The 273,989-nt window shown below is 37.2% G+C and overlaps 2 protein-coding genes, 1 non-coding gene and 1 pseudogene across 4 annotated transcripts; 2 read left to right on the top strand and 2 right to left on the bottom strand.

Moving 5' to 3' along the window:
* Nucleotides 1–19,841: 19,841 nt before the first annotated feature.
* Nucleotides 19,842–31,869, bottom strand: LOC105883761 (CTD small phosphatase-like protein 2; annotated as a pseudogene).
* On the top strand, nucleotides 29,605–29,768 carry LOC142865965 (U1 spliceosomal RNA). The gene has a single exon (XR_012916059.1). It is a non-coding gene; the product is annotated as a U1 spliceosomal RNA (small nuclear RNA).
* Nucleotides 31,870–48,325: 16,456 nt separating the features above from the next.
* On the top strand, nucleotides 48,326–53,597 carry SERPINA7 (serpin family A member 7). Its single transcript, XM_012787210.3, has 5 exons — nucleotides 48,326–48,400; nucleotides 50,032–50,679; nucleotides 51,697–51,970; nucleotides 52,675–52,822; nucleotides 53,324–53,597. The coding sequence occupies exons 1-5, from the start codon at nucleotides 48,349–48,351 to the stop codon at nucleotides 53,525–53,527; spliced, it is 1,326 nt and encodes a 441-aa protein (XP_012642664.1). The 5' UTR covers nucleotides 48,326–48,348; the 3' UTR covers nucleotides 53,528–53,597.
* Nucleotides 53,598–107,641: 54,044 nt separating this feature from the next.
* On the bottom strand, nucleotides 107,642–235,398 carry NRK (Nik related kinase). Of its 2 annotated transcripts, XM_075999093.1 has the most exons (29): nucleotides 235,031–235,398; nucleotides 228,304–228,369; nucleotides 179,584–179,640; nucleotides 178,121–178,192; nucleotides 172,146–172,271; nucleotides 169,808–169,918; nucleotides 168,190–168,280; nucleotides 165,422–165,552; nucleotides 163,755–163,809; nucleotides 158,843–158,921; nucleotides 157,585–157,760; nucleotides 155,611–155,674; nucleotides 153,990–155,181; nucleotides 151,793–151,900; nucleotides 148,619–148,683; nucleotides 146,795–146,889; nucleotides 143,818–143,915; nucleotides 142,430–142,794; nucleotides 140,916–141,213; nucleotides 132,336–132,498; nucleotides 131,732–131,887; nucleotides 129,444–129,587; nucleotides 127,035–127,193; nucleotides 123,164–123,268; nucleotides 121,402–121,544; nucleotides 120,963–121,112; nucleotides 116,136–116,295; nucleotides 112,656–112,795; nucleotides 107,642–110,750 (listed from the first exon to the last, which is right to left on the bottom strand). In XM_075999093.1, the coding sequence occupies exons 1-29, from the start codon at nucleotides 235,085–235,087 to the stop codon at nucleotides 110,655–110,657; spliced, it is 4,722 nt and encodes a 1,573-aa protein (XP_075855208.1). In that variant the 5' UTR covers nucleotides 235,088–235,398; the 3' UTR covers nucleotides 107,642–110,654. The 2 variants fall into 2 exon arrangements, with proteins under 2 accessions (XP_075855208.1, XP_012642661.2); XM_012787207.3 differs by lacking the exon at nucleotides 121,402–121,544 and having other exon boundaries at nucleotides 116,136–116,271; nucleotides 123,168–123,268; nucleotides 235,031–235,397.
* Nucleotides 235,399–273,989: the final 38,591 nt, after the last annotated feature.

Genomic DNA, 273,989 nt, shown 5'->3' with positions numbered 1-273,989 from the left:
GAAAAAAGCACAGCAAATGAATTAATATTACATTAAAAAAAATACCAATAAATCTATAGTATCATCCAACCATGTTTAGATGTTATTAATTTTGCCTACTGTCCCACTTCAAGAAGGGAGAATGGTATTATCGTAAAACATTGATTTAAATATTAAATATAGCAGTTCCGGCAGAGAGCACGGTGAGACACGCGGCGGCCAGTTCCCGCGGGGCCCGTTGGGCCCTCTGGGCCTTCCAGGCCCTCCGGCTCCGGGTGAGCTGCGCCCCCCCCCCCAGGGGCCGCGGCCTCTGCCCTGCAGACACCCGGAGCCCTCGCTGTGGCTGCCCTCCGGAGAGGCCCAGGCCTAGAAGCACAGCGAACGTCTCTGGCAACCCCACCTTGGTGACCTGATGATGGCGGCGGCCTCTCAGAGGCCGGACTCCGCTGGCCGCCTGGTCTTTTGGCCCAGCCCTGCCCGGCCGAGGCTCAGCCCCTTCCAAGCTTCCACAACGCGGCGCCTTCGGGTGACCACGTGTGTGGCGGGGTGGGAAGCATGGCGACCGCTCAAACGCTGGGGAGGGCCGGAGGGCCGTTAGGGTTTGGAGAGCCTGAGGAGGCCGGTCTGTGGACGCAAGCTCGGTCACCTTCTTGGGCCGTGGAGCGGCGCAGATCTGGGTCTTGCTGTGACCGCTCTGTCCCAACGGGGCGCGCCCTACTTAGTCCTGACAAGGACGGACAAAGGCCTTAACGGGCCTGGAAGGTGAGCGGAGCCGGGATGACGACGGGTGGAGCGGTTAGCCGGCCTTCCGGCGGTTGGTCTGGGCGGTTGGTCTTCGTTCTGCCACCAGACAGAAGAAAAAAAAAATAACCACATTTGGAAATGCCCACCACCCTTTGGGAAGATTTACTGGCCGATTATAGAAGAAGGCCTGTGTATATAATATGAAAAAGCTGCTCTCAACTTTTCCCCCAACCTTTTAAAAGAAAACGTTTACTACATCTAATCCTTCTAGATGTAAAGAGGTTGCCGATGTATGATAAAGTAGAGTTAGAAAATAACACATCTTGTAAATGCCCATTTGTTAAAAAAAAAAATCATAGGGAAAAAATGTCTTCTGGAAATGACTTTTTGAAATGGAATTGTTAGACCACCTCTGGAAGTGACACTTGTCCACGTTTGTTCAGTGGGTTAAAGGACATGGAGCGGAACACCTTGAGAAGGAAGAGAAGATTCTGTGCCAGACTGGTCATATTTAGAAGACATTTTCATATCATAAGCATTGTTTTGTGTTTCCATTTTATTCCTCATTACTGTATATATAGTTCACAAAACTAAGTACTTTTTTGAAATATCTAGTCTTTCTAGGTGTTCTGAAGTGCCTGATATATGTTAAAAGTAGAAGTAGTAATACCCTTTGTGAATACCTTTTTGTTAAAATTCATATGAAATTTGGAGGGGGAATGGCCAAACCACCTCTTGAGTAGTACACATTGTGTTTGTGCAGGGGTTCAGGGGAGGAGGGAGGACAAGGAAGAGCTCTAGGCGAGTGCGCTTATAGTGAGGCAAGATTAACCGTAGTTCCTATGTCTGTGCATTTTGTCTTACCTGTGAATATAGTGTATATAAAGGACAAACAAGTCCTAATTTACATCTAGTCTTTCTAGATGTTAAAAGAGGTTGCCAGTGTATGACAAAAGTAGAATTAGTAAACTAATATAGTTTGTACATTTTTGTTTTTAAATTCGTAGGAAAGATTGTCTTCTCAAAATCTGAGTTGGGTTGGTGGAGGAGGGAAGTGTTCTAGGCCGGAATGTTCATATTTTGAAGACACTTTCAAATTATAACTGTTACATGTGTGCAGTTTATTCACAACTGCTGTGTATATAGTGGACAAATAAAATCCTTACCCAAAACATCTAGTCTATCTAGATGTTTAGAAGTGCCCAATGTATGTTAAATGTAGAGGTAGTAAAATATCACTTTGTAAATATCTTTTTGCTAAAGTTCACAGGAAATACTGTCTTTTGGAAATAGAATTGTTAAACCATCTCTGTGAGCAGTATACTACCATCTATACTCGTTCAATGGTTTGGAGGAGGTGGGAGGGAAGGAATTGGCAAAAGGACATTATCAGATATCAGTTTTCTTATGTATTGTGCATTTTGTTTTGCTGTGTGTATATATGGATATATATAATGTATATAATGGATAAATGAGTCCTGATTTTGCAATATCTTGTCTCTAGATGTTAAAGAGGTTGCCAGTGTATGATAAAGTAGTTAGTAAAATTAGCACATTTTGTACACTTTGTGTTGAAATTCATATGAAAGCTTGTCCTCTGTAAATTACTTTTGGATATGAATTTGTTCGACCATTTCTAAGCATTACATATGCCTGTACTTGTCCACTGGATATAAGGCAGAGAGAAGGAAATGGAATGGTTCAAGACCAAAATGGTCATATTTAGACGATACTTCAGATTATAACCATTGCTATGTGCGTGCAGTTTTATTTAACAGTGCTGTGTACATAGTGGACAAGTTCTTATATGAAATATCTACTCTTTCTAGGTATTTAGAAGTGCTTGATGTATTTAAAAGTAGAAGTAGTAAAATAACACTTTGTAAATAGCTTTTAAAAACTGATGGGAAATATTGTGTTTGGAAGTGGAATTGTTAATCCACCTCTGTGAACAATACACTCTCTACTTGTTCACTAGGTTGAGGGAGGTGGGAGGGAAGAAATTGCAAAGAGTGTTTAGCTTGTGTACACTAGAGAATCTCAGCTTATCCATTGCCCTGTACATTATGTGCATTTCATTTAACTTTGCTGTATTGTATATATTGTATATATACCGGACAAATGAGTCCCAATTTTATAATATCTAGTTGCTAGATATTAAAGAGGTTTTCATACAATGTATGACAAAAGTAGAGTTAGTAAGATAACATTTTGTACATTTTGTGTTAAAATTCATAGAAGGGCTGTCTTCTGAAAAGGACTTCTGGAAGTGAAATGATAACATCACATCTGAGTGACACATGTGCCTATATCCACTGGGTTGTTGGTGAAGAAGAGTTGGAAGAAATGAAGGATTCTAGACCAGAATGTTCTTTTTTAGAAGACACTTTCAGCTATAACCATTGTTACATGTGTGTATTCAACACTACTGTGTATATAGAGGACAAACTTAAGTCCTTAATTGAAACATCTAGTCTTTCTAGATGTTTAGAAGTGCACAAAGTATGTTAAAAGTAGAGGTAGTAAATAACACATTTTGTAGATAACCTTTTGTTAAAATTCACTAAATACTGGCTTTTGGAAATTGATCAAACACTTGTCTGAGCAGTATAGGATATTTGTGCTGTTCAGGGAGGAAAGAAAAGAAAGTGCAAGGCCGGGCGCGGTGGCTCACGCCTGTAATCCTAGCTCTTGGGAGGCCGAGGCGGGCGGATTGCTCAAGGTCAGGAGTTCAAAACCAGCCTGAGCAAGAGCAAGACCCCGTCTCTACTATAAATAGAAAGAAATTAATTGGCCAACTGATATATATATAAAAAATTAGCCGGGCATGATGGCACATGCCTGTAGTCCCAGCTACTCGGGAGGCTGAGGCAGAAGGATCGCTCGAGCCCAGGAGTTTGAGGTTGCTGTGAGCTAGGCTGACGCCATGGCACTCATTCTAGCCTGGACAACAAAGCGAGACTCTGTCTCAAAAAAAAAAAAAAAAAAAAAGAAAAAAAAAAAGAAAGTGCAGAGGGCTTTATACCAATGTGGTTATGGTGAGGTGAGACTGACTATTGTCCCTTATGTCTGTGCATTTTATTTTACTTTGCTGTGTATATAGTGTATATAAAGGACTAATGAGTCCTAATTTACAACATCTAGTCTTTCTAGATAAAGAGGTTGCCAGTGTATGACAAAAGTAGAGTTTAGTGAACTAATGCATTGAGCAGACTTTGAGTTAAAATTCATAGAAAAGATTTTTCTTAAAAATACTTACTGAAGTGAAATTGTTAAAATCCCCTCTAAGCATTACAGATGCTTAGACCTGTCCACTGGATTGCTAGAAGGTAGAAAGGGGAAGAGTTCTAGGCTAGAATGTTCCTACTTAGAGGACATTTTGAGATTGTAGCTTTTGTTATGAGTGTGCATTCAATGCTATTGTGTATGGTGGGAAAAAACTTAAGTCCTATTTGAAACATCTAGTCTTTCTTGATGTTTAAAAGTATACAACATATGTTAAAAGTAGAGAGCTAAAGTAATACCCTTTGAGTGTTTTTTGTTATTTCATAGAAGTGGTTGCATTTGGGGAATGGAATTGTTAAACTTGATGTCTTAGAGAGTATGCTGTCACTGGGCGGTGGGGGAAGGAGAGGAGAAAATATGCAGAGAAGGATTCTGTGCCAGTGAGCTAGATTAGTTAACCATTGTTCTATATGTGCATTTAAGTTAATATGCTGTGTATTAAAGGATAAACAAATCCTAATACTCAAAATATGTTAAAAATAGAGCTAGTTAAATAATCCCTTTATATATGTCCTTTTGTTAGTTTTTAGGAAGGACTGTCTTCTGGGAGTGACCTTTGTTAATCCACCTCTTGGAGCTAGACTTAGTCCTGTACTTAGTCGCTGGAGTGGGGGAAGAGGGAGGGGTGAAGGGAAGGGCTCTTTGCTATTATCTCCATATCTAGAAGATGGCTTTAGATTATAACCATAGGTCTATATGTGCATTTTTAGTAAAGTATCTTTATTGTGGACAAAGTTCATTATTTTGCAACATCTAAGCTTTGGAAGATGTCTTGAGGTGACAATGTATGATAAAAAGAACTAGTGAATAGCCATTTTGTGATTATCTTGGTAATAATTGATAGAAGAGATGCATCTTGGACATGGAATTGTTAAACCACCTCTGAGCAGTGTATATCAGGACTTGTTCATTAGGTTGGCAGCAGAGGAGCAGAAGGAAGTATGAAATGAGAGAAGTATGCAGATGTGTTCACATTTACATTTTGATGATAGCCATTGATGTGTGTGCATCCCTTTTGGCTATACTATAAGAATATATTCAGTAATTCAATAGAAACATACCTCCTTGCTAATATTTTAATGATATAGATCTGATAAAGAATTTTCTTAGAAACATCATACTTAGTGTTCTCTATTGCTTTATGTTTGATTTTAAATTGAGCATTAAGGGAATGAAGTATTTTAATCGGAACTCTGCCAGTACTTTTATCTAGAGGCCTGTTGCCATTTTTGTCTTCTATGAAATTTTCGTCCCAAGAAAGGCAGGATTACATTTTTTCCCTAACAGATTGAGTTGGTGTAGTGTATTCTTGGTTATCCAAATACTCACATAGCTTTGGGATTTTCAATTGGTAAATATTCATGATGTGTGAAAAAGCATGATGCATACTGTACTATCTCAATCCCATAAAATTGGATGTTGTGTATGTGTCAGGATCTAGAAGGACATGTCCAACTGTGAAATGCTTGTGATTGTGGATGACTTTGTTCTTTGCTTCTCGTGTTTTTACATTTCCTATATTGCATATATTAACTTTAAAAAAATAAAGGTTATTTTAAGGTGAAAAAAATAAATATTAAATATAATGTAGAAAGGGTAATTAATCAGATACAGAGAAAGTCAATGGCCCTGAGTGGACCAGACCAGCCTGTCTCCACCCCATTTCCTGCACCTTTAATCAAAAAAACATTGCCAGGGACTGAGAAGCAGGTACCACAATTTTTTGGAAACAAGGATCTCAAAGTCAGGGGAAAAGGCTGAATTTGAAATGGATTCATAGCTTAAGCATCTTTATAAGTAATATATTTACTATAAAAACTGTGTCATTGAAAGAATCAGGAGGGGGTCATAGTGGGTGGGCTTCTCTCAGGAAAGGAGGGAGGACTTAAGATGGACTTCAAAATAGGCTGCAGATGCCTCAATGGGAAGCACAGTTTTCACTTTGCCTCCCTCAAAATGTGCTTGTTGTCTGAGAGTGTCCTTGACTCTCTGCTTATGGATTAAATGTTTCTGTGCTCTCCAAAAGTCATGTCGAAACTTAATCTGCAAAACAAGAGGAGGGGCCTTTAGGAAGTGAATAGATAGTTAGGATCATTAAATGGATTAGTGCCTTATAAAAGGGATTGAGGGGGGCAAATTTGCCATTTCTGTTCCTTCTGCCATATGAGGACACAGCATTCATCCCCTCTGGAGGATGCAACAACAAGGCACCATCTTGGAAGCAGAGAACAGCCCTCACCAGACACCAAACCTGCTGGTGTCTTGATCTTGAATTTCCTAGTCTCCATAACTGTGAGAAATACATTTCTATTGTTTACAAATTACTCGGTCTGTGAAGTCTTGTTATAGCAGCACCAATATACTAAAACACTCTCTGTCTCTCTCTATGAAGGGATTTATAACAGAGATTTGATCCTACCCTATTTCGAGAACTGGTAAGACAATCTTGGTTCAGCTGCTGCTTCAGAGTCTAGTGCTGATTCTCAACTCAGAAGACATGGGGTCAGGAAAGAAGAATGAATATAATCTGGGGAAATGTAGGGGGAAATGAAACATGCAAACAAGATGGAAACTGTATTTTTTTTCCACTGGAACCCATGTTAGACTTTCTCCAGCTTCAATCCAAAAATTTTCTGTTATGCATGATCTGCAAGCAAAATGGAACTCTTATCACAAAGCTCCTCTTGAACCAGCCCAGAAATTAGGGAAACTGGTAGAATAGGACCCTGGTAGATGAAGCTGTTGCCATTGCCAACTAGATGAACTAGCAGATGCACAAAAATGTGTGTGATCCACAGCAGGGCTGCTGACCTACATCATCCTTAGAAGAGTAAAACGTGGCTATTGTTTTATTTCTGTTTTCCAAATGTTAGGCAGTTTCTATTGTGGACCACTCCAACCAGAAACATACAAAGGAAAGAATTCTTAGAAATGTAGTTCATCTTAGCCAAATTGACACATTACAAAGCTCCTACAGTTCAGCCCTCATTAACTTGGCACCTATATACTCCTCCTTAATGCATATTTCACTTCTTTTAACTAAAGAAAAGCCATTACCAGACTTTAAAGTATGCTACAAGGCTATAAAAAACAAAACAGCATGGTATTGATACAAAAATAGACATAGACCAATCAAACAGAACAGAAAACCCAGATATAAAACCACCTACCTACAACCTACTGATCTTCAACATAGCCAACAACAATGTACACTGGGGAAAAGAGGCCCTATTCAATAAATGGTGCTGGGAAAATTGGAAAGTCACATGAAGAAGAGTGAAACAGAATCCATACCTCTCACCACTCACAAAAATTAATTCAAGATGGATAAAAGGTTTAAATGTAATGCATGAAACCATAAAAATTCTAAAGGAAAATGTAGGGAAATCTCTATTGAAACAGAGGTATTGAACTCTTTATTGTTGGATTGTCTATTTTTTCTCTTCATTTATGTCAGTTTTTATTTTATATAATTTTGTGCTCTGTTTATAATCATTATATCTTCCTGATAAGATCACCTTTTATTATTATAAAATGTCCCTCTTTATCTCCAGTAACATTTTTGTTTTAAACTCTATTTTTTCTATTATTAGTATAGCCAATACAGCTTTCTTATGCTTCATGCTTGCATGCTATATCTTCTTACATCCTTTTATTCTCAATCTATTTGTATAGTTAATTCTACATTTTATCTCCTGAAGACATCATATACTTGGATTTTATATTTTTATCCAGTGTTTTGATTGGAATGCTTAGTACATTCACATTTAATGTTCTTATTAATATATTTAGATTTACATCTACCATGTACCTTCATTTTCTATGTCTTATGTAATTTTTGTTCTTCTATTCATGCTTCACTGCCTTCTTTTGCATTAAGTGAATATTTTCTAATGTAATATTTTAATTTCCTTAATGATTTTTGTGTCAGGAGCTCAGCTGAGCTAGAGAGAGTGTTGAACTTTCACGTGTCAGAATAGTTAATTAAGGCAAGCCAAAATACAAGTAGCAGTCAAGCCTTTAATTGCTTACTGCAAGAGGCTAAACCAAAGTGCCAACTCCCTGTAGTTTCATTTTTCTCTATGGAATGGTACCAGTCAAAAATCAGGTGGATCAGTACACACATGGGGGCTGTCTCCCTGTTGAGGGAGTTCTGAACTAAAGGCTCTTGCAGTTTTTTGGACCTGAGGGCCATGGAAAGGAGGGAAAGGGAAAGGCTAAGAGTGAAAAAGTAGTAGTTACTGAGTCAGAGTAGGGGGGAAACAATTTTAATTTTTAAAAATTTTTAAATCATGCCCTCTCTACCCATCATAAGGAGGTTTTGGTTTGGTACAAGGGGAAGCCCCCAATAAAGAGATCTCCAAATGAAGGTGGTTAGGCTAGGAATGTGGGTATGCATAAAAGCATGGCTGGCCAAGTAAGCATGAGTCCTTGACTGCAGTTCCTTTCAGAGACTGAAGTGCATTCACTATATACCAAGTCTGTGTAGGGAGAACAGCTTTCTCCCATGAAGCTGGTCAGGTAAAGCCTTTGTATCACCTATGGTCAAGCCTGAAAAATTATACATAGGTTTTTCACTAGGAGCTGGACTCTTCAAATCCACCCATTGGTTTTTTAGGACATGAGTGAGAAACATGGGACATCCCATCATGAGCCTAAATAAAGTAGACTTTGAAGGCCTGTGATAATAATCTAATAATTACTTTGAAGACAACTGTGAACCAAAGCCAGGCTCAAAATCACTTTAAGCAGCATGATGAGGTTTGTGTGGAGAATTGAACATAACCATGAGCCCCAACTATTGTCAAGCTAGGAAAATATGTCCAATAGGCCATTTGAGTCCATGTTAGAGAGCCAAGAGGTTTCTTTTTAAAATTTCTCTATGATTTTTTTTTTACTTTGGCTGAGGCATCAATTCAGACACAGCACAATTGTGGCCATTAAACTGAAGCTGACCTGAATGGCTTTTAGGGCTGAGATGATGTCATGACAGTCAGGGTACATACATAAGAAATACAATCCCAGAGGGCACACAAAGAGTTTACAATATTAGGGCATACCAAGTAGGACACATACTAATCAAGCAGTTAGGCTAAGAGAGCTTTCAGTGTGGACTCACATTGTGGAAACTCTTGCTCAGTCCAGTCTGAATAATTTAGCGTAGTTCTTGCTTTTAGATGTATTGCCTGAAACAGTCAGTTTTGAACAGTTTAGTTTGTCCATGACCTCAGTTTATCAGCCTCATGAGTGTGGACAACAACCAGAGGTGTCTTTTCTTGGTGAAAAATGGAGGAGCTACAGTTGTCTCATAGTCAGCACTGTCAGGTATGATCATAGGCTCAGTGGTCAATCTGAAGCCGAAACACTCAGAGTACCTTGGAAAGGCAGTACTACCAGAGGTTTTTTTTTTTTGGTTTGTTTTTTTTGTTTTGTTTTGTTTTATTCAGGAAAAGGAGAAAATTTTCTGGCGCAGTTCTGAAAAACAAAGAGCATTAATGTCCTTCTCTCTCCCCTGTACCTCTCTAGGTGTCAGGGTTTTGGTTTTTTCTATTGTTGCAAGGGCATCTCATACAGTAAGCAAAACTTAACATTTTTAAAAATCATTTTTAAAATTTTTATCTTAACTTTTTGTCCAGAAAGATTGTATGCAACAGGAACAAAGCATTTGTTATAGAAAAACATTTTTTATACCATAACCAGAAAAACATATCATGATTAAGAATTGGGTAGCACAAAATTCTGAAATTTTAAAAGATTTTGAAATTCTTTCTCTCATTTTGTTGCTGTTTAATAGCCATTTTGATTTCCCATATATTTGGATTTTTAGAAAAAGGTAGAAGGGCCTGCCACAGAGACTAAAGTATCAATACTGTAAAAGAAGAGTGTACAATGGAAGGAAGGAGGAAGACAGCCTTATCAAATAGCGCAAATGAGAAATGCCCTGTAAAGTATTGCTGCATTGAGATTCCAGACTGCTCTCCTGAGATATGTAGTCCAAGCTGGGGTTATCTTGTCCCATCTCACCAGCTACTAAAACCTGTCCTTTAATTGTCCTTTAAATTACTCAATTATACTCTTGTGGCTTCAGGGTGATATGAAGCATGGACAGTCTATCATATACCCTATGATTATATCCACTGATGAACCAAAACTGTAGTTTTGGTCACAAATCTGAGACATTATTAGATGTAATATGTTTGGGAAACCTGAACAGGAAACAAATGTAGTTTTGCGGGTTCTGAGTAGTATAGTCCAAGTCAGTGGGACGCACAGGAATGACTAAGACAGACACTGAAAAAAGTGTCATCTGCAGTCAGGATCCAGTGAAACTGTCTAGATGTGTGATTAACCTGTTAAGAATGTCCTGGATAATTGGCTTGCAGTATCTGTCCCTGGGTAGCACTTTTAGCCTTGGCCAGGGTTTGGCAGGAAGGACAGATTTTCCATGCTGCTTCGTCATTTTCTGACTGCAATAGCAGTCCATCTGGGTAGGCCTAGTCTGGGATGGTGTCTGAATTTTTATGCATCATCCTCTTGTGGATTCAGTAGGTGATCTGTCACACATCTACTTTCTCTGGAGCAGAGGGCACTTTAGTCCCTGCATTTAGCCAACAGGTACAGTCTGCTTGTCGATTGTGTTTTCCCTTGTCAGCATAGAGGCCTTTCTGGTGAACACGGACATGGGTAACAAAAAGCTTATTAGGAGCAGAACTGATTTTTATCTAAATGTCTTGGCCCCACTGGGGAGCTTGTTTTATATGTCAATCTGAGGCTTTCCAATGGCCTGATCAAATGACCATGACATTAGCTATAACCCATGAGTCAGATAGGTTTATAGTTTTCCATATGCCCCTCTAAAGTGGCCCTAACTGTGAATGCCAGCAGAGGCGTACATATGCAATATATCAATAAGACACTCAGTAGTGGGGGTCCATAAAAATAGAGGTTTATAGGGACCCACAGGGACTTACCCATAGTCGGGCTTGGGAAAGAGTCTTTATGGTGGTGGCTTTAGACTCCAAACCAGAAGGTATTATCTACTTTGCCCTCGTCTTGGTACCAGGGGTTGTGAAGACCACAATCACCTATGAAATAATACCTATAAGGCCAAGAAGTTTAACTTTTTCACTTTTCTATTGAATCTTAACCTTGGCATAGGGAATCTCATCTACCCTGTGGTCAGAAAGAACATTGGCTTAATCCCTAGTCTTGTTTGATTTTGAAAGCTGGGCAAAATCTGTTGGGCCTTTTGGTCTTTTCCTGGACTTACAGGGAGGAACAGAGGGAACAGGACCTGCATCAGTCACAGGGGCTGCGAATGTGCAGACCCAAGTGGGGCCACCTGCCTAGATTTGGCCATAAGTTTTCTGGAGAGAGAGAGGGAGCAGAGAATGGGGGGAGCAATGGGCTGAGGTGGACAGCTGTTTCTTGTCTGTGACTCCTGGGAGCACACAGGGCAGGCCTGTTCAAGCAGAGTCTGGGCTTCCCTGGAGGGGGATGGCACCCAGATGGCTACAGCTGCTGTTTGCATTTTGTTATCCTGCCAACAGCTGCTGTTGGGGCACTCTAAAGGAGAAAGTTAATGGTAAAACACGCCACACCATGACACTCTCCCTTATTAACTTCAGCAAAATTACCTTTGGAGAGGATGTGATTAAGTTTCTAAGGTCTCATCAGGGAAGATGGCAAAAGCAATCTTCAATCTTTCTCTCGAAGTTTCAACAGCTTGCTGCACTGCAGGGTGTTTATTGGCACCAGGGACATACTTAGAGTTAATCAGTTTGTGAGCGAGTCCCCACCCCCACCTCTGGTCCCATTGTCAGAGAGCCCTAAGCAGTGGCTAGGATACTGTTCCCTAGCTTTCTTTGAATCCCTCTGTTGGCTCCCCTGTCTAACCAACCAGGTGAATTCAGCTGAGGTGTCAGGGACTAAAGAGAAAGAATAAAGGTCTCCCTTGGAACTGAAAAGTTTATATAAAAGTCTACTAACATCTCCTAAGAATGACCCATAGCTTTCTCCAGCACTCCCCAAGACACATATACATTGTTAGCAAAGTGCCTAGGACACTTAGACTCTTACAAACAATCTATTAGCACCCTCCTGATATGCCCTATAAACTCTGCTCCTATCTCCCAAGGGAACTGCTATGGCTTGAATATGTCCCTCAAAAGGCACATGTTGGAAACTTAATTCCCAATGCAATACTGTTGGGAGGTGTGCCCTAGTAGGGGGTGTTTAGGTCATGAGGACTCCTCCCTCATGAATGGATTAAGACTGATTATAAGAAGCTGCAAGTTTGATCTGCTGCAATCTCTTGCCACCTGATGCTTTCTGCTGTTATAACACCGGAAGAAGTCCCTCACCAGATGTGGTCCCTTGACCTTAGACTTCTCAGCCTCCAGAACTGTAAAAAATAAATCTCTGTTCTTTATAACTTACCTAGTCTGTGGTATTCTGTTATAGCAACATAAAATGAACTATTAATAAGACAGAAAATTGGTACTGAGAAGTGGGGCTGTTGCTACAACAAATACCTGAATATGTGGAAGTGGCTTTGGAGCTGATTAATGAGCAGAAGCTGGAGGATTTTGGAGGCACAGGCTAGAAAAGGCCTATATTGCCAGGAATAGGGTGTTAAAGGTGATTCTTATGAGGGCTCAGAAGATGACAAGAAATGTAGTGAAATCTGAAACTTCTTAGAGATTACTTAATCATAATCAGACTATTGGTACAAATATGGGCAGCAAAGGCCATGCTAATGAAGTGTCAGATGGAAATGAGGAACAACACATTGGAAGCTGAAGTAAAAGTCATCCTTGCTATACAGTGGCAAAGAACCTGCCAGAATTGTGTCTGTGTCCTAGGACTTTGTGGAAGGCAGAGTTATCTGGCAGAAGAAATATCTAAACAGCAAAGTTTTTAAGGTGCTGCATGGTTTCTTTTGGCTACTTACAGTAAAATGAGAAAAAAGAAAAATGGCTTAAAGATGGAATTTATAATTGAAAGGGAAGCAGAATGGAAAGATTTGGAAAACTCTCAGCCTGGCCATGTAAAGAATAAAAAGGCATGTTTGGGAGAGAATGCTAAGGGTGTCACCAAGTAACCATTGGCTAAAGAGGTTAATATGGATAGAAGGAAGCTAGGTTCTATTCATCAAGACAGGGGGAGAATGACCCCAAATGCATCTCAGAGATCTTCAAGGCAACCAAGGACCTTGAGGACAAGCTTTCCAGAGAGGTGGCCATAGGACCTAAGAATTCATTTCCTTCCCTCCCCAAACTACTATACAGCACCCCTTGGCTGCCATAACCATGGCTTAAGTAAGCCCAGGTGTGGCTTGTCTCATCACTTCAAAAGGTACAAGCCATAAACATTGATGGCATCCACGTGGTACTAATTCTGCAGGTGTGCAGAATACAAGAGCTGTGAGGACATAGTGGCCTCCACCTAGATTTCAAAGGATGTTGCCGACAGCCTGGGAGCCTAGAAAAAGACTTGTCACAGAGGTGGAGCTACTACAGAGAGCCCCAACTAGGGCAATGCCCAGTGGATCTGTAGGAGTGGGGCAGCCCCTGAGACTCCAGAACTGTATGGCCATCAGTGTGCAATTTCATTTGGGAAAGCTGCAAGCAGGAGACTCTAACCGATGAGAATTGCTGTGTTGCTGCAAACCAATAAGGGAAGGGCTGCTGAGGCCTTGGAGAACCAACTCCCACCCCATTGTGCCCAAGATGTAGGACATGGAGTCAAACGAGATTATTCTGGCATCTTAAGATTTCATATTATTTTCCTTTTTGGGTTTTAGACTTACTTGGGACTGGTTACCTCTTCCCTTTTTCCTATTGCACCCTTTTGGAGTGGGAATATGTATCCTACTATGCCTGTTTCACCATTGTACTTTACAAGTAGATAACTTGTTTAATTTCGTAGGCTTACAGCTGGAGAAGATTTTGCCTCAGGATGAATTGTGTCTTGAATTTCACTCATATCGTATTTAGAAGAGACTTCGGACTTTGGACTTTTGAGTTGGTGCTGGAATGAGTTAAGACTTTGGGGCTATTGGGATGGAATGAATGTATTTTGCACGTGAGAAGGACACAAATTTGGGCGGTCAGGGGTGAAATGTTGTGGTTTGAATGTGTCTCCCAAAAAGCATGTGTTCAGAACTTAATCCCCAATAAAACACTGCTGGGAGGCAGGGCCCAATGGGAGGTGTTTAGGTTATGAGGGGTCCACTCTCATGAATGAATTAATGCCACTTATAAAAGGGCTCGAGACTGTTTGATCTGTTGCTCTCTTTTGCCATGTGATGCCTTCAACCATGTTATGATGCAGCAAGAAGCTCCTTGTCAGATGTGGCCCCATAATCTTGGACTTCCCAAACTCCAGAACTATAAGAAACAAAACTCTGTTCTTTATAAATTATTAATATCTAGTGCGTGATATTCTGTTATAGCAGTACAACACAGACTAAGACAAGGACCGTGTAGGATCTGCAGACATTTTGCTTTTCCAGGATGCCATTGTGGCTAATTGACCACTTCCAATTTGTCAGGAGCTCAGCTGAGCTGGAAAGAGAGCTGAGCTGTAGGCGTCAGAGTAGATGCTTAAGACAAAAAGTCAAAATGAAGGGAACATTCAAGGCTGTAATCACTATTATACAATAAGATAAGCACAAAACTAATTTGGACAAAGTGCTGACTCCCTTCTGTTCCATTTTTTGCCCATGGAAAAGCACAGGTCAAGGCTCAGATGGATGAGCAGAGATGTGGAGGTTGTCTCACTAATGAGAGGCTTTGAATAAAATGCTCTTGAAGTTTTATGGACCCAGGGGCTGGGGAGTGGGAAAGAAAGAAGGGCTAGGAGTAGAAAGGTACTGAGTACATATTTGAAATAAAGTAAAAGTAACTCGAAGGATCCTCCCTTCTCCCTCCACAAAGGAGATTTCAGCAAAGTGTCCGAGGAAGGCCTCTGCCAATGGCACCTGAAAAGAGGGCTCTAAATAGAGGCAACTGAGCTAAAAATGCAGTCACGTGTAAGAGCATGGCTGGCTAGGGGACCTGGTTCCTTGACAGCAACTCTTTTCAGAGACTGCAACATACTGATTATACAAGTCTGGTGTGGGAAGAGCAGCTTTCTCCTGTGAGGTCTGCCAAGTAAAGCCTTTGTAATTGCATGCAGCTTTCTCCCATGAGGTCTGCCAAGTAAAGCTTTTATAATTGCCTATGGTCAGGCCTGAAAAGTCACACATGTTTCTAAGCAGGAGTCAGACTCTACATTTTCATTATATTTTTTGAGTTTATTTTTTTGTTTTTGTTGCTATTACTTTTTTAGTGCTTGCTCTGGGACTTACCATATACACCTTAACTTTTCAGAATCAGCTTCAGATTTATACTAACTTATTCCATTAGATATAGAAACATTTCTATATAACTGTATTTCCTTTACCCTATTTTGCAATATTACTGTTATGCATGTTACATATATATGTATGTGTGTGTGTATGTTACAAACTCAAAAATACATTTTTATAATTACTTTATATAATTTTATACCTCTTAAAGAATCTTATAGAAGATGAGAGACTAAGTATGTATTTATAGCTTTTGTTGTATTAACCTTATGATTCATCTTAGCTGTTTTTATTCATTTGTTCCTGCAAATTCAAGATACAATCTGGAGTCATTTCCTTAGCTCAGTACGGCTTTGCTCCCACCTTACACCTTTGTACTCTCATTAGCAAATATATTACATCTCTATTTGTAATAGGCCAAACAATATATTATATACATATTGTATCATACAATTGCTTTTTAAATAAGTTAAGAGAAGAAAAACTAAATATGCATTTATATAGTCTTTTATACTGTAATTACATAATTACTCTTACTGGTGCTCCTTTTGGTATGTATGGATTCAAATTATCATCTGAGGTTACACACACTATAAGCTTGAAAAAAAATTCCTTTATTATTTATTGTCTGGCAGATGTGCTAACAACAAATCCTGCAAATTTTTGGTCTTCTATGACATGTTTATTTTGCCTTTATTTTTGAAAGATAGCTTTGATGTATATAAAATTTTGGTTCATGGGTTTTTTTCTTTGATAACTTTAAATATTTATCTCACTATCTCTGGCCTCCATTGTTTCTGATGGGCAGTTAGCTGTTAATATTTTTGGGATTTCCTTGTAAGTCATAAGTTGCTTTCTCTTGCTGATTTTGAGATTTTCTTCTGGATTTTGGATTTCCCCCTTTTTACTATGATGTCTGTTTGGTATCTCTTTGCATTTATCTTATTTTGAGTAAGCTGAGCTTCTTGAACATGTATATTAAAGTTTTTCAACAATCAACCATTGTTTCTTCAAATATTTTTTCTTCTAATTTCTAATCCCCCTCCCAGCCTTCTAGCACTCTCATTAAATACATGTTGGTGCACCTGATATTGTTTTACATTTCTCTGAGTCTTTGTTTATTTGTACTTATTCTTTTTATCTCTATTATGAGGGTATATTTGCTAATTTTTTCTTCTAACAGTTCTAATCCATTGTTGAGCTCCTCTAATGAATTTTTCATTTTAGTATTTTAGTATTATAAACTTCAGAATTTTCATTTTTAAAAAATAATTTCTACCTCTTCATTGATATTTGCTATTTGATGAGGCATTGTTATCATACCTTCCTTTACTTCTTTTTTGTGTGTATGTGTCTCCCAGCTTATTTATTTATTTATCATGTTATTTTAATAGACTTAGGGGGTACAAATGGTTTTTTGTTACATAGATGAATTGTATAGTGGTGAAGTCTAGGCTTTTAGTGTACCTGTCACCTAAATAGGGTACATTGTACCCAGTAGGTAATTTTTCATCCCACAGCCCCCACCACCCCCTTCTGAGTCTCCAATGTCCATTATGGCCCTCTGTATGACCATGCATAACCATTGCTTAGCTCTTACTTACAAGTGGTTTTTTGTTCCTGGGTTACTTCACTTAGTACAATGGTCTCCAGTTCCATTCAAGTTGCTGCAAAATACATTATTTCATTCTTTATCATGGTTGAGTGGTATTTTATGGCGTGTGTGTGTATGTGTATCTCACATTTTTTATCCACTTATCAGTTGATGGGTACTTAGGCTGATTCTATATCTTTCCAATTGTGAATTGCAAACGTGATAAACATACAAGTGCAGATGTTTTTTTTTTAAATAACATGTCTTCTTCTCCTTTGAGTACATCCCCAGCAGTGGGGTTGCTGGATCAAATGGTAGATTTATTTTTAGTTGAGAAATCTTCATATTGTTTTGCATAGAAGTTATAGTAATTTGCATTCTTACTAACAGTGTATAAGCATTCCCTTTTCACTGCATCTGTGCTAGCATCTATGTTTTTTGACTTTTTAATAATGGTAGATTGATTAAAGACTTAAATGTAAGACCTGAAACCATACAGAAATTAGAAGAAAACTTAGGAAAAACTATCTTCAACATTGGCCTAGGTAAAGAATTTATGACCCAAAAGCAAATACAGCAATAAATAAATAAATAAATAAGACTTAATTAAACTAAAAATCTTCTACACAGCAAATGAAATAATCAACAAAATAAACAGACAACTTATGGAATGGGAGAAAATATTCACAAACTACACATCTGACAAAGGACTAATATCCAGAATCTATAAGCAACTCAAATAAATCAGTAAGGAAAAAGCAAATAACCAAATAACCCCATTAAAAAGTTGGCAAAAAGACATAAACAAACATTTTTCAAAAGAAAAAAAATGACCAACAAACATATGAAAAATGCTCAACATCACTAATCATCATGGAAATGCAAATTAAAACCTTTACTTCTTTAATTGTGCTTTCTTCAGTTCTTTGAGCATACTTAGAATGGCTCATTTGAAGTCCTTGTTTATTAAATCTGACATCTGGTTGCTCTCAGAGGCAGTTTCTTTTATGAAACATTATTTATGTTTTATTTCAAGAAAGAAGATAAAAGACCAGATGTCTTCAAGATAAATACATTTCAAATATTCTCATTAAAGTAAATTTATAGTATTATTTCCTACAAGCAAAATATCTTTTCCTGTGTAAAAGAAATCACTATTCTGAATTGCAAATACTTTCGATTTTTTTGCAGAAAATCTACCATGATTTTTTTTAGTGAATAAGAATTTTCCATAAAACAAGCATGGTCTATAGGCTAAATTTTTAAACAGTTCAGTGACAAAACACGCTAACTAGATATACAATAGATACTATAGTAAGAATACACTTAATTTGATGGAAAGTTAAAATCTTCATTAATACACTAAAATGGACATATCTCATGCTTTGAAAATAAGCAACACAAAAGCTAAATGTTGTCTTAGTAAGACTTCCTTATTCAAAAGATACATTTGAAAGTTAAGCTGCATATATAATATATATAAGTTGTACAAATAAACCAGTATATACATTAAAATTAATTGACATACTCCTCAATTATTAGTTGTCTAGCTTTAATTTCCAATACTGTACGTTCTTAACAAGCAAATAAAATATCAAACTTCTCTTTAGAAAAAATGTCATCATTTTGACATCCTTTATAAAAAAATATTCTGAGCCTGAGGAAAGTTAATGCATATAGGATGCAAAGCATACTTTTATAAATTATATCTTCCATTAAAAAGCCTCCCCCAATGTAGATTACATGCTCCTGTAAAAATATTAACCTCTTATGGTAGCTGCATTAGAGAACCAAGCCTTAAAGACTATTTTCATATAGCATAGAAAACCTCTATGAGAGCATATTAACTTCATTGGTGGCTTTAGAGAGTGTTGTGCCTCAGGATTATTACAGGTATTTTTAGTTGCCAAGACTGTTACACAGAGTTTTAAGTTAATTATAACTAAGAGTATATAATGTACTACCAGCTTATGCAAAATAACTAAAAATACTGAGTGACTGTGCTCAATACCTCATTCCTGGAAAAAAAAACTAAGGGCAGCAGTAACCAAATCAAGCCCAAGATGTGGCCACATTCATTCTTCTCAGAGATTGGTGAGTACAGTGAAGTTTGAAGTATACTTTTATCCATTAAATTTGTGTCCCATGGCAAGATAGTGCCATTTGGGATACATACCATCACAATGGTTTAAATATTTTAAGTAGCAGTCATCCATATATCTGTTCTAAATTAGTCTCTTGATTTTTTGAAAGATTTCACCTACAGTAGAATATTACAAAAACAAAATACAAATGCATATTTTTCTAAATGAAATTTACATGGACTAAAAGTAGAGAATGTATTTAAAACAAATATGCAATATGCAGGCAGACAAAGCACAAAATGACATTCAAATGCATAATAAAAATTGACTAATTCCAAAAAGCTATGAAGGGTCCTGACTAAAAGGAATACATAATAAAATTCTAATTTAACACAGGTAAAAAAATGTAAAAAGGTTATGAAACACAGGAAAAATAAAACAACTTTTACTGGCAATTTATGTTAAGATGAGAATCTTAAAGTAGCAGAAAAGTGGCCTCAAACCCACTCAGAGCACAAAACAGAGAGAATGCAAGTTCATTTTCATCTTTGTTTTATTATAAAAGCCTGTTTAACAATGGGTCAAACTGCTGTTGCAGAAACAGAAATTTTTAGAAACTGCAGATATTGTGTACATAAAAAAATTACCAGAGGTTGCACTAGTTCCAAAGACTTCTCCGTTTTATGTCTTTAATCTGAGATGGATTTCTGTAACTATATTGCTATTGGACTCCAAAGAAGAAACGCAAGATGGGGTATAAAATGAAAAACTTTCAAAAGTAATGACACTATTTTTGTGTTAGTCACAAAGGGCCCTGAATTCTTTCCCTTCCATTATGTGACAAGTCTTTGTGTTTAATATGGTGACAGCAAATCATATTAAAGCGAAATCTGTCTCTGATATGAGGTCACATATCTATATTCAATTCTATAAGGTTCTCCAAAACTGAAATCAGTTTAAGTCGTTCATTGACATTTACATCTATAAACCATCTTCCTACAGGTATTCCATTAGAAGTCTGATATGCAAAGTTTTGTGATGAGTTGTAAATTATTATATTTTTATATAGTTTCCTTGTACACAAAAAAGTTCACAGAAAGGCTTGTGACTAACCAGTTGCCTTTCAAGTCTAATATGTTCAGTAAATTGTCTGCATACACCTTCTTAGAAGGCATATACCTCTGAGAAATTCATTTCAAGAATTCTCTGAAGCGTGGTATTAATCTCACATAAACCTGATAAATAGTATCTTGGAAAGGACTGGAAAAGTAAGTGAAGTGGCTTCTTGCTCATTTGGATGGACTGTAGTGCAGTAGTGTTTTATCCAAGTCTAAAAACAGGCAGAATTCTGGTATGCTTCTTGTTTTCAATAAAAGAGCAGATTTCCTATTTAGTTGTTTTTCTGTCAGTGATGGAATATGCTCAATGAAATAATAGGGATCAAATACTTTCTACTTTTATTCATAGGTGACCTCTGCATGAGCTAATGAATAACCACTATCTGGAATTACTGGTGCTTAAAGGGTGGAATGTTGCAATGAACTGTTTCTTCTGCTTCTTCTAAGCCATTATTTATTGATAGCTTCACTTGAACTTCTCGACTTGAGGAAAGTGTTCCATTGGTTGCTGCTGTAATACCTGTAGTGATTTTATCCATCTGTTCCATAGCAAGTTGTTTTACTGTCTTTTCAGCTTCCACAGCCTGTCCTGGAGAATCTGTATCATTTTTATTAATATTCCCTAGTGGAAAAAGGTTAAAGACAGGAGAAAATACAGTTCCTAGCAATGTAGTCCTTGGGAGACTGCCAGAGAAAGGAATATCTTCTAATTTTACATTTTGTTTTATGTACTGATTTATCATTTCATAACCACCAGATTTCAAGACATTCGTTAGGCTTTCTCCTGCTCTTGGTGTTGATGTGATTAAATTATTATCTATATCATGTCCAATTCTACTCTGTTTTGAAGGATTTTCTCTCTCTTGGGTGTGATTCCTTTAATGAAGTTTTAAATGGAAGTCAACAAGCCAGTTTCATTCTTTGGTGGTTTTTCTCCTCCTGAAGGTAGGCTATCATCAACTTCGAAATATCTTCTCTTTGTTCTGGCAGTACATTGTGTTTGGATTTGACTTAATTGCTGAGAACCTTTCCATGTTCTTAGCCTGATCTTTTATGGGTGCCTCGTGTAAAACTGTGGCAAAAGAGAAGTGTCCTAGGGCCCCAACGATGGTCCTAACTGCTCAATGTGTGGTATCTTTTCTACTTAGCCTGCAGCAGTGACAGAAATAGCTCCTTCAGCCAGTCACAATTTCTCACCTACTACCCTGCTGCACTGTATGTACAGGGACTTCAACGGAGGGCCAGCTAATTTATTCTGACCACTTCTATCCCATTGTATCCAGTGTATGGGTTTATATTGCAAGGCCTAAAACTTCATGTGCTGTCTTGACATCATTTAGCCTCACATGGCCTCAAAAGCCTATAGCCAGGATTTCCTTTACTCTTTTCCCATATGTCTCCTATCCAGCAGGAAAGCTTCTCCACCGAGCTAGCTCCCTATCAGCCGGGGGATTGTAAACTAAAATTAAAATCCTAAGCCCCCATGCCAACTGAATGGACCCCCTTTTGGCCAAGAAGACCCCAGAAAAACCTTAAAACTGAGTTCCTGGCCATGAATAGAAGGAAGGTCAGACACACCTCCTCGTAACCCCTGCCTTTTGGAGTTTAGACACAATTGACCAGCATTTATGTGAAAAAAGAGATCATAAGACTGACAAAACTGTTTGTCACAATAGATACTAAATTATTAACAGGAGCTAAGGCCATGCCTTAAAAATCACACCTGCAGGCCATCAATTTGATTAACAGATCACTTGACTGTGTGGCTTGTCTCTGATTAAAAGACTTCCTTAAAACATTCCAAGCCTTTAGAAAGCTTTATTTCTTTACCCAATTACAAATCAAAGAGTCTTTGAACCCACCTGTAACCTGTAACACTGCCCCCGCTTCAAGATTTGAAGATGTCCCGCCTTTTCAGGCCAAATCAATGTATTAATATACCTTCCATGTATGATTATGATTTTACTTGCAATTCCTGTCTCCCTAAAATGTATAAATCCAAACTGTATCCCAACCACCTTGGGACCACTTACTCATGGCTTCTTGGATATAGATCCCTGGACCAATGGTTATACATATTTGGCTCAGAATAAAGCTTTTAAAATTATTTTATAGAGTTTAGGTGTTTTCCATTAGCACCAGCTATATTCCATTCAGTCCTTAGCCTAAAAGGCTTCATTTCCTTACAGGCTGAAAAGTTATTCAAACAAACAAATCATATCTTCCTGTCAAAACTTGGGGTTACCTCAGTCTCTTTTACTATGAAGCCTGCCTCCATAGTCCCTGCATGTTCACTCTGTTCCTGAATGCAACCCTCATGTGGCCCTGCATGGCACGCTATGCCCTTCTTCAGGTTTGTATATTTCATTAATAAGCTTCAGTTTGATTTCATCTGTCCAGTGTTGAATTTTTGACCATCTCTTCCTATTTAGGGGGCAAGATCCTTCTCTTACCAACAGAGTGAATAGTAGATCAAGACCAGGGTTAAGCTTTCATATTTCTGTTCATGTCTCATAATTTTTTGTGTGACAAACAGCACATTTTATACAATATATTGCAGCAACTCTGTGAAAGGGGTGGCCTCGCAAAATTAACAGGAAAATGCCTAATCCCTCAATTTCCTAGTAACAGTTAACGATCAGTCCTATGAGTTCTCTCACTAACAGGCACCCTGCAGGAGTTCTGTTTTGCACAACTTCTGAAAAGACCTGGACAGATGGAAAAGAGATGTAAATCTTTCTCCTTTAAAATGGCTTTTGAGGATCTGTTTTTACAGAGTTCCTGAGTGAACAGCAGGGTGCACGTGTCAGGCCTCTGCCATATCTCGTGTGCAGACTCACATCTCCTGCAATAATCCCTTCTCCAAGGAAAGGCAGGAGAGCCAACTCTTGGACTTTGACATCCTGTCGCTGCTTCTGTTATCATCTTGTCACCAAGAAAAAAGAAAGGAGTGGATGCAGCGGTGTCTCACAGCAAACACTATTTTTTTCTTTGTCCCCATAAAAACCGACCAGCCTCTTGGCCTCTGATGGGCACCTCCCTTCTCTTTTGAGTGCCTTGCCATGCAAATCCTCTCTCTGTTTTTTTCCCTTTTTCCAGCCCTATCTTCACCTAGGTAAAGGTAAATAAACTTCTTTCTATCCTAATCTTTGGAGAAATCTTTCTGAAAACCCAAGTGCAGTAGCTCTCCACATTAACACTCTGGTTATTGGTTCAGCCCCCTCCCTTGGGGCTTGTTACTGTTACGCTTTTTTATTTGTTTAGTGACTGGTTGGATTATTTTCATGAAGTCTATTCCTCCTCCTCCAAAGTGTGAAACCTCTGATGTTCCTCCTCAGAGAGTACAGGGTTGAGTATGCTCATAGTCACCCTGGGATGACAATGGTTTTGCCATGGTTTCCTTTGAATGCCTTTTTCCCTGACCAGCTGTTAATCGTCATTAATTGCTGGGCAGGGCATAAATTGCCCAACAGACTGATCCAGTTAAATTTATGCTCCTTTAAAAGGATATTTTTTAGGCTGTGTTTGAGTTTTATTCTGATCCTAAGAGGGTTCTTCGTAGTTGATTCTTTTCCTGGTCCTTTTTTGTAAACTAGCTTCTCTATAGTTTAGTTTTTACTCTAATCATTTTATTGATTTTCTCCTAATTGCTTTTAACCACAAACTCCATTATATTTGAGAGAACCGTAGGATTCAACTTTCTCCCACTCTGTTGTAAATGGATTAATTTCCTTTAGGAAGAGATGCAGAGCTCTCTGTTTTGTGGCCTGCTTTTTTACCTGGGCAAAATCTCTGAGCTATTGATCTGGATCTGGGAACAATGGTGTGCTTCTCAATAACACTCCTGCTTTCAAAGCCGGGCATTCAGTGGAGTGGGGAATTAACTTCAGGCTTTCTTGGTTTGCCTCTCCTAGTGTGGAACCTCTTGTTCAACTGGGGGCAAAATATTCTCAGCAGCATTGTGTCTGAGGTAGATCTTCCACCTTATATGAGTGGAGGCTGCATGGAAAATGAGAGCCTCCACCTCTAAACTGGACTTACCTAGAACTCAGCCTCAGCAAAATGTAGGTGGGAGAAGGATGAGAAATGCTAGTGTTCTGCCCTTTCTGGAAAGATTATGCTAGAGCTGAAGTGAGAGGGAGCCCTCTTTTCTTGGCTACACCAGTCTGGAGTGGAGATTCCATTTTTCCGACATAGAAGTGGGGGAAGAGGATACAGGTCTTGGCTCAACTACATAGACTCTCACTGTTCTTACCAAGTTTCAGTATATTTTCTTGAATTAATGTTTCTGTGCTTGCTGTATGGCCCTGGGGCCATGTTTAGAGAATTTGACTGGTTGGGTTTATATATATATATATATATATATATATATATATATATATGTATTTTACCAGTTTCACTAGGTAGAGGATCCACAGAGCTCCTCATGCTATTATGCCAGAAGTGTAACTTCTAACAATCTTTATTAGTCAATTCTTTAAAAGGCCATTATACCTCTTGAAAATGCCAGCAGCATATGTATGAAAAGGAGCAAGAAATGGTTATTCAATGCAATGGCTATTAGTGTACTCTTAGGTCTCCTTCACCATGTATGCCCTTGTTTGAGTGTAAGTGTCCCAGTTACCCCATAATGTTGCAGAAATTGGACTCAACAACTACCATTATGTGGCCAGACTCTGCTGATGACATAGGAATGGCAACATCATAGCTGTAACAAGTTTCAATGCCTGTTAGACACCAGTAGTAGCCCCAAAGTGGAGGCAGAGAGCCCATGTAGTCCATTTGTCAGAAATGGGCCTTTCTGATTCCTTGAGCTCTATGGTTTAAGTATTTATAATACTTTTCCATATTATAAGGGAAGTCTCAGATGGAGAATGCCACACTTAGGACAATGGTGGTGGGACAAGTGCACAGACAGAGCCCATCTGGTTTCTCTAGTCACGTGGTTAGCATGAAGCAGCAGCACAAACCATAGAGGACCAAGAGGCCATGGAGGAAGAAGTAGACCAAATATTTAACATGGCTCACCTGTTAACATTTGTAAAATTTGCAGGGTTCAGAGAAAGACTTCAATTAGAGGCCTACATGCCATATATTATTTGAGATATTTAAATCAACTAATAACTGTTAAATAAACTATACATCTCCTTCCATAACAAATATACTTTTATAATGACCTGGAATGTCAGGATTGAATTTAGAATTCCTGGACTGTTCTACCTTCTGCACCATCAATGTGGGAAGAGCTACCACCACCCCTCCAGGCCCTGGCCCTGTACCCTCCTCTTCCCACTCTAAGTTCCATTCCTTACAATAAAAGGGTTCACCTGTGTGCATGTGGACAATGCAACCCATTCTTCACCTGTTTCTCATGTAGAGCCACTCCACAGCCAGCTGGGAGTACATACACTAACAGTGCAGTTAGTCCTCAAAAGGAGAGATCCAATGTAGAGAAGCATGCAGGTGCTGGAAGCAGGCTTGGAACCATCTGGGTAAAGAATTCAGGGGTGTCAAGTATCTTGAGGATGAAGTGGAGTGGGTGAGAACTCTGAGTATGTATATATTCCTGTGGACCCACAAGGTGGGCTCCTGGCACCGTGGGAAGACATACCAGGAAGAGAGCCAACAGGGGACTCTAAAGCATAAGTTTAAAACAAGTACCTCTCTTGACAGGGTCTGAGACAAATATTTAGGTTGGTGCAAAAGTAATTGAGGTTTCAGACCATGGATTTTAAGTCATTATAACTAGGCTCAAACACATCTTTATTAATCAAAATAGGAACCATTACAATCAACACATTTTTTCCAACAAGAAATAAGTTTGTTTATTCCTGTAGTGTAAAAATCCGTGCTTCGGGATTCCATGAACTCTTGGAAAGCATTTTCCACATCCTGCTGGTTGTGGGAGTGTTTTCTCTGCAAAAAGTTGTCAAGATGCTTGAAGAAGTGGTAGTCAGTTGGCGAGAGGTCAGGTGAATATGGCGGATGAGGCAAAACATCGTAGCCTAATTTGTTCAACTTTTGAAGCGTTGGTTGTGTGACATGCAGTCAGGCGTTATCGTGGAGAAGAATTGGGCCCTTTTCTGTTGAGTAATGTCAGCTGCAGGCATTATAGTTTTCCATACATCTCATAGATTTGCTGAGCATACTTCTCCGATGGAATGGTTTTGCTGTGACCATGACCTTTTTTTGCAAGGTTGGCTTTGGGAAGTGCTTTGGAGCTTCTTCTCAGTCTAACCACTGAGCTGGTCATTGCCAGTTGTCCTATAAAATCCACTTTTTGTTGCATGTCATAATCTGATAAAGAAATGGTTCAAAGATGACACTTCAAAACAACGATTTTTTAAAATTTTTGATCAGCCATGACGCCCCCACTTATCAAGTTTTTTCACCTTTCCAATTTGCTTCAAATGCCCAGTGACCCATAGAATGGTCGACCTTGAGTTCTTCGGCAACTTCTTGTGTAGTTTTAAGAGGATCACCTTCAATGATTGCTCTCAATTGGTCACTGTCAACTTCTGATGGCCGGCTACTGTACTCCTCATCTTCAAGGCTCTTGTCTCCTTTGGAAAACTTCTTGAAGCACCACTGCACTGTACGTTTGTTAGCAGTTCCTGGGCCAAATGCATTGTTGATGTTGCGAGTTGTCTCAGCTGCTTTACAATCCATTTTGAACTCGAATAAGAAAATTGCTCAAATTTGCTTTTTGTTCAACATTTCCATAGTCTAAAATAAATATAAAATAAACAGTAAATAATAAGTCATTAGCAAAAACATAAAGCAAGAATTACACAGTAAAATGATGTGTAACATACCACATTTATTTAAGGATATATTCCACCATCAAACAACAAATTTCAACAATGCTAAAACCACAATTACTTTTGCACCAACCTAATTATATATTTTACAACTGGTACACCATAAACCCTAAGCAATCAGGAACAAATTGAGGGTCTTCCAATCATACTACACAGATAGTTGTTTACTTGGACTGCCCTTTCCACTTAAATAATGCTGACAATGGGCTCTGTGCCTTCTGTCTCACCATGTGGTTCTAGCCATATGGACCACTACATAATGCATTTTAAAATGTCAACACTGATAACAGAATAAAAGGGTGTTGTGGATGCATTATGTTTATTTCACTTTAATAGATCTAAAAAGGAGAAAACAGTGCTTTGTACTTTGGGAAAGAATAAGTAAATCCTTTTAAGGTACAATTATCCAGAATTTCACAAACCATAAGATGCCCAAAGGGGTGGGGGAGTAGTTACACCAATAAAAAAATGGTAACATTAGTTAGAATATGAGATGTGCTACCACAGAATATAAAAGAAAGTATTAACGCTAACTAGAGAAAACCTAGGCAACCTTACGTAAATGTAGAAACAGGATTTTCTACCTTCAAATCCCTGGCTTTTATCCTTCTCTGATACTCTGTTCTGGTCAACTAAGACTGCATTTTCCTTAAATGGCTTCTAGATATTAGATCCGTTTTCTCCCTTTCCTCTTTTAATATTTTGTCATTTTTTTAGGAAATATTTTAGCCCTACACAAAAGTATAGAGACTACATCATGAACCCACCATACTACTTAAGAAATATTTAATATAATATTGTAAGTACAATTGAAGTCCCCTATGTCCTTGTAGTGGGTGGAATTTTATTCTCCAAAAAAGAAGTCTCAGAGTCCTAATCTCCATTATTTGTAAATGTCACCTTATTTGGAAATAGGGTTTTTGCAGATGATATTTAAAGAACTCAAGATGAAATTATCCTGGATTTAGGTGAGCCCTAAATCTAATGACTGGTGTCCTTACAAGAGAAAGGTGAGGGAAAGACACAAAGAAGATGTCATATGAGAATGGAGGCAGAGATTAGAGTTATGCTGCCACAAGTCCAGGAATGCCAGGAGCCACCGGAATCTAGAAGAGGCAAGGAGAATTCTTTCCTACCCCTATGGAAGGAGTGTGGTCGTGGTGTCAACTTGATTTCAGACTTGTGGCCTCCATAATAGTGGGAGTATAATTTGTACTGTTTTAAGCCACCGATTTTGTGGTACTTTATTATGACAAATATAGAAAACTAAGAGTACCCTCTCCAACTGAATTCTCTTCTCTCCTGCTCCATAAGATGTAACCACTATCCTAAGTACAGTGTTTATCATTCTCATATATGCCTTTTTGCATGGTACATAAGCATGCATACCTCCTATGCATGCCTTTTACTATCATATATGTGAATCCATAATCAATACATGATTGTTTTGCATGCTTTTAAACTTTGTATATATGGCATCATAAAATTTGTATCTTTCTGGAACTAGCTTTCTCCCTTATCCATTTCTCTTCACTGCTACCATTCAATCTTTGCCCCTCCAGGAGGTCTTTCTTTGTGTTCCAACCCCTAAGGATTGTAGTCACTTCCCCAACCTAGTATTTACTTTCCTGTTCAATTTAACAGAAACAGTCTCAAGTTAGTGAATTAATGCTGGTCCTACCACTGGTGAGGCTCAAAGTTTTCCTATTACTCTAAACCAGTGGTTCTCAAACTTGATTGAAATTCAGAATCAACTAGAAGACCTGAAAAAGTCTGATTTCCAGCCCACCTTCAGAATTTCTGATTCAGTAGGTCTTGAGTGGGCCTGGGTATTTGAATTTCTACCAAGTTCCCAGGCGATGCTGATGCTGCTCATCCACAGCAGCCCAGTAGCACCATCTGGCCTCCAGGTGAGCTGGGTCATCCACCAGCATTCCATAAAATGCAGTAGAGGCTAGATCTCCATCTCTCTTTTTACATAAATCGCTTAAACTTGATATTTTAATTAATTGGGTGTGCAGTAAAAGAGCTTCAAACATAATTGAAAGTGATCACTTTCAATGACATTAAACGGGGCCAAAGCAATAAGAAAGGTACACCAATAGATTTGAGCCAGTGTTATCTAACTAAAAGAAAAAAAAACCCTGTAGCTGATTATTCATTTCAAAAAATATGAATTTGGCTGATGAGCTTTGGAACCAAACCAGTGTTGATAAAATAGCCACGTGCTACTGAAAATGAGAAAAGTCTCAAATCCATAAGAAATTCATGGTTTCTTCCTTCCTGTCTTTCTATGCCTTCAAACTGCAGGATGAAACAAGAAACAGTTAACAATTGTACACCATTAACATAACCAATGAGTTTCTAAATCTAAAAAAAAAAAAAAACAACCCAGTTAATCCTATGTATGTCTATTGTCTCAACAGGAGAAATCAACAAGTTTTTCTCTTGTAACCCAGACCCTTGAGTATCAGGGTGTTTGGGCATAATTTATCTTCAATCCTCTGATCACAGCAACCTCATTTCCCATTTTCCAAACATCATAAATGCTTGTTTTGTTTGGTTTTGAGAGAACATTTTGTTCTGAGATTTAAGTATATCTTTCCATTTAAAAAGCCTATGTTCTATACTTACCTGGCAGGGGAGATACCGTGATCACGAAGGTGGTTTTCCCAGGGCGAGGCTTATCCATTGCACTCCGGATGTGCTGACCCCTGCAATTTCCCCAAATGTGGGAAACTCGACTGCATAATTTGTGGTAGTGGAGGACTGCGTTCGCGCTCTCCCCTGACATTAAAAAAAAAAAAAAAAAAAAAAGCCTATGTTCTATCCATAAACCATACTCTCTTAACTTTCCTGACCCACAGGTTCCATATCTATAAAATGAGAAAGAAAAATAGAAAAGGATATATATGTTCATTATCAATTTAGTAAGAAACAATAATCTTCCTATAAGTTTCTTTTCACTGTCACATGGAACACAAAAATTTAAAATGGAGTGAATACTTAGGTATCAGTCATTAATTGTAGTTCTACTTGAAATTCCTAATTTATTACACCTCTGTGAGTAGTCACATTCTCAAAGGCATCATCTCCTAAGTTAATACAAGAGACCATGCTTCTGTACTTAAATGATCAAGCCCTAGGTAGTGTACGTTCCAGTTGCTTTACCCAGTTCTTCTGGCTAATTGTGTCCTAAACAAATATTGGTCTCAGCTACCAGCTGTGTTAAATTTTCCACCTATAGAATTCTTATAGCTATAGCTCAAAGAATGTACATCCATAAATGAACAACACTTGAGAGCACACTACATTCTATACTATCTGGTATAAAAGTATATTATTAACATTAAACTAGTTCTTTTCATTTTGTTTTAGTTTTTCTGGATTTTTTCCTGTTTTTAAATTTTTTTAAACTGGATTTATAACTAAAATTTTAAACTTTTTTGTTATTTAGTTTAGCAAGAAAATTAAAACACATAGCAGATGTACTGTTAGTAATGGTTGGGTGGATGATATACGAAGTTATACACAGATCCCTTGATTCTAGGGGTTTCTTTCTGCTGGTCCAGATCCTTTTCAGTTTCCTCTTCCAATCCTTCATTTTCATCCTCTTCTATCTCCTCCTTACCTCCAGCTTCTGAAGCTTCATCATTAGAGTTTTCATATTTATATTCAGTTGCTTCATTAGCGAAGAATAATACAGTTGGCCCTTGAACAACACAGGTTTAAACTGCATGGGTGCATGGGTCCACTTACATGTGAATTTTCTTCTGCCTCTGCCATCCCTGAGACAGCAAGACCAACCCTTCCTCTTCCTTCTCTTCGACCTGCTGAATGTGAAGACATTTGTGAGGATCAACTTCCACTTAATTAATAGGGAATATATTTTCTCTTCCTTATGACTTTTTCTTTCTTTTTTGTCTTTTTAGAGACAGGGTCTTGCCCTGTTGTCCAGGCTGGAGTACAGTGGCACAATCAGAACTCACTGAAACCTTGAACTCCTGGGCTCAAGTGGACCTTCTGCATCAGCCTCCCAAGTAGCTAGGACTGTAGGTAACCAGATTTCTTTTTTTATTATTATTTTTGTGGAGAAAGGGTTGCTATGTTGCTTGCTATGTTGCCCAGACTGGTCTCTAACTCCTGGCCTCAAGTGATCCTCCTACCTCAGCCTCCCAAAGTGCTGGAATTGCAGTCGTGAGGCACTGCACCCAGCCCTTATGACTTTCTTAATAACATTTCCCCCCCTCTAGCTTACTTTATTGTAAGAACACAGTATATAACAGATGTAACATACAAAGTATATGTTAATCAACTGTTTGTGCTATTGGTGAGGCTTCCAGTTAAGATTAGACTATTAATAGTTAAGTTTTGGGGGAGTCAGAAGTTATACTCAATTTTCAACTTTGCAAGGATCAGTGGCCCTAACCCCCAAGTTATTCAAGGATCAACTATATAGAGTTTGGGACAAGAATTTCTAGGAAACAATATCCCAGTTTATACTCAGTAGTGGCACCCAGTACTCCACCCTCAGAAGAATAAAAGTAGGTGAAAAAGAACAGCTGGGCACATTCCTACTGATTGGTACAACACTTTCAAATCCCTCACATTTCTGCTGTTTGACAGTATTCACAATGACATTTCCCCCCTCTTTCCAGTAGATCTCACACCCTGTGCTGTTGATGATTTCTGGCCCCAGGGAGAAGAAGGGATAAGCATCATCTGGTTTTGATTGCATTTGGTATGTTTTCGTCAGAACTTCATTGAAGAAGTATTCATTTGACTTAAAGACAAATTCTATGGTGAAGCTCATTGCTTCCTTAACCCCTGAAAATTTAATTTTTACATCTTTCAAGTGCTCTAGTACAAGTTCATCAGTTTTTCCAATCATCCTACCAAGAGTATTTACATTTTTAAAAGCTGTCAATCAAAAGTGGGGTGTGCCATCTGTTTGCCCTTTGCTTTCATGATCTTTTTCCATTTCCTCCCAAGCTGCTTCCTGAACACCTCCTTCCCACTGACATTCACCTTCTGTGGTCTCATACACTGCATTGATGATCTCACATCTCTTATCAGAGGCTGATAGAAGGCAACATATTTTTTCTCAAGACTGTAAAGGTCTTTATAGCACTGGGCTTCTCCTTGTGCATATTCTGCCTGAAGTTTCTTGAGAGCACTGACCCTCTGCTTAACCATGGCAAGCAGGCGCTCAGCATGGCCTACAAGAAGTGTGCCAGCACAGGCTGCGAGGGCCAGGGAACTTTGCTGCTACTCACTGGCCTTGGCTCTCTCTGGGTGCACAGGCCCCAGTCTGCCAGGACTCAGAGGCTCAGCCAGCCCCTGGCTCTCCTAGACCTCAATCTCTGCTGCTGGTTCCTCTGCCTTCTGAGATGTGGGACCTTTGTGGGTTCCTCTGGCTCCAGGGTGCCAGTCCTTCCAGGTCCTCAAGTTCCCAGGATCGGCACCTGACCACCACGTGGCCTGTATGGACATGGCTGTTATCATAAATACAGTGTAGATGGGAACAGTTAAGATCCCAGAACAAGGATTTAAACAGAACCGTGGGAACCTCATTGATAGCTGGACTTTTGGGACTTCCCTGGTCATCATTCTCTTTGCTGTCCTCTTCTTTCTCATTGTTGTCATGGCCCCACTCCTTGTGGTCCTCCTCCTCTTCTTTCTCCTACCTAATCCTCACTGTCTTCTCCCTTGTCTTCCCCCTCCTCATTGTCCCCCTCCTTTTCTACTGGCTGTACATCCCTGTCCTCCTTGACTTCGGGCAAGGCTGCCCCTGTCCACCCTCCTTCTCCCAAAGGGCTCACCTAACAATCTAGGAAGTCATAAGGGCCGAGGCCTGGGGGATGCATATTTCCACTTCTGCACACCCTACAGGGAGCCTAGAGGGTCCAAGGCCATGGGTATCCTTCTACCAGCTCTGTCCTGACCACCTAAGGTTGGGTCTCGCTCCTATGTGACAGACATGGCAGGAGGAACACCAGTCAGTGTCCCCACTGGAGTGGCAGTTGTGGCTGCAGCTATGAGGATGGCGTTGGCGAAGATGGTGGCAGCCCAGGTGACTAGTGCTGAGGAGAGGGAGGCCATTGGCAGCGGGGCCTGACAGGAAACAGGGGCAGCAAAGAAGGCAGCTGCACAGAGGCCAACAGTCTGCGATGTTGCTGTCGAGGCTCCCGAAGGGTGACACACCAAGGTTGCACCTGGAACGGTGATGCACAAGGTGGGAAAGATTTGGATGGGCAAGTGATGGGAGTTGGAGCTTTGAAGGGTCAACAAAGGGCCGCTCCCCTTCCTTGAGAGTGCTAAGCTCATTTGCTGAGAAGTGATGATTGACATGCTCTGGGAACAATGAATGTTCAAGGTCCTAGAACAAGGTCTTTCTGTGCCTGATTTCACTTAGCATTACGTCCTCCCAGTTAACTAATGCTGCCACAAATGACAGAATTTCATTCATTCTTTTTATATAACTGAATAGTATTCCATTGTGTGTGTGTATATATATATATATATATATCACATTTTTTAACATATTCATCTGTTGATGAACACTTAGGTTTATTCCATATCTTAGCTATTGTGAGTAGCGCTACAATAAACATGGGAGTGCAGACATATCTTCAACATACTGATTTCAACTCCTTTGGATATATTAATATATACTTAGCAGTGGAATTGCTGGATCATATAATAGTTCTATTTTTAAGTTTTTGAGAAGACCTTCATACTGTTTCCCACAATGGCTGTACTAATTTATATTCCCACCAACAGTGTATGAGAGTTCCCTTTTCTCCACATCTATGTCCGTATTTTTTTGTCTTAATAATTGTCATTCTAACTGGGGTGAAGTGATATCTCATTGTGGTTTTGATTTGCATCGTGGTTTGATCAGTGATGTTAAACATTTTTTCATATACCTTCTGGCCATTTGGATGTCTTCTTTTGAGAAATGTCTATTCAGTTCTTTTGCCTATTTTTTTTAATCAAAGGAAAAGTAATCAATTATTTTGTGATTTTTTTTTTTTTGCTATTGAGTTTCTTATATATTCTGGATATTAACTCATTGTCAGATGCATAGTTTGCAAATATTTTTCCCATTCTGTAGATTGTTTTTTTACTTTGTTGATTGTTTCCTTTGTTGTGCAGAAGCTTTTCTGTTTGATGTAATCCCATATGTTTATTCTTGCTTTTGTCACCTGTGCTTTTCAGGTCTTATCAAAAAATCTTTGTAAGACTTATATCCTAAAGCATTTCCTCAGTGTTTTCTTTCAGTTGTTTCATGTCTTATATTTAAATCTTAAATCCATTTTGATTTTATTTTTGTATATGGTGATAGATAGGGGTCTAGTTTCATTCTTCTGCATGTGGATATCTATTTTCTCAGCACCATTTATCTAAGATATTTTTTTCCCCAATGTGTGTTCTTGAAACCTTTGTTGATATCTGTTGGGTATAAATGCACAGATTTATTACTGGGTTCTCTGCTTTTGTTCCATTGGTAGATGTGCCTGTTTTTATGCCAGTAACATGCTGTTTTGTTACTAAGGCTTTTTAGTATATTTTTAATTTCAGTAGTGTGATACCTCTATGTTTGTTCTTTTTGCTCAATATTGCTTTGGATATTTAGGATATTTTGTGGTTCTATACAAATTTTAGAATTGCTTTTTTTCTATTTCTTTGAAGAATGTCATAGATATTTTGAGAGGAACTGCGTTGAATCTGTAGATCATTTCGGGTAGCATAGACATTTTAATGATATTAATTTTCCAAACCATGAACATGGGATACTTTTCCATTTACTTGAGCCTGCTTCAATTTCTTTCATTAATGTATTATAGTTTTTTATTGTAGGGATCTTTCACCTCCTTGGTTAAATTTACTCCTAGGTATTTCATTTTTTTTTCATGCTATTATAAATGGGATTGCTTTCTTGATTTCTTTTTTAGATAATTGGCTATTTGTGTATAGAAATGCTACTGATTTTTGTATGCTGATTTTGTATCCTGCAACTTTACTTAATTCATTTATGGGCTCTAACAGCTTTTTGGTGGAGTGTTTAGTATTTTCTATATATATCATCATGTCATTTGCATGCAAACAGGGACAATTTGACTTCCTCCTTACTAACCTTTTTTGTTTCTCCTCCCTAATCACTCTGGCTAGCACTTGCAGCACTACACTGAATAAAAGTGGTGAAAGTAGGCGTCTTTGTCTTCTTCCAGGTCTCAGAGGAAAAGCTTTCAACATTTTGCCCCCATTCAGTATAATGTTAGTTGTCGGTTTGTCATGTATAACCTTTATTGTGTTGAGGTATGTTCCTTCCTTACTTAATTTGTTGAGAGATATTTTTTTCTTAATCATGAAGTGATGTTGAATTTTATTGAGTGCTTTTTGTGCATCTATTGAAATGATTATATAGTTTTTCCCCTTGATTCTTCTAATATGATATATCAAATTTATTGATTTGAATATGTTCAACCATCCTTGCATCCTTAGGATGAATACCAGTCGATCGTTTTTAATAAACTTTTTAATGTGCCGTTGGATTTGATTTGCCAGTATTTTGTTGAGGATTTTTGCAACTATGTTCAGGCCTCAGTTTTATCAACTTTCAAGTTAGGGAGATGATTCCCTGGCTACCTCACAAGGTTTTTATGACAATCAAATAAGATAATGGGCATATAAGCATTTTTTATAGTTTGATATGCTATACATGTATAAGTTATAATAATATTTTTCCTATTAACTAAAAATAGATTGACATAGAGGTTAAAAAATAGCATTTATGTAGCAAACAAAGAATTGCAATTTGGGTACATTGAATCAGCGAAGCCCTGAATGGTGTCTGTTAAGGCAAGAGATTTTTTTTTATAGAAGATTACCACAAAGAGTTGTTTTCAGAGGCACTTCACTGGCTGGGCAGAAATCCCAAATTGCATACCTTTTCTAATTGGTTAATTAGGATATTCGCAGCTGAGAGATGCTGAAGGCCGGTGTATACTGACTTAAGTTGCTTATTTATACAAGTCTAATGGAACATTCTGTGGTTTGACCTTAGTAGGTGCGAACGCAATCCCATTGAAATCTCCCAACTCCACTTTAGAAAACCTTAGCCTTAGTTACTTCATTTTCTTTCACATTTCTCCCTTTTGACCAAGATTTTTCTCCAGAAAGAATCACAGATCAACTGGCAAATCTGATTTTGTCCCTCATTGTCGGCATGGACCTGTCCTAGGGAGTCATGTCCCTCTTCAGGGCATCTCAAGGTCTAAGGGAGTATAAGGCTAGACTGTGCCACATATGAGTAACAAGATTTTTTGAGAGGCAAGCTCTCAAGCCTGCTTAGGTCCTGAAAAGTTGTCAGATTGGATGCCTTTTTTTGATCATAGGCTTGATTGACCATGTTGAGCTTCTAAACGACTGTTACTTTGGTTAAACTGTTATTTCTAAGTAAATTTGGGTAAGAAGTAATATAGGTAACTTAAATATTACAATAGCAGTAACAATCACAATAGTGAGTAACAAAAGTTGAATACTGGATTTTAGCCACATTCTGACTTTAGAGGGTAGTCAGCTGAAGAGAGCAAAAAGCCAAACCTTTTAACAGTTGTACTTTATTTAGCTAATTGGCATGTGCCTGGATTTTTTGAACTCAGTCTCTACTTTGTTAGAAGTATTTATTTAAGTGTAACAGAAGTTATTGGCTACAGTGCAAACACCTTCTTGCTTAGCCAAGATATAATTCAAGGTAACTCTGTTGTGCAAAGGAGTAGAAGGCAAAAACCAAAAGTATACAGAAAGTAATATAAAAGAGGCTGAATATTTCAGGGAACTCAATCGTATACAGGCCTGGTCTGGGGGTCTTGTGTGAACAGTCAACTTTGGCTGTCATCTGCCTCACTTCTGGGTCAGCTTTAGCTTTAAGTCTCTGATTATTTCTTAATTCCAGCAGAGGAGTAGAATCTTTCTTTAAATGAGAAACATGAATCCAAAAGTCAACACCTTTTAGTTTAGCAGCACAGGGATTGGTAAGGAATACCTGATATGGACCTTTCCATTGAGGTTGAAGGAAATCTTTTTGCAAATGCCTCTTCCAACAAACAAAATTGCCAGGCTTAAGGTTGTGATGTTTGGTGTTTTCATCTCCTGGGAGCAAAATGTGGAAAGATTGTTCTAGTAGGGTTTAATTTCTGTCTATAGCCTTAACTATTCCTTTACAATATTGGAAAATGTCTCCTTTAATCACTTGAATATCAAAAGTAGAGAGGGCTAAATGCATTGGCTGTCCAGTAATAATTTCAAGAGGTGACAATTTATGTTTCCAAAGAATGTAGTCAATAGGATCAGGGGAAGTACCTTTGTCCAGGGCAATTCTAATGCTTCCACAAAATTTTTTTTAATTTTTTTTATTTCAGCATATTATGGGGGTACAAATGTTTAAGTTACATGTGTTGCCTTACCCCCTCTGCTTCCACAAATTTTGCTTGTTGAGTTTTGATAATACCATATGTTCTGTCCACAAATCAGGAAGATTGGTGGTGATAAGCACACTGAAAGTACTGCAATATCAGCTAAACTTTGCAAATTTGTTTTATGACATGGCCAATGAAGTGAGTTCCTTGGTCCCTATGTACCTCTGAAGATATTCCCCATGTAGGAATAAACTTTTCAAATAAGAATTTTGCCATAGCTGTGGTAGTGGCACATCAGCAAGGGAATACTTCTACCCAATGGGAAGATATACAAATTATAATAGGATCACATTTATAACCTTGAGAGGGGGATAGCTGGATGAAATTCATTTGCTCAAGCTCAAAGGTCCATTAGGCAGGTCAAAATGACCTGGAAATGTCTGAATTATCTTTCCTGGATTGAATTTTGAACAAATAGTACAAGATAATTGTGCTTCTTGGGTGGTCCTTGATATGTTTCTCCACCAATACTATTTCATAAAACTTACAAGTTTATCAGTTTCCCATAAGTGTGGCAACATCTTATGTGTCATATTCAGTAGGAGTTTTATCATAGGTTCTGGTAATACTAGTTTATTATTGAGATCGTACCATAAATTTGTTGTTGGGCATAAAAAATGCAACCATTAGCCCAATAAAATGTTTCTTTATGTGGTGCTTAAGACTGAGCATCTTTGACATAATTTAAAGCCTTTTTTGGAAAATAATAGTAGCTATATAATTTTCAATCTAGTGCAGCTCAAGGAATCTGCTTTTGTGCATGATGAGCCAAATTGTTTCCTTTAGCCTCATTAGATTCCAATTTTGAATGTTCAGAAATTTTAATTATGGCCAAGGCAGAAAGAAGTTGAATTGAATTTAATAAATTATTTACAAAAGTTCCATTTTTGATTTGATTCCCTCTTTGTTTCCAAAGCATAACAAAATCATGAAGAACCCCAAAGGCATAACAGCTATCAGCGTAAATACTTGCATTGTTACCTTTCGCCAGAATACAAGCCTTGGTTAGGCATAACATTTTACTTGTTGGGCTGAAGTACTCATTGGCGGTGGGGCTGCTTCAACTACTTCAAAAAGGGGGGTGATAGCATATCGCACTATATTTTCCTTCATTATTTGTCACATACGATCCATCAGTAAGCCATGAAAGTTCTGCATTTGGTATAGAGATTTTTTTTGTTAATCAATTCTAGGTTTTAGTAGCTGGTCAATTAGATTTAGACAGTCATGAGATGTCTCGTTATCAGGTAGGAGAAGGAGGGCTGCTGGATTAAAATTATTGCAGTGAGAAAGAATAATACGAGGAGAGATCAACAGCAAGATCTCATAAAAAGTGAGTATGCTTGCAGAAAAATGGTAAGTATGATGAGAGTTGAGTAAAACTTCTACAGCATGCGGAACATAGTAAGAGGAGAACCCATGACTACCTCTTCTGTAGATTTAGTTAAAGCCACAGTGGCTGATAAAGCTCTCATGCAGGAAAGGAGTCTCTTAGCTACTGAATCTAATTGCTGGCTATAATAGCCAAGGGGTCTGTGTTGATCTCCACGTTTTTGGGTAAGGATCCCCAATGTATTTCCTTCTCTTTTGTGCACTAAAAGAAAGAAGAACAGCTGATAATTGGGGTACCCTAAGGCAGGGGAACTTAGAAGTCCTCCTTTGAGTTGATAGAAGGCTATATGGGCCTTCTCTTCCAGTCCAGGTAATCTGGTTTATTACATTTCAGAAGGGAATATAAGAGTTATCAAAGAAAAATTAGGTATCCAGTTTTGACAGTACCCTGCCAGGCCCCAAAAGCCTCATGATTGCCAGTCTGAGGTTGAAGAAAGTTTAAAATGCCATTACATCTATCAGGATCCAAGAGAAGTTTTTGGTTTGATCTCCAGTGTCCTAAATATTTGACATAAGCCTGGATAAATTGGAGTTTTTCTGTAGAGACTTTATGGTTTTTGTCTGCCAGAAGTTTAAGGAGATAAACACTATCATATTCACAAGCCTGTGTAGAAGGATAACAGAGGAAGGTCATTAGCATACTGCAAGAGAGTCAATCCTTGAGGGAAAGAAATATCTGTTAAATCTGCCTTCAGTATCTATAAAACGTGAGAGAGGCTTTCACTATATCCTGAAGGCATTACTGTCCAACTGTATTGTTGTCCTTCCCACATGAAGGTAAATAAAAATAGACTCTCCTGGTCCACAGGAATGCTAATTTTTTAAAAAGCACTACAAAGATCTATCACTGTGAAAAATTTGCTTTCTATGAGGAGGGAAGTAGGGAGGGTATGGGAATTTGAAACACCAGCATGTCGAGGAATGACAATGTTATTAATGGCTCTTAGGTCTTGCGCAAATTTACATCCTCATCTATGAGGTTTCTTTACAGGAAGGATAGAAGTATTACAGGGGCTAGTGCAAGGCACTATAAAATTTTGGGGATTATATTCTTCTATAATTTGTGTAATTTCTGCAAGAGCTTCAGAGTTTATGAGGTGTAATCTGATATTAGGAAGGAGGGGCTTGTTTGGGTCAATTGGAAGCTCTATCAAGGGAGCTGAATGGATTTGTCCAATGTCTATTGTGGATTTAGCCCAGAGTTCCTCAGGAACCTCTTTTTTTTATGAAGAAGTCCCCAAAGGCAATCAAAGCAGCAACAAAAATAAATAAATGGGACATGATGAAACTAAAAAGCTTCTGCACAGCCAAAGAAACAGTCACGAAAGTAAACAGACAACCTACAGAATGGGAGAAAATTTTGCATCCTACGTATCCGATAAAGGGCTGATAACTAGAATATACTTAGAACTCACAAAAATCAGTAAGAAAAAATCAAATAACCCTATTAAAAATTGGGCAAAGGACTTGAACAGAAACTTTTCTAAAGAAGACAGAAGAATGGCCAACAAACATATGAAAAAATGCTCATCATCTCTAATCATGAGGGAAATGCAAATCAAAACTACAATGAGATATCACTTAACTCCAGTGAGAATGGCCTTTATCAAAAAGTCTCCAAATAACAAATGCTGGCGTGGATGTGGAGAGAGAGGAACACTCCTACACTGCTGGTGGGACTGCAAACTAGTCCAACCTCTGTGGAAAGTAATATGGAGATACCTTAAAGCGATACAAGTGAATGTACCATTTGATCCAGCAATCCCATTGCTGGGCATCTACCCAAAAGATCCAATGACACTCTACAAAAAAGACACCTGCACTCAAATGTTTATAGCAGCACAATTCATAATTGCAAGGCTGTGGAAACAGCCCAAGTGTCCATCAATCCAAGAATGGATTAATAAAATGTGGTATATGTATACCATGGAGTACTATTCAGCTCTAAGAAACAACGGTGATATAGCACATCTTATATTTTCCTGGTTAGAGCTGGAACCCATACTACTAAGTGAAGTATCCCAAGAATGGACAAACAAGCACCACATATACTCACCAGCAAACTGGTATTAGCTGAGTAGCACCTAAGTGGACACATAGGTACTACAGTAACAGGGTATTGGGGAGGGGGGAGGGGAGAAGGGGACGGGCATATACATACATAATGAGTGGGATGTGCACCGTCTGGGGGATGGTCATGCTGGAGAGTCGGACTTGTGGGGGGAGGGGGGAAGGGGCATTTGTTGAAACCTTAAAATCTGTACCCCCATAATATGCCGAAATAAAAAAAATAAAAATAAAATAAAAGAGCTTAACTCAGCATTTTTGTTATTTAGGTTAAAGGCAAAAATGGGCGAGGGTGTTGAATAATTTTCACTGTTGTCAGTTAATTTCAAGAATGATCTCCCCCTTTTGGGAAAAAAAATTGTAGCATTTTTCTAAGATGACGTCTCTTATAAGTAAGTGAACTGGGGCCAAGGGAACTGGCACTGTTCTGGAGAGAACCTAATTGAAAAAACAAAGGTGAATATTTGTAAACTGTTAAAAGTATATGAGACACTTCCACCGTTTACATTTTTACGGTACTCCAAGGAAGAGGTTGCTTGAGGACAGTGGGGTTAATCACAGAAAGGGTTGCTTCAATGTCCATAAAAAGAGCAAGAATCTCCTTTTCAGTCATTAAAGAAGTTTAATTCCCAATGTCCAGGCCTTTTGCAGTAGTGGGAGATCCCTTTATAATTTAGTTTTATAGTTTTAAACTGGCATGTTTTATTATGGGGGTGGAAAGTTATTGAAGCTGTAAGTTCATTATTTTCTTTGCCCTCACTTTTTTTGGTCTTAGAAATTGTTAGAGCCAATTGGTTGACCAGGTTAAGTAAATCAAAGGTGGATGCTGTTTCCCAATTAAGTTGAGCCTATATAACTAGAATTGCAAAATCTTTACCTAAGCCATTTATGAACATAGAATTAAATGACACGTTAGCAGATTTGGCATCTGAAGGGAATCCAGAGTTTTCCTTGAAAACAATTTCAAGTCTATTGTAATAATCATGTACTGCCTCACCTTCTTTTTAGATGCAGGCCTAAATCTTGTTCCAATCTACTGGTTTAGGGAATGCTGAAGGGATGGCTTAGTATAAGATTTTGGCTCTTTTCTTGATCTTTTTCCTATCAGTAAGCATATTGTATTGTAGGTCCATTAGAGGATTGTTCCAACCTGTTTTAGCCATGCAATTTTGCGTATGACCTTCTCCAATGAGCATATGTATTAATTAAGGCTAGAGAAACCAGGTTTATAAGTTTAGATAACAATTTGAAATTCTTCAGCAAATATATGACGTTCTTCAGTAACCTTAGGGAACTCTTTAGCTATAGCCCTAAGTTCAGCTTTTGTACAGGGTGTATAGTAAATGTTTAAGAGAGTGCCCTCATTATTTGGATAGAGCTTGAAAGAGTAAATTTGAACAGGTTTAGCAGAAACAGGGGAATCAAGGGAAACCTTGGGGTCAGAAGAGTAGAAGGGAAGTTCAGCAAATGTAGAATATAGAGGAAGGGAAACAGAAGGAGTGGGAGAATGAGAGGTGGGGAAAGAAACCTGAGCCTGAAGGAATTTTTCTTTCTCTTTTAATTTTTTATTAGTCTCCGTGAATTTAGAGGCTGTTTTGCAGAGAGGTAATTTTAAAGCCCTAAATGCATTAGATGACTCTAAATGCCAATTAAAATAGGCAGCCCATTCAAGTTGTTTTGTTTTAAAACCATGGTCTTCTAATTTAGTTTGGGGAAAACCTAGTTTGGTATAGCAAAAGAACATTAATTTGGCCATTGTAATTCTGAGGTATACTTTGTATAGAAAGTCCACTGTTCCAGATAAATATAGGTGGAGGACCCATAATTTTTGAACATATAACCAGCTGGAGTTCCAAAAGGGACACAAACATTACAAGGTTTAGAATTAAAGAATACCATACTTATAATAATACTTACCAATAAGAAAACTCCTAACTGATAGGAAAAACTCCTAACAGACTGGGAGAACTCTTGCAAAGGCTAATAGCCTGTACCAGCACAAATGGAACAACCATCCCCAAATTCCCAAATAAAGGCATTAATCTCAACCAAAGGGAGGGAAATCACAGCATGAGAGGACTTATGAGAGAAGGTCGTGGAAATCTGAGGCACAAGGGTCTCCTTGTTGTAGGTACCTCACCTGATTCCTGGTCCACTTCAAGGTAAGATCACTTCTAGTTCCGTTCTGACATCAGCTATGTTAACAACAACAAATAATCATAATAATAAAATTTAAGAAATAAAAAAATACCAGATTGATACAGAGGTAAAAAAAAATAGCAAAATTGCAATTTGGGCATATTGAATCAGGGCAGCCCTGAATAATGTCCCATAAGGCAAGCATAGGAGAGGTTCTTAATGGGATATTTCCACAAAATATTTGTTTTTGGAGGCAGTTCATTGGCTGTGCAGAAATCCTAAATCATAAACCTGTTTTGATTGGTTAGTTAATTAGGGTACTCTTAGCTGAGAGATGATGGAGGCCAGCAGATACTGACTTCTATTATTTATGTAAGCCTATTGGAACATTCCATAGTTGATCTTTAGCAGGTATGAGTGCAATCCTCTGGAAATCTCCTAACTATTTTAGAATGCCTTAGTCTTAGTTACTTCATGTTCTTTGACAGTCCCATTATTGAATTATTAGAGAGAAGCTATTGATTAGTCTCCTGGGCCTTTAGAATGAATCCTCTAATTTGGCTTTGGATGAGTCTATTTTTTTCCAGGCGCATGGAGCTTAAGCACTTATTCCATGGCTGACTGTGATAGAATTCATATTTTTTCTTTAATCCAGGTTTTAGATAGGATGAGACATGATGCAATTGTATTTAGGGAAGAACAAATACTCATAACTATTATAATATTGGGTTTTGTAACTAGCCACAAGGTCATAATTGGTGTTTTTAACTACCTTCCTCCACTAATCCATTCTATACTCCCTTTCCCCTCAATAAACATCTTAGCTGGTTGAACTTCCTTGCCTGGTAAAGTGACCCAATCTTCATTTCTGGAGTATCTGAATGATGATTGATACTGCTTGTATGGATTGCTATAATTTCCCATTGACTTTAGTCGAAAAACATGGGAGTACTAAGAGGCACATCCCTAGGGAACATCTGGATTACAGATTCTCACTTTGTGTAGCAGTGAAATTTCCTCTTGCTATTCAAGATTTACTATCCCTCCAAGTACTGTAGCTCTCTTCCTTTTCTATTTATTCAGTGTCATGAATTGCCAAAGTGGTCAGGTGGCAATCTCACTTACAAATTCAGTAAAACTATTTTTGCATCCCACAGTAGAAGCATTCAGCCATTTGAATTAAGACCTGTAAACCAGGAGGACCTAGGTCACAGGGAGGGAAAGCAAGAAATTTCCTGGTGGATCAGTAGGGGAATAATGATGAGTGGATCCACACCCATTTTTGCTCCTTGATCTCCTAATCTGTGATTCCAGGTTATGGGAGAAATAGCACCATATTTTGGACACTGATTTGGAGCATGTACTACATTGTAGAGGACATGGCTAAGCTCTTCATGATGTCACCTAGCTGGTTCTGTTACTGACTCATCAAAGCCATTCAACTTTCTATTGGCCAACTGCTTTAGGGTGATAGAAAACATGGTAAGGCCAGTGGATTTCATTAATATTGGCCCATTGCCACACTCTGGTGTGAAAATAGTTATTTGGCCAGAAGGGACTCTGTGTAGTATACCATGATGGTAGATAAGGCAGTTGGTAAATCCTTGGATGGTAGTTTTGGCACAAGCTTGGCAGGAAAGGAAAACAAAGCCACATTTCTAGTCATTGCATATTCTCCTGAGAACAAAACAATTCCCCTTCCATGATGGAAGTGGTCCAATGTAGTCAATTTCAAAACAGGTAACTTGCTAGTCATCTGGGGAATGGTACCATATTGGAATCTCAGTTTTGGTATCTGCTGAAGCTGTAGCCAGATTGACCTTGATGTGTGGAGGTCCATGATTCCGAGCCCATGCATAAACTTCATCTTGGTTGGCATGACCACTTTATTCATGAGCCCACTGAAAAAAGACAGGAGTGTCTGGGAAAGAGGCTGGCTGACATCCATAGAATACATCATTTTATCTGGCTGATTATTAAAATTGTACTTTGCTGAGGTTGCTTTTTGGTGAGTATTCACATAGAACATGAATATCTTCACATGCCATGCCCATTTGCACAGGTAACCACATATACCTCTTCCCCACACTTCTTTATCATCTATTTTATGATCATGTCCTTTCCAAGGGGCATCCAGCCAAACCATTAACCAATGTTCATAAACCAGGGTAGATTCACCTTCTGTCCGCATGTCTCCTTCCAAGCAAAATGAGCAAGGTTCTCTGGCCCTCCTTTTAATTTTGGGTAAAATCATATCCTCCATTAAATGTCTTTTATGTTAAGGTTATTCAGCAGCAGTTACTATTGTTTGAAGCCAAGTGCTGTAACTGATACTGGCATTGTTAACAGGAATTAAGTTTCATGCAACAATATTTAAGGAAATTGTGGAAATTTAAAGTTCCACAATTCTGGTCTAGTAGGGCTAAAGGCAGTTGAAAATTTCATTTGTGTTCTAGAAGGAGATATGGAAGCCCATGGAATGAAATGACATATCAATTAATTAAGTGGCCCCTGAAATTTAGGGCCTTCGAAGGCATGTGTTTGGAAGACATAATTGCTGTCATAGAGAAGTCTGAAGGATGTAAGTAGTTAAAAGATTATGGAGTGAAGTGGATGCTTTTGATAACACCAGAAAGCTTAGAAAAAGAATGACATTCTGAAAACTCTAAAGTTTTGATTCAACTGCTCAAGGAGTATACTGAAGCCAGACAACATGAAAATAGAATTTCTTGAAATGTAGCTGGAGGGCTAACTTGGCCAAATCCTATGCTCAGCATTTGATCCTGTGAATTACCAGAATGAGTTGATTTCCTAAAAGTGATAGCTCATTTTTGTCAAAGTTATTCACCAAAATAGAAAGAGTAAAAACTCAAGAACAGGAAAATTGGGAGAATTAAAAGAAACCTCAACCTCAAATGCCTACTGAATTTCCCTTACTAGCAGAAGGGAAGTCCTAGTACCCTTACTAGTCCTCTTTGTCTGATGAGGCTGTTTCTCTTTTCCTTAAAGATCCCTGTCTGTGAGACATAAATTGTAAGAAGAAGCCAATTTTCCTAATGCCCCTGTCCCACACCTATCATTGTCTTCTAACCTATAAGTAGAGTAAGATTGCATCATATTCCCTAAGACTGGGGTGGAGGATCAAATATCAAGTCAAAACAATGAGAAGAGTGTTTATACACTAAAAGAACCATGTAACTTTGAACATTTTAAAAATAAAATTCTGGGGAATTTGTGTAGGAGTGGATTATGACAGTGTTCATCCAAAGAAGGAAATACATAATTTTAGATTTGATTGAATCTGTTGATACAGTAACACTTCCTAGAGAGTCTTTGTTGAGTGTGCTAGCTCTAGCAGCTTTACACAAGAATGAAAGTGTTGTGCTAAATATAAGTTTGCAAGAAGAATTTAAACCTTATCAATAAATTGCATATTAATTATCATGCATTTTCAGAAAGCAGATGCACTGAACAGCAGTGGGGGTTGGAGATGGAGCCAGGGACCACAGAGACTTGAGGTGAGGGAAGAGAATCAAGATAGCACACGAAAGGGAAGAGAATTAACAGTTGCTGGATCCTCACTACTTGCCGGGCACTACTATAGCAGCTCTGGACACCCTCTCTGAATTTCATGTGATACTCCCACTAACTACACGATGTGGGGATTTCTCATTTTGAAGATGAGAAAACTGAGGTTCAGGGATATTAGGTAACTTGCCCCAAATTGCACAGTTTACATAGTAGAATGACAGAAGCACAGGTCTAATGCCTGTGATGCCAGAGGACAGGGGAGACTGCAGGGGGAAGGGTGCCTTTCTCATATGTCAGAGACAAGCCCTGCAGTTACTACCTGCTAGCAAAGCTCAGCTGAATTAAAAGCAGCAGAAAGCAACCTGTGCCATTGTCCGACCATGCCACCAGAGGGCACAGGTTTGGAAATTGTCTTTTTAGATAGTCTTTTCTTCTGTTTCATCTGTAGAAATTTGCCATAGATGAGAGTAGACAATGTGTCATCTTAGCAGGATTGAGCATGGACTGACCTCACAGTCTAGAGACCTGAGTTTGCCACTGTCTTTCTTTGGGACACATGGACAATTGGCCATCCCAAATGTGAGGTGTGCCCTCTTCTATTCAATTTGGGCAGTGCGTGCCAGTTAAAAAATCCTTTGGATTCAGAACTGATATTTAGCATTAACCTCTGAAACTCCAGTGTTTAGTGTGGTGCTTTCTACATAATAGGAGTTCAGTGTATGTTTGGTTGAGAAGAAACAGTGGTACACAGAATCACCATTTCTCTACTGCCTTGTCAAAGTCCCTCAGTGACTTCCCACTGCCCTCAAGATAAAGTCTGCACTATTTATCCTGATTTCCAAGTCCCATCATAGACTGCATCTAGGCTCAGCTCAAATTATCCCCTGTTCCCTGCCCACCTCCCACTACACATACATTCTTAATGTAGTACTGAGGCCAGCAGTGTCTGGAATCAGATGCTTCACAGAATGACCTTCACATGGTAAATTCTCAAAAGCACAAGTTGCTGTTACTACTACTACTACTACTACTACTACTACTACTACTACTACTACAGCCAGAAACTGGCAGAGTGAAGGTTGAACTCAGGACTTCTGAGTCCAGTTCTCTTTGTTCTCCTTGCTTCTTTGAACATAGTCAGTACATGGTTAATACTAGACAGTGCAATCTTTGATTCTGATCTCCTTGGCTCCTTCTGCATCCTCTTTCAGAGTCCTTTGGCAAGGAGAGGGTACAGGGGATTGTAGTGACCAAAAGATAAGACTGGTTTTTCCCCTGAGCAGACATATATGTGTGCAGCATCAGAAGTCTGGTGCTTGAAGCTACCCTTGACATCATTTCCTCTGCCAACACATAAATAATTTTGACAGCAACCATTAGGCTCACCCAGCCTCTGACTGTGTGCACATTTCCCTCAAAAGGCAGCCAGCCCTATCACTTTTTGGCTAATGCTAAGAACTTTCTACTGCTGCCTCTTGGCACTTTTGCCCACGACCCTCATTCTGCCTGCTGAAAGGACATTTTTTCCTAGCGTGGACCTGGACCCCTCCAGCTCTGACAGTCCTCTTTCTCTTTTGTTTTAGATGACAGATCTGGCAGTGAAAGCAATCACCCAAAGTTCAAATCTTATCATTTTTTGCTTTGTTCCTCTTGGCCTTGGTTTTTTACATCAGCTTTGAAAATATCCCAGGGTTAATGCTGGGGTTAATCTGTAACTAAGAGTGCTCTAGTTTTGCAATACAGGACATGTTATAAAAATGGAAAGGTATTTCTTTCTGAGAGATGCAAGTGGCTTCTTGGGCATATGCTGTAAGTACTTTTTTTTTTCTCTTTGGGGAACTTTGAACATCTCTATCAGCAAGTTAGAGTCCCAAATAACCAAGTCAGCAAGTCAGAGTCCCAAACCAAATTTGTAGCTCCAGGGGCCAAGGTCTAAGTGTGGTCATCCGATAATTGATCTTCTACCAGCCTCGGTGACATTTAAAGAAAGAGGACTCTGGTGGCAATATAGAGATTAGATTTAGTGATGAAAGAAGGGAGGTTGGGGTGAAGGATAGAAGAGACGGTGTGACCTGCTAGGAGCTAATGCAGTAGTTGAGGCCATAACTGAGGCAGTGGCAGTAAGCATGGACAGAAGGGAGAAGTTTTTAGAGGTATTTAGGAGATAGTATTCAAGACTCATTAGATGTGGGGAATGAGAATGAAGGAAGCCCTAAGGATGACTTCCAGGTTACTGGCATGAACATCTCCATAGATAGAGATGCAATAGACTAAAAAGTAAAATGGAAATGAAGGAGCAGGCTTGAGGGGTAGAGAAAAAAAATGTGCTTACATTTGGAAACTTTGAGATTTCCTTATTGAGACTGAGGTATGTGTGGACCATCCTGATGGATATATCCAATAAACAGGATAAATGGCTAGGAAATCAGAAGAGCAATCTGGACTAGGGATATATAGTTTGCGAGGCAGCAATTGAGTGCCTAGGATGAGATTGCTACAGAAAAAAGATGGAGGGCTGAGGAAGGAGCCTTGTCTTGACTCTATAGATCACTTCTCTCTAACCACTCATGCCCATGGTCATTGGAGTTCCACAGCTAAACTCCTTGCTCTCTTTCCTTATACTTTCAGGCTCAGAGAACCTTACATCATATCTTTCTGGCTTCCTCTCTAATAATTAAAAGTAACATGTATGGGTGTAAGAATATAGTGTTAAGATGTTATACAACTTAGAAATGACTCTTTAAATGTTACTACGATGGATGGTGAGAGAGATCTAAAATGTAGAAAGTTATGCTTTCATTTTCCTGATATTTGAAAATACTCCTGTGGCTTCCGTGCATTGCAAAAATGCATAAATTGCAGGTTATGACCTTGCACACAACTCCACAAACCACCACCCATCCATTCCAATTAATCATATCTTGTACACAGAATTCTCATTTTGTCTTTTAGCCAAAGAAAGTGCAGATGTTCTCTCAACTCATTTCATAGATTTTTATCTTAAGAAAATCCCCAATTTAAAAAAATACAGTCCAAAATTCTAATCAACAAAGAATAATGTAAGCAGAGGGAGTACTGGTTTTACCTAGGGATTCCTCCCTCTCCAAAAGCTGCATCTAGTTCAAATAAAAGGTGATTCAATTTCCATAAATTTAATTTACTCACAGCATTTTCATAATGTCACTATTACATCTGAATGAGAGTCCATGGCATATTTCTGTGGCCCCAGAAAGCCACTTCTACTTCCTGCCCACATTAGAGGCATCATCAGATTTTCAGAAAAGAGAAATCTCCACCTAGCTCCTGGTGAGCACATAATCAAATATTTACTATTGTTTTATTAATTAAAGTGAGGTGGGAAATTATTTTGTGTCTCTGGCTCAGATAGTGTTTCATCCAACTAAGCTCCACCAATGGTTCTCTCACTTCATCTCTTATAGATTATCTTCCTTCCAAAATGTCACTGTTCCTCTATCTGATTCTCTTGGTACTTGGGCTTCATGTTACAATCCATTGTGCACCACCTAACAGCTCAGAAGGCAAAGTAACCACCTGCCATTCACCTCAACAAAATGCTACTCTCTATAAGATGTCATCCATCAATGCTGACTTTGCATTCAACCTGTACCGGAGGTTTACTCTGGAGACCCCAGATCGGAACATCTTCTTTTCCCCTGTGAGCATTTCTACAGCTTTGGCCATGCTTTCCTTTGGGTCCTGTTCCAGCACCCAAACTCAGATCCTGGAGGTCTTAGGGTTCAACCTCACAGACACTCCACTGGCAGAAATCCAGCATGGCTTCCAGCATCTGATCTGTTCAGTGAATTTTCCAAAGAAGGAACTGGAATTGCAGATGGGAAATGCTCTCTTCATTGGGAAGCAGCTGAAACCACTGGCAAAGTTCTTGGATGATGTCAAGACCCTCTATGAGACTGATGTCTTTTCTACCGACTTCTCCGATGTTTCTACAGCCAAGCAGGAGATCAACAGTTATGTGGAGAAGCAAACCAAAGGGGACGTTGTGGGCCTAATCCAAGACCTCAACCCAAATACCATCATGGTCCTGGTGAACTATATTCACTTGAAAGGTAAGGCTTTGAGATCAGTTTCAAGTCTAGGGTTCAGATACTTTGGTGGAGCGCTGGGGGGAGCTCATGGTCTCTTATTACTGGCATCAGTAGGTGTCCCTCATGCCACAGTGATCTGCTCCATTGGACATAGCTGTGCATAGTATTGGATCTTCCAGGAAGAACACACAGCTCTATGAATGAGCCCAGGAAATTTCTAGGGAGAGCGCACTTTCAGAGAGGTGGGTGACAATGGTTTGAACATCTTGCTCATATTTGGTTAAAGAATAATGGTTTCCAAAAAACTTGGTGAGATGGGATAAGCTTGTACTTGGCAAATGGACATACATGTATTTAAACCCTATCGTGACCCTCACTTGCTGTGCACACTTAGGCATGTTACATAAATACTTTTATCATGTATTATGACTCACTATGTACTGTACTACATGTGTGCTTTACACATTGTCTTATTCAATCTTTACAAGTGCCCATGTTCACAGTTAATAAGTTTAGGAATTAGTATTCCCAGCCAAGTCTGTCTGACTCTAAGGCTGGTACTTGTAACAGCAAGAATCGTGTGACTCTTTTCTGAAGGTGCTGTGCTTAAATTATTTCTCCTGGTTCTACAGCACATTCCGTGGAGGAGTGAACATTTGGTGGCCACAAGCCACGCACATATAGATGGCTAAGATGGCAAAACATATCTGTTGTCTCATTTTACCTATGTGTTGGATGCCTTACTTTTTATGGATGAGAAAACTGTGGCTCTGCTGGGTTTAGTGTAAATATGGTGGTTTTGAAAACAGACCATGGCGCCCAACAGTCATAGGTGTGACTCCTGGCTCTGCCACCTGATAGCTGGGAGCGCATGTCAAATGACTTTCTCTTCCTGATCCTCAGTTACTTGTAACATTGGTCGACTCTAGGTACTTAACTCTGGTGGTCTTAATTACTAGATGAGATGACTAATGAAAACGTTCTTGTTGGTACCAATACTATTTAAAACAAACACCTCTCTTCTCTCTGTATTTTAAGCCCAGTGGGCAAAACCTTTTGATCCATCCAAGACAGAAGACAGATCCAGCTTCTTAGTGGACAAGACCACCATGGTGCAAGTGCCCATGATGCACCAGGTGGAACAGTACTATCACCTGGTGGATATGGAACTGAACTGTACAGTGCTGCAAATGGATTACAGCAAGAATGCTCTGGCACTCTTTGTCCTTCCCAAGCAGGGACAGATGGAGTGGATAGAAGCAGCTATGTCATCTAAAATACTGAAGAAGTGGAATCGCTTGCTGCAGAAGGGGTAAATGTCTCAGACCATGTGAGAGGTGGAGCGTGTGAGCCTAACAGTGCAGGTGAGACCTAGTTCAGCAAAGATCTGGAGGCAGAAGGATCACCCTGAACCACCTAACAGCTATGTGATGATCCCTAGAATATGTCAAGAACATACCATGTGCCAGGCTCTTTGTCAGACACTTTGCACACTTTGTTTCATCTAAGCACATCAACAAACCCACAAAGAAGGTGGTACATTGGTATTTTTCAAATTAGGAAGTAATGCCTCGAAAGATAAAATAAGCTCTCCAAAGTCATCCTGCTAGTAAATTGATGCCTTCCCAGAGATCAACTAGAGCTTAGGGGATGTTTGGTATTTTTATGTCAAAAGGTGGGTGGGCAACAGTTCTGGACTGGTAGCACAAGATGGAAAACCATGAAGTTCCTGAGTGCTACCCATTGACATTCTTGCCACTGGCTCCCCAACCTTGGCCATCACCCTAGAGATGTATTCTTTTGATTATAAGAAAGTTACATCTCCCTACTACCAGTGTAACAGCATAACATTGGCTGAACCAGAGTGTGTTCCTTTTAGAATAGTTTCTGTGATTTTGGGGTTGCCAATACTCAGGGGAGAAGTAGAGTCCAATATAATACCATGTTGAGAGAGAAGGAGGGAATCATGAGCTTGGTATGATGATTGCCATGTGTCCCCTTCTTCTTTCCTCACAGGTGGGTTGACTTGTTTGTTCCAAAGTTTTCCATTTCTGCCACTTATGACCTTGGAGCCATGCTTCTGAAAATGGGCATGCAGGATGCCTATGAAGAAGATGCTAATTTTTCTGGACTCACAGAGGACAATGGTCTCAAACTTTCCAGTGTAAGTTAGTAGATTAGAGTCCTTGAATGTATGAGTTGGAAGTGCCATTGGAAGTCAATTAATTCAACTCTCTTATTTTACTAATGAGGACTCTGATGCCTAGAGAAGCTGTGTGACTCCTCCTAAGCTAGAATCACTCCAGGGTCATTACCCATTACCCCAAATAAGTTATTGTAGCAGTTTCTTTCATCCTTGACCTTCATGTCCTAAAATGATGCTGATGGAAGAGTTTAATGATCAAAAGTGACTCTGGTGAGATGAGGTTTTGGAGGAGGTGGGGAGTGTGCTTAGGAGGTGATTACCAGAAGCAGAAGGCTCTGAAGAATGAGGTGGTTCCCTAAAAGCTAGCACTAAAACCACCAGAGATTTATTAACTGCACTCAGCCAAGCAACCACACAGTATAGCAAAGGGGTAGCCCCCATTCTTCCTTTCTTCCAGCTCCTCCCAAAGACTGTTCCTATTTGTTCCGGGGACTGTCAGTGTTTGTTTCCTCCCCACAGGCTGCCCACAAGGCTGTGCTCCACATTGGTGAAAAGGGAACAGAAGCTGTAGCTGTCCCTGAAGTCAGACTCCTGGATCAGCCTGAAAAACCACTCCTTCACCCTATTATCCGATTTGATAGATCCTTCATGCTGATGATTTTGGAGAAAAGCACCAGGAGCATTCTCTTTCTAGGGAAAGTTGTGGACCCAACAGAAATGTAGTTAGGAAAGAGGCCGTTGGCTAATTGCATGTACATATTGCAATGGGAAATAAATGAATAATATAGCCTGATATGATTGGTGTGAGCTTGGACTTGCTTTCTCTTGTGCAAGGGTGGAGACTGAACCCTGGACGAACTGCATTGGCTGTGGAAGAGGCCAATCCTGTGGCTGGATATTTAGAGAGTCAATGAGTGGCTCATTATGATAAATAAGCCAGTTACAGAAGTACAAATACTGTATTATTCCACTTATATGAGGTATCTAAATTAGTCAAACTCATAAAAGCAGAGAGCAGAGTGGTAGTTGCTAGGGCCTATGGGAGGGGAAAATTGGGAGTTGTTATTCGATGTGTATTGAGGTTCTGGCAAATTCTGTTTCTGGTGAGGACTCTTGGCTTGTAGACCACTTTCTCACTGTGTTCTTTCATGGCCTTTCCTCAGTGGGTGGAGGGAAAGAGGGAGAAAGAGGGAGAGGGAGAGGGAGAGGGAGAGGGAGAGGGAGAGGGAGAGGGAGGGAGAGAGAGAGAGAGAGAGAGAGAGAGAGAGAGAGAGAGAGAGAGAGAGAGAGAGAGAGAGAGAGAAGTAGATAGCTTTCTGGTATCTCTTCTTATAAGGACACTAATCATATCATATAAGAACTCTACTCTTACAACCTCATTAATTACTACCTTACTCCAAATACAGTCACTCTAGGGGTTAGGGCTTCAGCTTCAACATATGAATATTGGGAGTACACATATGTTCAGTCTATAACACTAGCCTTACTCCAAGTTATACAGAAATTGGTAGCAGTAGTGGGTATGTTGCAAGTTTGACTCTCTAGGAAGCAGACCCTGAAACAGAGTTTATTGTATAGGATGTTTATTAGGGAATGTCCTTGAGATTGATGCCTCTAGAAGGGAAGGTAACAAAATTGGGCATAGGCAGAAGTCAAGTTGAAATGCAGGCCCAAACAGCAACAGCCTTGACTGACTGCAAAAGGAAACCTCGAGCTAAAATGGCCAGTTATAGTTGTTCTTCATTAGATCAAAATGGCTGGGCCATAACACATTTACTTTGATCTGTCATTGAATATGAACTGACCAGAAAAGGGCATGATCTAGAGCAAGACATCTGCAACTGAGGCAGTCCCTGAAGGACTAAAGGAGTCCTGTCCTATGGACAGGACTCCTAACATTTAGAACAAGCTCTTTCTTGAAGAGAAATTTGTATGGCATACCTCCATGTCCAACATGGTCAACTTCTTGTGCTGCTAAAATCTACTTCATGTAAGTATATAAGGCAGCTTCTCCAGAGAGAGCTCTGGTGAATCTTCCTGGGAAAAAGCTTAGAAGAAAAATACTGATAGAATGATCTATAGCTTCTGCTCCTGCAGCTGGTCTCAGTGTCACAGCTGATACTTTTCATCTCCCTTCTCCACTACCTATTCTAGATTCCGCTTCCCCTCAACTGGTCTCCATGGCTCACCTCATGACATGACTGACAACCACATCCATGACAAGTATTGAGCCACTGGTTACCGTACTCTTCTCTGACCAAGGTTACTTCATATGTCCATTTCTCATCAAAGTTAGGCAAGGGAGTACCCAGAGACACCCATGTGGATCACTAGTGTGTCAAATATATTCTGCTTTCCCCATTGTGTAACAACATCTCTTCCTCCTCCTGATGATTGGGGTAAGTTACCCTGTCTAAATGATGTAATAAAGAGTCTAACTCCATTTTTTGATGTTTGACATCTTTTAACTCTTATCTCTGTCTCTTTCCCTTGTGTCCCACAGTTGGAAAGCTGAAAAGAATGCCAGGGTATTCCCTTCTTCTGTGCTGATGGGAAGGTCAAACCTAGCAAGCTTCTGCCTACATGAAAGAACCTTCACAGTGGCCTCAACACTAACAATCATAACACTCCAAGCCTGTTTCCTTTTCTTACTCTCTCAAGCCATTTTTGCACCAGCTTAGGAGACCTGTCCTGCTCTCCTGAAAATCTCTCATTATGTACATAATAAAACATCAACACTCTATTAGTTTATGTGTGGTGTCATCAGTCTTGACATCTGAACCAAATTTTGGAAGGGAGTCCATCCTGTGTTTGTAGGATGGCCACACAGATGATGATTCCTTTTCTCGGCTGCTATTCCCTGAAGATCCTGAATTGTCCACACAGCATATACAGCTTATAGTTCAATAGGAATCTTACTTGCTTTTGTGGTAGAAATGTTTGCCCTTTGGTGATCTAGACCTATATGGCTACAAAGCCTAGAATTGTAAGGACAGGAATCAAAATCTCCCAGCGGGTCATTGAGAGTAATGTGAGTGTGGATACTCCTGTTTCTATCCATTGCTTCCCCAACCCATGAGTTAATTCTACTGGGGACACACTATCATATATAGATCTCTGATTAAAGTTAGTATACTGTACTTTGGAAGAAGGAATCCATTTTTATAAAGTATCACTCCAGGTAAGCCTTCATCAAGTCTTCCCAATCCTCTTTCATGACACCAGCTTCTAAGTGCTACTACTTCAAATGGACCCTAACTTATGGTAGTTCAACTTATGATTTTTTTGACTTCATGATGGTGTGAAACCATTCTATTTTGCACTTTCAGTACAGTATTCAATAAAGTACATGAGATATGCAACACTTAGTTATAAAATAGTTTTGTGTTAGATGATTTTCCCCAAATGTAGGCTAATATTAATGTAAGTGTTCTGAGCATGTTTGGCATAGGCCAGGCTAAGCTGTGATGTTCAGTAGGTTAGGTGTATTAAATGCATTTTTGACTTACAATATTTTCAACTTAAAATGGGTTTATTGGGACATAACCACATCCTAAGTCAAGGAGCATCTGTATATGTCTTATGATCAGTGAATCTCATGGTCATAGGCCTACTTTTATACTTCTTTTGCTGTAAAATGGGTCCTATTGACTTATACAATGTTATATAAGGTCTCGTGCTTCATATGTCTTTGGATGGTAGTACAGTTGTCCCTTGGTATCCAGGAGTGATTAGTTCCAGAACCTCCTGAGAATGCCAAATCCATGGATGCTCAACTTCCTGATATAAAATGGCACAGTATTTGCATATAACCTATAGACACCCTCCAGTATACTTTCAATGATCTCTATATTATTTATAATACTTAATACAATGTAAATGCTATGTAAATAGTTGTTATATTGTATTGTTTAGGGAATAATGGCAAGAAAAAGTCTATAAATGTTCTGTACAGATGCAATCTTTTTTCCAAATATTTTTGATCCATGTTTAGTTGAATTCATGGATGTGGAACCCATGGATATGGAGAGCTGACTGTATTGGATGAGGCCCTGTAGGTAGGAAAAGCAAAATATTTATCTATCCTTGGCCGAAAAGTCACTGGCCCTTCCAGAGTATAAAGGCCCACTGTAGTCAACTTGCCTTCAAATGACCAGTTTTTATCTTTAAGGAATTGTGCCCATATTGAAGGCCCAACTTTGGTGCCTGTTTCTTACAGTGTAGATATTTGGCAGTGGCAGTAACTAGGTCGGTCATGGTAAGTGGAAGCCTATGCTATCGGATCCATGAAGAGCTCCCATGTCTGCTACATGGCTATCTTATTCATGTGCCTATATGTCTCAGTCCATTTGTGTTGCTGTAAAGGAATATGTGAGACTGAGTAATTTATAAAGAGCAAAGGTTTATTTGGCTCACAGTTCTGCAGGCTGTACAGGAAGGATAGCAAGGATAGCGCCAGCATCTGCTTCTGGTCAGGGCCTCAGGCTGTTTCCATTCATGGCAGAAAATAAAGGGAAGCTGGTGTGTATAAAAATCACTTGGTGAGAAGAGAAGTGAGAGAGAGATGGGAGAGAGGTGCCAGGCTCTTTTTAACAACCAGCTCTCACAGGAAGTAATAGAGTGAAAGCTCACTCATTACCACTAGGATGGCATGAAACCATTCATGAGGGATCTGTTCCTATGACCCAAACACCTCCCATTAGACTCCACTTCCAACATTGGGGATCAAATTTCAGCATGAGGTGTGGGGGGACAAACATCCAAACTATAGTACCATATTGCCAGTACTAGAATGCACAATGACAGAAGCTGATTGATAGCAGCTGGCCTAGTCATTTTGTCGACTTGATTGTTCAGTGTCTTTCCATGCTGCATGCTTTCTGGTAGGTACTAACATGTTGTCTTAGTCCATGTGTGCTGCTATAACAAAATACCAGAGACTGAGTATTTATAAACAATAGAAATGTATTTATTTTTCACAGTTCTGGAGGCTGGGAAGGCCAATATAAAAGCACCACCATGTTCAGTGTCAGGCCTGTTCCTAGATGATGCTGTCTAGGTGTCCTCATATGGTGGAAGGGACCAAAGGGTAAGAGAGTGCTCCCTTCAACCTTGATTGCTTTTGTAATGGTTCTAATCCCATCCATGAGGGCAAAGCTGTAATGACTTAATCAGCTCCCAAGGGCCATACCTCTTAAGTTGCATTAAGAATTAGGTTTCAACATGAATTTTGGAGATTATGCCATCATTCAAACCATAACACATATAATACAAATATGTTTATATTTTGTGCCCACTCATATATGCATTAACTTGCTTCTACAGCAGACTTTCATGTCCCTATTTTTCGAATCTTTCTTCTAACATGTTCCTGATCAGACTTCTAGGCCATTACCTAGTGCACATAAATCTGCATATATTATAACTTCAGGCCACTTGTCTTGCCATACAACATTATACACTTCAACATCATATAGGCGGTCATAGTCAGTGCAATAAGATAAGAAGAGAAGAGTGAGAAGTATAAATATTGGAAAGGAAAAGACAAATTTAGAGACAAATCTACAGAATCTATAGATACATTAATAGAATTGAAATTAGAATTTGGTAAAATTACTACATACAAAATAAAGATATAAATATTAATACTGTTTTCATACCACACATAACAAATTAGCAAATGTAACTAAAATATCACTTATAATAGTAATAAATCTACAAAGTACCTAATAACAGATGAGAAAGTATTTATGGAGGGAATTTATAAATGACATAATTAAAATAATATCAAAATAAATAGATGTACTACATTTTTGTGATTAGATTGATATCATAAAAATGTAATTTTTCTTTAAATCAATCTATAAACCTAGTACAATTTCAATCAAACTCCCAATAGGATTCTTGTAGACCTAGTGAAATTGACTCCAAAATCTGTAGGGAAGAAATAAAAATTCATGAATAGCTAAGAAAATTTGGGAAAATAACAAGGTGGATGGAAATTATGATAATGTTATAGAAATTAGAAGAGCGATATATTAATGTACATATAAGTCATTGAAAGAATAGAAATCTCAAAACAAACACAAGCATAAATGAGAATTTGGTATATGATAGAGCTGGAGTAACAAATGTGTGGGGAAATGATGATCAGATCTATACTGGCAGTGGAATAATGGACTTACCATGTGAAAATAATTATTAGGACTCTACGTTTTGCCATATAGTAGAATAAATTCATGGTAGATTAAAGACTCAAATGCAAAAAGAAAATTGTAAAAATATTAAAAGCATAAATATCTTATAAAATGGCTAATATGGAAGGATTTTTGAAATAACATAAAGTAAAATACATACAAAAAATTGGAAAATCTGACCTCAACAATAAAACCTACTGATTGACAAAATACATCTTTAAAAAGTAGAACTTTAAGTATAGACGAGAATAAGATAAGTATACCAATCACATGATTAGTGATATAATAAATGCCTACAGATGGAATAAGGAAAAGAGAAAAAATGGGCAAAAATTAGAAAAACCAGTGATGAGGGAGAAAAAAGATAGTTCAACAAACCTATGAAAGATGCTGGTAACTGGGCTCACCACAGAATAATTGAAACCAAATCTCTGGAGGTGGGGCCTATGCACATGTGTTTATTTGTTGATTGTTTTGCTTTGCTTCATCTTAATTTTTTTATGTTTCTATTGCAGTATACCACACATACAAAAGTATGCAAGTCATCAGTATTTAGTCAATACATTTTAACAAAATGAACATATCCAGATCAAGAGAGAATATTATCTGCACCCTAGAAACATCTATGCTTAGTAACCTTCCAAGTGTTAAAACTATCCTGACTCCTAGCACCACAAATTACTTTTACTTGATTTTTAAATCTTTATATATATGAAATTATATCGCTTATATTCTTTGGTGTCTGTTTCTTTGTTTTGTTCTATTTTCCACTCAGCACTACATGATTGATTGTCGTTCCAGATTTTTCAGTTATCATTATTGTATGGTATTTTGTTGTATGAAAATACCACATTTTATCTATCATTCTAATGTTGATGGACAATTAGATAATTTTCAGTTTAGAGGCTATTATAACTAATGCCTCTCTGAACCTTCTTACACAGGTCTCATTGTGAATAAATGTATGCCTTTCTGAGGATATAAACCAAGAAGTAAAATTGGTGGGTCATAGGATTTGAATATAATCAATTTTCATAGACATCTTTATGTTTCGGCCTGGACCTGGACTGTCAGCATCTAAGCGCATCATGATTAGCAAGTTTCCCCTGGTAAAACCATTGCAAATTCCCTACTCACTCCAGGGTTTCCAAATCCTGCCACTTGGGTTCTTTAACACTTCTCTTTCACCAGTTCACCACTTCTCCCACTGTCCCCTAAGTAGAGTCTTAGAAGACAAAGACTTAGGAGTCCCATTGAGAACATGTGTGGAATTCCCTTCTGCTTTTCAGAGAGATTTCTGTTTAACTCTTTAACCTCCCTCCCTTTTCAGCTTTGGAAATCAGCAAATGTCTTGAGCGACAGGTTCTGATTATGTTTTTTAGTTCCCCCAGATCTTCAAACTCACCACTTCATTTTCCTGCTACCACCAAAAACTCACTTGGTTTGCCAATTCTGCAGATGCCACCCTCAGCCAGAATTGGCAAAATCTCCCTGGAAAAAAAAAGAAATATCATATCTTCAATATAGCTTGGAAAAATTTTATTCTCTCCAGAATTTTTTCCCGTTAGTGCCTCTACAGTTTTCAGATGCCTTTAAAACTATATTTTTATTAAACAGTAATTTATCTGGCTATTCCAGTTGTTCTCTGTAGGAGCATTGACCTACCATGAACTACTCCATCTACATGAAAGGAGAAATGCTTATGTGTTCTTTAAAAGTTTCCCAGGTTATTGAAATGTGATAACCACCAATTGTTGTACTCTGTTGCTTTACTAATGTTTCTCTGGAGCACCATTACTAATACAATGAATTTGGGGATATTTTCCTGAAGTAGTTTATGGAAGTAAAAGGAAAATATTACTCTATTTTTTTATAACTGCACCAAACTTAGCTTTTGACCACTCAACCCTTTTAATAGCACATCAATTTATCTAGTCACTTCAAGGCAAGATCAGTAACTTATGAACATTTTCTCTCTCTTTTGGGTAAATATATGGCCTACCTCTAAATACAGTCGCTTTCTTGTTTATGAATTCAACATGTAAATTTTGTGGGGACACAATTCAGTCCATACCAGTGTACCTTCGAGGTTTAAAGTGCCAACTACCACTATAGTCGAAATAGAATTCACGCTGAAAATGTCTTTGAGCCCAAAGGATCATTAAATCTCCTCAGTTAGTGTGAAAATGGCAGAATAGAGAACTCCAAAATCCCATTTCTCCACAAAAGCAACTAATAAACTGACAAAATATGTCACAATCAATTTTATCTGAGTTCTAGAAACTAACCAAAACTTGCAGCAACCAGGGGGATATTTAATCAAGAAAAAAAAAATAGTTGAATCTGAGTAGGAAGAGAGAGATTTGTAAAATTTTAAATTACTTTGTTCCCATATCCCATTTCCTAGCTTGATGGTGGCCTTGAAGGCAACAGCCTAAATTCCAGGTGGACATAATGATGGATGGTACCAGGGAAAGCAGAATGGACCTTTTTCTCAAAAAGATTTTGGTTGTTTGCTTTGATGTGCCTGGTGGCTCCCTGGAAGACAGGCTGAAAGTCTTACCATTATTTCACCTAACTCTCTCACTGCTGAGGTGACTACCCAAGGAATATTTGTGGAAAGCATTTCAAGGCAAATGGCTTAGTCACTGCTGCCCAAGAAAGTAGAAAACAGTTGGTGCAAACAACAAACTAACCAAAAATCGTAGAAATAAAGGCTGGGTATGAGAAGCCTTCAGGAATAAAGACTTTCAAAAGCTCTGACATATTCCTAGGAATCAATAAGTCCACATAATTCCCAAGGTTGAGTGCATTCTCAGGAAATACCTGAGGACGTAAGCCTTAGCTCTGGCTGATCATTTAGCTCTGTGCAAACAGGAAGTGAAATCTAAAGCAGAGTTGTAAATGTCCATGCAGAGTGTAGAAGACATGCCATAATACACACACTGAACTCATTTGCAAAGACTTGTTTTTGGTTCCGGGCATATAAAGAAATCTCTTTCCATTTACTAGCAGATTTCTTTATACTGTGGACAAAAAAGAATTAATAGTAACTGTTCCGATGGAACCCAGCCATTAAAATTCCTAGATAAAGTCTTTAAAATAATTATTTTAAATATGTTTAAGGAGCTAAAGGGAATCAAATAATAAGAATGAAAAGAAACCATAAAAATGATGTTTGACCAATTAGAGACTATCAATAAAGAGGTAGAAATTATAAAAAGAAACCAAAGAAAAATTCTGGAGTAAAAAAGTACAGTAATTTAAATAAAAAATTCTCTAGAAGAATTGAACAGGCACAAAAGGAGATTAGCAAACTTGAAGATAGGCCAATTCAGAGTCAGAAAGAAAAATGAATGAAGAAAGCTTAAGAGTCCTATGGTGCATAATTAAGTACCAACATATGCATAATGGAAGCCCTGGAAGGGAGGGGGAAGTAAAAGGGGCAGAAAGAATATTTGAAGAAATGACTGAAAACTTCCCCAATCTGATGAAAGATATGATTACACATCCAAAAAGCTTAATGAATCCCAAGTAGGATAAACTGAAAGAGATCCACGGTGAGACACATTGTAGCCAAACTATCAGCAGACAAAGACAAAGAGAACCCTGAAAGCAGCCACAGAAAAGCAACTCATCAATTCCAAGGACTCCTCAATAAAATTAACAACACACTTTCATCAGAAACCATGGAGGCCAAGAAGCAATGAGATGGCATATTAAAAATAATGAAAGACAAAAAATTGTCAACAAAGAATTCTATACCTATCAGACCAATCTTCAAAATGACAGAAAAATTAAGGTATTCCTAGAGTGAAAGAAACCATAAGAAGTTTGTTATTAGCTGACCTTTCCTACAAGAACTGCTAAAGGGTTCAGGCTGAAGTCAAAGAACATCAGACAGCAACCCAAATCCACATGAAGAAATTAGGAACAATATTAAAGGAAACTAGACAGGTAAATAAAAATTTAATGTTAGTATATTTTCCTATTTGTGACTTCTCTGTTTTCCTAAATGATTTAAAAGATAGTTGTTTAAAACAATAATTATAAATTTATGGTGATGGGCATACAGTGTATAAAATAAAAATATAATTCATGACAATAATACTATAAAGAAAGGGCCAGAGCTATATATTAGTAGAAACATTTTTATACTATTGTAAACAAGTTGGTATTAAACCAGATAGTTATAAATTAAGATGTTAATTATAATCCTAGCAACAACTAAGAAAACAACTAAAAATATATATAATAAAAAAATGACCAGGGAATTAAAATGATACCTAGAAAACATCTTTTTAACACAAAAAAGGCAGTACTCAAGGAATTGAGGGACTAAAACGGTATAAGACATAGAAAAGCAAATAGCAAAATGGCATATGTAACTTATTTCTTATCAGTAACTACATTATATATAAATGGATTAAAATCTCCAATTAAAGGTAGAGATGAACAAAACAGATAAAGATTACGAGGTCTACAAGAGACTCAATTTAAATTCAAATACACTTATGATTTGAAAGTAAAAGCATGGAAAAAGATATTCCATGCAAATAGTAAACAAAAGACAGCTGGTATGGCTATATTATAAGACAAAATAGACATTAAGATAAAAATTGTTACAAGAGAAAAAGAAGGACATTATAAAATAATAAATTATCAATTCATCAAGAAGATATGGCAATTATAAACATACAGATACACCTAAAAATGGAGCTCAAGATATAGGAGGCAAAAAAAGAATTGAAGAAAGAAATAAATAGTTCAACAGTAATGTTGGAAAGTTCATTACTCCATCTTCAGCACTGGATGGAACAGCTAGGCAGAAGATTGGCAAGGAAACAGAAGACTTAAATAATGCTACAAAGCAACTAGACCTAAGAGATATATATGTATAAAATACACTACACAAAAATAGCAGAATACACATTCTTCTCAAACACTCATAGAACATATTCTAGGGTAGGCCATGTGTTAAACCACAGGGCAAGTCTCAATAAATTTTAAAACATTGAAATCATGTAAAGTATTATCTCTGGCCTCATAGAATAAAATTAGGAGTCAATAACAGAAGGAAATGTAGGAATTAAACATCACAGTATTAAACAACCACTGGGTCAAAGGAGAAATTACAAGAGAAATTAGAAAATTCTTTTAGATGGATGCAAATGAAAATTACAATATATTAAAATTTATAGGATGCTGCAAATTAAAATTTATAGGATGCTGCAAAATCAGTGCTCAGAGGGAAATCTATAGCTATATTTATAGCCGTAAACACCATATTGATAAAATGAAGAATAAAAGCAATTGCTTGAGCCCAGGACTTTGAGGCTACAGTGAGCTGTGGTCATGCCACAGTGGCATTCTAGCCTGGGTGACAGAGTGAGACCCTGTCTCTAAAAAGAAAATCACATTATCATGTAATAGGTGAAGATAAAGCAGTTGACAAAATCCAACATCAACAAGCAAGGAAATTTCCTCAATTTGATAAAAGGCATTTATTGAAAACCCAAATCTAACACTGTGCTCAAAGACAACAAACTGACAGTATTCCCTATAACAGCAAGACAAAGATGCTCAATTTCACCACTTCTGTTCAACATTTTACTGGAAGTTCTAGCCAAAGCAATACAGCAAGGAAAAGAAATAAATGGCATACAGACTGGAAAGAAAGAAGTAAATTACCTTTATTTGCAGATGATATGATCTCATGTCAAAAAAAAAGCCCTAAAGAATTCACAAACATACTATTAGAGCTAATAAATGAGTTCAGCAATTTTGCAGGATAAAAAAATCAACACATGAAAATCTACTAGCAATGAATAATCTGAAAGGAAATTAAGGAAACAATTCAATTTACAATAATGTCTTAAATATTAAAATAGGAATAAATTTATCAAAGTGCAAGACTTGTACACTGAAACTAAAAAACATTGTTGAAAGAAATTAAAAAGGTTTTAATAAATGGAAAGCTACCCTGAGTTTATTAATTAGAAGACTTAATACTGTTAAGATGATATTATTCCCCATATTGATCTACACATTAAATGCAATTCCTATAAAAATTATAACTGCTTTTTTTTGTAGAAATAGAAAAGCTGATCCTAAAATTTACATGGAAGTATAAGGAACCCTGAATAGCCAAAATAACTAAAAACGAACAAAGTTGTAGGACACACACATCCCAATTTTTTAACTTATGAAAAGTTACAGTAATCAAAAAAGTGTGGCATTGGCATTAATAAACATGTAGATCAATGGAATAGAATCAAGGGTCAAGAAATAAACCCACATATCTATAAAGAATTGATTTTCGACAAGGGTAAATAATAGTCTGTTTAACACATGATTCTGGGACAACTGGATATCCTCATGCATATACAAAATAATTCACTCAAAATTGCCGGGCATGGTGGCTCACGCCTGTAATCCTAGCACTTTGGGAGGCCGAGGCGGGCGGATTGCTCAAGGTCAGGAGTTCGAAACCAGCCTGAGCGAGACCCCGTCTCTACCAAAAATAGAAATAAATTAATTGACCAACTAAAAATATATATACAAAAAATTAGCTGGGCATGGTGGCGCATGCCTGTAGTAGTCCCAGCTACTCGGGAGGCTGAGGCAGTAGGATCGCTGAGCCCCGGAGATTGAGGTTGCTGTGAGCCAGGCTGACGCCACGGCACTCACTCTAGCCTGGGCAACAAAGTGAGACTCTATCTCAAAAAAAAAAAAAAAAAATTCACTCAAAATAGGATAAGTTCATAATGAAAAGGTCTTTGAATAAAAAAGGCTTATCGGTTAAAAAGAGACTCAGTCCTTCAGCAAATGTCAGATTAAAGTTATTTCCTTCTCCCCCAATCCAACTGGTTGAGATGGCCTCTATTAAGGAAAGAGAGAACAAAAGGGTGAGAAAGCAAAGAAATAAGGCATACAATAATGGCGTTAAAGAAAATAGTTGAGTGTGGTTGCTGGCACACAGGACTGGTTGAATGTAAATAGACTGAAAGCTTACTGGCTTTTGAGATAATTGTACTGCCAAAGAAACCACAAAGTAGATCTAAAAGAGCCCATGACAGTATAGCAATGCCCTGGTCCCCAAGCCTGTACCAGCAGGAGAAGGCCGTGGAAAATTATGTATCCACCAAGGAGGGAAAACTCCCCCAAACTCACTTGTGGTATGGCCATGGAGACCAATGGACAAGGAAGTTTTCCACAGAGAGAAGAATCAGGATCTAATCAGGGAACCTCACCCACTGCCAGGGCAAAATGTCTTCAGAGTGTCTGACCAGTAAGATTTCATTATTGCTATGGGCCACCAATCAACGTATTATTCATTTTTCTGTTTCTCCATTAATGGGACTTTTTACTGAGGTTTTTCTGTCCCTGTTCCACCATGGTACATTGTGGATTTGGAGGAGGCAGATAACTTAACTTTTAGTTCAATAGGAAGCTGATGAATATTGAGCTGAATATAGTAACTGGATAGAGCATTGGCTAATCTCCCTTGGGGAGAGAGGGAGTGTATTCCAGGTGTGAGAAGGAATGTGCATACAGATATTTGGTGGCCAGAGGAGCAAACAGGGATAACTGTGCTCTACATTTCTGTGCCCTACCCTTCATGGGATAAATGTATTGTTGAGAAACAGCTGCCTATGCAGGGACTGTATTTCCCAGACCGCCTTGCATCTAAAATATATTTGTGACTTTTTCTTACTAATGTAATATGAGTGGAAGTGATCTGTGTTACTACTGAGCCAGGGAAATGTACCCTTTCCATCATCTCTTCCCTCCTCTTGCCAGTTAGAAGTAGGATACTCCAAAGACCAAGGATATGAAGGAATCATAAGACATGGAAGAGCCTGGCCCTCTGAATCACCATGTGGAGGAAACCACACACCTATCACTAACAACTGCTTTTGACTCTTAGGTGAGAGTGGAACAGACTTGTAATTTATTAAGGTATGGTAGCACAGGGTTTTATTTGATAAAACAGTTAGCATTACCCTTATCTAGAAATGTACCAATATTATCCCCAATGTACCATTGTACAGATAAGGCAATAAAGGCTCAAGGGGATAAGGAACTTTCCCAAAGGTGCATGGCTATTTAGGGGTGAAATCAGGATTCTCACCCAGGCTGTCTCACTCTGGGGCCTCTGGTTTTGGAAAGGACCTTACTTGCCTTCTGGGAAATGGTAGGAACAAAGGCAGTAAAAGCAGCACTGGCCTCTCTTTGAAGTTACTTCCTGCTGCAGCAGGAAGCCACCCACAGGTAAATACAATAAATAAACAAAAGCAATAAACAAAAGCAGCAGAAAGCTTTACCAGTTTTCAAGAAAGAGCCACAAGTTTCCAGGAGAAGCCAGTTGGAAAGTTGAAACTGCATATTAGAACCCTAAAGTCTCCATCAGAAGGGTGATATCACAAATTCACTTGATGACACATTTATTTACTCATTCATTCAACAAACATCAATGGAGGGCCTACTATGTGCTAGGGTCTGCTCCTACAAAAAAAAAAGCAAAAATACATGGAGCTGACATTCAAAGTGTGGGGAGACAGACAGTAAACTAAAAAAGTAGAATATATAAGATTTGCATGGTTATAAATACTGTGGAGGACAATAAAACAGGGAAGAAAAAAAGTACAGTGGCTCAGATATAATGGTTTCTTTCTGCAGACTGGAGAAACAAGGGTTACTGTTTCTGTTTGATGCACCACGCTTCCCAGAACCTGAGATGAAACACCCCCACAAGGTCTAAGTTGATTTTTGCTGCCCCTATCACGTGTTTGTTTCATGTCCCTACAAATTATTAACTTTGCAAGGTGAGATTTTGTAAGGGCTTCTCTCAACCTTCATTCCCCTCCCCGCACCCTGTTGTGACCACTGTCTTATCTACTTTCCATCTACTGCCCAAACAGCAGGCCTGCTCTTCCCTGATTGTGGGCTTGCTACACCAACAACTCCCTCTGATGTTGCTCCACTTATTTCCTGCCTCCTATCTCAGTCCATTACTATTTATGCAAGAAGCCAGACTAGTGTCACAAATGTAAGTTTTAGAGTCAGAGATACTTACGTTCAAGCCTTGTTTCTACCATTTACTGGCTATGGGAACTCTGGCAAATTACTTTACGTCTGAGTATCATGAAACGGGTATCATTCTGGGGAAACATTCTGGAGTCGTTACTGAGGTTAAGGGGTTGGCACCAGAATGTAAATCAATGCAACTCTTCTTAGGCAGGACACTCAAGGGCTCAGATCTGCCAAAAATTAAAGTTGAGCAATGAACCTCAACAGCTCAGGTGCTAGTCAAAAGAAAAGTGGATATTATATGGGGAGTACAGGAAGGAAGTCATAAATACTGAATACGACCTCAAGACCAGATACCGTACTGAGGACTTTGGTGTTTACAAATATGTCCTTTTTTCCTGGTCATGGATATATACCTATATATTTTAATTAATATGTATTCTATTTCTTCCTAATCTGTATAAAAACTGTGATTATAGTGCTAAGTTTAGTCCATAGAATGAAGAATATCAAAACATAATCACTGTGGATCTGGAAGAGAGATGAATATTTTCCACAGATCCTGGGACTAAAGTTTGATGAAGTGACTGATGAGATGTTGGGAAGTGACAAATTTGTGTTGTACATGAAATAATTGTATCTTTTTAGGCAGAGGAATTTTTGGAAGAAAGTCTATGGGAAGAAGGTGTGTAGATACTGGGCAGCCATAAGCGTGGATTCTAGTTGACACGTATTGCATTTTGGCAACTCAAGCATCAGTTTTTCCTTTCTAATGGTGCCCCAATTTCCTTTTAAATAATTACTACTGGACCCTTTATATTAAGTCAAATTGAATCAATGACACTGATCTTCTCTAACCAAGAGGCAGGCACATAACCTAAATTAGGATAATCTAATGCTCTGTGGCCAGATTTTGAATCTTAGTCATAGGGATAAAAAGACTGAAAGTGTCTGAGGTCTAGGCAATTAATGTGTCAATGTCCTAATCAGACCAGTTATTCTACAACATCACCTTTGCTCATTCCTAGCCTAGTTCTCCAGTTTCCTGTTGGTTCTTGAGCCCTAAATATCATTATAATATATATACTCTTGCTTGAGTTTGCCTGAGTTGTTTTCTATTTTTTCCTAACTTTCAAAGAGTTTCAGTAGAAAGGCCATATATAATATACCAATGATGAACATGAGTACTAGCATCAAAACATGGGTTTGAATTTTGGCTCCACCACTTATTTATCCTCTCTTGGTCTCAGTTTTCTTATTTTGGAAAAGGAGATAATAAAAATGGTATCTACATTCTACAGTTATTGTGTGGTAAGTACCCAATAAATGATAACTTTTAGTATTATATAATATTGACTAAATTTTTCAAAATTAAATATTCCTACCCTTTCTTCCTTCACTACCATGTTAAAAGGAGGAATCCCCTGTTGCATGGGCCTAACCCAGATGTGAGATTTTATTGTCATGATTGGAATAATGAGTAGAGCAGCAGAACTGAAAGACACTAAAAACATCGGCTCAGTTTACATAGGAAAGGGCTAGGAGCTACTCCCAGGGAAAAGGTGAATCTTTAAATTGCTTTTCAAAGACTTTTGGCTATTGACCTGGAATCTTTTGATTATAACATTGTAGTGTAACTGAAGAGACATGACAAGCTTTACTTTGTATTAATATTAATTAATATAAATCAGGTGTGTTTGCAGTGGAGGGGGTATTCTCTGATTGGTTCTGAGAGCTTCAGCTGAAGCATTCAGTCTTGCCCCCTCCGTTACAATTTCTTTTCCACGCGATGCTGATCAATACGTCTTCTTTCTGTGCTTATTTCCCTATTGTTTTCTGTAATCAAGTCTTTATTACCAACACATATATAGTTAAATTTTTGACCGAAATAGTCCCTGTGGTTCGTAAAATTCCCATTGGCCTGCCTGGGAGTTCTAAAACATTTAATCAGTATTATTTAACTAGTGTTTACTTTGAAAACTCTGAGGACCTTTAAACTTTCCCTATTAACCACATTCCCTTTTGCATCTGGCAGCTTCAAGTTTTGCTCCAGACAGAATTCAAATACCTCTTTCCCTGGTGCTAGAGCAGGACTAACAGAGAAAAATCTCTGCTTTTAATAAGAGTAACTTTAACTATTGGGAGGACATCTTTTCCAGTTGTTTATTCTAATTTATAGTCCCAGAGTCGAATAAATCTGTAGCAGCCTGGATTTATTCAGCCATGGATCTTTTTCTTTGTAGAAAGGTAGCCCTTTGACTCCTCAAAAAATCCTGTATTTGTAAAAAGAGGGTTTAAAAATCAACTCCATTTTTGGTGTGCAGACATACGTGCAAAACTATAATATTAACAGTAGTTGGCCCTGAGTAGAGGTTAGCAGAGGTGGAGGTAGTGATGTAGACATTGGGCATTTTATACAATTCATTTTTTTAAATAAGTAGCATGTGAGGATTTTACAATTATACATTTTTTAAAGCTACAGATCCTTCCCTTCTGAAGGCATTTTCTTAGACAGTCCATTAAAATAGTCTGTATATCTAGATATTTTATCCAGCTCAAATTCCATAGTCAATCTTTATACCCATTTTCTTGTGTATGCCCTCACTCTCTTACCCTTCTCTCATTTTGTCACAATTACTTGGGAAAGCTGCAGCCTTGATTAAATCCAGATTTCTTCTATGCCTACACCTGAGAACTGATCATGACTGGAGAAAAAAATGCACAATAATAAAGTAATGACTACATATTGAAGGAGGCTTATAACACTTTCAGGAATATATTATTTGTTCCTAATCCATTAAGCCTCCCATTGCACACCTTCTTCTCTGTCCTCAAACCTCCAATACTATTTCCCCCATACTCTCCCTCAGCTGATGACTTTGCTTCCTACTTTGCAGAGAAAATTTAAAAAAATAAAGGAAATTTTCCACAGACTCTTATCACTGCTGCTACTCACTTAGTAGCATCTATACCCATATACTGTAACTTCTTGCTTGTTACAAATTTGAACTTTCCTTACTCTTCTCTAAAACCAACTTTTTTTTGCACCAGATCCCATATCCTTTTGCCTACTTTTGCCTTGAGCTCCAGCAATTCTCCCTTCTCTCTCCGGTGAAATTATTTTGCTTTATGCATGTCAGTGGGTCATTCCAATAAACACATGAATTCCCTATTTTTTTCCATCATAAAAGAAACATTTCTTGGTCTCACTTCCCTGTTAACTCATACCACATTCCTTTGCTCAACTCGCATGGCAATACTTAAAAACATATCAACACTTGAGCTCTCCAATTCCCCTCATTCCATTCTCTATCTCCTGCGCCTCCATCTCTCTCTAGCTCTGTCTCTCTCTCTCCTGTGCACACATGCATGTGTTTTATTATAATTTACATAGAGTGAGATAATTATACTGAAAGTGTACAGTCCAGTGAATTTTCAAAAATGTATACAGCCTCAAAATGCATCCTCAAATCAAGCTATAAAATATTTGCATTGATCCAGAAAATTTCCTCATGTCCCTTTCCATCCTTACCTCAGGCAAATATTGTTTCCATTTCTACAACCATAGATTACTTTAATCTGTTCTTAAATTAAATGTAAATGGATTTAATAGTCCAAAGACAGATTCTTTTATGTCTAGCTTCTTTCGTTCTGTGTTGTAAAGCTTAAATTCCATGTGCTGCCTTGACGTTTTTGAGCCTCACATGGCTCCAAAGGCTTAGCCGTGAGTTCCCTTGCTCTAACCAGGTGTGCTCCTCACTCAAGCAGGAAAGGTTCCCCACCTGGCGAGTCCTCCCATCAGCTGGAACAGCTGCACCCCACCCGGTCCTCAATCTAAAGAGTTTCACTTACTTGCCGGCCTGTACAACTATTCAAATAAGCCAATCAGATCCTTCCATGAGTAACAGGGGTTACCCCATCCTCCTTGTACTAAAAAGCCTCCCTTCAACAACCCATTCTGGTCCAATCTGCTCCCACGTGCAACACCTATGTTGCACGTGCCTCCCAGGGCAACACCTATGTTGCCCTGCATAGTATATGGTGTCCTCCTCCCCTAGATTGTGAGTATGTATGTATGACTAATAAACTGCTATCAAACACATCTGTTGAATGTCAGGTGTCCTGTATTTGGCCATTCCCAGAACCTTTAGGGCATGACTCCGTCCGTCACTGACAGGGTCAATAGAAGGTGATCAAGCGCTCAAATTAATGTTTTTGAAATCCATTATATTGTTGTTCGTATCACTGCCTTATTCCTTCTATTGCTGAGTAGTATTCCATTGTATGAATATACCATTATTTATTCATGGACATTTTTTTTTTAGTATGAGGCTACTATGCTTCAAAGCTGATATTAAAATTCTTGTCCAAATCTTTTTGTAGATATAGGTTTTTATTTCTCCAGGGTAAATACTTAGAAGTAGAATTGTTGGGTCATATGCTAAGTATATGTTTAACATTATGAGAAACTGTCAACCTGTTTCCCGAAGCAGCTGTACTGTTTTACATCCCAGTCAATATATGAGAGTTACATTAGCTCCACATCCTTGCCAACATTGAGTGATGTCAGTCTTTTTAATTTTAGTTATTTTAGTGAGTGTGAAAAATTGTCTCACTTTGGCTTTATTTTAAATTTCCCTGATGATTAATGAAGCACTCAATATGTATTTGTGTGTGTGTGTATAATGTTTTTAATTTTGATGAAACCCAATTTATTTTTTCTTTTGTGGTTGGAGCAAAACTGACCTATCTAAGAACTCTTTGCCCTAACCTTCTTCTGACAATTTATTCTTTTAGCTATGACATTTAGTTCTGTGATCCCTATTTAATTAGTTTTTGTACATGGTTTGAGGAAAGGGCCAAGGTTCATTTTATTTTCCATTGAGTTATCCAGTTATTTCAGCACTATTTGTTGAGAATCATGTGACTGTGTAAACATGAGTTTTTATCTGGACATTCTATTCTGTTCCATTGATCCATTCATCTATCCTTAAGCCAATACCATGCCCTCTTGATTCCATTATCTTAGGCCTTCAAACCAGGTAATATAAGTCCTCTACTGTTTTGTTCCATAAATAATTTTGCTATTCTGTTTTCTGAATTTCCATGTAAGCTTTAGGGTCAGTGTATTGATTTCTATTAAAAAGCCTGCTGGTATTTTCATTGATATTGGATTGAATCTATAGATCAATTTAGAAACAATAGACATCTCAACAGTCTTCCAATCCATGTACATGGCATATCTTTCTATTTAATGAGGTCATTTAAAAATTATTAGCAATGTTTTGTAGGTTCAAATGTAGAAGTCTTGATCATGCTGTTAAATTTATTCCTATATATTTGATGTTTAGAGATCTTATTAGGAATGGCATATGGTATTTTTTTTTCATTTTGAATGATTTGTTGCTATTATATGGATACAATTTATTTTGATATATTGACCACAAAATCCTGTGACCTGGGATACTCATTTTTTAGTGCAGCAGATTTTTTTCCCACTTGGGAAGTTCCTTTTATTAAATCATGCGATCTTTGAATAAAAGGAGTTTTTTATTTCCTTTTCAATTTTTGTCTTTTATTTATTTTTCTTGCCTTGTTGCACTTGTTATAACCTCCATTATAATAATGAATAAATGTGTCAATATTGGATATTCATGCCCTGGTCTTAATCTTAAGGGGAAAGCATTTACTATTTCATCATTAGGTCTAACATTGGGTATAGGATTTTTACACATGCCCTTTATTGAATTGAGAAAGGTCCTTTCTAGTGTTTTCATGAATAAATATTGATTTTTATCAAGTACTATTTTTGAATCTATTGAAAGGGATCATGTTATTTTCCCACTTTTTGTTTATGTGATCAATTATATTAAATTATTTTTAAATGTCAACCAACCTTGCATGCTAGTGATAAAATCAATGATGTATGATTTGTTTAAATATATTTCTGGATTCCATTTGCTAATATTTTGATAAGGGGTTTGTATCTATCTTCATGAGGGATATTTGTCTTAAGATTTTTCCCCTTTTAGTGTCCTTGTCAGCTTTTGGTATCAAGGTTATGCTGGCCTCAAAAAATGCATTGATATTCTATTTCTTGTGAAAGTTTTGGTAAGTTGTAACTTTAAAGGAATTTGTCTATTTTATTTAAATTTTGAACATACTAGCATAATGTTTCTTATGAATTCCCATATTATTCTTTTCATGCCTATAGGATCTGAAGCGCTGTCTCCTCTTTGATCTTTGATATTGATGGTTTCTGTTTTCTCTCCTTTTTTCCTTGATAAGCCTTGCTAGGGAGTTATCAATTTTATAAATTTTTCCAAATAGACAACTTTTAACTTTGTTGATTTTCTCTATTTTTGTGTATTTTCTATTTCCCCGAAATAGAAAATGCATTCTTATGCATTTCCTTCCATTTTCTTTACTTTGGTTTAACTTGGTCTTTTTTCTAGATTTTTAAAATGTAATCTCAGTTCACTGAGATTCATTTCTTTTCTAAGATAAGCATTTAAAGGTATAAATTTCCCCTGAGTACTGATTTTGTGGCATCACAAACATTTTTGCTGTGTTTAGTTTTATTTTTATTCAGTTTGAAATATTTTCTAATTTCTCTTTTGATTTCCTTTTTGACTCATTAGTGTTTAAAGTGTTTTGAGTAATTTCCAAATATTTGGGTATTTTCTAGATAGATTTTTGTCATTCATTTCTAATTCAATTGTGAAGTAATCAGAAAATGCATACTGTATGATTTCAATCCCTTTGAATTTATTGAAGATTGTTTTGTGGAACAGCATATTGTCTTCCTTGGTAAAGATTTCATGTGTGCTTACAAAGAATATGTATTCTGCTATTGTTTTGTGTAGTGTTCAAACAATGACAATTAGGTTATGATTATTAATAGTATTGTTTAACTCTTATATTTCTTACTATTTCTTGTCTATGTTTTCTATCAATTACTGAAAGAATATGGTTAAAATTTTCAGATATGATCATGGATTTGCTTATTTCTCACTTTAGTTCAAACAATTTTTCCTTCTTATATTTTTAAGCTAGGTTAATATGTACATACACATTTAGGAGTACTATGTATTTCTGATAAATATATTTTTTATCATTATAAAATATCTTTCTCTAGGTCTGTTAATATCTCTGGTCTTGAAGTCTATTTTGTCTGATACTAACATAGGCACTTCAGCCTTCTTATAATTATTTGTGTAGCATATACTTTTTTACTCCTATATTTTTAATTTTTATTTAAACCGTGTCTCTTAAAGGCAACATTGAGTTGTGTCTTGCTTTATTATTCACTCTGATGAAACCTACCTTTTAATTAGAGTTTTTAATCCATTAACATTAATGTAATTATCAGTGGGGTTCTGTTTAAGTCTACCATTTTGTTAATTGTTTTCTGGTTTTCCCATTTTGTTTTGCTCCTCTATTGCTTTTTTCCCTGCCTTAGTTTGGACTAATCAAGATTTTTTTTTTTAAATTTTGCCTTATCTGGTTTTTCTTTTGTTTTGCATTTTTGAGCTCTATGTGTTTGCTTTATTTTTTAATGTTTGCTCTAGAGATCTAAATATACATCTTTATCTTTTGACAGTATATCTTGAAATAATATTATACCACTTTAACACATTGAGTATGAGTTGTATTTAACTCAAGCTAGTTTTGAGCCTGGGGCCTTGTGAAGTGAAACCTTGCAATTGATTTGTGAAAATCTTACTTATTGATGTTCTTATTGTTATAGTTAATATTGACGATTTAATTCTAAAAATTTGAATTGTGTAGCATATGACTCATGCACAGAAAACAGTAAAAAATAACAGATTAGAAAGAATCATTTTGTTTTAATAAAATGATTCCCACCATAGCCCCAGGGAAAATATTTTTTTCTAGTGTGGCAGTCCGTGTGTTAAATACAAATGTTTGAACCTTACAAAAATATACTTTCATTTATTTCACTTCATCCTTTTCACAATGGATACTATACTTTTTATTTCTACGTATGTTATAAACCTTGAAATACTTTGTCATTATGTTTGGTTTATATAGTTCTTGTAAGTCCAAGTTTCCATCTTGATTTATTTCATTTCAGGTGGAAGAACATATTTTTAGCATTTCCTTTAGCCCCTCTTTTAATATAAGACTTCAGGTGACATATACTTTTCAGCTGCATTTTATCTAAAATATTTTTATTTCACTTTCATTTTTGAAAGATAGTTTCATGGGATATAGAATTCTAGGTTGGATTTCTTTTTTTCAGCACTTTAAATACATTATAGATAGATCTATATAACCATAGATATCTACATCTATTAATATATTTATAGAGAAATTTTAAGTAATTGGGTCATAAGAATGTGGGGCTAGAAACTCAGTCAAGAGTTAATATTACAGTCTTGAGGCCAAATTCTTTCTTTTGTTGCATACCTCAGGTTTTCTCTTAAACCCTTCAACTGATTGAATGAGGCTCACATACATTATTGTGGGTAATCTTTACTTAAAGTCAACTGGTTGTAAATGTTGGTCACATTTTAAAAATACCTTCATAGAAACATTTAGACTAATATTTGAACAAACAACTGGGCACCATAACCCACCCAACTTGACACATAAAATTTAACCATCATGGGGGCACTCTATTGTATTCTGAGGGAGCTTTTTAATAATTGTAGACTTTCCATTGATGTCACCTCTCTCATTACTGTTATTGGTAATTTCTGTCTTCTCTCTTTCATTCCTGATCAATCTAACTAAAAGTACATCAAAGAACCGGTTTTCATTTTTCATTGATTTTTCCATTGTTTCTTGTTTTTATATTTTATTATTTTCTACTGTGATCTTTATTTTTTTTCTCTGCTTAATTTGAGTTTAATGTTTTCTTCTTGTGTCTAGTTTTTAAGGTAGAATTTGAGGTCATTCATGTGAGATCATATAGTTCGCAAAGGCCCAGATAGTATATATCTTAGGGTTTTGGGGCCATATAGTCTCTGTTGCAACTTCTCGACTCTGCCACTGCAGTGGAAACACAGCCACAGATAATACATAAAGGAATATATAAATGAATGAAAACAGGTGGAAAGCTAGATTTGGCCCATTGGCTGTATTTTACTGACCACTAGTCAATAAGGTTAGATTGAGGGGATGATCATTAAGATTCTTCTTAGAGTTGAAGGTGGGAATAGCTATACTTTTAACTAAATTGATTTAATCTATGATGAGGCCAATTCCCAAACTTTTGCACCCCTTCCACTATTTTGATTTTGTCAGTATTTGATTTGTGAGGGTTTTAGGCTACAGTTTCTAATATTTCTGGTTTCCTTTTGGATTCAAATCTCCACAGCCCAGAATCCAAGCACTGTAGGAATTTAATTAGTGTACATTTTCTGTCTTCTAGCAGGTCTTCCACTAACCTCACCTGAGCAAATTTTCAGGATGTGTTAGCAAAATGAAATTATTGAACCAACAATTTTTTTCACATCTGGGACTTGTCCAGTTTGCAATATATCCTTACTTTCCATGCTGTTAAGATCGTGCCCATTTCTCCTTGTCTTGGCAAAACCTCTTCATCTGTAGAAGGCCTGATCCTTCATTCTCCACCTGTCTTCATATATGGAAACTGCTGTGGTTCTCTGCTCACCCATGAAAGGGTCATTGCTCTCTGAAATTCAATACATTTAGTCTTCCTGTGATGTCCTTTGCTAGTTCCAGGACATTAAAGATCTTGCCCATTCTTTTATTACCCTAACAAGAAACAGAGAAGCCATTCTCCCAGAAAAAGCCATTCTCCCAGCCATTCTCCCAAGCTTTCTCTTTCATCACTTCACCAAAACTGCTCTCATAAAGGTCACCAATGGTCTCCATGAGGCTAAATTCTATTAAATTCTCAATCTTCATATGAATTGACCTGGCAACAGCATTTAACACAGTTGATTACTATGTTCTCTTTGATAAACATTTTTCACTTGATTTCTAGGACATGGCAGTCTCATGACTTTTTCCCAACCTCATTGGTCACTCCTTCTCACTGTCCTTACTAGTTTCTTCTGCTCTCCCTAAACCATTAACATGGGTTCATTCCTTGTTTCTCTTCTCTATTTATACCCACTCCCTTAGTTATATCTAGTTGCATGGCTTTAAATACCATCCATCTGCTAAAAAAAATCAACTTCTCAATGAGATATCATAGCTAAACTATTTAACATTGTAAACTGATTCCTCCTATTGGCATTTTTGACTTAAAAAATCAACTTTGATATGCTACAACATGGAGGCACATTGAAAATATTATGTTTTGTGAAATAAGCCAGTCACAAAAAGACAATTACAGCATGAGTCCACTTATACAAAGTATCTAAAGCAAATAAACTCAGAAACAGAGAATAGAATGAAAAGTGCAAGGGGCTGGAGGGAGGAAAAAAATGGGAGCTGTTACAGAGTTTCAGTTGATAGAGAGTTTCGGTTTTGCAAGGTGCAAAAATTCTAGAGATTATTTGCAAGCAACGTACATATAGTTAACACTACAGTACTGTACATTTAAAATTTGTTACAATAGTAAATTTTATGTTGTGATTTTTAAAAAGGAGGGGAAGTCAACTAAAAACCTAATAAAGGGGAAAAATCAACTCTGACTCCTGTTTTCAGCTCTTACATGTAAAAGCTTGGAAGTCATCATTTTCATACTTATAAAAAGAAGAAAGCTAAACACACTGAAAACAATGACTTTTCTTGAACCTACTGGAGACCTGGAGACACAGGAGAATCCAGAGTCACCGCCAAGTTCTTCTAACCTGGAGCAGAAGCCACTAGAACCATAAACTTACAGGAACACATAAATCCTAATTTGGACAGTGCAAAAGTGTGAGAGTCTTAGGAGTGCCCTATCTATACTTTCATGGGTTTTACCTCTGGCTATCCCATTAGCTTATCACAGTGAAGATAAAAAAAAACCCTCAATCTTGACTCTGGCAGGTGGGGAAAAGTAATCATTGTCAAGATCTACTCTCCAGGGAAACAGACTCTACCATAACTTTATTCCACCTGATAGAAGAGAATTTGCCCTCCTTCATCCCCTCCAGCCTTCCTGTCTTACCTAAGAGGGAGAAAGCTACAACACTTATAAAGGTCATAGCCCAGAAGTATAGGCCCATTAAAAAATTTATATTTAATCATAAGATTATAGAATTTTTAGTTTTTTTGAGGAGCATCCATAGTTTTCCATAATGGTTATGCTGATTTATATTCCCACCAAATGTGTTCAAGCGTTCCATTTATCCACATTCTCACCAACACTTACCTTTGATTTTTTTGATACTAGTCATTCTGATAGTTGTGAGGTGATAGTTCATTGTGGTTTTAATTTGTGTTTCCCTAATGATTAGTGATGTTGAACATTTTTTCATGTATCTGTTGGGCATTGGTATGTCTTCTTTTGAAAAAATGTCTGTTCAGGCCTATTGTCCATTTTTTAATCAGGTTGTTTGGGTTTTTTTCTGCTATTGAGATGTTTGAGTTCCTTATATATTTTGGATATCAACTCCTTACCAAATGATCCAGCAATCCCACTTCTGGATATATACCCTAAGGACTTGAGGTCAGCATGTCAAAAAGATATCTGTATTCCCATGTTCATTGCAGCATTGCCAAGATATGGAATCAACCCAAGTGTCCATCAGTGGATGAATGGATAAAGAAAATGTGGTTTTATATACCATAAAATACTATTCAGCATTAAAAAAAATAAGGATATTCTGTCATCTGTGATAACATGGAGGAACCTAGAGAACATTATGCTGAGTGAAATAAGACAGGCACAGAAAGACAAAAACTATGTGTTCTTACTCATAATTGAACTCATGGAAGTAGAGAGTAGAATGGTGGCTAACAAGGCTGGTGGCTGGAGGAAGATATTGGTCAAAGCTTAGAAAATTGCAGTTCAACAAGAGGAATATGATTAGTTAAGGTGATGGATATGTTACTTAGCTTGATTCAATCATTCTACATTGTATATATATATATATCATAACATCACTATGTGCCCCATAATTATATATGATTATAATTGTCTAAAAAAAATTAAAATAAAAAATAAAATATTTACTAAAACTTAAGAAAAAAGACTTTAGAATACTTCTGTTCTCCCATACCTTATCATCACACCCACAGTGCTACCATATAATAAACATGGATTATAGCTGAAAGGGCTATAAGATGTAGACTCTTCCTAAGGAGGAGTTCTTAGGAAAGGCCAAAGGAAACAGGAGAGAGTATAACAAGGACATCAGAGGAATGTGAAGCTTTTGACATCTACAGATATTGCAAATATTAAATAAAGTCAAACTCTTAACCAGATTAACATAAAAAACTCACACTAAAGACTTGTTGATTTAATTTCCTATTATTTGAGACATCATGTTGAGCTTTCAATAACAAGAAAAAAAAAATTTGCAAAGCATGCTAAAGAGCAAAAATGCACAGTATGAAGAGACAGAGCAAGCACCAAAACAAAAATTGGATATGATACAGATTTTGGAATTATCAAGGAATTGGAAGGAACTATGATTAATATATTAAGGGCACTAATGGAAAAAAAGACAACTTGCAAGTACAGATTGGGAATGAGCAGAGAGATGGATTCTTTAATAAAGAATCAAAAAGAAATACAGAGAAAGGTAAACTCTAACAAAGAAATCACAAAAGCACTGTAACAGAAATGAGGGACACTTTTGATGGGCTCATCAGCAAGCTGGGCATGGCCAAGGGAAGAATCAATGAGCTTGAAGACATGTCAATATCAACTTCCCAAACTGAAATGGAAAGAGAAAAAAGAATGAAAAATAAAGAATATCCAAAACCTGTGCAACAATTTCAAAAGGTGTAGCATACACATAATTGAAATATCAGAAGGAGAAGAAAGAGAACAAAATATAAAAAATATTTGAAGTCATAATGACCAAGAATTTTCTAAATTAAAGACAGACAACAAACCACAGGTCCAGGAATCTCAGAGAACAACAAGTAAAGACAAATAGCAAAAAACTACACTTTAGGCATATCCTATTCAAACTTTAGAAAACCAAAGACAGAGACAAGTTCTTGAAAGATATGAGAGGACAAAAAAGACCTTACCTATAGAGGAACAAAGATAGAATTACAGTGGACTTTTAATCATAAGCCATGCATGCAAGAAGAGAGTGGAATGAAATATTTAGGGTATTAAAAGGAAAAACAAAAACAAAACACCAATCTAAAATTCTATATTAAGCAAAATTACCCTTCAAAAGTGAAAGAGAAATAAAGTTTTGTTCAGACAAACAAAAACTTAGGGAATCCATTTCCATAGATTTACCCTGCAAGGAATGTTAAAATATTTTCTTTAGGGAAAAGGAAATTCTATAGGTCAGAAACTTTGATGTACATAAAGACAGGAAGAGTGTCAGAGAAAGAATAAATGAAGATAAACTTTTACTTTTTTTATTCTTAATTGATATAAAAGGCAACAATTTGTTTAAGGTAATGATAATAAAATGTATTGAGAAATTAGCATATGAAGATGTGAAATGAATGGCTACAATAACATAATAGATGGGACTGAAGAATAGGAAATACTTATAAGATACTTATACTACAGTGAAGTGGTATAGTGTTATTTGAAAGCAAATTTAGATTAGTATTGTAAACTGTAGGGAAACCATTGAAAATACTTAAAAATAAATAAAATTGATATACTACAAGAGGAGATGAAATGGCATCACATAAGAAACACAATTAGTGGGGAGGGGAGCATGGGCAATATATGTAACCTTAACACTTATACCCCCATAATACGCTAAAATAAAATAAAAAAAGAAACAATTAAAACCAGAAAAGGCTGAAAAACACAGGGAAAATAAAGAACAAGTGCAATGAATAGAAAATAATAACAAACATGGTAGATAATTAAGTATACCAATAATCACTGTAAATATGCCTAGCTTAAAGACAGCAATTAAAATACATAGATGATCAAAATGAATAAAAAACAGAACCTGGGCCAGGCACCATGGCTCACGCCTGTAATCCTAGCACTCTGGGAGGCCAAGGTGTGTGGATCATTTGAGCTCAGGAGTTCAAGACCAGCCTGAGCAAGAGCGAGACCCCGTCTCTACTAAAAATAGAAAGAAATTAGCTGGACAACTAAAAATATATAGAAAAAATTAGCCAGGCATGGTGGTGCATGCCTGCAGTCTCAGCTACTTGGGAGGCTGAGGCAGGACGATCTCTTGAACTCAGGAGTTCAAGGTTGCTGTAAGCTAGGCTGATGCCACGGCATTCTAGCCCGGGCAGCAGAGTAAGCCTCTGTCTCAAAAACAAACAAACAAACAAACAAACAAACAAACAAACAAACAGAACCTGACTAAATATTGTCTATAAGAAACCCACTTTAAATATGGAAATTTTGAAAGATAAGGAAAATTATTAGGAATAAAGATAGGCATTGCATATGATAAAGGAGTCAATTATCCAAGAAGACATAACAATCCTTAGTGCATATTAACCCAACAATAAAGCATCAAAATATGTGAGGCAAAAATAATGATAGAGCTAAAAACAGAAATAGACAACCCACTATTATATTTGGAGACTACATAAAATTCTCTCAACTGCTAGATCAAGCATGCAGATAATCAGTATGAATAGAGCACATCTGAACAGCATAATCAATCAACTTGCTCGAATTGACATTAATGAAATGCATCCAACAACTGCAAAATACACATTCTTCTCAAGCTCACATGGAATATTCACCACTATAGACCACATTCTGGACCATAAAACACACCTTAACAAATTTAAAAGAATAAAAATCATACAAGGGCAGACACACGGTGGCTCCCACCTGTAATCCCAGCACTTGGGGAGGCTGGGGTCGGAGGGTCGCTTGAAGTCAGGAGTTTGAGACCAGCCTGGGCAACATAGTGAGACCCTATCTTTTAAAAAAAACATTAGCTGAATATGGCTACTCAGGAGGCTGAGACAGGAGGATCACTAGAGCACAGGAGTTTGAGGTTATAGTGAGCTATGATCATGCCACTGCACTCCAGCTTAGGTGACAGAGTGAGACCTGGTCTCTTAAAAATAAAAACATACAAAATGTGTTTTCAGACACAATGAAATTAAACTGGTAGTAAATAATAGAAAGATAGTTGGAAAAACCCCAGATATTTGGAGATTAAACAACACTTTTCTAAGTAAAACATGGATTAAGGAAGTCTCAAGAGAAATTTTCAAATATTTTGAACTTAATTAAAATGAAAATAAAATTTATCAAAATTTTGGTATGCTGTGAAAGCAGTGTTTTGGGGAATTTCTATCACTGAAAACATATATTATAAAAGAAAAAAGATCTAATATCAGTAATCCAAGCCTCCACTTAGGGATCTGAAAAAGAAGAACAACTTAAGCCTAAAGCAAGTAAAATAAAATAAATAATAAAAATTTGAGCAGAAATTTAGAAAAAATAGAAAGAGGAAAGCAGTAGAAAAAATAAAAAAGTAGTTCTTTGAAAAGATGAATAAAAGGATAGACCTCTAGCTAGGCTAAGAATGAGAAAAAGAGAAAACACACAAATTAACAATATTTGAAATGTAAGAGAGGTCATCACTACTGGTCCCATGGATATTTAAGGATAACAAAGGAATACTGTGAACAGCTCTATGCCCACAAATTTGGTAACTTAGACAAAATGAACCAATTCTATAAAAAACACAAACTAAAAATTTCACACAAAGAGAAATAGATTATCTGAATAGGCCTATGTCTATTGAAGGAATTGAGTCGATAATTACTACCCTTCTCCCAAAAGTCATGAAGCACAGATTTTCCCTGGTAGAGTCTACCAAACATGTAAATGAAAAATAAACCAACTCCCCACAATCTCTTTCAGAAAATAAAAGCAGAGGGAATGCTTCCTAAGCCATTCCATGTGGCTGGCATTGCCCTAATACCAAATGAGATAAGGATATTATAAGAAAATAAACTACAGACCAATATCTATTACAAACATAGATGCAAAAATCCCCCCCCAAAATATTAGCAAATTAAATCCAATAATATATAAAAAGAATTATACACCACTGCCAATCGAGATTTATTACAGGCATACAAGCCTGGTTCAACAATCAAACATCAATCATGTACTCCACATATCAACAAGTTTTTTGTGTGTGTTTGTTTGTTTTTTGAGACAGAGTTTCTCTTTGTTGCCCAGGCTAGCGTGAGTGCCATGGCATCAGCCTGGATCACAGCAACCTCAAACTCCTGGGCTCAAGCGATCCTACTGCCTCAGCCTCCCGAGTAGCTGGGACTACAGGCATGCGCCACCATGACCGGCTAATTTTTTGTATGTATATTTTTAGTTGGTCAATTAATTTCTTTCTATCTTTAGTAGAGATGGGGTCTCACTCAGGCTGGTTTTGAACTCCTGCCCTTGAGCAATCCTCCCATCTCGGCCTCCCAGAGAGCTAGGATTACAGGCGTGAGCCACCACGCCTGGCCCATCAACAAGTTAAAGAAGTAAAGTTATATCATCATATCAACTGATACAGAAAAAGCATTTGACAACCTCCAATACCTATTCAAGAAAAAACTCTCAGCAAAGTAGAAATAGAAACTTCCTCAACTCCATAAAGAACGTCTACTAAAAACCTACAGCTAACATATTTTATGGTAAGAAACTGGGCCCCTTTCCCTTAATATCAGAAACAAGACAAGGATATCCTGTCTCACCATCCATATTCAACATCATACTGGAGGTCCTAGTTGGTACAATTAAGACAGGAAAAGGAAATAAGAGGCATATAGATTAGTAGGAAAGAAATAAAGCACTCTTTGTTCACTAATGATATAATTATCTATTTGAAAAACTCCACAGAATGACAAAATCCTGGAAATGATAAGTTGGCATACCAAGGTCACAAAATTCAAGGTTAACATACAAAAAATTAATTGCTTTCCTATATACCTGCAATGAACAATTGCAAATTGAATTTTTAAGTATCAAAGGGCAACAGAAGGTATCTTTGTGTTGTTGAAACTATCCTATATCTTGACTATATCAAGGTCAGTATCCAGGTTGTGATATTGTAAGATTTCACAAGGTTTTACCATTGGAGGAAATAGGGTAACACAGGCTCTTTCTCTCTATTATTTTCTCTTAGCATTTTGAATCTACCTTGATCCTATTGTATGTCTTCTTTCTTCTCATAAAACCTGTTACATTCTAACATCCTATATAATTTATTTATTATATTATTGTTTATTTTCTACCTCTACTAGACTATAATCTTCACGAGAGCACTAATCTTTTCTATTTTATTCCTGATATATTCCAAGTGCCTATAACCATGTCAGATCATATTAGGAGGTCAAAAATATTTATTGAATAAAGTGAAGTAAAGATTATAAATAGTATCGCTGCATTTCTCGATGGTCTCAAGTCTGAAATGTGTGGTGTCTCTCACATTCCTTTTGTTGGCAATCGGGTAGCACTTCTAATATTAAGACAACTCAGAGTGGGTCTACCTATAGATGCTGTTCCTGGATTCCCTCCTCTCTTGAGTATCTCCCTGAGACTGCCTAAGAGTAGTAGTCTTGCATATGGTTGGCACCACAGTCTAAACTTTTGCCCTTACTCAGCATTGGCTGCCAAACACTCTGCCTCGCACAAAAGTTGCTTGCTACCCATTTGAAAATAAAGCATGGGCATATTTTCTTGACTCCTGAGTTTTTCAATTGGCCCTCAAATTGATACATACTCCTTCTCCCCCCAAATGCATAAATTTTCCTCCTTCAGATTTCCTAGGAAGCTGTACGCCTGTTCAACCCATCTTCTAGCATTGACATCCTTAAATTATAGGGCTATATAGATGGCAGTTAAGGAACAAGAGCATTTTCCCATTCTGCTTCTTCCAATCTCTCAATATTACAAACCCTGCCAAAGCTGTATTCCTATTCAGTATCCTAATTGTACAAAAAAGTGTTCTATACTCACTGTTTCTGATTCCTCTCCTCCCATTCTCTCGTGAACCAACTCCAATCAGATGTTTTTTCCCCAAGATTCCACTGAAAACATCCTTGCCAATGTTACTAATGACCTCCGTGATACTATCCAATGATCAATTTCAGTCTTCATCATACATAATCTATTATCATTTGACATAATTGTTCACTGCATCCTCCTGGAAATACTTTTTTTCTTGACTTCAAGGACACCACACATTCTTGGTTCTACCTAAGTCCCTCTTGTGTTTTTCCTACACAAAGCCCTCTAATAAAATCTAATGGCATTGAGGTTCTTCACCTACCTCATGATCTTTTTTAGTCTTCTGTTTTGTTCCTCCTACTCATTTGAACCTCTACAGATTAGAGAGCCCCAGGACTCAATTCTTAGACCACTTCTGTTCTCTATCTACTTCAACCCCTATATAATTTTTCCTTGTCTCATGGCTATACCATGTATACAACTCTTCAGCTACTTGATGGAATCTCTCAGATATGTAGCAGACATTTAAATTTAACATGTTAGAAACAATTTACTAGTCTACCCCTAACAAACAAACAAAAAACCAGGGAAACAGATAACCTGCTGCACCTTTGGCTTTTTCCATTGCAATTTTCATGACAATTTAATCCTTCTAGTTGCACAGAACAAAAACCTTGGAATCATCCTTGACTTTTCTCTCCTTTTTAATACTTTGACTATAATTAATCTGGAAATCCTGTTGGGCCTACCTATATTAAATATTTCAAACTTCTCACTCCATCTAATGCTACTACCCTGGTCCAAGCCATCATCATCTCTTAACTTGTTCACTGTAATTGCCTTTACCTGCTTTTACTCTTGCTCTCCTACAGTCTAGTCTCAAAAATCCAGAGTAATTCTTTTAATATATCAGTCTCTCATGTGTTTCTTCTGCATAAAGCCCTCTTATGACATATATCTTACTTAGAATAAAAGCCAAGTCCTTCAAATGGTCTAGAAGGCTTTACCTTTCTGACTTCCTCTTCTACTATTGATCACCTTAATCAATTACAGCTCTTCTGAGCTCCTTGATCCTTGGAAGAGCTAGGCATGGTCCTATCTCAGGGTCTTTGTACTTGCTATTTCCTCTCTGTGTGATGCTTGTTGCTCAAATAGGCTTTTATCAAGGATGGTACTGCTGAAGTCTAGTCAACAGAGGTCCAGCCTCTTACCTATCAAATATGTCTAGGAAGGTGTGTAACAAGTTAGTTTCAGGGAGTCAGGATGACTCAGGAAGATTGTGTCCTGGCAGTATCAGAACAACCCCTGGGCTCTTTCTTCATCTATATATAGGGAAATGTTGTTAGGGAGAAGTCACTATAGACTTGCAGAATGCATTAGACTGTCTGTGAAATCGGTGTTCTGGTATAATCGATAGGGTCTGAGGCCTGACTGCAGTCTTAGCCTTTAGTTCTCCATATGAAAAATACCTTATCCTTATAATAGCTAGGATTATGATCTGCAAGTGGCTAGAAAATTCAAAATTTCAGTTGCTTAACTACTTTAGATATGTATTTGTCTCTCATGTAAAACTCTGGAGCTCCACAGTTCAGGAGTAATATGGCAGTTAAGCTCCTCCAGCTCATTCCCCATCATGCTGAGTGTGGTCCTCATCCTCAGGTCTAAAACATCAAGTGCATTCCAGGCAGCAGGATAGAGAGAAAGGTGAATAAAAAGGCACAAAGTATAAACTCCAGCACTTTTATAAGGAAGGTTCTTGGAAGTTGTCATATAGCATTTCTACTTTTATCTCATTGTCTAGAACCTATAAGCATAGGCTACATGTAAGGATGTTCAGAAATCTATTCTTTATTCTGGGCAGCCACATTCCCAGCTAAAAATACTATTACTTGGGTGATTGAATCTAAGGGCCAGTGCTGTGGCTTGAATGTTTGTTCCCCCTGCAAAATTCATGTTGAAACTTAATACCCAGTGTAACAGTATTGACAGGTGGAAACTTGAGGAGATCATTAGGCCATGAGGGAGCCATCATAGATGACATGAGTGCCATCAAAAAGGTCTGGACAGAATTATCTAGACCCTCTGACCTTCCATTTCTTCTACCCTGAGGGGACATAGTGTTCTTCCACTCCAAAGGATGCAGCCACAGGGCACCATCTTGGAAGCAGAGAGCATCATCAGACACCAAATTGACACATGGGTCAAATTCTCATCAGACACCAAATCTGCTGGTGCCTTTATCTTGGACTTTGCAGCCTCCAGAACTGTGAGAAATAAATTGGTATTATTTATAAATTGCCTAGTCTGTGCTATTTTGTTATAGCTGCATGAACAAATTAAGACAGCCAGTAACAGGCTTAAGAAGAATGGAGTAGTCTCTGCCACAGCCCTTCTCAATTAAGCTACTTTTCAGTCACATGTATGTGTAAGACAGCATGTGTGTGTGTGTGTGTGTGTGTGTGTGTGTGTGGTACCCTTTAGGGAGAGGCAGTATGGGATGAGATAATAGCTAAAAGCATGGACTTGATTCCACTCAATGTTGCTGTGGACTTAAAACTGTTCTAAAAATGAAGTCTAGCCAGATATGGTGTTTCGTGTCTGGAATCCCAGCGACTCAGGAGGCTGAGGAGGGAGGATCACTTGAGACCAAGCGTTTGAGACTAGCTTCCGACCCCACCTCTAAACAGAATGAAAAAAAAATTAGCCATGTATGGTGGTACATGCCTATAGTCACAGCTACTCAGGAAGCTGAGGCAGGAGGATCCCTTGAGCCCAGGGTTCAAGGCTGCATTGAGCTATGATCATGCCACAGCACTCCAGCATGGGTGACAAAGTGAGACCTCAGCTCAAGCAAGCAATCAATAAAGTCTATTTTTAAAATATTTGTAAGTGTAGCCCTCAGAGTTAAACCCAAATTCTTCCATTTACAAGCTCTGTGGTCTTGGGCAAGTTATTTCATCTCCTCAAATCTCAGTCGCCCGTCTGTGAAGCAGAAATAATAGCATCAACTCCTGGGGTTACTGTACTTCTGATCTCAGTTGTGTATATAAATTGCTTACGCACAGTATTTGACACATAGTAAGTTCAATAAATAGAAGTTTCAACTATTATTTTATTATTTATTTATATATGCATGATTTTCACATAAAAACCTTCCCCATGTGTCCATATAGAAGCTATTCAAACAAGAAATTCAAAATTGTCATACCACCATGTTTCATTCTTCAAAGAGAGTGTGGCTTTCTGGAAGGGCTCTAAAGTTAGGAAAGCCAAGTTTTAACTCAGATGGTCTTGGGAAATTCACTTACTGTTTTTTTCTTTTTCTTATTTTCTCATTATTTCTCTCCCCCTTTCTTTTTTCCTCCCTCCCTCCCTCCCTCCCTCCCTCCCTCCCTCCCTCCCTCCCTCCCTCCCTCCCTCCCTTCCTTCCTTCCTTCCTTCCTTCCTTCCTTCCTTCCTTCCTTCCTTCCTTCCTTCCTTCCTTCCTTTTCTTTCTTTTCTTTCCTCATTCTTTCTTCTTTTTCCATTTATTCCTACTTTGTATTGTGGTGTCAAGGATCAAGTGCTCCCTTCTTTAGCATCCTTGACTCCTACTCACTGGATGACAGTAGCACCACTGACTACCCAGTTATGACAACTGAAATTGTCTCCAGACATTGCCAAATGTCCCCTTGGGGGCAAAATTGCCTTTTGTTGTAGCCACTACTTTAGACTATAAGATATTGAAAACTTAAATAATAGATCTATCAATTATAAATGTAAACCATTTAACAAAAATTGTATTAAATATGACATAAGCTTCAGGCGTTTTTTCTTTTCCAGTTGTGTAGTATATAAAGTATTATATAAGTTTGCAGTAATCACAGAAGTGTAAGGAAATAGCAAATGAAATTCAGGAAGCTCAAATTTTAAATAAAAAGACAACATTCTGTAGTGCTGCAATTGCTGTGCAAGTATAATCCTACAGTTGTGGTAAATACCATGGTATGAAAAAGAATAATGTAACTGAGTGTCACCTATGTATCTCACCCCCTAGACCTTCTAAATGATCACAACAGCCCTTCGACATCCCAGCTTCTGAAAATTCGCTTTGAACAAAGGAGTAAAATTTGGGAAGAAAAATGAAGACGAATTTTTGTCATTATTCTTGGAGAACGCTAAGAATCACATTATATCAATTTCATAAAATAAACTCATGCCACACGTTTCTCATACTTGAGCCTAGAGCTCCACTTAGTGGCTATTATGGTTACTAGGCGAAACAGGTGTAAATGGTTTTCAGTGGTTTAAGTGGTCCTCAGTCTAGTAGGACAATAAATGCTGTTTCTATCTTTTGATTTAGATACAACACTTAATTAAAATAATCAAGTGCAGTAGAACTATAATACAAATATCAAATAGTTGTAATTTCGTTGAATCTCAGGGATATGGCATTGAATGCCTAAAGCCAATTATCCAGGTGAGGAAACCCCTTTTCTTGCTCATCCAGCCCTATTTTACTCCAACAACAGTAATTAGACCAAAGAGGAGGAGGCAAAGGAAGAGGGACAGCCGATAATAGGATAAAGAAGCTTTGGGGTAAGAAGAGTGATGACATCCAGACATGCCATGCATTAAAAAATGCTTTCAGTTTTAATGCTTTCAGAGCATTAAAAAATGCTTTCAGTTTTTTTTTTTTTTGGTTTGGGTTTTTTTTTTTTTGTTTTTTTTTTTAAGATAGAGGCCTTTATTATCATTTTATTGTTAAAGTAATACATGGACATTACAAATAATACGGAATTTTATTTTACTTTTATAGATTTAGAGGGTAAAAGTGTAGTTTTGTTACATGAATATACTGTGCAGTGATGAAGCCTAGGCTTTTTTTTTTTTTTTTTTTTTTTTTTTTTTTTTTTTTTTGAGACAGAGTCTCACTTTGTTGCCCAGGCTAGAGTGAGTGCCGTGGCATCAGCCTAGCTCACAGCAACCTCAAACTCCTGGGCTCAAGCGATCCTCCTGCTTCAGCCTCCCAAGTAGCTGGGACTACAGGCATGCGCCACCATGCCCGGCTGATTTTTTTTCTATATATATTAGTTGGCTAATTAATTTCTTTCTATTTATAGTAGAGACAGGGTCTTCCTCTTGCTCAGGCTGGTTTCGAACTCCTGACCTCAAGCAATCCGCCAGCCTCGGCCTCCCAGAGTGCTAGGATTACAGGCGTGAGCCACCACGCCTGGCCAAGCCGGGGCTTTTAATGTAACCATCATCTGAATAGTGTACCTTGTGCCCAGTAGTTTTTTTGTTTTTTTTTTTCCGGCATATTATGGGGGTACAGATTTTAAGGTTTCAATAAATGCCCTTCCCCCCCTCCCCCCACAAGTCTGAGTCTCCAGCATGACCATCCCTCAGATGGTGCGCATATCACTCGTTATGTATGTATACACCGCCCCCCTCCCCCCCCAATACCCTATTACTGTAGTACCTATGTGTCCACTTAGGTGCTACTCAGCTAATACCAGTTTGCTGGTGAGTATATGTGGTGCTTGTTTTTCCATTCTTGGGATACTTCACTTAGTAGTATGGGTTCCAGCTCTAACCAGGAAAATATAAGATGTGCTATATCACCATTGTTTCTTAGAGCTGAATAGTACTCCATGGTATACATATACCACATTTTATTAATCCATTCTTGGATTGATGGTGCCCAGTAGTTTTTAATCCTTCATCCCCTTCCACCCTCCCACCTTTCGGAGTCTGCAATGTCTATTATTCCAGGTGCAGGATGGTGAGCATGCTCTCAGTGGGGACACAGCCACCCTAAATGCCTTAGAATGGCCAAACCCTGGCACACCTGTGCCAGCCTTCCAAGGGAACAGCGTGACTATGTCCACAGCAGTTGGTGAGGAGGGAAAGAGAAATTCTCATCTCCACATCTGTTAAATGGACACTGGCGCCACCTAGTCACTGGGCTAGAACTGCTCTCCTCTACAGAGCCCAGTGTCGCACCCATGTCTCTGCTGAGAGGAGAGAAGCACTCTCAGCTTACAAGTGAAGAACTCTTGAATGGAAGAGAGCATCTGCCCTGGTCATTTTTGTCTCAAGGGGCACCTGGTGGGCTGCACTCTCCTCTCTTCTGGGGCAGAGGGTTAGAACTCTTCTGGGGCGTAGGGTTAGGGTTAGAACTCCTGAACTCCCACAGTTCCTCTGGGACCTGCCACCCCCTGTGACTACTGCTGTCCAAGTGGGTGCTAGAGAATGTTTGCAAGGGATTCAGTGATGCAGAGACACAAGGGGTGAGATGTCCTAAGCAGGACAGCTGGAGAGACTCCACTACTCCATGGAGGGAGGTGGATGAGCTGTGGAAAAGGGGTTTTCTGAAACCTTCAGCTACATTATGGCCACACACCCCCATGCAAACTTGGGTGCAGTATGCTCACTGTCATTGGGGGTACAGTCCCCTTAAAAGCCCAGGACTGGCCATTCCTTGGTGCCACCATGCAACCTCCTGTGTAACCAGTCATGGATGCATCCACAGCAGCGGGTGGTGGGAGTGAAGTCCCTGTCTCCACATCCCTTCCCAGCATGAGTGCTGCTTGGCCACTGGGGCTGAACCATTCTCCTGCTCTATGGGACCCAGCTCCACACTTTTGTCTCCACTGGGAGGGGTGCAGACACTTTTGGTTCACCTGAGAGCGGGAAGCTCTCAGGTGGAGAAGTGTAGGTGCTCTGGTTTATTTTGTCCCAAGGGGTTCTTTGGCATGCTGCACTTTCCCTTCCCCTAGGGGCAGCCTGTCCTGAGTGTTAGAACTACAGGAATCCTATAGCTGACCTGGGTCTTGTTGGAACATGGTGGTTGTCACAGTCCTAGTAGGTGCTGGAGAATGTTCATGGACGGGGGATCCAGTGATAAGGAGACAGAAGGGCTGGGCCACCTGGGCAGAACAGAGGCCCATAATAGGTGCACAAGCAGTATGGTGCCTGCTGCCTCAGCTTGGGTCTGGAGCGAGGGCAAATGACTCTGTGTGGGCTCGCCATCCTGTGCTCTGCCCTCAAGAGGTTCCCAAATTGTTGTCTACAGCGGTGCTTGGACTTGTGAGGATAAACGTGCTCCCCCAACAGTTCAGGAGCCAGCAGTCTGCTGCAAGGGTGAGGGGCAAAAACAAATACCTCCATCAACCCTTTTCACAGGACTCCAAGTTCCATGGGGGTCAATCACTGCCGAACTCTTGCTTCCTTCTTATTCTGCAACTCAGCTTCTTTCCTGTGGGTTCTCCAGTAGGTTCTGGCACTCTTCCCCCAATATTCCACCTGGGCCCTGATTACTCACATGTAACTTTGGTTCTTCTTTCTGAGGAGAACTGGCAGTCAATGTCTCTACTCAGCCATCTTGAAAAAGTATAATTCAGAAAATTATAAAGAATGTAAAGTCATGGACGAGGAGAAAAAATGGCGGAGTAGAGGTAACTCTCCGGACTCCTGCTCCCAGAGGAGACACAGATCTTGGTCTCCTACGCGCGAGTGGATCTCCCCACTACAAGGACAGCGTTGAGAATTCGCAGAGGAGCAACGTGGAACTGTCATAAAAGGATAAACAAGGTGATCGGGAAATCAGATCGCGTTCTCTGGAGAGTGCAAAGCAAACAATAGTGCGCGTGGGAGGGCGCTGGCCCGAGGGGCCACGTGGTGAAGTGGGATCAGACCCACAGGAGAACTCCTTGCTTCCCCATTGACCTCCACACCCGCCCAGCCAGAGACCTATCTGAAACTGGTGCGAAATTGCAGCAGAAGGAGAGGGTGCTGGAGGGTGCGGTTGATGGTGAAAGGTGGCAGCGTGGTCCCCCCTGAGCCCCATGCTAGGACGGCTCCAAGACGGGAGGAAACTGATCTGCGCAGACCCAGAGGCGGTTAGAGGTCTCGCCTCTGGTAACCAGGGAGACTAAGCGGGGGCTCTAAGTTGCAACTGCCCCAGGCGAATAAAACTGCACAGGGCAGGTCAGTAAAAGCATGGGCTCCGACTGAACAGGCGGTTGGGCAGGCGGCCTGGAGGAAAATACGGGGTGAGTCCTATTGACCCAGGTCCCCAACCCGGCACCGGCTGCACCCTAATCAGTCGCCCCCAGTACTGGTGCCCTACAAGTGGGCTAGCAATCGCCATTGAGGGGTCCACAGCCCAGCCATCAGTGGCTAAGTCCCCCACCCCTGCCCAGCCTAGAGTCTCTCCTGGCAAATCCCGCCACTACACAATCTGCGATCGGCTCATCAGGCCTGGCTTCATCAAGGAACTACTGAGAAGTTTAGCAGCCAAGGGGAGTTACAGCCACTGGGGTGCAGGGCGTGCAGGGCAGACTGGGGAGATAAGGCCTCCCCTCAGCCCACATCTCTCTTGCCTAAAGTGGTAGGCTCCACCCCTAGAGGTGGAGTGAGACAAGAAAACCCACTTTCCCCAAAAGCTACCCCTGTCAGGGGAACCTTCCAAGTGTGGTGGAAGAGCTCCCCCCAGTGGTTGATCAAGAAACCACAAAAAGTAGACTGAGCTCTAACAATTGACCCAGATGGGGAGGGCCCAACGCAATTCAAAAAATCAAGCCGAAAATACTCCCCCTAGGAGATACACCAGCTCTCAAGAAATGGAGTCTGAACAAACCCAAAACACTAAAATGACAGAAGAAGAATTCCAAAATTGGATTGTAAAAAAGCTCAATGAAATGCAAGAAAAAATGGATAACCAACACAAATAAACTACAAAGAAGATACAAGAATTGTAACAAAGATTCACTAAGGAGATCAACATCTTGAAGAAGAATCAATCAGACATCCTCGATATGAAGAATTTATTCAGGGAAATTCAAAACACAGTGGAAAGCCTCAAAAATAGGGTGGACCAAACAGAAGAAAGAATCTCAGAGCTGGAAGACAACTCATTCAAATCAAATAAGTTAATCACAGAGTTAGAGCAGAAAAATAAGAGACATGAGCAAAGCTTACAAGAATTGTGGAATTATACGAAGAAAAATAACCTGCGGGTCCACTGGATTCTGGAGAAGGAGGAAGAAAAAACCCAAGGGTTAGATAAGCTTTTTGAAGAAATAATTGAGGAAAACATCTGAGGTCTAACCAGTAACCTAGAATTAGAAATACAAGAGGCCAAAAGGACTCCTGGGACATACAATGCAAACAGGAAAACACCACGCCATGTAGTCATCAAACTGACCAAAATATCAACAAAAGAGACCCTCCTACAAGCTGTTAGGCACAGGAAGGAAGTTACATACAAAGGAAAACCGATCCGAATAACTCCAGATTTCCCAACTGAAACAATACAAGCAAGGAGGGAATGGGGACCCACTCTCACTCTTTTAAAACAAAATAACACCCCACTCTTTTAAAACAAAATAACACCCAACCTAGAATCTTGTACCCTGCAAAACTAAGCTTCATATATGAAGGAGAAATTAAGACATTCTCAGATAAGCAAAGTCTCAAAGAATTCACCAAGACAAGACCAGCCCTACAAGAAGTACTCAAAACAGTGTTATGCACAGAACATAATAAAAACTGACGAATATAAAAACAACCAAAACCCAAAGATTAAAGGACAGATATTACAATGGCTCAAGAGAGAAATCAAAACAACATCCAACCCAAGAGAATGAACAGTAATCTACCTTACCTATCAGTTCTCTCAATAAATGTGAACGGCTTAAACTCTCCACTCAAGAGACATAGGCTGGCTGTATGGATAAGGAAATACAGGCCAAGTATATGCTGTCTTCAGGAAACACATCTAACCTGCAAGGATGCATATAGACTAAAAGTAAAAGGGTGGAGATTAGTATTCCACGCAAGTGGAAGCCAAAAAAGGCTGGCGTGGCAGTTCTAATTTCAGACGATTTAGTTTTTAAACCAACAAAAGTAGCGAAAGACAAGGAGGGTCATTATATAATGGTGAAGGGCACACGTCAATAAGAAGAGATAACAATTTTAAATATATATGCACCCAACTTAGGTGCACCCAGATTGATAAAGAAAACCTTACTGGATCTAAGCAAATGGATTAATAGCAACTCCATAATCACCGGAGATTTCAACAGCCCACTGACGGCACAAGACAGATCCTCCAAACAGAAAATTAATAAAGAAATAATGGACTTAAACAAAACTCTAGAACAATTGGGTCTGACTGACATTTACAGGACATTCTACCCCAAATCCACTGAATATACGTTCTTCTCATCAGCTCATGGGACATTCTCTAAAATTGACCATATCCTAGGACACAAAGTAAATCTCAAGAAATTTAAAAAAATAGAAATCATACCATGTATCTTCTCAGATCACAGTGGAATAAAAGTAGAAATCAACCCTAACAGAAACTCATACTTTTACACAAAAACGTGGAAATTAAACAACCTCCTACTAAATGATTACTTCATAAATGAAGAAATCAAGATGGAAATTAAGAAATTCTATGAACAAAATGACAATGGAGAGACAAGTTATCAAATCCTCTGGGACACAGCTGAAGCAGTTCTGAGAGCAAAGTTTATTTCCATAAATGCCTATAACCAAAAGTCAAAAAGATCACAAATAGACAATCTAATGAAATAACTCAAAGAGATGGAAAAACAAGAACAGACCAACCCCAAACCCAGCAGAAGAAGTGAAATCAACAAGATCAAATCAGAACTAAATGAAATTGAAAACAGGGAAGCTATTCAGGAGATTAATAAAACAAAAAGTTGGTTCTTTGAAAAACTAACAGAATTGACACGCCATTGACTAGGCTAATGAAAAGCAGAAAAGAGAAATCTCTAATAAGCTCCATCAGGAACAAAAAAGGAGATATCACAACTGATCCCAAGGAAATACAAGATATAATTTATGAATACTACAAAAATCTTTATGCACACAAACTGGAAAATGTGGAGGAAATGGACAAATTTCAAGAAACACACAGCCTCCCTAGCCTCAACCAGGAAAAAATAGTTCCTAAACAGACCAATCTCAAGAGCTGAAATAGAAACAGCAACTAAAAATCTCCCCAAAAAGAAAAGTCCTGGTCCAGATGTTTTCACACCTGAATTTTACCACACTTACAAAGAAGAACTAGTACCTATCTTGCAGAAACTATTCCACAACATCGAGAAGAATGGAAACCTCCCCGACACCTTTTATGAAGCGAATATTACTCTGATACCAAAACCAGGAAAGGACGCAACAATAAAAGAAAACTATAGACCAATATCCCTAATGAATATATATGCAAAAATTTTCAACAAAATTCTAGCTAACCGAATCCAGACGCTTATCAAAAAAATAATCCATCACGACCAAATGGGCTTCATCCTAGGGATGCAGGGATGATTCATATGTAAGTAAATCTATAAATGCAATTCACCACATAAACAGAAGCAAAAACAAAGACCACATGATTCTTTCAACAGATGCAGAAAAAGCTTTTGACAAAATTCAACACCCCTTCATGATACAAATAAAAAGAGGCATAAAAGGAACCTTTTATGCCTTTTATTAAAATATGCCTATTTTAATAAAATAGGCATAGAAGGAACATATCTAAAAATGATACAAGCCATATATGACAGACCCATAGCCAACATCATACTGAATGGGGAAAAATTGAAAGCATTCCCACTTAGAACTGGAACCAGACAAGGCTGCCATCTCCACTTCTGTTCAACATAGTGCTGGAAGTCCTAGCTACAGCAATCAGACAGGAAAGTGGAATTAAAGGTATCTAAAGAGAGGCAGAAGAGATCAAACTTTCACTGTTTGCTTATGATATGATATTATATTTAGAAAACCCCAAAGATTCAACCAAGAAACTCCTGGAACTGATAAATGAATTTAGTAAAGTCTCAGGATACAAAATCAATACACAGAAATCAGAGGCATTCATATACGCCAACAACAATCTAATTGAGCACCAAATCAAAGACTCAATTCCCTTCACAATAGCAACAAAGAAATTAAAGTACCTAGGAATATACTTAATCAAGGAGGTAAAAGACCTCTACAGGGAACTATGAAACACTGAGGAAGGAAATAGCAGAGGATGTAAACAGATGGAAATCCATTCCATGCTCGTGGGTCAGCAGACTCAACATCATTAAAATGTCTATACTACCCGAACTGATCTGCAGACTCAATGCAATACCTATTAAAATCTCATCAGCATTCTTCACAGATATTGAAAAAATAATTTTATGCTTCATATGGAATCAAAGAAGACCCCGAATATCAAAAGCAATTCTAGGCAACAAAAGCAAAATGGGAGGTATTAATATGCCAGATATCAAACTATACTACAAAGCTGCAGTAATTAAGTCAATCTGGTATTGGCACAAAAATAGGAATATTGACCAGTGGAACAGATCTGAGAACCCTGATATAAAACCATCCTCATATAGCCATCTAATCTTTGACAAAGTAGACAAAAACATATGCTGGGGAAAAGAATCCCTTTTCAATAAACAGTGCTGGGAAAACTGGATAGCCACTTGTAGAAGGCTAAAGCAGGACCCACACCTTTCACCTCTCACAAAAATCAACTCATGCTGGATAACAGACTTAAACCTAAGGTATGAAACTATTAGAATTCTAGAGGAAAATGTTGGGAACACTCTCCTAGATATCGGACTAGGCAAAGAGTTTATGAAGAAGTCTCCAAAGGCAATCACAGCAGCAACAAAAATAAATAAATGGGACATGATCAAACTAAAAAGCTTCTGCACAGCCAAAGAAACAGTCATGAAAGTAAACAGACAACCTACAGAATGGGAGAAAATTTTTGTATCCTATGCATCCGATAAAGGGCTGATAACTAAAATATACTTAGAACTCACGAAAATCACCAAGAAAAAATCAAATAACCCTATTAAAAAGTGGGCAAAGGACTTGAACAGAAACTTTTCTAAAGAAGACAGAAGAATGGCCAACAAACATATGAAAAAATGCTCAACATCTCTAATCATCAGCGAAATGCAAATCAAAACCACAGTGAGATATCACTTAACTCCAGTGAGAATGGCCTTTATCAAAAAGTCTCCAAACAATAAATGCTGGCGTGGATGCAGAGAGAGAGGAACATTCCTACACTGCTGGTGGGACTGCAAACTAATTCAACCTCTGTGGAAAGCAATATGGAGATACCTTAAAGCGATACAAATGAATCTACCATTTGATCCAGCAATCCCATTACTGGGCGTCTACCCAAAAGATCCAATAACACTCTACAAAAAAGACACCTGCACCTGAATAGCAGCACAATTCATAATCGCAAGGCCGTGGAAACAGCCCAAGTGCCCATCAATCCAAGAATGGATTAATAAAATGTGGTATATGTATACCATGGAGTACTATTCAGCTCTAAGAAACAACGGTGATATAGCACATCTTATATTTTCCTGGTTAGAAATGGAACCCATACTACTAAGTGAAGTATGCTAAGAGTGGAAAAACAAACACTACATATACTCACCAGCAAACTGGTATTAACTGAGCAGCAACTAAATGGACACATAAGTACTACAGTAACTGGGTATTGGGCAGGTGGGAGGGGGGAGGGTAGTGGGTATATACATACATAATGAGTGAGATGTGCACCATCTGGGGGATGGTCGCACTGGAAACTCAGACTTGTAGGGGTAGGGGGAAAGGGCATTTTTTGAAACCTTAAAATTTGTACCCCTAAAATATGCTGAAATAAAAAAAAATTAATTAAAAAAAAAGAATGTAAAGTCATGTGTAGTCCTATCTCGCTGTAGATAATTACTTTTAATATTTTGTTGTGTCTTTTTCTATGCACATGTTCTATATAATAAATCATTTTTCTATCTAAATCAATATTTGGAATTTAACCAAAGATTAATCAATGGTATTTGAAACCAGAGTAGTGATTATCTCAATGCAAGGATTAGGTATTAACTTGAAACAAACTAAAGAGAAATTACTGGGAGCATTGGAAATATTCTATATCTTGATCTGAGTGTTAGTTACACATACATATGTATGCATGTGTGTTTGTATACAATTTATCCATTAAATTTCATACCTTTATTAATAGTTTATATATGTTACATCTAAAAAATATAAACCAAAGAAAAATCAAGCTGAAGATTAATTTCAATTCCAATTGAGAACATCCATTATCAATTTATTGAATTTTCCATAATTGAAAAAGTAATATATTTGCATGACTAAATAGTCTACAATTACAAAGAAATAGAAAATGAAAAATAGATATTTCACTCACACAGGCACCATTTTTCCCTCCTTAGAGGCAATATTTATTAATGTTAAAAGTTACTATGTAATATAATAATATAAATAATTCTCCATTATACTATGTACATTTCTGTACCTTGCATTATCCCTTTAATAAATCTGAGGGAGTTTCCTATATTTACATATCTACCTGTTCTAGTTTTGTTAATGGCATAGTATTTAACTGTATCAACTTACCACACTTTTTAAACCAAATGTTTACTTATGAAAATTAGTGTTTTTTTCCCTAGTATGGTGCTTTATTATAACCAATCCTGCAACAAATATCCTTGTGCATATACCTGTCCACATGTGTGAGTATATCTGTAGTATATATTTCTCAAAGTAGAACTGCTAGATCAATGGGAATGTGCATGCTAAAAGATACTGTCAAATTGCCTTGCAATGAGATTGAAACAATAGCACATATAACAGCACATTACAAAACGTATGATAGCAAAATCTTTAACCTTTGTCAATCTGACAGATGAAAAATGGTATCTTTGTTCTCATTCCCATTTATTTTGTTATAAGTGGTCCAAACATATTTTCCTAAGCCTATAAGTTATTCATATTTCTTTTGATGATCAGTTTGTTCATGTCTTTAGCCTAATTTTTATTGGGTTCATCTTAGTTTGGGGTCCACTGAAAGAAAAGCCTGATATAAGAATTTGAGTTCAAATAGTTCATTTGGAAGATGATCTAAGAAAACAAGAGTTGCAAAGTTGATATGGTGAGATGGAGAGGAAGAAAGTACAACAAAAGGATGCATTATGTGGATCACTGCTATAGGCAGCAGGGACTGAATTCCACCAGGACCTCCTGAGATATATACACAATGTCTCTAAGTATTGTCCACCTGAAGGTTCAGAGGCTGAAGGCATTTCTCTATTAGTTTCCGTCCCCTACTGATTATTACCCAAAGGGAGTGTTAAATCTTCCGTATATTCAGGCTATGATTGTATCCCATGGTATTGGAAAAGGCTACAAATCAGAAAGTGGAAAGATGATTGAGTCTGCACTTGAGGAAGTATGCTGTAAACTGTCCTTCCCTGCTAGGCCAGAAATTTAATCCCCCACTGGGAGGTACTAGAGTAGCCTAGAAACACTAGCAAGAGGTTCCACCGCAATAATAAGCTCATCCTGGAAAGCCTCTTTTTCTCCATGGTCATGAGACTCCTCTTCCTTATACAGAGACACTGGGTGTCTATGTGGCACTGGGATGAGGGATTTCACCATAACAACCACTCGGCCAAAAAGCCTCTTTGCCCCTGTGGTACTGAGACTCCCCTTCCCCACCTAGAGGTGCTAGGGCAGCAATAAATGAGTACCTACAACAAAAAGGACCTGGCCAGAGAAGTGCTCTCCATCATCCACAGTTGGGGGAAAGAATGCCACAACAACCTCCCTGCCAGGGAAACCCCTTTACCCCCCTGACCTGAGACCCTCCTGCCCCACCCAGAGACATGAGGTACCCAGGCCTAGGTAAATATCTTCCACTTCACCAGCAAATACCAGAGGGAAGTGCAGCAGCACCAGATAAACTAAGCAGATCAAAATAATACACCAAAGCCTCTGAAAATTAAACTGCCATTGTAACCACAGACCACAAAAGTAAGCCAGGACCTGGGTGCTAAATCCAGCCATGGAGATTACCTGCTCACGTGAAAGGCCTCACCTAGCATAATCAACAAAATGTCTAGGAAACAACAAAAAAAAATCTATCATAACAATAACTAGGGAAAGAGGGCCAAGATGGTGGACCAGAAGCAGCCTGCACATGCCACTGGCAGGGAGAAGAACGAAAGTTACAAGGAGATGCCTACCTACAGATAGATGGACCTTCTTGGAGAGAGCATGGCAAATCATCAGAGAAGCAACAGGAGACACTCAGAGTAAAAGAAAGGGGAATGAGATGATCCCCTTGGCAAGACTGCAAGGTACCTGGGGTTGGAGGGGGTGTGTTCACATGTGGGTAAGGATAGGAGGAGAGAACCCCAAGACTCCACACTTCCTCCACAGCCACTGTGACCTGGGCTGTGTGGGCCACCACCACCACCACAGGCTTCCAGACTGATCAGGGAGCTGCTTGAAGACTGTGAAGTAATATTGCACCAGAGAGCGGGCAAAGAAGGGACCGTCTGGCTTCCATTCTGGGTCGCTGCAACTGATGCCATTCTGAGCTCTCACGCCCAATGCTTCTGGTCTGCACAGGGCTCGGCTTTGTTGCAATTGCCTCCACATCACCCTTGCCAGACAGGGTAGAGAGCAGGGAGAGCAGATGCTCTCATGCACCCCATGACAGGGAACTGAGTGGCCCCTCATGGAAGATGAAAGCAGGGCAGGGTCTGCCTACACCACCTGCCAAACCCTACAGCAAGTGCCTCAGTGGGACCTGTGCAGGAAGAAAAGCCCAGCCACTCTGTGGCCTGGCGCTGAATCCCGCCCCCATGGCTCCCGCACTGCCACTTGGCCCTGTTGCCTGACCGCACAGTTCCTGCCCTGCTGTCCAGCTCCATGGCCTGAACCCCATGGCTCTTGCATGCCACCTGGTGGGATGTGCTCCCACAGTACAATGCTCCACCACACACCTGCCAGCCACGTGCAGCCATTGCATCTGAACCCAGGTAGAGAATGAACACCTTAAGTCTTTATACTCACAGCTACCACTTAGATAGCCTCGTCTAGCTGCCACTGCCACTGCCACTGCCACTGCCACTGCCACTGCCACTGCCACTGCCACAGAGAGACCCAGGCAGAGCAACCTTTCATGAGGCCTGCCTCCATGGAGAAGAACTCACCCATCCCCTGCCTGAGCTTGAGATACCTCAAAGACCTACAAGTAGAACTACCATTTGATCCAGCAATCCCCTTCCCGGGCATCTACCCACAAGAACAAAATACATTCTATATAAAAGATATCTGCACTCGAATGTTTATAGAAGCACAATTCACAATCACAAAGAAGTGGAAACAACCCAAGTGCCCATCAACACATGAGTGGATTAATAAAATGTGGTATATGTATACCATGGAGTTCTACTCAGCCACAAAAAACAATGGTGATCTAGCACCTCTTGTATTATCCTGGATAGAGCTGGAGCCCATTCTCCTAAGTGAAGTATTATAAGAATGGAACAACAAGCACCACATGTACTCACCAGCAAATTGGTAGTAACTGACTTAACTGACTAACATTTAAGTGTACATGTAGTAGTAACATTCATTGGGTGTCATGCAGGTGGGAGCGGGGAGGAGGGGATGGGGATATTCACACTTAATTGGTGCGGTGTGCACCATCTGGGGGATGGACATGCCTGAAGTTCTGACTCGCTAGGGCAAAGGTAATATACATACCCTAAATATTTGTACTGCCATAATATGCTGAAATTAAAAAAATAAAAAAAAGAATTTTAATAGGAGTAGTGTTGGAGGAAATGGCAGATAGCCAGTGATAAACCTTTTAAAGAAGGAAGAATACTATGGTTCAAATATTTGCTCCAAAATTGATGAAATGTAATCCCCAGTGCAATGGTATTAAGAAGTGGGGCCTTTAGGAGATGACTAGGCCATGAGGGCTCTGTCATCATGGATGGGATTAGTGCCACATAAAAATGATTGAGGAGGTGAGTTTGCCCCTTCCATACTTTTTTGTCCTTCCATCTCTTCTGCCACATAAGGACACAGTGACACAGCAACAAGGTGCCTCTTAGGAGCAGAAAGCAACCCTCACCCAGACACCAAATCCATTGGTGCCTGATCCTTGGACTTCTCAGCCTCCAGAACTATAAGAACTACATTTCTTTTCTTAATAAATTACTCAGTCGTGGGTATTTTGTTAAAGTAGCACAAATGGACTAGGTAAGGAGGAATGGTGTGGGCTCAATACAGGACTGCAACAAGAAGGGGAAATAAAGTAGTATGGCCTGATAGCGATACATTCAAAGATGGGGGCTATCAGGGAGAAAGGAGGGATAATGATCTCAAATGGGACTATTGTTTGGAATCTGCAACAGGACACAGAGGAAGGGATAAGAGTATGAGAGAGGGGATTGTAGAGACTGATGAGAGATAATTAGGAATATCTGGCTTTTGTCATCAATAGCAATAATGTCTCATTTTTTAAATTGTTTATTTCTTTTATTACATTAAGCTGATTTTTTTTATATGTAGGTGACAAGATAGTTAATTGTGCTCTCAACTTGTTCCCTCTATAGTTCTCCTCCCTCAGGAAGGTTCCTTTTTCTTAGGTAGGAAGAGAGGTTATACAGTAGAATCTAAAGGAAAAATTGCCTGAAAACCTCTTGCTGGATTTTTGAGGCACAGTTATATTAGGTGTTCTCAAGAAGTAAGGAAAAGTGGTAAGTGAATTTTGTATGGGATGGGGTGGGGACAGAAGTACAAGAGCTTGTGGGAGAGAGGGAGATTCACCAGGAACAGGAAAGGATAGGAATAACTATGGTCATGCCCGCCCAGTACCCATGGAGGTAGCATGACTACAGTGAATAAGACCCCAGGTATCTGGGCTCCCTGCCTTGACAAAGACTTCCATGGCCACACAAGCCTCAGAAGCCACACAGCCACGCAAGAGACTGAGTAATGAGTCTATCAATGTGGGCTACTGTAGACTATAGACTAGTGGAGCACCCCTGAATTTTCTCATCTGTAAAAGATACCTGGGACCTTTATATAACCACAATGAATGAATGAGGGAAGCCCAAATAATGATTAAGATTATAAATGTCCCCTAAGACTGGAAGGATGGGAGTTGGAGTCCACATAACTGCTTTTGTTTATGTTTTGCACATTCAAATTTGTGGAGTAAAACTCATAAATGCTTTTTACAATGTCAAATGAGGCCCCTATTTTTCCAACTTGTCATATAATTTTAATTTTATTTGTAGAAAGAAGCTTTTCATTTTGTGTAGTTTAATTTGCCTTAAACTTCATTACATTCATTTCCAACTGTCTCAACTGTGAGACCCAACTTTATGGTGTTAACATGAATGCTTTTTAGATTTGGATAGACGGTCACATTTGGCATATATTTTAATGCCTACCTGCCCACCTGCAACTCAGACACACTATTTCATCTTCTAAGAAAGTGCCTTCAGGGAATGCCTGGGATCTATCTAGTTATGGGAACATAATTTAAAATTTTTGTTTGAAAAAGTATATTGACAATCTTTGAAGATCCTTAAATATGTCTCAGGATGCTACACCATAAAGAGTTAATCTTGCCAAAAAAATCACATTATACAAAACTGCCAGTTGAACGGCTTTTTTATTTTTTGTGTTGTTTTAGCATTATTAAACAATCTTTGTCATTACTCATGAGTCTTGGATCACATTAGCCCTTATGTGTTGCTTTAAAGATAAAATTTAAAAAGGATTAATAAATGTGGCATATGTGTACTATAGAGTACTGCTCAACCACAAAATCAATGGTGATCTAGCACCTCTTCTATTATCCTGGATAGAGCTGGAACCCATTCTACTAAGTGAGATATTGCAAAAATGGAAAACAAGTGCCACATGTACTCACCATCAAATTGGTATTAACTGATCAACACTTCTGTGCACATATAGTAATAACATTCATCAGGCAGATGGGAGGGAAGGAGAGGATGGGTATATTCACACCTAATGGGTGTGGTGCGCACCGTCTAGGAGATGGACATGCTTGAAGCTCTGCCTCAGGTGGGGCAAAGGCAATATATGTAACCTGAACATTTGTACCCCTGTAATATACTAAAATAAAAATAAATAAATAAATAAATGGACACAATTATTCTATTAATCTATGTTTCAGGTTTCTGGGAGAAAATCTTTTGAAATTACTGAAGATAGGTCCTGACCTTTTAGTCACCAGAACTCAAATGGTACTTTCATGCAACAATAAATGGATTTGCGAATTTTAAGTGGTTGTAACTAAAATAGCACTAAGAACAATTCAGTCAAAGAAAATGGCCCATTTCGTCCCTTCAACTCTCATTTTTATTGAACATTTTCTGTATGCTAAGCACCAAACGAGGTACTTTGACATATGGGGTGGCAAAGCCATAAGAAATGGTTAATCCCACATCTGATTTTGTATTCATCTGCAAAGTAGGCTTTGGACTAGCTTCTGACAATGTAAATCCACATAGAATTAAGTTTACTCCCTCTGGATTGATATTTTTTGAATCAGTTTGACATAGTTTTGAATGACATAAAATATGACATGTGCCAGTGCTCTCTGAAACATGTTTGACCTTAATTCATTAACTGCTACTATTCAATTTCTGGAATTAAAGAGTAGCCACATTCAATGGTTTTGTTATCTTTAAGAACCTAAGTATCCTCAAGTCAGGGGTAAAGGCTCTATAAATATAAAATAGTGCTGTTAGATTTGATGGCAATCAGTGTTTGAAAGAGATTAAGTCAATAGATTCACAGCATTGAAGTCTGTAAACCCCACTCTTCCCATTGTGAGTGATAAAGTTATTAATAGCTAATGACTAATGACTCCTACTCATGACCAACCCTGTCCCCATGCTTTGGTAAAGGGTCCCCAGGATAAAACTTTTTCTCAGCCTTGGGTGCCTCACTTTGCCCAAACGAATTCCAATTTGTGATGATACTTGTACTCCTTGGCTCACAACAATGTTGCTTAAGGTAGTTGAAGTCATTGGGCCCTATAATAAAATCAGATGAATCAATTTTTGATTGTAATGAAACATTTTGAATTTGGCCTTTGAATATGTCCCAATATAACAGGATGTGCATGCCTCTAATACTTCATGGCTGGAAACCTGCTGAGGGAAGTACTGTACTCCTGGTCTCAAAGGAAGGACTCAGCTTTCTTCACAACCTGCCATGATTACTCCATCTTCCATTTTCCACCATCAGCCTGCACTAAACTATTTCTTAAATGTAAGAGACTAGAAATATTTACTTCTCTCTGTGGATAGGGTTCCTCCTCTTTCCTCCCCCCTGGACTTGAAGATACTGGGGTGGGATAGGAGGGAGGGCAGAATTAAATCTTGCTTGGGTTTTACCCAAACTGTGTGAGTCTGTGCCTATGTGTAAAATCCCATATACTTAGAGGAAAATTAATCAGTTTCTAATTTCACCACTGTAGCCAGAAAGTTTTTCTTTAATTGGATTAATATATCGCTCTTTGGCCAGAATTCCTAATGTAATGATAAGCAGAAGCCCTAACATATTCCAATCAGTACATTACTACATACTTTAAAGAAATCAATAGTCCTCAAATGAGACGTAATTCAAAGGCATTAGGCAAGTATATTTCAATAATGACATCAACTACAGATTTTTTAAAATTTTATTTTGAGAGGTGGAATAATGATTCGTTGCAGATTTTCTGATAAAACAATTAGCAGTCTTAAAGATTATTTCAATATTTTCTAGAATACAGATTGAATACAAATTGATTTAAGTAGGCAAATTTCTTGAAACACATTAAAGAGTACTTAAAAGATCCCATTAAATTCATGTGGCATTATTCCTAGTTTAATGGATACTGTCTCAACTAAATGAATCCTGGCAGATAACACTTACTGATTAACTTATCTAGAAACTAACAGCACTGAAAACATTAAAATGTATGCATTCTAATGATATATGTGTGAGAGTGCATGTGTGATTTTGCTTTGCTTGTTTTACTATCTTAATGATCACCCCTTCTTACTATTTCCTCTGAGGATCTTACCTTACTTCAACTGATGTAACCACTCAGAAATTTTCTTATCAGCCCTTTTCATCCATCATTTTCTAATTTTCAAATACTTCCAACAATGCCTTTTTATTTTGGACAAGGGCTTTGGTGAAACAACTAAATTACACCAAAATAAAGCGATACTCTGTCCCTAGTGCTGCTCACGACCTGCCAGAACTTTCATGCTTCCAATCACAGGGATAGGGAAACTGGCTAGTCAGAAATCCCCCTCCACACTTGTGTGATGGGCTGGGGCATCCAGGCACTGCTGCTTTACGTGAAGTGTAGACACAATTTCTTTTGTCTATTACAAAGTGCACTGACTATGAAATTTCATTTGTCCCTTTAACTTTCTTGTTTCAGTTGGCAAAAGATGTAAAAGATTCCTGATGGATTTATAACTAAATTGGAAATATTCGTTGCCTATGAACCACTTTAAATATTTTCAGTCCTTTCTATTTGGCTACCCAACATTTCAATCTCCCTTCTTGATATGTGCTCAGCTTCCTTTCTTTATTAACACCTATCATTTAAAGCTCAGTTACACATTTACAATCTCTCTTGTGTGGTTACTTTGGGATCTCTTTGTAAATTCAGTTCACTGTTACCTATGTTTACTGGATTAACTGCCACAGAACACAATGGGAGTTGATTTGCTAAAATAGTTTACTGTCTTACTGCTTTAAAAATATGATTTTAAGATAAAACTTATTTTAAGCTTAACTTTGAGTAAATACGAAGAAAAAAATGAATTCTTAAAAGACTTGATTCTACACACTACTTAAATGAGAAAATTTTCTGAAATTCAAACATAGCAAGCTCCATTTGCTCAGCGATGAGGTACTTGCACAAAGTTCCCCATGGCCTTTTGGTGTACAAATTTATAATAATGAAGACTACTTCTAAGGAAATAATTTGACATAAAAGTTTTTCTTTTTAAACTACGGTATTTAAAAAGTCATTTGAGTTGTAAACACTCAATGATAAGCCAGTTTTAGGATCACATTATTGTGTCACAGTAACAGAAATGCAAATCACATTTATGTCTTTAATTCGTGGATTCAGGTTCTCCTAAATTCTCATTACTGAGCTACTACACTCTTGATATAAGTTGTTAGGAAAATCCAAATCTTCATTTCTGGCACCGAGTGCCAAGAAATAATGTGTGCTATCATGAAATCACACATAGTCAGCTGCTTTTGTATTTTGGTTAACCAGGTAGTTTGAAAATGATTATCCCACTAGTACTGTCTCCAGATTTTAGAAGCAGAACTAGAGGAATTATATTGAGGTATACTTTGTGGTAGTTCTGTTGCTTCTCTATTGCCCCAGAACTAACCATGGTATTGAGGATGGATATGCAGAAATTATGCTTTTTACCAGGTAGCAGTTACCATAGGTGACCAAACATCACCTATCTTTGGCGTCTATAAAGATATTTGGGTGATGGACTAGAATGACTTTCACTACTTTAATTTTGCAGACATAGAGAAATGATACAAGCTATATGTTTTGAAAATCTTTTCCTTTTTTTCATCTATAACATTAAGCACCTACACCACTGAAACATTTTTAATTTCTGATTTTACAAAACTAGAAACATGAAAAACATAGGTATTAGCAAAGTTTTTGCATTTGTGTTATTGTTTTTGTTTAATAACTGAAGGGAAATTTTTATATAGTTTAATCTGGGATTGGGCAAATATTTAATGTTTTTTGATGGTAACAATGTTGGCCAGATAATAATTTTGATAAATCAACCAATCTTCTCATGGGGGTAGAATTTGACGCCTACTTTAAAGTATTAAAAAATGAATTAATTCTACAGTACATGTATATAGGAGTTCAGTCCTGTATTCAGGCTTGCAAGTGTATTATTTGGTGGTTTATAAAAACAGCTATTGCACATCTTTGGGGGTTCTGAGGAAAACCAAACATTTGAGGCTTTCTTCCTTTCTTCTTATTGGGAGAAAACCAGCTTAACTTGGGGTGAAAAGAACACAACTGGTCTTTAACTGTGAACTTAACTGTCATGATGCAGGTGAGGAAAATGGGTGGCATTTTCCATTTTCCTCTTTATTACTATAGTTTTCTCTGGGCATGCAGGTTGTTCAACCTTAGTCTGGGTTATAACACAGTCCTTAAGATTTTTGTTTCATGATCTAACCTTTGGTTCCTTATATGACTTTAGAAAAATCACATATGGTTTGTCAATGCTTTTCTTTTTCAGAAAAATCCTACCCAGGGCCAATTCTTTTTAAAGCTGCTTATAATCTAATTCATAACAGGATTCTTTACTCCATGTTGTAAAATGTGAATACAGATACTGTCCAAACTGTCCAAAGAGCACTGTTTGAATTCACAGTAACAAAAGTTACAAAGTTTGTGCAAAAGACATTGTACACCATTGCAGTACATAGAGCTTGCTATAGTTAATTTTATATATAAAGCTGCATTTCTCATTAAACTATTCTGTGCTACATTAAAAGTTAAGTTTCTGATTTAATTTTTCACTAAAAAGAAAACTGAATGCTCATTTAATCTCAGAAATCTGAAGATGCAAATTGCATACGTTTGAAGTTAGTAAATATTGCAACAAATCATAGGAAGCTTTTAAACACCATCGCTGCTTTGGAGCTCTTCAAGTTTTCCAAGGGTCATGAAGTAAACCCGGCTGTGGCGATTGCGCAGGATAGAAGTGAAGAACAGCTTTAAAAAGAAAGAAAGACGCTATCAGATATTTAAGACATTGTAACCAAATATTTGATATAACTGTAATTTCAATTTATCTGCATATGCTAATTAAAATATTAAGCCATACTTTTTTTTGGAACAGATTTTCTTCAGATTAAAAGATAAAAGTTTAGATTAGTTTGGAGTTTAAATTATACATTTAAAAATAACCTTTTACCGTAGTCTACATAGTAGTAATTTTTACAATTTAAATAAAATTAGGGATTTTTTGTAAATGGCATTCATCTGCTGAAGTTTTTAGTTTTGGGTTAATGATTCTTTGCTTTTTAAAACAATAATCTATTTTTACTCAAGTTGGCTTTTCTTTAAATATAAGGAAACAAATTATTTAGATGTTGTTTCTCATTGCTGCTTGTGTTTAAGAAGCCACTGAAATTTTCTACTTGGTGCGATTTTCTTTCCTTTTTTCATTATTTAAAAAAATTTTCTTTAAAATTTTAAAAATTGATAGATAACATTGTAGTTAATTTATGGTCTACAATATGATGTTTTGAAGTCTATACACATTGAGGAATGGTTAAATCTAGCTAATTGACAAATGCCATTACTTCAAATAGTTATCATTTTTGTGGTGAGAGCACTTAACATCCACTTGTGCAATTTTCCATTTCGGGGAAATGGACTGGCATCAATAGGTTGATAAAATGAGAGGGACACATTGTGTGAATATAAGCTGTGCCATAAGAAAACTCAGAACAGAACATGGGCATAAATATTAATATCAAGGAACCCTCGTTGTTAGGACTGAGTCTTTTGACATCCACAACAGTTATACTTGGGAGGGTTGGACATAACAATAATGATGATGATAAGATATGGTAGCTACCTTTGACTTAACACATTTTATGTGTCAGGCCATCTGTGAGATATTTAGACACAGTATCACTCATTTTCATGACTGTTCCCAAAGCAGTTATTAATATTCCCATTTTGGAAATGAAGGGAATAAGGGTCAAAAAGATCAATTAAACTTTCAGGTTCTCAAACTTAGGTGGCAGAGCCAGGACTGCATCCTCGGTCTATCTTCCCTCAAACACAGGTTCTTGCTATTGCATCTCTTACATTGCAAATCGGCACCTTTCCTTGATGTACATATGGGGCTTTACTCTGACTATTCTAATATTAATTTGAACCCTCTGCAGTCTCTTCTAAACACGATTTTTTCCTAATCTTATTAGGATCATTTCTTCGCACTATTTTTTTTTATTTTTCATAATATGTAGGAATGGTAATGACTTTATACAATGAAATTTTTCATCTAAACTATTTTTATTGGTAAAATTGTGTGATCGAATCACACAAATAATTTCCAAATCTTGATTTTATTTTTCTTTTCTGCAAAATGAACATCATAATACCCATTTCATGAAGATAAGTTGAGATAGCTATTAAAGTACCTAACAAAAGGTCTACATTTAATTAGGTGCTCAGCAAACTGAGTACTTTTTCCTTATGTTATTGAATCACACTGAAAGCGATGAAAGGAAGGTTTGCTCAAGCATTTTGTTTAAAAATATCATTTTAGTATGAACATAAAAGAGACTATAGATCTAAGAAAATAAAGGATTTTGCACTAAACAAAATAACAGCTAAGCTTTGCCTAAGACATAACTGGAATTTTTACATTTTTTCCAAAATGGGGTTTTTGGGTTTTTTTTTTTTTTGAAATCAAACTTCATCATTTATCAAATCAATGTTTCTACTGCAAAATGTAAAATTGTTTTTATCAACAATATGCCAACTTGAAAGATATAACACAAATATATTTATGGCCAGAAGGAAAAGGACATACATTTCTTTAGTTAGTCAATTTTCAATAGTTACTTTACTTTTGCTCTAACTGGAGAGTATGAGCTATACCTTGTCGCCACGGGTACACAGGAATCTCAGCTTCTTAATTGACCTGCGTTTCAGCTCACTTTCCAGAACCCTGGATTGCAATGAGCGCACTTCAATGGCCTTCTGGCCCCATCCTGTGGTTCGCTGTGTACACTCTAAAGCTACAATACAAATAAAAAAAATCAGAAAAACAAAATCTTTCCAATAGTCATAGAAAATTATAACCATAGTCAACATGTCATTATTTTTCATTATTAAGAGGCTCATTATTACAGTTCAGGTTAACACATCCTTTTTTCCCCTTCTATAGTCAGTTATCTGGCCATTTTGCTGCTCAGGAGTGGTGCTCAAACCAGCTATTTAAAGGGTTCATGTGACCAACACTGAGTTATAAGATCTCAATTAATTCTTGTATTTATAATTCTCTAAGACCACAGAAAAAGCTAAGGGTTAATTCTCCCCTGTTTATAAAAACTCAAATCTACTCAGAGCCATTCTTTATTTTATAGTCTAGGTGAGGTACAGTGTTCCTAATAAGGGTTTATATTTGTGCTTCAGTGACATACATAGAAACCTAACTCTTAAAAATCAAAACTATTAAAAAACGACTTGCTCAAACAATGACTGTAGCAACCCTAACGCAATTTAACAAACTACCATGTTATAAGCAGAACTAAAGCTAATTTGATACTGTTAAGACTTAGGAAATTTTTATTAAGACTTTAACTTTTTGGGCCCTGTTTTATAATACCTAGTGGCAATATAGCTTATGACAATAATTTCCTTAAACCTAATTATGTAAATAGCCAGACAGAGGACTGGTGCTGTAAGGTAATTTCTGACACACGGAGCATCATTACCATTAAACATTTAACTTTCAAGTTGATATTCTTTATGTACTTTAGGGAGAAACATTCTATAAATGAACAAATTCTGATATTTAAAATAACATCAAGATTTTAACTTGAGGTGAAGTAGTCTAGAAAACAACAAAGGCAATTTTATTCCCATATTAATGTGATTCAAATCAGAATTTAAATAGTTACTTTGACTTTTTATTTTTTTTATTATAAAGAGAATAAATTCTGCTTTGATATAATTATAAGAAAGGTTTTTAAAATTTTTCCTTATCTTAAGAGTTCTAGGATGCCTTTGTTTAAACCAAAATTTACCTGGCCTGTATATTTATACATTAAATATGCATAAAAGGACTCATGAATAAATTATTAAACATTTATAAAAGTGACTTTTCATAGGCATAGTGTGAGCCATTTTCAATCCCTCAACCAAAACTTACCAATCATTTATCTCCTGCTTCCTTTTACACTACAAATCAAAATATTTATGTGTATGAAACTGACATCAAAATTGTAATTAAATGACAATCATATTTTGACTCAGAAAAACAACTGTTCTAGAAGACTTTGTAAGTCCAATTTCAGACTAGAATTAAAAGCATCCCAGATATAAGGGAAATAAGGAACACCAGTGGCCTGAGAGATGTGAATAAGTAACAGACTTAGTCTATCTGGATTTAAATTTTTTCACCTATGTGACTATTCATTAAAAATGGCATTTTTGTCAATAACCACATAGAGCAAAAACTTCTAAACTTAAACCAAAGGTAATTGCTGAGTCCAAGTACGGCTCATATGGCATCACATAATTTCCACCTTAGTCCTTAAACACATACATCTCCCACTTAACCTGGCTACTAAGTTAGCTTGCTTTCTGAGATGGGACCCAATGATTTGGAAATGGGAACACTTAGTAATACTAGCTGTGATTGTTAAATCTCTCTATATTTTTTTGGAAATTCAGAGCACTGATCTTATTCTTGAACACATTTATTATAGCTCCAGGAAATATAAAATCTTAGATTGGAGAAATCTACCTCTGGATTAGTTTTAAATAACAAAGCAGTTGTTTTTAGACAGAAAAAGAGAGTAATCGATTTTCTTAATATCAGTGTTATACTATAGTCTTTAGTATATTCTCAAAATATCCTTAATGTACAAACTAAAATATCATGTTCTTATAGTGGTATAATTTATTTTAATTATAGATGTTTTTCAAATTCTAGCAACTTAAAATAGCTTTCTGTTTTAGTTCAGTTGTCCTGCCTAACAACAAGAGCTGTACCAGATGACTTTTCAAGATCCCTTTGACTCTTATGATTGTTTAGTGGCATAAATATAGCGGTTTGTTCAGTTTCCAATTTGAACTGAATTTCCTTATTCTCATTTCTGATTAACATATCGATCACAAAAGTACTACAATAAAGGCTAGAATATGATTCATTATTTTTACTTTCTTTTGCCCCAGATCTGTCAATTATATGGTATGCATTTACCTTCTGTCACTTAAAATGGTTTTAAACCCTCTGTGAGTTCTTACCTGTTTGTAGAAATTGGAGCAGGTTTTCAGGACAATCCTTAACACTGACTATGTATGCAAAAAAGAAAGGATTCTGCAGATGCAGTGCAAAATGCCATCATACCATATAAAAAAATGTTCATTAAAAAGCAGTTCTTTCAAACTGGTCCTTAAAGCCACATGAGGATCATATTTAGTCATCTTATAAAGATTTCAGAGGCTTCTGGCTTCTCTCTTAACAGACCACCTTCCTCTCACTCTACATAGACAGACAGACAGACAGACACACACACACACACACACACACACACTGCTGCCTTTCTCCTTTATTTACTCCATTAAACTTCTCCTTCTTTCAGAAATAGCTGTCCTCCATCTAATCATTCTACTCTCTCTAATATTTTTACTTTTCATATGCATTCTGTTCCCTACCTAGAATTACCCCTGTAGTCACCAAGCTTCAGAAAAATACATAAGAATCTCAAATTATTTGGATTTCCTAGCTCAGGAGTTCTGCATTGAATAGGAAGAAAAAAAAATGTCCCAGTCTGATGAAGATGAAAATGCAGTTTTCTTTGCTGCCAACTGGGTGGTACCGAATAGGCATCCCAGTCAGTCATACCTATCTCTTCTCTAAATGATTTGATTCTTCACAGGAATATCACTCACTAAACAGAAAACTATTGACTACACAAAATAGAAATATTTTGCTCTCTTTTACAACTATTTGGCAGTCTCCTAAGATAAAGGTCAACCTCCAAAATCAATGTGGTGAAAAGAAGCATTTTCAACATCTGTGTAAAGTCTGCAGGTAAAGGGAGTTAAAACAAAATTACAGATTATTATGGAAAGGAATTAGCTCCTGTTTCAATTATATAATATTGCAAATAAACAAGTCAGACAACCAAAATGAGTCTCTTTGTAGTCCTCTCATGAATTCATTAAACATACGACAAACACAGGAATCAATTTACTAGGGGAATAAATATGCAGGACCCCAAATTCATCCTATGTGTCTTGAGAAAATGTAATAAATAATTCAGGAAACCCTTTCTTAGGACACATTTTTTACCCTTGAAAAGTTTCCCTGGGATCATATGAAGGACTAAGAAATTTTGTACATACCTAGGGAAGATGGTATGTCTCTCCACACTTCAAGGATCTTCTTAAAGAGTTGTTCATTTTCTTCCACTGAGAGGGCTTCGGCATTGAAGGAAAGCATCACACCAATTCCCAAGCAATCAGGTAAAATGATGATATTCTGTGGTATAATGATTTCCAGGGGCTGGAATTATGTTTCATGAAGACTTACATGTCCAACATTTTATCACTACTACTTTAATCAAAGCAGCTTGACTGAGCAATAAAGACCAAAAGAGGTTCAAAGCAGAAGGAGGAAGAGAAACCTCTATTTCCAAATTAATAAGCATGCTATCCAACACTTGCAAAGAGCTGCTTCCCTTATGTCATCAAGTCATATCTATTTAATGTTCTCTTTTATATTTAGGGAAAAGTCTTGTTTAAAAAAAAAGGCAGAGATATATTTCCAACACAGAGGAATTTCTTGAAATTTCAAAAGTATTATGGAGAGTGATAGAAGAAACAGTACATGTTACAGACTTGAATTTAAGATTCATTTCAGCACATTAACAAATACTTCAGTACTGAATGTGCAGACCAAGTAGCAAATACACAATCCTTGGTTATCAGCCAATTCATTCAAATCAGAAATGGAAAATTAATCTAGAGATAGCTTGAGCTTAAAATCCTTACAAGGAGTAGCTTTATAATATTCTTCATAACTTGAAATATAACAGTCATCTCCCCTTTGCAGAAAAGGTAGGATTACTTATCCAATTAATATAATTTAAAAATATATTTAACACACATATGCAGAGATGTATTAGATGACATAATATGAAATACTAAGAAATACCTAAGCATTTCTACATTTCATGATACATAAAATAATGTGACAAAATGTGTTTAAACTACAGATATTGTCACATCAACAGTATTTCCCTGAGAAATGAAGAATTTTTGTTTTCTTCTACTGTTTCTCCAAATTAGCACGTTATAAAAAAAAGGTCAGAAACTATACTTGCCAAACCCAGCGTACTCAGGCCAAGTGCTTGAGGCCATGTCTCAGCAACAACAATCCTTAAAACTAAAATGGGGATCCAGAGGCGAAAAGCAATTTTAATGCGTTCCCTGGGAACTTGCATGAGCAATTGAATCAGAAAAGAGATGAAGAAAGAGTGTAAAAGAAATTGCAAGACAGAAGGTTGTCTCAGTAAAATCTGTTTAGAATAAAACTGAATGGCTACAAATCCAGACAGCTTCCGAGGTAATTCTCTTGCTTCTCAGATGATTCCTGAAGTAACCAGATATTCTTTAGCACACATAGTTCTGTTGTAGTATTACAGCTTTTGTAATCTATCACTCTTGGAAAAATAGTATTTTTAGTACATTCTGTTTCAGAAGACACCCTCCCCTCCCTGATATAGCAGTCCTCTTTCTTTTAATGGGTCAAGACACAGGAGCATTTAGCTAAAACTATTTTTGAATGTATACACAAGGTATCCTAATTAGGCCAGAAAATGATTAAAACTCATCTCTCATTCTCGCTTCCAGTGTAATTAATGGATTGCTTCAAAAGGAAATAATTTTCCTTGCTTATTAGTCAAGTGGAACACAAGGTTCAACCTTCTTGAATGGCTTTTCAAATAAGTATAAACTTGGACCAATGCTGCAATATTCAATATTACACTAGATTCTAAATAAAGGCTATCTGATACAGTACTAAAATAAAGATGCAGGAAGCTATGGAAGACAATCTAACTGAAGAGTAATACAATACTTGTATCAACATTAACTTAACCTCATATCTAAGCGGCTTTGGCTGGGATTAGTTCAGTATTTTCTATATTATTAACAGAGTGACTTCTATACAATCATGGGCAACAACTGGATGATCAGCTAATGATTGTTAACATGACCAAAAGACTTAAAAAAATGTTTCCACTGACATCCTGATAATTGGTTTATGTAATTTGTTAGAGAAGTATAAGATAATTCTAAAAGCTGTTCAAAATATCACACAACTACAGTGATTTAAAAGTACCTAAAAGTTTTCTCCCAGACTTTTTATATAATGCAAAACTGATACATTTTGGTTGTATACAAATTGGGGATTTAAAAAGGGTAAAGCAGAGGACGGCTGGCTCAGGCCTTCCTTTTAAATATAATTTTCAATACGATAGACATCATTTCTACCATCAAATTTTAGACATAGTAGAATTAAATTTTGTATGGTTGTGTGTGTGTATTAGGGGGATGTTATATTGGAGCTCTTTATAGAAATGGTGTGTATAGTATTTTTGTCACTATCCATATTTTAGATGCTATGGTATATTTTCAATATATATAATTATTTAAGAGTTAAGAGTAGAGGTACATTTGCTTTTAAAATGGTGAATCCTTTTATCAGAAATTCGAACTATAATTGTTATAATAAGAGAATATTTTACTATTATTTTCTGTATGTCACAGTTAAAGTGATACAATAAAGAAAGAAGATACAAAAATAATTCTGCAATACTGATGTTGTATTTTTTAAAAATCTGTTAATGCATTATGGGGTGCAGAAGAACTAAAGCAAGGACTACAAATTCAAATACCTCATAGGGCTTGTTATTATAAGTGCATAAAGATGAATAGAGAATGTAGCACACATATCCCATCTAAAAGGAGGCAGGCATGCATCAGTTCCAGTAGATAATGGCCTGATATTGTCAGGTTTTCTGGTTTGTCAAAAGAAGTCCAGATTTTAAATGTAAACTATATTCATCAAAAACAAAACAAAAAACACCCTGCAATGTTCATGGATTGGTAGAATCAATATTGTTAAAATGTTCATGCTACCTAAAGTGATCTACAGAATTAACACAATCCCTATCAAAAAACCACAACCATTCTTTACAGATTTAGAGAAAATAATTCTATGCTTTGTATGGAACCAGAGAAGGCCTTGTATAGCCAAAGCAGTCTTTTTTTTTTTTTGGAGACAAAGTCTTGTAAGCAAAAAGAACAAATTGGAAGGCATCAGTCTGCCAGACTTCAAGCTTTACTACAAGGCTATAGTAACCAAAACAGCATAGGATTGGCACAAAAACAGAGATATAGACCTTTAGAATAGGATAGAGATCCCAGATATAAAACCATCCTCATATTGTCATCTAATCTTTGACGAAGAGGACAAAAATATACACTGGGGAAAAGAATTTCTATTCAATAAGTGGTGTTGGCAAAACTGGATATCCACATGCAGAAGATTGAAACTAGATCCCCTCCTCTCACCTCTCACAAAAATCAACTCACAATGGATAACACAGACTTAAACCTAAGGCATGAAACCTTAAGAATTCTGGAAGAAAATGTTGGGAAGACTGTTTTAGACATCGGCCTAGGCAAAGAATTTATGAAGAAGACCACCAAAACAATCACAGCAGCAACAAAAATAAAGAAATGGGACCTGATCAAATTAAAAAGCTTCTGCACAGCCAAGGAAACTGTCATTAGAGTGAATAGACAACCTACAGAATGGGAGAAAATATTTGTTTTCTACACATCTGATAAAGAGCTGATAATAAGAATCTATATAGAACTTAAGAAAATCAACAAGAAAAAATCAAACAACTCCATCAATAAATGGGCAAAGGACACGAAGAGAAACTTTTAAAAGAAGACAGACTAATGGCCAGCAAATATAAAAAAAATGCTCAGCATCTCTAATGATTAGAGAAATGCAAATCAAAACTATAATGAGATATCACCTAAATCCAGTGAGAATGGCCCTTATCAAAAAGTCCCAAAACAACAAATGCTGGCATGGATGTGGAGAGATTGGAACACTCTTACACTGCTGGTAGGACTGCAAATTAGTACAACCCCTACGGAAAGTACTTGGAGATACTTCAAAGAGCTAATGATAGAAATACCATTTGATCCAGCAATCCCACTACTAGGCATCTAGCCAAAGGAAAAAAAGATATTCTATAATAATGACATCTGCAATGTTTACAGCAGCACAATTTACAATTGCAAAAATGTGGAAACAACCCAAGTGCCCATCAATACATGAGTGGATTAATAAAATGTATATGTATACCATGGAGTACTACTCAACTATAAAAAACAATGGTGAACTAGCACCTCCTGGATAGAGATTGGGCCCATCCTATGAAATGAGGTAACACGGGGAAGGAAAAACATGTACCACATGTACTCGCCATCAAATTGGTACTAACTTACCAACACTAAATTGTTCACGTGGTAGTAATACTCACTGGGTGCTAGTAGGGATGGGGTGGCGGGGTAAATTCACAACTAATGGAAGCGGAGCACACTGTATGGGGGAGGGACACACTTGTAGCCCTGGCTTGGGCAGGGCAAACAGCATTACATGTAACCAAAATGTTTGTACCCCTATAATATCCTGGAAAGAAAGAAAGAAAGAAAGAAAGAAAGAAAAGAAAGAAAGAAAGAAAGAAAGAAAGAAAGAAAGAAAGAAAGAAAGAAAGAAAGAAAGAAAGAAAGAAAAAGAAAGAAAGAAAGAAAGAAAGAAAAGAAAGAAAGAAAGAAAGAAAGAAAGAAAGAAAGAAAGAAAGAAAGAAAGAAAGAAAGAAAGAAAGAAAGAAAGAAAGAAAGAAAGAAACAACACTGTTCCAGACAAAATCTATCTGCCAAATAGATTCAACTGTCTGGACTAAGAAATCGTCAGTGATATTTGTTTATGCAAAATCACTTTCTGGCACTCTATACTTACCTTTTAGGTCTCAGTTCCAGTATAGATATTGCTAATCATATATCTAAACCTCTCAGTTTCGACAGTTGGAAATATTCAGATAGTGGCATACAATCATTTCTAGGGATCTGAAGGTATTATCTTACGTTATTCGGCAGGGTCACATCAGACATAACCTCAGATTCTGCATCGATGATGTGATATCCATCTGCTGAGCTGAAGAAAATCTTTAGTCTTTTTTCAGAGCCAACAGACAGGTCAACTGTCACTGGCTTATGACCAAGTGTTGGAAACACCTGTGAATATAAAACCAAATACGGCCAAAAGGCCAGAAATGACATTCTAACTAAGGCAAAATCCCCCATTCTTTTGCCAGATTTCCAGACTTCCAAAACCCAGGCGGATTTTTTTTTTTTAATGGCATATTGTATTTAGAGACCTATGTATTACAACTTTTCTTAGGTCCATTACTACAACAAAGAAATAATTATATTCAGGTTGTAAATATTGAGTTTCCCTTCAAAGGTCAAATTGGCTATGATCATAAGAGCCCTGCACTCAGTTTGCTGTCTTTAAGTTCCTTGCCTTGAGCTTCAGCAAATGAAGGAGCTCATCTGGTCTCTTAAACCGGTTCGCTGGATCAGCTGCCTGTATTTTTGCCAGTATTCGTATATAGGCTTCATAGGACATGTAGTCTCCTTCGGAGTCTGCTGACTGATCAATGCATACTTGGTAGGGAATGAAAAGGGCCAGACATGTTAACCTACCATAGACTAGGTGTACTCTAGGCTCCTATGGTTTCTAGTCCAAGGAAACAAAGGGACAAACAGGATTCACTGCCAAGATCCGGTCATGGTAGCGGACTGAGCATCACAGGATTCACCATATTGCAGTCGTGAAGTGGGATTCAAGAACTGGAGTGAGGACTTGGACCATGAACTGTGTATCAGGCTAGACAGAATGTTGGTACTTATCTCTTTGCTTTCCAGCTCCATACCAGGCAGCGCTGACCAATCAGCAGACACCCAAGAATAAACCCATATCCAAATACTGACAGCTGACCCAGGACCCAATTTAGGGAGATCAGATAAGTGATGTAATTTGTGTCAGGGCAGACCCAGACTGTATATGTAGTAGTCTGTGCTATTTATAAAAGAACACAGTTATTTTGCAAATAGACATGGAAAGACAGTTGTAAGAATTATCCCACCTTTATTGCATACATGTGATGTTTTGGCCTACAAAATATGCCATGTAAACAGATCCTGACCCAAGATACAAAAGTATTTCATGAATGAATACCTTGCTGGCTTTGATCAGGATGTGTCCCTATCGGTGCTTTGTAAAAACTTATCCATGGACCAACCAATTCAATATCACCTGAAACATTTGCTAAAAATATAGATTCCAAGGCCCCACTCCAGACCTACTAATTCAGCCTGGGGTTGGGTCTGAGATCTAAACTGTTAACAAATGCTCAGCTGATTCTGATGTATATCCCAGATTAGGAGCTACTGGACTTGAGAGAATGCTCCCAGTTTATTAATCAGCCCTCGTTACTATGGAGTAAATACAAAATAATTCAATTTAAGTGGAATTCTAAAGTATTATAAAGAAGTTACTCTATATTAAATAAAAACAGTCCCCACTTTATGAGATGTGATTTTAAAAAATCATCAGCAGCTTAATTGTTTGGGATACTAAATGGTTACCTTCAGTGGCTGATCCATAGAAGTTCAGTTAAACCATAATAAAGGTGGAAAGAATACTTTGTGAGCCTAACCACCACGCCTTGCAATAACTCTAGAAAGAAATGTGTTTAGAGTTCCAGCTTGGAAGGAATATAGACCCACCCAGTTCCTTCCCACCCTCACCTATTGTAGCCATGGTGACTGGAGCAAAGGCTTTTTCTTCCCTCTTCCTTCTTCCAGGAGCCTTAACTCTTCTACCTTTGTCACACCTTTTCTTACCTTCCCTCTGCTCTCCACCCCCCACTAAGAGAGAACAAGGACTTTCTGAGCTTCAGGGCATTGTGGGTGGAACCCAAAGCCTGGGTTTGAGCTCTAGAAGAGAAGGTCTTCATGTTGACTACAGGAATTGGAAGTGAGAAGCTGGTGGGGAGGTCCTGTAGGGGAGGGGTCAGGGATTTCCCTCACATTCTCCCTTGCTGTGGTGCCTGTGAAGTGTCTAGAAAAGGGCTAAATGATAATTATTGACATGGTATATTCAAATTACATTAATTGTAGAAGAATGGTATATACCTCTGCATCTGTATTCCAAAATAGTGTTCAGTTTACAATTTCTTCTTAAAAGAAAAACTGTATGGTCCAAAGGAAAAGGAGATTACTCACTTTAATAGCAGTGCTTTCATCAAATGACTTTGGTGCCCACGCATAAAGGTGAATTGATGATTTCAAAGCAATTGCAATATATGTTGTTTCTTCATGTTGGACTACAATGATAAAATACAAAGATGTAACAATGCCATGGAGTTAACAAGAACACTCAAATATTTGTATTTGTCATCAAAAATGTTATAACCACAATGTAAGAGCACAGACAGCAAATTTTTAGAGATGCTACTTGGTTACAATCTGATGCCCCCCAAAAGGTGGCAATATTACCATACAGTTTTATGGAGTGTATGCATCAGCCTTCAAGAGCACTCTAAATTTTGCACTGAAAACTACAGAACATTGATGAAAGAAATTAGAAAATATCTAAATGGAAAAAAATTTTCATGTTCATAGATGGGGTGTAGATTTAACATTGTTAAGATAGTAATACTATCCAAAGAAATCTCTATTGATTCAATGCAATCCCTATTAAAATCCCAATAGCCTTTTATACTAGAATTGGAAAAGCTGATCTTTGATTTCACATCGAATTGCAAGAGGCTCTGAATAGTCAAAACAATCTTGATAAAGAAAATCGAAGTTGCAGGACTCACACTTTCCAATTTCAAAACTTATTACAAGCTACAGTAATCAAAATAATATTATACTGACATAAGGATAGGCATATAGATCAATGGAATAGAATTGGGAGTTGACAAATAAATCCATACATCTATGGCCAATGGGGGTGCTATACCATTCAATAGGGAAATAATAGTCTTTTCAACAAATGGTGCTGGGACAACTGGATATCCACATGCAAAATAATGAAGTTGTATCCCAAATTTCACACCACATACAAAACGAATTCAAAATGGATTAAAGACCTAAATGTGAGAGCTAAAACAATAAAACTCTTGGAAGTAAATATAGGGATAAATCTTGATGACCTTGAATATGGCAATGGATTCTTATATTTGACACCAAAAGTATAAGCAACAAAAGGAAAAAAAAGATAAATCAGGTTTCATCAAAATTAAAAACTTTTGTGCATCAAAGGAAACCATCAAGAAAGTAAAAATGCAACCTACAGAATGGGAGAAAATATTTGCAAATTATATTCTGATAATAGTCTACCATACAAAATATTTAAAGAATGCTTACAACTCAACAGCAAAAGGATAAACAGACCAATTAAAAAATAGGAAAAGGGCTTGAATAGACATTTCTTCAAGGACAATATACAAATGGCCAGTAAACACATGAACATTAATCATGAGTGAAATGCAAATCAAAAATACAATGAGATCCCACTTTACACCCACTAGGATGGCTAGAATCAAAAGATAGACACCTACAAGTGTTCACAAGGGTACAGAGAAGATGGAGCTCTCATACATTACTGACGGCAATTTGAAATGGTGCAGCCACCTTGGAAAACAGTCTTAGAAGTACTATCCAAGACAAAAAGAAAACACATACCCACATACGAAGATGTGTGAAAATGTTCATAGTAGCAATATTTTTAATAGCCCATGAGTGGAAAGAGTGCAAATGTCCACCAAATGATATATGGATAAACAAAATGTGGTATATCCATACAATGCAATGCTATTCAACAATAAAAAGGAAGTAGTGATACATGTTATATATGTTACAACATGAATGGACCTTGAAAACACTATGCTAAGTAAAAGAAGTCTGTCACAAAAGACCATATAATGTATGGTTCCATTTATACTAATTGTCTAGAAGAGATAAATCTATAGAGAAAGAAAGTAGATCAAGGGTTACCTGGGACTGTGAGGCGAAGAGGTTAAGGGAAGACGGATGGGATGGGGTGTGACTGCTAATGGATATGGAGTTTCTTTGGGGGTGTGATTAAAATTAGATCATGGTGATGGTAGCACAACTCCATAAACATACTAAAAACCACTGAATTGTGTACTTAAATGGGTGCATCTTATGGTATGTAAATTATTTCAACAGGGCTATTTTTAAAGATAAAATAAAAAGCATAAAAAAGTATATACTCAGCTAGTCCTTCTGGTTCTTATGGAATTTGACAGATTTATACTTTGCACTAAAACTCCTCTTCCTTGGTTGGGTTATTGCTCCTGCAATCTCTAGCCAGACCCTCTCTCTATCCATCTATCTTACTCTCCCTCTCTATTTCCCTTTATCTGAGTCTAGCTTACTCTTTCATTTTCTTTTATATTGTTCACAAGTAGGTCAAAGGAGCATGATTAATAAACCCCCAACAAGCAAAGGAATTCTGTTAGGCAAACATTTCCTATATATTTAATATAGTGTAGTAATTGGTTCCAGTTCATTGTTTTGTGGATCATGGAAGGCAATGAAAATAGGAGGCAAGTATGATCTGTTGCTGTCCTCCTGTGTGAAGATGTTACTGTACCATCTGTCAGTGAGACAAATGGTTTTGGGTTATTCTGAGAGCTGGGGTAAATTGGAAAACTGAACTTAACTAGTCCATGCCCTTACTAAGAGCATAGATTTTCAAGATGACTACCTTTATATTAATAACTATGTCTTTTTTTATTTAAGCATATTATGGGGGTACAAATGTTTAGTTTACATGTGTTGCCTTCCCCTGCCTTCCCTCCCCCCCAGAGTCAAAGCATCAAGCGTGTCCATCCTCCAGATGGTGCACATCGTACTCATTATGTATGTATATACCCATCCCCTCCTCCCCCCTCCCATCTGCCTGCCGTCCTATAAATGTTATTCCTATATGTCCACTTAGGTGTTGTACTAAAAATGTACAAGTTAGTAGGAGATAGTTTTCCTATATAAACTCCTGGATTAACATCTAAGGATATCTTTCACCTCTGGAGATACCAAATTTGCATAAATGATTTGGAAAGAAGTAGTGAAAGTAGTGTATTTATTTAATGCTTAAGTTACCTGGGTACTCATTTTCCCCTTTAATGGTGTGTGTGTACATATGCACACCCATATGAAAACCTATCCTCAGAAAGCCACTTTATATGCAGAACAAAAATGGTCAGTCAGGATATAAATATCTGGTTGCAGTTCATATAATATGATTCTAGCTATCTCCCACCTATGCCACCAGTTCTGTCTGAAGGGGCAATTAAATGGAGAAGGAAACAAGCAAAAGAAGGCTAGGGTAGAGTGGGATTTGCTTCAGAAATAGAATAGAATGGGATGACATTACTTCACAGTTGTTGATAGCTACAGCAGGATTCCGAGTCCCTGTAGTTAAACCATTTCGCAGTGGATGGTTGTGAAGAGATAAGGGATATAAAAACATGCTAATTGGACAGAAAATATTTAGTGGTTATACTCATGAATATCAATAGTGGGAGCAAGAGTTAACAGGTTATAGAAGAATTTTCCTTTTGATTCATCATAAAGTTTCCTGGTCAGTATTAAGAGGATTCTATTTTATTGTTGTTCCAAAGAAAGAGAATATCCTATGAATCTCTGCAGGTTGGTGAAGATACATAAAGCCCATTTATGTGGTTGAAGCTATGTGCAAATTTGATAGCCCCAGAGGTGAAATATATCCATAAATGTTAACCTAGGGGTTTATAGAGGCAGGAAAAAAAATCGGTTTATTTGGAATATTCAGGGTGACTAGGAAGGGAAGAAAGGTGAGGAAATAAACCAAACTTAAGTTCAATAGCTATTTCAGTCAATCAGTATTTTCTCAAAAACAACCAAGATTGTATTAATAGCATAAAAGACCTGGATGATGTCACAATGAAATTCACTCATCTTTGTATTTGATGTCGCGAATTCTTTCCTTTCTCTGCTTTGACTTTTATAATTATGTACTTCACCAAATGAAAGGAAGCAAAATTTATATAGCTATAGTTAACATGACATATGACTTACGGACACTGAAGTGTTCACAGCCTGTCAACTTATCAATAGCTTTGCAAGCTTCTTCTGTCTTCAACATTTCCTCTTGCCTTTTCTTACTTTCTGGATCATTATTCAAAATCTTGTTCTTCAACCAACTCAGATGGTATACTCGAAGTCTGTTCTTATGGCCTGATAAATAAGAAAAAATATAGTATTTCAATTCAGTCTTTCTTTTCATATAGTAGAAGAACAAAAAAGTAAAAGTATTTTGCCTTTTTAACCAAATATTTTCATTAAAGTAAAAAGCATTTTTAACACATTAGTTGCCACATGAGTCACACTAGTTTTAAGCCCGGGGACCTCATAAAGTATATGTAACTCACTTCTTGGGAGCCACGAAAACTATTTTTCAAGTTGCATATAACTCATGCACAGAAAACAATGAAAGATAACAAATTTTTCGTTCAATTAGAAAGAATCATTTTGTTTTTGAAGTTTTTGTCCTATTTTTGTAATAAAACACCGTGGCCCACACTTTATTTTCTAGTGTGGCAGTCAATGTGTTAAAAAACTACATTGCATCAGAATCTTCTCTTCAGAGTTTGGAAATGTGATAACAAAGTCTATCTTAGTCTCTCACTTCCAAGAGATAGTCAAAGTCTCTACTAGCTATCTATGTACCTGTCTTAAGTGGATCTAAAATAATTCTTTGGGACATGATAAGACAGCCAACCACACAGGCAACAAAATTACAAATCCATTCATTTATACCTTGGCTTTTCATTATGTTATGACTCCTCTGAGGTGCAGAGTCCTAGAAGCTGCCGCAGCAGTGCATGTGTTTGAGAGGGATGTCTGAGTATGGACTGTTTAGGCATTCAGGGCCAGCAGAATGGGTCTTTTTGGGTTCTGTCTTTGCAGCATGCTTATAAAATAGTTGAATAGTTTTGTTATGTTTTTCCTCAACCCAATTTTCTTTCACATTAATTTCCTAATTGCAAATCCCATCAAATTCTTACAATTCAGATAGAACACGGGCCATTAAAATCACACATTTCTCTTCCTATCTAGTGGCCTTATATTCTTTTTTCTCTGTCACTTTTAGGGTTTATTATTTCAAGATTTCCAACAATAGGATTCGTATTTAGGTGACTGATATGTTTTTACATAACATTTTTGAAGCAGTACTAGGGTTCAGATATCTATGTCTATGACCATTTTCTTCTTAAATGGTAAAGTAAATTTGTGCTTCAAACTATTAAGCATCCTCCTACATTGAGGTTCTCAGTACTATTTGATATAAAAATAATCCACATTTGAGAGAAGCTCAAATATTAAAGAAGGGCACATTTGGGTTACAGAAAGCTGGATAAAAAGTAAAAAGTCTGTTAACCAGATATATAGTCTCTAAGCCACCCCAATGTTTTCAAAAAATAAATATTACTTCTGTGTGCCTCAATTATAAACCAATTGTCATAAAACATAATAAAAAAATTCATGAAGTCTGAGCATATACCTATAAAGAGTTTTCTCCTATAACCAAAACTTAATGCAAAGTTAATCATTTTAGGAATATACATCATGAATGTGCAATATGGCAATCTGCACATGAATTATACACACATATTATATTTTTGTAAAAATATATAAACTCATATAAATGGCTGTGATTAGCATCATTTTATTTGATCACCAAACTGTATTATTGTTTTTATTTTCCTCTCCTTTTGTCAGTCATCTTTTGTCTATAGTCAGTTTTAATACTAGTGCTTTCTTGGTACTAAGCCCTGCTTAGTAATCACAATCACTTTTAACACTCATTTATTTGATCTCTGGTATTCAAAGGTTCAGGCTTTGACTGATCAAAACTAAGAAATTCAACTACGGTGTGGGAAAAGTGTAGAGGTCTTTAGGTAATCCATTCTTCTTTTTCCCCCAAATTCTGTGGGTACAAATATTGTTAGGGTTACATATCTTGCCCCTGCCATTCTTGTTACTAACTCTATCTGTAGGCCCTTACAATAAGGCCTTGCCAGGGACAAGTCTCTTTTTAATTTGATTATTGTACACTTTGTTCTTCGTTCCTTGTAACACAACACAAGAAAAGTATTTGGTGGATGTTGGTATGATCTTGCGTGTATGAATGAATGAGAATTAGAGCTATGAAGTTTTAGGAGGCTATTCTGGAAAGAACCTGCAAGAATGCAAGTGGTGTGTTTTTTCCCATCACTGACCTAGGTCAGGTTCGTTACAATCAAAGGAAGTTAGTTTAAATTGTAAATAGATAAGAAAATACAAGTAGGAAAAGCTGGTGTCCCAATTAAAGGTTATATTTAAGGTGTCCTCCTACGAACACTTCCACCTGAGAAAGTCTTTAGCCCAGTTAGCAGCCTAATTAATCTGCATAATTACTCAGCTAATTTTAGTTCTGAAACAAACCTGAGATGGTAATCAGCAAATTGAGTGGCTCTACGACTTGAATCTGGCGGAATGGTCTTCGCTTTATAAGTTTAGTAATGTTTGCTTTCCCGCTTCTGTCCATCAGATACAGATTAGATCGTGTTCCCAACAGCAAGTTGACTCCTGTTCATACATAAAAAGAAAAGTGCTATATTAGCTCAGATTATTTTTTATAACTGCATTTATGTTACTATTTTTGCTATTCTGGTGTGCTGATCTATGTAAAGGTGACTTACTGATGCTAATGCTAACCATGGACTCTACCAACACAATAAATTTCATTTTAATACATAAAAATATAGAAGATAATTTCCTCTGGCAATATTCCACTAGCTGGTTTCTGGTGTGCCATCTCACAAATAGGACTTATATATAATCTTTTTACATACCCTTTAGTAGTGGCCCAAACTTTATCAAAATGAATCAACCTTTTTGAAAATTACCATTAAATATCCTTAGTCTAACACATACAAAGAGATCAATCAATTCAGCTAATTTCTCATTTCTAACCATAACTAAAGATTTTAATGTTTTTGAGATAACATGTAAATAATTGTTTTTAAAGTGGATAATTCTATGTTCACACATACATTAAAATTTTTACAGTTCCTATCGTACATGTATCTAAATTTATACACTCTCTTTTATTTGTTGGCTGGCTCTGTTTTGTTCAAATATAAGCACAAAGACCAAATAAGAGAACTGAAACCGAAGATAAAACTAAGGTTAAATTACAATTCAAACTACTGTGGCAGCTTTTCCCCATAAACTGACATAGGAAATAATCAGCCAAGTAATGTAACAGAGGGAAAAACTTCAGAGTCCTCATTTCACTTGGAGGCTATTTGTGCTCTGGGGGTATAAGGAAAGAAGACAAGTGTTTCTGTTTGCTTTCATTTTCCCACTCTATCCTTTACAAGTTCTCTAATTGATGGCCAATGGCAGGTTTAGAAACTGCACCTTCTTCTCACAAGGGAATCACGGAGGGAGGGTGAAGTACGGTCATTTTTTTTTTCTTTTTTTTTTAATTAATTTATTTTTTCAGCATATTATTGGGGTACGAATGTTAAGGTTATGTATATTGCCCTTGCCCCCCGCCCCTCTTGATTCAGAGCTTCAAGCGTGTCCATCCCCCAGCTGATGTACATTGCACTCATTATGTATGTATATACCCATCCCCTCCCCCTGACCTGCCCAACACCCGATAAATGTTATTCCTATATGTCCACTTAGGTGTTGATCAGTGAAACCAATCTGCTGGTGAGTACATGTGGTGCTTGTTTTTCCATTCTTGGGATACTTCACTTAGAATGGGTTCCAGCTCTATCCAGGAAAATACAAGAGGTGCTATATCACCATTGTTTCTTATAGCTGAGTAGTACTCCATGGTGTACATCTTACGGTCATTTTTTAATTAAAATCTTTCATTTTTCAAAATATAAAATCATAAGTTATAAAGACCAGTTATTAGACGTTAACTACATTTCTGGGTAGTTGCCCGACTGAAATATTTATGCTTTCTTGTTGTCTGGTACATTAAATTAGCAAAAATTCGAGATGATATTTTTTTCCTAAAGAATCCATATAATTAGAATCTCTGCTACCCTGTTCTATTTTTAATCTAAAACTCTGTCCCTTGTTTCCTCAAACATTAAGCAAAATCTATGAAATTGTAAGTCAGAGGTTGGCATTTACTTTAGATTTCTGCATCTTTGCATTCATTCATTCTGTTTCATTTATGATTCAGACTGGCTTGGGGTAAAATATTGTCTCAGCATTACCAATGTGGTTATAATTATTATGAAACAAATGACTGAAAAAAGTCTATCAAAGTTAAGACATTATATTAATAGAGGGAACTTTACAAATTTTCAAGACTTTTAAAAACACAATTCTGCAGAAATCTTTCTTGTAATACCTTATTAGGTATCATATGCCAGACACTACCCTAAATTAAAAATACTAAGCTTAAATTTTCATATAACCATAACCTAGTCCAGTTTTATATGTTGGCCAAGTTAATTCAGGTTAAAAAAACATGGAGTAAAAAGGTGGGAACACCAATTCAAACATCAAACTGCACTGAGTGAAAAAAATCAGCAAAACCAATTCTGAGCAAATTAATGTAAATATATTTTTATTTGAATTAATGATTTGGTAATAGTGAACAAATGTTTTATTTCTATGATTTTCATAGAAACCTATGAAACCTACATAGATGAAAATATATTCTTTTAAACAACTTAGTTTTAGGAAATCAAACTCACCCCATAATGAACCACAGCAGATCTCAGAAGTAAATTCCTTCTCATACATGTGGATTAGTGGTTTTTTGTACTCTGTGGATACATAAACTGGGTTAACATTGACTTCAGAAGGTTGGTTAGATGATTCCTCAGGCATTTCCTCGAATCCAGAACATACTGCAAAGAAATAAGGTGAAAAAACTGAAATTTCTAGTCTGTACACCGTATGTGCTTAAGTGTTTCTACAATTGAGACACAGATTAGACATACTCCTGTTCCTTCATTGTATTTAACTTTCATTTATTATTTCAGTAATTTCTAAACCATCCCATAACACAAATTCTGATGGTTAAAATACATTGCTGAATACGAATATATTTTAAGTTACTGTGACTAGAACACACAAACATCCAGATTAGGCACTCAATTTCTCAATTGTAGCTCAAATTTAGGTCCCATAAATATTTAGCGAAGAGTAGACTTTTTAAAAAGCATATATCAATCTGAATTTTGTCAACTAAATATCAGAATGATTTGATTCCTATCTGATCATGAACCAGTGGTTAAATACTATTTAATATGTGAACAGCTAGCAGCACTTAGAGATTGTATTAAGCACACTCACAGGTGGCACTGGCAAAGTCAGTATCAGTAACCCTTCCAGAATCTTTGGAAGGAGATGAATTGAAGGCAGAAAAATCTGATTGTATTGATAATTCCAATATGTCCTCATTAGCATTTCCATCAGCAGGTGCTGCATTTGAAGCCTCACTTCTGTCACCTGGCTCCTAAAAGAAGATTGAAAAACAATTTTTATTTTATTAGGAGGTCGGCATTGGGAGAAATATTCCTAGGGGTCATTTGAGAAAGAAAATGCAGGATTTGTAATTTCTACATTCTTATGAAATCCACAATTTACTAGAAAAACTCAACAATTTCATCAGAAGAGACAGAACTAACCTATTACTGAGACCACTGGTATCAGAGGAAAAATGCAAGGAACCCGAAGTCCCTAACTGTACAATATGGGGCCTAACATTTGTGGAATTTTTACCGTGTACCAAGTACTATGCTAGGTATCTTATTTACATATCTTCATGAATCCTTATCATAACCCCAAAATAAGTATAATTATCTATAATTTACTTATAAAGAAACTAAAATTTAGAAAAGTTAAATAATTTATTCAAGGTAATAGTGCTAGTAAGTAGGGGAACCTGAGTTTGAAGCTAAAGCCTGTTTGCTATCCATTCTATGCCAAACAGCCTCTTGAAGAACTAAAAAGCACAGTGTGGGGGTATCTGTTTCACTGCTTTAAGGTACCTTCACAAAACTGGGAGCATGAAAACCCTTCAGGAAAAGTTTCAAATGACAGAGCAAATGATGGAAAATCAACCAACACAAATTCAAGAGTGTGAACATGCCTCACTGAAAACCTACTCTGCTTCTATTAACTTACAGTAAAGATACTCAAAGATAAAAGCCACAAAAGGTGACAATTTATGTGTAATGCCATATCCTGTGGGAAAACATACCAACTATTTTTTATAAGCCTGTATGTTGATAAGATCTTTGTGTCTAAACAGTGATTCTTGGCACCAAGAGAGTTGTGCAGCCCCATCACAGACTGGTTTGTATGCCCTTTCCAACCACAAGAGCCTGGTATGGCAGCATGTCCTTTTTAAATTAAAATAAAAGGAAGATCCATTCACTCTGCATATTTCTAAAACGTTTCTTAAGATAACTGGAGATACCCAGGGTTGCTATGAAAATTAAGACAGATAGATAGATAAATAGAGATATTTTCCCGCTAATACTGCTTTCCCATTGGAAATCATTTAGGGAATATCCTTCTACCTTTTTTCTTCCTTTATTGATTTCTTTCATAATTAGTGTATGCCTATCATAGGCCATGTCCTAGGTTAGACCCTGAGGTTGAGTGAGTTGGAAGAAAAATAATTAGGGGTGGATTAGATAGAGTTTATTCCTTTTAAGAGTTCATAATCTAGTATAGCAGACAAACAAATACACAAATAACTAAACTACAATGTCATAAAATGGAACTATGGGCAAAATGTTTAGCAAGCACAGTAGAAGGGCTATATAATTCTGCCTTGGAAAGTCAAATATGATATTTGAGTTGGATCATGAAGGATTACTAATTCACTAAGTAGAGATAAGGTGAAGGGGCGACCTTCCAGACAAAGGGAACAGCTTGTACAAGGAACACTAATGAAAGAGCATGGCATCTTCAAAGCCAGTTTGTGTGAAAGGACAATAGGCTGGAAAAGTAGATTGGCATGATCTTTCCTCTGTCTGGAGTTCCACCGTGTTTTCAGATATTCAGGTACTCCCCATTTGTCAAGAATTAGTTCAAATACCACATGTTCCAGGAAATCTTCTCTGTGACAATTCCTATTGATTTAGCATCTGTGAGCTACTTGAGTATTTTAAACCTATTTATAAAGTCAATAAACATTTTGCAAATGACAAAATCATTGTCTAAACAGAGTATATTACTTCAATTAAAATTGTACATGTGAACAGTTTCTGAAAAGTTAAGCATACTTACTACCTGACACAGCAAAGCCACTCATAGGTATATACACAAAAGAACTGAAGACGGGGACTGAAACAGATACTTGTACACCAATGTTTACAGCAGAATTATTTTCGTTTACAGCAGAATTATTTTCAATAACCAAAAGGTGGATAAAACTCAAGTTCCCATCAACAGATGAATGGATAAACAAAATATGGTATACATAAGATGTAATATTATTCAGCCTTAAAAAGGAATGAAATTCTGATACATGCTGCAACACAGATAAACTTTGAAAATATGTTACATGAAATAAGAGAGACATAAAAAGACAAATATTGTGTTATTACACTTGTACAAGGTATCTAAACATAAAGGAGAATAGAGGTTACCAGGGGATGGCAGAGGGGAAACTGGGAGTTGATTTTTTAATTGTTTGGGATGATAAAAAGTTCTGGACATGGATAGTAGTGATGGTTGCAGAACACTGTGAATGTACTAAATGCAACTGATTTATACACTTAAAATGGTTGAAATGGTAAATTTTATGCTATGTGTATTTTATCACAATAAAACAATAACTTCCCAGAAACAAAAAATTGGCTCTTCTTGGAGTGACTTCAGCAAGATGGCTGATTAGAAGTGACTGGTGCTTGTCCCTTTTACAAAACTGGACCAAAATAATGAATAAGCAACTAAAATTTGACAGAAGTGTCTGAGGGAGAGCAATGGAGTGCAGTGAGAAAGTGGCAAGATCTCTGTATAGCATGGAAGTCTAGGATGCAGTATAGGGAGGGAAGCAAAGAGCCCTGATTTTGTTGTTCCATCTCCCCTGCCAGGATCAGCTCGGAGCCAAGAGGGACTTCTCCTTGTGGGGAAAAGGCAGAAGTCCTCCATCATTGCCATAACAGACACTTGAAGTCCTTACTACAGGAGAATCCCACATTCCTCAAGCCCTGAACCCACTATGGGCAAGTTCCTGAAATTCACATGGCTGCATTGCTCCATATTAGGAGCAAAAATTGTGCACTTCACTCCCCACAATATCCCGAACTGCTGCAGCCTGGTGCCATATTGAAACTAGAGCCACTGCTGGGATGCAACGTCCTCTGAGGGCCAGAAGATACTGTGATATCTCTCCAGTAACAACATCCCAAAAAAGGAAGCACATAAAATGCCAGAAAAATTCAAAATAATGATCTTAAAGAAACTCACTGAGATATAAGAGAACACAGATAGTCAATTCAATTAAATGAGGAAACAATTCATGATCTGAATGAGAAATCCAACAAAGGGATAGATATCATAAAAAATAGCAAAACAATAATTTTAGAGCTGAAAAATTCAATGGACGAAATAACAGATACCACTGAGAGCTTCATCAACTGACAAGACCAAACAGAAGTAAGGATTTCTGAACTTGAAGGCAAGAGTTTTGAATCAATGCAGGCAGGCCAAAAATATATATATTAAAAAAATAAAAAAACAATGAAGAATCCTACATGATTAGTGGGAAACCATTAACAGAATAAATTTTGACATGATGGGAGTTCTAGAAGAAGAAATAAAAAAAAGGAACAGAAAACTTTCAAAATGAAATAATTGCCAGAAACTTCCCAAGTCTTGGGAGAGATATTAACATAAAGATCCAGAAAGCTCAAAGATTACCAAATATATTGAACCTATGTGTTGGCTTATTGGCCTACGGGTATGATTCTTGCTTTGAGTGGCAAATATATTCACCCTAAAAAAGTCTTTTCCAAGGCACATTATAATAAAACTGTCAAAAATCAAAGACAAAGAGAAAATTCTAAAAACAAGAGAATAGCATCAAGTCACATATAAGGGAATTTCCATTAGATTAACAGCAGATTTCTCAACAGAAACCTTATAGGCAAGGAGAGAATGAAAAGACATATTTAAAGTGGTGAAAAAAAGTCTGCAAGCCAAACTGCAAGCCAAACACTATACTCAGCAAAGCCATCCTTCAGAAATGAAGGAGAAAAAAAAAGTCATTCCCATACAAGCAAATATTAAGGACTTCATTACCACTAGAGAAGCCTTTCAAGAAATGCTTAGGAGAGTCCTACATCTGAAAGCAAAAAAACAATAAATATCATCATGAAAACATGTGAAATTATAAAACAAACCAGTAGAGTAGATGCAGAAAGGATAAAAAGAAATCAGACCTTATCACTACAGAAAACCACCTTAACCATAAAGTTAAACAATAAAAGAGGAAGAAAGGATATACAAAACAACCAGAATATTGTTAATCAAATGACAAGAGAAAGTCCTCACCTATAAATAATAACCTTGAATGTAAATAGATTAAAGTCTGTGGTTAAAACATAACAGATTGGATGAACAGATAAAAAAAAAACAAGAGTTAACTATATGCTGCCTACAAGAAATTCACTTCACTTGTAAAGACACACAGATTTAAAATGTAAGGATGGAAAAAGACATTCCATGCAAATAGAAACCAAAAGCAATCAGGAGTAGCTCTACTTATATCAGATAAAACCCCTGTTAAGTAAAAAATGTAAAAAAGAGACAAAGAAGGAGATTATATTCTGATAAAGTGATCAATTCAGCAAGAGGATATAATAATTATGAATGTATTTACACCCAACACCAGAGTACCAGATATATAAAGTGAATATTATTAGATCTAAAGAGAAGATAGACTCCAACACAATAATATTTGTGGTCTTCAACTCCCAACTGTCTGCACTGAGCAGATCATCTAAACAGAAAATCAACAAAGAAACACTGAATTGGATCATAGATCAAATGGACCTAACAGACGTTTAAAGAACATTTCATCTAATAGCTACAGAATATACATTCTTTTCATCAGCACATGGAACATTCTCCAGAAGTGACCGTATGTCAGGCCACAAAATAAGTCTCAAAACATTTTAAAAATTTAAATCATATCAAGTTATCTTTCTTTTAACAAAATGGAATAAAACTAGAAATCAATAACCAGAGGGACATTCAAAGCTGTATAAATACATGAAAATTAAACAACATGCTACTCAACAATTAATGGGTCAATGAAGAAATTAAAAAGGGAATTAAAAAATTAATTGAAACAAATGAATACAGAAACACAACATACCAAAATTTATGGGATACAGCAAAAGCAGTATCAAGAGAAAAGTTTGTGACATTAGATGACTACATCAAAAACATAGAAAGATTTCAAATAAACAATGATGCATCTCAAGGAAATAGAAAAGCAAGAAAAAAAACTGAACTCAAAATTAGTAGAAGGAAATAATAAAGATCAGAGCACGAATAAATGAAATTAAGACTAAAAAGTCAATTCAAAACATCAACGAAAGGAAAAGTTGGTTTTATTAAAAGATAAGTTGACAAACCATTAGCTAGAATAACTAGAGAAAAAAGAGATGACCCAAATAAATAAAGACATCAGAAACAAAAAAGGAGGCATCACAGCTGATATCACAAAAATACAAAGAGTCATTAGAGACTATTATGAACAACGATACACCAACAAATTGGAAAACCCAAAGGAAATGGATAAATTCCTAGATATATGAAACCTCTCAAGATTGAACCAGGAAGAAATACAAAACCTAAATAGACCAATAATGAGTAATGAGTAAAGAGTCTTGCAACAAAGAAAAGCCCAAAACTGAATGGCTTCATTGCCAAATTCTCCAAAATGCGTAAAGAAGAAGTAATACCAATTCTCCTCAAACTATTTTGAAAAATGTGAAGGGAAGGGAATTCTTCTGAACTCATTCTACAAGGGTAGCATGATACCAAAACTGCATAAGGACACAACAAAAAGAAAACTACAGGCCATTATCTCTAATGAACATAGATGCAAAAATCCTCAACAAAATCCTAGCAAACAAATTATAATAGCATATCAAAAATATTATACACCATGATTGAGTGATATTTATTCCAAGAATGCAAGAGTAGTTCAAAATATGAAAATCAATAAACATGATGCATCACATCAACAGAATGAAGGACAAAAACCACATGATCATTTCAAGAGATGCAGAAAAAAACATTTGATAAAATTCAACATTCCTTTGTGATAATAACTCCTAACAAATTAGGTATAGAAAGAATGCATCTCAACACAATACAGGCCACATATTTCAAACTCACAGCAACTATCACATCGAATGGGGAAAAACTGAAAGTCTTTTCTCTAAGAACTTGAACAAAACAAGGATGTCCACTCTCACCACTCTTATCCAACATAGTACTGGCAATCCTAGGCAGAGCAACCAGGCAAGAGAAAAACGAAAAGAATATCCAACTTGGAAATGAGGAAGTCAAATTGTCTTTGATAATGACATAATCTTATATATACAAAAATATAAAAACTCCACCAAAAACTTTTAGAACTGACAAACAAATTCAGTAAGGATATAGATCAACATACAAAGATCAGTAGCATTTCTATACACCAACAACTAGATAAAAAAAGAATCATGAAAGCAATTGCATATGCAATAGCTACCAAAAAACCCAAAATACCTAGAAATAAATTTAACTAAGGAGGTGAATGATCTCACAAGGAAAACTACAAAACACTGATGAAGGAAAACAAAAAGGGCACAAAAAAGGAAAGGCATCTTGTGTTCATGGACTAGAAGAATTAATATTGTTAAAATGACCATATTACCCCAAGTGATCTACAAATTCAATGAAATCCCTATGAAATACAATGAACTCCTTCACAGAAATAGAAAACACTATCCTAAAATTCATATGGAACCACAAAATACCCCAAATAGCCAAAGCAATCCTAAGCCAAAAGAACAAAGCAGGAGGCATCACACTACCAGATTTACTGGTATACACTACCAAATATACTACAGAATATAGTAACCAATACAGCATGACAGTGGCACAAAAAACAGACACACAGACCAATAGAATAGAATAAAGAACCTAGAAATAAATTCACATATTTATAGCTAGTTGATTTTTGACAAGGCACCATAAATATTCATTGGGGAAAAAACATTCTCTTCAATAAAGGATGCCAGGAAAACTGGATATCCATATGCAGAAGAATGACACTCAAACCCTATCTCTCACCTTATATAAAAATCAACTCAAAATGGATTAAAGACTTAAATGTAAGACCTCAATTTATAAAACCACTATAGGAAAACATACGGAAATACTTCAGGACATCGGTCCATGTCTGCGAAAAGATTTTATGAATAGAATTTCAAAAGCACAGGCAACTAAAGCAAAAATAAACAAATGGGATTATATCAAACTACAAAATGTATGCACAAGAAAGGAAATAATTAACAGAGTGAAGAGACAACCTGTGGAATGAAAGAAATTTTTTGTAAGCTATTCTTCCAACAAGGGATTACAATCCAGAATATACAAGGAACTCAAAAACAACTCAACAGAAAAAAAAAAGGAAACAATCTGATTTAAAAATGGGCAAATGATCTGAATAGACATTTTTTAAAGGAAGACATACAAATGGGCAACAAATATATGAAAAAATGTTCAACACATCACTAATCATTAGGGAAAAACAAATAAAACCCATAATGAGATATCATCTCACTCCAGGTAGAATGGACATCATCAAGTCAAAAATATAACAAATGTTGGTGAGGATGTGGAAAAAAGGCAACTCTTACATTTTGTTGGTAGGAGTGTAAACTAGTTGGTAGGAATGGAGAACAGTATTGTGGTTCCTCCAAAAGCTACAAATAGAACTACCATATGATCCAGCAGTTCTACTACTGGGTATATACATACAAAGCAAAGGAAATCAGTAAGTTGAAGAGATATCAGCATCCCACGTTTATTGCAGCACTATTCACAATAGCCAAGGTAAGGAATCAGCTTGTGTCCATCAACAGACAAATGGATAAAGAAAATGTGGCTTTTATACATGATGGAATACTATTCAGCCATAAAAAATAATGAAATCTTGTCCTCTGCAGCAACATGGATGACCTAGAGAACATTATATTTGAGTAAAATAAGCCAGGGACTGAAAGATAAATACATGTTCTCACTTACATGCAGAAGCGAAAAAAGTTGATCTCATATAATTAGAGAGTAGAGTAGTGGTAATTAGAGCTCCAGAAGGGTAGGAGAGAGAGGATAGGGAGAGTTTGTTAAAAGGATACAAAATTACAGCTAAATAGGAGGAACTATAGTTAACAATAATTTATTATATATTTTCAAATAGCTAGAAGAGAGGATTTTGAATGTTCCCATCACAAAGAAATGATAAATATTTGAGGTAATGGGTATGCTATAATAGATACCCTGATTTAATCACTATACATTGTATGTTCTGAAATATCCCTCTGTAACCCATAAATATGTAATTATGTGCCAATAAAATTTTTTAAAAATATTTTTAAATTGTACATGTTAAGAGACTCTACCTCAAATGTGATCTGAGTAATAAAGGCAAACAAATAAGAGACTTTTGTTCCTAGAAATAAATGGGAACCACCCAAATTAGAAGTGGTAAAGATCTACCTATACATCTATAATTAAAAATATTTGCAGCTTTGGGGTATAAGGTTAAAATATATTTGGAATGGCTGGAAATGCTACATGTCACATGAAGAAAGACATTCACAAAAGAGGAGTTTATACTCCTTTGTGCATTACCTCCTGTTGATGTTCAAAGTCCCAGGATGCAAGTCTCTCCAATCTTGGACGGTCTGTCTCTGAGTAATTTTCTCTTCTATTCAGTTCAAGTGCTCCACTCTCTTCATTGGTTCCACTGACTCCCTTACCTCCATTACCATTGCTGCTGCTTCTTCCAATGCCTATACCAGCTTCATGTCCTTCTTGGTCTCCAATGGCTGCACTGCCCCCAGTGGCTGCACTTTCTCCATGGCTTCTATTGGCTTTATGGCTTTTATAGACACCTTGCTTCCAGTGTCCATCTCGGCCATAGCTTGCCCTGATAAAAAGCTCCAATTAATGAAAGAAAGCCACCCAATAAAAACACATTTGAAAGTTAGTAAGTAAATGTAACCAAATTAGGATGTGCTTTACATATATATCTACCATGTCCAGACATGTCTTTGCTATGTGGCTACATGTGAACGCTATTGGTATGATATAGAAAATAAAAATGCCCCAATGGCCTGTCAATCTTAAATACTGAATTAATACCATAGCTGATGTCAATTTTCTGGCTGCATTTGATTGGCAAAGGGAAGAGAACTTGCATTCTTTCTTAGGTATACATGTTAGGTTAGTAGCAAGAATATGCATTTTTTTCCTTAAATAATAAGACTATTTCATGCATTAGCAACTTCATAGAGACATGAATGATCAAGATTACATTTTAAGCTCAACCACAATACATTTCAATAATCTTCCTGCAATATATTTAGTTTGTGTTAATTTTAACAGCTGCCCTGATTTCCTAACATGTGTATTGACTGCTTTGCTATAGAATCCCATTGGTCTAATAGTTCACCAACAAGTTCAGTAATATAGACCTCATATCTTATAAAACTATAATAGTCATTTAATTAGTTGCTAAAATTATCAAGCTTAATAAAATGTCTCAATGCCCTCTTTTTGCATAAGAGACATTAAACAAATGTGCCTGTGGCAATTCTAAAAGTAAATTTATTTGACAGCAGAATTCTTGGTAGATTTTTCAGTTGGAAAAAAACCAAAAGAGCTCTTGCTAACTTCTCCATCAATTAACCAGATAAATATTATCTTACATTTATTATATACATGGTGATATCTTAATTGTTGGAGAAAAGCATAGCTATATTTGCAAATACCAGAGCTTCATCTTACAGTTATTAAGTAGTACACTTCCTTTGTTGCCCCACTTCTCACAATCACTGTGGTTTTATAGGGTAAGATGATTCAGTGACACTAATTTTAACAGAAACATCTACACAATTCCAGTTATTAAAAAAACTAATAAATATTAATATTTGAATGCTAATTTTAAAAGTATACAAATAATGCAAAATTAGATGCTCTACATTTGAACAATTTAAAATCTATTATTGAAAATCAAACCATTCAGCAATAAGCAAGTGAAATTTATTCACCCTCTTGGTAGTAAATTTTGAAAACAAACCAAAGATGCAAATAATTCTCAAGTTATAAAACATAGATAGTATAAGTAATCCATAAAAACCAACCTTGGCCAACTAGGCACATCACCACGATTATTGTCTGTGTCATCAACAGAATCATCATTGTTGTCATCATCATCGTAGGCTTTACAGACATCATTAGCCTGATAAACCTGGTTATCCACGTCATCACTGCCATTGGCTAGGTCATAGGTATCTTCATAAGCATCACGAGTATCATCATCATTATCAGTATCAGCACCGGCATCATAGAGTTCAACATAATCACCATCCTCTTCAGGCGACTGAATGACAGATGCGGGAGTTAACCAATCACTCCGGAAGATTTCAGAGAGTGCATTATAGCCTACCCATTCATTTGTCAAGTATACGGGAGGTGATATTTTTCCTACTTTACATCCATTTGGAACCTGTGTGCACAAGAAAGGTTAATGTAGTCTCCAGTAGCCTTTCATTTTCTACAAGATTGGAAAGTTTCCAAGCTGACAACATTTTAAAATATATTTTCCATTGAAACAAAAATGTTCACTCACTAGATAGAGCAAATATTTTAGTGAGGATGAGATGCTAAAACTCAAACGTCAGGCTATGATTATTAGTGGCCTTTCTGGATCACACGGGGAAAAATTGACTCACTTTATTTTTTGTTACCCCTACTTGTCTGCTGAGGAGTAGACATTTGCCTTTGATGCTGGAAAGTAGAACAGGTGATTTGATGCTCTACAAATACAGTCAACTTTTTCCTTTTGTTTTATCCCCTGACATTGGGATTGACACATAGCTCTTGAAATTGGTATGTTAATTTCCTAGCTCTGAATTTACATGTTGCAGTTGTCTTAAAGCATTTTAAATGCTTCTAAAAAGCAAATTAATATAAATCTACCCTTTAAACCTTTTAAGTACCATACGTGTTATGTAACTCTTGGGCAACCTAGAAGGGTTGTGTGTATGGTAGCGTAAGGGTAATTACAAAATAAAATAGAATGATCTGAAAGCACACTGCAAAAAGACATGGAAAACTTCTTTTAATTATGCAATCACTACACATTTACTTTTTACTAAATGTCTTATTTTTATACATTTCCTAATAGCCCAAGGAATGCTATTAAACAAAAATTGAACATCTAACCTCTTAATCTGAGATTAGCTTTTACAAATAGCTCTTTACCACTCCTTTCTGAAATATGTTCTGATTGACATAAAAATAAGTGAAAATCAAATATTGTCTGATTGGTTAACAGTTTTCAATTTTAATTTCTAGATTTTGTATTCTGTATGCTCACATAACAAGGGGAATCTACCTTTAAAAGATTAATTTTAAAAACCCTAAACTCTTTAACTTTTCCTTCCTTTAGTGAAGATGAGAATGTGCAAGTCAAAAAAAATGGAAAAGTGAAAAGAATGGCCATAAACATGTTAAGATGGAAACCTACATGGATGTCAATCAGCAACTTCTGATCAATAGTAGAATAAGGTGGTGATGACTGAGATCGCCTCCTGGTCACAGGACTTTCTTCCTCAGAAGAAGATTCTATGGAATGCCAAAAATACATTAGTAACAGTGGTAATTACAGCCATTGCCTTCATTTGTATAGTGTACTAGTTCAATCCCTTGTTATTTTTCTTGTAGCCTCTGTGATTCTATTCAGGAAATATCACCTGACAAATTCTCACAGGGCCAGGATCCTGATTTCTGTTTTCAGTGGTAGTAGTAGGCTCAAATTTTGTTCCAGCTGTAGGCCTACATGGCTATTTCGTTTTGAGTAGTAAGTGTACGCTTGCTAAATATTTCTCTCTACCTGTGTAAGAAGATACACAGGATGACTGATAGCCAGGTAGATCCATTATTTTTAAATGTATCAAGAATAGAAAGGGTCCGGGCGTGGTGGCTCATGTCTGTAATCCTAGCACTTTGGAAGGCCGAGGCAGGAGGATCCTCAAGGTCAGGAGTTCAAAACCAGCCTGAGTAAGAGTGAGACCCCTTCTCTACTAAAAATAGAAAGAAATTAATTGGCTAACTAAAATATATATAGAAAAAAATTAGCTTAGCATGGTGGCGCATGCCTGTAGTCCCAGCTACCCTGGAGGCTGAGGCAGGAGGATTGCCTGAGCCCAGGAGTTTGAGGTTGCTGTGAGCTAGGCTGACGCCATAGCACTCTAGCCCGGGGAACAGAGTGAGACTCTGTCTCAAAAAAAAAAAAAAAAAAAAAAGAATAGAAAGGGCTGGTATCACATGCTAACCAATAGAAAAAAGGCCCAACAGTGCATTAGGAGATCATATGCTATCCAAAACTCTCGAAATGAGAGTTGACTCTGAAATCTTAACCCCCTAATTTCTACCAAGTGATATATCCTGATGTATTTCAATACAGTTAAGGAGTGAACTACTGAAAAGAGATAAAACTTATACCTTTTTATACAGCTGGGAACTTTTCTATAACAGTGAAATACAATAGAACTTTCTGCAGTGAAGAAAATGTTCTGTATCCACACTGTCCAATGCAGTAGCCACTAGTCACATGCGACTATTGAGTATTTGAAATGTGGCCAGCGTGTCTGAGAAACAGACTTTTTAATTTTATTCATTTTTCATTTGAGTTTACATTTCAATAGTCACATGTGGCTAATATTGGACAGCTCAATTCTATAGTGTAAATATTTCTATTTAAAATACAAATTTATCTGGTTTGGAAATCCAGATTTTGATATTGAGTTGTGGTACAGTAAACAACACCTGTGGTCGAAATCTAGTAAGAATATTTAACAGGATCAAATATCAGATCTTAGTGAGTGTACTTAGAAAAAGCTTCACTTCAGGAACAGTCATGTCCCTGTTTATTGTTTTTGTGTGCTTGGATTTTAAAGACTACTGCCTTTCTTTTATTTTCAGTCTTGGTGTACATAGTCAAAGTATAGACACTACAATTCCAAAAAGCATGTATTGTAAGACTGCTATCTTTTAAGAACATTTCACTGAACACGTGCCAAAATTTGTGTACTCATTTTCTGGTACTGTTGGACTTTTGCTCTTTATTATTTTTCTGCAGGAAACCATTTCTCTGAAGTCTTTTGGTGTGTTAGCAGGCCAAATAAGAAGTTCGGGTAAATGTTTTGAGAATTTGAGACAAATCTGTAGTAAGGTGCTCTGATTTCATGGTCTTGTCATCTCATGGGAATATCAAATAACACACACAATAAAACAAAAGAATTTTGGAACTAAAGAGATATAAGATGTTTAGCTATTATCCGCACAAATGCTATCCCCCTTCTCTCGCCCATCAATATTAATGACTGCTTTGGAGCCTAATCCAGAATTTCCTTAGTTCCAAAATAAAACATGAATAAATCTTAAATTTTTAGTTGTTTGCCCAATATTAGCAAAATCAGCCCAAGTCAAACCAGAAGAAAAATATTCTGGGGCAAAAATTCCTAAATTTACTCTTTATTTATGCTTATCTTATTTCTTGCAACATAGTATTTGTGCATGAGGGAACACTACTATTTAAAAAAAAAAGTCTGCCATTATGTAAGTTTCTTAAGAAGAATGGGGTTTTTCAGTTCAGATCCTCAAATATTAAATTTTCAAAAAGAGAGGTATATCTATATCCTTTTTATTATTAAAATTTTACTAAAATCTGTATGCTATATTTTTAGAGATGACTCAGACACTCAATTAGGCATTTTCCCCTTGCTTAAACTTGCCTGGATTGCTTAAAACTAGATAATCCTAGATTTCATGACCCAAGGCACAACTTTTGGTTTTATTTATCCTGATATTTCACAAATCTATAATTCATTTAATCTCTCTCAAAGCACATCTGAAAATAAAACACCTGTTTGAAATTCATATCAATTCTCGAAGTTATTTTCTATGATTCGATTGATTAATTTTTCATGTATTCTGAGTAAAATCATCAGCTTGTAACATTTATGGATATTTATGAGATACTGTCATTTTGGGGGAGGTGAAATAACAAACTGATAAATAAAACACATGCTCACAACTAGTGCATCCAATACTCTAAAGGCTATCTATAAATTTTAGCTTGTTGGAAGCTTGTTGGAAGCCGCTTGTTGGAGCGGCCTCTCCCAAGCTCCTTTCCCATATCTTTCTCACCTGATATAGAAACTAAATAAAATTGACTCTCCTTGCCTTTCTAGACACATTCCTAATGACTACCCAAGTAAAAGAAGAAACTTAAGAAAAATTATTTTCCATTTCTCAAAGGTCACCACTGACCACCCAACTGCCAAATCCAATGGCATGGCCTCTGGTCCTAATCCTACTTGACCTCCATGATACTTTTCGATACACTCCTTCTTGAAATTCTTCTGTCTGGAATTCTGAAATATAAATTGCTAAACATTAGCTCTGTTTTTTCACTGTTGAAACTTTATGCTTTGAATCACCTGATGCTGCTGGGAAATTCTGAGGATTCTGAAAACTCCTTTGTCTGATGTCAATGGGCTTCTGAGCTTGTTCCAAAAGAGATCGCTGAGGAACACTAATAAAAAGACAGAAAAGCATGTGCCATATCCTAACATTCATAAGGGGAATGTACAACTCAACATAAAGACTAACAAAAAGTTTTGCTTAAATACATGGTTATATATCAAACTGAAAAGAAGTAGAGCTTAAGTAATATTTTCCAATTTCCACTTTCCCCCAAACCTGATATTTTATCTAGAACAGAGAAAAAAATTTCCAAAATATAGCAATGAAAACATTTTTCCATACAGTATGTTTCCTTCATATATTATATTTATTTCTAAAAATTCCTATAAACATTTTTAAGCTAATATTCAGACAACATTATTACCTGAGTAACAGCAATAAGCATGACCTTATAGTGTGCTTATTTTAACATGATAAAGAAAATAAGTTATCGTTATGTCAAATATTCTATTATTATTATCCTGATTTTAAATTCTTAAAGTTCATGCTTTTTAATGTCTTGTTCCTGATTTAGATAGATAGATAGATAGATAGATAGATAGACAGATGGACAGATAGGGCACTTTCATTCTTACTATTCAAATTCAAAGAATATTTAGAAAGTTACTTTGGACCGGTGATGCTAAATTTTCTAGTTACTTTAGTGTTTCTATATGGAAAAGACTTTGGTTATTGATTTAGGCCTAGAACAGACAAATCTTTTTACTTTTTAAAAGATGTTTTATTTTTAATTATTATGGGTACATAATAGTTGCACATATTTATAGGGTACATGTGATACTTTAAAATAACTAAAAGAGTAGAATTGGAATGTTCCTAACAAATGATAAATACTTGAGGTGATGGATACTCCAATTACCACAGTTTGGTTAATACACATTGTATGCTAGTATTGAAACATCACGAAAGTCTTTTCTATGGTCCCAATTTCAGGAAAGACTCAAGTTTCATTTAAATCAATTTTATAAATTTAACCATATTTAAAAGCAACGTGTTTGCTATTCATAAACTCAAAATCCTTTTGTAAAGTGAACAATCACTCCAAGTTTAACATTAAGTTTGATTTTTATATATTGAATTTTATTAAAGTTATGTTCTATGACACCAAAAACAACTATTCAAAACTGGTTTCTTCCCTTTGAGGTCAGAAGGATCATAACAACCCATTCACTGAGTACAGAGAAAAAGAAAAGTGTTTCCAGTCTTGTTTTCCAATTTTTCAAGACTGCACAAGAGTTAAATCTAAAGATATAAATGTATGGGATTTTAAAAAATAATGAGATAGTAAGATATATACAACACAATATTAACTCTATGCACTCTTACCACACTGTCCAGAAAACAGTGAGTGCTCAATAAATATTTACTGAATGACTGAGTGAATCAATATAGGCTAAGTTCTCTCCATTGTTAAGTTGGGGTTGGAGGTAGTATGATTTTCAAAGAAAATTTGGTTTAAAATATAACACATTGCAAACAACATCTAAGACATGGAACACAATCTTAAGAAATTACTGAAGATCATCAATATTACAAAGATCAAAAAATAGAGTGACTGGTATCAATATTATATATAATATTTTATTGATATAATATTGAGTCTAAGATTTGATTTTCGCTATATTTTAAATTTTCAGGCTTACCCATTCTGATTTATTGTTGAGGGTTGATATTTCAGTTATGACTTCACACAGAACGTAGTGTCAAAGAAACAAGCTTTAGTTTATCATGTGATAATTAAACATGAGTAATTTGAATATTAAAATAAAGACATGTACCTTGATGAGACCTTGACACCATTTGCATGATCCTGGTTGTAAGGCATACTGGGTCCGTCTTGAACCTTAAAGACATAATGGAATACTTTAGTAGAATTCTTGATCACCAATTCATTGGGTAATTTATTTATGGTAAAATACCTTTTATATCTATCTTCCTAAAAATCTGACTTATAAAATATGGTTTTAATAAATAGATCCTATTTTCATAAATGTTACAGTACAACATTAGAATTGCTTACCCATTAATTTCTGATAATAACTTTCAATTTTAGTATAGAAACAGATTCTGGAGATCATATAATCAAAAGCCCTCATTTCATTGTTGAGAAATCTGTAGTGCTCAGGAAAAATAACTTTTGTAGGAATGTTATGTGAAGTCAAAGGAACATCTAAAATCAGAATGCAAGTCTCCCAAGTCCTAATTTAATGTTCTTTCCGTGTTACCACATTGTTTTTATATCAAGTGCAAACTTCTCACTCAGAATTTAAAAATTTAAGTTCAAATTCTCATTCATTCACCTTTTTAAACGAATCCTAGGTTTTCAACAGTTGTCACACATATAAACAAATCATTAAAATCTCTCAAGAGTCAAAACCACTCCATCTTTAAGAAAGTTTATTTTTCTACTTTACAATTTGACTGTACTCTCATAATTAGTGTCCCCAATACTTTTTCACTTCTAAATAAATTAATTTGCATTTTACTAATTATACACTCATCTAATACAACAAAACACTCAAGAAAGGGCACATAAGAGCCAGCTTCCATCAATAAAGCAAATTTATTCTCTGCCAACATTGGTAGACAGGGCCATGGAATGTTGCCTTGCCTCATTTAGTTTTATATCACTAGGTTTCTACTCACAATAGTTTTTAGCTGCTCAAAAAATAGGTCATTCTGACATGCAATGCGCCAGTCACACTAGATTCTTTAGAAAGGAAATTTCAACATGTTACATTTTTTAAAATTCTAGCATTTTCATGCTGATAAACTTATTCTATAGTTTCTAAAAACTATAGTTTTAGTAGTTATAGTAGCCTAAAACTATAGTTTTATAGTTATAGTAGCCTTAGTACAGTATTATTTCTTTATGAAGTGACTTATCAAGGCTGTGTTTACACTCTAAGAGACAGATAAGTGAGAAATGAAAAATGTTGTGAATCTTTCATGTTTTGCTAATGAGTGTTTCCAAATATAATCAGATGGTTGGCAGTAAGCAAGATAAGCATCTGCCTAACTCTTTCCACTGTCAATTTAAATAGCTGGCATCATATTGATCCTGTCTAGACCTCTTGGTTTATGAAGATGATCTCAGTAAATTTACTGACATTAGTAAACCAAAGGCCCAAATTTCTCAAAATAGATAATGGCCCTCAATAAAAAATACAATGCCTAATATGAATTGGCTGTATTTAATCTGAAAATGATTTTCCTGTTTAAGTCATGCTTAAGGTAATAATTACTACCTGAGAGTATGAGTAAAATCATTTAGTAAGGCAGAGAAAAAGATATTATTGCTTTTCCAATTAAAGAATACAATCCACCTTATGTTCCTTCTGCCAGTGGTTAATATTTATAAAGCAATATTCTTTGTTGCTCACTTCAGAAGACTGTTAGTATCAGGAAGATTGTATTTATTTATTTATTTTTATTTCAGGATATTATGGGGGTACAAACATTTTGGTTACATGTAATGCCTTTGACTCGCCCAGGGCACACTTGTAGAAAGATTGTATTTGAAAAAGGAGAAATGTCCATAAAAGACTTCATAGTAGATGCCTGTGAAGCATCTTGTGCTGATTAGCATCCTTTTGTTGACTATGAACAATAATGAGGCTCCTGACCCACTATCAGTAAGGCAAGAGTTTGAGCTCTTCACACACTCACCTAATCTACCTTAGTGAAAAATATTTTTTAGATGGCTGGCTGTTAGGAATACTGGTTATGATGCTACCTTGTCTACAAAAGAATTGAACCTACAACTCTGGCCTCACTAAGACATGTGCTAAATAGAATGCTATCAATGTCATGAAAACGGATGCCAACTTGGACACTAGGATTGAATTATTCCCATAATTGTAAGAAAATAAGCCACAGATTAAATGATCCACACCCTGTCACGAACTGCATCCCAGAACAGAGACAATCAAGGATTATTTTACAAACTGGACTACCAGCAGTTTTCATGAGCAATATTTTTGCTTAAAGTAAGACTGACAAACTATGATTATTCAAACTAATTGGTATTTGGTAGACATTTTATTTTAAATGAATGAAGTAAGCTTGTCAACTCAAGGAAAAAAAAAACCAACTGACTGTTATTTGTTAGCAATGATAAAATTTGAGCTTTCAACAGAAAATTAGAATTTTTAAACCTGTTTCTACTACTGAGCACTTAACAGGTTACCAATACCCAGTAGCTTATATGATGGAATTAATGCTGATATTAACAAATGCTGTTTTTTGCTATTGTATAAGAAAACATGTAAAGATTTAGAAAGATCTACATACACAGTGAACCAATATTTTCCAAATGACCAATGCATGAAGTTAAAAATCATGCATAACCAAAACATCTATTCATAGCACAAGACAGACCAATGGGTTTTAATATTAACAAGGTATACAAAATTTCATTGATATGGTTTTAGATTCCATTTCTCTAGTTTTGGTATATTATCAAAGGATTTCCACAATTATCTGAAAAATCTGTAAAAATTCTCCCTTTCCAACTGCTTATATGTGAGAAGCCAGTTTTCACTCATATACTTCAATCAAAACAACATATGGTAACAGATTGAATGCAGAAGCAGATATGCGAATCCAGCTGTTTTCCATTAAACAAGATAGATTAAAGAGATCTACAAAAAATATAAAATAATGTCATTCTCTCTAAAATATTATTTTGGAAAATATAGTTATTTTTCCTTAAAAATCGTTTCTTCCACACATGCAATAGTTTTATTACTTCGTAAGTGAATTATTTTTAATTGTTTTCAATTTTAATTTCTAATTAGTTAGACATTGAATGACACAATCCATGTAATAAACAAAAACTTTTTGGGGTCCTAAATATTTAAGAGTATAAAGGGATCCTGAGACCAAAAAGTTTAAGAAACACCATTTTAGGCTCTTACTAATATGACAGCAACTCATTTTGAGAAATTTACCTCATTTTCTCTGGGATTTGGAACGTATGGCTGCAATGGTTCTATTTGGACTTCGGCCTGAACAGAATGAAATACCTCATCATTGTCTGATGACTCATCTTCTTTGTCCTTTGAAACAAAAAGGAAAATATGCATTTTAATTGTTGTTAAAATGCAAGTGATATAAGAACAACTGCATCATCCTAATATATAATTTAAAAGAATAATTTCCCAATAGTAAAAATGATTTAAACCAATAGTTTCTAATAGTTTTTAGTTCCGGATCCCTTTCAGAATCTGAGGAATGCTACAGATTGACCTTAGAAAACTGCATAGGTACACACACTTGCATATACCTTTAAGGAGATTGCTGATCTCTTCAAGCTGACCTATGGGATTCAAGTTAATCTCTGGTCTAAAGATTGATTAACTAATAACACCAAACTGCCACATTTAGTTAGCTAATATAACTCCAAAGTTTGGTCCTCCTGAGCAATGGAAGATCTATAATACAGAGGTGCAAATATTTCTCCTGAACAGAGCTCTAGGAGTTTAGAAAACTGTATTCCTTTTTAAGCCAATCAATATTATCTCTTCAACTCAAACTAAAAATATGGTTTTTTTCCTGCTGGTGAGTTGAAGTACTAACCTATGTCTCCAAACTCTAATAAAATTTCAGGTATTTCAAAAGATCTATGACTTTTACTATATTGTCAATAATTTTATTTTCCTGTATGTTTTCGTTAAGGGTCACACATGAAGATAAGAATGCCTGTATAAGAGCCTAGAGTCGTGGGATGGGTAACTATTATTTATTGACTTTTTTTCTATTTTGGAATGTCTTTTCACGTAAATATCTAAAACAATGAATGACACTAAATATGTGCCATGCTGATAATGAGTCTTCCAGGGATAAATAGAAGTCTTTTTCACAAATGCAAAATCCATTAGATCTAATTGATTACTAGGGCTCATTCAGAATAGTCATTTTCATTTTAGATGCCCTAATTTTTGCCAAATATGACCATTCTAGACTTATACCTCCCCTTCTCCATCTGCTTTCTTTTTCTTTGTATCTCCCTCTTTTTCTGGGAGCTAGACATCCATTTCCCCCTTTGAGTCTTGCTTCTCTTGCTACTTTTACCTCTTCTCATGTTAAACGTGTCATTGAATTAGCATTTATTCAATTGGCTCAAATGCATGAACCAAAAGAATTCCTTATCCAATCAGACAAGATTTACTTGTAATTATTACATCAATTATTATTAGGTAAATGGATGTGGATCACAGGGTTTAATTTAGGATCATTACAATGATTCCTTTTATGTAAATGGATGCTGCGAAGTATTATAAAACAACTGTTCTCCTAAACTTGTCTAGCCTCATTAATTTGCTAATCAAGTCCACAACCTCTTCATCATCAGATTAGATTTGCCAGATTAAATTCAATAGCTCCAGTCATATTACACCTACTTTACACTAATGGTTTTTGAAAGAATGATGTTTTATTGACTGTTCCTAAATAAGATAGAATTTGATACATTGTTTTCCACGTTTCAAAATGCAGAGAACAACTTGTAACTTGTTTCATGTTCTGTGAGGTCACATCATTGATTAATTATGTAAAATGGGCAGCAAATTAGTGAGACAAGTCATAAATATGGTAACCATATACAAAATGTTTTGGAAACTGCTTCTCTCTCTCATTTTAACCTTGATTTAAACATCCCGAAGAACAAAAATGAGTGTAATTCACTCAAATAGTAGAGCTCAGCATTCTATGGGAAGAAAAAGCAAGTAAACTAACATAGAGGTTAGAGAAAAAAACAGATTTGTTTTTGTGTTCATTTTTAATGAGTTATCTTTGAAATTTTAAATAATGAAAGTAATTTTTAAAGATCCAAAATAGTAATTTTAAATGTGCATATATTATCTTTGTTGGTTAAGGGAATAATCTGTAGAAAACTAATAATTCAAGCTATATTTCAATCGAGATACATTAAGCAACTACCTACATCATTCAAGCAAAAGGTTTTTCTCATATTCAGTCACAATTATCTTTAAAACTCAGGATAATTTATTTGAAGTAAAAATTAGTAAATCTGTGGAACACAAGGAATATTTATTTCATTTGATTTTACAGAGGAAAAACATCAGCATGAACTAGAACATTTTCACTACATTTTTTAGTCAGCATAAAAATATCAAAAACTCTTACATTTTCAACTTGTCTCGATACCTCTTCATTCTGATTAAAGACATCTTCCCATCTGCGTTGGCGCCTTTGCCTGCCAGCTTCTAAATCTGAGAGTTCAAGCTCTTCGTGTCTCCGTGATGACTTTGCCCTGAACCTCTTTGGTGACAGTCTTTTTGCCAGTGCCTGCCTTAGACTAAAAACTTTAGATTTTTTCTTCCGTGCCTGTTCGGGTTTCGAGTAAAAGGTATCTGATGCCAGGTTTTCCATCAGGGTTTGCAGTGGACCAAGTGGCTTTGAGTTACGTGAGTTTGGTGCTTGAAGCAAGTCTCTTGATAGTCCCTCTATCAGTGCTTGAACTGAGCCAATTGCCTGTGGTTGCTCCAGGGCCCAGATCTGTGCCCTAGGTGACCCTTCGATTTGGCACTCACGCTCTATGGGAATGAGCACCTGAGTATCCAAATGCAGGGGCAACAGCACATGGTGGTTCTGTGACAGTAGGGGCAGGAACACCTGGGCGTGCACTAGCAATGACTCAGGTTCCTCTCCCTCAGTTTCTTCCTGTTCTGGCTCAGCAGCCTCTTCCTGTACTTCTGGCTGTTCGGGTGCTGGGTTCTGCCCCAGCTGCTGTTCTGGTACCTGGTTTTGTCTCTGCTGTTGAGGAACCTGGCCCTGCCCTTGATGGTGTTCGGGGACCTGATCTTGCCCCTGAAATTCCTCTGGCACCTGGTCCAGATCTTGGGGCTGTTCTGATGCTGGGGCCTGAGCCTGAGCCTGCTGCTCTTTGGGTAACTGGGCCTGTGCCTGTAGAGGCCTAGGTGTCCTACCCTGTGCCTGTAGTGGCATGAATACCTGGGCTGCCCTCCGTAGTCGTGGAGGTGCCTTAATCTGCATCTGCAGAGGCCTAGAGGCCTTAGCCTTAAATTGAGCCTGCAGTGGCATGAACACCCGAGCTGCCGCGTGTAGTCGTTGAGGTGCCTGAGTCTGACCCTGAGGTGCCTGAGTCTGACCCTGTAGAGGCCTAGGTGCCTTGTCCGCAGCTTGCAGTGGCACGAACACCCTGGCTGCTCCCTGTAATTTCTGAAGTGCCTGGATTTGTGGTTCTTCTCGATCAGGTAACCACCTCGGCTGAGAGGGTTCTCCATGCAGGACTCTAAGTGGTCTGCATCTGCTGCTAGTTGGCAATCTCAAAAGCTCATGAGTGCAAGAGGGTCCTCTGAAATAAATACACAAATGATTGCCATATAATTAGAATTTTTCAGTGGAATAGAGCCATTCAGGGGAATTGCTTTTATTTTAAAAGATGGACATTTTCTGCAACAAATATATTTTCAGTAAATCTTTCTGGAATTATTCCTGTAAAGTCTGAAATATCCTGCAGGTAACATGTATTACTAATATATTCAATTATTAATGGAGTCTGATAATCTACTTGATCATTCTATTGCCAGATATTAAGGAGTCTTTGGGTAGTAATAAAAAGTTCTCCTCAATATTTCCACTCAATATCTCTTGAGAGCAGAGATTTCTTATTTGTTGTATCAGAAAGGATTAAATCACTCTGAGTCAAAGGCAACTGTATGAATTAACCTAGCCTTAAGCGAGTTGCTATCATCAAATTATATATGCAATTTGTCTAACACACCTGAATCTTCTCATGGTGTACTGTTCCTTAATAGCTTCTTCTCTTTCAAAGACCAGAGGAATCCCTTTTTAGGAAAGAGAAAAACAATGCATAAACAGCAGAGAAGCATGTAATACACCTTAGTCACTTTGTACTCTCCAATGCTCAGGATGTGGAGTGGAAAGTATCCCTTCAAGCAAACATGCTTGAAGCTCTGACTTGGGTGGGGCAAAGGCAATATATGTAACCTAAACATTTGTACCCTCATAATATGCTGAAATAAAAAACATGCAATTCTCAGTGAAGACTGATGAAACTATGAAAAAAAAAGATATATAAATAAAAAACTTTGTTGGTGGATGTAGACAGTGTTCTAGTTTCTAGGCCCACTTTTACAGCACAGTACAGCTATTGTATACAGATTAATTTCTCTGGGCATGGGAAAGAAAATTTAGCAATCTGATTGTTGCAATTATATAATAAAAGATAAAGAAAAGCGATGGGACAAAGGGAGAACATGACAACAGAAACTCTAGAATTCAGGGGTCCTCAAACTTTTTAAGCAGGGGCCAGTTCACTGTCCCTCAGACCATTGGAGGGCCATTGGAGAGTGCGGCACACATTCCACACATGCTCACTGTGGGCCCGGGATGAGTCAGCTGCTAAGCAGGACAGGCAGCGGCAGCAAAAACACCCAGTGGACCAGATAAATGTCCTCAGTGGGCCACATGTGGCCCACAGACCGTAGTTTGAGGACCCCTGCATGATCTGTGAACATGGCTTACAGATTTGGGCTCTAGATGTCAACCTTCATAGCTTGGGAATGATCTCTGGTCTTTTCAATGACAAGGTAAATTCTTAATTCTGGGTTTTACACTTGTCACATTGAAAACATTCAGCTTCTTATCAGCTGTGCTGTTTACTACTGAAATACAGAACCTTACAAACAAAAGTTTCCTTTTGAATGTCCTATTTTAAAATGTTTAGGGCAACTATATTTACTTTAGAGTGACCTCCATAAAAATGGGAATTTTCCTGCAGGTAACATTTTAGAAATCTTGCAACCTGGAAATTAGCAAATTATCAAGTAGATGTGTGGTTTTCCTGCACCCATTTGAGACTGGCTGGCCTCTGTGATGTTGGCCCAATGATTTCATCACTATAGATAAGTAAATTAAGTCTTGCTGTTCCTCACTTCAAAATGGAATACATATAGTTGTGCAGATGGATTATCTCCACTGTAATTAGTCCTGCAGCTTATCTGAGGATGCCTGCTTTTTTAAGTTCCCCCTTCTGTACTCCATTGTTACTCTCACCCCTGCCTATGGTCCCCAAAATCAAATGTGTGATATGCCAAGTAAACTATAAAGTTAAAAATTCCTAATTAGTTTCCTTTGGGTTTGGTGAAAATCCATCCTGTCATTTTTAATAACTAGAAGCTTACTTTTATCTGTGTATATTAGTTCCTTTAATAACATATTTTAATTGGAGTTCGGTACATAAAATAAGCTTTATATGGTACACAAAAACTACTTCAAAATTATTAGTTAATAAATGGTTAATTATAAATCCACTTATCTCTGTAGAGTTAAAATATCAGCTGAAAAAGAACAGTAAGCTATAGATTTTGTTACCTTTAATTTAATATATTTCTTTAGTTTACTTAAAATTGGCATGTCACAAAATTCTATGTGAGGCTTTCAAGGTCTTTGTAAATATGAATACTTGCCAGTTGTAACTGGCAATAATGAATAGCCATATATGTGTGTGTGTGTGTGTGTATACATTTATATATGTGTGTACACCCAGCCAAGAGTTAGTGAACTGAATAACACCACATGGCACATTATTGGAAAAATAAATATGGAAGGCCTCAGGATTTTTATTTTCAACCTAGTTCTTTAGCAAATATTTTTTCCAAATCCAATAAATGAATAAATTCTGCTCTTATCTAACTATTCATTCTGGTAAAATGAAAAACATCACAGATTCTACCTTTTTTTTGTCTTTTTTTGATGATTCCAGTAAGATGCTTTGTTAATGAGTCAACAACATGTCGTTCATTTTTTATTTCCCGAACGAATGGGTGATATAGCATATTTGCTGATGTAGGACGGACCAGAAAATTTTTTATCATGCATTTTTCCATAAAATTGTGGAACTTGCGGGACCTAAAAGAAATGAGTCAAAGACATAAAAGTATTTTCAGGCCTGCCACACCTCTTCCAACCCCACCCACATGCCACTCTGAAAAATCATATTTTTGGTGAGAGTTGATTCTAGCTATGATTGTCTTTTCAATTGGCAAATACCAGGCAGTTTGGCAATATACATTACAGTGAGGCCATTGAAATCTCAGAAAAGAAGCAAGCATCAACAGCATTTTCTGCTCAAATGAAAGTACAAACTTCAATTATTGAAGTTTAGCTGTATGTACAGGTAAAAATTCAAGTGGCAATATGACAATTAAATAGTTAATGTGATATATATACTCTGTGAGACTAGATTGGTCAGCCCACAATAGTCACACTCTAAATGTTTCATTTGACTATATGCAGTTTTAACTAGAGAGGCATGGATATAATGATCCAAAAAGAAGGTGTTAATAGCACCATAACTGACTATTCTTTTTAAATGGCCCATGAAAACAGATGTGGCCAGAAAGCCTGATTCTATGGAAAGGGTTAAATTGAATTACTATGAAGAATACCAGCAATCAAATCACAATCACCACTTCTACCAGGGCAAGCAGTGCATACTAAGAATAAACAGGAGTTTAAAGTACTAGATCAACAAGCTTCAGAGAGGAGGATTCCCAAGTTCAGCTGGCCTGTGGCACCCTGGGAGAACAAGTCCTCTGCTCCAGGTTTATGCACGTTCAGTTTAATCAATTAAGCAACAGGGCTATATATCACAATTACAGACTGCCTATTCAAGCATAGTAAGAAATTTCACAAATGGTTGCCACTGGTCCATCTTATTACTTGGGGAACAACGGACTGTTTATTAATGAATAGCAGGACACTAATATCATTGTAAAATATTATACTATAGAGGATATTATTTATTTCTAGTTGGCTAGCTAGCTCTTAATAAAAACTGGTCATTTAGACCTCCCAGTTAAGATATTGGATTTTTAGGGAATATTGCCAAAAAGGATAGTGAAGCAGAAGTGACCAAATGAATTAAAACTTCTTTGCTAAATAAAAATGTCAAGTCGTCGTATTTAGGACATTAAGACATTCATCTTTACCATCCACTGGATTTGACTGTAGGAGCAGATTCCCGCAGAATAACAAAGAGGGCTTCCAGGGGCTGAAGGTTACACAGAGCTGAAAATGGAAATAGATAAGTTTAGAAAAAATGAGAAAAATAACTACAGAGCACACTTCTCATTCCAGAGGGGATTCTCAGTGTTCTTTCACTTATCATGTAGAATACATACAAAATAATGTAATTAAAGGAAAAGTTCATTTTAACACAAACATTGCAATATATAAGATTCTAATGTTTCACATCACTATGTGTGACAAATTATTAATAAATTAAACTAGATAAATTTTTTGAAATGTATGGTTGATTATTTATATTTAGAAAAGTTAAAGTAGAGACAAGCACTCTTCTGTGTTTCTGTGTTGCAGATATTTACAGTTGTAAAACTGGAATATATATTTACAGACTTAAAAAGTCAACCAGACTACTAGCTAAGAAAAATAATATAGAAAGAAAAATTATTTGGTGGTCTAGAAAGCTGAGAAGAATCTGTTTTGGAAGCTAAGAGTCCTAGGAAAAGAAGTAGATATATTGCAACTACTAAAACCACACCCTCTAAAGTAAGATCATCTGGATTCTAATCCTAGCTCTGCCTTTGTGATTTTGAGCAAATTACTTAACCTGTCTGTACCTCAGCTTCGTCATCTAGAAAAACAGGAAATGTAGCAGGAATCCCTTCGAAGAGTTGTTGGGAAGATTAGATAGCAACTTACACATAAAGGTATCTGGCACTTCAAGTCTGTGCCAATTTACCAGACTTTCATTTGCTCTTTCACACACACAAGCACACAAAGAAAAGCCTATTCCAGTATATGCTATAGAAATCAATTACCTCATTGGTTTGGGAATTCTGGGTTTTTCTATAAGTGTTTAAATATGTTTCTCACTTTACTTATTTCCTCTTATGTTTGTTTTATTTTAAAATATTAAGGGGGTACAAATGTTTTAGGTTACACGGATCATTTTTGTAATGCTTGAGTCCTGGCTATAGGTGTGCCCGTTACTCAAATAGTATTCATAGTACCCATTAGGTTGGTCTAGACCCCTCCTCTCCTCGTTTCTCCCTTGTGGTTGCTTTCCACTGAGTTTTACTTCCCTCTGTGCACGTGTGCACTCATCAGTTAGTTCCAATTTAATAGTGAGTACATGTGGTGTTTGTTTTTCCATTCTTGTGATACTTAGGAGAATAGTCTCCAGTTCCATCCAGATTGTTGCAAAAGGTATTAATTCATCTTTTTTATGGCTGAGTAGTACTCCATGCAGAAAGAAGGAACAGCTTATACATTGTTGGTGGGACTACAAATTAGCACAACCTCTATGGAAAACGGTATGGACATTCCTCAAAGTACTAAAAGTAGACCTACCATTCGATCCAGCAATCCCACTACTGGGTATTTACCCAAAGGAAAAGAAGTAATTTTATCAAAAAGACACCTGCACTTGAATGTTTACAGTAGCACAATTCACAATTGCAAAGATGTGGCATCAACCCAGGGGACCATCAATACATGAGTGGATTAACAAAATGAGGTATATGTTCACCAGGGAGTCCTTATGTTTTGATTAAAGAAAACTGGCAGTCCAAAAAAAAAATTCCCAATGGAGGGCCACAGTGTAAATTTCATCTACCACTATAAGCATGTCATTCATGTGAGGACAGTTTGACACTAATGACTCATAATAAAGGCAACCTTCCTCTCTCCAAATGAATCCTTGGAAAACCTGGTGTGCCAAACTGCCCTCTCATAGTAGTAGAAAAAACTTCTCCAGGTGATTTTTATCAGGATGATGCAAAGGCAGTTGTTCAAAAGTCAAACTTTATTCTCAATTACATGGGTATAAATTAATAGAAGGTGCATTATTATAACTGAGGGCAGAATTAGTTCCAAGTGTAAAAGATCAGAATCATATTTGACTCTTTTATTCCTCTACTGTGTCCAATCAGTCACAAGGTTTTGTCTTTTAAACATATTGTAAGTGAGTTTGTACAATATTAAACAGTTGTCATTTATTAACATCTGAGCATCTTTCAGTCAACTGACAACAACTTCAGGGGTCAAGAGCTGGGATGTAGACTAGGTAAGTTTTCATTAAAGGAAAGGAAAAGTTCACAAAGGAATGGAGCATAGGGTAGGTACAAGAGCTATGTCAACAGCAGCTGTGGCTAGTTTCTTATATGGTCTAATTTTAGGAATGTAGGCAAATGCCCCCTTGGCCCACATTTCATAACACTGCCTAAATGTTCATCATTAGAAGCTCATTCCTTTGAAATAGCAAACTTCCTTTAAAAAACACATCTCTTGAGGGTTGGACACATATTAAACTGAGTTTAGTTTAAATTAGGTTAAATAATGTAGTTTATTCCTAACACATGTGGAGATCTGAAGGAATCTTCTGAATATTGAAGGAATGGGCCTCTTGATGGGACATGGGTAGATTTGAACCAGGAAGCACTCAGGTAAAGATTGGCTTGGGGTGTGAGGGAGGAACACTACAAGAAAAAGAAGTAGGACTATAAACAAATATCATAGACAATGTGAAAAGTAATCTCTACAATATCAAGGAGAATGCCAAAACAGGGAAAGATGTGGTCCGGATTAAAGTAAATTGGCTGGTGTAGACCCTTGACAAGGAAGGGGAGTCAGAGTAAACTGTTGACCCTATCCTGCTTCTCCTCCAGACAAAGATTCTCTTTTCTATAAAAAATAAAGAGGCTAAGAAACACATCTATTCAAATTAAACTGGTGTTTGAATGACTACTAGCGATGTTCTGGCCTTGGATTAAAGGTCCCCATAGTGTTTGAATTCCTACCCAGAACCAAAGGACTGAAGGAGGTCCTGATGTGCAAGGGTCTAGTTCTCTCTTTTTGGAGCCCCCTTTCAGTGAGAAGAAATTACTCTACATCTCTTTACTTCTCTGGGAGAAACTCACCAGAGAAAGACCAAAGGGAAAGAGAATTTTGTTATCTGGATCTCAAAGGATATTTATTGTCAGATATTGGTCACTTTGGAAGGCCACCTCCTTTGAGAAGATAATTATCATAACCTGGAGGATTTCTGCAGTTAAATTGATGACAATTGTTTCCATGCAAAGAAACGATGTCATATTCCAGGCAATAAAGGAGGCTGATTAAAGATAAATGTTTTAGTAAGGAGGCTATCTAGAATTGCTCATGACCAAAGCTGTACTGTTCCAATTACTTATCTAGGCAAGCTCGTCCTATTTTCCCTCCCTGTGAGTTCAGAATCTCCTTTTCCTGACTCATCTTCATTATACAGCTTGCCAATTTTTTTGTGTGTGTGTACTCTGTGCAAAATGCTTTCTCTGTACTCCTTCTGTAAGTTTGCTCATCACCCCTTTTTTTCTCCCATGACTTAATATTTGTAATGACAAAAAGTGACACAAAAGAAGGTGAACCAAGAAGTACAAACCTATAAAATGTAGAAAGCTGTTTTTTCAAAAAGACATGGTGATGAGCACTCAGAAACAATGGAAGAAAGATACTACTTGATGGAGGCATGTATCCTAACCAAAATTATACATCAATAGTAATATGAAATATCATATTGTGTATTTAAAGAGAGAGGAGAGAAGGAGAAGAAAAAGAAGCAGTAGAAGGAGAAGGAGGAGGAGGAGCTGCTGCTCAATCTAACATAATCTAAGCATGTTTCCCAAACAGAAATAATCAGACTATGAGGAATAGTTCATTTCAATTTCACATATGTGTCTCATTTCAATTTCACATATGCATCTTATATAATTTTTTTACATTTTAATCTTTCCCATCGTTAGTTTTTTATTCACCCAGCTTAAGTACTTTACAGTTTTTGGGGGGGCACTAGAATAGAATAGAGTTAGCAGCAACCTGACCTCCATATCTGTCCTAGCTTCATTCCAACCCACATTTGCTATTCCAGGGGACACCAGGAATTCTCAACAATTATATCACCATTATTTCTACTTCTTGAAATTCCTCTCATTGGCCTTGAAACACAGTGCTAAGATAATTCAAGATTATAAAGCTTGATGGGTGGACATTGTGCAGACAGGAACATGGGAACCTGGAGGATCTGCTGGGAGAGAGGTAAGCACAGCAATCCCACCCACAACCCTGTGGCATTTCTTTCACTTCTCATCCAACAATACCAGGAATGTATTGTCATTTTACATTGGGATTTAGATATTGAGGACAGCAAATATGCTATGCTCCAGTGTCATACATTAGTTGGTTATCAATCATTTCTATCCAAGTTCACACTCCATTTTCACTTTCCTACCAGAAAGCAGTGCCTTGAGAGAACAAGATGCTGACAGGTCATTGAAATGACAGGGACATGGGGGAAACAAGAGAAAATAGTTAGGGGCACTAGTGTGGCTGAAAGGAGCAAAGAGAGCACCAAAGGTGAGCTGGATTGACTCCAAAGGAAAAAAAAATGTTTATTTCCCAACATTACTGAGGATTGGCTCAATTTCAGTGAACTCGTGGAGGATTTTCTCAACTATCACAGCCTGAGGCAGTAAACCTGTGTGACTGTAAATGTTCTGGAACCTAAATATTCCAGCAGGCAATACAGATTAGTATACCAAGGATTCTGGTCGCTTAGGACTATCAGGACTGAATACTACTGAAGCTAAATTGAAACAACACTCAGCTTAAAATAAGATATCATAAGAAAGAAAAGAAAAGCACAAACAGTTTTTATATATCCGTATTTAGCCATTCTGACATAAGTATTTTGTAATCACTGAAAAAGCCACCAATGGCAGTTTGGCACATAGTGTGACACCTGTGTGGCCAGTCAAAGCTGACAGACAACCTCATCTCCCGCAGAGACAGATTCATAGAGTACGGTCCCCTAGCCTTTAAAAAATATAAAACAGTTTTACTCACGAGGAGCTCCTTCAGCCATTTCAATAGCAGTGATGCCCACAGACCACACATCACTCTGTGAAAGAAAAGATGACACAAAAAAGTCAGTTAAAAATGGGAAATTGGTATTATTTAGAGTCTCAAAACAACCTTTGGCTAGGGGTGGAGGTCTCAATGCCAGAGCCATTTTATGGGTTTTCTATAATGAAGTTCCATTATAGACAGACGTTAAAAGAAGACATTATCTGACCTTGTGACCAGCCAGTACCTCACTACACAACAGGCTGATACGGAATGGGGTTCAGTGCAAGGAAAAGTCCACAGTGGAGATATTTCTAATGTTACCTTACCTGAAATGCCCAAAGAAACTTGCCATAAAGAAGCCCTATTACATAGATCCACCAGTCATGTGATCTTGGGCAAATGATTTAACTCTCTGTACCTCGAGTTCACACTATGTAAAATCGTGTTAATAACAGTATCTACCTCATAGGACTGGTGTGTGTGTATGTGTATGTGTACATGTTTCTGAAGTTCCTGGAATATAGTAAACTGAGGCTAGAATTATAATAAGGCTCTAGAAAATTGTTCTACTAATATTAACTGTAAAGCACTTTGTTTCCAGAGTGTGGAAAGGGCACAGGACTTGAATGATTCCTAAACAAGCTAATTGAATTCTTAGAACCCCAGTTTATAGCTATCTTAACTTCAGTTGCTATGAAAGCCTTTAACTTTCTTTCAGCTACATGGGGCTAAAAAATAAAAATAACCAATACAGGTGAAAGTCCTTGGAAGACTGCAAAAAAAAATATATATAGCTATAAAGCATTATTTTTACAGCAAGCCACTTAAAAAACTTTATGCTTCCATACTCTCCATAGCTCTTAACATAGCACTGAACATATAATAGGCTCTCAGTAAATAATTATTTTTCAAATCAAGCAGAGGACATTTAAGGAAAGGGAAAAGAGATGAAACTTAAATTAATCAACTTCAAGTATCGAGTCCTAGGTTCCACATAGGGAGACCACAATGAATTGTTCAGATGACTTATGATGTGGAGAGAATGAGGTTTTTCCAGTCTATAGCAAATGGAGAGTTTTCTTTCCACATCAGCTTTTTGAAATGTGTACATAGATGTATATTGTCCAAATTGCAGCTTCAGTGGAAATTTTAATAAATAGCATGAATTGTTACTTAATTTGTCTATTCCAGTGATTTTCTGTGGTTTGGGAGGTGAACCATGCCAAGAATTTTCTCCATTACCCTGAGTAATCAAATTATTTTTTTTTTCCTTTTTGGAGCTAAGTTACCGTAGGGATTAATAATTAGCTTTAGATTTATTCATTTTTAAGTTTACAAAGCCCACTGCCCCTGGAAGTTGAATTTCCATATAAAGCCACATAATATAATATTTTTACCAAGAAATTGCAAGCAACATACACTAGACATTCTGACTCAAATCTGGGTAGCTCCCAAAGGTCTACTTTGTCTACAGCCTCTGAAAATATTATTTTTATACATATAATCAAACCATATATAGGAATAGAGGCTAGAAGTTCCTATTAGAGTTTAACGTGGAAGAAGGGGTTGCCTGCTTTTTATTGTTTTATTTTATCGTTAAAATAAATGTTAGTCAAAAATCCTTTCCAAATTTTGCTTCCCACTGTCTGAATCCTCACACTTACTCTGTAATCATAGGAGCGTCTTGGGTCCTCATCACAGTCAATCACCTCAGGTGCCATCCAGTATGGTGTCCCAATAAAGCTATTTCTCCTTCCATTAGTTCTGCTCACCTGGGCACTCACTCCAAAATCCACTGCAAAATTCAGCATATGTCAAAATAATTAATCGGGGACAAAAAGCTCAATAAGTTATTGCTCTAACTTGGAAAGCCAATACAAAAGCCACAATGGATAATAGATTTTCATTCCAGCCCAGGAAACTTCACCATGAAGTCTACTCCAGGAATATGGGAAAAAAGCTTTAGCTGCTATTTATGTTGGAATGAGACTCAGCAGAGCTATTATAAATCTACAGTAGGTTTGGCTGAATGTTTACCATGAATATTAAAAATAAAGTTCCATCAGTACACCCTGAACTTCTGAAGTGATAACATATGTAGTGTTTGGACCTGCCACCACGCAGGACTAAGAACAGTACTGCAAGCAACATCTAAGAAATCTAAAACCTATTAGCAGTTGATTAAGAAGTCTCACTCATGACTTAAGCCAGTCCTATCACATTGATAGAAATAAATTTTCTGCTAGAATTTAGTTTAAGTTCTTGCACGTATCTTCTCTATAAAATGCAAACATTTACTGTGGTATCCATATCTTAACTGAGACTACAAGTTCAATTTTCTATTCATCTGTGGGATACATTATAAGAAAATATTTAGTATGGTATCCTCAGAAACAGAAAAAGTCTAAAGTAGACTGGAGTTATTTATTCCAGAAAAAATAAGACAGGGATGAAAAATGAAGCAGATTTCCTAATTTAGAATGGTTTCCAGGAATCCAGAGGATGGCGAACAAAATTGACTGAAAAGAAGCTTGAAGAATTTAGAGGAAGAAATGGAAAAGGAAAAAAAAAACTTAAGAGTTTAAGCCAGCCTTTAAGAAAGTCTCTAACAAAAACAACAACAAAAAATTTCCTGCATATTGCAATGATTACTATTGGGTGTTGTACAATCTCATTATCTAACTATACTTTTTAAAAAATAGGTTAAATCATAGTTCAGCATTCTCAGTGTCCCCGAAGGCCAATTTTAAGGGCCAAGAAATACCTATGAAGGCCATGAGATAATATATGGCACACATCAGGGAAGAAAATAAAAGGAGAAAAGACTAGAAGAGTGATAAATTAAAGAAAAGGAAAAAGAAATAAAGAAAAGAAAAGCTGAAAATTAGATAAAAGTTAGAGATGAAAACTCAACAATGGTATAATTTAACCTTTCTTTAATGACCTCAGGGACTGCAATATGAAGATTATTGAGCAATTGCAACTGCAATATAATCATTTTCCTGTCTTTTCCCTTTTTGTCACTTCCTTTGGCTATCATTAGCTTTGCCTCCTGAAACCTTCTCCTTATAATGTGTTTCTTAAAAATAGCTACAATCTAAGAAATCTAAAACAAATCATATAGGGATTATGTGTTAAATAAGCCTGATTAAATTCTAATCCAGTACTAAAACGTCCCTCCTCCAGAGTAAAGTACGTGAGCTTTAGTGCATGGACATTGTGACAGATCTTTCAGTGGCTTTTTGTTTATATACAATTTCTCTTCTGCGTTGCAAATGTTTAGGTTGGCCAGCAACTTGACCCAAGTATATGGGAGTGTTGCTCTATATGTGAGCATAGCGTTTAACCTTGTGATGGACTATCTATCCTGTACATTTAAACGTGAAAAATATATGACCCTTGTGTATTTCAAAATTGTGTTTCTAGTCTTGTGGCTTTTAGACACAAAAGAGATAATACATTTTCTTTAAACTACTTTCACTTATTTTGAAAACAATTACTACGTGATGCTTCTCACACAAATGTTCCAAAAAAATGTTTTTAATGAATGAACAAAATCTCTAGCCTCTGATTCTGTTTAGCAAGAAAATGGGAAATATCTTAACATTGACAAATATGTTAATGAAGAGTTGATATAATTAAAAATGATATAAGTTATTAACATTCTATATATCAATGGGGTTATCTGTCATTACATAGTCGGACATTATTTATATGGTAATATTTAAAAACTAACCATCAATATTTATTTTAAACATTAAAGGATACAATATTGTTCCTGGTGTGCTTGAAGAGACAACATGTGTGGTTATTTTCAAATAAATTATTCTACTTTGAACCCTGGAATAGAAAGCCAGGGACTTTCTGGTCTTTTGATTTCTTATTCTGATTTTGATTTGGATATTGGATATCCAATAATATTGGATATTATTATTGATTATTTCTGATCAATGTCATTTCTTTAAATATTTGAAAGAAAATCTCAAAGAAGCAATTCATGCTTATATAATTTAAATGTTCTTTGACATTCTTTGGAAAATATGGCTCTATGATGTGGAAGAATTTTCTTCTTCTTTTTTTTTAATCCCTGCCCATGGCACCAAAACTTGCACATGGTAAAAATTCAATTGTTGAGATAAATATAATAGCTATCTCTAGTAGAAGGTGAAGCAATGACCAAAAAGAAACTCCCTGCTATAATTTAAAAGTTATTTTAGTCTACATGATTTCAAAGAAGCAATCCTTTTTCTTTTGCCCCACCTCCCTTCCCAAACAAATTTTCAAATTTTGACTGGTTTTGCAGGCAAGGAAGATGCAGATCAAATAATAGAGGATATTGGCAGGGACATGATAGAAAGCACAGTTATCTTAAAGGAGTTTTCTACATTAATATGTTTGGGCCTCACCTAAAATATTGCAAAAATAAACTTACCCAGCTTTACTTCAGCATTATGAGTCAGTAGCACATTCTGACCTTTGATGTCCCGGTGAATTACTCGGTGTGCATGAAGATGAGCTAAGCCCTATAAATATACCATACATATGTTTATATATATATATTTTAAAAAGCCACATCAGTATATGGTTTTTATTCCTCTTTTCTGGTACCATTGTTAATATTTTTGGAAAGACTTTCGGTAAGAGAAACAGCCTAGATTTGATTTTTCAGACAAAATTCTTCCTTTAGGCTGGAATTACCATAACCAGTTCCCAGAAATATGACTTTTGGCTCTAAGAGAAGGAAAATAAATCAGGACACCCATGAAAGAAAAAGAATACCAAAAGGTAATGTTTGTATACATTGGGCCACTTTACCTTCCTTTCTAGCCTCCATATTTCCAACTAACCATAAGAGGAAAGACCTGGACATCTTAAATATCATAGCTCAGCCATTGTTTTGCTCTATTATTCATCCAACCATTGGTTTAGTCCAAAATATTTTCTAATCAGCCTTGTAGGCTGAGAATTTGGATGACTATGGAAATGCATTTGAAAGCATTTGCAATTTGTGTTGGCTTACCACATTGGCTACAGCTCATTCACCACTAAAACTAACCTGTGACCTGCTAAACCATGACATGGTGTGCAATGTTAGGCTGCAGTGGGATTGCTCCAAACACTAACTGGGGATCTGTAATTGAAGTAACAATAAAAACAGCTAACATTTATTGAGCCCTTATTCCTTGCCAGGCACTGTGCTGAGTGCTTTACATGGAGTAAATTATGAATTCCTCACAGCAACACTTTGAGGAGCATGTTAATATCACCCCATTTTATAGATGAGAAAAGTAAAACTTGGAAAAACTAAGTAATTGGACCAAGGTCACACAACTAATACATGGTGAGCCAGAATATAAACTCAGTCCAGAGTATTCACTCTTTAATATTAACTCTATTATCACAAGTGAATCTAACCAAAATGGAGGGAAGGATATTCTAACATTGTATGAATGGTGCTGTTCAGTTCTGTTAATATCCTTTTGTTAATAAGCACTTAAGCCATACCACAAAAAAACTGAGCGTGGGAGATCAATAAGATGGTTGATCTCATCCAATTGGGTGTAGAAAATAAAGAAAATTAAAAAGTGGAGAAGTATTAAAAGAGGATGTCTGTCTATAAAAAGGCTGCAGATGGTTTAGGGCCATTTTGTAGAACACTGACTTCTGGCTCATCTGAACACTGGCTCATCTTCATCGTAACCTATGAGGATAGTGCTATGTGGTTGTTTTAAAGAACTCTAAAAACCATAATAACATAATAAATAATCCAAGTGGTCATTTCCATGATCCATTGAACACAGTAGTCTGAACCTGACAGAGCCATTGAAGGCCATGATTTGAAAGGTCTTGGTTACTCACCTTGTGGTCTACCTTAAAGTTTAAGGACATCTCCTGAAAATCTTTCTCCAAAATTTTTTGTCCTTTTTAGATATCCTGATCCAGAGGTTATATTTAGAATTTAGAATTCTCAAATAGTCAGATATGAGCAGGTATAAGGTATATTGTACAGGTTCTTTCAAGATTGGGGAGAATACTATATGAAGACTCACCTGAAGGATTTCTCGGCAGATGTAAGCAATCCAATCTTCTTTTAAACTCTGATTTCTGGTCATTCTCACTACATCAGTGACTGAGCCTGCTGCACACAACTCCATAACCATCTGCAGTGAAGCCAGAAAAGTATCAATAATTAGAAAGTAATTCTCTGAAAATATCTGGAGAGTTTTAGTCCATATGGCTTGTATTTATATGTAATGTGTAGAGATTAAGGCACTGCAAAGACTGGCTCAATTGTCTGGTGGAAGACTCCAAAGGCTAGGGGAATTAGCAAAAGTTGGATAAAACCCAAAGACTGGTGGAGGGAGAGAAGCCAGGTGCCACACTAGGGATATTTAACTAGGAGGTGGGATTTGAGCTAAGCCTTGAAGGATAGGTAGTGTTTGGATGTGCTTAGAAGGAATAACATTCACTTTGTAGAAAACAGAATGAACACATGCCCTTAGAAAGAAGCTTGTGCAAGAAACAAGCCTGAGTGATGACTAGAGTAGAAAGGAAAGGATAGTTGAGGGAACAGTTTGATTGGGGGGTGGAGAAGCAGGATATAGAGGGTCTCAAAGGACTTTACATTTCAACATTAAGACTAGGTTTAGTTTTTGTTGTTTTCTCTTTATTTTCAAATTCCAGATTATTTTCCCCAAGATACTAGCAAATTACAACTCCAAGGGGGAATTTGTGAATTGTAAACCTGTGGGATAATTTCTTCCAAATGGGGTTACTGCTAAGGAAAACCTATTTTAAGGCTAATATCTTTGACAGTATTTCATTCAGATTTTATTGTATTAATAAACTCAATTTCTCAGGAAGTTTATTTTTGCCACCTATGAATTAAGTGCCAAACTAGTAAATTTCCTTCCACATAATTTTAGCTAACTAAAGGATAGAACCATGTAAAAAAGAATATAACTATTATAATCATCTTAGCAAACTTTTCTTTAAGTGTAGGTTTATGCATTACTGCCCACGTCAAAACCACTTTATCAAAAGAGGAAAACTTTTTAAAAACACTCTAGGCAAGTTAATTATCACCACAGATGAATGCAAGCAAAAGGATAAGCCCAAAATCATGACCGTTCATAAAGTCTACCTTATTTCCTTTTGGAATATTAAGGTTTTCTTTTTAGAAAACTACTTCCCTATAATTTATAGCTGTTCACCCACTGATATTATTGCATGTCTTTCTCTTGAGTGTACTCTCACCAAAAAGAAGAGGCAGCCAAACAAAACTATAATACAGATAAACTCCAAAAGTTTGATTTTCATGTAGAGAATTAAGCATTGACTATATTGAATGGGCACAACATATACACTGGGGTAGCAGCAAGTACAAATTCCTGTACCCACATTCCAGATATACTGAATCAGAAACTCTTTGAGTAGTGCCCAGGAATCTGTGTTTTATTAGGTTCTCCAGGAGATTCTAATGCATACTAAAGTTTGAAAACCACTGTTTCAATTCAACCCCTCGTTGAAAATCTTTCTATAATGTCCACTCTCCTACTTCCTCAAGTCCTTTATATGTAATGTAATAGCATCTTTCATTGACACTTGAAGGTCCTGAAATTTTCAGTCATTATTTTGAAACAATACTATTATTAACTTGGACTAGGAATGGAAGTGTAGAAAGTGTAGAAATTAAGTGTATACTGACCCCAGCTTATGTTCTAAATATTCCTTTTTTAATAAACACATCCTTGACCGAAGCTCATTTTCTTGTGATTTAACTATTTGTCTTATAGTGGAGGGCAGCAAAAATTCTGGTCACTGTAGTTTAGGTAGCCTAGGTTCCAGTTAGCCTCTAAAAGTTATGTCTCATTGATCTAGAATTTGTGATACTCTCAGCATGACAAGAAAAGGATAAGTCAATTAACCATTTAGAAAACAGTTTCTAGGAGTTATGTTTACAAGTGCATATATTTTTGAAATACTTAAAATTACCCATATGCTCATGTCAAGTGGTAATTAGAATTAATCCTTATCCAGTCATTATGTACTACTCCATCAGGTAGTCACTATACCAGCAACAGTGGTAATTACATAACATTAAAAGCAACAAAGCCATATTTGAAAAAATTTGTTAGATATTTTCGGATTTCCAGTGTTTATTGGAGTCCTCCTCCATCACACCAATAAGATACAAGTTATTTTTCCATATTTTATCACTCCTTATTTTTGATACAGGGTCTCATAGAGTACATTTTGCCATACTACCTTGAGCTGTTAGGTGCTTATGTTTTCCTGTAGGTGCACAAAAGTGACAGCTCATGAAAGCATATGTCCTTGGGTAAGACTTACTCTTATAGAATAAGATCAGGGTAATTAGAAACATACCCAAAGTTGGTGTCTCTGGCCAGGGGGACTCAGCTTGAAAAATGCACCATAGAAGGACACAATGTTTTTGTGGAAAGAGTACTTCCTCAGAAGGTTTAGTTCAGTCCTGAGATCTTCCTCTTCATCCTGTGGAATAAGAACAGACAGCAAAACTCCTAAACTGTATAATTCAATGACAACGGGTCCCCAAGCTATAGTAGATCAACAAAAGAGAATTCTATGGCAACTCAATATGCTCCACGGCAATTTACAATAAAATCACAACTGGAATTGTCAATGAATGAAGATCTCTCATTAACTAGGAATTTGGGTGAAAAAAGGGTATAGTGAAGATCTTTTTATTCAGTGTGATTCTCAAAGTGGCCCTGGCCACTGTATAAAGTTTTCACTGGATGGAGTCATTACATTTTTGTGTGTTTTGTACCTGTTTTATTGAGGTATAATTCACATACCATACAATTCACCTATTTAAAGTGTAAAATGAAATCATTTTTAGTATGTTTACAAAGTTGTACAATCATCATCACAATCAATTTTAGAACATTTTTATCACTCCAAAATGAAATCCCATATCCTTTAGCTATCATCCCCATCCCCCAATTTTGCCAAACACACCCCAACTCTAATCAATCAGCAATGCTGATCTTTTTAAAAGATATATTTAAAATCACTTATTTTCCTAATCACAACAGTGGTACATACATATCAACTATATATAAGTATATGATATAAAATATGTAAGTGATCTACTCTCACTGAACATGTTTCCCAACCAATGCTAATAGTTTAGTTATATTCTTTCAGACATTTGTATATGCTTATGTAGTAGCTAGAGAGATAACAGAGATAATGGATAAAGATATGATTAATATATATATGTATATATATATATATATCGAGAGAGAGAGAGAGAGCACAAGAAAGATGGCATTTTAAAAAACCCAAACAAGGTCATATTATTCTCACTAATCTTCAACTTTCATGCTTTCATCAATATATAAAGCACATCTTTCTATATTAATAAACAAATGCACATCATTTATTTGGCTGCATAAGACTGCACAGTATGGAGATCTGAGTCTGATGCTTAGGGGACAAGTCATTTCTAGATATATTGTTTTGAAAATTATCTACATAGTGATAATTGGAAACATCTGATTGGATGAGATCACTGAGTTACAATACATAGTTTCAAGAGACAGCTCTAGCAGAAGACGGTGTGGTGCTAGTCAGAAAAGAACACCTATCCTGTGCATTAGGACATCTAAGTTTTAGCACTGATAGAGTAGGAAATTCACTTAATCTTCCTAAGATTTAATTTACTTTGAAAAAACGATAGAAGATAGCAGCCATTACCTATCTGCATGAAACATTAGTGGGGTTAAATGGGACAATATACATAAAGTTCTCTAAAATCGTTGGTAGACAAAAATGCTATAAATGCAAGGTGTTATCACAAAGTGTCTTCGTTACTTGACTTATTTGAATTAGTCAGAGTGTTAGCAGAACTATACACCTCTCTCCACTGTTTACCTAATCTACAGACATCAGCCCCCTTCATTCCCAGAACATTTGTTGTAGTGGAGTGAAATGGGAAGCAATTCTCTCTCCCTAAGCTTCGGGTATGTCTGCACGTACCATGACAACCAAGTGATTTTGATAATCTTTCTGTAACTCTTATTTCTCAGACTATCTAGAAAAAGTTCTTTGCTTCTTAGTGATTTTTAAAAAATCAGGCTTTAGCATACACAGACCCAATTCACTAAAGAAAAACATCTTAAAATATTAACTTACAAAAACATAACTTGAATTGTTGGGAATTTTCAATGAACATAGCATTGATTTGTGCATTTTGGTGTTATGGTCCTACTGTGTTTCCCCGAAAATAAGACCTACCCATAAAATAAGTCCTAGCAGGATTTCTAAGCATTTGTGCAATAGAAGCCCTACCCCGAAAATAAGACCTAGTGCTGGGCGTGGCTACGCAGTGTATCTGCACAACCCATGCATTTCATCTCGGAGCGGTAAACAAGACCAGCAGCCCTTCTCATCTGCCCCATCGTGACAGCTACTATCCCAGAGGTGACTGGAAAGGTGCAGGCAGCCCCACCAAAAAGGTCGGCTCCCCCTGTCAGGTCCCGGCCATCCTGTGCGTGCTGCAAGCTGAGGCTTTGAGGGGAAAATAACACATCCCCTGAAAATAAGCCCTAGGGTGTCTTCTTGAGGAAAAATAAATATAAGACGCTGTCTTACTGTCGGGGAAATACAGTAACTTAAAGTAACTTACAGGGAAATAAGAGTAACAGACATGAATGAGATAACCAATGATGAATACAAAATAGTGCATAATGAAGTCAAAGGTGCTGTGAGATGACTCAGAAAGTGATTCTGCAGTTAAGAACAGGATTCACTACTGGACTCTTTTGAATTCCTACTAGCTTGAAATTTTATTTGATTGTGGCCTGGCGTGGTGGCTCATGCCTGTAATCCTAGCACTCTGGTAGGCCAAGGTGGGAGGATTGCTCAAGGTCAAGAGTTCGAGACCAGCCTGAGCAAGAGCGAGACCCCGTCTCTACTAAAAATAGAAAGAAATTAATTGGCCAACTAAAAATATATAGAAAAAATTAGCTGGGCATGGTGGCGCATGCCTGTAGTCCCAGCTACTCGGGAGGCTGAGGCAGGAGGATCGCTTGAGCCCAGGAGTGTGAGGTTGCTGTGAGGTAGGCTGACACCACGGCACTCTAGCCCAGGCAACAGAGCAAGGCTCTGTCTCAAAAAAATAATATTTGTATTTGATTGTAAATCTAAAATATCTCTCCTATGGCATCTATATAAATTCAATCTATAAAAACTTTTTAGAAATATTCTTATTGTCCAAAGTGAAATATATGTGTAGAATAGAAAGAAAGGAAGATGTTTGAATTAAAAATACAAAGATTTCCTTGTTCTGAAATTCAGTGAAAAAGGATACGTTTGTCTTCTTTTGGGCAACGAATTAGGAAAGGGCTAATTGACATGAAAAGCAATTAAAGGGTTAATCGCCAGTTATCTTTAGTTCTCCCCAGCATTTCCCTCAACTACTCTGACTTAATGACCTGGGGGTACAGGGAAATAAATCTCCTTGCTGAAATGAATAGGTAAGTAAATAGATCTACACAGTTATCACCTTCCTTCTTTGATTATTCTCAAAGACCCAGCAGAAAACATAGACAACTATGTTTTGTATTTAGCTAATTTAGCTATATTGTGGCTAGGCTTTAAAAATACTTATGAAGTAAATATAACGCAATGCACTAGGCTCTGTAGTGTCTCCAAACTGATTTGTTTTTTGCTTGTAAATTACCGTCTGTTCCCTAAAATGCCCAGTATTTATAATATATTTTGAAAAAAAAAAAAGTTTGAAATCTCAGCGAAATGGCTGGCAGCTGCAGAACATTCTTTAGTATTTCCCTAGGATTTTCCAGTGGATTTACCTATAAACATTTAACTACTAGAAAATAAATCTCTAGAAACCTATTTGTCTTATGGGAGAAAGGGAAGGAGCCTGATTTGTCCAGTTGAAAACTTCAATGCCAGGTTCCCTCTTTCTATTTATTGTGTAATAAATGCATGAACGAATAAAATAAATCAATGTGTAGCATGAGAATTCCATGGAAGCTCCCTCAGTCTCATCCCAGCCTCTCAAAGAAGATCAGTTAGTAAGTTTCCTTCAACTTCCCTTAACCTGTTTTCTAGAAAGGTAAAAGTTGATCCTGCGGCTTTCATTCTTGTTATGTAAAACCCTTAAACTTTTTGAATCCCCTCCTTTGAAATTGTAACAATATCTGGCACCACACAGAAATAAACTACAGGGACTAGCGATTCTGTACACACATAGGCACTCTCAGTTTCTATTAAAATAGCAAAGTTATCCTGAGAGGAATATGAACTCATAAATCGTACAATAAATAGAGAAGAGATGATGATGAGAGGTTAAGAATGCAAAGAACAAGTTAAAGACAAGTTAAAGACTGAGTCCTTTCACCTGTTTGGCAGCTTGATGTCAAGGAGCTTCCTTATCTTTCCATGTTATTAGAAAACTTATGTCTCCAAGCAGGATCAGGAGAGCAGCTGGCTGGGCGCTAGGCAACTCTGTAGTTACCATTGTGATGTCACTTTGCCTATGAGGTACCTGAGGCCTAGAGATGCAAGAAGACCACTTTCCCAAGTACTTTTTGACTATTTAGTGGTAGACTTGGGATTTGAACTCATGTTTCTGGACTTCCACATTATTGCTATTTCTGTAGACCCTTGCCCTGGCATCTAAGAGATATGTATGCAAGTCACATACTTTTTTATCCCAAAGGATTCAAGATGATTTAAAGATGCTAACTGGATGATTAGCTAGCAGTTATTTTTCTTACTAAAATACATAATCAGAGAATTCAAAGTCTTTGAGTAGAAAAAACTTCTAAGAGTGGGTTTCCCACATAAATGTAAACTCCCCCAAAACAAATAAATGAAGATCAGATATGTTTGGAAAGCATTAGTGTGTTTGCCACTCTCAATTAACAGGAAGCTGAGCTTGTGAGAAACACATAAGTACATTATATCCATCAGGCCAAGTGGGTAATTTAAAACTCTCACACATCTCCCAGTAATACGATGCTACATCATTTCCTGGCTCAGGGCCAGCTGATCCCAGACTGGCCTGAATACCCTGCTTTTTGTCAAGAAAGAGGCAGCTCAAGGATGCCAGAACTTCCTTTGTAATTTCAACGAATTCTACAATCAAAATCCTTTTCTTTATGGAAAGAGCACCAGACAGGGTTGGGGGCAGATCTTTAAAGGAGTTTTATTAACATGAATGTTCGATGAAATCAGGATTTATCAAATAATTATATTTTTCATACCTTACCTTTTGTGGCTACTTGAGCTACCAAAGCATGACACTATCTGTTGTAGGTGTTTCCTTTGGACATGCTTTGTCTCCTGAGATACATCATAAATACAATAGGAGCCTAGTATCATAAATCGTGAAGCTGTTTAGCAATATCTTTCTAATAATAACTAGAAAGTTTCTGAAGGTGATTGTGTTAATGGAAAGGATTATTTTTAATGTGTCTGAGAACTTATCTATTAAGGCACAAAAGGTTGAAAATGTTTGAATTCTATATAGTCGATTGCAGGGTAGGGTAGAAAAGTAGGAAAAATATATTAATGAATTATATTGATAAGAGCAGGGGATCTGCTGTTAGGCTCACACAATACTTGTATAGATCACCAACATCTACTGAAAACCAGGAATTCTCTTTGCTTGATCTTATGCTAGAGTTAGTAGGGAACTGTTGCGATCAAAGAGACTGCTTTGTAGAGCAGTCAAAAAGATGCATATAAAAAAACATCTTCACACTCCTCTGTGCATTCAAGTACAGGGCCAGTTGTCCAAAGACTATTAGGCTGGGTAGTTTGTTGGTTTTCTGTCCGCTATTGTTCTTATAATTACAAAAAGGACAGGCCTCATTTGGCTCATATACAATGATAAATAATGTTTGTTGGAATCATAGTTGGGGAAAAGCCATTCAGTCCAGAACACCACGTAAAAGGTGTGAAAAGGACCCTGCCAAGGCCAATTTTAGGCAAAATCTTCTCTTGGTCTCATTATCTCTTCTTTCGTTGCCACCCAGCCAGAGGGCTCTATGCTCTGTAGATTTACTCAATTCCTCACCTGCAGTCAACAAACACTCTTCTGTTCAAGGGACTATTTCTTCTAGGCCCTGCTCTCTGATAGATGCTAGTGTTCAAATATTATCATATTGAATCTATGTGAATATGTTAAAATATATAGCTATGTTATCACTTCCAGGAAAGAACACTTATTTAGTGGTAGCCTTCTAGATATAATGACACAATACAAAGGGATGTGTTTAGAGCTGAATATTAAAGGAAAGACTACTTGGGTGCAATAAGTATAATATACTAATGGATATACTCACGCTGTATCTCCACCCGACAGACTTTTGATATTTATTCACTCTCACCCGCCTTCCTATTTCTGGTAAAGGGGTCTGCAAAACCAAGAATGAAATGTTATTAGACCTACTGGTCTGCTCTCAAAATGATTTATGCTTAAGTACTTTATGTTCCTTTAGCAATAAATGGAAGCGTAAGATAATATTCCTCTCTCAATTTTCACTAACAGTTTTAATAAAAAGAATCAGATTCTTATACAGAAACTTGGCAACAAATTCATGGAATAGATTTAATTACCACATTAATGGGAAAACTACATTTTGATATTAGTAAAGTGCTCCCCCCCCTTACAAAATCAGGTAATTGACGCTAACCATCTATGGGCTGAACATGATTTTTAAATATTTTTAAAGGGTTTCTGAAATGTAGATTAGATGTGGGTCAAGGTCTCTCAAGTTAAAACAAGGAAATAAGTATTTTAAAATAAATATTTTAAAAGTCAGAGTATCTGAAATTTAGATTAAATGTGGGTCAAGGTCTCTCAAGTTAAAACAAGGAAATAAGTATTTTAGAAAGTCTCACTAAAAAAGCACAAGGTTGATTATTTGGAAGCCATGGTTTATAGGGCAAAACAAACCCACAAAACCTCAAAATCCCTTGAAATTCACATGGGTTTGCAACATTTGACATTCACTGACAAAACAAAAAGCACAGGACTCTTTATATAGTTTCAGCAATTCACTTCCTACACAAATTGGAAAAGAACAGTTTATGGCATTGACAACAGTTCAGTGAATCTGTATAGTTTTTTTCAAACATAAATTTCCCTTTAGGGTATAGTGAAGTGAAAATTTTTTGACCTTTGCTGTGTTCGTGCTAATATTATCTTCAGAAAGTGAAGTACTCATGTTAAAGAAAGAGGACAGAAATCAGTGCTAGCAAATCCTATGACAATACGTTATGAACCGTGACACAACTTTATGAATGTTAGCAGGAACAGTGCCAATTAAACTGTCTCTCTTGCTCATCTGTCAAAAAATACATGAAACATGTGCAAGTTTCTTCCTTCTACCTGTCATTGAAAATCTAATGGCCTCAATTCTCAGAAAGGATTGTTGGAGATGGAAAAGAATATGCTGGAACACAGCAGGATTAACATGATATTAGAGGAAATCTCTTCTTTGCTGTCCCTGGAAACAGATAATCAACTAGAAGTAGAGAGGAACACATATCTTCCCCATGGTTATAGAATATCAAAATATGTACAACATATGTTGTGAGGGAAGCATTTTTATGTGGAAATATAGTAAATCAATAAGTATAATATACTAATGGATATAAATATTAAATGGTAAATAAGTCCAGATTAATATACTAATGATTATACAAAATAATTATGTAAAAATAAAAACAATATTTTCTAAGCTGTTTATCCCAAGAACACAGTCCATTAAGGAAACAGGATATAAGCAGGATATAATATTACCTTACGAGCGTTCATCACTTTAACAGCCGTTAATGCACCAGTCTTCTCATGAAGTCCCTGAAAGACAGGATAGTGATAAACATCAGCTGCTGGCTAGATAATCCAGCTATCAAGAAGCAAACAAAGTTGAAAATATGAAAACGAAATAAAGTCAAACACATTGCATATTATGAAATATAAAATGTCATATACAAATGAAATATAAGATATTATATATAAAATAGAAATATTACATCATTAACATTTTAAAGAACCCCCAATCATTTCACTCAAAAAAAAAAAAAACCAAGCAGGATAGCCACAGTGGCTCATGCCTGTAATCCCAGCATTTTGGAAGGCTGAGGTGGGAGGATTATTTGGGGCCAGGAGTTCCAGGCCAGCCTGGGCAACATAGTGAGACCCTGTCTGTATAAAAAAACTAAAACTAAAAATAAAAAAAAATAGCCTAGGCATGGTGGTGCACACCTGTAATCCTAGCTACTCAGGAGGCTGTGGCGAGGGGATCAGTTGAGTTTAGGAATTGGAGGTTACAGTGAGCTATGATCGCACCACTGCACTCCAGCCTGGGTGACACAGTGAGACCAATGGATGCGGTGCACACTGTATCAGGGAAGGGCACACTTGTAGTCCTGGCTTAGGTGAGGTAAAGGCATTATATGTAACCAAAATGTTTGTACCCCCATAATATTCTGAAATAAAAAATAAAAATTTAAAGAAAGCAAAACAAACAAAAACCTCAAGCAAGTTTATGGTGTAGTTTTGCTTTCTATGTTTGTAGAAATATTAAGTAGTGGACATAATTGGCCATTTAAAGTGATTGCTTACTTAGTATCTTTAGTCTAGGTTTGTATGGCACCAAAACAGTGAAAATTTTCAATTGATGGTGAAAAAGAAGATGTTCTACTACACATTTTTCCAGCTGATTATGTATTAATAGTACTATGCAGACATATCTTTCCACTGGACCTTTCTTCACACACATATGTTTCTCCATAATGATCACTGATAACTGATTTATAATTAATTCGATAGCCTCTAAACTGTTTAATATGTCCTGAATTATATGAACCAAAAATACTTATGAAGAATAAGTTCTAACAGGTTCTTTCTTATTGAAAACATGATGAGTTCTAAGAACTTAGTCTTACCCTAAATTAAAGTACAAGTTACAGATTTATAATTATTAAAAATGAACATAAAGGTTTTAATCAGAGCTCTTATTTTATGGCTGGCACCTCTGAAACATATTTCAAACTGTATGTTAGAGAACTACAGTATTACTATGAGTAACTTAAACAGAATGCCTTATCTGAAGGCATTCAGATAGAAGTAGAAAATTTTATTTGGGGGCTGTACTGGGTTGAACAGTGTCCCCCCAAATTCAGGTTCACCTGTAACCTCAGAATGTGACCTCATTTGGAAACAAGTTTTGCAGATGTAATCAAATTAAGATGAGGTCATTCTGGATTGGGGTGCTCAATGACTGATGTCTTTATCAGAGAAAGGGGAGGGAGATTTGAACGCAGAGATACAGACCCACACAAAGGAGAGACAGCCATGTATTAACAGACGCAGAGATACAGACCCACACAAAGGAGAGACAGCCATGTATTAACAGAAGACAGGAAGAAATTGGAGTGGTCTAACTACAAGCCAAGGAATATCAAGGATTGCTGGCAATGCCAGAACCTAAGAAAAGGCAAGGAAGGATTCCTCTCTAAAGCCTTCAGAGAGAGAATGGCCCTGCAATTCACCTCAATTTCAGAATTCTGACCTCTGGAATTATGGAGGCATAAATAAATTTCATTAGTTTAACCCATCTAGATAGTAGCAATTTGTTATAGCAGTCCTAAGAAACTAGTACACAAGGCTAGAAGTATGAAAACTAAGCAAGGGAATGGGCTTGACTTGGGATAGGGTTCAAAAACTAGTGATCAAGGTAAAGGAAATGTCTAGAATCACGTGAGCAGTTTAGGGTGGAGCATGCCAGCCACCACAGAGTTTTTAAAGGACAGGAAAAAGTTACAGGTTATTGATTGATCAGGGGAAAGTAAGAACCCAAGATCAAGACTTTTCTGTTTAAACTAAAATCTTGGGGGAAAAAAATACCAGAAGCGAAATAAGGATTATGTGAGAAATGGAAATGAGGCAGAGTTTGTAAGAATCAATTCATGAAACAATAGCAGAAGGTTCTAGGAACACTCTTCTCTTTTCTCAGAGAACAATCAATTCCTTTGCAAACTCTTTAGCCTGGGTATCATTTTTTAAATTTTCAAAAAAGCACGAGCTTGTATTATCTTCTGTCACTTTTCTTAATTTAGGAAGCCTATTTGAATGGAGTGAGATTATTTTTCCTGGATAGTTAAAAAACAGTTTACAACGTTCTTTTTGTAGGATGTGACAACACCTTAACTATAGCTTAGTTTATAAAAATTACTGAATATGTCGGAAACCCTTCAAATTTATTTACATCCCTGAGAGAAATTATATATTAATATTTTTATTTATTTAGCCCATGTTATGATTTAGAAAGCATTGTTTTCCTAATTATTCATACAAACACTTCCTAGTAAAATTTTTCCCACATCCATATGCACAAATACAACATATGTTGGAATCTGGTTCTCACACACCCCTTAAAGGAATTACCATGTGTCTGTCCTTCCTTGATTCTAATACGTTATTTATGGGCCAAACTACTATACTGTGCAATAAAAAGTATTTGGCACATTAGCAAAGATATTAGCTACCCATTATCTGATTTGACGAATGATCAGTAAAATACAAAATTTGTAAAGCCATCATACTTACAACACACATTAGTGAGATAACTGAACGTCATGAAAAGGTGCCAACCATGGCCATAGAACAGAAAAAAATCAGCTCGGTTCTACCCCTCATTATCTGTGATTGATTTGCATTTGAAAATTGCACAAAATTATTTTGTCAGACAATGTATCCTAATGTGGGATTTGAAAAATATGCTCACTGTGCCGACAGAGGAATAAAACCCCAGGTCTTGGAACCATGTACCGGGTTAATATGCCAAACCATTATACAAGCTTCCATAGAAGTCTGGTATATACGAATAATAAATGATGGAAATTTTCTGCTATTAAGATAGTTTTTCAGAAACTTCCCTCTGTAACTTGACCTTTTAAAATTTTATTTTGAAATAATTTTGGACTTAGAGAATAGTTTCAAAGATAGTACAGACAGTTGCTGCATACCCTTTACGCTGCTTCTTCTAATGTTAACATCTTACGTGACCACGGTACAATTGTCAAAAGTAAGAAATTAATATCAGCACAATATTCTTAACTAAATTATAGAATTTATTCTTATTTCCCCAATTTTTCCACTAACATCCCTTTTCCTGGATTCCTCATTCCATTTAGCTTCCATGTCTCCTTGAGCTCCTCCCATCTGTGACAGGTCCTCAGTGTTTCCTGTTTTTCACTTTTCCTGTTTGACACTTTTCAAGAGTACTGGTCAAGTATTTTGTAAAATGTCCCTCAATTTTGGTTTGTCTGGTGTTTCCTTGTGATGAGATTGAGGTTATAGGTTTGGGGGAAGAATACCACAGAAGTGAAATACTCTTTTCATCCATCATATCAGAGGTACACGTATCACCATCACTGATCAATAGCCGTGTTAACCTTGGTCACCTAGTTAAGGTAATGTCTGCCAGATTTCTCAGCTGTAAAGTTACTATTTGTCCCTTTCATACTCTATGCATTAGAAGTGACTGACATTGGAGGCATAACACTAATTTTTTTTTTCTCATTAAACTTTGGGTCTCAAAATTCTGTGACAGATTTTTGGTCAAATTGTTTCCATTAAAAAGTACTGATTTTAAAAACTGATAACTTAAAACTGCCACACAAGAACCAAAAATGGTCCACAAAACATTGTCCTTTCCTTCTGAAGGTCTTACGATGCATTGTCATCTAGAGAACCAAGAAGTCATCCGGTGATAAGCTAATCTCAAGATGTTCAGTGGTGCCATCTGGTGGTTCACTGATTACATGGAAGCTATTCTGTGATTGTAGCTGAAGGCTGTGTTGTCATAAACACATTCTCTCCGTAAATGAGATACTGAAGTAGGACCTGTAAATCCAGTTTTTAGGATGTGCCTTTTTTCAGTTACACTGTGTGTTTTATGAGAAATTAAGTTGAAACACCATTTGTTTTAAACACACATAAAGAATGCTAAAAACGGATTCTAGATTGAGTGTTAAATAATCTCACAATTGGCATTGGCCTTAGTGAATATTATATAAGAAAATCACAAGGAAACCCTTAAATTATCTTTAAAAATGTGGATTTTTTTGGTCAGTTTTCCCTACCAGTAATATCTATAATACAGGAGCCACTAGTTGCACTAGATTAAAAATGCTCTCTTAAACAGAGTTTGAGTACAAAGAATGACTTTTTGAAATATTTTAATTGATATATAAAAATTGTATATATTTAGGGGTATAACAAGATAGTTTGACATATGTATACATTGTGGAATAGCTACATCAAGCTAATTAACATATATATTACATCACATATTTTTTTGTGGTGAGAACACTTAAAATCTATTAATACTATCTTAGCAATTTTTAAATATACAATCTATTAACTATAATCACCATGGTGGGCAATCGATCTCTTGAACCTATTCCTCCTGTCTAAAGGACACAAATTTTTATGTCCCTTGACCAACATCCTCAATCCCCTGACCCCCACCACCACCAGCCTCTGGTAATTACCATTCTACTGTCTGCTTCTGTGAGTTTGACTTTTTATATTCCACATATAAGTGAGATCTTCTGGTATTTGTCTTTCTGTGTATGGGTTATTTCACTTAATATAATGTTCTCCAAGTTCATCCATGTTGTCACAAATGACAGGGTTTCCTTCTTTTTAAATAATTTTCAAGCATCACAGAGCAAGAAGAAGAAAATTCTCCTAGCTCTCATTCCTATCTTTTGTATAAGTTCATAGGCTCTCTCATATTTCTGGTACAGAAGATGATATGTACTAACAATGCTTTGTAGCCATTCCTGACTCTGGCTCAAGCCAATTGACATTCGGAACCACGAAGTTTACCATCTTCACTTCAGGCCACTCTTTGTCTTGTCATTAAACTCATTCCACTTATTCAAGCTTAGTTATTAATAGATAAAGCTCATATCTTATGATTTTGGGGTCAACAGAAGGTCAACTACGCAAAAAAGTCCTGTCCTCCATTTTATTAGGATAATGAAACTCCCTCATTATTCAAATATTAGCTGGGAGAAGAACACATGAATTTGTCATTAACATTTTAGCATGAGTTGGATATCAGAGGAGGTAACTGCAACAATGGCAATGTACAGGTAAGTGGTGATGAAATGAGAAGATGGAGGAAAGAAAGGGTGGGCATCTGCAGAGTTCCAGGAGAGGTTGTTCCTCAGCCATAATGACGGGAGCAGGTGTCTGGAGCAGGGAGGAGGGAAATGGTAAGTGAGCAGGGAATTTCAACGAGTGAAGGGAGGTTTTTTTTTTTTTTTAAAAAAAAAAAAAAAAAAGGAAGGAGGAGGATGAAGAGGTGGAAAGATAGACTGTTCCAAGTCACAATTTTATTGGAGGAATTTACAGTTTTTAAGATGTATACACCTGAGACAATTAGAGAACACAACCAAATGCAAAGACTAGGTATTAACATAAATACTTGGATCCCAAATATAGTCTGTTTAAAGGGTTAAAGTGAATGAATACGTGCTACCATGTGAAGGACTTAAATAAGGTCCCAAAAAGTGTTTCTGATGAATTTATATTCTCACAGCTAACTCTATTTTCAGGGGTTGCATAAAATATATTAATTAGGATGAATGTCCATTCCTTTTTGCGGGACCATCTGAAATTATCTAGGAGAGAAACACATATCCCTTAATGTGTTGATTTCAATTTGGCAAGGATTTGTGCTCTTAATTAATTAATTTAGATAATCAAGTAAGCAGAATTATTTAGTCCGCATCCCCCAGGAAAAACAGAGTTTATTACTGTGCTATTGCTCTTCAACGGATCCAAGATGAATATTTGCATTTTAAATCTGTCCTATGAACAGAAAATATTGCATGTCCCTGAATTTGAGATACTGGTCACATATAAAACATTGTTAAAAGGTTTTTGTACATTCTTTAAACAGAATGTAGAAAAATCTTGTTATACATAGCAAAACAAATGAAAAGACAGTAATAAAAGAATTTTCCAGTTTACAAAAGGACTTGCACTAGTATTCATTCAACACCAAACTCCTCAAATTTATATCTCAAAAGTAATAAATCAAGGTTAATTATACACTAGGGATCCAGAGTCAAATATAGTTTATCCAATGATTGCAGAGCAATGTTATAAATTGCCCGTGTCCTGGTCACCTGAGACTAAGCCTTGATGACTTCTAACTGACCAACCAGTCCACCACAGTCCTTAGCCCATACTTTCTTTTGAGGCACAGAGCATCTCAAGATTTCCACTTTTGTTTTATAGGTCAGTCCTTTGCTTTTGGACCTGCTCCAAAGATAGAGGTAAATGGTTCTTCCAGTTACTCACTATGATTTCTTTTAGCAAATTTAGGAGACAGACCTAGATGTGTGGGAGGCATGAGAGAAAAGGGCAGTGACAGGGCAGGGAACAGGTGATGGCCCTGCGTGGGGCCCAGTCTTCTCAAATCAGAACCACATTGACAATGTTGAGTAAGGTACATGGGCAAATTTATTAATTACAGAAAATGATAATAGAAAAATACATTAAGGCAATAAAGCCCAGTTGTCAAGCACATGACTGTATCAAGGATTTAGTCCCTTCATCAGTAAAATCAGGTGATGCAGAAAAGTTCTTGAAGTTTGGTAATACCAGTACCTGATACATAAGACCCTTTTAATGAATACTAGTTGAGGGAATGATGAATAGACTAACTGGAAAGACTTCAAGGAAGAGTTAGAATGTCAATTGGCCCATAAAGATGGCATAGCATTTCAAGAGAGTCAGAAGTAGAGGGTGGGACATCATAAGCAAAAGCTATGAGCTAACACTGAGTGGAAAGACACAACCACCAAATAAGGAAAGAAAAGGAAAAAGGAGGAGTGGCCATATAGAGAAGAAAGATGAAAAGGAGAGAGTGCAAGAGTGCATCTGTTTTTATCACACCAGAAAGTTCAGCGTAAATTTTTGTAAATGAAATCTTGTTTAAAAGAAGATAGAAGTCATCATTGAGAAATGAGCCATTAGTAGTTTAGCACTTTATGACTGGCTTTTGTTAGTTAATGGTCTAATGCAAAGCTCAGGGTTGTTAAGGCACTGAAAAACCAGCATTGAATTGCAGTAATGATCAATTTCTTGGGGATTACACATTTTAAACCATAACAAATGATTTAAAATAGCAGTTGTGACAGCTGTGTTGGGAAAATCCATCATTCTGTAGCAGTTAATTACCATGTTTTTCCCCAGAAAGAATACAGGACAGTCCTTGATGGCCTTGTAATTTTGATTAGGCTAATTTTTTTTTTTAAAAAATCATGCAGCTAAAGAAATTTTTGTGGAAAGACTAACAACACTTCAGCAGTTCATACATAGTCCTACCAGTTATTTGCTTTGCCTTCTGTTGGCAAATCTAAACCACATAATCCCCAGGGCATTCTTTCTTTCTTTTCAATTGGTTTAGTGGTGGCAGAAGGCCATGAGGCACTCACTATACTCATGTCCATTCTGTAACCTTGTTTTTCATTCACACAATTTTGTCCTTCTAGTCATTTATTTGGATGCCAGCTTTCTTGTAGCAAACAAACGAAGTGATCCTTCAAGGCCACCAAGAGTGCAGCTGGAAACAGCATCTGGGAATACTTGGTGCTATGCTGTGCTGTGGAGGGATGAGACAATATGGCTAACAGAATGGTTTTAGTCAGTATCATGTCTATGCAGAAAAACAAAGACATGGGGTTGGAAAGGACTTTCAAAGGTATATATATATATATATATATATATATATATATATACCCCCCCCCCACACACACGGGGACTTTCCTTTACCAATGCTTGAGATGGGAAGTAATGGTGGTTTGGTTCTTATTTGGAAGTCTCTCCATTTATTTTTCCTTCTTAGTCTACATCACCACAGACACACTCAATAAGGCCAGAAGGGCTCAGAGCAGTCAGGGTGTGGCTGAGATTAGAGAGGATCTAGCACAGATCGGTAGTAGTGGTGGGGGGACAGGGTTGGGGACATATGAGGGAATATGCCAATCACCCTTGACCTCATATCTTATTAATCAGGAAGATTTACTTATTTCTCATGATTGCCAAAGGATTATCGGTAGCCTGTTTGGGGAGATCCTCAATGCAATTTTACAAACTTCAACTTTGGATTTATTTTTAGAAGCTTTAAGAAACTCATAGATGTGTAGATATTTGATAGATGCTATTTGGTAATTGACAAGATTATTAAGATTCACACTTATTTTTAACTCCCACAAAGCCTAGTATATACTGCTAGGCCACAGACTGTGCTCATTAGATTACATTGAGGGGCAGACATTTAGCTGTCAAAGGGCACTAAAAAGAGTCTCTGATCTGATATTTGTGTGCATTCCCCAGCATCACAAAGGTTTTGATATAGCCCAGAGAATCAAAGTTGGAAAATTCTTTCTAGGTGTGACTTTCTCCTTTTGGAGAAAACTCAGAATAGGCAGGAGTAGATATTTCTTGCTTTGAGCAAATGATACCTGGAGTTGAATAAATACTATCTTAACCTTGACACCTTAGCATCAAAGGCTTCTATAATCAAGCTGCTATAACTTTCAGGGCAAACATTGCAAGTTAAGGGAGAAGGGAGAACAGGAGCACCTCTTCCTTCAAGAATAGTAACAAAAAGATTATTGCTAGACTTTATAAATACTGCTAATGAGACAGCTGTCACTTTTAAACCACTATAAAGAAGTGCCATATCTTCACATTTAACATGAGGGTAAATCTGCATTCAAGTTTTTTAGCAACATACATAAAGCTTACATGATCAGATGGTACTTTATATTCCTGTAGCCTCATAAATTCCTTTTATCTAATTAATCTAGTTACCTATTCATCTCTTCTACTAGAACAGCAGTTCCCTAAGGGTAAATTTCTTCCCTAAATATCTTTAGGTCTAGCACAGTGACTGGCACATCATGGGCACTCAGTGGATGTGGTGTTGAACTGAACCAAGTCAATCGCAACATGGAGCTTTATTTATTTATTTTTTTATTTATTTTTTGGAGACAGAGTCTCACTCTTGTTGCCCAGGCTAGAGTGCCGTGGTGTCGGCCTAACTCACAGCAACCTCAAACTCCTGGGCTCAAGCAATCCTCCTGCCTCAGCCTACCTAGTAGCTGGGACTACGGGCATGCACCACCATGCCCGGCTAATTTTTTCTATATATTTTTAGTTGGCCAATTAATTTCTTTCTATTTTTAGTAGAGACAGGGCCTCGCTCTTGCTCAGGCTGGTCTCGAACTCCTGAGCTCAAATGATCGCCCGCCTCGGCCTCCCAAAGTGCTAGGATTACAGGTGTGAGCCACCGTGCCTGGCTGCGACATGGAGCTTTAAATAGCGGAAGATATGCATGCGCAGAGGTTTGTATGTATATGTGTGTGATGGTGAGGGACACAAAGATAATTTTATGCCAAATAATATGGGAGGAGACTTAAAAGGAGCCAAAAGTCCAATATGCTCAATAATACACTGGAGCATCTGACAAAAGCTGTGAAATGCTGTAGTGCGACAAAGTACTCCAGGAATTCAAAGGCCATTATTTGACCATGGGTAAATTCCTTTTTCTTGACCCTATAGTCATCTTTGTAGTTCAGCTGTGAGGCCACTCAAAGTTCTTCAAACTCTCTTCGGTCATAGAGTCTCAAGGAAGAAGCTAGTCAAGGTCAGAGAGTATAAGCTTATAAAAGTAATAGAAGTGCCAAGATTCTTGGCCAAATTACCACAAGTTCGGTTTGTCAGATAACATTACCTAATGCTCATCCATGCTTCCCCTAACCTGTGGCTACTACTATGAAATCTTCTTCACCAAGTATCTGCAGTTTATGCTTTTTGTGGTTATCTCAACTATGGAGGCACGAGGTGGTGAGATATCCAAGTTCTTCACCTCTTTTTTTTCCCCCTTGGCAAACCCCTAAATTACTCAAACCTTGGCTAGATGTAGTCAAAGGATTTGTACTGAAATAGATTTTGTAGCTGAAAAGCTACAGAACCACCAGCATAATCCAAGAGAATAATGTTTTTCCTCCTCCAGAAATCTGGGACAGTCATGGTCATGCTTATTAGAACTGTGAAAGGAGTCGGAAGAGGGCCTTCGCGGTTTCAGTGGCTTTGTAGCTTAGAAACTGCCCTGTAATTTGAGGCAGTTATGTGTGCTTATACAGCAGCTTCAACTGAGTTTTATTACCCTTGTTATTACTCCTGCAGGGAAAAATAGGTCAAAATATGTAGTAACATCATTTGCAAATGGAGCTGCTCTCTATTGCGATACAGCACTCAAACGGCAAATTGCACAAAATGGACAATAAAGTTCAATGTTCTTGGCTGCAGGATATACACAACATTTGCTGGAAATAAATGAACAGCTACTAGTAGGCAACTAAGGGAAGACCTCAATATACTACTATGTGGCAAGCCAGATCTACAGGGAACAAAAGTACAAAGCCATTGAGGTTCACTGCTACAAACGGGTGACATCATAAAACCTTCAATGTTCATCATTAATTCAAATTTAAAGTCACAAGCTATAACTGCACATGCTGAAGAAACTATAAAGGAACTCCATGAGACTAGGGCCCGCACTATCTCAAATCCTCTGACAATAGTTCCAAGCAGCTTTATTTATCAAAGTATAGGGAAATCGTGGCCAAGCAAGTGATGGCTATTTAGTTCTCCATGCATGAAGTTTCCCCACGATGGCATTCTTTTTGTTTCCTCTGAAGGACCATCCACTACAAAAATAAAAAGAAACTCAGCTACCAGAATTCACTTTTGCATCCAGGTATTTTCCTCCTCTCAGTTACAATTTTCTTCCACTGTCACAGATTATGTACTTATTTCCATTAAGATTTGTCTGGGCTTAACCACAGGGCAGTGGGTGAGGGCACGTACAAGGGCAAATAAACAAACCCTCTGTAAGCAAACAGGTTTCAGTGCACAACAGATAATGCTTCATTACAATGTCACAATGCTTTAACACAGATTGCTTTCTTTATGCAATGCATGAATCAGTTAACACTCATGCAAAATGCATTCCATCTGCTCAGACAGATGTAAGCTGCAGTGTTTCCAATTCTATCAAATGGCACAACTAGTTGAAAGAAAAGTACTGAGTCAGATGGGTGATGAGTGAGGAGAGGGGCTCAACCAAAAGAAAAAACTTTGTCTTAAAATCTACCCAATCAAAATGGGATTCTTAACTTTCCCAGGTACCACAGAGGGTACAGCCCTCAGAATAAAGCTAAGGTGGACAGGGTATTGATGCCTTTAAAAACAAAGTCTTTATAAAAGGAATTGTCTGCACAATCTACAGCAGTGATTGGCAGTTCCTAAAGGCACTTCAGAAGCACCTAAACTTGACTGGGATTGATGCTAAGACTAAGAGAAAAGGCCAAGAAGGAGAGAAAATGGAAAAGGAAGGAGTCATGGGGAAAATGAGAAAAGAAGCAGGGAGTAGAAAAAGATTTGAGAAAGGATATCGTGAGGAGAAAAAGATGGCTTCCATTGAAGACAGGACGAGAAACACCGACAGACAGCCCTCAATGGCAGTTGGCGCTCTTAAATGTAAAGAAGGTAAAGGACATTTTCCAGCAATATCAATTTGGTAATTTACCGATAACTCCAGGCCCTGCCAGCCTCAGAAAGCTTGAGAGTCTTCATTGTAGCCCCTAAGTTGACTTAAAGCTACTTTTCCATGTAGTCTGTCACCTTGAATTGACCTTTGTGGATGATCCCCCACGCCCCAGACGCTCCTTCCCTTAACATTCCACCCTGTTGCCCCATTCCTTCAGCATCCTGCTCTGGTTTTTTCAAAGCCAAAGCACTAGCTAACCCCTCCCTTATTGATGTATTGCAAAGGTCTTGTCCAGTGACCACTTTTCTCACCTACCCGTGCATTTTAATTGGTGCTATCTGCTTTTTTTTTAATTTATGAACTTAATTTTTTTTTATTTAAATGCTTTCTTTGGTTGAGTATTTTTAACTTTAAGGAATTACCAAGGCTATGGGAATTTCAGCACATTTTGGCTACTATAGTGCTGGATTTGCCCAGGACAGGTTATTTACCTCAAGCCTGCAGAAATGAAATCTGAAGAGTATGAAATCAACTGAAAGGCTCAAAGTTAAACCCCTCGGTATATCCCTCACAGTTGTGTGGCAGACAGAGGCGGGTGTGTGGAAAGGATGGTGGGATATAGCCACCCAGAGAATGCCAAGCTGAAAACTGAAATATGATTAAAGGAGAATGGTACTGGTGCACAGGAAAATAGAAACCAAGTACAGGAAGTTCTTAGTGAAGGCTAGCAAGGACAGAAAAATCACTGAGGCGGGCAAGTTAAATCTAGCAAGGCAAGATGGAAGATTAAGGCAATCATCTAGAGATGAAAACACACATTTATATGAACTATATGGTTGTTTCCATAAAATGTGTGTGTATGTACTTATGTATGCACGCATGTAGGAAGAGTATGTGGGGGAACTGTGTGTGTGCAACAATGACAATTCCCAGATTTGGAGGAAAGGAAGGAAAAAGGTCTAAAGGATCAGGGGAGCATGTAGAAACCAACTTTGCCTTGTTCACAATTTTGACTTTTTTCTTTCCTTCTTCAAATAGTTTTGCCATTTTTTCTGCTGAATTCTCTACCACTAATTCCCTAAATTCATTGATCCCTACTGCCCAAAGGCATACAGTTAGTAGCAGAGCCAAGACTAAGCCTAAGACTCTTCCAATACTGGTACTCTTTTTACCCTTTCACACTACCTCCATATTAAGAAGTATTATTAATAATAGTAATATTTATTACCTATAAAAACACCACCTATATACTAGGCAATAAGCAAGACAAAATGAAGATCAGTTACAGCTTTTACTTTTAGGTAACTTTTAATATAGTAATAAAGGTGCACGAACCATTATAATGCAAGAAACAATCTGGTAATTTTCCTAATAACAGTACAAATGAAAAGTTACAAGGCCTTTGAAAACATTAGAATTATATGTAATATTTTCCTATTGAAAGTATTTCACAAATCCAGGTCAGAATTCTCCCAAATCAGTGAGATTCTAGTATATTTGACTATTTTCAAATCCTCACTATGTATTTTAAATCACACATAACGGCTACATTTTGTGAGGTCATAGGGTCTGTATGGTCTCATATTAATTCCAATACCATATATTACCACTATAATCATAAGCTTCAGGATAGATCCATGATTAAGTCCTATGGAACAAACTGGTAATATTTGGAGGATATAAAGAAAATAACTGATATAACAAGCTTATTGAATTTTTTATGTTTTAATTTCATCCAAATAGGAAGAAAGAGTTTCATCTATAAATATGTCTATGAATTAAGACACAGGCACAAATGCACTATCTAAATAGCATTTTAACCAAGTATTTATCTGACAATGCTGGGCCTTAATAATTACAAAAATATGTTTTGATAAGAGTTATTTTCAGGTTGGCTTATATTAATCAAGGACTGGAGCCTAATTCTTAGTCTGGAATTAGGCATAAGTTTAGGTAGCCTATCTACAATCTTAGCAAGTTCATCCTGGCTAATCACTAGAGTCTTTCAAAAACCATGTTTCCCCACTTGGCTTAGGGAACACAGTATAGAATCCAGAGAAGACACCTCACCTAGGCAAGAGAGTATCTGTAAGATGTAGCTTTGAGACTTTGTCTTTTTGAAAAGATTAAACAATTATATTATGCCTCATTTATTTTGTAATATTATCAGGAAGGTCAATCTAAATTAATTTTAAAATCTAAATTGAAGCAACTTCAATACCTTGATCCTGGTTGCCTAATAGAGAACCTTAGAGAATCTACTTTAATGACTGAGGAAGAATGATTTTCAATTAACTCATCAGGACTATATCCAGGAATAGTGTTTTCACTATTCTCCACTGCAACCGATCCAACAAAAATTAATTGAATGCCTGTTTGCAAAGCACTGTGTTAGGAAGTGTGTGATAGAAAATCTAGTGCTGTCAAAGGACTTGAAACAAATTTTACTGAAATAGATTAATCTTCTTATAATTTTGCCTATTATATTAATTTGCTTAACAACACTTTCTTTCAAAGCAATCAACAAGTATTCATGAATTATTATGCTATTGGTTTACTATTATTTGATATGCATAGGAGGTCCAAAATACTATTTTCCTCTTTAATTGAAAGTATTGGATTAAATATATGATAAAATAAATTTATTGAGTTTACATTAAAATACTCATTTGTCTATAAATTATTTAGATTTTCATGTGTTCAATTTCTAAATACAAAAGGATTTTTTGTTACCATTTTGTTGTTGCTTTCTTAATTGTATTGAATTTTGGTCAGAGAGTATGTTCTGTAGAATATGGATTCTTTGGTATTTAAGATTTTCTCTACAGCCAAACACATGATCAATTTTCCAAAATGTCTTTTATATGCTAAAAAAGAATGTTTATTCCGTAATTGTTTATTGCACTATCCTACATATTTCTAACAGACCCAGTTTGCTAATTGTATTATTATTATTAGGGTTGTTGTTTTTTTTTGCCAACTGGATCTATAAAATTCTGAGACAAATGTCAAAGTATTCCATTGTGGCTGTGGATGTATCAATATCTCCTTGCAATTGTATCAAATAGCTTCATTTATGTTTAGGGTATATTAATATTTTAACAATAGAGTTTTATTATCATCTATGCAATCAACCTCTTTAATCATTAAAAAATTAATTTGGGCTAAAAAATTTATTCATTTGAGACTTTATAACAAAGATTAAAACTAACCCATGAAAGAAATCTGCTAACTTTTATTACTTACTTTTTGCTTTGTTTTGTTTTATGCACATGAGTTACATTTTTTGAGAGGTATGCCACCTAGAGTACTCCGGAGGCTAAGCAGTGTTCCTTGGGCTAAACTTTGAAAACAAAATAACTGACTGAACTGGTTTTTCCCTGAATTGACCGACAAATGGCTGTGTTGGCAGAATCTAAATGAGGAAAAAATTATCTTACCGTAGCAATGCCTACAAGGCTGTAAGACCAATATCTTTTTCCTAAATAAGTTTTTGGCAGATATAGAAATAAAGCTAGAGGCCTGCAAAGAAATGTGGCAAAGACAGATGGCTTATTTTCTTTCTTTACTCCAATTTTATTTATTAATACACAAAATCCAATTTCTTTCAGGCCCAAATTACGATATTTACATAAATAGCAGCTCAGGAGCCTTCACTACTTGTTTGGGTTTAAATGTTTGTTGCACCCCTTAACAGCTGCTGAAACACATTGCAGGGTTTTTATTTCATCAACACAATAACAACAACAACAACAACAAAAAGATCCCACTATCTCTCTAAGCCTACATCTGAGATTTCACACAACCAACACAACCAAAGTACTCTGGCTCCAAGGGTCTTCACTGGTGCCATGGTCATGAGTCACTGTCAGCGTGGTAATTTAGAGGTTGCTCTTATTTATTCACACACTATACGTGTATTCTATTGTGAGCTATGAGAAGTCAGAAAATGCCTATACCTTCATGAGCACTACTTGAAAGAGTGTGAGCTCAGGGGGCCTCCTTAAGGAGAATTTTGTCCCTGGCTAAATTAAGTCATCCCTCCACTACTTCCTTTCCCACTATCCCTACCCCACCACCCCAGGTGTGGTCTCCTGTCACCCCAGGAGATAATGAGATTGTTTTATAATTGTCTTGCTGGAATGGAACCCCTGCAATGTGTTTTGGCAACTGCTAAGAAATGCAACAAGCATTTAAATGCAGGAGAGATTTACAGTTTAAAACAGTCATCAAAGCCAATCTTGAAGGAGCAAAACATCTCCCAGGAGGACCTTGAAGGGGAACACAGAGAGCTGTGTAGAGACCCAGATCCGTACATTTTGGGCGATGCTAGGAGTGCTGATGGGCTAATTTGCTGTAAACTGCCTTCTCCCCCAAACTGTTGTGGGGGTGAGCATGCAAGGAGAAAAGAAGAGACGAGAGAGGAGAGGGAAAAAGAAGAGAATGACACACTCTGCTTGTGTGAGTAACAAAATGGGGGGGGGGGGCTATGAGCTTTAATGGATTTAACTAAATTTAATTAAAGCAGAGTGTTAATTAACATCAGGAGAATGGACAAAGTGTGAAGCCAGAAAACTTAACTGACTAGTCCTGTTCGTCTGAAATCTGTGAAGTTTACTTAGTATCTCAGCAAAATTCAGAAGCCCTGAATGATGTAATTTTATTCTCCCAAATTAACTCTGGCCTAACTCTTGCCTTACAGAAAGTCAAATGAAAACCAGTCAAATGAAAACACAAAACCCTGACAAGTTTAACCACAAAATTAAAGCAATAAGATTATTCAAGTATTGAGAATATACATACATATGTGTATGTGTGTGTGTGTTTCACATAAGATGTATACATTCATTTAACTTTGGATGGCTTAATTCATGTTTGCTACTGGTTAAAACAAATAGTGATTTTCTGGAAAGATCTGATTTCTTTCTCTACTTGATGTATGTGATGGTTTCAGAGTTTTTCTGCTAATATTTCATATATTTTAATTATAAAAGATTTAGAAACTTCCAGGTCAAACAATATGAAGAGATATTCCTAATAAAGAAAGTGAGTTAATTTGCAGAACTGGCAACTTCTAAGTGGGCAACAGCCCATAGAGGACTCAAGATCTTTTCTGTTATGGGTAACTACACGTAGTACAAAGTATTGCATGTTAAGTATCTGTGTTTTGTTTGTCTCATTTAGATTTTTATATTAAGCAGCACTGAGAATTGTGAGAGCCTTTCTATAAGGATTTATGACTGTACACTGTGCCTTTCAGATCTATAAATTAAACTCAGCATCTGTGCAGCCTACTTTCTAAATAAAATCATAGCAATAGAGAAAAAAGCCTTTTAAATCCAATTTTTAAGTATCCATCCAAATTACAACTTGTTATTCATGCCACTGAATGACTCTGGAGAAGGGAAAGCTTAGAAGATTGTCCTTTTGCAAAAAGTGACTTAAGTCATTCTTATGGGTTGATGACCAAATTGACTCCAACAGCAAAAGCCTTTGAGAACTGCTTTGGCATAAGCCCTGCTTATATAGTTTTCAGAAATTGCTGCATAAAATGGTGAAAAATGGCAGTCTAAGATATGCAAGTCTCCTAGATACAATTCTGAGATTGTTAGGCTCTCTCTTTTATCTGAAAAAGTGTAGACTCTCCTGAAGAAACTCTACTTAAGCCAATTTGGACAATATTACTTATGAAGGAGAAGAATGTTCTTTTACAGGGAATAACAGAAATGATTGAAATGATGGAAAATGAAGCTTTCCAGGAAAGATTGGAGGCATTAGGTTGTTAAGCTGAGAGAAGAGAAGGTTGAATGGCAACTTGAAAGATTGTGTTCGAATACACAGAAGGTCATGGCTGCTGCTGTGACTACAGGAAACTGACAAAAAGGAAATAGCCTTTAATTAAAGTAGGAAAGGTTTTGGGTAAAGATCAGCATGAATTCCTTGACAATTAAGATGATGACACATGGAAATGGGTAACTTCCTTTTCACAAAGACTTAAAAAAATTGTGTGTGTGCGCACACACACACGCGCAAATATCTAACCTAAAAGTTTGAAGTCTGGCCAGTCTAAATAAAGGGTATTAAAACAAAACTCTCTATTCCCCTATAGTAATAGTATTCAACAATACAACTGTCTTCTTACCTTTTGCAACTTCAGCATCCTTAAAATCATCCCTAGTGTCTTCACAGTGACTTTCTTTCTTGCCTTTCAGAAAATGCAATCAATTCGGTACAAAAAAGCCTGGGCTGAGGTTTCATAAAAATTATATACCATATCACCCCATGGCCTAACTATTACTCCTCGTCTGCCATTTATACAATATTGGTTTTTGTTTTTCCCAAGCCCATCCTGGAGGATAAATGGAATATAACCTCATTTGCTACTTTCTAACTTTTTAATAACTGAGATCTTAATTCTCAAACCAGCTACTCGCCATATGGAAGATTTAAGCAGTTAAAGTATGAATTTGCTAAGGACTAGGCAGGGCCTCTCTGCCACAAATGTATTGCCCACTGGAAACAAATTTAATCAACTTGCTGAGAAGCACTGAAGGCAGTATAAGCACAAGCCCCAACACCCTGGTTTTAACATTGCCACTAATTGCATCCATAGCGAAGGTTGAAGCGAATGTGAAGTTAAAGTCACAAACACACCCCTTTCAAAACCAACTCTCCCTTTCCCTCTTATAATTTGTTTGCACATCAAACGATCCATATCATAGTATCAAAATATATTCTGCCACCCATTGCTTTTCTTTGAAACAAATCTCTGGATAGTCTCAGCCAAAGGAAAATCATGTGGAAGAAAGAACTTCGGAGACCTGCAAATTTATTTGTTCATTTTGGAGATGGGTGACAACTGTCCTGTTATTCTTGTTTTTCAAAATGTCTTATAATTAGGTTTTATTTGTGTAGGATAATTACCTAGCTGGCTTTTCTTTCCCTGTTTGAAATTTTAGTGGCTAAGCAGTAAGAAATTCTTCCCAGATTTAATAGAAGGCAGCCAATGATGACATTTATATATTACCTTATTCAAAACTAGCTCTTAGGTAATCTATTTCACAGTTAAGTTTAAACCATAGTAGAGGATAATAACTTATTATAGCGAAGACCCGAAGAATATTTATTTTCAAAGTTATAAACCATTCACTGTTGCTTCCTTGATGACAAAATTCTTTCAATAACTATTTTACAACAAGTGAGCACAATTTGTATCTTATCATTGTCTCATTTTGTGTGAAGTTTAAATAACCTAAAACAAATTCATGGCAAGCACAATTAATAATAATAACCTTTGATAATTTGATGAAAATAAGTTAAATAAACCTTTACACTTATATTTATGGTCAATTGATTTTTGACAAGAATGTCAAAACATTTTGATGGAGAAGGATTAAATCTTTTAACAAATGGTGCTGTAACAACCTGCAAAAAACTGAAGCTGTGCCTCTCCCACCTACCATATACAGAAATTGACTCAAAACGAATCAGCTACCTAACTATAAGAGTTAAAACTGTAAAACTCCTAAAAGAAAATATTGGAGTAAATCTTTGTCACATTGGATTAGGTAACGGTTTCTTAGATATGACACTGAAAGCCCAAGAAACCAAAGAAAACATAGATAAACTGAACTTCATCAAGATTAAAGTAAAAAGACAAGCCATAGAATGAGAGGAAATATTTTAAAATCATGTATCTGACCAAGGACTTGTATTGATTGGCAAAACATTTGATGAGATAGTTATCTAAGGAACATATTCAAGTGGTCAATAAATATAGGAGAAGATGCTGAACATCCTTAGTCATTAGGTAAATGCAACTCAAAACCACAATAATGGGAGGCTGAGACAGGAGGACTGCTTGAGCCCAGGAGTTTGAGACCAGCCTGGGCAACATAGTGAGACCTAATCTCAAAAACACAAACAACAACAACTGAAATCACAATGAGATACCACTCTACACCCACTAAGATGGCTATAATAATTTTGTTAAATGGAAAAGAGTGTTGGTGAGGGTAGAGAGGAATCATAACTTCATACACTGTTGATGAGAATGTAAAATGGTGCAGTCATGGTGAAAAACAGTCTTGCAGTTTCCAAAAAAATCACACACAGAGTTACTATATGACCCAGCAATTCCATTCAATTCAATAGGATTGAAAGCGTATGTCTCTACGAAAACTTATATATGAATGGTCATGTCAGCATTACTGATAATAGCCAAAAAAATTTGACACATCCCAAATGTCCATCCATCCAAATTGATGAATGAATAAGCAAAATGTGGCATATCCATAACAATGGAATATTATTTAGCTATAAGAAGGAATAATGTCCTAATTCATACTACAACATGGATAAACTCTGAAAACAGTATGTTAAGTGAAAGTAGTCAGTCAAAGCTGTCACTTGTCCTTTTTATGTATTAATCCTGAGCATCCTTAAAACCCCAGTTGAAGAAGTAATTCCCCTGTAAAGCTTTTGCTGACATCCAGGCAGCACTAACTATATACTCCCTTGTGCTACTACCATATAATTATATCATTGTCTTTAAGCCTCGATTTCCTCAACTGTATATTGCATATGTTTTATGGGATTATTATGAGGACTAAAAGAGACAATATAGGCAGAGCATTTAATACAGTGCCTGATACACAGCAATCATGCATAATATGCAAAATTATTTATAGTATTATTATATTATGGAACTTTTGCACTCTTACATATTTTTTAGTTCACCTGTCTTTACACTAATAGAATATGAATTTCTTCAGCATGGAGGCCAGGTCTTTATCCAGCTCTGTATGACCAGGGATTGGCACACTGCCTGGCATAGAGCAGGTAATTTGCTAAATGGCCACTGAGACAGAATCTATAAGTTAAGGAAAATCTCACTATTTTTCCAATATTAATTCTGTTTATCCTTAATGACAAATAAATTAAATTTTATATAAAAAAATTAAGTAGTTAATCATAAAAGGTCACACACTGTATGATCCCATTTATGTAAAATGCCTAGAATATGCAAATCCATAGAGTAGATTAGTGGAGCCTGAGGAATGACCACTAATGGGTACAGGGTTTCTTTTTGGGGTGATGAAAATGTTCTGGAATCGAACAGTGGTCATGGTTGCACAGTTTGTGAATATGCTAAAGGATACCAAATTGTACACTTTGGAAAGGTGATCATTAGGTGGATTATATCTCAATAAAGCTGGTATTTAAAAATGAAAATAAGTTAAATAATGACTGTGGGATGTTAAATATTAATTTACTTTAGTTCTCTTAAGAGAACAGTTTAGCAAAAGATACATTTTAATGATAATGACTCATATATTAAAGAGTCAAGTTGATGTATGGTCAATCTCTTTGGAAACTGAAGCAAGCTCTAGTATGATAGAAAAAGCACTTTGGCCTTTGAATTCCAGCTGTTTACCATTACCTAACTATGTGACTATTAGGCAAGTTAGTTGACCTGAGTCTCAGTTTCCTCATCTGGAAAAGGAAAGTGATGATACCTTCCTCACAGGATTGTTTTAGAGATTGAGTGAAATGACATACGCACATAGTAAGCCCTAAAATAATGCAAAACCAAGCAGACCGAATTCACTCAAAGCAAGGTTCTGGGTGTGAGCTTCAAAAACAAATTAAGGCAAGGACTTCCCCTTTAAGGGGTTCAGGGTCAACTAGGCTATTACTAAATTACCATCGACCAGTTTTATTCTTTCCAAGCTTTCTGTATGGCAAGGGATTCCCAGCTGCTAATTTACATCCTCAAAAAGTTTTTCACCACTCCCACTCCTCACTGCCACACATATGATTAGGGAAACATCGAATAAGGGAGTGCGAAGAATTCTATTTATGCGTGGTTGTTAAGTGAACACAATAAAGCAGTCATCTGTGATATGTTTTCCCAAAGTATTGCACAATAGAAGCCTGGCTTCCATGCACTCTGTTGAGGAACACATTCCAGCTTGTTTTTGAGATATATGCAGACTTCTCAGCAGCTGCTGATCTCTAGGTTCAAGCCACATATCATCTTAACCACACCCTTGTTGGGTTATGAGTCACTAAAATGACACAGATACTGGCTATATACAATGGTTTAGCAAGTCACTAACCTAAGAGTAGTCTAATTTATTACTGGAGAAACTTATCTGGCAGTTTGCATTTATTGATGCTCCTTGTAGGCTGAAGACAACCAAAGTCAACTATAGAACATGGTTTGCCATGGCTCTCTTTATTAGTCTTTTTCAAAATCATCATCTTATTCAAGTTTACTATTTTTTGTAGGTCTGTTTGTGCTTGAAAATGGAAATCTAGCTCTCCCTAACATAATCAGATTATATTATATAGCACATATCAATACTGCTAAATAAACTACTCTTTCCCATTCTATACTGGTGTAATCAATGATACAGGTTTTTCTCCTTTCTCTAATTGAAAGAGATCTATTTGAGTGAGCAATTTCAGGAAAGCAAGACAGTAAAATATTCAGAAAATAATACCTATCCATCTTAGAGGCAATCTTTACTCTTTCAAGATGAGTAAAATTCTCTTACACTGAGAATAACTTTTCATTAATTCACTTTCCCTCCTCCTCTACTAACTCCAAAAGAACAATTCCCCAGAAATTACAGAAAGTGAAAGCAATCCTAAAAACTATAAAACTGATAATAGTCTTTTTTTACACTGGCCAAAACATCTTGGGTCAGCTAGATTCTGATTTCGGCAACCTGATACATCACTTCAACCCAGGTGGCTCCATCTTGACCCAGACACTGCTATAGGCGAACAGATGTTTCTCAAATTTCACATGCATGACATTATCCATTCCACCTGTTTTTGTGACAGATGATTTACTTTCTGACACTTAAACAAATCTCCCTACCCGCCCCTCACAATCTTGCCCCAAATCAGACCACCTCACCAGAGAATTGCCTGAACTTAATCAGATTCTAGTCCAACCCCTAAGTTTATAGAAGTAGAAACAAACTTCAAAAAGGGAAAGTAACTTTACTAGTGTCACTTGAAGGAGGGAATATAACCAACGGTGTAGCTGAGCCTGAAATTATGCCTCTGGGGTCTTAGTCTCAGTGCTTTTGTGTAACTATACAAGTTTATCTCCATAGCATTTTGGTTATCCATTCATCCATCCACATATCTTTCAAATCCCTCCCTTTATACCACCAAAAAGAAAAAAATAGAGATGAACATTTACATCAGGTTTATTGAGGTATAATTTACATCAGCAAAATTTGCCCAATTTAGTGTGCATTTCTATGAATTCTGACAGACACATGCAGTCATGTAACCACTACCACAACTGAGATATAGAATAGTCTCGTTTCCCCAGAGAATCCACTTACGTGGCATTTTATTCTTACTCTATTGATAGTGCTGGTAATGGACTTATGAGTTAATGGAGAGTTCTGTTTGGCTAAATTAGTTTAGCTTAACTGAGAGGCAACCAAAAAACACTTTTGGTTCCACTTTTGCTGAAAAGCTTTCTGAAATGCCTGAATTCATTTGTTGCCTTATTAAGTAGAGAAGAGAAAGGTAGGAGATATCAGCCAACTTGCTTGGTGGGGTAGGATTACTCAGGTGGCAGGCCTGGGAAATCAAGGATGGATACTAGCAAACAAACAAACAGGCATGCATGTGTGCACATGCAAAAGAGAGAGAGCGTGAGAGAAAGAAAGAGAGCAAGAGAGAGATTGAGAAATCATGAAAGAGAGAGAGGGCAAGAGAGAGAGCAAAAGAGAAAGAAAAAGAGAACAAGAGAAAGAGAGAGAGTAAGAAGAGGGAGAAAGAGAGAGGGAGAGAGAGAAAGAAAGAGGAAAAGAGAGGGAGAGAAACAGAGAAAGAAAGAAAGAAAGAAAGAAAGAAAGAAAGAAAGAAAGAAAGAAAGAAAGAAAGAAAGAAAGAAAGAAAGAAAGAAAGAAAGAAAGAGAAAGAAAGAGAAGAAAGAAAGAAAGAAAGAAAGAAAGAAAGAAAGAAAGAAAGAAAGAAAGAAAGAAAGAAAGAAAGAAAGAAAGAAAGAGAGGAAGAAAGAAAGAGAGGAAGAGAGTGAGAGGGAGAGCAAGAGAGAGTTAGCAAGGGTAAGAAAGAGAAAGAGAAGTGGGAGGGGAGATGGCAAAGGGAACTTTGCTTATGGGTACATTTTGCAGAGTTAGTCTTGCTTACTGATTATAGACACAAAAGATTTGTGAAACCCTGCTGAATGTGTGTCCACTTGTCTGCAAATGCCTGGAAATAGGTTTTTAAACTTGTTTTCTTATTTTCCTAATTGTGCCACAACCTATATATGTAACAAAATGCCCTGTAAATTAAGGGTCCTTAACCAATATACAACTGCAAAAACATTTTAGGTTATTTTAAGAAATATAGGTTTTCTGTAAATTCATATAAATGCCATCATAGTTTTTGGATATTTATTTGGCATCAGATGGCAGGTAATTCTCATCTTTATTATTCAAATGAACTAATTTTCTTGTCTTCGATTCTTGGGATAATTGTCTTTATTCTTCTCCTAATTGGTTTCTGATTTCTCACTTTGATCTGAACAATACATATCAACATTATAAATTGCCTCAAATCTTCTGACAAAAGGTAGAGTCTAATTTATAAATTGTTTACGGCTGGTTGCTTGGTAACTGGCTAAAAAGAGTGATATGGAAAATAAATCTGTAGCAACCTTTTGCTTCTTAACTGATAGCCCATATTTTAAGAGGAGTGTGATTCTAATCAAAGATTATAAAGTAATACTCTTTTCTTATTAGTAGAATAGAACAATAAAAGATAACAATTGCTTAAGAAAGGAAATGAATCAATTGAAATTTCTTCAATATGCTGGTCATTGTCTCACAGCTAATCAACACAAAGAGCCATTACACTCAAATAACTAATAACAATGGTAAAAACAAATAAATACATTTTAGATGGCTTATTATGTTGTTATAAGAACTGTTACATATATAAACTCAGTTAATCTTCACAACTACCCTATAGGGTAAATAGTATTATTTTACCCACTTTGCAGATGAAAATATTGAGAAGTCCCTGCCCAAGATCACATAAGTACTTAAGTGGCAGAGCCAGGATACAAATCCAGAAAAGCTGATTCCAGATCCAATGTTTTTAACTGTTATACAATATTTCCTCTCACTATGTATTAGGTCAAATAACTTTCTTAACCGATCCCAAACAACCCACTCACTGACCAAATCTATCTGATTTAGCATCTATTTGAAATAGACTCGTATATATGGATAGTTAAGTTTAGATACCGCTGTATCTAAGAAAATGAGGCCATTTCATCTCTATACGTGCTCCTGAGCTCCCTATTTCTGTCCTTAAACAGTCAGTCATCCTGTGGCAACGGTCTCCTTAGCCTGGTGTATTATGTTCTTCTCCTTTACCAAAATTAGAATGGCCTACAAACATAATAAATATTGATACTGTTTTGTGCCATGGTTGCATCCATGAATATTTTTAAGTAACTAGCATGTACACTGGCAATATCAATGTGTTGCTATAACATTCAAATGTAAAATATCCAGATGTTTAGCATCTTATGTACATGAGCACTAACCCTATGACGTGATGGACTAAAATGAGATTTTTCACGGCATTCCTGGAGCATTAGTGCCACATTATTGGAGACTGTTTTACATACCATTGAAGATCAAGTGGCAAAAGTGAAGAATAAGCAGGGTTTCAGAATTTGGAATTCCTTTAAGGGCAGTGAGATTCTAGTGAGAGTTCTTTGTTAGGTACCTAGGCACTTTCTCAGCAGAGTTTTCTCATAAATTTCTTGGTTTCCAAATTTGTTGTAAGCAACTGTTAATGTATCTAAATAGCAAATTTAGATATATTTTCAAAAGATATCAATTAAAGATTTTAGCAAAACCTTCCAAAAAGATGTTTTTAATCAAAGAAGGAAAGATTTACAGGAAAGTGATCAGTAAAAGCTATAAAAATGTTACAATTCTAATTTTCCTTTTGAGTGTGGTTGATAAACCAAAAATTGAAAAGAAATAGGTTAGGTAAAAATTATTGTTTTTGTGGATCCAATGGCTCATAGGAAAACTGTTACTCTTGTTGATCGACTAGTAACTATAAAGTGACTGACTATTCATCCTACTGATCCTTAGTTTACTTATTAAATTCATTGTCCCCTTAATGTTAGATACATTAGAGTGGTGTTAAAAAGTGACACATTGAGTTGATACCTTAATTATATATTTTAGCTTCCACAAAAAATTATGGTATCTACAGTGGTGTAGTGGATGTCATGTTATTTTCTTTCTGTTAGCATCAGAGCAAAATTTAAAAATATTACTGTCTCAAAAAAAAGCGAAGAATGAATATCTCTAGGTCCCTGCTGCCAATAATTTTCCTTCCTTCTTTTGTTTTATAAGTTAGATAAAGATCATCATTCAGGAGATAGTCACCTGAGGACATAATCAATTGTATGCTGCAAATGCAGACTTGCCCCCCAGCTAGAAGTGAGAGGGCCTGAGGAGGAAGCCTCCCAAAACTCCCTACCCCCAATATTCTCAATCAGAATAATTTCAATGTCTCTCCCTCTTTCTCTCCCACACTGTCCTTTGTAGCTCTCTTTATAGTACTTATTACAGTATGCATTGTATTACAATTATTTCTGCACGCTCCCCTAGTTCAATTATAAAACTTCCCTTCTCCCAACTCTAGTTTTTAACTTCTTCCCTCAGAATTCTGCACTTCTATCTTACCAGTTGGTATTGCTTCCTCTATTTAATCAAAAATCTTTTTATCCTCGTTATTAAATCAGAGCACAGTGGGACCAAGCTGAGGTCCTTCCCTTTCTCTTCTCCTCTATTCAACGACTTATATATTACCCATATGCACAGCTCATGACTGACCAGGCAGAAGACAAACAGGAAACTTCCTCCAGGTCACTGACACAACTCCCTGTTTATGCCTCTTAATTAAGATTAGATTCTCAAGTACAACTAAGTCTTTTTCTCTGCAAGGGGATGACTAACATATGCTGAGCATTTCGTAAATACCCAGCACTACACCATGTGTAAGTATTATCATTCTTAATTCTACAGATAAGAAAACCTAGGCTCAGATAGGTTAAGTAAGTTGCCTAAGGTCGCACAAAAAAGTGAAGACAGTTAAGGTTAAAATCCAGATTCGAGTGACTCCAAAGCTCATGCTTTCTGTAATACACTACACAGTTCCCCAAGGCAATCCAGGTTTTATTTATTTAAAATAAGAACAAAAAGAGCTAATACAACTGAGGATCCCTTGTAAATACTGAAACTCAACCTCAGAGAAAAAAGAACATTTATTACCTGACATATCTACTTAAAATGTTATGCACCAGATCATAGTGAACCTGAGTTCAGTTAACTTGGGCACAGGTAAAAAGAAACGTAGGTGAAATGTTCTAGACTATAAAAAGTTTGGTACTTCCTGTGACTCAAATGATTATGTTTTATCTGAAGTCCATTAACCAAATATAAAATTGTATTCGTATGGCTTGCAGATGTTAGTATTTCCTCAGTTTCTTACTAGGAATATATCAAACTTATGCTGTATGTCTTCAATGAAATAATCAGCCAGCATAAAGTTAACCAAGAGTTAAGTTAGTCAAACGACTGGCTTGACAAAGTTTTTTTTTCTTGTCTTAAAACAGTACTTTTATTATTTTGTTTATTTACAAAAGTAATATATAATTATCATAAAAGATAAATGTGGAATATAAACAGTAAAAGTCCCCTATAAACAATTCCCTCACTCCTTCCTGGCCCATAGTTAGCAATTATTAACAGTCTAGTGTATTTTCCCTCAGTTTTTTCTCTGAATATAGAAAGTTTTAAACACAAATTGTTACACTATACAACTTATTTCCACCTAATGCATTAAAACATCTTTCAATGTCGATACGAATAGACCTATTTTATACTTTTTTATCCAATAATAGGGGATTTGAATGCAATGACAAAGTTTATTTATCATTCAATCGATTGACCAAGTGGACTGGAATAGACCAATCTGTTTGGCAGCAAAATAACAAAAGTCCTCAAATCATCTGCAAAGCATTTGACTATGTAAATCCTACCAGGAAAGAGGATCATACAACTCTCTATATCACCATCTTCAACTTCTGCCCTTTCTGAGAAATCTTGCCCAGGTTTCCAGATCTGAAAGTTCTGCAGAAACATTTAGCAAATTCTAAGCCGTCATCACTGGGGAATTTACTGCAGAATGCTGTTACAGTACTCCAAACCATTGCACTAAGCCGCCATCACTAACTTGCCAAAAAAAAAAAAAACTTTGTGAAGACAGCCCCAAAATGCTACTCGACTGTGTATTAAGATGTAAGGAACAAATTGCTTAAGTTTCCAATCCACTAACAGGATACATATGCAAAGCAAGGAAAAGTAACTAATTCTATAATCAAAACCAGGGCTACATGTATTTCTAAACTTTTAGGGATTTGTGGTGTGGGAGTAGAAGATTCAGGAGATTTGCTTTTATCAATGCCCACAGACATGCTTTCATAGTTTATAGTTTATTTTCATTGTGAAAGAGAGTCTTAAATACCTTTCTCAAATCTATGTATTCTAAGAACTTAATCTGGAGGATAATCTATATAAATTTACATGCCTGACATGGAGAAATTTTGCCTGCGTCACCCATTTCCTGGGATTTGCCCAGTGGGAGAGAGAAATTCAGTTCACTGTACCCTTGCTGGAATATTCAAGTAACGATGAATATTTTTACCTCCTAACTGCGTGTGTGTGTGTGTATGTGTGTGTATACATTCACATGTGGTTGGGGGGTGGGCAGGAATCAGTGTTACCAAACCACCTTGAAATCTAATGAAAATGTGACTTTCTTTTGTTAGTACCTGGTTCTAAGTGACAGTAGTATGTGCACTGGAGGGACAAAGGGTCACCTTCAGGGCAATGACTCTCCAATTTGGTGCACACATCAGAATTACCTGATCTGTTAAAACACAGATCGCCAGCACCCCTAAGGGACACACCTACTCCAGAGTCTGAGTTTTTGATTCAGGGGGTGGCTTCCAAGAATTTGCATTTCTAACAAGTTTCTGTGTAATACTAGGCTGGTCCAGGGACCAAACATTTAGAACCACTATACTAAGGGAATTAACATGTGAAAGTAGAATCTGTGAATCAACCACTCCAAAAGATCATAAAAGAAAGATTAAAGAGTCATTCCAAGGACGATCAGGACATGGCACTGAACTTTATGGGAAGAAACTGGTAAGCCAGAGGAGGGGGGAAAAACCAACTAATTTCATTATTTGGCTGATAGATTTGAAGTTCACAAGGGTGTAATAGGGTATTCAAAACCTTTTTAAAAGTTACTGCATCCCACCTTCCTTTGCCATCAAGACTGTTAAGGTCTTGGGGGTTGGAGGAAGTTTGAGCAGATTTCCAGTAAATCTATAGTGACTAGATTTTAATTCCACTATACTATCTGCCAAGACTTTAGTCCTGGCCCCTGGGCTTCCATTAAGAAAATGGTCCACACTCATGCCACTTCAACTGACTTCCTTAATTGAAAACATTGGTGCTGCTTTAGGGAATAGATGCTAACTTTAAAGGGTTAGCAAAGAGGGTAAGAAAAAGAGTTCATGCATTTGGCTTGGTTTAAATCCTGCTGCTTAGATTTGATATGTGCTTTAATCCCTTTTTTACATAGCCAAATATAAAAAGGAAAAAAATTAAAGTCCAAGGCTCAAGTTATCCGACCAGAGAGCAACTGGATGATCCAAGAGCAGATGAATCAAAACCACAGGTTTTAAGGGAACATAGTCTCTTAACTATAAGCTGCTCTGAGACTATCTGGACAAATGGGCCTTGTTGATATCTAGAAATACCAAAATACCAAAACAACTTTCACAACCCTAACTATAACTTTCACAATTTCCCTATTTTTCAGTTAACTTAAAACAGCCAAATCTGTGTAACCATTTCCCCCATCCCCTCTGTCCTGCCTTCAGCCTAGGTTCCTGTGCTTGCCACCACTTCAATATATTGAAGGGTTCTGACAATATTTGACGCAAAAGTCAGTTCCCCTATCCACCAGAGGACTTAGAAGCCCCCACAACTCTGGCTGAGATGCAGGTGAGCAAACAGAAAAGGACATTTGCAAAAAGACTGAAAAAGTTGTTTCTCCGTTGGTCTAACATGGTTTAACTGTTTTCCCAAGTAAACTTAAACAGTTGCTTTGAATGTATGGTGTGTGTTTTCTCTTCACTGAATGGGGCCAAGTCAATCAGCTGTTTTAATACTGTGTAACCTAAATGGTAGGATTAAGTCCCTCCAGCCTTTCTCCTTTAGTTGCTTTGCATTTAAATGAGCCGGGGTCAGTGGAGGGTCACTCTAAGCAAGAGAGATTTGAGCCTGTAAGAATGAGAGAAGCAGGCAACCTCCATCAAGGGCAACTGGATAATGCAAAAGTGCACTTTCCCTTCATTGCCCACCCCCATCACGGGTAAGACTCTCTGCTCTTACATAGGTGCTACATCTGGCTTCGCTTTAGTTGGGAACTCCCCTTGTTATAAAACTCTCCCTCTCAAAGCTCTCATAGCCATCAAGAATAATTTACCTGCCTTGTGCCTCATTTCCCTTTGGATTAAGGTGAGCCCTAATCTCATCTGTGCTAAAGTATTAATTAGTGGTTTAATGCATTATTTAATTTAGAATGTGCACATGAACAGCACATGAACAGGTGATGTCTAGTAAGAAGTTCAAAAGAATGACTCTCTAGTAATGGGAATTTTGAGGAATGTGGAGGCTGGTCTGTGGGACATCTTTTTGGTCTGGGATATCTTTCCTGCAAACCATGCCATACTGGGTCAAATCTCTACCTTTTCAACGCATATGTTTAATTTTTCCAACTTTTGAAAAAAGTAATAAATCCTTTCCTGAGATTTCTAGTTTATACCTAGAATCTTTTTTTTTTTAATTTTTTTTATTTTATTTTTTTTTTATTTTATTTTATTTTTTTTTCACATTTTACAGATGGATATACCTAGAATCTTAAGTTCAGCTAAGCAATGATTCTCAATCAGAATCTCTTAGGGCGGGTCTTTAGCATTTGCATTTCCAAATGATTCCTTCAGAGGATTTTGGTGTGCACCCGTACTTAAGAACCTCAGAAATACAGAAATAAGGGCATTCTGTTCCATCAGAGGGCAGCAAGTCCAGGCCTACGATTATCTCTGCTCATAATGTTGCTGAAAGTTTCTCAATTCATGTCAAATCGTGGATTACCCTGGAAAGAATGCAACATTGAGAGCAGTGATCTATTATATATTCTTTCCTTCATTCTCTCTCCCTCACTGCCTCCTGCCCCCCTGTATCTCTAATATTAGCAGTTATCTTACCTGCTACAGGGCCATATACAGAACAATACTGACAGACATTTTAAGGCAAGGCAGGCCAGGTCTTCACTCAACTCAGTGCTTTCAAATACTCATCAACATCCAATATAACTGGGACAAATTTCTCAAAATTATATATAATAATACAAAGCATATGGAGATAAGCATGGTGGAAACTGATTCTGGAAAGTCAACTAATAAAATTTCTTTTACATATCTCCAGATCCTGTCCAAAAATATTGAAGAGATTCATAGCAGTCAAAGTTGTTAACCACACTTAGAATTGTTACTACCTAAAGAAAAGAATAAAGAGGGGAGATATAAAATTAAAATAAAGGAACTTGTCAAGGGAAAGAGATGTGAAGTGGGGCTGATGTGAATAGAAGATAGAGAATGCATTTGTCAGAGAGTGCAGTAACTTAAGGCTGATTTATGAAATGTTTTTCTACTTGCATTTTGATGAACATCAATAAGCCTCCTTAACATAAATTGAATAATATCCTTTACTCATAGCTATTACTCATATGATTCTGGAGGTACATCTGAATCATTATCTTATTTTAAATATATTAGTTCCACTGGTATAAGAATAGCTATTACTATCAACCTGAATTACCACCATTTTATTCACAATCTGGTATGAGAGGGAAAAATAATGAGATATTTCATTTCCAGCTCCCCAAGAAGAAGTAGAATACTTAAGTGATCACTACCTAGAAATCAGAGTATTAGTTAACATCTGGGAAGCTCTGAATGAGTGGACGTGAGTTAGCAAGGGAGAAGAACATGGTATTTCTATAGCAAAATGAGGCTCTGCGTCTTTATTTGACCTTAAGCAAGTCACTTCCCCTCTCTCTCAGGGCCTAAATTTTGTTATCTATAAATAAAGGGTTGACCTATGACCTCTAGGGAGATCTAGCTCTGTCCTGCAGTAGAGTTTGATTCTTCCTCATCTGCCTCAGCTCTCTTGTATAGTGAATATTAAAATAAATTTTGTATTAAGGGAAGGCATTCCTCTACCAATCTGTCTACTCTCAATGCTGATGACATTTTATGCTGCTTTCAATATTGATAAAAAGGTGTTTCCATGTTCTTTCATGGGATAATAACAGATACATTGCATAATGGGTTTTATTGTCCCCATTATTTTTGTGAAACTGAGGCTTAGAGAATGACATACTCTCTGGTCACTCATCTCATGGAACCAAAAGTTAAATTCAGATCGGTGTGCCACCAAAGCACATGCTACCACTGTGACATGGCAGGGGACTGGGATGACTTGATTATATAAGGATGGAAACTGCATACTCCAAACTTGTGTCAAAATAAGTCTCTACATGAATTTTTAGCTGAATGCTCAGAATGTATTCCAGAAACCTAAACGGATACCTTCCTGGTCAGGGCTTTCATCAAAGGGATTAGTCTTTTAAATAGTATGTGTCTACTGTCTAGTTTTTTGAGAGAAGAGCTTTCCCTCTTGAAATTGTATAGCACAATATCAATAGCATGTCTAATTTATTTCTGTTCTGGTTGGTTCCAAAACCTGTATTGTACACTGGGCACTTTGCTGTTGAAAGATTTTACATAAAATTTATTCTTTTGAAAAAGCTACTCTCAGTGAGAAAATTTAATTGAATTTTTCTTAAATATTTACTATTCAGAACAGGCACTTCTTGAATGGCTAATTAATTTCTCATGTAGTTTCTAATGTTCTCCATAAAATGTACCATGTAATTTGGCTTTGTCAATTGACTGAAAAGATAATTCTTTAATTCTCTTTCTTCATCAGAGAGGCTCTTTGAGACTAGAGTAAAACAATAATGCTACTGGAACTAGAAGAGTTGTATACACTGTAGCCTCATTGTGAATGCTCCTTGGGGACCTGGTGGAACCACCGTCTAGGTACTCACCGATCTGACTTATCATGTAGAAAGGTGCTCCTTTTGTACTGATCAATTCTGCTGTAGTTTTGCATAGCATTGTTAAAAGTGAGGGCTTTGCAGGCAAGAGATATCTCAGCCACTTACTGCATGACACAACTTTACACAAGTTACTTAACTTCGCTATGCCTCAGTTGTATACCCAATAGGAGAATCACATCTATAAAAACTACCTTATGGGACTGCTATGAGGATCAAATGAGTTAATATCTACAAAGTATATAGAATAGCATCTGGTATACAGTAAGCACTTAAAAGTATCTTGAATTGTTGTTATTGGCTAGAATTCAAGACTTATTTATTTTGTATCTATAAATTACAGCACATGATCTTCCCCACTTTTTAATTAGGAGCTACTTTTCCTGGAGCACAATAAAGAGAGTTGATGATGATAAAAGGTACAGTAAATGAAGTCCCTGAGAGGGCAGGGAGATGGTGACACTGTTTCTGGCTCTATTTCTCTCTCCATTGGGACTCTTAACAAATCCAGAGAGGACATAAATAGCAATGCCACATCAAAACTAAAGACCTACAGTGTATTGCTGCCTCTTTTGGAATCTTTTTAGAATCTATACAAGCATTATTCCTTTGCAGATTGTCAGTTGTCATTGAGGGAACATTATTTATAAAATGGAGTAAATAGTACATTCTCTGGGTCATGCTGACAGAATTAGGAGCAGGGTAATGTGACATTGAATTTAAGCAGTTCTGTTGGCAGTCTGCCTCAATTTCACACTATACATTGACTATTCATGCCCTACGTATCTTTCCTTAAGGTATACTTAATACCATAGGTCAAATGAGTGATTTAACTCACAACTCACAGAAGTGGACCACATGTGATGGGGTTCTAAATACACAAATAGTCTTTCTGTGAGCAATCTGAAGATTGAAGCCAGTGATAGCCTGGCCTGTGAAACAGAAGAACATAAGGACTTTCACACACACACACACACAAAAATTAACATCATTGATTGAATTGATTGCAATCGTTCTAGGAGCTGGACCCATGTTACAATAAAACTGGAGAGTGACTAATTAAGTCACCAGCCCAGGGCCCTTCTACTTTTGGAGTCAGAAGAAAAAAAAAACCCAAAAACCCAGACCTTGATTCTCTTCTCCAGCCTAGGGGACTGAGCAGGCAAATGCTCTCCTTGGCATGGCAAGGAGAAAACCCTCCTTCTTGCCTTTGACCCAGCCCCTCAGTGAGGAGAGAATTACTCACCTGGACTCAATGGCCCTTGCAGCTGCCAGCAAAGCAGCTTTGCTGTGGAACTCTGAAAGCAGCACAAAACAACATTTGCCACAAGAAGCAGGGAGGAGTAGCAGCTGTTCTAGGACTAGAAGACCACCCCCTCCCCACCCTTTGGCAGCTTCTTAGATAGGCTGATCCGGCATTCTCTGCCACACCACAGCAGGTGGGACAGTCAGTCTCCCTCTTGTTTCTTAGCACAGGGGTAGCGGGTGGCAAATCTGTGACCCAGGTAAAGTTAGCTCCGTACAAGTTTTGCAGAGAAAGTATAGAACATGCTCAGTTAAATATGAATTTCAGATAAATAGTTTTTTGGTATAAGTATATACCTTTGGGAAATATACTAAAAAATATTCATGTTTCATCAAAATTCAAATTTAACTGGGCATTTTGGATTTTTATTTGCCAAATCTGGCAACTCTAGTTCTAAGGTCTCTTGTATCCTTCTATTTCTCCTCTCCCCACCCCACCCGTAATATTCTTTCACCCCTCTATCTGATAATCAGGGCTCTGCAATATAAGATTTGAATACAGAAAACCACAAAATATACAATGAACAAACAAAATTTGATTCAACACAGTTCTACTGCAGGGGATATTAAAGAAGAAATGAATATTATAATTATCTGGTTCCTGCTCTCATAGCTTTTCTTAGAATGAAGTGTGATTGGGGCCAACTAAAGTTGCTTGTGTCCACATCTTATTCTGAGTGTTTTAATGCAAATAGAGGGCAAGTTGCATTGTTAGAAACTCAATGGCTTTTGCTTCCATATAAACCTAGAGACACATCCTCAGGCACTAAATCTCTGTTACTGAAATTCATTCGAACTGAATTATAGTTTTCTCCCAAGTACATAATGATATATAAAATGCGAGTAAACGGCAAGATAATTCACAACACCAACAGAATTAAAAAGATGTGAGCACTTACAAAGGAGTTGAGAGCACATTACTACACAAACCAGCTGCTGTAGAGAGGCAGATGCTTTGCCTATTTAAAAAAGTACAAATTCTCCTGTTTCATAGAGAGTGAGGGAGACTTTACAACTCAGCCTCAATGGAATCATGAAAATAGTTACTTTGCTATTGATTTCTTTAAACAAATTATCTTGTAGGAATTAACTAGATATATTCTAATGGATTTCTGTAAACCCTCTCGTGATCCAACTCATTTACCACTCATGCCACTGCCAGATTCAAAAAAGTTGAAGGAATGAAGGGAGGTCTATCTGGAAAGTTCTGGCCTCATACCAGGGCATCCCACCTGAAGAGTCTCAGGTAAGTAGGCTGACAGTGAGTTATACTTCTCTAATCTCCCTCTCTTGAGTCCAGGCATTCAGATTTGTCTGAGAAATCCCTAAAAGCATTCTGGATGCAATGTAAAACATCCATTTTCCATTGTAGTAAGGCTATGTGTACCAGATGCCAACAAACATTTTGGTAATTTCCATCAAATAACCAGTCAATTAATTCTGTCTGTATATTTTTGGGGGAGCAGTAGTGGTGGCAGTGAAGAAATCAGTCAAACCAATTTTCATGTTGCACTGGTTGGAGTAAACAGATTGCTTCCTACTAATATCACCACTCTGTTTTACACTTCTCTTAAACTAGTTGGCACCTTTCTATTCATGTCTGTTACTTCTGCCCTGAGTGCAGCTGAGGAGAGGATACCATTACCTCTTAATGAGTACAATATGTTGTTCAAGTATGACAGGCATAAATCAGGTATATATATATATATATTTATTTATTTATATAGGCTGTCTCAAACCAATAATAGTTTCCCAGGATATGGGACTGGCAAAGTGCCCCCAGAAAACCAAGATGAGTTGGTCATTGTATGTATTGTATGTGTGTGTGTGTACATATATATATTATATATATATATATATATATATATAATATATATGCATGCAGTCTAGAACCTTCAAAATACACATTATTAAAGCTTTTAGAGTTTAATATTTTGAGCCCATTAATTTTTTTTTTGAAACTTACTAAAATTTAAGGTAATTATAAAACCCATTACAGTGATTGGCAAGCATGGGTAGAAGGCTAAGAGAAGCAAGGGCATTTGTAGGCTGTTATTTATACGTGTTTTTCTTTCTAACAGCTGCCAATCTTCCAAGTCAGGAAATATTTGCACATGTTCTAGACATCTTCCTGAAGGTATGAGGCTCTCTTGAAACCATCCTTAAACTTGGCTATGCCAACAACACTACAGCAAACTAAAGTACCCCCCCAAAAAATATACTCTTTCAAGCTTCCTAAATGACTCATTCAGCAGAAAGTAATAAAAAAGTAAGGCTAATATTTCCATCCTTTGGAAATATTTATCTCTACACAGTGCCACCTTTTTTTATAGTCAGAATAGAAAATTACTTAGGTGGTATGATTTTGAAAGGCCAACCTGTCTCCAGCATTGGCTTAATAGGGTGTCATTAGTCAATCCTTTCCATCAAGGCACATCTGCAGAGAGCTCCTGTAAAAATATGTCATTTGGGAGGGGGGTCACTTCTGCACACATCTTAGTTCCAGAAGAATTTGTGCTAAGCACCCATATGTAAAAGGTATTGTGCTAGTCCCAAAGAGATTACAAAGATGATTAAGATAGATTTTTTGGAAATAGCAAATGTTTTTCATAATATCTAGTTGTAGAATGCCAACACTGATAATAAAAGGAGAACATGAATGTGGGCAACAGAAACATACTAAGAAGTCTACATTGATATTTTTGTTGTCATTTCTACCTGATGCTCTTGAGCCTAATATGTGCAATGCATTTTACTAAATGCTCTGAGAGTAGAGTCAAAGTGAAAAAGTCCACGTTCCTGCCCCTGAATAAATCTGTGAACTTGTTTTAAATACTAACAAATTCTTGGGCATTCACTCCAAGCCTTGTAGCTGGTTTTCTACTGTCATTGCAACACTTTATTTAGTAGCAAGGTGGGAGGAACTCAGCTGCTTGCAAAACTCTTGTAGAGGTTAACCACCAGGAAAGCCTTAAGCTGTAAGTTCTGTTGAAACCTGCATCCTCATCTGATGGGAACAATATGAGGATAATTTCAACTCATCTCAATGCCAAACCCTTACTGTCAACATCCACCTGCTCGACTCTCTTCCTCTGCTACCCTCTAACCTTCGAAGCTATAGCCTCTTAGCCTGACATGTAATGTATTCCAGCCCAGATTCTGGGAGAAGTTCTGTGCTTAGGCAGGGTACAAACGAGAGTTCCCTAAATGTTATGTATTTAAATCCTCATTCATGTTCCTAGAAATGCATCTATTAGAAAATGCACAAATTATTTTTTTAATTTGTTAATTTTTAAAATCCCCACCAATCAGAAACCGATCATTTACAAGGGAAGCTTTAACTTTCAACAATCCTTTAGTGTCTCCCTCTTCCTGGGGGCTCTCAGTAGGAGCCATAAATGAGGAAAAATGCTTGGCCTTGGAGATGGGGCCCTGCCTACTAGACTAGTGAAGAGTCTGACGGCCAATACCTCTCTACCTTCCCAGGGTTCCCAGAAGTCTGAGTAGCAATTTAGTCATGAGCTTCAAGTGTCCTATAAAACCTATCTGCTTGTCCCCATCCTTTCTGAAATTCTATTAAGTTCCACAAAAGATCTTCAGACCAGACTGTCTTAGTGCCCATCTTGACAGAAACAAATATGATGGAGGGACACATCATTAATGATCTTCATTGCTGACCTCATCTCATCAGTTTCCTATAAACTTGTGTGGACAGATTTTTTTTCCACTGGCTGATCTAGCTGAATGCTTTTTGACTGTCTTACAGGGGTCCTCAAACTTTTTAAACCGGGGGCCAGTTCACTGTCCCTCAGACTGTTGGAGGGCCATTGGAGAGTACGGCGGACATTCCACACATGCGCGCTGTGGGCCCAGGACAAGTTGGCTGCTAAGCAGGACAGGCAGTGGTAGTGGCAAAAACTCCCGGCCAGATAAATGTCCTCGGCAGGCCGCATGTGGCCCACGGGCCATAGTTTGAGGACGCCTGGACATGCTGAGCCGAATATAAGTACAGCCAAGAGCACAGACCTAGGGGCCAGGCAAATTTTGGGTTAACTCCTGACTGCCCAATGTATTAGCTTTGTGAACTTGTTCAGTACCTTAAGCTCTTGAATCCTATTTCTTAGTTTGTGAGATAGAAAGATGGTGATAATAATGATACCTATCTCATAGTACTCTCATGACATGTAAATGATATGATGTAAATTAAGCACTATTCACAATGTAAACACTTAGTAAACTTAGTCATTTTTAGGACATTGAGGTCCCTTTCTGTAATGCATCTAATATTTAAATCCCCATCTTTTTTCTTACCCAATTTTTATACCAAATTATTTTATTACATTTTTTTTCAGAGTCAAGAAAAGCTGGTCTTCTCTGAGGACTCTTAGACTTGTCCTTTTTGATCATGGTGGTATTTTTGTTTTGTTTTGTTTTTTTCTCTTCAGAGTTAATGATTTATACAAAATGTTACTGGCAGTGCTTAGAATATAATCAATCTTCTTTTCCCTCAGGGGACCCTGAACAATCCAACCTTCTTTTCCTAGTCATAAAGGGACTCTGCCTAAAAAGGACAAACCTAAAAGAAGCTTTCTTATTTTTCTAACACAAATACACATAAACCACCACCGTATCATTATTTCTCCAAACGAAATGACACATAATTCATATGTCATTTCCCCCCTTTTTCTCTATGCTCTAGTGGAGGGAGAATTTGTTATAACCTGGGTGTAGCTTAGCAGGGAAAATTAAGACTGTGGGATAAAGAACTGTTTTTATCTTTTGATATTCTTTTGCTATTTTAATTTAATCTTACTGATAGGCTTCTTTGTAAGAGCCTGCCTTTAGAATAGCCCCAGCAATGTAACATTGTTAGAGTTTCCCCTTTTCCTTTCACATCCCTAGAGAGCTACAGTGGCACATTTGTTTCTAAATACAATTTTGGTATTGTCCACAAAACTACCTTAGACAGAGATACACAAATATGGTAGAAAGTTGGAAAGTCCTAAAATCAAGTTAAGACTCATTCTTATTTCAAGAATAACAACTGCCTAAATGCTATTTTCCAAAGTGTCTATTTCATGAAATGTTGTGAGGACCTAGCTAACTGGTCTTTGGTGGTCAACTACTAGAGGATAAAAAAAAAGCAAGAACTTCAACCACTTTTACTTAATTTACTCTGACAATTTGACCATAATTTATATATGTGTCTCTGTGTGTGTATGTAAGAGCAAAATAAAACAAAACTTGTTTTTTAATATATTAGACAAATAGTACATTAGTGTGTTTCTAAGACTGCCCCACTCACCTGCACCACTCTTTAAAGTGGTTTATAAAATCTTGTCTGCATAAATTTTCTTAATACTAATATATTAAAAACAGCTTTAAGTATATAAGCTAAGCATTGGGTAGGCACTTATGTATGTCTGTTTTTAAGTAACTGTATTATTTCCCTCACAGAGATTTATATTTATATTTTACAAAGATTTTTATAATTGGAATATTTTTATCTGATTGACCAAAGCCACCATGATCTAAAGAGTTTATTAGTCTTGGCTTTTGTTTAGAAATATGTATTTGTCTCCAAACATTTAAATTTATCTTTTCTGTCCTTGGAATAACTTTATAACAATCAACTAGGTGAGCATATACAGAAATGAGATAATGGGTTTTGTGTTACCCCAATACAACAAATAAAGAATTTGAATTGCTCCCCGTGTGTGTGTGTGTGTGTGTGTATGTGTGTGTGTGTGTGTGAGAGAGAGAGAGAGAGAGAGAGAGGGAGGGGGGAGAGAGAGAGAGAGAGAGAGAGAGAGAAAGAGAGAGACTGAAGATATTAAACAGATTAGAGTAGTTGTGAAAATATTCAATTATGGCCTGTTGGGAGCAGAAATCCCACACACAACTTTTACTTTCCCCTTTTGTTCCTATCATGCTAGTAACTTCTTCTTCCTCCCTCAAGATTTATTGGGAGGCAGAAGTAAATTTTGGTATAACGCAGAAAGGAAAAGACAAGCCTACAACTCAGAGGCCTGGGTTATATTCCACAGTTGGAGAGATGTCATGGCCAAGATAGAAATATTCCATTTTCTCCAAGGCCTTTAAGCCTCAGCACTTTCCACTAATTTGGTCCCCTGGGTCTCAATTTATTTAGCTTACGCTGGCTTTTTTCACCCCCATTGCAAATATTCAACCTCTATTCTCTTATTGAGGAAAAACTTGTTCCTGGAGCCTTGCTCGTTAGAAGCTTCATTAGACTTTATATCCAGGAAAAAAAAAGAAAAAGAAAAAGAAAACACCACAACCTTATTTCCTTCTTTCTATTTTCCAATCTCACCCGGTTCTCATTCCTTCCAGTTATCCATCAATCCCTCCTCAAATGAAGAAGTCACAATCACAGGGAAAATACCCCCTTTTTTATCTCTACAAAAACTAAATCACTAAAAATGATCCTCCTAAAAATGAAGGCAATATATGTAGCCTAAACATTTTTACCCCTATAATATGCTGAAATAAAAAAAATTAAAAAAATGTTTTCTGATCATTCTCACTAGCACCTAATACCTAACACAGTGCTTGGGACATAGTGAGAATTCAATAAACATTTTTAAAAATTTTTTATTATGGAAAGTTTTAAACATTCAAAGCAATGCTGTTATTTAATGGATAAATTTAATGTTTCCTATGCTACAGCAGCCTTAGGGTTACTTAAGGAAGACCAATCGCTACTTTTGAGGCACATTATAACAAGGTGGCAATGTCACAGGAAGAAGGTGGGACCAAGAGATGGCTCTGGATTTGTGGCACTGCACTATGAAGGCACAACAGCCTAGTATGCCTGTGGCCTCGAGTCAGTTTCAGCTTCAGCTCCTTCTTCAGAGGTTTGCAATGTATAATGAAATGCACAGTGTTATGTGCTTTATGGGCGCTCAAGCAATATTTGTTGGCTGACTTAATTGAGCTATATTTGCAAAATGGCAAGGATGTGAGGAAACTTTCCTACCTAAAAAGAAAGCATTCACAGTGCTAGACATTTGGTAGGCAAATAAACAGTATAATTTCAGCCTAAAAGGAAAAATACTCAAACCCCCATCCAATAGGCCTAGTGGCTAGGCAACCCAAATGTCAGCACCATGTTTCTGAAGCTTAATTTAAAATATCATAAATTGTATGTCATCAACTTTGAGGACAACATTTCTTTCCTTCCTTTCCATTCCCATTCCCTGCCCCAACTTTAAATCCACAAAATGTAACTAATAAACCTAAATCTCACCTGTCTGGTGAGGTTTGCAAGTAAAAGCAACGTAAAAGCAATGTGTCAAGCAGTGATTTTTATAAACCAAATTTAAGAGTGATGCATTCGACAGTGTTTTGAAAAGAAATTTCCATATGCAACAGTGCAAACAATTCAAGAATTTGCTCCTGACTGTAATGCCACATTTAATCTGCTGACTACCAAGGGGCAGATGACTCCTCTAATCTCTCTCAAGGACAGAAGCTTACTTATGCCCAAGGTGTGTTTTTCAGTTTTAGAGCAATAAGAATTTGGGACGCTCCCTTTCTTCCACCACCATTTAACTGCGTTCCAACTAGGCATCAACATATTTGGCATTTAGGCTCTAGACACAACTGTGGAGGTTTATTTACTCTATTTCAAGTGAGTTTTTCCTTCCCTTGAAATGGCTGCCTCACATCTTTTCCCCTTTATTTTTCTGTCCTCACCACCTGCAAATGGCAATGTGGGAGTAGATGATTGATATTTAACGGTGCAGTCAAGATCTTATGAAGGTCAAGGCAAACTCATTCATTCTGGAAACCAGTTCATTGTCTTGCCTCACTAGTATTATGTTTAACAAAATAGTGTTAGATAACAGCAACATATAATGAAGCATCCCTGCCTTCCTAATATACCTGCTATCCAGTTTTACATTTGCATTGAGTGTCATAGTACTTACTGAGCTAGATATCAGGTCTTGCTATCAGGTGGTAAAGTAGAGAGAAGAATAGAAAAGCATGATGAAAATCATTTTATTCGGTGAAAATGTGGGACTACTCCAACTAATAGCCAATAATCAACTTCTACTGTTACAGGTGGTGATGGGACTATAGGATTATTATTATCATTCTGACGACATTTTCTGAGATGGTGCTAGGTGCACTATCTCAGAGGCAGGTAAACCCTGGAGATGATCAAGTCTAATACATTTATTTTATAGTTGAGGAAATGGGTCTGGAAAAGTCAAGTGACATGTTTAGTGTCAGTTAATGAGGGAGTCAGGTTGCCAACTCCAACTGTGCCACCCTAAAGGGTCTTGGTCTCTTTCTTAATATTTCATAAAATAACTGTGGTCTCTCTGTGTACAGTGCTCTTTGGGAAATTGTTTTTTTAATGGTATCATTAAAAAATGAGTTCCAACCTATTTTCTTTTAGACCTCACCTGGCCAAATACTAAATAGCCCTACAATTCAAATAATGACCCATAAGGTATGAGACTAGCAGCTAATGGTGAGGGGAACCTATGTTCTCTAATTCTACTAGGAAAAGAAAAGGAAAAGCAGTACTTTTCTCTCCTAAAAAGAGACAAGACAAAAGTCCTGCAATTTCAAGGGAGGTTTGTACTGGCATGGGGTGGGAGAGGGTGGGAGGATAAGTATCTAATTAGAAGAAAAAGAAGGAAAGGAAAAGGGTTACAATGTGGAGTGTGAGACTCAGCCTTCATTTTATTTCAACGTGCACAGACCTCAGCAGACAGTTGGAAACCTGCCAGGGAACGAGGCCTTGGAAACAAGCTGGAAGACATTGGAGAGACTTTAACCAAAACAAACACCAGCAGGGGATGTGGTTGGCAGCACTGAAAAAGCAAAGGACTCTATGAGTCACTCTGACATTAATTTTGAATGGTATCATGCTTCCATTTTGTTGTACAGATTATTTATATAGCATTTGGTACTAATACATATATAATATATACATACATATATATATAATATGCATGTAAAATGCCCACACATATATATGTTCTTTACCTAAATAATATAACATTAGAGACATTAGAAAATTTGGAACAGAAAAAATATAGAATGGATAAAAAACACTCAATGTCTCACTGTTCTAATCATTTAATTCACCATTTTCATCTGCATGTTTTAACATAGCTATAATCAGGGTATACGTATAATAAGGAAATACTTAACATCTTAAGCATAGTTCTACGCTGCTAGATAATTTCATAAATACTGCTTTACAGAGCAATGATATCTTGACTGGGTATAAGGTATAATAATTTATTTCCATCTTAGTTTTTTACTATGTAGGGTGCTGCTAAATTTTTCTTTTTAAAAGTAATGGCAACAATAATAAGTATTTTTTAATATATTGTTTCTAAATTTTATCAAACCTTGCAAGGTAGTTATTATTAACTCCATTTTATAAATAAGGAAATTTATACTCAGAGGTTAAGTGACTTGCTCGAGGTTATAGGCAATTAATGGCCAAGTAAGCATTGAATCAGTTCTGCCTGGTTCAAAGCAGGGCCTCTTTTCAGCACAATATGCTACCTTTCTGCTGCAATGAATGTATATCTGCATGTTTTTTTCTGCATTTGGGATGTTTATTGTAGATTTCCAAAGGTGGAATTATTGGTGTAAAGAGGATGAACATTTTTAAAACATTTATTACATATTCCAGATAGTTTCCCCTGAGGGTGGTATCACTGTATAGCACAACCATCTCAAACCTTTTTACAGGAGGAAATTAATTTGAAGCAGAATAAAAAGAAGTCAAATCAATGAGTGGCAGAGAAAAATCTTTCTGGTGTATATAAAGCTTCTGTAAGCATCAACATTCTGTAACACAAAGGTTTGTACTTTAAAGATCTTATGATAGAAAGTGTTCTCTATTTCTGGATATGAATAGATACACATACAATTCTTAGAAATTATAAATGTGTGCAGGACTGAACATATGGTAGATGCTTCACGGAGATTCAGTTAACAGGAATTAACATGGACTTCTCACTTCTGATGAAGACATGAAAGCTAGAAAGAGTGCCACTCCTACCCTAACAACAAGAAAAAGCTGAATAATCTACAAAATTGTAACTTTTCTTGAATCTAGAGGGAAGTCTCAAGGCAACCAATTAGGCTGAAGTCTGAAGAAAGACAAGCACCTGCAAGGAGAGATGGGACATAGCTCACCTGTGGCTACAGGGGGAAGACAGAGTCACCATAGAAGCAGGTATAAAGAATCCAGCTAAATTTTTTTTAATGAATTGCTAAAGACCAAATGTGGCCAAGCATGAGCATAAAGAACCCTTGGGAGCCACAGACAAAAGAAGAATTTATACACACTTGCAGGCTCTTCCCTACAGATTTCTGGTACAGACCTGGCGGACAGGAGAAGCCACCATAGTGGAAAAGGCATGAAACCAGCTCCAGTTCCTTTCCCTCTTACGAATAAAAGTCTTAAGCGCTAGAGGGAGGCAGCAAATCATTCCCCGCCCCAAGGTACAGATGAAGACCTACTGCAGCTAGTGAAAGGTGAAACATAGTAATAATAATAATAAAGTCATCTATTTCTGGAGGAAGGGCAAGAACTGGTTCTGGGTCCAAATGATTAAAAGTATCCTAACACTAGGAGAGAGGCAGGATTACTAAGAAAGTCCCACTCCTATGACCCAGAGGCACAGGATCTGCTAAGCCTGAGGCTGAAGCAGGAAAAGAGAAAACTTCCCTTGCCCACACCACCAGGCTAACAGGCACTCAATAAGAAGCAGTAGCAGTGCCCCATGAGGGGAGGGTAAGAGCATGGAGAGAGAACCTCTCTGGGGCACAGATGCACAGGCAAGATCTAAAGCTAAGGATACAGCAAGGCTATGGAGAAAAACCTTCCAGAAAACCAACCCCCACACTATGCACAAGGTAACAGAGGGATCTGAAGCTGGTAGTGAATGGAGGGTAACCATAGCAACAACATAACCCGAATACAGTCTGTCTCCTTATTAGATTGATTCAACCTCCCACATTAACAACCTAGCTGAACACGTGTGCCCCTTTAAAGGCATAAATGCTGTCTACTTCACTCTCTACTATTCTACATACTGTATCTGGCATTCAAACAAAAATTTTGAGATGTATAAAAAAGCAAGGAAAAAAAAAACACTCAAGAGAAAAAAAAGCAGTCAACATAACCAGCCTCAGAGATGACTAAACTCCAGACATTTCGCATCTAAACTGGTGAAAAACAAACACAAAGAAAAAAATCTTAAAGTCAGCCAGAAAAAATAAATGCAGTGGAGTAAAGATAAAAATTATAGCAGACTATAGAAATTATGCAAACCAGAAGAGGGGCATCTTTATACTGCTAAAAGAAAAAAAAAAAAACTGTCAACTCATAATTCTATACCCAGGGTAAATATCTTTCAAACATAAAGGATAAATAAAGACTTTTCACATAAATGCAGAGAATTCACTACCAGCAGCCCTGAACAATAAGAAATGTTAGAGGAAGTTCTTTAGGCTTAAGTTCTTCATACCATGTATTAATAGAAACATGCATCTGCACAAAGAAATGAAGATTCCAGAAATGGCTAAAATGAAGATAAATATAGGGCATTTTTCTTCTTTTTAATTGTTTCAAAAGATAATTAATTATGTAAATAAAAAATAGTAGTAGTGAGTATAGGGGAAAGAGTGAGTATAATGAATACAGGAAAAGTATAGTAGTACTGTGGATTTATATCATATGTAAAAGCAAAATGTGCAACAACCACAACAACGCCAGTTGGGACACCACACAGTGAAGAGGTAGAATATCCCTTGAATATAGACTATAATTAATTTAAGATGTATACTGAAAATGTTGATGTGGTGGTAGTTATATGACTGTATTCATATGTCCAAACTCATAAAGCTGTATACTTAAAAGAGTGAATTTCACCAAATATATACTTTAGCCCAAGAAACCCTGAGTTTTAAAAAAGGAAATTATCATGCAACACTTACCTTTTTACTCTCTTGACTTTTCTCATTTTGATGGCATCTTTCTTCTATGTGATGAATGATCATGAGGAACCATCGAAAGATGGTTACAGTCATCCCTCAGACTGTGTTGCCTAGTCTTACCATTGCTTCTTACCTTATATGACTCTGAGATTTTTATTTCTAATATCTAGTGGTGGAAAAGGCTCTATACCTTCAAATCAGAAGAAGTATACACCCCCCCACCCCCCCACCCACATTTACACACACACCCCTCAGGAGTTAAAATACATATAGACACACAGAAATCATAAATGTACCAGAAACCTTCTGTCTGTGTAAAAGGTATAGGTATAAGGTATGAAATGTGACCTAGATTACACAAATGTTAACTAATCATTCAGTGTGGGATGCAAATGAGGTAGCATAAACTATATACTTGAGTCTGTATCATGTCACTGTCTATAGCTTATTGGTCCTGTTAATGGGTAAGGTCAAAATAGTTTGAAACAACTTTTGTCACGAAGACTGGCATTCTCTCTGTTTCCTATAGTCTCCAAGGTTCTTTCTGCTTTTAAGACCTGTCCATATGCTATTTCTACTACTCAGCTTGTATGCTATAGGTGCTTTTGTGCAAAGTTTAAAAAGCATCTCCCCACTCCAACCTGGGTAGATGAGTAAGAAAGGAATGTAGATGGGGCAGATGTAGCCCCAAAGGTGCAAGGCCTGGCAAGTAGAGGGCGCTCTTTTCTGAACCAGAAAGAAGCCCCTTTCCTTGGGCCTATATCAAGACACCTCTACACAACCCATATGTGGAGGACCTGCGATCAGTCTGTAGTGAGGATCAGCCTCTGGAAGGACAGGCCTGGGAAGGTGGAACACTGCGTTTTTATAGAACCTTCAACAAGATTGCAAAAATGTCAACTCCCCGTTTTAGAGAGTGGGAGAAGGGTGCCTGATCAAGGTGATAGATAGGGCTACCAAAGCACTTCCAACCCCAAGCCAGTCCTTAACACTGCCACTGCCTCTACCTAGAACGCATTAACATCACTCTCCACAACCACCCTTTGCTTGGTTACCTTGTATTTATCCTCCGGGTATCAGTTTAACTATCAATTTCCAGGGAGTGGGAGGTCAACACTGACCCTTCAATCTAAATTAAGCTCCCTTGTTTTATGCTTTATATCACTAAGAATTTCTTACAGATCGTGTATTACATTTGCAATTACAGTCATCCCTCAGTATACGTGGAGGATGGTTTCAGGACCTCCCTCAGATACCAAAATCTGAGGGTTTTCTCAAGTCTCTGATATAAAATGGCATAGTATTTTCATATAACTTATGCACATCCTCCTGTGTACCTCAAATGATGTCTAAATGAATGATCTCTAAATTACTTATAATATCTAATACAATGTTAATGCTATGTAAATAGTTTTTATCCTATATTGTTTATGGAAGAAAAACAGAAAATATCTATACGTGTTCAGGACAGACACAATTTTTTTCGAATATTTTTGATCCGAGGTTGGTTGAATCCACAGATGCGGAATCCAGGGATACTGAAGGACAACTGGATATAGTTATTTATGTGCTTACTTATGTAATGTATGTTACTCTCCCACCCACCCCCCCACACACACATACACACATACATACTTAATTACTTACACATTTCTAGGCCATAAGCCCTGGAAGAGCAGGGACCTTGTCTGTTTTGTTCATCACTTTATTTCCAGAGACTATCACAGGGCCTGGCACATACTTAGTGCTTAATAAGTAATCATTAAATAAATATATAATTTTTCCTGTAAGATTCTTCAGCAAACTTTATCATATACATGTGCACACTCAGGTATACACTATGATATAGAATGTTATGAAAATTTTCCTTTTTATCAGTTTTCAATTGAATGTGAATAATTAGAATGGTGAGGGTGTATAATATAAAACAAGTGATATTTTTCTTTGGGTATACCTTATTTGAATTATTTCCCTTTTCCATTGATGACCTTATTAATTTTCTGCTAATAATTTTTACATCTTATGTTTGGTTGGTTGGTTCACTATAGATTCACCAATCCATTCCTTTTGTCATAATAATAATTCTTATAGATGTTATTGAGCTATCTTAATTTGATTCATATCTTAAAATGAAATGCCATGTTTTGGCATTGATTGGCAGTGTGGAGGTCTGACTCATAATTATCATTATCACTAGAAAATGAAGAATGAATAAATAATCTAACTCCACTTACCAAATAGATTCTGCCGTAAGTACCAAGGCCAATGGTTTTATCTAGTGAGAATATTCCAGTTGGATCCTGAAAAAAAGTAGAAAAAAAAAACTGTCAATCTTCTTGAGAAAATAGGCAAGCATTCAGCTATCTTAAACAGTATTTTCAGTCTGCCTTGGTCCCTTAAAATTTACATAGGAAGAACCTAAATGTCATTTACCAAAAGCACAGATGTCACAGTCTCCCTGGATTGAGTATAGTCATTTATAAAAAAGAAACAGTGGTATAGATATTAAATATTTGTGTAAATAATTGTCATAAAACTGTAAAGTGCATACATTTATGTAATGCTAAGGCATATTCATGATGTAATTAGAAAGATAATTAAAATAGAAATAAGTTAATTTATTTGTAATTGAAGTACTCTTTTAACATCTATCTTTTGACTAACCAGGCAGAAAGTTTAGCATACAGCAATGATGATTAGATGTTGGATACAAAGGCTAGATGGCTTATTTGTGTTATAGCAACACTTAAGAAGAAATATTTTCTCTAAATATGAATAACAAAGCAAGATCATGGCATTAAAAGAGCATCATTTAAAAAATACTAGAGAGTATTCTTTTGTTTTTTTAAAGTTAATCTTTGCATTAGCTGAATACCTTTTCATGGCACAAATTGTTTTCTGTGACTTAAGCCTAAATGTGGCATCATAGGAAACAAAATATAACATGTTCAAGGACAGAGTCCTGAGGCTTCCATATTCACCAGCAAGCACTGTTTCCTTACCTTTAAATATGGGCATTTCTTTCTTCTTCACCACAAAACATGGTTTCTTGAAATGTATCACTGCTTGAACTTTTAGCCTAGCAGCCTATTTTGCTATTTTAGCAAAACCTATACGAAGCATGAGTAGATGCCAATTTATACACAAAATGGTAGGAACATTGGCAAATTCTTGGAAGTTCACTATGCCTTACATAAAGCACATTTCATATCCACAAACTTCGTTTAATCCTGTTTGAAAACATTTTTATCACTGTGACAAATGTGAGCTAAATAGAAAAACTATTGAACATATGCAGCATAGAAGAATGAAATTATAGACTCCTTAAAACTGGCATATTTGTGTAATCTAGCAAAACTGTCATAGGAAAATGACCCAGCTCTGAGATTACTTCAATCAACAAGTATTCAACTGGACAGAGAATCAAGAGACTTGAGTTTTAGCCCCGGCTCTGCCATTAATTAACTATAAGACTCTGGGTAAGTTATTTACTCTCTCTGGGATTCAGTTTTCACATATATAAAATGAAGGTGTTGTGTTAGGTAATTTTTCCAGCTCTAAAATTGTATATAGGAAAAAAAAGCTGCTTTTTCAAAATGATCATCAAAATTTATGTCACAGTAGACACAGTTTATCATTATAAGCAAATAGTTCAGGGAACATACTCAAAATGAAAATACATTGGAGAATCATTGCATTGTCCGTACAACCTTTATTTCTGAATCTTTGAGCACAAACTGTCTTAAATTTCTCTAATCCGTTTTCTAGCCCTCAATAATATAAGTACCTTACTCAGATTTGAACTCAGGTATCTAATTACTCCAAAGAGACACCAAGGAAATGGACTGTGATAATAAAATGCCTGTGGAAATTCGTGCAGGCCTTATTTTATCTATATTGATGTTGTCAGGAAACTTTTTCCTGCTCACAAATGACCAAACCATCTTATTTCTTTTCATGCTCACATTTAATAAAAGAACATTTAAAAATTTCCTTTGCTCTTAAAGGCAGCTGTACCTAGTATTCATGTAACCTAAGACTATATTCTTTTCATTAGTTGTATGTGATATTTTGTTCCCCATCTCTACGCTACTATCATTAAAGTTAAATGTGAAATTGAGAAAAAAGAGGGGAAGGACTATACTAATTACTAGGTTAACAATACCCAGTTTCTTATATCATGCTTTCCACTTTCCGTCAGAGCAAGTATATTCTGGGCTCTCAAGGAAGCAAGCATTGAAAAGTAACCCACTTTCTGGTCACTGTGAAATTAAAAGGTCCATATTAGAGGGGTCTCCACAGTTACTTGGTCCTCTCCTCTGCCCTGCCACCCTGAGATAAGAAAACCCGAAGAAGAAAGATGTTCATTTCTACGACTGCTATATCAATTTGGGGGTTTGTATATTTTGGTGTTCCATTTGGGTAAATAAAATGGTCAGTAAAGAAGAAACTCTAATTTCTAAAGCTTTCCGCAAAAGAAATTACTAAAAATCAGTCTTAACACATTTTGGAACCATAAACTGTTAGACAAATACTTTATACTTTTGTTATATCTTTCTATGTGTCTAAATTATCTCCTGAAATTTAACAGCTCGACTCCGGCTGCCTGCTGAAACGCAGAATTTAGGGAGTTGTTTCTGTCTCATGAATTCAAGGGAGTGGGGTGAATGAGTACCCTGATGGCTAATTTTAATAAAAGCCAGGAGTGGCGGTAACAGGAAGAAAAAGAGCCACTAGAAGGCAGTGTTAACTGGTCAAGGGAGAGACTTTCAAAGCAGAGGCTGATTGACAGAACCAAATATGGCAGAGATTAAGGAGAAAAGGGAATTGAAAATGGTCAACGTGTGTAGCAAGAAATTTCAAATTTAGGATAGTAAAGGAGGATGAGAGAATGTGTTCCAGGGGTCAGGCAGCAAAAGAAAGTAAAGAGATTGCACAGTAGTAGAAAGAGGTAGCAGAGGCTTTTCTTCTTTTGTTTTAATATTAGAAACAGTAATTTTATATAACAAGTTTATGAAAATGGTGGATATGACAAGACAAATACCCAAGTGAGTTTCAGAGACCATTGGAAGAATGGGCTTCACAATTCAAGTGCAAAGTTTAGAGAGGAAAATCTCTTCCTCCAGACCAGTGCTTCTCAAACTGTGGACTGCACAGACTCTCCTTATAAAATTATCATTTGTGAAATCTTATTAAAAATACAGATTCCTTGGGCCTACCATGGAATTATGAAATTAGAATTTCTGATGATAGGTCCCCAAGATCCCGAGATGACTCTCGATTCCTATGCATTCTTCTTGTGCACTAACATATGAAAACCACTGCTGTAGAAACTGGGGGAAAAAAAGATTGACAAAGTAGATTGAAGTACAGTGGTATACTGAAGCGATTCTCTATATGTATGGAAGACGTGCTGAATATATCAATCCTTGTGCACTTGAAAGTAAAACTGCTTCCAAACAGGGGCTAAGGGACTTAGTAAAGTGGGAAATTTCACATGACCAAATGTGGAAAGTAGGCTTGGTCTGGGTGGTCGAAGGCTGGAGAGCTGGCAGTTGTATTTAAATATAAACCTAATGTAATTCAAATATAGTGTTTGGATCATGTGCTATTTCAGATCACCTCTGCCACTACTGTCCTCAAGGCTTGTCTAATCCTGACCCCAATATAGATTAGGACTACACATGGCAGTGTCAAAATACCAAGGCCACAGCCGTGAGGAATGTCATTACCATACTGGGCACAGAAGGCCAAGGGGACAATCACAGTGAAAGACATGCCAGATTTGGAGATGAAGAAATAGTTTCCAGTCTCGAGGACGCAGGCATACTAGGAAAAAGAAATAGATTAATATATATATAGACACACCCCAGGTATTGCTGGCGGGCATATAAATTCCTATTACAAAGATATATGTAAAGACATAAAGCTTCGTAGTTCTCTTTTCAAAAAGGAAGCACAAACCACAAATTTCTGCACTTTCTTTTTTTATTTATCACCTATAGAAGATATTTATTCAAAAGAAAATCATATAAAATTACCTTAACCCACTAATTAACAAACGTAATAGAGTTGGCCTATTGTTCACTGGTAATTATGTTGGTTCTCTTTTGTCTCTAACTTTAGGCCATTACGCAAAAAAAGTTATATAATTATACAAAAGTTAAACTTTTTAATTTTACAAGTTATATAATTTTCTCCCCCTTTCCTGCTTCCCCACCTTTCACTCCTGCTTACTATTTTAGGTTTGAAAATAATATTTATGTAATAACAAAAATATCTAATAACGTTCTGCCACTGTCTTTAAATCCCAATTTGCACAGCAAGCCTGTCCTCTGTCAAGGGTCTTTGTCTTGTGGTCATTTAGCTTGGCCAGGCCTACAAAGAACATACTTTATCCATCTTAAATTAGACCCATATTTTAATTATTCTTCTATATTCTGCAAGATTCTTTTTGCTCAATTTGAAACTCCAAGGTTTGAATCTCCCCTCATTGTCTGGCTGTTGTCACATTGGTACACTTGGTGTTGATGAATGCCAATTTTCTGACTTTTGCATATGTCATATTGAGACTAATTATTGCAACGGATACCATTATATGCAGATTTCTTTGCTTGCTTTATCAACTCTACTTTGCATCAAAATGTAAAGTTCAACACAGCTGACTTAGGTGTCTCTTCGCCTCTTCATTTGCTTTTACTTCTTCAGAAGGTCAGGAAATAAGCTGAATGTAAAGAAATCCCAAATCACTGAAATATAACCTAGTGACCAAAGCAACAATGAGTTTTCCACCCCTAAAAATGTGATAGGAAAGGAAATTCTAAAGGGCGTGCTGCTCTTCTGCTAGATTTCTTAGGGTTCGGATCTGGCTGGGTGTTAGGGAAGAGGGGAGAATTCTATATAATTTGCTCAGTTAATGAAGACCTCAACGTGAGACAAAATGGCTCATGTATAAAAACTTAGAAATTGTTAGAAGCTGAGGACTTTATGAGACTTTCATGAAGTCTGTAAAATGAGGCGAAGCATTAGTGCCCTGAGGTTTGTATCTTCTCCCTACTCTCCCCACATTAAAAACCAACCTTATCTTTCTACCCTCCCCACATGCACCCCCACTGTCCAGAACACTAATATTCCACTGAACTGCCAAGTAAAGATTGCAGCTTTTCCTCTTATCTCCTGGGCTCCACCAAACACCAAATTCTTATGTTCCAGGGCCATGACCAGGTCAGTTAGTCTGGGCCATTTCCCCCCATTTTTCTGTGGCAATAAACCTTTTTCTTTTTCTCCTTGGGTTTGGAATTCCCTGCCCTATCATTTCTATGAGGTCTTTCCCATTCCTCTCTTTAGTCATTTTTAGAAAGGAGTTTATTTCAGTTTGCCCATGTGTGGTTTCACATATCTGCCCTAGTTTGCTTTTTTTCTATCCTCTCTACCATACAGAGAATGTTGGAGGGCGGTAACATTTCATTCCTTGATTTACACTTTTACTTGGGAGCAAATCTAGTCTGAATATAAAAGTTCTGTTCAGAAAGGAAACCACCAATGGAGGCCTCCATATTCCAGAAGTCTCGTGTATGCACACTGCAAGGAAGAAATTTTGGGTCCATGCGGGGTGGAAAAAGAATTAATTTTTACAAGTTCTGTGACTTTATTTTATGAAGTTGCATAAATAATCACAACGCTAATATTTGTAACTCACCGCGTTTGTGTTGTGGATTTATAATGGCAAAGAACAATTTGTTAAATTGTTACCCGTGTGCATCATCTCTCCTCCCTACGTACACCATTCTAGTGTAAAATTATATAAGTGATGCTTTGGGAATGCCCCATTTTTTCAGGAAGGCAGGCGTCTGTCGTCATTAAAAACACAATCTTTAAACACCAAATATGTATTAAATTAAGTCAGTGCGACTTTGAAGAGTCCTATAACCTCAAGGTTAATATTTAGCTTTTCCCAGAGCAAGCAGGCCACTGCCCTGAATTACAGTCGCCTGGCGACCATTCCAGCACCGTGCCTGCTTATTTCCCTGTCGGAGAGTCCAGGGGCCTTTTGCATTCAAGAGAGGGTGCGAGTGAAATGCCAATCTAAAAAGGGAACTTGAAACAAGGATTTGGGTGAGATCCAGTATCAGCCCGAAACCAGATGCCAATGAAATAAACGGCGCTGCTAAAATAATAAGTCTCCTAATAACGACGGCGATAATAGCTCACCAATCAATTACAACTCCGGAGGAAAGCTGGGCATTTGGGAAAAGAGAACCTACAAACGAAAACCACTAGGAAAAGAGAAATCTGGTTAGCCAGGGAGCACAATACATTTTTTTTAAAAATTGGGGTGTGCAGAATTCACTTTTTCCCCCCCAAAGGCGTCGAGTTCTTTCGCTCCTGCAACACTTAATCGAAGACATTGCCCTGGCAAGAGTAAGAAGGTTTTAGAACGTGCTATTAGAAAGTTAGAGAAGTGAAACTCCCACAGTTTAATTTTCTAGCCTGTCGTCACCTAAAAGTAAAGGTCACCCTATAAGTAGGCATCTGCGCTGGCAAAAGAAGAAGCAAACGACGGGGTGGTGGGGAAACAGGGAGGAGTGCTCTCTGGAAGGCACGCGACGTCGCAGTTTTTGGCCTCTCCGGGGAGCTGGGCTAGGACAGGTATCAGAGAGCTGCTAGACAAAGCGGGCCACATTTAGAAAATGTTCCGCTGTTTAGGACCCTCAAGGACACCCCTGTCACCTCTTTTCTCCCCTGGCACCCGGTGCCTTTGCCTTTCCGAGGAGTTTGGCGCCCCCCCCCCGCCCCGCCCAGGGGGCGCCTTTTCCGCGCGCTGGCTCCCAGGGTTCCCTCCGCTGTCTGCGGACCCGTCGAAGTCCTGGTCTAACCCGGCTAGAGGGGGTCCGCTCCCTCCCCCAGCGCTCAGATCCCGCAAAAAGAGAGCACTTGGGGGCGATGGCGTCCTCTACTCACCGGCAAGTGTCCCAGATCCGTCACCTCCTTGTCCCTCCAGCCCCCAGGTCCCGCCATGGCTTCAAGCCGAACGGGAGCGGGCGACCGAGTTGGGCGCGCACCGGGAGTCTGAGGTGGAAGCGGACTGGGAGTGGAAGGGGGGAGAAGGGAAGGGAGAGGGCGGGAGAAAGGAGTGGGGATAGGGGGTTGAGGCGTGGGAGACAGAGGAGGGGAAAGTGGAGGGAAAAGAGCTGGGAGTGGAGGGAAGCCGGAGTTTGCGAGGCGGGAAAGCAAGTTTGGCTAGGGCAAGAGACGAGCCTGAGCGTCTGTCCCAGAGACGAGTAAGCTAGAGGGGTGCTCCGCGGCGAGAGCGCAGCGTCTGTCCCGGCAGGGCGCGTCTCTTTCAGGGTGGGGAGGGGGGCGGTGCAAGGAGAAGGGGCCCCCGGGCGCTGCTAGAAAGGGATTGGTGCAGCGTCACGTCGCCAGGTGGGCAGCCGCGCGGCGGGGAGGCAGGCCAGGGGGGCCACCGGCGAGGGAGGTGCTGAAGGACTATAACGGTTTGCAATCAGGCCCTTCGCAGCCTCCCCCCTCCGCCCCCTCCCACGTCCACTGCTGCGCCCGCCGCCCCCGCCCCCGCTGGCGAGTGTTCCACAGGAAACTTTTTCGAGGCAGCTGCCAGCCCCGGAAAACCGGTCCCGCTCAGCGCCGCTCCCAGTCTGGGCCCCACAGCTCTGCCACAGTCCAAACAGCCCGCGCCCTGGTCTCCCCAAGAAACACTTGTGACTTTTCTAGTTATCTATTTTCTTTTTCTGCCCCTCTGATTTTATCGCTCCGTTTATTGCAAAGACCCACCAAGTTAGAGAAGGAAATGACTGGCCACCGGGTTAAGGGATCAGACCTAGGCGAGCCCCTGTGCAGGCGGAGGCGGGCAGCGAGTGCGCCCCAGGGCTGCTACAGCTCGGCCCTTCGAAGGAAGAAGCCACTAGCCGAGGGCAGTGCAGAAGGGGCAGAGCCGCTGCAAAGTCCCCTCCAGGCGGGCCGCATCTCTTCTGGCCCCAGGCAGGTTAGTGACGGGCCCGGCCGCTCACTCGGAACCGCACCTGTTCTCAGGTGCTTGGTGTTAAGAGAGACCGACTGAGCCGCTGAAGCCCTGTCTGCCCTGGGTCCTAAGTTTGCCGACGCCGGATTCGCAACCCGCAGAAAAAGTTCCTGCGTCCTTCCCAGTCTCCAGCGTTCCGGCCGGGTTTCATTCATTTGCTCATTCATTGCAGAACGTTTCCGGGCGCCCAGGTTGTTCGCCTCGGGTTTCCCCCAAAGCGCAGGGGGTCTGACACAAGGTTTAAAATAATCTGACAAACGTGATTCAGTCTTGAGAAGTTAGGCTCCCCTTAAAGCATTTATGGGAAAGGGAGTTGGTGCGTAAAACTAACCGCATTCTAAGTTCTTGCATTGCAAAGAGCACTTTAGAAAATGTCCCGAAGCTGCTTACTTTCCCTGGAACTCGCAGAATGCGTTCCGCGCTCCCGAACTCCGGGATTGGAACGCGACGAAGGGTTATTTCTTTCCTGTTTCTTTCTTTCTTTTTAAAATAGGAATTCCCTACCTCCTCTAAGAAGATTTATACGAATAATTCTTCCCACTGACCTCAAGCTCACCATTTCTGACCTACTCTTCTAATTTCTGTGATTATTTGCTTTATATGTTGGTGGATTTTGTTTATTTCGTGTCTGTTTCCAGGCCAAAGTTTGACCTCTTTACATTCCTTAACCTCCGATCCTCGGTGAGCTGTGTAATGGCCACAGCCTGTCTGAGGAACCGGGTCTCGCTAAAGAAAGAAAATTCTCTGTTAACGGGTGCGGAGAAAAGCAACCACCACCTCCCCAAAAAAACAAACCCGGGTGTTCTTGATCGAATTTTCTCGTTAATTCAAATATGATGTATACCACTACAGAAATTACATTTTCCAATCATTCAAATCTTGACAACTCCACTACACAAAATCTTGCCCTTTTAAAACACAGTTTAAGAATTCACGGATGATCATTAAAACGCTTCTGGAGCTTTCTAAATGTGTGTCTGAAATTAACATTTCAGAACTAGAGAAGGGCAGGTGAACTAGTTAATAGAAAGTTACACTTTTATATACACATTAAGTTTTTAGAAATAAGTCACAGAGTGAAGAACTACAACATTTAAAGGAACTCTGAAGACAATCTTTGCTAAAGGGAAGAAGTGTTCATAAGTTAAGACTTTTTTTTTTTTAAAAAAACAATGCGGTTTGCTGAATGTAGGGTGTGGGGAAATGCCCCGTGGCCCCCGATGGCAAAGACTGTTTTAGCCTGTCTAAGGGGCAAGTCCAGACCGGGCAAAAGAATCCAGGCTAGATCATTGGGCTCTCTAGTTGCAAGGCTCCGTGGGAGGCTAGCGGCTTCAAGACTCCATAGGGATTAGCCACATCGCTGGGTGGGACCCCCCTGGGTGGGGGGAGGGGAAGCTAAGTGTTTGACCAGAACTTGATAGAGAACCGTATACATTTTTAAAGTTATTATTTTCAAGGAAAAAGTAGGCATGAAAGAGACTGGCTTCTAAGCTGGTATTATGGGTTTTTTGTGGCCGGCTTGGGGAAGGTCAGCCCCTCTAGCAGACCAGAAGACAAATAGATGGCCCTCAGGCATGGGGCTCAGCCTTGAGCACAGCCTTGAAATAAGGCACTTGTTTTGTAACCTCAGGACTTCTTTTCCCTTCACCCCATGGCTTTTCCCTTCACCCCATCACCTTTCCTCCTCCCTTCCAACATGTTCTTTTTCTCTTTCTTTCCTAACCTTAAACTGCAGAAAAATAACCCTTGTCTGTCCAGGGTCCAGTAACTTGTCAGATTGCGTGTTACCCAGAAATGGTCTCTCTGTCAACATTACGTGTCTCGTGTGTATTCCATCCCTTTCTCTTCTGATCCATTCTGGTATCTTAAAACCTTGAGCTCTTTGGAACTTAAGATTGTTAGTACTTTTTAAGAGTGAAAATTTATCGAGTGCTTACTGTATGCAGCAGACTAAGTGCTTTGCATATATTATCTCATTTAATTTTCTCAAAAATTCTTCCAGATTTTAAATTATTATCCCCATTGCATAGACAAGGAAACTGAGGCGCAGAGAGATGAAGTAACTTGCCTAAAGCTTCACAGCTAGTAATTGGAGGAGCCTGGCTTCCAACTCGGGCAGTCTGACTCCAGAGCCCACTTGTCAATGATTGTTGAAGGGCCAGTGCATATTTTGAGACTGTGTGAAGAGGAGCCAAATTCAAAAAAGCTTCAGGGTAAGAGAGATCAAATGACATTAGCTAGGCCCCTGAGCTATTCAGTTCCCCCTTCCCCCTTTCAGCCTTCAAGCCCTCCAAACAGAAATAACATGGGCTTTATAAAAAGAAATGGAACCCAGTCATAGCCTAAGAGTAGCCACTGACCGCCTGAGTGGAGATCACCCAGTGGATCACCTCACGAGATGAAATCACGGATTTCAAGCTTAAGAAACTTCCAGAAAAAAAAAGAAAAAAATAGTGATTTTCAATGCTTAAAAAAAATTAAAATCCATTCCCATTCCTTCCAGAGAGTTTTTTTGGCTGGGAACAAACCTTATTCAGTGAGGACCTGAAGGAGGCTGTGTTTGTGAGCAATCGTGCTTAACAGAGCTGAGATGCTAAATGGCAAGGTTAGAGCCAGTTAGCTCCGTTGGTAGGAGTACCATAAACATGCTGCCAAGGGCATGGGTTTGATTCCCCAGAGAGCCAGTGTGCATCTCTCTGCTCTTTGGCCCTTGGTAGCACCTCCCTGCTTGCCAGCCAGTGTGCCTTTTACTGAAAAAAAAAAATAGTCAAAAGTCAATACTTCCATCTTTGTATACAAAGAACCAGATTTTTTTTTTTGAGGCAGAGTCTTGCTTGCTCTTTCGCCTTGGCTAGAGTGCAGTAGCGTCATTATAGCTCACTGCAACCTCAAACTTCTCGACCTCAGCCTCACAGAGTGCTAGGACTACAGGCATGAACCACTGTGGCCCGACCCACATATTCATTTTTTTATACAAATTGTTCATCACCATAATCTGAAGAAATTATACTGCAAGAGCATGTATGTGTTATGAAAAATACTCAAGAGATTCTTGGTTGTTTTTCTTCTTTTTTATTTATGCATTTAAGATTGGCAATATATATCTTAATGGACGCTTATTCAAAAACTTGAATCACATAAAACACTATATTAAAAATTTCAAGTACACAAAAAATGTCTGTCATTTATTGGTTTTCCTCTACTCTGACACCTCATGAAAATGAGTCAATGTCTTGCAAACTTCTGTTACATTACCGGGTCCTGGGTGAGAATGGCGAAATAAGGTTCCATAGCAATCTTCTTGAAAAGAAGGATCATACATCTGTGATTCCAAACACTCCAGGTCCAGTGTCTTCTAATATACCTGGGGCAGCCTATCTGAAAGACCCTCAAGATATCCCAAGAGAGGGAGGAAGGTTCTGTGGGAACCACTAGTGAAAAGATCTTCTGGAGGTTTCCTTTCTTCTTTTTGGAGACGCATTTGCAACTGCAGGATTTCCACCACAGTTCCTAACACTTTTGCCACTACTCCTTTTGATTTTTCCTATGTGCCACTCCTCTGGGGACAAAGCAGCAAGCCACCTAATGTTTCTTAGGCTAAAGGTCATGAAATGTGCCTTCTGACCATAGTTTGTAAAGCTTCTGTCACTTGTCATGGAATGCTCTTAAGCTCAGCATGATTTGAGCTATTCTTGTTTCTAAAATGGGGCCCTGGAAACCTGATCCAAGGAGACACGGGTCTCCTTGCTATGGAAAACTGGAATGCTACTCTAAGAAAAGAAAATTGTTTTATAAAGGGAACTAAAACAGGGAAATTAAAGCCAAAAGTCAAATAGATTTCTGAAGTTGGTGGGGAGGCTTCCTTTTCTTTTCTTAGTCTTTTCCATCTTTGGAGAGGCCATGCCATCCTCTTCCAAGAATTCCCAGTCCAGCAACTTCAGGCTGCCCATCCTTCCTCACCCAGTGCAAATGCACACAGAAATATATTTAACTGTGACACTGATGAAGCTGAAGCTTCAAGGCCCCGCATTTGCACTTCCAAGGCCCCAGGAGTTACTCTAGTAATTCTGTATTGCTAATTTTATGTTCCTTTTTTGATATGGGCTTCCCAAATTATAAAAGCTTCAGACCCAACAAAACTTGGATTTGGCCCTGAATATATAACATATAGAGAGCACAGTAAACTTGAAATATATGTGTGTGAGAGGTTGTGTGTGTATGTGTAATCTCCATTATATCACTGAGGCTTGACAAAATAGGAGTTGCAACTAGCATTCCACACTAGAGAACATGTATTTTCAAAAGAGAAAAAGCCCAGAGAAGAAAAAAAGTAATAGCACTGAATTTTAAGAAATTATCCATCTATATAGAAAGGAGTATATCATATAAGCAGGATGGAGATCTTTTTCATTGAGAATAAAGGGGAGAGAGGAAACACAAGTAATATTGTCTCTTCTCGCTGTTTTTTTTTTTTTTTTTTTTTTTTTTGTTTTTAACAAAAATAGGACTGTACCATACATATGACCTCAATGATATCTTTCCGGGCAAAATATATAGATATAATGCATTCTAAAATTACTCATTTGGATTGTTTTCTAAAAGAAAACAGAGACTGGGTGTGGTGGCTCATGCTTGTAATCCCAGCATTTTGGGAGGCCAAGGTGGGAGGATCACTTGAGGCCAGGAGTTCAAGACCAGCCTAGGTAACATGGAGAGACTCTGTCTTTACAAAGAAATAAAAAAAAAATTAGCCGGGTGGGGTGGCATATGCCTTTAATTTGAGCTTCTCAGGAGGCTGAGGCAGAAGGATGGTTTAGGCCCAGGAGTTCAAGGCTGCAGTGAGCTATGATTGCACCACTACACTCCAGCCTTGGGTGAAGGAGAGAGACCCTGTCTCAAAAGAGAGAGATAGAGAGAGAAGTGGATAAGCTCTTAAATTGCCATTCCAGCAATTTCATGTATTAGAAGATAAGGAAAAAAAGAAAAAAGCTGCTACTCTGGATTTAATTCCGAACAATAGATGCAAACTGTATATATATTGAACATATAGAAGTAATGTTCCTGACTGATGACATAAAGAATCTCAAGTTTCTTAAAAATACTAAAATGCTGGGAAACTAACCAAAATTGTTTGATTGTGTGCGTGCATGCACACTATGCATAAAACAGGGCCATGACCAAGAATCACACTCCTAAAGAAGCAAAACCTAAGAAATTCCAAATGGATCTAGATATTGCTTTAAGAGATGGTGAAAATTATAATATAAATGATGAAGATTTATATAATAAAATATTTTTATATGAAAAAAGGAAAACAAAAAAGAATCACACTCCTGAGGTAGACATACAGTGTAGTGATAATTGATCACATGGAGTAGACAAAGTGACTTAATTTCTATTTGACTTCCTTAACATCATTGAGAATAATATTGCGATTATAACATGTTAACCAAGCATCATTAGGAGGAATTGAGGCTCAAGATCTGAGAGAATATTCATTAAAAAAAGTTATCATGAGGCACTACACAATGTTTGTCAGGGAGAGCAAATTGATAGAGTACCCAGCTGTCGTGCTTAGGGGCAAATCTCCAGGTTCAGAAAAGCAACAACAAAAACAATAGCAAAAAAAAAAAAATCTGCAGATGTGATTGTAGTAATCTTTGTGACATAGTAGAAGGGTCACAAGTTTGGAAATAGGCAAAATTCCAATTTTTAAAACAGTACAAAAAGATAGATTCCAGAAAGTATAGATCAGTAAATTTGATATTGATTCTATGGGCAATTCTCACAGAGTATTATACAGATGGCTCTTAAGAGATGCTTCCCAGGAAAAAGCAGTGGTTCACTGAAAATGAGCCATGGCAAACTAGCTCATTTCCTATTTTCAGTGGTATGCTATCAAACCTTTGATATAACCCCCAATGAGCCAGGGGTGCCGATATTCACCTTGTGTGGTCTCCCCCCACATTGAAGCAAGGCTGGCCCTGTGTGGCTAATAGACTATGGAGGAAGTGATCATGTATGACTTACAAGGCTAGATTATAAAAGGCACTGAAGCTTCTGGCTAATTCTTTGAGATTGCTTAATTTGGGGAAAGCCACTTGCCAAGCCTTGGGGACACTGAAGTAGCCCTGTGCTGTGGCCTACATGGAGAAGAACTGAGGCTCATTCCAAAAGCCAACACCAACTTGCCAATGAATTACTCTGGAAGTGGATTTCCCACCTCCATTGAAGCCTTGAGCTAGTAGCAGTCCCAGCCAACCTCTGACTGTAATTTCATGACAGACCTTGAGTCAAGCCACTCCCAAATTTCTGACTTATAGAAAACATGAAAGATAAGACAAAGTTATTGTTTCAAGCCACTAAATTTTGGGATGATATTTAATATGGCAGTAAATAACTAATCAAGTGAGTTGCTCATCAAGTAGAACAGAGTACTATTGTAGTAAATGTATTTTTATTTCAACAAAGAATTTTATGTTATCCTTTTGGATGAGGTATGCAAATGTGTGCTGAATACAGCAAAGATAGGCACATTCATGACTAGTTGAACAACAAAATTGACTAATGAATCAATGGCGAAATGAAAAGAACATGCAATATTGATATAATGTTATGCTGGCATAATCAAATATACATAATCAAATAGAACTTTCTATGGTGGTGAAAATGTTCTATATCTAAATCATGTGTCTATGATAACCAGTAGAAACACGTGGCTGAGTACTTGAAATGTGATGACTTAGGAACTGAATTTTTAGTTTTATTTCATTTTAATTAAGGGAAATTTAAATTTATATATAGACATATACAGCTAGTGGCTGCTGTAGTGGCCAGTGCAACTCTCTACAACTTAAAAAATCAGATTTGTTAAACTTGAGAGAAAAAATAAATAGAAACCTAAGGACAGATACTCTGAAAGGAATGTGGTACAGATTTTCTGTCCTTGGCCCGGTGTTCGACTTATTTATCAATGTTTTAGGTGACAACATAAAAAACATGAATATAACTTTTGTTGATGAACCCCAAATGGAAAGAACTATTAATTTATATGTTGGCAGTATTTTTCCTGGGTCTGGCACTCCAAGGTCGGAGCAAGAAGGGAGTAGAGCTAGGGAAGTGATTGGGCTGAGACATAAGGTAATTTTTAGGGTTAGTTCAAAGGAAAGGGTCCCAAGGCCAGAACAGGGTAGAGAAGACAAGCAATAAATTGGGCACAGGTTTGGGAGGCAGCGAAGCAGACAAGCTGAAAAGATAAAACTAGGGATGAGACTGGGGCTGACAGGAAGCTAGAATGATGTATGAGCAGGGGGTTAGGAAAGGGAGGCAGGGGCAAACTGACATGGATCAAGGAATCAGCACACATGAAGGCCAGTTCATGCTGGCTTTTGGCTGCCTTGTTCGTCCTGTTGTTTTTGCATATGGCTTTTTGCATTCCCTCCGGGCACAGGCTGGAGCATTAAAGCAGCAGGTCTATTCTGGAGAGAATCAGATTATGCAAGAACCTGGAATTCAATAATTCCTAAACCAACCAGATGACATTTTACAGAGATACGTGTAAAACTCTGCTGCTAAGCTTTAAAAAAACAAACAATCAATTCCATAAGCATGGGGTGTGATAAATCTAACTTAGACAGTGATGTTGATCCAGTGTTGCAGCAATACCAGAGAGACCAAGTAAAACATCCAAATCAAGGGCAATTGTCTTAACTGCACCCTATACCAGGTAGACATCTGAAGAGGTGTGACTATTTCAGAGTATTACATTTTAAACAAAGTAAATCGTTTCCAAACTAGGGAAAGTAGTATGATAGTGAATAATTTAGAAATCATGGCATATTTGGAAAGTTTGAGGAACTGGTGGCATATAGCATTTGGAGGAGAGGGCTTAGGGAAACAGAGTAGCTGTCTTCACATATTTTTAATAGGAAGTTACAAGGAAGGAGGATCAATGGATAGAGGTTATAAAAAGGTAAAATTCAGAGCAATTAAAGGAAGAACATTCTACCAATTATAACTGTAAAGAATTAGCTGCTTTCTAAAGGAGAGTGTTCTCTCTAGCTTGAAATATTTCATGCAGAAACTAGATGACCATCTGCCCCAGATTTGCATTTAAAAAATGTGTAGATTAGAAAAGAGACTGAACTAAAGCAACTCCTTTCCAATTGCAAGAAACTGTGCAACTACTATTTTTTCCTCCATATATTTGTGGTCTCTGGCTGTTTACCCAGAAGATACTGCTATTCTGTTTCCAACATAGGGGCATGTACTTAAGTCACACCCACGAAACTGCATTTTATATAAGGTCACGTAACAAATGCTACACTTGGTTAGAATGCAAATGCATAACTAGCTATTTTTATATGTAGAGCAAGTGCCAAGCAATGCAAACATTGCCACCACTCCTTCCCTCTCCCCTTAAACCCTTCCCACCCCTAGGCATTACCAGGCAAAGTGCACTCTCATCACAATCTGCATTCCATCTCCTCTGTTTTTCTCTTTGTGGTGTTGTAACATTAAGGAGGGTCTTCAAGGTCAAGTAGTGTACGTGTGTGGGGGTGGATGGGTAGTGTGTTACCTCTGGGAATGTAGCTGAGTGACTGTGCTACTCGTTCAAGCATAAGTTATGGGACATAGTCAATCAATTATTGCTCTTATAGCACTTCCAAGGGGACTTGTGTGAGAGAGGGGGGGTTCTTGCCTCATGTGATATACATTTACCTAAAAGGAGCAAGCTGAAAGTACAGTGATGATATTCTTTAAGATTTTTCCCCTTTTTTGAATTTTTAAAAAATTATAGTAGTCATACATACTTGTTGTAACATGTCAAACCATACAGGGATGTGTAAAGAAAAATAAATAAATTGCCTCCTCTCATATTACTCCACAGAGTTAACATCAGTAGTTTGAGTTTTTATCTTTCCATAGCTTTATAGTTGCTCATACAAATAGTACGCAAACATACAAAAACATATTTCTCTATTTTTCAAAACAAGAAGATAGGATCTTACTATATGTATTATTCAGCAACTTGCCTTATTTCACTTAATATTTTATATACATCAAGACATATTGATGTAACTTACAGCTTTAGGAGCTGCAAGAAAAGATCGAGAGGTTTGATCACATAAAAACTAAAAATATTCAATGGACATGGAAATATATTTGCAACACATATGAACAAAATGGTTATTATCCCTAATAGACAAGAGCACCTATAAACTGATAGAGAGAAACTATCTAATGGAAAAATGGACAAAAGAAATGAACAGGCAATTCACAGAAGATACATAAGTAGCCAATAAATATAGGAAAACTTGCTCAACTTCACTAGTAAAGAAAAGCAAACACAAAGAAAAAGCAAATTTCATTAAAATTACAAGAATAATAAAGCCTCATTTAAAAATGCAGGGTAATAGTCAAACCACATAGCGGTATATAAAGAAAAATTTAATAGTCTCACCTTTGAACCTGCAGTCTCACTCCCTATGAGTTACTCATACTTGCTATTTACCACACAATTCTCTATGCTCTAACAAATATATACATACTCATAACAAGGGTTATTTTAAATAAAATTGAGATCTCCTATATATATTGCCATGCAGCCTGCTTTTTCATTTAGCAATGTTCATGGGCATCTTTCCTGGTCAACATGCAAAGGTCCAGCTATTTATGTTTTAAATAGCTACATAATATTTCACCAGATATATCTATCACAATTTTTTCAACCTATTGGACTTTCAAATAGTTTCCAGATTTTATTTATTTATAAATAATCCTTCAAAAATATCCTTATGCACATATACTATGTATTGAAGCTTTTATTATCTAGTACAAATTTCCACATTTCTAGATCAAAGGGTATGTGCATTTCAAATTTTTAATAGCAATTACCAGATTGCTGTCCAAAATGTTTCGTAGCAAATATGTCCCATCAGCAGTTTGCAAGGATTCTTACATCTCCACACTTGCTCCAATACATGTTGCCAATCTTCTATTTTCTTCCCTGCCCTCCTCCCCTTCTTTTTCCCCCTCTTCCTCCTCCTCCCTGTCTTCCTCCTGCTCCTTCTTTAATTGTAATAGGATTTCCATGCCATTTGGTTCATGAAAAGCTATTAATATAAGCCTACCTGATTGTGGTAAATATTTTATAACATATAAGTTTGGCTGATTCTTCTGATATTAAAACTAAGCCAACCATAAGATGTATGTTATTCAACAGTACATACTTAAATCATTTTGCATGAGCTCAAACTTTTGATCTTTTGCTTTCAAGTGTATGGGTTTGTAGGAGGGAGTGGTGATGGTAGATAGAAGTGTTTAAATATGGTAAAGTATTATTATACTGAGGCTTGTCACTCATTTCATTTTTTCTAACTGCAGGATTTGTGTTTTCAGCTTGTTCCTTGGTGTATGACTTGGCCTTAGCCCTCTGGTAGATGGATAAGACTTTCAATTAACACTGCCAATGTGCCACCTAAAATTAAAAGTTGCCTTTTTTGCACACCACCCAGCCAGTCTAACATGATAATCATCATTTCCCTGAAGAATTAAGTTATCATTGTAGTAGTATACTTTTATGAAAATCATTGTGGAAGTTAGCAACCTACTAAAAAGATAGTCCTGATGCTAAATTTGGGCTAAGAGAAAGAATAGAAAATATTGAACAGTTTTCCAGATTTTAGTTTAGAGCTTCTCAGTCAGATGTATCTTCATAAGAACAACAGACCTGTCACCTAAGACTTTTACATGATCCACACAGCCGAGGAGTATATCTTGGACCCAGAGAAGACCATTTGTAATAGACCTATTGAATGCTTAAAACATTTGAGGCACTGTGCTAATGTTTTACATTCATTAACTAAGTCATGTGAATTCTATGAGGGTATTATTAACATCTCCACTTTTCACATAACAAAACTGAGGCTCACAGAAGTTAAGTAATTTGCTCAAGGCAGAGTGGGAACTTGAACCCAATTTTGTGAAACTTCAAAGTTATTCTATGGCAGAGGTCAGCAAACCTTTTCTGTAAAAGGCCAGATAGTAAATATTTTTGCTTTGCACGTCACATAGTCTCTGTTGCAACTGCTCCACTCTGCCACTGTAGCACGACAGCAGCCAGAGACAATAGGTAAACCGATGAGCATGGCTGTGTTCCAATGAAAATTTATTTGCAGAAACAAATTTGTATGTCATATAATTTCCCTGTGTCATGAAATACGTTCTTCTTTTGATTTTTTTCCAACCATTTAAAATTACAAAAATCATTCTTAGATTGTGGATTATACAGAAATAAGTGGTGGGCTAGATTTGGCATATGGGACTATAGTTTGCCAACCCTGAATCTATGGCATCTCAAAGGTTGCAGAGCTGATTAACCACATAATTTAAGGACTTCATCAACCACTCTATTTTTTCCTTAATAAGTCAATATGGGTCAGTCATTCAGGCATGCATCTGTGCCTTTTTTTGGAGCTATTTGTCTATTCAATACCATGTATGTACTGATGTTATCTCGTACAAAATAATCCTTTTCTAAGGATCCATTCAAATATTCTAACATTCACTGAACAAGCCTGTATTTATTGGATTCTTTTATTTTTTTTTTAACCTGGCTCCTCTTTATTTCACATACCATGCCAAAGATTTTCCCACCTTGCCAACATTTGTTCTATAACATATTCATCCTCCAACAGCTTAGGGGCATCTTCTACACAACAATTAATGACTGTCATAAAAATAACAAATATGTAACTTTTTAAATATTAAGAGTGATTGAAGGATTATACTATTGTCAATGATTTCAACAATGGACAACCTTACTAAAAAGCTCTTAGACATTGCAGTACATTCCAAGAGATGCCCTTTTTTTCTTTCCTGATATCTTAAATATTGTACTATTGCCCTTTATTCCTCAATACAGAGACAATGAAATCCATGATAGCAAAAGTCTTGCCCACCAGCACCTGGCACAGTGCCTGACACATAGTAGGTGCTCATTTGTTGAATGACTGAATCATTAGGCCTCCCTGGTTAGCTGGTAAATGAACACAGCCATCAGAAATCATGAACCCTGATGATTTGGGTGAGTCACAGTAAAAGGTAGTCAGTCTTTTGAAAAGATTTACAGATCCCCCAAAGTATGTAAGATCATGGATTTTTTTTGAAGCTTTTAGTAAGAGAAAAACAGATGTTTTCTAGGCTTTTTCTTTGTCAGAAGAATCTCTGGTAGGCCGGAAAACTATTCGAGAATAGTACTGCCTCATCTTCCATGACTTTTGGTGGTTGATGGGGTGGAGGATCTCTCAAGCTAATCTATACCTTGAAGATTAGGAGTTGGGCCAGAATTTCCCTCTGGCAAGGAGTTGAGTAAGTCATTTCTCAGTACCTGTGGGCTTGGCTTTGTGCCCTGTATGTTGTGACATGTGAAGAAATGTTTGTGTGCTGGCGGTGGGGCAGGAGGTTAATAAGATCAAAATGCGGGTATAGTTTCCACATAGGCCTTTTAGCTTTTGCTGTGTTCCAGAATCACAGACTTCTAATCAACCTTATGGTGTAGATATGCCTTTCTCCACAAGATGAGCAGAAGGAGTGTGTGTAAACAGTTCGATACAAACCTCTCACCACTACCTCAAAATGAGTTCGAAGCCTATGTCTTCCTTGTGATAGTTGCTCAGAAGTGTCTTTCACCTTGGAGAAGATTTCCAGAGGGAAATAAAATAAAAGTGGAAAGTGAGGTACAGTTATTATTTTAGTGTGCAAAATACCGATGCTATCTGCAATATCTCCAGGCATGGACAGATCGAGGCAAATAGGAAAAGGTCATAGAATGATATTTGACTTTCTTGGAAAGAACTGGGATTCATTAAAGAACATTTATGGAGCACCTGTTGTATGCCAAATAGACAAGCAAAATAATTGTTTCTTTTGATAAGTGCCAGAAAAATAATAAAAAGGGTATGAGAGAGAATAATAATAAAGGGGACTACCTTATATAAGGTAGTCAGATAAAGTCACAATGAAAAGGTGACATTTATCTGAGAATGCTAGCTAATAGCTATGCCTCATGCTTCATTTTGCCCTTGTTCTAAGCCCAAATCTTTTACTGAGGTGGGGAGAAGCTTTTCTAAATGATAATTTTTCCCATTAAAGGAATAATCTTCCCTAGACACTAAAGAGCAGTTGGTTAGGTGCAGAAAGGAAGAGAATTGACATTTATTAAGCATTTGCCCTGAACTAGACCCCTTACACGTATCATTTCATTTTATTTCATTCTTATAATAGCCCCATAAGGTCTATGTTACTGTTTCCTTTTTGTGGATGAATAGACTGAGATTCAAGAAGGTTAAATAACTTGCCCAAAGTAACAGAGGCATCTGGGATTAAAAATTAAAGTTGTTTTGCCTCTGAAATCCATATCTTGTCCTTATACCAGCAGTGTAAATTAATTCATCAAGAATGCTAATTGCTACCATTAGTGAGGAGGTACTACACTAACAGCTTTAGGAACATTATGCCACTTAATTCTCAATTAATTACTGGAGGAACTGGTAGCCCATTCTATATCTGAACAAATTGAAGCCTAGGGAAAGTTAAGCAACTTTCTCAAGTCACGTGGCTAGTCGATTCCTGATAACCTGCATTCACCACGTGATGCTTTTGAGGAGTTGATCTGCTTTTCAAGTTTTCGACTTATGACTGGACTAGTCTGATGCTCTCAAAGTGACTCTATCCTGAAGTCAGTTTGGAAGAAACACTAGTCCATTCAACCAGATCCTTATATTTCTTTACAAGCTTCTCTGGGACCAAAGCTAGGCAGTAAAGCAAAGTCATTCTTCAAACGTGAAACAAATGGAGTACGACAGAGGATACTGCTTGTATTTACCTTTTGCCAAAGAAAATTTCTTGGAAGCCAGAGGTCACATGAGAATCTCAGCAAAAGAGTCAAGTAGACCTACTATGAGATGTAAAATGTTCATCTGTAAGCTTCTTCCCTTCCTTTTAAATATAGTTTTCAATAAATTCTTTCTCCTTTTAGACATACATTTAAACACTTTTGTCATAAGGACAGAGGTTTTGCAGTTCCACTTTGTTAACTGATTCTCACAAACCTGACTTGCCCAAGCAGAAGGGAGAGGGGCTGGGCAAACTTGTGTGGCTGAGAGTATATTTTCACTTCTGTGTTGTTCTTCATGCACTCCTTCCCTTCACCTGGAGTGGAGGTACTCCTGCCATCACACACGGTCTCCTCAATAGCCCGGGGTCTTCTCTGCATTTTCACCTCCTCAAGACCTACTCTGAGGAAAGGAACTGCTAAACTCTTCAGAACATGACTGATAAAGCTGGATATAATATGTTTACTCTCCCTGGGGTGGTTAGATTTTAATAGCATTAATAGATAAGATATACAGTTGACCCTTGAACAACATGGGTTTGAACTGCCCAGGTCTGCTTATAAGAGAGATTTTTTCAATACAGATTATATTAAGTGTGCCTGCCTCTCCCACCTCCTCATTCCCCTCCTCTACCTCTTATGCCGCTGCCAGCCCTGAAATAGCAAGACCAATACCACCTCTTCCTCTTCCTCCTCAGTCTATTCAACAGGAAATCGATGAGGATGAAGATCGTTATGATGATCTACTTTCACTTAAGGAAAAGGAAATATATTTTCTCTCCCTTAGGATTTTCCTAATGACATTTTTTTCCCTCTAGCTTGCTTTATTATAAAAATACAATATATTAAATAATACATATAACACAAAATATGTGCTCATCGACTGTATGTTATTGGTAAGGCTTCTAGTCAACAGTAGGCTATTAGTAGTTAAATCTGCGTATAAAAAGTTATACGCAGATTTCTGACTGTGTGAGGCGGTCAGCATACCTGATCCCCACATTGTTCAGGGGTTAGCTGTATTGTGAACTTACTCTACTATTGGCACTGTGCTAAATACATCATTTCATTTAATCTATGTGATAATCCAATAAGATGGTGTTAGTAGCAGTAGTATGCTATGTTTTGAATATGGTTTGTTCCTACCAAAATTCATGTTGAGGCTTGGTCGGTCCCCAGTGTGGCAGTGGTGAGAGGTGGTACCTTTAAGAGGTACCTTTAAGATGAATTAATGTCTTTCTTATGAGACCGGATTAGTTTCCATGAAAGTGGGTTGTTATAAAGTGAGGTTGCCTCTCAAAGAGACCTGTTTGTTTGGTCTTCCCCAGCCTTCAGAATCAGGAGCCAAATATATGTCTTTACTTTATAAATTATTCAGTCTCAGGTATTCTGTTATAGCAACACAAAACAGAGTAAAACATAATATCACCCTCCTTTTATAAATTTGGGAAAATTGGCTCAGAGAGAATCAATAATTTCTCCCCAAGGCTACCTAGTTAATAAGTGGTACAGATTACAGATATGATTGGAACACAAGTTTGACTGACTCTTAAGCCTGTGTCCTTAACCAATTACTATAGTGTCTTAAGAAAAAAGGATAAATCAATAACTAGGAAATTTAGATACTAGCAAGCTGGATGAAGGAGGTTTTTGTAGGGTGATAGGCAAGTTGGAAGGAGACCGATGATGTCTTCATAATATCCCCATAATCACACCATGAATTAGGCTGCCTATTCCACTCACTATTCATAATGATGAAGAACTGCTTTTCCAGTCCAATGTCTTTTAGTTTATATCATTACTTAATGGGTGGAAATATGATTTTTTTGTCCTATTCATGAATTATCCTGGCTGGTTCTGGTTCTATTGTTAAATATTACCTTTCCAGAGAAAGGGGGAAAAAGAATTTTTTCCCAGAAAATTACTAGCATATGTTCCAAGATGTTTAAATCTGTATACTACTTGATACTAACTTTTGATTTATTAGCATCCTTTGAAAGTGAATGAACATTGCTCAGTGGTGTGTTGCAGAATCCAAAAGTGTACTCAAGTCTACTTTTCTTGATTTGTGGATTCTACCCACTTTGACCATCATGGCATAATCAGTTTTTGATTGAATGAAATAAATAGTCCTAATTCCCAGAAGAAGATATTAAATTCTGAATTGTGTGGTGCAAGCTTGAATTTTGGGATCTTAAATTGAATTGGTTTTGCATCAACAAGGGGAAAAGACATTGGCTTTTTCTTCTCTATGAGTCTACTGACAAAGAATATTGCGAATATACTTGCCATTTAATACCTTTACTTTAGAAAATGGTAATTTAATAACTTGTTTCTCTCAAAATCCTCTGTTTATTTCAATGGATTCCCCCCAAAAGAATTTTCATAATGAGTTCTCTGTTTCTCGCTTTCTCCAGTATTCCCCAGTGGACAGGGCAAGTTGGAAGAGGAGGGCCTTAATATGTTAACCATATTATATCCTTTGTCTTCTTAATCTCCTTAGCCAAGATAAAGCTCTAGGTCTCACTCATACCACTTGTTAGCCATTTGGAATGGGACTACCTTTTCATTTGTGCAAAAATAGCCTTTCTCACAATATTTCTGGGTTTCTCAGTACGGCTGTACACATACCTTTACCTCACCAGATTAACCTGAATGCTCAAAGCTTGTCCCACAGCATCATGGCATTATTTCTCAAATAACACTGGTCCTTGGAAGTTTTCTGTTTACCTTTATAAATACACAGTCACACAGTGTATTGTCCTTCTCCTTTGGGGCAGTTCTCAACAATATCTTTTGCGCAGTCCTGTTGACCACATTGTTTTTGGCTTATTGGGCTAGGATTTGGCTTCCCTGGGTCTATGCCCTCAGCTTAGAATTCAATTTCTACTATATCAATGAGGACCTAAACTAATGAGAGGTTTTCTGTTTGGAGCTAATATTCTTTAAATATTTTAAGTTTATAAATTAAAATAAAAAATGTAAGTAATATTATCTAAATATTTTAAGTGTCTTTGAAACAAATGACTTTGCCATAAGAAGAAACTCTCCCAAGTTCTTTAATACAAACATTACATTTTGTTGATTTCTAAAGGACAAATAGTGCCTTCGGGTCCATTTAATGGCATATAGTGTCCATGTTATGAACTTTCATTGTCATTGAAGGGCCAAGTGTATTTTTATATGATATATGCATTGTTATAGGATCAAGACACACCAAGTTGCAGTAAAAGGAAAATGCTCCTTAATTATATTCCTTTGCTTTTCTCTAAACATAATTTGAACATATCACCATGGTGTCTAAATGTTTTCTGCAGACATTCTGGTAGAATAAAACGCACTCCATCCGGGTGTGGTGGTATGAATCTGAGCCTGTGGCTTCAGTTACTTGGGAGGCTGAAGTGGGAGGATCACCTGAACCCAAGAGTCTGAGACGAGCTTGGGTAAACATTGCAAGATCCCATCTCTAAAACCCTAAAAAAAGTTATTGTTTTTATTTTCATCTTGAATTGAGGAGCTTTTAACACCGTTTTACCATTTCTATTTTTGTGTGTGTGTGTGTGTTGCTGCCATTGTCACTTTGTATATGAACTATGTGGTCTCTTGGTTGTCAGCGGTGTGATGGCAGTAATTTTATGATGAAATGGAGGTTCATCTGAATACCTACACATGGGTAGCAAGTAGGCCTTGGAAGAAGAAATGAGAGGCTTAATTCTCTCATAGGGGACCCCCCATTTAAAGATGAGTAACCTTATGTAAATAGGTACTATGTGTTTGCTACATCCTGGTTAACACCCTGATCCTCTTGGGCAAAGGAGTTGCCTTTAATTTTCAAAGTTCGCTGATTGATTCATCCTCAATTCAATATCTTGGTCTTTTTATAAATAAAAGTTATCATTATTGTTTTTGTATTTTGTAATTAGAAATTCATGCCATATTTTTTTCACTTATCTATATATGCCCAATGATAGAGAGATCAGTACTTGAAAGGGTTTGGGTGAGTATAGCTTGAAAAAATAGAGTGTGAAGAACAGTGTTCCTGTGTTTGGTGGCATTCGGACTGGTCCCTGCCCTTGAAGATGCCCACTCATAGGTCCCTACTCCCAGACACTCTTTTTGCTCTTCTTTCTTGGCAAGTGCCAAAAAATGTCTTGCGGGGAATAGGAGGTAGAATATCCGTGTTATTGAGGGTGATCCCTCCCTCCTTCCCCTTGTCTCTCTTCTCTCTCAAACCCTAGTTAGTATTAAGTTTGTTAAGTTCTTGCCTAGCTTAGTCCTTGAAACGTTATTATATTGCTATGTTTGTTTTGTTGTATAATTTATCAACTTTAAAATTTCCCTGTTTCAGCCGGGCGCAGTGGCTCATGCCTGTAATCCCAGCACTCTGGGAGCCCGAGGCAGGAGGATCACTTAAGGTCAGGAGTTCAAAACCAGCCTGAGCAAGAGCGAGACCCCATCTCTACTAAAAATAGGAAGAAATTAATTGACCAACTAAAAATATATAGAAAAAAATTAGCTGGGCATGGTGGTGCATGCCTGTAGTCCTAGCTACTCGGGAGGCTGAGGCAGGAGGATTGCTTGAGCCCAGGAGTTTGAGGTTGCTGTGAGCTAGGCTGATGCCACGGTACTCTAGCACAGGCAACAGAGCAAGACTCTGTCTCCAAAAAAAAAAAATTCCCTGTTTCTCAGTGATTTATACACTCATAGCAGGAACATCACTATATGTAGGCCTCCGTGTTGTGAACTGAAAGATGCAGTTGCAGAAATCCCTCCCTGCCCCCAGTGGCTTTCTAGCATCTTCCACCAGTCCCTGGAATTCCCACCATCAGAGTACCCTTCATCCCTTGGATTAAGTCTTTGTTAAAATCTTCTGCTAAAATGTGTGTATATTTGAGAGGCAATGAATTTATCCTATGACTTTAGTTGCCTAGCTTAAATGAATTTACCAGATTATATTTAGTAGAAAACAGGCTACTAAAGGAAAGACACATAGGATAGAGAAGTTTTACTAGGAAGAAATGGAGGAGTAAAATGTCTTGAATATTTCTGGGGACTTAGGAGCAAACTGGGAAACCAGATTGGATAAATCCAACAATTTTGTCAATTCATTCTAATCCAAAGCACACCCAAGTAGCACACCCTGCTGTGTGGCAGCACATCACAGTTAAACATTGTCCATCTCAGTGGTTTCTAATGTTGTTGATGTTCTTATTTATTCTTATTTGACATTTTGTTTCCTCTTCCCACTTTGCAAACTTTGTTGGAGGTATTTCCTGCCACCACCACCCCCTCCCTTTTTTTTTTTTTTAAAAACCCATTTGGATCCTCTCCTGAAGGCCATTTAAATCTGTTAAATTCCTCTTCTCTCCAAATAGTTTCTAACTTTGTATAGGGAGATGAGGTTGGAACTTGTTTACTGATCGGTTAGGGCACTCAGATAAAAATTGAGAATATTACTGTGTTTTTAAAAGCTACCTTTTAAGCAGTTTTTACAAGCATTCATGGACTAGCAGTGAATTTTCTTAATTTTCTCTTTTCCTCTCCAACAAGAGAAATTCTATCTGTCTGCTATCCTCTTAACTCACTGAAGTGAAAAGCTGTAGGAGACTTTAACCATCTCTGCTCAAAGGTTAACATCTTTCCCCCAATCAATAGACCTTACAATAACCAGGCTTACATTGTAGTTTCCAATTTCTCACCTTTCAGGTCATGGTGGTCTCCTTCCCAAGCTTCTTGGGTGGCACTTTTAATGATGGTTAAGAAATGAGAGTAAGTGGTCAAAAAGAAAAAGGAAGAAGCAAATTGAAATGCAGAGTGCACTGGGAGGAGTACTTTTCACAAGGAATAGAAGGTAGTATAACAGCAAGAGGCAATTCCAGTAATAACTTCTAAAGGATTTTATGTTTAGATCTGAGTTTATTGTTGAAAATGATAACACTTGTCTCATGGGTTATTGTTGGAGTTAAAAGAGATGATGTATATAAAATTGTTTTGTAGTAAAGAATCACACACATTATTCCAAAAGTCAATCTGCCAGGCTCCTCTCTCTCTCCCTCTCTCTCTCTCTCTCTGTCTCTCTCTCTGTGTCTCTGTCTCTGTCTCTGTCTCTCTCTCTCTCTCTCTCTCTCTCTCTCTCTCTCTCTCTCTCTGTGTGTGTGTGTGTGTGTGTGTTTGTGTGTGTCTCAAAAGAAGCCAGAGAAAATCTTTGTGGTTCTTTCTTCTTTGGCTGAAAATCTCTCAGAGTGAGCATTGGTTCTGTAGTCAGGCTGTCTTGGATTTGATTCTGAATTCTGTCACTTTCTAGCTGTGTATTTTCATTGGACAAGTCATTTAACTTCTGTGGGCCTTAATTTCATCTCATATAAAACAAAGATAATAATATCTACCTAACAGAAGTATTAAGTTAATTTAATAAGATGATATATGAAAAGCACATGAACAGTACTTGGAACCCAGTAGGTACTTAATACATTGTACACTGGTCCTATTGTAGGTGCCAATTTAACGCACAAAGAAAATATGCCCAAGTAAAACCTCTACTTTGTCCTACTTACCAAATCCAGTCTTTTGAAAATGGCAAGATCTCTTTTGTACCTTTGTCTGGATTTTGTATTTGGTTATGATGATGATGATTACAAAGGCAGGTAAATTTACACAGGAAGCTGGAATAATGCGACTCCTCGGCACTGGTCAGTTCTCCTTGTGGGACACTTGTGGAACTGCACAGTTGTTGGAAGAAGTTGACCTTCACAGAGAAAGGCCCATATTCTTTGGTTAAGATTATGGGCACAGCTGTGCACCCCTGTGAAAAACCTCCAAATAAATTAGTTGGCACTTCTGATAACCTTTTCTCAGCATGTTGACATTTCTGTTGGCTTTGAATAGCCCTTGATATTTGAATATATTTAGGCAGAATTGGTAAGCCATTTTCTAGCAAAGCAGGACATCGCTACCACAGAGCCTGGTGGTTTCCATATGTGGGCCTTAATATATGAATTATATTCCAAAGTTTACTTTTAGAATGCTTGACAGGCACATAAATTTACTGATAACAACCTCATCTGTGATAATAATTCATAAGTGAGGTTCTCCTGTCTTAGTGATAGCCTTGCATTTCTAACTAGACATTATCTTCCAAGTACCCCATATGCTCAAAATTCCTTTTGTCTTTTAGGACACTCATGGAAGCTCTGCCAGAATTAAGGGCTGTCAAAGTTCTACTACAAACGTACTTGCATTACTAATGTGGGGCAAGTGGTAAAGAACATATCATAGAAGTTAAAGCCAAAGGTAAGCCTTCTTACATTACAGCCCAGTTATAAACATTTTCTTGTGATGCTTATAAACATTAGGAACTGACATGTCCACCCAGATTTTCAAATACAAATTTGAAGGCATCTGCAAAGCAACTAAGAGGAGTTCGTAAAGTTAACATGCAAGAGTAAATAGACTGATGGGGGGGGGGTGTGAATTTATTCCCTTTAAAATATCCCAAGAAATGCACAGAGACCTTTATTCTCTAAAAATGATTCCAAACTGGGGAATCATTTAGGCACCAACCCATGCTAGTGGGTATAACAATGGACATATTTCAGGTTGAACTCGACTTGATATGGGGGTAAAAGTAACAAGAGTGAGGTTTTCTTTCTTTTTCATTTTCCTGTTCTTCTGTACCAGACTCGATCTGCTCCCTACTGTCATAGGAGAGTCATGTAGAGGAAAAAAAAGAATGGGAAGAAGATAAAACAAAGGAAGGATAGATAAAAACAGAAGGCAGTGAGTGGAGAAAATATTGAGCTAGAACTATACAGGGTGTCACAGTGGAATCTTGGAGGCAAAAGAAAATAAAAGTTGGAACCAGGAACCGTAAGATACCAGCGTGGTCTGAAGCATGTAGGTGGAAAGGAGTTTGTTAGTTTAGGGAGGGATCTGGGAATTTGATTCTCATTAGAGAACTAGAATTACACTTTCTTTGAGCAAACCAATTTTAAGTCCTAGTTTTGGATCCTTGGGTATAAAATTGTCTCCAACATTATAAAGAACAGGACTTACTTACTGAAATTATTTTCTTTTCTTGTCCCATGTGTCCACTCAGCTGAGTTTATTAGAGCAGCCATTTAGATAATCAAGGTCAGAGTTATTTCATTATGAGACATTTCTTTCCTTCTGCATTGCATTTGTATGCAAATTATCAATGTGTCAATCAAAATTTCTTGATTAGCTTGAAGAGAATAAACTCCATCAGACTCCAAGAAAATTGAGGTGACTACTATCATTGTACCTTTAGGAATAAAGTAAAATAAATCATGTATGCTTCTCTCAAGTTTTCGATCCATCTGGTATTCTCCCAGTCATTTAGGAGCTTATAGATCTCCTTGGTCCCTGAGTTCTTTTTTAGCTGGGTTATATTATATTTGGATATAATAAAATACCCAGAATCACAATACTTAAAAAATGGCTGACATTTAAGCAATATCCCACACTCATCTGTATGGAAGCTTAAGGTACTTGCCTTCATACAGATTAGAAGATGAAGGTGATTGACACTATTCCAGAAGGGTCGTTCCATCTTCTTTCTTCTCTCCACTCAATATAATCAGTTTTGTAACTCTGGAAATGTTACTTCACAGAGACTGAGCCTCAAAATCTTCATTTGTATAATGGGGTAATATTGTTTACCATCCAGAATGATTATGAGAACTGATGAGACAAAATGTATAAAATGTCTGTGGTAGAAACTGTGAATTGTTTCCCAATATTCTGTGATATCTTTCTTCCTTAATAGTAGAATGGTTAATTTTATCTTGCTGTATGGCCACCAAAAATAAGGACTTTATTTCCCATGTTCTTTTGCATCTAGATTTGGCCATGTGGCTAAGTTATAACCAATGAGTATCAGATTGGAGAGGCAAGAAACTGGGGACAACCTCCAGCCAACTGCCAGCAAAGGACTGAATCCTGCTAACTGCTGCATGAGTAAACTTGGAAGCAGATTTGTCCCCAGTTGAGCCTTCACATGAGACCACACCTCAGTCAAGACCTTGACTGCAGCCCTGTGGGAGACTAAGAAGATGTAGCTAAGCCATGCTCATAGTCTTGACTCATACAACCATGAGTTGTTTAAAGCTGCTAAATTTTGGAGTAATTTGTTATGCAGCAATGGGTAATTAATACAAGGATAAATGTGGGAGTGGAACTTGTGACTTTGGGAAAGTGTTCTTACATAGAGAGGGTATGCCCTTCTTCTGTTCCTTCTTCTTCATAGCTAGATTAAGGATATAATGGCTGGAACTCTTGAAGTCATTTTGAACCACACAAAAGAACCTGGGTTCCTGAAATTATTATGTATAATGCTACCTGGATCACCTATACCTACCTATACAGGAAAGATATCAATATCAACATTTTTTATTTAAATACTATTACTTTGTCTTTTTGTCACCTAAAGATAGGTCAAATCCTAACTAATAATTGTGTCTGATACTACTCTTAACACTTGATAAATATTTAAGAAATACTAGTTTCTTTCTACCCCGGCATCATGGAAGAATGGATATAAAATAAAATATGGCATAGTTCTTGTCTTTCAGGAATATGCAGTCTAAATTTAAAATGGTTTAGCTAGCTTTTTCACACTCCATCCTCAGTAGGCTTTCCTTCTTAACACTTAAATATTCCAGGTTCTCTAAAGAATGCTGAATCCTTTTGGTAATGGGAAACACTTATTTTGTGATGGCAACGTTCATCCCTAATTATATACATTCATTAAACAATTGAAGCTTTATATGTTTTTTTCTTCTTCTTTAAGTAAGAACTTTTACATATATAATGAGTTCTTGGTTTGCCACTGGCAAGTTGTATGAACTTGTTCAAGTTCTTTACTACCTTGGAGCCTTGGTATCCTCATTGACAAAAGAGGAATAATAATATTACCTTCCTCCTAGTGTAGATTAAGTGAGATGACATGCTTAGAATATTCAGCATACAACTCCACACAAGTGAACACTAAGGAAACAGTAACAGCAATTATCATATTATTTGAAATATTATTACTAATACATTTCTCTAAAGCATAGATTTCATGTTGATTCTAGCCTTCTTTTGTTTTAATATGTTAATATATTGGCTTTGAGGTCCCATGGAGATAATGCCTGAAGCCAAAAACATTAGTTTAATGTTGAAATTCTCAGGCAGTAGGCCGACTAAGAGGGCATAGAGTTTTGTCAGGGGGATGGCCTTCCCAGGCACCCTTCACATTCCTCTCCATAAGGGGGCTGACCTGGTTCTCTTTCTAGTCTTATATCTATGGCAGGCCCAGTAATGACAACAGATGATTACCTTTTTTTCTTGAAGTACTTCACAGGTAAGTACTCTCCCACCATACCGCATGTTTCTTTGGTCTTCTGTCATGGTGTCTTGTCTCTTAGCTGTTCAAGATGCGCTTCCTTAGGTCTTGATTTATATAGCTGGACTCATGGAAAAACCTAGATACCTGAAAGTTTCTTTTCTTTTCTTTTCTTTTTTTTTGAGACAGAGTCTCACTCTGTCGCCTGGGCTAGAGTGCTGTGGCATCAGCCTAGCTCACAGCAACCTCAAACTCCCGGGCTCAAGCGATCCTCCTGCCTCAGCCTCCCGAGTAGCTGGGACTACAGGCATACGCCACCATGCCCAGCTAATTTTTTCTGTATATTTTTAGTTGTCCAGCTAATTTCTTTCTATTTTTAGTAGAGACAGGGTCTCCCTGTTGCTCAGGCTGGTCTTGAACTCCTGACCTCAAGCAATCCTCCCACTTCGGCCTCCCAGAATGCTAGGATTATAGGCATGAGACATTGCTCCTGACCTGAAAGTTTCTTCACTGTTTGACCACTGGTATCATTCACAGCTATACTATGTATATATTTAAGGACAAAATGATACTCAAATTTTGGTCTCTCCTATGGATTTTATGCTGCTTTTTGCTGTGAGGGTCATCTGTGGGATGATTAATTTTGGCAAATGTTTGCTGGCCTACTTTTCTAGAAGTTAGGGCTATTCATATAATCTGGTCCCAGGTTCATACAAATTTCTCTATGCTGCTTATCCAGCTGCTTTGGCTTGCCAGAGACTGCACAATAGTAAAATTTTTGTATAAAGCTCTTTGCTCTCCACCCCACCCAAGAAGCTTAGTTCCCTCAGGGGTGTGATCAGAATTGAAATCACTGGAAAATTATTGTAGCTCTAATTGATGATAAAGAAATCCTGAGCTGGCCCCAGGGTCTAGCAGGCTCTGATATTTTGTAAAAATGAACTTTTGACAGAGCAAATAGCATCTATAGGCTTTAATGTTAATTAAGAAATATATTTCTCATTGAGGAAAAAGATGTTTTAACTTGTCATCATGTGATGATTTTAGTGTATTTTTCTTTCTTTTTCTAGTTGTGTGGCTAGATCTGGCTGCCCAATTTCACCACCTAGTCTCCTTTTCAACATTTGGGTTAAGGAGACAGATGATTGGTGATAGATAAATAGATAAGTAGATAATGAAGTTAACAGAATTTTTAAGAGCATGATGATGCTCCTTGTGACTTATTGATGATCATAGTTTTAACTAATAGTGGTAACTCTCCATGGATTTTAAAGCTCTAGGCAAAGACCAACCAAGGTTTCCCCAGTTGATGTGCTAGCCCAACAAAATGCTTTTGAAGTAGATTTTCCCTACCTGTCTTGTATTGTGGCAAATTCTATCTTATCTGCACACACTAGGCTGGTCGTAATATTTTAAAAACTGAAAATAATAAGTGTTGATGAGGATGTGGAGAATTTAGAACCCTCATACATTGCTGGTAGGCATGTAAAATGGGGCGGTCACTGTGGAAGACAGTTTGGCAGTTCTTCAAAAAGTTAACGGTAGAATTAACACATGATCCAGTGATTCCACTCCTAGCTTTGTACCCAAAAGAATTAGAAACAGGTGTTCAAATAAAAGTCTGGACACAAATGTGCATGGCAGCACTATTCACAATAGCCAACAGGTGGAGATAATCCAAAATGTCCATTGACTGATGAGTGGATAAACAAAATGTGGTACATACATACAATGGAATACTGCTCAGCCATAAAAATAAGTGCATTACTGACACAGGCTCCAACATGGATGAACCTCGAAAACGTGATACTAAATGAAATAAGCCAGTCCTAAAAGGTCACATATTATGTGATTCCATTTATATCAACTATCCAGAATAGGTAAATGCATACAGACAAAAAGAAGACTGGTGGTTGCCAAGGGTTGGGGGAAGGAGGGAAGAAGGAATGAGTGTTTAATTGGTGAAGGGTTTTCTTTGGTGTGATAAAAATATTTTGGAACTAGATAACGGTGTTGGTTGCACAAAATTGTAAATGTACTAAATGCCACTGAGTTGTACACTTTAAAATGATTGATTTTATGCTGGGTGAATTTCACCTCAATAAAATGTAAAAAAAAAAATGTATCTTATTGGTTTAGCAGGGAAGTCTACCTTTAAAATGCAGTAGGCAGTCACCATTCATGTTGCTTTCGTGGAAATGTGTGTTTCAGCGGTGAGGTTTACATTTTGCATTTCTGAGATGAATTTGGTTTAGGGAGCAGAAGATACAGAAAAAGACCTCTTTGAGGTTAAGGTATATATTTTTATAAAGCAGTCTTAGCCTTTTGTCAGCCTGATATCAAGTTAAAAGCTTCCTTAAAGGTCATCTAGGTCAACCTAATACCTTATTATAAATAACTCTCTTGGTTGTCATAGATCGTGGGCATTGAAAATCAATGGGTCTATGTGAAACACTGACTCTTTATTCTTTAACTTTTCACAGGTTATGCCCTATTAACAATATCCTGTTTGTGTGCCTCAACCATGCATGCTATTTCATTTCTTCATCCCTTTGCATCTTCTGTACTTTTTGCTTGAACTGCCCTTCTTACCGTTGGCTACTCAGCAATTTTCTACTTCTTTCATGACCTAAGTCAAAGTGTCTCATCCCCAAGCAGACTTAGTTTCTCCTTCCCCTATTCTACCTAATATCTTATGCATACATCTCTTAATGCACTTAGAACACGTAATCATAATTATATGCTTCTGCATATCTATTTTCTGTGAGTTCCTTAAGAATAGGTTCCATGTCCATTTTGCTCCTGGCTGTCTTTCTGGTGCCTAGAAAAGTGCAGAGCCTATAAGAGGAACTCAGAAAAGTTTGTTGAGGCTCTTAATTATACAAGAGACAGTATAATATTAGTTTTCTTGGAGGCAGGAGAATAACGAAAAGACCCTTGGAAACCTGGGGATATCTGAGGGTGATTTTGGCTGCCATAGAATTCTTTTTGAGAATTTTAGCCACAAGGAATCCTGTCTCAAAGCCTCAATCATTTATCTTCTCCCAAGATACAATGTCTCTGCTGTTTTGTTCCCAGCTTCTCCATTTGAGAAAGGTTCCTGATTATTTGTGCTGGCAAAAGTATTTCCTGTAGATGCTCTTAATGTAAAATACAGCATTCTGAGATCATGGGATCTACACTGAAGAACTTTCTTTCTACTTGTATCTGCTGCCATGGCTCAATTGTTGTGAAGACTTGGACACTTTTTTGTGACTTGATTTTCTCCAAAAAAGACAACTCCCTCATCCCTAGAGCCCTTGAAAGTCTCTAGAAGCTTTAGCAAGGCAGATGAGTCCGCCAACTTCAGCACTCTGCCAGTTTCCATCCTGTACATGTTTTTAACCCTCAGGGTAGAGTGAATGCCTGGAGATATTCTTTCAAAACATTTGTTTGGCAAGAAAAATAGAAAAAAAATGATAGCAGCCAAGGGTCACAGTTTCTACATTCTGCAAGAATATCTTTAAGCATATTTTGCTTTTATTTTTGCAGAGCAAAAGGCTCATAGCTTTGTGACAACTCCTCACATTATCTTTTAACTTTTTTGTTGCTTTGTTCCTGGGATGGGACAATCACAGCTATAATTCTAGATTGCCCACATTCTTTGCATTTTTTTTCATTTGAAAGTGTTAAGTTATATCCCCTACCTACCCTTTTCCTACTCATCCCTCTACCTATGTTCAGTTTTCAACTTCTAAAGGAGGTACTCTTAATTTGGGGGACCACCGACCCTTAATGGTACTCATAGATGGGCTTCTGGAGATACACAAACACCCTCAGATTGTGAGCTGAGCAAAACTTTGTACATTTTGTGTATGTGTGCATTTTTCTCCTAAAGAATAAGATCCATAGATTTCACCAGTCCTCAAGGTAATACAAGAGTATATTCAGAACTATTATCATATATAAACCTAAACAGACATGACTTAAGGGAGCTCTTCCAAGAATAAAATCAGGGTCTCTGACTGAAAACGAAGTTTCTTCTCAAGAGAAGGTTTCTCTTTCTTTAAAGAGGTCTCATGAAACGAGACTAGAACTTTCTGGATTGTAAAAATTGGTTTTGTGATTGAACCCTCACAGCTTAAGATTGAATCTCCTTTTTCAAGCTGTTGCAACTTGCAGACCACTAGCTAAGCTGTTGGAAGTCACATAAAAATCACCAGTTGTAGCTCCTAAAGGAGAAACAGCAAAAGAACTGTTGCTGGACTTATAAATCTTTTTCAAATATTTGAGGTCCAGTTGTTATTTGTAGGTTGCTGGAGAAAATGTTCCAGCATATTAATATCTGTGAATTTATATGTGTAAACTTGTGTACATTTCTTTATCAATCTGCATTTATTCAGCACTCTAAGATGATTTACACCCTCCCAGTCCCTGAAAACCCTGAGGACAGAGTGTTACACATACTCCCAATTATTTATGCATAAAAATATGAGGTTTGGCCATTGGACCCACTGACATAGCTAAACATTTTTGGCCTCCTCACAAGGTAAAGAGTGGAGATGTGGCGGTTTGTGGACTTACATTCCATAGTCTGCATTGGTCTGTGGGGGAAGTGAAGAGTGGGGAGAAAAAGAGCTCCTTCAACTTCTCAGGGTTGACTGAGAACTCAACTCTCAGAAACAAGGTTTCATCCAATGATGTACAATACCAGAATTGGGACATTTTCAGGTTTTGTTAACTTGGAGTTCTAATTTCTGTCCTAAAATCATCCTTTTCCCCAACACCATTCCCTATATATATATGCTTGGTTTGGCTTAAGCAGGGAGAGAGTACATATGAAATGCTAGTATTTCACAGATGGTATTCTTGTATCTTGTAAGCACTATATCTACAATCACTATTCACCTAGGCTTGACAGACTTCCTGCCTCCCTACACTTTATTCCTTGTCTATCGTTACTTAAAGCAGGGGCCATGACTTATACTTTGGATTCCCTGCATGTCTAGCACAAGGCTCAGCATATAATAGATACTCAATATTTGCTGATTATTTTAATTTTTATGTTAACTACTGATACATTGGAATGGAATCTATATGGAGGCCTGCATTTGTATGTTGTATTCACTTCAGTATCCCAGTGACTAGAACAGTGCCTGGTAGACAGAGTGCTCAGTAAAACTTTCCAAGCTGACCTCAATCAATCCACAAGAGCTTACTGAGCAGCAACTATGTGCCTAACAAAGTGATAAGTTCTCTGAAGATACAAAGAAAATTTTGAAAATGAAGCAGTCTTTGTCATACATGTTTAGAATCCACTAAAAATAAATGACATGAACAAATAACAAAATAATTACATGCTAAAGCACTCAGACCAAGAGCAGAAAGACTGAAATTCTCCTTCTGGCTTTGCTATTAATTAGCTGAGTTAGCTTGGACAAGTCACTTTTTTAGGGGCATTATTATTTCTTCATTTGGAAAACTGTGAATTAGATAAACATTAGAGATTGAACACATGATATTTCTATGTTTACAAATGCAGTGGAACAAGAGGCACAGTGGGCTATAATAGTCAAAAGAAGTGTAATGTAAAAGATGGACCAGAAATTGAATAAGTACCAATTAACTTTACGGAGGGAAGGATTGGGAGAATTGCAGGAAGAAGTATAGTACACACAAAGGCATGGGGTAAAGTGTGAGTTCGATATGACCAATATGATTTTAATAGTAGAGAACATGTTTTGGAGAAGAGGGCAAAATAAGGTTGTCAAAAGAAAAGAGATTTGGGCCCAATGCAGTTATATATAAAGTGTGTGTGTGTTTGTGTGTTACATATAGTGCTTACAACAGTGCCTGGCACACAATGAACTCCATATATGTCTCAACTCTTAAATATGTGTGTGTGTGTGTATGGGCTGAGGGCAGGAGAAAAGAGAAGAAAGGAGAGGAGAGGGGTGGAAACGGGAGGGGAGGGAGGAGGGGCAGATAGAGAGAGAAGTAGAAAGACTAGTCTGACAGTAGTGGTCAGGGTCAATTAGAAGGCAAACCAGCTAGATGGGTATTTCAGCAATCTGAGCATACAGTCATGGGGCTGCAATCGTAGATCTGAGTTGGAAATATTCTTAGATATCAGCTATTTCAACCTCACACTTAAACTAGAAATCCTTCTGCATTCTTCCAGTCAGTCTCTGATGGTTTGCAGCGACAAAGTGCACTGTTTTGCAAGGCAGCACATTCAGTTTATGGGTAGTTTATATCCTTAGACAGAGCTTTCTGGTCCTGAGCCTAAATTTGCCTCCTTGTGAATTCCACTCATTGTCCTGGTTCTCCCCTTGGGGCTACAGTGAATATGTGTAATTTTGCTTCTACGTCACATTCTGGCTAAATTTTCTCTTTTTCAGGAAAAACATTTTCAGTTCCTTCAATCATCCCTTCCATGGCATGATTTCAGAAACTGCACCATCTGGACCATCTTCTGAAATCTCTCTAGACTGGTAAAGTTTCTATTAGAAGGGGGTGCCTAGAAATGAACACAGCCTACCAGATGTGGTCTTACTAGTGCCCAGTTCCTCCTTTGAACTGGGCAATATACTTGTATTGCCCTAACACCGCCTTTGCTTTCTAAGCAGCTACGTCATGCTGTTGACTCATTTCAACTTGTGATTGCCCACAAGCCACAACTGTGCAATCGCTTGTTGACCTGGTGAACTTCCTGTTTATTATTTTGGTTTTTCAAACCTGTTGAGATCTTTGTGAGTGGAAAATTCAGGGAGCTTGGCAGATCGCAAAACTATTCCTTATAAAGGTTTAGGGTTGTTATTATTTTGGGGGAGAGATGAGTGCTGAGGTACCGTCACAACTCACTAATTCTGAGTTGTTGGAGGATCTATTTGCTGAATTAGTGAAAAGTCTGAATCACTTTCTAATTTGAAATAGAATGCTATTTAATATAAAAATAGTAATTGGAATAAAGACCATGATGATGTTTTCAAGAAAAGGATGTGTTTGGTCCACTTTAATGAATAGACATGACTAGTAATTAGCAGCACCCTTCCTTGCATACATTTCAGGGTTAAAATCCTTTAAACCAGTCCTTGTAATGCTCAATTTTGAACATTAATTTGCTGAGCCAACTTTTTCTCACTATACAGCAGAGAAGAAAACACAAGTGACAGCTAACACTTTTACAGCACGTACTCTATATACAAGGCTCTCTTCTAAGCACTTTATATATTCATTTAATCTTCAAAACAATAGGGCATGCCTCAAATCCTCGCTTGGGTGAGGCAAAGACATAAAATGTAACCAAAATATTTGTACCCTCATAATATCCTGAAATAAAAAAAAATATACCAGGGTATCTTTCTATGCCAATAAATATATATCCAAATAATAATAAAAAAACAATCCTATGAAGTGGACACTATTGATCTCATCATCATCCTCATCCCTGTTTTACTGGTGAGGAAATAGAGGCACTGAGAACTTTAAATAATTTTCCCAAAAGTGAAATAGTCAATCAGTTCAAATTTGGAATTTGAATCCAGGCAATCTGGCTCTAGAGTTGGTGCCCATAGTGCTTCTCACGTCCAAACACTCATTCTAATCAGAATAGAATTCAAATAATGTCTCATCATATCTAGAAAATATCCCCAACTTGCTTTGGGTAGGAAGACCAAATTTAAGGGTGAGTTAAGACTAATACATCTTTTCTCTTGCAAGTGGTTGTGATGGTTTTGAGGAAGGTGGTTTTACAATTGATTCTGCTCCTTTTGTGTATGGAGCGTATTTGTTTAACTGTTTAGGATTTCACTGATGGATCTATATGACATGAAGGAATTTAAAAGGATTTAAAGTTTTCTGAATTGCCAAGGTATTGCCTGCCACCTGAAGAGGTAGATGGATGGATAAATACTTTAAGAATCCAGTCTATAAATTGTTGAGGTTATGATTAGAATAGTGGAAAGAGTATGGTCAATCAGGAATCCTGGATTCTAGTTTTGGCTCTGTCACTAATTAGTTCTCTGACTTTGGATAAGTGACTTAGCATTTCTCAGTCTCAGTGTCCCCATCTTTAAAATAAGAGGATTAGATGATCTCTCAGGGCCTTTCCAACTCTAACATTCCATGTTTTAAGAGGTTAAAGGAAACAAACAGTGGAGAAGTAGAGAAAAAGTTTAAAAAACTTCCATGAATGAAGGAATGAAGTGAAGACTTAGCCTCACCATTTTAAATTATCCTTGGGTTGTGGCTGGAATTGAAAAGCAAAGAGGAAGATCGATGACCCTCATCCTCCACAATGTGGCTCAGAACTGGGTTTGCTCACATTAAAGGAAAGGAAAGGAAAGTAAAAAAGAAATCTTTCAAACCAATAAAGCTAATTTCATGTGAATTGGCATCAGTGCAAAATAAATTAGATGAGTAGTTTACAGTATATCTCCCATAATAATCTGGCTTGTCTTGAAACATTGAGCTTTTTAAACAAATTTTACTGCCTGGTCTATGGCTTTGTGGTTCCATCGTGTTCGAGGAAAAATGCTGACAAGTTGTTTTCTGTTTCCACTGGCAGCATTACTGTTTTTAAATTGAAATGATAAATGGTTGGGTATGGTGCAATGGTTGAGCTCTAAATTCTATAGCAATATTCTATATTTCTCTTCAATGCACACATTTTTATTTCCAGGTAGATTTCCACTGTGTTAGGAAAAAAATGATCATAATGTAATAATTGTACTCAACAAACAATTACATGGATTTTGGTCCTAATACTAAAAAAAAGAGTCCTAATTTTCATTATATGGAAGTGAAGAGAAGACTAGGGAACTCTGAGAACATCCCTCTTTGTTTTTTCTACTTGGGGAAACCCAGGTGTGGAGAATATTTTCCTAATTTATTTTTATCCATGCCTTTTGAAGCGTTTGAGAACAGTTGATTTGTATTTTCTCCATACACACTGCCAAAGACAGTGCTAGAGACCTGGAAAGACTCACTTTGATCTGAAGCTAGTTTTACTTGCCATGTGCTTGTGCAATTGAGCGCCAGCTGATAATCAAAACCAACTTCCCAAACTTGAGCTTAGTCCTTTGACGCCTTGAATCTTCGAGAGAACGATTATATTAATACTTTTATATCTTCAGCTATCAAATGAGCTGATCCCAGTCCCAAACAACATTATACTTAATGCTGTATAATCATCGTGGAAGATGGGGCAATCACAAAAGATTGTGTTAAGTAGTGTATCAACAAAATTATTCATAGGTGAAGCTTATTTATCTTGGGATTCCTGTGACTCTCCTGCTTCGTGTCCACCTAACTCCCATTTCTAATCTCAGCATAGTCCCAGTATTCCCCATGTGCCCAGTACCTTCACAAATTCCTGAGTCCTTCCTACGTTCTGGCTCTATCTCCTTCTACCTTCATCAAAACTTTATCATCAGTTACCTCATAATTGTAGGCTTCTGTCTTCCATGGTAACATTTGGTATTTGAGCAAGTCACTTGGTATCTGGGCCTCAGTTTTCTCAAAGTATAATGAAGGGATTGAAGTAAATGACCTTGAAGTCCCTGTCCATTTCTAAAATTGCACATTAATACCTACATTAATGTGTCATATAATAAAGATGCATCCCTTCCTGATAGAGGAGTTTGGTGGAATCATAAAGAATAGATTCTGGCAACTCCCTGGGAATATCGTGAGTTAACCCAGTTATCATTTTAGGACACTGATGATAGGCATTTCGGAGACTTGCTCATGAGTTTCGATTTCCTCCAAATCACTCTCTATAAATGGCTACCTATTTTGCTTATCCCTATTGGTTAAGCAACTTTCTCTGTTGGTTTGCAGGTAGCAAATATTTCACAAACAGAAGATGGTATTTGTATGTATTCTTTTGGATTTAATTCCTCACACATTTAGTTGGGGTTAGATCCTCTTAGGAAATAAATAATATTTCTGGGGAGTTTCTTTAGTAAACTTTCTTTTACTGCTAGTATCATCCTGGCCATACTTTCCCAGGTAATTCATTATGATCCACTCTTCAAGGTATTATCTCATTCTAAAAGCAATTGCCTCTCATAAGTGGAAAAAAAATCTCCTCCTGAAACACAGCTCATCTAGTGATATTATCAAAAAGCTTCCTAATCAACTTTTGGGCATTTTAAACTTCTATAACAAGAAACCAGCTTGATTTTACCCAGGTTAAGGAAAAAGACAAACTGTGGTGGATTTTTGTTTTGTTTTTTTCTTTTGGCTTCTCTTTCTTTTAAAACAAAGAAATGACAAATCCAAATTTGAGACATCTGGATGTTTCCCATCATGTGGCTTAAACATCTGCATTTTTTCACTTCTCATCCAGATGTTTTGGTCTTATGTAAACCTAGCTAAAGTGAAGCAGAATATCAAGCAATCATCTGGGGACTTTGATTAACATGGACAGCAAATCTGAATAATCCATGTTCTGAGAGTCCTGTTTTTTGTCTTGCTCAGAACACATTACTAATGAGGTCAAAGTTACTGTAGGTTTGTTCCTCGTATGGGCCAGTTAGCTCTGATCTGTTCCATGACCATGGAATGCACCTCTAGCCTCAGCCAGCTGTCTGGAAAATGAGTGTCCTTGGTCATACAGACAATCACACAAGAAACTAAATAGCCAATCTCTACCACTTAGAAAGTAAAATTAAAATGCATTTCCTGTGGAGAGTGGGTCAGAAGTGCCATTTTTGTATAAAATAATAATAGTAACTCTTAGAGAGTTCTTATTTTGCACCAAACACTGTTCTAAGCACTTCACATACATTAACACACAATGTTCACAACAATCCTATGTGTATTATTGTTATCCCTATTTTATAAATGAGGAAATGGAGGCATAGAAAGGCTAAGTAAATTGCCCCTGGTAAAAATGGATGGCATTTAATTTTTTCTAGGTATTTTTCAACATTCATTCTTTCAAGAAGGTTTCAATGTATTAACCGCCCAGAAAATATATCAAAAGAAGATAGAAACTTGGAAATTTCTGTATACTGAATTCATTGGTGGGACTGCTACTGTGGCAAGCCCCGAGCCCAGTAAAATAGATTAATCTAATCCCTATTCTTCCACCCAATATAATAATTACAGCATAAAAGTACCCTTAGCAAAGAAGAAAGTCAATGTTTTTGTTGGCAGTAAGTCAGCATATAAAGTACGTATTTAGGGAAAAGGACTATGTGGTTAGGGGCAATGAACTATGTTGGGTGGCCTCATAGAACTAAGTTGTCTGAATGTTCTGAGGAAGAGTGATTTGTGTGACTGGCAGAATGCTTAAGAAACTTTGATCTCCAACCACAAATTGACTTAGAGTTCTAAAATGCTAGACCTAGACAGGATGTAGAGAGATAATCTAATACACTTTTTTTTTTCCTTTGTAAAAACTGCAAACAATAAAAAAAAATGCTTGCTGAAAGAAGCAACTGAAAAAATATCCCTCTTATATTTTTGAAAGACTGTAGGAATTGAAACTTCACAGATGCTCCCAAATCCACTTGTCCATTTAATCCACAAATGTTATGCGAACACCTACACTGTGACCAGCACGATTATGGATACTTGAACTATCATAAAGAATAAGATGGGACCACTGATCTTCAGAAACTCTCCATCTATTCTGGCATTTTCTACTTCAGAAAGTAAAGGCTCTCCTTCCTATAACTTTCCTGCTTATATTTGGGTTCAACTTCCGGTGTTACGGAAAACAATTGCTCAGCACACTAGTAATGGAGACTATGTTCATTAAAACCCATTTCCTTTTCCTTCTGGGCAAATAGCTAGACTCTATTTCCCACTCACCCACCAACTCTGTTTCCTCCTTACAAAGAAAATAAAAATGCATTTCCTGTGGACAGTGGGTCAGAAGTGTGAGTGATTTTTATGGGTTATCTTGTGCCAACCTCCATGCTTTCTCTCTTTACCCATCTACTGGCTGAATGGAGAGGACTCCTTGGGTCTAGAGGAGAGCAGAACAACAACAGGGAAAGAGCTTGTCTCTGAATGACTTCGGAGCAGAGCCCCTCTCCATATCCCATCCAATCCTCATTAGACTGTGATGTGAGCAAACAATACACTTTTATTGTGTTAAGATACAGAGATTTAGGGGTTTTTTTTTGTTAACAACACTTACCCTAATACAATCTCCCTTATGAAATTTCCTTCATAATCTTAAATATGGTAACCAGCTAATCACTTGCACCTTCAATTTTGGTGAAAATTGGGTTCCTGGCTTACCAGGTTACTAATTCCTTTCCTTGTTCTTCACAAGATCAGTCTGCACTTCCTCTGACCATGCCAACATACTTCAACATATCCCTTGTTCTTTGGGAACCTTGCCCCAATTATCTATTTCAGAACTGAGGACAAATATGCTCAATCCCTGCCTCCTGGAGTTTGTTTCCTTCTGATTCTATCACTTCTGTGCCTTCATTTTATTAATAACATCAAAGTTCTTTCCAAATCTCAAAGAATTAGGGTTAGGGTTAGGGTTATGTTAGATTGGTGACCAAATCTCTCAAAGAATTGAGATTTGGAAATCCAAATGAGGTGAGAAATTTAAATAGAATCAGAACATGGCACCTAAATTACCAAACTCCATCAATTCCTTCTTTGAGAGTTTGAGATTACAATTAGTAGAGTCAATGTAATTATTGTTTCTAAACCAGATTGGCAGAAGCACTTTGCCTTTGCTGACCATTACTCTCCTCCAAACGCTGCATGGGGTGCACCAGTAGCAAATACACTTGTCATTGTATTGTCTCTATTTTTGTTCTGGATGCTCAGTTAAGAAGGTAAACACTCAAAAAGAATTCTGTTGATACAATTGACTTTCTTGATCTTTGAAGTATTTATTAACTCTGTGTTTTTCTTCATTTTCCCCTTTTTGAAGCAACACGTCCTCCTTATTTCTCTTCCTCCTCAGGTCTGCCTTTTTCTGAGAGTATCCATGTCACCACTCCTAGCTGGTCTCCCTGCTTCCTTTTCTCCCTCCTATCTAACTCTTCCTGCATCTGCTATTGGATGAATGTCCCAGCACCTCTTCTAGCCTTACTTCTTATTATGTCCTCACACAGATTTATGCTCTTGCCAACCAAATATGTTTGCTATCAGCTAAATAAGACTTATTCTTCCTTCAGTTTTCACATATGCTATTCTCTATACTTGGGAAATTCCCATTCCTCACCAGTGTTCCCTCTATTCCAAACTCATCCCTTGCCCAAATGAGCCCACTTCATTTATCAGCTCTGTGTGTACAATATTAATTTTCCTACACTGGAATGTGTTTTACAAATAACCCTTTCTTCATGCAGATGATGTGTAAACTATTTGAGAACAGGGACTTCAATTTTTAATGATATTTCTATTATACTTTATGCAGTGGCGAGTACACAGTGAGCACTCAATAAATACTCATGATTGACACTAGTAACATCTGGAGAAAATGTGGTTGAGCCAACAGCAGTGAGCATTTGGGAAGACAAACTTTGATGGGTGTAGGTGATTTTACAAGTTCCGATATCACAGTAATTAAATGGAGTGCTGAATAACTGCCTTCAATTTCCTCTGGCTGACTTCAGTTCTGAGCAAAGGCAAGTTTGATGTCAGAGTTCAAGGTGAATGATTATTGTTTATC

This window comes from Microcebus murinus, chromosome X (assembly GCF_040939455.1).
Source record: "Microcebus murinus isolate Inina chromosome X, M.murinus_Inina_mat1.0, whole genome shotgun sequence".
In the NCBI taxonomy this organism is placed as follows: domain Eukaryota; kingdom Metazoa; phylum Chordata; class Mammalia; order Primates; family Cheirogaleidae; genus Microcebus; species Microcebus murinus.
This window is presented reverse-complemented; position numbering and strand designations above follow the sequence as displayed.

Excerpts from the sequence above, each read along its gene's own strand:
- SERPINA7 (XM_012787210.3), top strand. The coding sequence starts at position 48,349 with ATGGAAAGGTATTTCTTTCTGAGAGATGCAAGTGGCTTCTTGGGCATA. Across the intron at positions 51,971-52,674 it reads AATCGCTTGCTGCAGAAGGG|GTGGGTTGACTTGTTTGTTC; the intron begins GTAAATGTCTCA and ends CTTTCCTCACAG. Across the intron at positions 52,823-53,323 it reads ATGGTCTCAAACTTTCCAGT|GCTGCCCACAAGGCTGTGCT; the intron begins GTAAGTTAGTAG and ends TCCTCCCCACAG.
- NRK (XM_075999093.1), bottom strand. The coding sequence starts at position 235,087 with ATGGCGGGACCTGGGGGCTGGAGGGACAAGGAGGTGACGGATCTGGGA. Across the intron at positions 179,641-228,303 it reads CTTACGGCAGAATCTATTTG|GGACTTCATGAGAAGACTGG; the intron begins GTAAGTGGAGTT and ends CCTGTCTTTCAG. Across the intron at positions 121,113-121,401 it reads TTCATTTGCTGAAGCTCAAG|GTGTTTCCAACACTTGGTCA; the intron begins GCAAGGAACTTA and ends TTATATTCACAG.